The following is a 288,358-nucleotide window of genomic DNA, read 5'->3' as shown; positions in this document are numbered from 1 at the left end:
ACATGTAGGGAAAATAGATAAATTAGGAGCTTGGAATTAACTTTCACACACTTCTATATATAAAGTTAATAATCAACAAGGACCTACTGTATAGCACAGTGAACTCTACTCAATACTCTGTAATAACCTGTATGGGAAAAGAATCTGAAATAGAATGCATATATATATATATAACTGATTCACTTTGCTTTACACCTGAAACTAACACAACATTGTAAGTCAACTTTACTCCAATATAATTGAAAAATAAAATAACTTTTAAAAATAAAAAATTTTTAAAGAAACTTAAGGGACTACCCTGGTGTTCCATGGGTAGGATTCCTCACTGCCAATGCAGGGGACCTGGGTTCCATCCCTGGTCAGGAAACTAGATCCCGCATGGCATGACTAAAGAGTTTGCATTAAATAAATTAAAATATTTTTAAAATTCTAATTTTAAAAAGAAACTTGGGTGATTTTGCTGTCACTGGACTTTATGTTAGGTGGACAGGGTGAGAAGTATCCCAATTCCTGAAAGATATCACAAAATCCTCTGTAAAGTAAATAAAATACTCTGCAGGGGGAATGAGGGGTTCCCCAAAGAAAACCTGTTGTAAATGTTTGGTCTCCGGGCCCCTCCCTGCCTGTCCTGGAACAAGGCTCTGCCCACTGTCCCCTCAGCCCCACCTGGGCAAGCAGGTGATGCAGAGACCACGGGGCAGGCGCAGGACTGAGCCCCGCTAAGATGTAAGACTTAAGACAGAAACTGCAGGCGGGCGGGAGTGGAGATCCCCTCGTTTGGCAGGGCCAAAGTAAAGCCTCCAGTGTAAGTCCCTTCCTTCCACCACCTTCCTCTCCTGCCCATAAATGTTTGGTCATTTAACAACATTCCACATTCAGAAATGATTCCCAGATGCCATCAGTGAATAGGGAAGAAGTTTAGGGGAAAGAAGAAGCTGAATTTCAAGTATTTTCCTGTTGGCCTGCATACGTCTAACCTCTGTTTGAAAGGCATGCTTTACAGTTATTCCTAAACCTCTGAGGTCTTAACCTGAGGGGCAACTCCCCTGAGAAACCAGTTCTGGGAGATTCTGGAAGAAGGTGGATCTTCTTCCCTTTCTGTGAAAGTTGATTTTCGGTTTTTTTGCATAAAGTCCCCACTCCCATCCCACATTTTGAGTATCGCCTTTATGGAAATGTAGAAACATCTAAAAGTCTTCTGGTAACTCTGGTTGAAATGGAAGGTGCTAGTTCTCAGACGCCTCATATGTAAGTGGGGAGCGGAGAGAGACCGGAGGGAGAGGAGGCGGCGGAAGGAAGGAGCTCACACGTGAGGCTTGACTTCGGCTCTGCAAAGCGAGGGGATCTCCACGCGCCCCGCCCCCCTCCGCCAGTCTGCCGTTTCTGTAGCCATCTTACGTCTTAGCGGGGCTCAGTCCTGCGCCTGCCCCGTGGTCTCAGCACCACCTGCTCGCCCAGGCGGGGCTGAGAGGACAGTGGGCAGAGCCTTGTTCCAGGACAGGCAGAGAGGGGCCCCCGGAGGCTCCAGCCGGGATCAAGCGTCACCAGTTCAAGTGTCACACGGAGGGCATGCCCTCCAGATGACCTCCTCCCCCAGAGGGACGCTGGTGGTTGTGCCCTCTGATTCAATTTTAGGCTAAAAAGAGTTCTAGCCTGTAGCCCTCCTTTTCTCACCCCATTTGAGAGAATGTTGGTAAAATTTAGGCTCTGTGCACTGGTGCCAGATTAAGTCTGGGAGACAGAGTTTGGGGTGAAGTAAGTAAAAAATAAACAGCTTTTTCCTCTGCCAAGCAAAGGGGGCCATGGCAGGCTAATGCCCTTGAGACTGTGAGTCCATCCAGGTGAGTGGTGAGGAGTCTCCTAGTGCTCAAGGGCCAGGGCGTGGTCAGCTCGTGGACATTCTTCTGATTGGCTGGTGGTGAAGTAATTAGGAGACAGCATCATCAACCTGGTTCCAGCTATTCTGGGGTCTACATGCTTGTGGGCAGTAGGCGGTTAACTTCTCCCACCTGGTGGTGGTTTCCTATGAGCAAAACAGCTCGGAGGACATGGCTCAGAATACCACGTACAGTCCTTGAGAAAGAACTAAAGATGTTGACTTTGTTTAGCAGCTCAAGTATTATTGTTTTATCTTGCTTGAATGTTTTCCTTTCTTTCAGCATGTTCTCTCTTCTCTGATTAAATTTACTCTTTGACTAAAAGTTTTTCCATAGACAAAAAGCAGGTGGAAGACACGTGTGGTGGTCTATCCTGGGATGGCCTTGTAGTGTTGTGCTCGGTTAGAGAAGGGACCGTTACGGATCCTGCCAAAGCTCCTAGTGTGAGAGGCAAGACAAACGTTAGGATGAACAAGAGGTTCAGAGCATGGAAAAGCAGAAAGAGGAAAAAAAGCGAGGCCAGGGTAAAGCCATTTACATCCACAGAAAATCCCTGCACCTTTTCCTTTTCAAGAGGATTTACTGAGCATGTTTGGCGTTCAAAAGTGCATGAGGCTCCAGCATAAAAACTATGAACGACACACCCTGCTCTTGCCTCCCTGGGGGAGGGTGGGCCCCGGTTCTCAGCCATCACAACCCTGTCATTCAGTTGCACAAAAGCATTCCCAATGAAAGAGTTGGCTTTTACGAGCCTACCTGAAAAGATCACAAAGAGAAATAGTCTTCTTTAAGAGCCTGACTCAACTGGGAAAACAGGAGGCTTAATTGGAGCTGCAATATCACTATTTCACATTTTTATCACTAAATGTGTATAAAGATTTTAGATTTCTGGTGACAGATACTCTTTAACAAAAATATCTTCTGATGAATACTTTGGAATGGTTCCTGTCTGTTTTCCCAGATAAATATTTACCTTGACTTATGCTCATATTAACACAAAGATTTTTCTCCATCACCACCCTGAACACCATGCCTTGCCTCCAACAGGAATTGTGGTTTTATCAACTCAAGTTGACGGGGGTAAATGTGCTCTTTTATTTAGCTTCTCAGGTGCTAATCAAAGACTAATTACCTTGAACCCTATTGACCTTCTCCCACCTTTTTCGCAATAGAGACTAATGAGTGACATTACACAGGGCATAGTTTCATGCACTGAAAGGAACGGATTCATGCATTATTCACGCCACGTAAATACGTGCACTTTTATTTGGAGCTTTCAAAGATCTCAGAAAGAAACACCAAGGAGACACACAATCTGACAAAGGCAAGAATTGGGGCAGGAAAATTATATTCGATGGAAATGGAGAAAAATAGACCAATCTGTGCAGAAATGAAGCTGCTGGAAAGGAAGTAAGAACCTGAGGAAAGGCGAGAACAGTAAGTGCCTCCAAGTGTGTGTTAGACTCATGATGGGGGCCAGGACCTTGGCCCCTTGAGCCCTGGGCAGCCCTCCCTACCGGGTCCCAGTGGGGCATCCACAAAGAACCATCCAGGTAGTCCTATCATACCATCCTGACATCCTGACACTGGCCCCATGCTGCCACCCTAGGAGCCAAGTTAGTCCATTTCAGGCATCAAAAACTTGCAAACTTTTGTGACCTAAACAGCATAGCCTCAAGACGTATCAGATCAGATCAGATCAGATCAGTCACTCAGTCGTGTCCGACTCTTTGCGACCCCATGAATCGCAGCATGCCAGGCCTCCCTGTCCATCACCAACTCCTGGAGTTCACCCAGACTCACATCCATCGAGTCAGTGATGCCATCCAGCCATCTCATCCTCTGTCATCCCCTTCTCCTCCTGCCCCCAATCCCTCCCAGCATCAGAGTCTTTTCCAATGAGTCAACTCTTCACATGAGATGGCCAAAGTACTGGAGTTTCAGCTTTAGCATCAGTCCTTCCAAAGAAATCCCAGGGCTGATCTCCTTCAGAATGGACTGGTTGGATCTCCTTGCAGTCCAAGGGACTCTCAAGAGTCTTCTCCAACACCACAGTTCAAAAGCATCAATTCTTCGGAGCTCAGCCTTCTTCACAGTCCTATACAAATAACAACAACAACAACAAAAAAAAAAAGCCTAAGACAAAAAATATTGAGAAAATTATAAGGAAAACAGTCAGATCTGAAGTCATGGTGGGGAGTGTAACACAACCCTCTTAACACATGATATGGACTTTCCTGGTGGCTCAGTTGGTAAAGAATCCACCTGTAATTCAGGAGACCCAGGTTCAATCCCTGGGTTGGGAACATCCTCTAGAGAAGAAAATGGCAACCCACTCCAGTATTCTTGCCTGGGAAATCCCATGTACAGAGGAGCCTGGCAGGCTACAGTTCATGGGGTCCCAAGAGTTGGACACAACTTAGCAACTGAGCCACCTGAGCCATCAACAAATGATAGAATAAGCAGAAAAAAATAATTAAAGGATGGAAAATCTATAAACAAAACAATAAACAATCTTCAACTCCTAAGCGTATATTGAACCCTGCATCCACCAATTAGAAAATGCATTCTTCTTTTCAAGGACACACTGGACCCTGAGAGGCACAGAAATTCTCAACCAAAATCATTGCATCGGTACCATACTGACCCTGTTCTTTGACCATGAAGCAATAAAATTAGAACTAAATATTCCAGAAGTACAACGAAAAGAAAGCCATATGTTTGGAACTTAAAAGCTTCTAAGCATCAGTGCAAACAAAGCTTTGTGAGTCAGCATTTTTCTCCTATCCTCCTGGAAATCATAACAAAGCAATAAGGAGAACAAAGCCATTTTGCACACTCCTTTTTTTTTTTTTTTCAGTGAAACCAAGAGACAGATCTAACCCACACACTGAGAATTATGTATAAAGACTGCCAACGTCACCGATGGGGGCAGAAGCAGCTCAAGAGGCACTGGAAAGAAGAGAGCGCGGAAGCATAGGGGGTTGTTAAAACCACCAGCATAGATGCACCTTCTGAGTGTAAGAGCTTCCATCCGTCTCTGCATCCTGGAGGGCGCCCCTGGAGCTTGGGTCCACTGAAGCCTCAGGAGGCACTCTGAGCGGTGTCTCTCCGGTCTGCAGCCGAAATCCACCCCTGAGAATGAGAGCTACCCCAGACAGCACGGCACCCCTGAGGCTTCCTGAGGACATTCATAAAGGCTGAAATTCCGCCGAACGAGTTAGGGAAATAACAGGAAAAGCCAAAAACTCTGTGGTGTTTATTTAAACAGAGAACTAAGACCTAAACAAACATAAGGACTAGGGGAAAAGACTTTCATATGTATGCTATAGGGCCCGAAACAACTTAGGAAGGAGAAACGTGGCTGAAAAGGGGCAAGAAAGATGGGAAATTAGAATAAGCTCATTGAAGGCTTAATCCTCAGGAGCTGGGCAGGGCTAGAATATAGCTTAAAGCCAATAAGGTAATTAAAGCATAAAGATATGTAACTGTACCAAGACAAAAACTAGGGATAAGCATACTAATAAATATAAAACAAGTGACCAAGGAGTGAGATGGGGGAGAAAAAGCAAACAAGTTAATTGTATCATTCTTTGAGGGGAACTAATATACTTTATTTAAGGAAATAAAGTTTCGGAGGTAATTATACCATGGTATAAAAGTAATCTTTGAATAAAGATACCGATGTTAGTAATGATCAGGATAATTAAAGAAACCAAGCAAACAGGCCACGTAGTTAATAGTTGATAATATGTTTTTAATAGACTATCTTTCAGAGCAATTTTGAGTTCACAGCAAATTGGAGCAGAAAGTACAGAGGGTTCCAGTATACACTCAGCCTCCCCGCCTCTCAGTATCTGAGTGAGTGATATTTCAGCTACTGTCAGAGACCCACCCTCCATCCCCCAGAGTCTACAGTTTACACTGCGGTTCACTAAGGTGTGCATTCCGTGGGTCTGGACAAGTGCATAATGACAAGCGTATGGTCAGGCCACTCAGGATGGCTGTCCTCTTACCCTCTATCTCCTGCCCCGCCAGGGCCTGCTTCACCCACACCTATGCCCAGGCCTGACATTCCTGCCTGCTTACCCCAGGCCCTGGCTGGTGATCGTTCTCCTTAAAGAGGCTGGGAGGGGCGTGCCCTTCTGCTGGACCCCCTGGTAACAAGTGAGCGCCACTGAAGTCGATTCCCCTACGACTGGTCATCTCCCCATCCACCCCCACCCCGCCCCCAGCAGATGGCCACCGTGTCCTGCCCAGCGTCCACCCGCACGTGGTAGTGGGCGTCACTCCACCGCTTCAGACCTGTGAGCCCCCCACCCACTGAACCACTGAGGTGTCTGTTGCCAACTCCGAGCTCTTTCTCATGTCTCCATGCTGGCCAGGCAAAGGCCTCGTAGGCCTGCGGGGGTCAGTCCAACAACATGCATCCATCACTGTAGCGTCATCCAAAGTCTGCCCACTGCCTAAAGTCCTCTGTGCCCTACTTATTCATCCCACCTTCTCCCAAGCCCTGACAACACTTGATGGTTTACCGTCTCCATAGTCTTGGTGTCTCCAGAATGTCACCCAGTAGGAATCGTAGAGAAGGCTGTGGTGGGGATATTTCTTTCCCCAAGATCACTTAGACTCTGACATAACCCCTAGCAGGTCTGTCTCCTGCGGGCAGACATTGCTAAGAAGAACAAGAGTGCTCTGGCATATTTTAAGCCATTCCTTTTCCTTCCTCCTGCTGGAAGCATGAGGAATTTTCCCCAACCACTGGGACCCAGAGTGTTTATCTGTCAGTGTTCACACAGCCTCCTGCTCTTCAGCAGTTACAGTTCAGGTTTTCCTGCCCCAGCCCGGGGTCCCACAGATACTTCAGCTTGCTGGTTCCTGCCATGGTAAACTGTGATTCTCTGTATCTGCTTGTCGTACAGCATATTCAAAAGCAGAGACATTACTTTGCTGACAAAGGTCCATCTAGTCAAAGCTAGACTAGAGTAGTCATGTATGGATGTGAGAGTTGGACCATAAAGAAAGCTGAGCACCAAAGAACTGATGCTTTTGAACTGTGGTGTTGAAGAAAATTCTTGAGAGTCGCTTGGACTGCAAGGAGATCCAACCAGTCAATCCTAAAGTAAGTCAACCCTGAATATTCATTGGAAGGACTGATGCTGAAGCTGAAGCTCCAGTGCTTTGGCCACCTGATGCAAAGATCTGACTCATTGGAAAAGACCCTGATGCTGGGAAAGACTGAAAGCAGGAGAAGGGGAAGACAGAGGATGAGATGGTTGGATGGCATCACTGACTCAATGGACATGAGTTGGAGCAAGCTCCGGGAGTTGGTGATGGACAGGGAAACCTGGCGTGCTGCAGTCCATGAGATCGAAGAGTTGGACACAACTGAGCAACTGAACAACCCTCCAAACCTGGGGACAGTGGTTCACCCTGTGACCTCACCTTTCTCACATATCTCAGAAGAGTTGTTGGTATTTCATTTTGTTTAGCATTTCACTCTTTATTAGGATGGGGTGGAGGCTTATCATCTCCTTATCAGCTAGCCTGGGGACAGGAAGTCCTCCCCTCACTGTGAAATCCTTTAAATTTACCTTTTTCAACCCATGGCAAATCACATGCCCCAAAACAATGACAATGTGTATAGAAAATTCATGGCCTAATGAATAAGGTCTATCTTATTTCTATACCTTAGGTTCTCTACCCAAAAAATAGAAAATGTTTCCTTTTTAAGGACCATGATCCATCAACTCAATAAGGGCCCATCTGTTAGGCCTTGTTAAATGTTATCAATAAGTAATACTTTAGGGACTTCCCTGGTAGTCCAGTGATTAAGACTACATGTTTCCAATGCAGGGGATGTGAGTTTGATCCCTGGTTAGGGAATTCCCTGATAGCTCAGTTGGTAAAGAATCTGCCTGCAATGCAGGAGACCCCAATTTGATTCCTGGGTCAGGAAGATCCACTGGAGAAGGGATAGGCTACCCACTCCAGTATTCTTGGGCTTGCCTTGTGGCTCAGCTGGTAAAGAATCCGCCTGCAATGAGGGAGACCTTGGTTTGATCCCTAGAGTGGGAAGATCCCCTGGAGAAGGGAAAAGCTACCCACTCCAGTATTCTGGCCTGGAGAATTCCATGGACTATACAGTCACAGAGTCAGACATGACTGAGCAACTTTCACTTTCACTTTTAGGGAATTAAGGTCCCACATGCCATGTGGCAATAAATGTGTGTGTGTGCTCAGTCTTGTCTGACTCTTTGTGACTTCATGAACTGTATAGCCCACCAGGCTCCTCTGTCCATGGAATTTTCCAGACAAGAATACTGGCGTGGGTAGCCATACCCTTCTCCAGGAATCTTTCTGACCCAGGAATTGAACTCCAGTCTCTTGCATCTCCTGCATTGGCAGGCAGATTCTCTACCACTGTGCCACCTGAGAAGCCCGTGTCAATAAATAAATAATCAATACATTAAAGGTGAGCTTTCCTACAAATGGTGCCATCACTATGGACTGTCCACATGGAGATGTGTGAAATTCAGTCACTGTACAAAGTTGTAGATTTGCTCCTAGAACAGGCAATTTCACAACGATGGAAGGTAGGGTTTAGACTAGGGAAGAATGGGGAGCTGGTGTCTAATGGATATAGAATTTCAATTGGGGAAGCTAAGCCTCGGATGCGAGAGTTGGACTGTGAAGAAAGCTGAGCACCGAAGAATTGATGCTTTTGAACTGTGGTGTTGGAGAAGGCTCTTGAGAGTCCCCTGGACTGCAAGGATATCCAACCAGTCCATTCTAAAGGAGATCAGCCCTGGGTGTTCTTTGGAAGGAATGATGCTAAAGCTGAAACTCCAGTACTTTGGCCACCTCATGCGAAGAGTTGACTCACTGGAAAAGACTCGGATGCTGGGAGGGATTGGGGGCAGGAGGAGAAGGTGACGACAGAGGATGAGATGGCCGGATGGCATCACCAACTCGATGGACGTGAGTTTGACTGAACTCCGGGAGTTGGTGATGGACAGGAAGGCCTGACGTGCCATGATTCATGGGGTCGCAGAGAGTCGGACACGACTGAGCGACTGAACTGAACTGAACTGAAGCCTCGGAAATGAATGGTGGTGACAGCTGCCCAACAATGCAAAGGCACCTAATGCCATTGCATTGCACACTGAAAACCGGCCAAAGCGTAAGCTTTGTGATATGTGTGTTTTACCAAAATTTGAAAAAAATGTCAGTACTTCAGTGATGAGTGACTGTGTTTTGGCTCAAGACAGATCGAGGGAAAGACCATTTTGGAGTAGGATTGGGGAACACATGTCTCATTCATTCAACAGCTGTTGTTCAAATGCCTAGTCGGCACCCTATACTCTGATGGGAGCTTGACTGTCCATTTGGAGGACAGGCCAGTACAACAGCTACTATAATGAAGGGCGATCAGTGCTTATGGGTATAAGGAGAAGGAGCACACTGAAGATGATTAAGACAAATCTGCCCACCACCCACTGACAACTGTTCCTGCCCTGTGTGAGCAGCACCATGAACCAGACCTAAAGAAGAAAGCATACAAGGGCTGGGGGTGGGGGTGTACCAACCAAGAGACACAGCAACACTTTCAAGCTTCCATGTGTAGATGAGACATTTGCTTAAAATTTGAGTCTTTCATAAGATATATGAGCTTGGTGTTTCCTGCAAAAGAAATATGCAAAATCTTTTCTCCCTTAAGCTACGGTAAAGAATCTCATTAGCAGTTAGTTAGTTGGCTTTTTGGCAAGATGCATGTTAGTGACCCTGAAAGGGCACTTCCCTCACAGCAACGGCTGGTCTTTTGAAGATGATAAGGACTTTTCTTTGTCGGTGCCCCTCTGAGGGTGAGGTGGGGGTACAGCGTGGAGCCTGATTTCCTTGAGTGTAGCCCTTCTTTTCACAGAGGACAAAACAAAGTTGAAAATGAATATAGAGTTCTTGTTCTCGTCTTTGATTTAATATTAGCATCACTAATATTGTATATGGTCAGGAGGAGAAGTACTTTCCTAGATTTTCATTCTAATCTGTTCTGCCATCTCTTGGTACATCATAAAAAATCACTGTAATCTACGCATCTTGGCTTGAGCACCATAGCAGAGTTCTTGCTATGACGGTGCCATATTTGTCAACTGGGGCTTCCCTGGTGATGCAGCGTAAACAATCTGCCTGCAAATGCAGGAGACGTGGGTCTATCCCTGGCTCAGGAAGATCCCCTGTAGAAGGAAATGGCAACCCTCTCCAGCATTCTTGCCAGGAATATCCCATTGACAGAGGAGCCTGGCAGCTACAGTCCATGGAATAGCAAAGAGTCAGACACAACTTAGCAACTAAACAACTCATTTGTGAATTTGGGGATTCAGAAAGACCTCCTGAAGTACCTTCTCAAGGGCTGGGAATTACCTCTATTCTGGGAAACAATCTTTTTAGCAAGTAAGGTCTGTCTTGTTACTTAAACCATTTCACCTGGATATGTCACAGCTTCCCTTTTTGGTACAAATTCCCAGAGAAGATAAGTGTTAGAGAGTCAAGTATTAAAGTCCACTTTATATTTCTATTTTCCCTGAGTGCCAGCACTAATAAACCACAGCATTAAATGTGTCTTCACTAGTCTGAGGTGCCAAGTAGAGGCCTCCAGAAAAAGGTCCACAGTCATGGGAGGAATTAAGTAAACTGCATAGCGCTTCATACAAATCTCAGGAGGTTTGACCTAAAATAAGGATTTTCCAAACAGCAAAGAAAACCCAACTGTTGACAATCGAGAGATATTACAGATTATCTGCAAAGAAGATTTTAAATTATATTTAGAGAGCTTTTTCTCCTAAATTGAATAGCATATATGCTTGATATTAGAAAAAATAATAATAAATCCATCCCTCTCAAAATTACATATAATGTCAGCCTTAAAGCAGGAATATCACAGTGTATGTCCTTTCAATATTTTAAATGCTTGTCAATGTGTCATTATATATACACACACATTGATTATGTATATATATTTTATATGTATTATAAAATGTATAACATATTATATTTAGAGATATATAATAATGTTTTCGGAGAAGGCAATGGCACCCCACTCCAGTACTCTTGCCTGGAAAATCCCATGGACAGAAGAGCCTGGTAGGCTGCAGTCCATGGGGTCACTAAGAGTCGGATACGACTGAGCACTTCACTTTCACTTTTCACTTTCGTGCACTGGAGAAGGAAATGGCAACCCACTCCAGTGTTCTTGCCTGGAGAATCCCAGGGACGGGGGAGCCTGGTGGGCTGCCATCTACGGGGTCGCACAGAGTCGGACACGACTGAAGTGTCTTAGCAGCAATGATGTTTTGGTAATTGCTTTCTTTACTTGGCAATACATCTGTAATATTTTTTCATGTCAAGAAATAGTACCCTTTAAAATAATTTAAATGAATGCATACTATTCTCTTCCACATATTTAGAAACATTTAGAAAAACAGTACCAATAATTTACTTAACCAATCCTATATTGCTAAAAAATTTAATTATTCATAGGGTTCCACTTTTATACACAAGGCTATGATAAATATACTCACACACATATCTTCATACAACTTTACAATTATTTCCTAAGGATAAATTCATAGAAGTAGAATTCCTGATATCTCCCTTTTTCAATGTTTTAGAGAAGTGACCAGCCTACAGAAAAGTTGTAAGAGAAGCACAAGAACCTTGTATGCCCACAGCCCTATGCACACACAGCCTCTCCATCGGCAGCATCGTTCACCAGATGGAACGTTTTTTACCAAAGATAAACCTACAATGGCACACCAGAATCAAAGTCCACAGTTTACCTTACATTTCGCTCTTGGTGTTATACAGTCTATGAGTTTGAACAAATACCTAATAACATGTGTCCATCATTATAATATCATACAGGATGGTTTCAATGCCTTAAAAATCCTCTGTGCTCCACCAATTCATCCCTTTTCCTCCCAGACACCACCTCTGGCAACCACTGCTCTATTTACTGTCTCCATGTTTGTCTACTCCGGAACGTCACAGAGTTGGAATCATACAGTCTGGAGCCTCTTCAGATGGACTTCTTTAACTTTGTGCACTTGAGGTTCCTCCACATCTTTTCTTGACTTGATGGCTCATTTCTTTTTATTGCTGAATGATACTCATCATTTGGATGGGCCACAGTTTATCCATTCACTGACTAAGGAAATCTTGGTTGCTTCCAAGTTTGAGCACTTACAAATAAAGCTGCGTTCAACAACTGTGTGCAGGTTTTCTCATTAAGCTTTTGGCTCCTTTGAGTAAATGCCTAGGAGTGTGATTGCCGGGTCCTACGGTAAGAACACGTTTGGTTTTGTTAGATCTATTTCTGAGTCTAGAGATTCCATGCAGAAGTTACCAAGACACTAATGCCAGTTGCTTAGTCGTGTCCGACTCTTTGTGAGGCCATGGACTGTAGCCCCTCCAGGCTCCTCTGTCCATGGGATTCTCCAGGCAAGAATACTGGAGTCTGTTGCCATACCCTCCTCCAGGGGATCATCCCAACACAGGAATGGAACCGAGGTCTCCTGCATCCCAGGCAGATTCTTTACTGTCTGAGCCTCCAGGGAAGCCCACCAAGTCCCTAAGGGGTCCATAAATCTAACAAGATTGGGAACCTCTGGTCTCAACTGTGGCTTAAGAGCCAGCTCCTTGCAGAAACAGGTTATCCTGGGGGTGCTCACATACTCCCTCACGGCTCATAACCATGGAGAAGGGGGCAGGAGCCCTGTGCCTGGGACTCTTCTTTTCCTAATAACCTGGAATATGGGGGGAAATTGGGGGAAAAAAACAACCAAGAAAATAAATAAGAATAGAAGAGGAGCAAATCAAAAAGTGAGGCATGAAGAGGACCCACTCACTCTGCAGGCAAGTTTCCTCTTTTCTGTCTCCGTAGATCCCCTGTCCTCTGCCATGTGTTCCCCAGTCTCTTCTCATCTCAGGTTTGTTTGTTGATTTGCTTAGGCTGTTACAGTGGAATTCGTTTTTTATTGAATTCTCAGCATGAAAACAATCCTTGCTGGAAGCAAAGTGGTGTGCAAAACTGTCTCTTCCTTCGATACAAAGGATCTGAGGAGCTTCCATGAGCAAGCCTAATCCCCTTGCTGTAGGTGGGCTACTGCAAGTGGACTGTGGACGGGACACACACTCCCCATGACGCTGGTCCTGGTGCCTGAACGCCTACACAGTGACAGGGCAGAAAGGAGTGGGTGCAGAACGGGGCAGAGCATGGGAGAGCTCACCCCTCTCGTATTTACTCAGGATTCCCAGGGCGTCCCTGGTGGCTCAGATGGTAAAGCCTCTGCCCGCAATGCGGGAGACCTGGGTTCCATCCCTAAGTCGGGAAGATCCCCTAGAGAAGGGAATGGCTACCGACTCCAGTATTCTTGCCTGGAGAATCTCATGGACAGAGGAGACAGGTGGGCTACAGTCCATGGGGTCGCACAGAGTCGGACACAGCTGTGTGACTAACACTTCCACTTTACACTTTTTTCCATGGAGACTTGGGTTCCACATGCCATCTTGGTTGTCAACGAGCCCTGGGCACCCCTGTATCCTGCTCACGTTCACTGCACATCCCACCTCTGCAGTGTCAATTACCATGCAGCCCTGGCATTGTGCCAGGCAGTTCTCTCTGCCTGGGACACCCACGCCTCCGCACCTTTGCTGAAACTCTAGTCTTCTTCCGAGATCAAGTCCAGGGGCTGCTTGGCCCTCTTAAGCCAAATAAATGCTGCCTTCTTTCCTGCCACAGCTGATGCTCACGCTGGGTACCCTGAGCCAGTGCACGCCGCAGGGAGCTGCAATCATCGGCTTATGCTTCTCTCACCTCTCGTAGGATCTGATCTCTTGATGACAAGCCTCTGCCTCTTCTCTTTGTCTCATGATTGCCTAGAACAGTTACTGGCACAGAAGAGACTCTCAATGAACATCTGTGGGTTGAATAAATGAATAACTAAATGCCATCAGCAGCTATCTGGATCCCCGGGCTGTAAATCTTAAGAGGTGGTCAGCCCTCCCATTCCAGGCCATTGTGGAGCTATTGACAGCTGAGTAGAGCCTACAGTTCTCTTTGTGCGTGCGTGCTCAGTCCTACACCACTCTTTACAGCCCCGCAGACTGTAGCCCGCCAGGCTCCTCTGTCCATGGGATTTTCCAGGCAAGAATACTGGAGTGGGTTGCCATTTCCTCCTCCAGGGGATCTTCCTGAGCCAGGGATCCAACCTGCGTCTCCTGCAATAGCAGGTGAGTTCTTTACCACTGAGCCCCTGGGTTTGGTACACATGAGTTCATTCAGTTTTTACAACATCTCTGGACAAAGAAAGTTCTGTCATGGCCATGTTAGTATAATTTCTTAAGTGGAGTTTAGATATATGTTAAGAGACCCCAAGAACACACAGTTATATGTGGAGCCAGCCTTAATGAAGACAGGGCCACAGGTCCTCCTTCAATGGTAACATTTGCTTTAGGAAACCACCCTCCTACCTGTGTGAATGGCATAAAGCAAGGTTTCCATCAGGATTCTCGGTAATAAGCAACAGCAACTGACTCAGAATAACTTAAACGAAGGGCATTAATGATAAGCATGTTGGCACAGAAGAGGCTGAAGAAACGGGCCCCCCACCAAGGGAAGCTGGGAGTCACGGCCAGCGTCTCACAGCAAAAACGACTGAAAAATGCCCGAAGTGTTGAGACCAGGGCAGCTTTCTTTCATCCTGGAACCACTATTTCTAAGAGTCAAAATTCCTGGAGATGCCCGGCCGGTGGCTTCTCTCTAGCTGTTAATGATGGGAGTAGAAAGAACCCTGACACTTCAGCTCTGACAACAAACAAAGGAGCCAGCGAATACGGCACTCAAGGTTCATATTATTATTGGGGGTATGTTACACAGAAAGAAAGAACAATATTTTTCCTGAATGAAACTATAACAGTTGTAATTACCAACAAAATCATCTGTATGTAAAAGTCAAATTATGGGATTAACATATAACACATGCATTGCTATATATAAAATAGATAACAAGAATCTACTATATAGCACAGGGAGCTATACCCAATATTTTGTAAAAACCTATAAGGAAAAAATAACCTGAAAAGCAATATATATTTTATATATGTGTGTGTATGCAAAATTCAGTGGTTTTTAGTGTATTCACAAAGGTTTAAAAACATCACCACTGTCTAATTCTGGGACATTTTCATCACTCTATAGAGAAACTCCATACCCACAAACATTCTCTTCCCATCCCCTGCCTCATTGCTTAACAATCACTAAATCTAATTTCTATATCAGGGAATTTATCTGTTCTGGACATTTCCCGTAAGTACAGTGTGACCTATGTGGTCACACTGTGTGACCTTCTGTTTCTGGCTTCTCTCCTTCAGCAAGCATAACGTTGCTGAGATTTATCCCTCTTGTAGCATGTATCTCTGTATTTCATTCCTTTTTATTATTAAATAATATTCCATTGTGCAGTTTACAAAAATACAAAGTCAAATAACGATGCTCTCAACTTGCAGGTAAAATGTCAAGATGTGGAAGCTTTGGGTCTGCTGTGTCACAGAAGCTTAATAAAACATGTTTCTTTCTTTGTAATATGTCTACTTTCCAGTACATGGTATGGTCAGTGAGTTTATTTCTCTAGAACTCTTTCCTCATCTGACAGCTTTCTAAAAAGTTGTTATTTCATGTATTTATTTGTGGCCGTGCTGGGTCCTCGCTGCAGCGTGCGGGCTTTCTCTAGCTGCAGTGAGCCAAGGCTGCTCTCCTGTCGCAGAGCACAGACTCCGGGCCTGCGGGCTCAGTAGGTGTGGCTCCCAGGCTCCAGAGCACAGGCTTAGTAGTTGTAGAGCAGGAGCTGAGTTGCTCTGCAGCGTATGGGCTCTTCCTGGACCTGGGATCAAACTCCTGTCTCCTGCATTGGCAGGCAGATTTTTTACCACTGAGCCACCAGCAAGTGACACCAGCAAGCCTGACATCATTTTTTTTTTAACCTTGCCACTGCCTCGTGGCATGCAGGACCTTATTTCCCCAACCAGGGATCAAACCTATGACCTCTTCATGGTCTTAACCACTAGACCCCAAGGGAAGTCCAGATAATATCTCTTTTTATAAGTAAAACTTTCTGGGTTTTATTTGCTTGACTTAGACAAGTTTGCTTTCTGAATATCCAGACACCTTGGAGATTAAATTTCTTGCTTTCCCCTTCTCCCCCCTAACCAATAAGTCATCAGGCAGCCCTAGCTTAGCAATACCCAGAACTGACTGAAGCCACAGACCAACCTCATTAGGTCTCCATGTCTCGTAGCTATAACCTGGTTGTGACCTTCAATAATTTCTAGTTGGTGATTTTTTGTTTATTTATTTATTTTGCTGGAAGCATTATTATGGAGCTTGTTTACTCAAGACTGGCTACAGCAAATGAATACACTTGGGTATTGCTCAAGTTTCTATTGGTCAGTGAAATTTCAGGGGGAAACAGTCAGTAATTAACCATTTGTTTTTCTTTCCAACATACTGAAGAGAAGAAAGAAGTACAATCAGTTATTTACTATCCCGGTTAGTACACAGCAACTGAAAGCTTAATGCACAGTCCCTCCATCATTTTGGGCTTTAATGAGACACGTGCACTGACTCCAGCATCAGGTCGGTTGGACTGATGGCCCTGGGACTTACCCAAACCCCTTCCCCTCCGTTGTTTAGTTCCAGGAGCTGAAAATGACTTTGGAGGAGGCCTATCCTCTGAAGTCTGACCCATCCCTTCCCTAACCCTTGCCATCCTATAAGAAATGGGAAGTAGGGATGGAATCAGGGTTGAGGGGTGGGCATTGACTTGAAAAAAGTTGCTGCAGATACTTCAATATCCATAAAACATGTTTAAAGCATCTATTGTAAATAGGAATTCGATTGCGTGTGTGCATGCTAAGTCACCGCAGTTGTGCTGGACTCTTTGCAACCCTCTGGACTGTAGCCACCAGGCACCTCTGTCCATGGGATTCTCCAGGCAAGAATACTGGAGTGGGTTGCCATTTCCTCCTGCAGGGGATCTTCCCAACGCAGGGATCAAACTCGTATCTCTTATGTCTCCTGCATTGGCAGGTGGTTTCTTTACCACTAGCACCAACAAAGTGCCATATTTGTGGGTTAGGAGTTGGGTAAACTGGAAGTTCGTGATGGACAGGGAGGCCTGGCGTACTGCAGTTCATGGGGTCACAAAGAGTCAGACACGACTGAGCAACTGAACTGAACTGAACTGGGGGTTAGGACCTGCTACTGGCAACTTAGGCTGCAACCTATATCAAGCTGTCCAGAGGATGGAGCACAGAGCCAAGCAGTGGTGGGGGTTGCCGTTGTTACATTTATGCCAGTGGGTGTTGCCTTGGAGAACAGGTAGCAGGGAAGCTTCTAGGGATGGGCAGAGGCAGGAGCTGATGGGGGGCATTTCAGGAGCCCCTCCAAGAAGGGCTGCTAAAGGCGTGCATGGACTGGGAAAGATGTATGGACACATCAGTGTTACATAAGGTTAGCTGGGAGACAACAGCCCTCGATAAAACTCCCAGCAAAACTTTATAGAATTTTGAATAGTTTATAATGGTGTTTACCTCCAGGAGGAAGAAGAATGGAAAGACCAAATAGGATTAGCTACAATGTCAATAACTTTGCATGGCACTGTCTTACAGAATTCAGGGCTTACAAAATAGAGGTCTTGGTCCCCTATGAGTTTGGAATTTTACCATTTATAGATAAAATTGTAGTGATTATTCAGCTGTAATGAACAGAACAGGGGGAAGCCAAAATCAATCTTTCTAACAGGATTCACTGTGCTGCTTCCAAGCTTTTGTTCTTCATCGAATATATGTTTGGGGTTATTTTTTCCCAGATGAATTAATTCACCTGGATATTTAAAATATTTCCTTCCCTGCTCAGCTTTCTGATGTCTGAAATTCTGTTTGTCATTCTTTGTCTGGTCCATCTAGAATGAGCCCTCTCACACAAATTCATACATACCTCTTCCAAAATCTGGAAGCTTCTCTTCTTTAGGAAAGCCTCAGAGCAAAGAGATTAAAAATAAAAGCTATCAACAACAATAAAATAAGTAACTCTGGAATCAGTAACCCTGGTTCTGGTTCCCACTACTGTGTGACATGATTTTGTACCAAACACATGATTCCCTGAGCCACGATTTTTTCATTTATAAAAGGAAGGTAATTTTTTAAAGTCTAAATAATAGAGTTTTATGAACAATAAGGGTGATAGTGCATATATTCACTTCACAGAAAACTTGGCATGTATTACACTTACTAAGTAGTAATCATCATTTTCTTAAATATTAGGTGCCACTCATGATTTTTCTGGATAATATAATAATAATTACCTTTATTGAACATGTACTCTTGGGCTAGACACTGCTCTGGAAATATTAATGTTTCATCTCATTATTTCCAAACCTTCCCAAGGTTGATCTTATTTTTACCAGTTTTTCAAATGAAGTAGTATAATGTAGTTTTAAAAGTAGTTTTCAGAGCCAGACAGACCTGGGTTCCCTGACAGACTCTAAAATCTACAAGTTATAAGACCTTGGGGAAAGTTGCCTAATCTCTCTGGCTCTTCAGCTCCTGATTTGAAACATGTGTTAACTAATCACAAGTTTATTTGGATCTTGTGGAAAATGAATGTGATATTATTAATATATGTAAATAACAAAGCAGAGCTCCTAGTGTACACTTAAACATCAAAAAATCCTAGCCGTATTTTCAACTTTTCACGAGGAAATTGAGTCTCCTAGAGAATAAGTAATTTGCCCAAAGCAGCAGAGTTTGTAAATGTTGAAGCCAAGGTCCGAGGGCAGAGTCAAGTCCAAAGTCAGTGTTCTCACCAGCCTGTCACCAACTGAGGTCAGTAAACTTGACCTTCTCAACACTGAAAAACTTTTCATTTGCCTTTAGTGTTGGATACAAGTTGGTTAACAGATGGTGGTCACTCAGCTCCCATATTCACTTACCTTACCAGCTGCCTGTTTTTCTCCCAAGAGTGGTTACTTACACCTTACCACGTCATCTATCTTAACTCCAGGCCTCTGCGATAAGAAGTAGGTGAGAGGCAGGAATCCCCTAGCCATGGAGATAAGTACATGAGGGCAGGAATCAGCTGACCTTCGCCTGAAGCTCAGTGTCTTAATAAAAGGAATATGAACATGCCGTGAGAAGTAAGGGTTGTCTGCTTATTATCAGACAAACAGGGCTTTCTACCTATTATTATTTTTACATCATGGGATTCTCCAGGCAGGAATGATGGAGTGGGTTGCCATTTCCTTCTCCAGGGGCTCTTCCCTACCCAGGGATGAAACCAGCCTCTCCTGCATCACAGGCAGATTCTTTACCATAAGAGCCACCAGAGAAACCCAAAATAAAGGCAGGTGAATGTTGAACATGTTCATATTATCATTAGTTGTTTATTTCAAATATGCATATTTATAAGACAGGTTACATGGGAGACAGCAAGCTACCCTCAAATGTGAACTTGAGGGTAAAACTACTTTCTCTAATAAAAGCAGAGGGAAGGACTTGTAATGAATAAGCCCAGTCATCTGTGGAGGGAATTACCTGTCCTAAAGGATCATTCATAGCCACCGAACATCAACTAGAAGATATTGCTTATTACTGAAGAAAGCTTGCATTGTACCCCATTTGAAGAACAGTGCAGTCTCAGAGGATGATGAGTTAAGGTCATCTAAGTACTAGTCACTGGGCTAGAATTTTCCTGTGGGCTAGAATCTAATGAAATTTTCATTAAATTTCCACGACAATTTGGGAAGAGTTCTTCTGTCCAGGTGACATAGGAGAAGTGCAAAGAAGCTAGGTGAGAGCAGAGAACTGAAAAATCAAGGTCTGATTCCACATTCCATAACCTTTCAATAGAGAAGTAAGACTTTGAATGTCTCCAAAACCATCCAGAGAAAATAACAATTTCCCGCTCCCCTAGAAGGTAATTAGCAAAATTGGAGTTTTCAAGATACTGTTGCTTGGAAGTCACTCACCAGTGGGGCCATCAATCCCTCAGGTTCCCCAAGCATCAGTCAAACATCTGCTTTCACGTGAGTCATCCGTCTGCTTTTCCAGAGGGAATGTTGCCAAGCCCCGAAGAGCTTTTGCTTTCATGGTTAATTAGTAAACAGCCATTCTGATTGGGAGCTCTGATGGTAAAGAATCTGCCTGCAACGCGGGAGACCCAGGTTTGATCCCTGGGTTGAGAAGATCCCCTGGAGAAGGGAATGGCTGCTCCCTCCAGTATTCTTGCCTGGACAATTCCATGGACAGAGGAGGCTGGCGGGCTACAGTCCATGAGGTCGCAAAGAGTTGGATATGACTGAGCGGCTACCACGTGTCACTTTCTGTCCTGGCTTTATCACCAAGAGTCATTCTCCAGACTCTGTGAGTCCTGATGAAATAAAATTTATATTTTAAGGCAAGACAAGGAAAAAAACATAAAATTCTCTGTGTGTTTATCTGGGCCTCTTCCCTCTCTAATGTGCAGTACGTGTCTGCATCACACAGGAGCCAAGCTCTTCAAAGATGGGAAGACCTGCTCATCCACGAAGATAAAAGGTTTTTTTCCTTTTTTCTGTTGCTAGCAAGGAAACTTCTTAAAAGAATACTTTTCTGAAATAGATGATTAACAAAGACCTACTGTACAGCACAGGGAATTCTGCTCCATGTTTGTGACAGCCTGGATGGGAGGGGAGTTTGGGGGAGGATGGATGCATGTATATGTATGGCTGAGTCCCTTTGCCGTCCACCTGAAACCATCACAACATTGTTAGTTGGCTATATCCAAATACAAAACAAAAAGTTAAAAAGAAAAAAAATTTTTAAGTGTCAGAGAAAGGGTACCCAGCTGTGTTTCTGACTGGCAGAGGCAGAAGTCTGGGCTCTGCATGCAGTCTTTGTTGACACCCCATGGTGGGAGTGGCCCTCTGTACCGCTGGTGGGAGTGGGGGTTCCAGCTCCCCATGGGAGGGTGTTGACCTGGTGTTGACCCTGGTGTCCCAGACCCTAGCCAGTCTGCTTCTCTCCACCTGCCAGAGTCTTCTCCTGCACGTTTTACAGATGATAGCCAGTGTTTTCAGTCCACTCAGCAGGAAGAAGAGACCAAAGTGCGCTCGTTCACCTCCTGTCCACCATGTGTCCGTCCGGAAGCCAGCCTGCCCCTGAGGACTCTGCTCAGCCAGGGTTGAAAGCTGTTTCAAGGTAGCGTCTCCCCTGCAGGGAGGGCCACCTGGGGTATCGTCCTCCCCTACTCCTATCTGGACCCTCAGTCTCACGGCCAAACCACGAACCAGAAGGACCCAGTTCCTGGCACAGGGGAAGGACTGAGAATTGGATGAGAAAACAGTCATTCATCTCTGCATTTAATTCTGTTCTCTCCAACTACCAGAATAATAAGCCATATGCTGTACTATATTCCTGGCTAATAACCAGCAAGGAGGAAATGAGCACATTTATGAATTATCCCGTTGATGTTCCTCAATGTGCAAATCCAAGTGTTATTTTAAGTAATTTCCCTGCCAAAGTAATTATTTCCCACCACTGCTGTCTCATTTGGAAAATAACCTTAGAGATTATCTTCTTTCTATTATATGTACATCTTTACATTGTAAAGCTCCTTTCAACCTACAAAGTTCAATTTTGTGTTGGCCACTGGCTTACAAGAATCAATGAGGTACTAGCTAGATAAAAAATACTTGCTTGCCTGTATGCAGCAAAAACAGGAATGCAATGACTACCAAAGTCTGTTTGGAGAGTCAACATCTTTGTAAACACATCAAATAACCATTGTGACATGAAATTAAAGCACATTCGGGTATGTTGCTAAAAAGACAATCCTTATTTTAGAAGTCAATGATAAATCTTCGCAAACACAATAAGATGAAACAGAACACCCTCATGAACAAAAAAGTGTAAAAATCAGAAGCTACCCAGAAACTTGAATTTATTTTTTATACTTAGCATCTTCAGATTTGGGGCATTTGTCTTCAGATTTGGGGCATTTGTCTTCAGATTTTGGACATTTGTCTTCTGCACGACCATGGCCCAGTGTGGTCCGTTTTCCATGGGCTCTTGAGTTATGCCATCTTTTCTACCATATTTAGTGAACGTGTGAAACCTAGGGAAACTGCTCATCGCTGGAGATGCCCAAGCTGTTCCCCAGCCTTCCCGCTGAACTTGAAGACATCACTATATAACGCTGGAAAAAAAAAATAAACTCAAGCCATCAGGGCTAGGCAGACGCCAGCTAAAAGAAGCAGGCAGGCTGTGTCTGAAGCCTTTTCAACTCTTGTGAAACCGTAACAAGAGCGATGTATCTAATTTTGAGCCTTACAGATGTGAGAAGAGGATCCAAAAATAAAAACCTCTCCACTCCTACCCTCTCCCTAAATGTAACAAATAAACCAGCTTCTGATTGGCTTGCAAATTCAAGGCTCTTCTGATTCTTCACCGTCCTTCCTAATGCTGCCTCAGGACCTGCCCGCCTGACCCCCAGGAAGCCTGAGAAGCCAGCACGCCAGCCCCCTGGTCCCTGTGCCCACGGCGCACCATCCACGGCCACCATCATTCAACCACATTTGCTTGAAATCAGTTTTCTCTCAAATATAAACAAAACACATTCTCTGTGTCAGGTGCCATTTAAGTGGAGAAGGTAAAAATGAATAAAACTCCACCCTGGAATTGCATGCCTTTGCTCACACTCATTGATCCTGGCATGTCCTCCACTGCCTGAACAAGATAAATTCCAGACATCTGCTGTATATCCACTGTCTGTGCTTCACTATACAGTACTGTGCACCCGAAATGTGTCCAGAGGGCAAATCTCGTGGTCAGAGTTCTTATGACACACACACACACCATCACAAAAGGACTCAAGGAAACCTTTGAAGGTGATGATATGTTTCTTTCTCTGATTGTAATAATGGCAGGCAAGGAGATCAAACCAGTCCATCCTAAAGGGAATTGACCCTGAATATTCATTGGAAGGACTGTTGCTGAAGCTGAAGCTCCAATACTCTGGCCACCTGATACAAAGAGCTGACTCTTTGGAAAAGACCCCGATGCTGGTAATGATTAAAGCCAGGAGGAGAAGGGGACGACAGAGGATGAGATGGTTGGATGGCATCACCAACTCAATGGACATGAGTTTGAGTAAGCTCGGGGAGTTGATGATGGACAGGGAGGCCTGGCATGCTGTAGTCCATGGTGCCGCAAAGATTCAGACATAACTTAGTGACTGAACAACAACAATGATGATAACACAAGTGTATCTATCTGTCCACACTCAACAAATTATACACATTAATGATGTGCTGGGGTTTTGTATGCCCATCACACCTCATCAAAGCCTAGGGAAAACAAAGTAAAGAGAATGAACAGAGAGCTACGTCTTGCTGCGATTCTGGGCTGGGGAAGAAACGAAGGTCATTGGCACTGAAAACTCTGAAGTTCCAACTGGAGGGGTCCAAACTCCTGAGCCCAGAACCTAGAGTGAAATGGGAGGCTGTGTGTGGGATGAGATTGAAAGACAAAGGCTTTAGCAACAATGAAAACTGTATAAACATTGTTCTCCAGGCAAAGTCTTCATTTTCCATATTTTATTCTTCTCTCCAAAACAGGTCCTACTCAAGCTGCTTTGTGCTTAGAGGAGAAAGACCTTGATAAGCATAACCAGAAAAAGGAGAAGCTAAAATCCATTGTTTTACAGGGGAAAAAAAGTAAAATAAAAGAGGTGGGATGGAGAGGAGGAAAAATGATATTTGTATTCAAACCAAATGATAATAAAATTACAATATGAGGGAAACAGTCTGTGCATAGAAATTTTTAAATGCAATACCAAGTGGTTGTTTTGTATCCCCTCAAACAATTTTTTTAAGAAAAGAGTGCTTTCTTAGGTATTCATTCTGGTTAAAATTTTGAAAACAGAATTTATAATACAGAGAAAATTAGTTTTACCTTTTAATTCATGATAAAGAATACAGACTGAATAATAATATTACTTTCTCATTAATATCACATTAAAAAAATAAATATATTGTCTTCATTTGAACTCTAGATGAGCCACTTACTGATTGGCAGCAGAGGAGGAAGAAAAGGGAGGAAAGTTTCTGCATGCCTGCACTCTTTCATTTTTTGAGAGGGGATCAAACCCACACCCCCCGCAGTGGAAGTGCAGAGTTTCCGCCTCGGGACTGCTGGGGAAGTCCCTGCCTGCCCTCACTCTTCAGCTGCCACTGTCTTTATTTTGGGAAACACTCACCAAGGACCTTTTGATCCAACCTGTATCACCTGTGTGACCTGGAGGTAACACTGCAGCTCACCATTTCATCCCAATGATCTGCTCACTTTTCCATCCTTGTAGTAGAATTGAGTTACCTACAATACTGTAATCAAAATACTGAATAAATGGGAATCTTGGTTAGAAAAAGGGAATAACTCCATATATGAGATGGTTGTTGTTTCGTCGCTGAGTCATGTCCAACCCTTGTGTGACCCATGAAATGCAGCCCCCCAGGCTCCTCTGTCCATGGGATTCTCCAGGCAAGAACACTCGAGCAGGTTGCCATTCCCTTCTCAGGGGATCTTCCCAACCCAGGGATTGAACTCGCATCTCCTGCTTGCGCACGCAGCTTCTTTACCACTGAGCCACCTGGAAAACCCATGTGTGAGATAGGCTGACCAAAAGATATTCGTGAAACTAGCATCTGCTGAGTGTCTCCTATGTTTAGTCCCTCGGTTGCATCCGGCTCTTTGCAACCCCGTGAACTGCAGCACGCCAGGCTTCCCTGTCCTCCCGTCTCCCAAGGTGTCCCCTATGGGCCACTGTTTCCACGTGCATCTGTCATTTCCAACAAAGAAAAAAATCCTTCTACATTGTTCATATCACTCCCCCTCAGAAAAGGTAGGTGACTTGGCTGAGACTCACACAGTCCCACTAACAGTAAATGAAAGAGAAAAATTCACCCCAAAAAGCCGCTTGCCCATCTCACCGTCCCCGCCATGAACAAAGGCATCTTGGGACTGCCTTTTCCCCACGAATCATTAAGCGAGGAGAAGCTCCTGAGAAGTAAATTAGTCCAGGAATATCATCAAGGCCACTGAGGAGAGATCAGCGCGTTGCACACCTCCTAATGTATGTGTTTATGGAAATGGCGATAAACAAGACTTATTTACATCGTATATTCAATATGAGTTTCGCTTGACTTTGCATAATGAATTTTAACCTTCGACTTCGGGCACGAGAAATTTAGATACAAAAGTCAAAGCAATGGAGTAAAGCGTGCCTTAGGGAAAGGGGAAAAACCAAAAACTTGGCCCTTGCCAGACTCCCAGAAGATTTGATGAAAAAAGAACAAGAGTTCTTTGGCTCCTAGGGAGGTGATAATGAGAAAGCAAGTGAGAGGTTGCTGCAAAGATGGAACAACTGTAGGTAGGACTAGATCATTTCCAGTGTTTCCTCCCACTCAACAACCTATGATTCTATTACATCAAAAGGGAAAATAGAGAGTAAGGGTCCCGCTGCAGCGAGATTTGTGAGCCCCCGACTCTCATAGCTCCTTCCTGAAATCGAGAAGCCAAGCTGAATCTCTGAATCTTTCACTCAGAATAATGATCTGTCTTGGCTCTCTGCCCAAGGAATCTAATCTCCCAGAATCCAAGGCCACTTCCTGATGCCTCGTGAAAGAGAAAGTCAATTAACATGACTGCTCTCTCCAAAAGGAGAGAAAATATTAGCCCAATTAGATTCAGAATCAGCCATATTTATTGAGCATTTTTAAGAGCCAGATTTTTACAGATATTCTGGTAATAATTCTAAATGATAAGTACTTTTTTTTCCTTTTAAGCCATCAATATTGAGGTATAATGAATATCCAATAAAATGCATCTGTTTTAAGCATCCACTTTGATATGCTTTGATAAACATAGCCACCAACACAGGAAGACACAGAATATGTCCATCAACCCATAAAGTTGCCCCCATGCCAGTCCCAGGTGACCACTGATAAGATTTCTGTCACTATAACTTATTTTTACCTTTTCTAAACTTTCATATATGAAGCTATGTATAGGCTTCCCTGGTGGCTCAGCTGGTAAAGAACCCACCTGCAATGCAGTAGACCCCAATTCGATTCCTGGGTTGGGAAGATCCACTGGAGAAGGGATAGGCTACCCTCTCCAGTATTCTTAAGAAACTGGTATCCGAAGTATTTAATAGCTGTGCCGTTTTGCACTCCTACCAGATTTGAACGAGTTGTAACCGCGCTACAGTCTCATCAACTTTTCATGAGGCTAGTCTTTCATTTCAAGGCCATGGGAACAGATGAAATCTCTAAGATGAGAGTGTTGTAGACAACCTATCTTCTTATGTGAAGATTTGGGGAAGAAAAAGATTTTTATGAGAGACAGCTATGGGTGTGCTATGGAATAGAGTTCACAAATTATAGAATAAATTGTGGCTGCCAATAGCCATTTCTGGTGGTGTTCACTGGCTATAATGTCTAACTATCCATGAACTGTCAGCACTCAATAGTGAATGCATGTGATAAATGAATTATATATTATCTCCCAAGGAGATAGGTGCTATCATTATCCCTTGTATGTGTAAGACAACTGAGCACTAGAGAAGTTACAAAATTTGCCTTCCACACTCAGTGTCATTTCTGAATCTAAAGTTAGTGACGTTTAACCGCGACACTTTGGGAACGCAAAGAGGTCCCTCAGACACAACTGAGGGACCGAACGGCAACACTGTCTTCCTATCAGTAGAAGTAGCTTACATTTGCTGCCTGTATTCCATCTAATCCAAAATGTCATTGATGACAGAATGCACCATTGGTTCATATTCCATAGAGAGAGAAAAAATGTCTGCCTATTAAACTGTGACACAATTACCACTTGGAATTTTTATATACAGTTCTTAACAAACTGATTTAGACTTAACTAGAGCAAGGTTGATTTTATGTATTTATTTTATAATACAAAGGAAATAAAAGCAAAATAAATCATTAGGGTTTTTCTAAAACTTTATCATGTTTGAGTCCAGCTCTTCTAAAAACACTGTCTCAGAGAGGCACATTTTTTTTCACCCCAAATCATCCTCTGTATCGTTTGAGGAGCTGGTGATGCAGCACTTCTTAAAAGAATCCATAAGTCCACTAAAAGCTATTATTTCTGAGCTTTTAAGCCTGCTTTGCAATTACAGAGTGCTGGTCTACTTTTGAACCTGACTCAGGAATGCTGATAAATACACCTCCTTCCCTATCTTTTCAATCTTCTCCCATGGCTGTTTTGTCTTTAGAAGGTACAAATGGAGCCCTTGGTTTTCAGATTTTTTTCAGCCAAGATTGTTGCCAGGGCTGTAGGCCACTCACTGATAGATACACCAGCACTGCCCTCTGGCGCTCAGAAGTGGTAAAGCAACAGCTCTCTCGCTCTCGCTCGCGCGCGCGCGCGCTCTCTCTCTCTCTCCATATATATATATATATGTCTCCAGTACTCTTGCCTGGAGAATCCCATGGAGGGAGGAGCCTGGTAGGCTACAGTCCATAGGGTCGCAGTGATTTTGGAGCCCAGAAAAATAAAGTCTGACACTGTTTCCACTGTTTCCCCATCTATTTCCCATGAAGTGGTGGGACCGGATGCCACGATCTTCGTTTTCTGAATGTTGAGCTTTAAGCCAACTTTTTCACTCTCCACTTTCACTTTCATCAAGAGGCTTGTGAGTTCCTCTTCACTTTCTGCCATAAGGGTGGTGTCATCTGCCTATCTGAAGTTATTGATATTTCTCCCGGCAAGCTGGATTCCAGTTTGTGTTTCTTCCAGTCCGGCGTTTCTCATGATGTACTCTGCATAGAAGTTAAATAAACAGGATGACAATATACAGCCTTGACGTACTCCTTTTCCTATTTGGAACCAGTCTGTTGTTCCATGTCCAGTTCTAACTGTTGCTTCCTGACCTGCATACAAATTTCTCAAGAGGCAGATCAGGTGGTCTGGTATTCCCATCTCTTTCAGAATTTTCCACAGTTTACTGTGATCCACACAGTCAAAGGCTTTGGCATAGTCAATAAAGCAGAAATAGATGTTTTTCTGGAACTCTCTTGCTTTTTCCATGATCCAGCAGATGTTGGCAATTTGATCTCTGGTTCCTCTGCCCTTTCTAAACCCAGCTTGAACATCAGGAAGTTCACGGTTCACATATTGCTGAAGCCTGGCTTGGAGAATTTTGAGCATTACTTTACTAGCATGTGAGATGAGTGCAATTGTGTGGTAGTTTGAGCATTCTTTGGCATTGCCTTTCTTTGAGATTGGAATGAAAACTGACCTTTTCCAGTCCTGTGGCCACTGCTGAGTTTTCCAGATTTTCTGGCATATTGAGTGCAACACTTTCACAGCATGGTCTTTCAGGATTTGGAATAGCTCAACTGTAATTCCATCACCTCCACTAGCTTTGTTCATAGTGATGCTTTCTAAGGCCCACTTGACTTCATATTCCAGGATGACTGGCTCTAGGTCAGTGATCACACCATTGTGATTATCTGGGTCGTGAAGATTTTTTTTGTACAGTTCTTCTGTGTATTCTTGCCATCTCTTCTTAATATCTTCTGCTTCTGTTAGGTCCATACCATTTCTGTCCTTTATCGAGCTCATCTTTGCATGAAATGTTCTTTTGGTATCTCTGATTTTCTTGAAGAGATCCCTAGTCTTTCCCATTCTGTTGTTTTCCTCTAATTCTTTGCATTAATCGCTGAAGAAGCCTTTCTTATCTCTTCTTGCTATAGATTTCCAATATTCCAAAGCAGCCACCTTGCTTTTCTAAAACCTATGTTGCTGCTACTGCTGCTAAGTCACTTCAGTCGTGTCGGACTCTGTGTGATCCCATAGACAGCAGCCCACCAGGCTCCCCCGTCCCTGGGATGCTCCAGGCATGAACACTGGAGTGGGTTGCCATGAGAGATTGTAAATAATTTTATTGTAATTTTGATTATCTGAATTTTCTAGTCTTCCTAATCTAGATTATTTCTGTAATATTTTTAAAGCAATATGATGTGATTCGATGTTTTCTTGTTTTATTTGGACTAATTTCACTAGTTCTTGTGTATGTCCTAATTTATATGTAACATATATTTAGTTCCATATATAATATATATCTTCATAGATATATCATATCTATGAATATATACTCCCAAATATATTATATATACCGTGTGTGCATATATATAGCATAAGAGCATCTGTGTACAGAACGCTGGAGGTTGAAATACGTGCCTGTGACACACTTTTCCACAATGATCACCTCAGTTGTAACGCACACTGCTGTCGAGCCAAAGAAAGTCACATGTATGTTTCCCCTGGGAAAGAAGCCGGTTATTTGCGGGTTTCTTGAAATGTTTTGCGAGCGGCGCTGTCCTTAAAACTTTCAAAGTCCTGCATCACCATCTAGTGGTAGAAATGAAAGTTGCAGGCAACGCACACCGTGGCTCCCGGGCAAGTCTTCGGTACTGTGTCCCTTTCATTGAGAAAACAAGTATTCAGTCAAATTCGTGATCTTGTTAGTGATCTAAGTCTGATAAACGATCACCAAAATGTCAAAGCCCCAAACTCTTCCTAAGTAGTGGCTGCACATATCCGATACTTTCCGTAAAGATCCAAAATAACTTTTCAAACGTTTTCACAAATTATTGTATTATGTTGGCAAAAAACAGACACATTTTGTCTAAAATAACAAACACATAATAATGAAAAAATTCTTTCTCTCATAGAATTACATCGCAATGATGTTTAGCCTATACTTCACTGGTTCATGTTAAGTCATATTACAAATTACTGCCATGAAAGTGTATTGGCTATATGGAGGAGAGGGGGGAATCCACGATCATTTTCCGTCTGGCTAACCTCTACATCACTCTTCTCCAATGCAGCTACCAACGTAATCTTTTCATCCCCCTCAATATTGCTATCGCCTTCTTTTAAAATGCAAGAGTAATACATGAATATATGCTCCCTGTCAAAAATGATTTTAAGCACATGGGGGAAAAATTAGCATCTACCTTGTGAAGTGAAGTTGCTCAGTCGTGCCCAACTCTTTGTGACCCCATGGCTAGTAGCCTGCGCCAAGCTCCTCCGTCCATGGGATTTTCGAGGCAAGAGTACTGGAGTGGGGTGCCATTTCCTCCCTTGACTCCACTACAAAGCCAGTGCTTTCCCCAGAAGGGACACTCAGTGAATTCAGATCCTTTTCTGTCTTTCCACGTGAAGGTGCAGAAGGAACCATCACCAGGGGGTTTGGGACCATCTGCTTCCACGTGCTGATGCTGTCGTAACTATAAACCCATCATTACCAAGGACTGTGGTAGCTCTCCTGCTGGGCTCTTACTGGAATTAGCACTATAATTTTTTTATTTAGATTCCGAAATATTTAAAGAACCTCCTATTGGACTTCAGCTAAAGCTTGGACTTTGTTGACCTTTCCCCTGTTCCATGCTGAGTTCTCCTCTGCTCAAGCCCCTTCATGAATATGCATGCTCCCTTAGCTTAAAACTTCCCCAGTTTTGCTGTTTGGGGTAACACTGCTTTGGGAAAGATCCATGGTGTTCTCCTTACATGCTGCAAGTAATAATAAATCCTTCCTTCTGAAAAAAATGAAACTTCTGCTTCTAATATACTGTGGATGTCTTGAAAGGAACAGCTATTGAACAGATAAACTACTGTGTTCACCTGTCCAAGCTTCGTAACAAAACAGCACAGACAGGGCAGCTTACTAACAAGAATTTGTGGCCTCACAGCTCTCGAGGCTGGAAGTCAAGATCAAGGCGGCAGCTGGTTCAGTTTCTGGTGAGGTCATCTTCCGCTGCGTCCTCTCGTGGCCTTTGTGCAAGCGCAGGGAGGGAGGTCCCTTGGTGTTTCTTCTTATAAGGACACCAGTCCTATTGGATTAGAGCCCCACCTATATGAGCTTGTTTACCTTTAATTATCCCCTTAAAAGCCAAGAAACAGTCACTTTGGGAATTAGGACTTTAATGTATGACTTTCAAGGGAATACAACTCAGTCCATAGCACTTGTCCATTACTATCTAATTTTAGTCCATGACCTTGGAGAACATATTTCTGCTTCTGTATCATAAGGCTCTGTGTGTGTGTGTGTGTGTGTGTGTGTGTGTGTGTGCATGCGCATGCGTGCATGCACATGCATGTGCACATATGCACTAGCTTAGTCATGTTGGACTCCTTGCCACCCATGGACTGTGGCTCTCCAGGCTCCTCTGTCCGTGGAATTATCCAGGCAAGAATACTGGAGTGGGTTGCCATCTCCTTCTCCAGGGGAATCCTCTCAACCCAGGAATTGAACTCACATCTCTTGTGTCTCCTGCATTGGCAGGCAGATTCTTAACCACTGAGCCACTTGGGAAGCCTGTACCCTGTATTGTAAGATAAGGATGTGAAATAGTCAACTGCTGCTGCTGCTGCTGCTTCTGCTAAGTCGCTTCAATCGTGTCCGACTGTGCGACCCATAGACGGCAGCCCACCAGGCTCCCCCATCCCTGGGATTCTCCAGGCAAGAACACTGGAGTGGGTTGCCATTTCCTTCTCCAGTGCATGAGAGTGAAAAGTGAAAGTGAAGTTGCTCAGTCGTGTCCAACTCGTAGCAGCCCCATGGACTGCAGCCTACCAGGCTCCTCTGTCCAGGCAAGAGTACTGGAGTGGGGTTCCATTGCCTTCTCCGAGTCCACTGCTATCAGCCTTCAATGCATCTTACAACAAAAAAACTGACTTGGGCAGACAGTGTGCTGGAAGCCAGCTGGATATGAAATACTGGACTCACTCCTTTACTGAGCACAGCCCTTTAAGCCCCACGTCACCAACTGTGCCGAGTCCAGTTGGTCCTGCAATCCATGTGTCTGTACACACTTGCGCTGTATAGCTCTGCAGACTGAGAGAAGGAGTTCATGATAACAAATAGTCCGGGGTCCCCGTGTCACGATCTGACTTCACACTGGGGGCACCTTGACTTTACCTTCAGGAGGGTATCCAGCACAACTGATAGAAGAATCAATAATTTTAATAAGATGACTTTGATCAGCATTCAGAACACTTTTTCTGCCTGCAATCTCATCCCCTTCCGTAGGGGGGCAGCAGAGTGCAGACAGCCGGATCCCCGGCCACTAGTCTGATCCTCCCAGAAACTGATTCCCTTGCTTGTTCAGTCTGTTCCGATGGATGGCTTATTAATTGCATAGTTTCATGAACAATTTTTGAAATATACTGTTTATTAAAACCGCTGACATTTTTGCTACCCTAATTCTCCAGTCAGAATTTTTTAAAGGATTGCTATGGATGTATGAACCATGTAGGTAATTTCTCTCCTAGAAAATATAAAGGAAAATACCAGCATATGGAATCTAAATTGAAAGAATAAAAGTATACTGTTATAAAATGTAAGTGATCCTATTCAGTGTTCCTGCCCCAAAAGAGAAAATAAAAAACTGTCATTGTTCCCACAGGCATTTCCAACAGCGCTTCAGGGAAAAAGGTCTACCTAACATGTTTTGTAAAACCACTTTTATGTAACTTTTCAACCCAGATTTTATATGAAACGTCACCTAAAATTTTAAATGGGAACATAGATAACACTTTCCCCTGAAATTTAAAAGTAGTCTTTTCATTTCCTCTCAATTTTTTGGCTTCAAATCTTTCCATATTCTGCCCACTTTTTATTTGGTCGTTTTCGGTTCTTCAGGGCTGTTGAAGTCGAATACTGCTCTCTGAAGTGTCATATTTATCCTACTCTTTCTTGGCTGACTTATTATATCTCTTTATTGTGGAGTGGTTAAGGAGTAAAGATGCTAAGTGGTACTGACTGGAGAAAGAAAGAAAGAATGTCAGAATACAATCTTGGCATGTGTATTTGTATGAAATAATATCCAGGTTTCTTTGTTTTGCCCAGGTGTTCATTTATTCATTGGCAATTAAAACATGTAGAGAACATACCCTTTTAAAAAATATTTTTAAAAGGTTAGGTGACTAATTGCATATGATCCAGCAATACCACTGCTGGGTTTACATCCAAAAGAATTGAAAGCAGAATTTAGAAGAGATATTTGTCCCCAGCAGCCACAAACAAGAGCTTGCAATCCAGGTCTCCATTGAGGAAAGAATGAACAAGCAAAATATGACATCTACATACAATGGAATACTATTCAGCCTTTAAAAAGAAAGGAAATTCTGATACAACCTGTATGAACCCAAAGAACATTATGCTAAGTGAAATAAACCAATAAGACACACATTATACGATACTCCTTCTCCTATAGGCATTATCAGTTCAGTTAAGTGGCTCAGTCATGTCCGACTCTTTGCTACCCCATGAATCGCAGGACGCCAGGCCTCCCTGTCCATCACCAACTCCCGGAGTTCACTCAGACTCACGTCCATCGAGTCAGTGATGCCATCCAGCCATCTCATCCTCTGTCGTCCCCTTATCCTCCTGCCCCCAAACCCTCCCAGCATCAGAGTCTTTTCCAATGAGTCAACTATTCTCATGAGGTGGCCAAAGTACTGGAGTTTCAGCTTTAGCATCATTCCCTCCAAAGAAATCCCAGGGCTGATCTCCTTCAGAATGGACTGGTTGGATCTCCTTGCAGTCCAAGGGACTCTCAAGAGTCTTCTCCAACACCACACTTCAAAAGCATCAATTCTTCAGCGCTTAGCTTTCTTCACAGTCCAACTCTCACATCCATACATGACCACAGGAAAAACCATAGCCTTGACTAGACGGACCTTTGTTGGCAAAGTAATGTCTCTGCTTTTGAATATGCTGTCTACGTTGGTCATAACTTTCCTTCCAAGGAGTAAGCATCTTTTAATTTCATGGCTGCAGTCACAATCTGCAGTGATTTTGGAGCCCAAAAAAAGAAAGTCTGACACTGTTTCCACTGTTTCCCCATCTATTTCCCATGAAGTGATGGGACCGGATGCCATGATCTTCGTTTCCTGAATGTTGAGCTTTAAGCCAACTTTTTCACTCTCCACTTTCACTTTCATCAAGAGGCTTTTGAGTTCCTCTTCACTTTCTGCCATAAGGGTGGTGTCATCTGCATATCTGAGGTTATTGATATTTCTCCCGGCAATCTTGATTCCAGCTTGTGTTTCTTCCAGTCCAGCGTTTCTCATGATGTACTCTGCTTATAAGTTAAATAAGCAGGGTGACAATATACAACCTTGACATACTCCTTTTCCTATTTGGAACCAGGCTGTTGTTCCATGTCCAGTTCTAGCTGTTGCTTCCTGACTTGCATACAGATTTCTCAAGAGGCAGGTCAGGTGGTCTGGTATCCCCATCTCTTTCAGAATTTTCCACAGTTTATTGTGATCCACACAGTCATAAAAAGACAAACATAGGGTACTGCCGATCTGAGGTTCTTAGAAATCCAAGATAGCGGAGTAGAAGGAAGTGCACTCACTTTCTCCTCTGAGAACTCCGAAATTACAACTCACTGCTGAACAACCATCGACAGGAGAATGCTGGATCCCACCAAAAGAAAAGGTACCCCACGTACAAGGGCAAAGGAGAAGCCCCAGCAAGATGGTAAGAGGGGCAAAATTGCATTTAGAATCAAACCCCATACCTGCCAGAGATGCTCCGAGAGCTCAAACAAACCTTGTGAGCACTAAGACCCAGAGACCCCACAGAGACTGAGCCAGAACCGTGTTTGAGTGTCTCCTGCAGAGGTACGGGTCATCAGTGGACTGCTGCAGGGGCAGGGGCTCTGGGTGCAGCAGACCTGGGTATGGCATAAGCCCTCTTGGAGGAGGTCGCCATTAACCCCACCACAGAGCCTCCAGAACTTACACAGGACTGGGGAAACAGACTCTTGGAAGGCACAAACAAAAATTTGTGTGCAGCAGGACCCAGGAGAAAGGAACAGTGACCCCACAAGAGACTGACCCATACTTGCCCAGGAGGGTCCAGGAGTCTCCAGCAGAGGTGTGGGTTGGTGGTGGCCTGTTGCAGGACTGGGGGCACTGAGTGCAGCGCTGCATGGGGCCTTTTGAAGGAGGCCGCCATTATCCTCATTACCTCCACCATAGTTTGGCCTCAGATTACACAACAGGGAGAGAATACAGCCCCACCAATTAACAGAAAGTTGGGTTAAAGATTTACTGAGCATGGCTCTGCCCACCAGAACAAGACCCAGTTTTCCCCTCAGTTAGTCTCTGCCATCAGGAAGCTTCCATGATCCTCTTATCCTTCTTCAATTAGAGGGCAGACAGATTGAAAACCACAGTCACAGAAAACTGACCAATCTGATCACATGGACCACAGCCTTGTCTAGCTCAATGAAACTATGAGCCATGCCATGTAGGGCCACCCAAGACAGACGGGTCATGGTGGAGAGTTCTGACAAAATGTGGTCCACTGGAGAAGGGAATGGCAAACCACATCAGTATTCTTCCCTTGAGAACCCCATGAACAGTATGAAAAAGAAAAAAAGATAGGACACTGAAAGATGAACTCCCCAGGTCATTAGGTGCTCAATATGCTACTGGAGAAGGGTGGAGAAATTATTCCAGAAAGAATGAAGAGACAGAGCCAAAGCAAAAACAACGCTCAGTTGTGAATGTGACTGGTGATGGAAGTAAAGTCTGATGCTGCAAATAGCAATATTGCATAGGAACCTGGAATGTTAGGTCCATGAATCAAGGCAAATTGGAAGTGGTCAAACAGGAAATGGCAAGAGTGAACCTCAACAATTTTGAAATCAGTGAACTAAAATGGACTGGAATGGGTGAATTTAACTCAGATGACCATAATTTCTACTATTGTGGGCAAGAATCCCTCAGAAGAAATGGAGTAGCAATCATAGTCAACAAAAGAGTCCGAAATGCAGTACTTGGATGCAATCTCAAAAATGACAGAATATCTGTTCATTTCCAAGGCAAACCATTCAATATCACAGTAATCCAAGTCTATGCCCGACCAGTAACGCTGAAGAAGCTGAAGTTGGATGGTTCTATGAAGACCTACAAGGCCTTCTAGAACTAACATCCAAAGAAGATCTCCTTTTCATTATAGGGGACTGGAATGCAAAAGTAGGAAGTCAAGAGATACCTGGAGTAACAGGAAAATTTGGCCTTGGAGTACAAAATGAGGCAGGGAAAAGGCTAACAGATTGCCAAGACAATGCACTGGTCATAGCAAACACCCTCTTTCAACAATACAAGAGAAGATTCTACACATGGACATCTCCAGATGGTAAATACTGAAATTAGATTGATTACATTCTTTGCAGCCAAAGATGGAGAAGCTCTATAGAGTTGGCAAAAACAAGACCAGGAACTGACTGTGACTCAGATCATGAACTCCTTATTGCCAAATTCAGACTGAAATTGAAGAAAGTAGAGAAAACCACTAGACCATTCACGTATGACCTAAATCAAATCCCTTACAATTATACAGTGGTAGTGACAAATAAATTCAAGGGATTAAGTCTGATAGACAGAGTGCCTGCAGAACTATGGACCAAGGTTCATGACATTGTACAGGAGGTAGTGATCAAGACCATCCCCAAGAAAAAGAAATGGAAAAAGGCAAAATGATTGTCCGAGGAGGCCTTACAAATAGCTGAGAAAAGAAAAGATGCAAAAGGCAAAGGAGAAAAGGAAAGATATACACATTTGAATGGAGAGTTACAAAGAATAGCAGGAGACATAAAAAAAGCTTTAGCATTGATCATTCTCAATGATCAATGCAAAGAAACAGAGGAAAACAATAGAGTGGGAAAGACTAGAGATCTCTTCAAAAATGTTAGAGACACCAAGGGAACATTTCATACAAAGATGGGCACAATAAAGGACAGAAATGATATGGACCCAACAGAAGCAGAAGATATTAAGAACAGGTGGCAATAATACACAGAAGAACTATACAAAAAAGATCATCATGACCCAGATAACCACGATGGTGTGATTACTCACCTAGAGCCAGACATCCTGGAATGCAAAGTCAAGTTGACCTTACGAAACATGACTACAAACAAAGTTACTGGAAGGGATGGAATTCCAGTTGAGCTATTTCAAAGATGGTGCTGTTAAAGTGCTCCACTCAATATGCCAGCAAATTTGGAAAACTCAGCAGTGGCCACAGGACTGGAAACGGTCAGCTTTCATTCCAAACTCAAAGAAAGCCAAAGTCAAAGAATGCTCAAACTACCGCACAACTGCACTCATTTTACATGCTAGCAAAATAATGCTCAAAATTCTCCAGGTCAGGCTTCAACAGTATGTAAACTGTGAACTTGCAGATGTTCAAGCTGGATTTAGGAAAGGCAGAGGAACCAGAGATCAAATTGCCAACATCCGCTGGATCATTGAAAAAACAAGAGCATTACAGAGAAACGTCTACTTCTGCTTTATTGACTACACCAAAGCCTTTGACTGTGTGGATCACAGCAAACTGTGGAAAATTCTGAAAGAGATGGGACCTGACCAAATGACCTGCCTCCTAAGAAATCTGTATGCAGGTCAAGAAGCAACAGTTAGAACTGGACATGGAACAACAGACTGGTTCCAAACTGGGAAAGGAGTATGTCAAGGCTGTATATTGTCAGCCTGCTTATTTAACTTATATGCAGAGTACATCATGAGAAATGCTGAGCTCAATAAAGCACAAGCTGGAATCAAGATATTTGTCATCCTTATGGCAGAAAGCGAAGAAGAACTAAAGAGACTCTTGATGAAAGTGAAAGAGGAGAGTGAAAAAGTTGGCTTAAAATTCAACATTCAAAAGACCAAGATCATGACATCTGATCCCATCACTTCATGGCAAATAGATGGGGAAACAATGGAAACAGTGACAAACTTTATTTTGGGGGGATCCAAAATCACTGCAGATGGTGACTGCAGCCATGAAATTAAAAGATGCTTCCTCCTTGGAAGAAAAGTTATGACCAACCTAGACAGCATATTAAAAAGCTGTTAAAAAACAAAGTAGTTGCCAGGAGATGGGAAAGATGAAGTTAGTGTTAGTTAGAAGTTATGAGTTAGTGTTGCAAAAGAAAAAAAAATGCAAATACATTACCAACAAAGATCCATTTAGTCAAAGCTATGGTTTTTCCAGTAGTCATGTATGGATGTGAGAGTTGGACTATAAAGAAAACTGAGCACTGAAGAATGATGCTTTTGAAATGTGGCATTGGAGAAGACTCTAGAGTCTTGGACTGCATGGAGATCAAACCAGTCAATCCTAAAGGAAATCTGTCTTGAATATTCATTGGAAGGACTGATGCTGAAGCTGAAACTCCAATACTTTGGCCACCTGATGTTAAAAACTAACTCATTGGAAAAGATGCTTATGCTGGAAGATTGAAGGCAGGAGTAGAAGGGGACAACAGAGGATGAGATGGTTGGATGGCATCACTGACTCTATGGACATGAGTTTGAGCAAGCTCCAGGAGTTGGAGATGGACAGGGAAGCCTGGCATGCTGCAGTCCACAGGGTGGCAAAGAGTCAGACACAACTGAGCGACTGAACTGAACTACCTGAGGTTCCTAGAGGAGTCAAATTTATAGAGACTAAAAACAAAGTAGCTGCCAGGAGATGGGAAAGATGAAGTTAGTGTTAGTTAGAAGTTATGAGTTAGTGTTGCAAAAGAAAAAAAATGCAAATACATTTATCACTATGCCTTGCACAACAAAGTGATCTGAAGCACAGCTTATACTTAACACTGTTGAATTGTTTATCTGAGATAGTACTATTGGTAATCAGAATAACTGATTTGATCTTTATTCTCTTTTTTAGTGCAAAGCTCCTAAAACCTTGGAATTTCCCTAGGTGAGAGTGACAAAGTTGTCTTTTGTTTTGTTAATAAAGTGACTTTTGGCCATAAGGGATGGGAGCTGGTTGCTACTGAGCCAGACAGGTGATTCTGCTCAGTTCATTCACTCAGTCATGTCCGACTCTTTGTTACCCCGGGGACTGTAGTACTCCAAGCTTCCCTGACCTTCACCAACTCCTGGAGCTTGATCAAACTCATGTCCAGAGTCAATGATGCCATCCAACCATCTCATCCTCTGTCGTCCCCTTCTACTCCTGCCTTCAATCTTTCCCAGCATAAGAGTCTTTTCCAATGAGTCATTTCTTCACAACAGGTGGTCCAAGTACTGGAGTTTCAGCTTCAGCATCATTCCTTCCAATAAATATTCAGGGCTGATTTCCTTTAGGATTGACTGGTTTGATCTCCATGCAGTCCAAGGGACTCTCCAGAGTCTTCACCAACACCACAGTTCAAAAGCATCAATTCTTTGGTGCTCAACTTTATAGTTCAACTCCTACATCCATATATGACTACTGGAAAAACCATAGCTTTGACTAGACAAACTTTTGCTGGCAAAGTAATGTCTCTGCTCTTTAACATGCTGTCTAGGTTTGTCACAGCTTTTCTTCCAAGGAACAAGCATCTTTTAGATTCATGGTTGCAGTGACCATCTGCAGTGATCTTGGAGCCCCCCAAAATAAAGTCTGTCACTGTTTCCACTGTTTCCCCATCTATTTCCCATGAAGTGATGGGACAGGATGCCATGATCTTGGTCTTTTGAATGTTGAGTTTTAAGCCAACTCTTTCACTCTCCTCTTTCACTTTCATCAAGAGGCTCTTTAGTTCTTTGCTTTCTGCCATAAGGGTGTTGTCATCTGCATATCTATGCTTATTCATATTTCTCCTGAATATCTTGATTCCAGCTTGTGCTTCATCCAGGCCAGCATTTCTTGTGATGTACTCTGTATATAAGTTAAATAAGCAGGGTGACAATATACAGCCTTGATGTACTCCTTTCCCGATTTGGAGCCAGTCTGTTGTTCCATGTCCAGTTCTAACTGTTGCTTCCTGACCTGCATATAGGTTTCTCAAGAGGCAGGTCAGGTGGTCTGGTATTCCCATCTCTTTCAGAATTTTCCACAGTTTATTGTTTTCCACACAGTCAAAGGCTTTGGCGTAATCAATAAAGCAGAAGTAGATGTTTTTCTGGAACTCTCCTGCTTTTTCGATGATCCAACAGATGTTGGCAATTTGATCTCTGGTTCCTCTGCCTTTTCTAAAACCAGCTTGAACATCTGGATGTTCATGGCTCACATAGCCTGACTTGAAGAATTTTGAGCATTACTTTGCTAGCATGTGAGATGAGTGCAATTGTGGGGTAGTTTGAGCATTCTTTGGCATTGCCTTTCTTTGGGGTTGGAATGAAAACTGACCTTTTCCAGTCCTGTGGCCACTGCTGAGTTTTCCAAATTTTCTGGCATATTGAGTGCAACACTTTTATAGCATCATGTCTTAGGATTTGAAATAGCTCAACTGGAATTCCATCACCTCCACTAGCTTTGTTCGTGGTAATGCTTCCTAAGGCCCGCTTGACTTCACATTCCAGGATGTCTGGCTCTAGGTGAGTGATCACACCATCATGCTTATCTGGGTCTTGAAGATCTTTTTTATATAGTTCTTCTGTGAATCAGATATGTGTGTATATATATATATATATATATATATATAGTGTGTGTGTGTGAATCAGTTTTTTATATATATATATATATATATATATATATATAGTGTGTGTGTGTGTGAATCAGTTATATATATATAGTGTGTGTGTGTGAATCAGTTATATATATATAGTGTGTGTGTGTGAATCAGTTATATATATATAGTGTGTGTGTGTGAATCAGTTATATATATATATAGTGTGTGTGTGTGAATCAGTTATATATATATAGTGTGTGTGTGTGAATCAGTTATATATATAGTGTGTGTGTGAATCAGTTATATATATATAGTGTGTGTGTGTGTAAATCAGTTATATATATAGTGTGTGTGTGTGTGTGTGTGTGTGAATCAGGTATATATATATTTGTATATATATAGTGTGTGTGTGAATCAGTTATATATATATGTATATAGTGTGTGTGTGAATCAGTTATATATATAGTGTGTGTGTGTGTGTGTGAATCAGGTATATATATATTTGTATATATATAGTGTGTGTGTGAATCAGTTATATATATATGTATATAGCGTGTGTGTGAATCAGTTATATATATATAGTGTGTGTGTGTGAATCAGTTATATATATATAGTGTGTGTGTGTGAATCAGTTATATATATATATTGTGTGTGTGTGTGTGAATCAGTTATATATATAGTGTGTGTGTGTGTGTGTGTGAATCAGGTATATATATATTTGTATATATATAGTGTGTGTGTGAATCAGTTATATATATATGTATATAGTGTGTGTGTGAATCAGTTATATATATATAGTGTGTGTGTGAATCAGTTATATATATATTGTGTGTGTGTGAATCAGTTATATATATATAGTGTGTGTGTGTGTGTGAATCAGTTATATATATATAGTGTGTGTGTGTGAATCAGTTATATATATATTGTGTGTGTGTGAATCAGTTATATATATATTGTGTGTGTGTGTGAATCAGTTATATATATATAGTGTGTGTGTGTGTGAATCAGTTATATATATATAGTGTGTGTGTGTGAATCAGTTATATATATATTGTGTGTGTGTGAATCAGTTATATATATATATATAGTGTGTGTGTGTGAATCAGTTATATATATATAGTGTGTGTGTGTGAATCAGTTATATATATATATAGTGTGTGTGTGTGTGAATCAGTTATATATATATAGTGTGTGTGTGTGTGTGTGAATCAGTTATATATATAGTGTGTGTGTGTGTGAATCAGTTATATATATAGTGTGTGTGTGTGTGTGTGTGAGAATCAGGTATGTATATACCTGACTCACTCTGCAGGGTACCTGAAACTAACAGACACAACATTGTGAGTCATCTATACTCCAGAAAAGAAGAAAATGTCTAGGTATCCTGGGACACCAGGCTTTGCAGAAGCCCCGAGTCTCTTGGAGTGACTGAGTGGGAGGGAGATGCAGACGAAGCCCCAGGCCTTCAGCCAGCACAGCTCAGACACCTGGAGGAGGCTGGAGAGGGTTCTAGGGAGCCCAAGCCCCGCTGCCTGCCCCCTGAGTGTGAGTGCACTGGGAGTGCAAGTGAGGAGCAGTCAGGTCACACACCGCCAGACAGTCCTGTGGTCTGAAGTCATAGAGGTCAGGGGTGCTCTGTTACCAGTAGCGGAGGACAGGAGCTGGGGGCAAGGGAGCAGGGTCCACAGAGGAGCTGAGCAGGGTGAGCAGGTGACCTTCAGCTTCAGCCTGACTCCACAGGGGCCTCTGGGGTGAAAAATCATCCAGTGATTCTGTGTCCTGCCTTGAAAGAGGGAGCAGGGCTTTTGAACTCAGCCTCCCCAACTCAAGGGACAGTCATTGGTAGGTGTGGGGGGGGGGGGCGTGCACCTCCCAGCCAGGGCTCCAGTGAAGTGAGGGCATGCGGGGTTCGGGAGGGGGTGTGATCCGGTCACACCAGCAGCATCTCCGTGGCCCCTCGGACGGCAGCCCCTTCCCGAACACCATCAACTCCTGCCTGGTCCTGCAGCATCTTATGTGTCTTCCCAGTTCTACCCTTGAACCATCTCTTCCCTAGGCTAGTCTGGACTTTGGGATAGAAGCCTTCCACTGTTCTCCCCGTTGGCCTGCCTGGGGACCTGACTGCCCAGGCTCTGTGTTGGCATGCCCCTGCCTCTTCCTGGAGAACTTGGTCTCCAGCTGTTTTTGCACAAGGAAGCGGGGAGTGAGACTGGGAGTCACTTGAGAAAGGGAGAAAGAGAGAGAGAGGAGGAGGGAATGAAGAGGAGGAGCGACGGAGGGAAGGAGAAAAGAAGGGAAGAGCGAGGAAGTGAGAGGGAGGGAAGAGTGGGTGAGGGAACAAAGGCATCTTTATTCTAGAGAGAAATGAAAATCTGTCTTAGGAGGCAAGAGTAATTGATGGTAGGTTGAGTGCTGGGGGTTAAAAAAAACCAATTACTTCCGCGTATAAACAGTCATAATATATAAAACGTATTTAGCAGCCAGTATGGCCGGTGGTTACCCACTCCAGGATTCTTGCCTAGAGAATTCCAAGGACAGAGGAGCCTGGTGGGCTGGCTACAGTCCATGGGGTCGCCAAGAGCCGAACACGACTCAGCGACTGTCACTTTCACATACTGGAGGATTCTTTAAAAAAGAAATGGCCAAGGCAGCTACCAGTGATAAGGGACACAGGGAGGTTTAGAGGGATCCCAAGGCCTCCTGACTGGGCCTAGTGTTAACCCTCTAACTGCTGGATCAGGGCAAGCCAGACGGAAAGGGGGCGAGATACTGTTGGGAGGGAGCAGGCAGAAAGCCTAAGGTGGTTCAAGACCCTAGCTGGCTTCCAAATGGTGCAGAATATCCAGTATTTCAGGAACTCATGTTGCTGTACTGATGCATCTTTGCTTGAATAGAGCCCCTGAATAGAGACCTTTTTTTTCTTTAAACAAATTTGAGGTCATACCATATATATTCTGGTGCCCTACTTTTTTCAATTTAACAATATATTGTAAGCATTTTCCTGTGGGGCTCACTTTTGGGGTTTTGCTTTTGAAAAGGATTTCAGGCAATTTAGTTTTGAGTCAGAATCAGGGTGTTGAGGGGCAAATGCTCCAGGCCACAGAAAATTCTTTGAAACAACCTGCTTGCTAATGGTGTGTCTACCCCCTTTCCTAAGTCTGTGGTCACTGGATATGCTATAGGTGTGTTAAGTCGCTTCAGTCACGTCCAACTCTTTACCACCCTATGGACTGTAGCCCACCAGGCTCATCTGGCCATGGGATCCTCCAGGCAAGAATACTGACATGGCAAACATCTGTGAATAAATGAAGGAAGAGGTCGATACTAAGTGCGGTTAAAACAACAAGTGATGGGGAGAGATGCTGACGTACATTTTAAAATTTCAACTACGAGGGACTTCCCTGGGGATCAGGGGTTAAGACTATTTCCAGTGTGGGGGCCAGAGGTTTGATCCCTGGTCAGTCAACTAAGATCCTGCATGCCACTAGGAATGCACCCCCCCCCCAAAAATTACAATTACTAAGGTAACTGAAAATAATTACTTTAAAAAAAAATCCAGCACTAGCAAAGAAGCATTTCCCTAGAGATGTGTCTTGCTACATTTCATCTACTCACAGAAGGGCAGTATTGTGTGGGTTTTCTGATTTAATTTTACAGAGATCCTGGGAGAAATAAAGATAATGGGCCATGTATTTCTTGGAACTTAAGCAAAGTGGCTGGCCTAGGTAAAAACTCTTGTAAAGAATCCTTATCTTATTTGAACTCATATTTGAGTTAATTAGGATAAGAACATTACTTCTTCAGTCAGCTATAAAGTTCCATTTTTATTGCTATAAAACATGACAAAGATAGAAAGCTAAAATAATCCATTTTTGTTCTTACAAATCATTTTGGCTTTCATTGCTTTTACCAGTGTTTTTCTTCCCTTTTCATTTATTCATTTTTTTCAATTCATGTGTACATGGTTTTTGCAATTTTTTCAATGTTTTTGAGGACAAGCATGTTAGTTACTCTGTATCACCAAATAATATTCTCATTTGAAAACACATGAAACCTTTATTTTAAAAGTGTAAGTTTGAGAAAAGCATAATTTGCCATTATTAGTAAAAAAAAAAAAAAAAAAAGCCAAATTTCCTTCTGCTGATGCTGCTGCTGCTAAGTCACTTCAGTCGTGTCCGACTCTGTGCGACCCCATAGATGCCAGCCCAGCAGGCTCCCCCGTCCCTAATAATTAAGAGATTTATATTTTCACTAAGAAATTACGAAGGTTTAAAGTTTTCTATCAGACAGTGTACGCTAGTCAAATCTCTCTCCACTGTCTTTTTTTTTTTTTAGGTTTTGTAGAAACATCATAAAGAAAAATGTAACTCAGTGATCTATGCATCACCTTTGAAATTCATGCATTTCTAGGAAACCAGACCCACTTCTGCCCTAAATGTTGATGCAGTACTGTTGAGAATGGAAGAGTCTAGAGGGAACTTCAGACTCCAGGCACCCGCGTTTCCTTCTGAAGCCCTGAGCCTTTTATCTGACTGGTCTGCCAGGCCTTCTCAGCGGCACGCTCATCCTGATGGTAGGAAGGTTGTCAGGGAGGAAACTCTGAAAACTCACCTCCTGCTGAGCTGAAGTGCATGGCTCAGGAAAGTCAACATTTTCAGTCTACCTTTGTCCTCAGTGCATATAAAAGGGCTTTGAGTGTTTATCCCTTTTATTATGGGAGAGCACTAGCAGAGGAAAGAAACTGGCTTTCATTTTTTATACTTTTGCAGAGAGCAAAAATGAAGAAGAGCAGGTAACTTATTTCAGACTTTACTAGATCCTTTCTCTAGGTTGTTTTATTAGAAACTCTGAATAGACATGCAACCACGAAAAATAAAACTAGAGAGTATCAGTGTCAAGGCCATGTTTCTTTGAACCCAGTAGTTTAACTTTGTTCTTAAAGATGAGACGTCTGTAGTTTAGATGATAGAGCCTCCTTCTGGTGTGAAGAGGTGGTCAACCAAGTGAGAAGAAGGTAAATGAAACTTTGGATAGCGGCAGGGGGTGGGGGGCTTCCGTACATTGTATTTAAACCTCAGATGACTGTTATTTTTGTTTTAAACAATCCATTTTATGTTATTTTTATTTGTGCGATCAATATGCATTTAGATTTCACCATAGTTTAACATTTTTTGTTATCTGTTATTCCTTCTTGAGCTGAGTTCACACTCCCAGGTAGACTGTGTCCCCATTTCCTTAGGGTAGAATTTATTAGGTGTGATAATGATACAGGTATTGATCAAAGATTTGAGTCCAGGAAGTGGGGTTTGGTGGATGCACATACTCAACATAATTCTTTGGAACCACAGTGAGCTCACTGGGCCCTATTAATGGCTGATTTAACTATTAGGGTTGAATGAATGAGTGAATGAAAGGAGAGCAGTCCATATTCTTGTACACATACCCTTCTGCTGACTATAGTCAAAAGAACTAAAGGTATTGTTTTCGGTTTCAACAAGTTTTAACTGTTAGCAGTTGTTTGTTACTTTGCACTAGTCAGGTAAACTCTCTTGAACCTGATTACTTATTGTATAAATTGTACAATATTGCTTAACAGAAACTGTTGTAAAGCATGAAGTGATACAAAGTATAAAAGAGAAAGCAATTTTAATTGTAAAGGAGTTGGGGGGGTGCAAAGGAGGCTTCAGTGGTTAGTCTCCAGGATACAATAATAAATACCTATAAAATAATATAATTTTAGTGAGACTCCAGGAGGAAAATACATGTAAGTGCTATATAGTAACACTCACCTCATGAGTAGGATTAACTTTGACAACACATCTAAACTTAGATACTACACCACTTACAAGTGTTCATTGTGCTGTGTGCTGTGCTCAGCCATGTCCAACTCTCTGAGACTCTACGAATTGTAGCCCGCCAGGCTCCTCTGTCCACGGGATTTTCCAGGCAAGAATACTGGAGTAGGTTGCCATTTCCTCCTCCAGGGGATCTTCCTGACCCAGGGCTCCATCCCTGGGTCTCCTGCATTTGCAGGAGGATTCTTTACCCACTGAGCCACGTAGCAAACCCAAGTGTTCATTAAATGTTAGCTATTATCTCTACTCAGAGAAGGCAATGGCACCCCACTCCAGTACTCTTGCTTGGAAAATCCCATGGACGGAGGAGCCTGTTAGGCTGCAATCCATGGGCTCGCTAAGAGTCAGACACGACTGAGCGACTTCACTTTCACTTTTCACTTTCATGCATTGGAGAAGGAAATGGCAACCCACTCCAGTGTTCTTGCCTGGAGAATCCCAGGGATGGGGAAGCCTGGTGGGCTGCCATCTATGGGGTCGCAGAGTCGGACACGACTGAAGTGACTTAGCATAGCATTATCTCTACTATTATTAATGCTTTTCTACAAGAAAATGAAACTTGGAGAGTGTTAGTAACTCATTAACATCTCATAGCTAGTTAGTGGCTGATTGGTGGTGGTGTCCAGTTGCTCAGTCCTGTCGGATTCTTTGCCCCCCATGGACTACAGGCCTCCCTGCCCTGTAGTGGCTGATATCAGCCCCCAAACTCCAAGTCCAGTCTGATTTCCAAATGAAGCCTGTATTTAACCATCTGATTATAAGGGAACTCCCTTAAGATTATTTTTCTTTAAGCCTGGTAATTGACTATATCCTACATGATAGAACACAAAAATGGTATTGAAACCATTAAAAATGAAACTTTTCACACGTTTGGTGGTTCCTTCTTTAATACAGACAACACCGGTCCTTTAACTTAGTGTTTCGAATAGATTAAACAGAAAACGCTTCTCAACTCGGGGGGCGGGGAACAGTCGCCCCTTCCTACATGTCACTGCAGGGAAGCTGGGGGGTTGGGCCAAGCTCCTGCAGGACGCATGAGCGCAGCCCTCGGGGCGGGGCCTGCGCGGCGGGGGCGGATCTCCCGGGCTGGCGGGAAGTTTGACACCCAGAAGATAAGGAGCCAGGCGGCCAGGCTATTCCTGAGGGCAGGCTCCCCCGCTCCCTCTGAGATTCATCCGCTCTGGGGTTTGCGGACTGTAGGGCTCGAGGGAGACAGCCCGGCTAGGGGGACCTCCCGCGGGAACCGAAGACCCCGGGTCTCCGTGCATGAGCTGACGCGCCGTGTAGGTACGACGGAGAGAACCTGCCTCCATTGCCCGCGCGGAGGGGTCTTGGTCCCGCCCCCAGCCCCCTATTGGTTGCTCAGAGGACGCGGACGGGCGGATTTCCGCAGAGCCCGCCTTGCGCACGCGCGCTGCTGTTACTGCGTCACGCTTGCGCGTCACCGCCGCCCGTTATGGCGGCCCCCGGGAGCCTTGGGGGCCCTGTCCTGAAAGGTGAGCAGGCGGGGATCGAGCCGGGGCGGCGGCGGCCGGGCCTCAGGACGGGTGCCCGAGTCGCGGCAACTCCGGGGTCGCCAGTCCGGCTGCCGGGAGGAGGCGGGGATCTGTCCTCGAACCCAGAACCGGCACCGCCCGTGACGGTTGGGGGTCCGTCTCGGAGCCCAGGGACCGCGCCGCCCCACCTGGGCCGGGTCAGGCGCGCGGCGCAGACACGCGAAGGGCTGGGAGGCCCGGGGGGCGGCGGGAGGGAGGGGTGGGGGTGGGTTGGTTTTCAGCTTTTCCTGGGTTCTGGCGTCTTTGTATGGCCGGGTGGATTTGCGGGGAGGGGGCTCTAGTAAAATTAGAAAAAGAACCAGTAACTCCTCTCCCTGTTCTCTGTCAATGTGACCAGAACCTCTCAGTGAGGAATGATTCCCTCCAGGCACGCCTGAAAGGCACCAGGCTTTGAGCAGGGAGGGTTTCGTAAACTGTTTCCTGCCCCGCGAAGGCTGCCTGTTGGCCGTGTTTTTGTAGGACCTGCAAACTAAAAGTGCCCTTTACTTTTTTAAATGATTGAGAGGAACCGAAGGAGGAGGACAAATGAAATCTATATCAAATTCAGGCTTCATTTTCCATAAAGTTTTGTTGGAATGCATTTATGCTTTTGTCTTTGCTTTTGTGCTGCAGCCTTCTGAGTGGTTGTTTGGCCCTCAAAGCCTAAGATAATTGCATTCTGGTCCTTTACAGAAAACAGACTCTGGCTCTAGAAAGTTAGGCTTGGTTTAAGAATTTGGGAAGAGTTTAGAATGTAAACTGTGACATATGTATGAGTAAAGTTGTTTTTCCCTTGAAATTTTAAAGAATCTAATGGCCATTTTAACAAGAAATTTTAAATTTACTTTTTAATGTGAATAGAACAGGAGAACAATCTGTTGAAATCTTTGGGTGAGGGTATATCAGATATATTTCATGCTAGCATCTTGTTTGTTTTCAGATGTTGTGGCCTATGTTGAAGTGTGGTCAGCCAATGGGACAGAAAATTACTCAAAGACCTTTAGGAATCAACTTGTGGATATGGGGGCAAAGGTAAGAAATTCATTTTACCATTGCTGCACCTGACAGTCATCTGAAACATAAGGAGATCTATTTGCATTTTCTTATTTTGGGAGTTTTTTCTTAAAGCATGATGGACAAAGAGGACAGTGGGTAAGTGGCAGAAGAAAAAAGGAGAGAACCATGGGACGAGAAATTAAGAACAGCTGGGCTAGGGAGTGATGCAAGAGGAGAGCTCCAGGATGGAAATACAGGTCCTGCCACTGGCTGTTCGGATGCCTGATACTCTTCATCAAAGTGTGGAATACAGGAAAAGGAATAGTTTTTTTAAGGGAAAAGTTGTGAATCTGGGGATATTGGAAGTAACCTGATAGACATTTGGATGTACAAATCTAGAACTTGAGATTGTCAGGGCTAGAGATACTGTCAGGAACATAAGAGTCAGGTGTGGTGATTACCCAGGTGGTTAGAATGAAAAGTGCTGAAGGTGGAACCTGTTTAGTATTTCCAGGGCTGGTATGGGAGTCATGGACCCCGGGACCGAGACTGGGAAGGATACCAGGAGAATCCAGAAAACACGCCTGAAAGTGGGAGGAGGGACAGACTTCAAAGATGGAAATTCTAAAACGCTGCCTAAGCTTAAGAAAAGTTAGGATTGGGAAATATATTCTTTGAGCTTGAAAGCTGTAAGGTCATTGTTGAGTGTCACCATGTTCAGTGAGCTGGGTTAAGGGAATCATGGAGACCTGAGGAATGGGGTGGTGAAGGCAGCAGCTCGAAGCCAGGGTTCAGATGTGAGCTGACTTCGTGGCTGGGGAGACTTGGGGGAGAGGGGCTGGCCGGCTGGTGAAAGGAGAGATTAACACAGGTAAGCTACCACTGAAGCCAGGGCAAGGATTAGGGACGGTCAGGGCATAACATAAACTGGAGGGCAGTGTTCTCCCTTACTCAGGCAGAGTGTCTGCTCCTGAGTTTCCTTTGACTCACCGTGTTCCCTGACCTAGTGAGCAGGGGAAAGACCCAAGAGCAGACTAGGGTGACAGTCAGAAGGCAGGGCCTGGGGTTTGCTTTTGAACCCGAGAAGACACCTTTTTTCTGCTAAATCAGAAGGTAAATCCATTAGGATTTGGGGAGGGTTTCCACTTGATGATACCAGCTACATACTTGTGCTCCGCGTGTTATTGTGACAGGAGAAAGCTGTGGAACATAGGAGTTGGCAGAATGGCTTTTGAGAGTAGTATTAAGGTCTTAGATCTCTTGAATTTTTTTTCCCCCCACCTTTTATTTAGCAATTTTTCAAATAGAAAAGTTGAAAGAATAGTATGGTGAATATAGACCCAATAATTAACATACTTGCTTGGATTCCATCTCTCTAAACAGTATATGTATTTTTTTCCTGAACCATTCAAAAGTAAGTTGCAGATACCATAATTTGTCCCTAAATATATTTAGCCTGTATCTTTTAGAACAAAGATGCCTTCTGTGTGACAGAAGACCGTTTCACATCTGAGAAAGCTGTCGGTGATTTCCTAGCAGCTTTCTGCGGTGTTTGAATGAGTTTATAATTCTGTCAGCATATAAAAGCCCCACTGCTGTGTATGCTTGGTCTTGTCTGTCTTTACCTTCAGCCATCACAGTGTGTTTCTGGTGGTGTATCAGCCTGGTGTGCATTTCCATTTTCCTGTACTTCTTCCCATACTTATTTTGAAGACCTGTTCAGGTCTCCACCTCATGTTTGCGTTGGGTTTTTCTTTTTCTTCTTGATTTGGAAGCATTCTTTATACTCTTCAGTTGACCCCTTTGTCAGCCATGTGAATTGCAATATTTTCTGTCTGTGGCTTGCTTTTTCACCTTAATAGCATCTTTTGCGGAGAAGGCAGTGGCACCCCACTCCAGTACTCTTGCCTGGAAAACCCCATGGACTGGAGCCTGGTAGGCTGCAGTCCATGGGGTCATGAAGAGTGGGACACGACTGAGCGACTTCACTTTCACTTTTCACTTTCATGCATTGGAGAAGGAAATGGCAACCCACTCCAGTGTTCTTGCCTGGAGAATCCCAGGGATGGGGGAGCCTGGTGGGCTGCCGTCTATGGGGTCGCACAGAGTCGGACATGACCGAAGTGATTTAGCAGCAGCAGCATCTTTTGATGATAATGGTAGTTTATTCCTTATGGTGAGCTTCTGTGTGTGTATCTTGTTTTAAAAAATCTATTTCTACATGGCGGTTGTGGGAATTTCTCTCTTATTTTCCGGAAGCTTTATCATTTTGCCTTTCACATGTAGATTTACAGTACATTTGAAATTAGTTTTTTTATGTGGTATGAAATCAGTTCAGTTCTGTTGCTCTGTCATGTCCGACTCTTTGCGACCCCATGAACTGCAGCATGCCAGGCCTCCCTGCATCACCAACTCCCGGAGTTCACTCACACGTATGTCCATCGAGTCAGTGATGCCATCCAGCCATCTCATCCTCTGATGTTCCCTTCTCCTGCCCCCAATCCCTCCCAGCATCAGAGTCTTTTCCAATGAGTCAACTCTTCGCATCAGGTGGCCAGAGTATTGGCGTTTCAGCTTTAGCATCAGTCCTTCCAATGAACACCCAGGACTGATCTCCTTTAGAATGGACTGGTTGGATCTCCTTGTAGTCCAAGGGACTCTCAAGAGTCTTCTCCAACACCACAGTTCAAAAACATCAGTTCTTTGGCGCTCAGCTTTCTTCACAGTCCAACTCTCACATCCATACATGACCACTGGAAAAACCATAGCCTTGATTTTTTCCCAGTGGGTGATCATTTGTCTCAACACCGTTTATTGAAAAGACTGTCCTTTAGCACAGTGACACCTTTGTCATTCGGTAACCATGTTTCAGTACCCATACAGTCTGTTCTCATGACAACCCCCTTGTCTTAATTACTCTTTATAATAAGTCTTACCCTTTGTTCTTCAAGCAAGGAGTCCTGGCTTTCCTAGCCTTTTGCTTTCCCAGATAACATAATTGGAACTGGTTTGTCAGTTTGTAGCCTGAAGCTTTTTTTGGAATCTTGATTGGTATTGAATAGAGAACAGCAGATCAGTATGGAGAGAACTGATGTTTATACACAGGAATCTTCTGGAGAGAACTGACATGTTTATACATGGGAATCTTCTAAAGCATCAACATGATGTATGCCTTTGCTGATTAGGGTTTCTTTAATTTTCTCAGTGATGTTTTATGATTTTTCTCTGGTTATTTTGTTGCTGTTATGAATGGTATCTTTTGAATTCTTTTTCCTATTGCTGTTATATAGAACTAGTAATTTTTGCATATCTGCATTGTGTCCAGAAAACTTATCAAACTCTTCTGAGTTCTGTGGCATTTATGGGATTTTTTAACAATGTGCACAATTGACTCTTACCTGCACAGGGTCGTTTTATTTTTCTCTAATCCTAACACTTTTTCTTTTCTTGACATACTGTGCTGGCTGGGGCCAGTTGGATAGAATGGAGATACTCCTCAACAGAAAGGTTTTAGCATTTCCCATCATGCAGTCTTATACCAGCTTTCAGATCCTAATTTACTGTGAATTTTCCTCATTAATAAACTTTTTAAGTTTATCTAATGCATTTTTGGCATGTAATTGAGGTGGCTATGATTTTTCTCTTCTACTTTGTTAATGAAGTGAATAATGATTGACTTTTTGTTCTAAACTAGCCTTGCAGTCCTGGAATAAACAGGGGTGGGAATGTATTGTATATATTGGTTGATACTATTTGTATATATTATTGTTTATATTGGTTGATACTATTTGCTAATTATTTTGTTGCCTTTTTGGAAGTGTCTACAAGAGTGACACTGGCTTGTACTTAAGAAACTTATGCAGGTAGTAATAAATTTACTTTTGTTTTCTGCCTTTTGTCTGCAGGTTTCAAAAACTTTTAACAAACAAGTAACTCATGTCGTGTTCAAAGACGGGTACCAGAGCACCTGGGAAAAAGCACAGAAGAGAGGTGTAAAGCTCGTCTCAGTGCTCTGGGTTGACAAGTGAGTCCTTTCTCCTGTTTTTTTTTTTTTCCCCCTTAAGTTATCTAGTATTGGTAGAGTGTGGAGATATTTTGCATGAATCACAGAACTAGATAAAGTTTTGTTTCCATCTTTTCTCTGCCTCTTACTGGGGGCATTTGACATCCTCAGTTTCCTAGGACGAAAGACGGGTCCTGCCCAGAGACCCTGAGATGGAGTCTGTGTGGTGTGTTGAGGGAACAGAGAAGCAGATTGTTAGTCTACTAAGGTGGCCAGTCTCTAACAGAACACCACAGACTGTGGCCTTAAGCAGCAGAAATGTATCTCTCAGACTTCGTGAGGCTAGAAGTCCACGATGAAGGTGTCCACAGCGTTGGGTTCTTCTGAGGCCTCTCCTTGGCTTGCTGGTGGCCATCTTGTTTCTGTCTTCACTTGGTCTGGCTGTTTCTGTGTCCTCATCTCTTTTATAAGGACCCTAATCTTACTGGGTTACCCACCCCCAGGGACCTCATTCAACCTTCACTATCTCCTTCAAGGCCCCATTTCCAACTGTAGTCATGTCATTTGGTCCTGGGTGTTAGAACTTCATGTGAATTTAGAGGACACAGTTGAGCCCGTGCAAGAATGCAGGAATAGTCAAGGGGAGGCTTTAGGAGGAGGTTGAGGTCAGAGGGAGTGGGGTATCAATGATATAAATCAAGTTTCCTGAAATCCAGATGTAAACGAGTCATACTGCTGATTTTCTAGAAAACTAGAGTAAATTTACATGAAAACAGTAAAGCAAAATATAAGGCATAGACTTTGGCTGTTGATGTGTGAAGCTGCTCTTAAAGAATTAAGCCTGTTAATTAAAAAAAAACTTTAACAGTGAGGCATGACGATTGATTCCATTTCTTTGTCTTCCATTGTCTAGGCAGGTTTTAAGATTCCAGCCTCACTCTCCCCTCTTGTTTAAAACAAGGTGTTCTTCATTTCGGATGTGTCCTGTTTCCCCGTGATTAGGCTCAGGTTATGGTTTCCCACTCAAGAGGCTCCATGAGTGAGGTGTGCCTACCTGGAAACCTGCTGTTTCCGTCTGCCTCCTAATGGAATGCGAGTTTCGGTCACCTGGCAAGGTGTTGCTGTTTTTTTTTCCACTGTGTGATGACAGTTGTTTCCTTCTTTGAGGCTAATAAGCTGCCTGTGGGGAGGCAGATTCAGATCATGTAGACCTTTTGCTCCCTTGGCCCCAGGTATATCGTTCATGATGGTTCTTGCCTGAACCAACCTTAACCCCGAGTCTTATAGGATGACTATTTTCCAAGTCCAGCGCTTATGGCTGTGCCCAGCTGTGTGCTGTGAGAAAGAGCCTTCTTTTGTCCCACACTGATTGATTAGTGTCAGCTCCTGGGTTTCTGTATTTTTCAACGACTTATAGTTCACACTGTCTGGTGCTTATTAGATCATTCAGATTTGGGTAGTGGGAGTCCCTTCAGCCAGTTCCTGTGTCTCTGTGACCTCGTGCCTGCTCTCCCCCAGCCCTGGCGTCAGCCCTTTGAGTGGGACAGCATCCTGGACTGAGATGTGGGGCTGGTGGGCTCCCGGCCGTGGCCCATCACCCCTTCTTGGCCTTCCAGGCAGAGGCAGGAGACACATTTGCTCCTTTCTTCCCTTTTCCGTCCCTATTTGGGATTATTTGATGTGTTAGTTTTTAGACTAAAATTCTCTCCATTCTTTTTATTTATTTTTAGTGATTGCTTTAGGGGTTACAAAATAGATCCTTAACTTCTGAGTCTGCTTAGACTTAGTATTGTACCACGCCACATAAAATACAGGTAGAGACCTGGCAACTGGGTGTGCATAGTTTCTGCCCCCTCCCCTGTGTTAGGGTGGTCGTATGGATTTCAACCATGTGCATTAGAGGCGTGCAAGACAGTGTTGTCACTGTGCTCTAAACACTTGTCTGTGTTTTAAATAAGAGGAAAAAATAGTGTCATGTTTATCTGTATATTTATTCTTTCTCTTACTCTTCCATTTCTGAGGATCTGAATTTCTTCTGCTATTTCCTTTCAATGTGAATAGTTATGTTTGGTGTTTCTTTCTTTCTTTCTTTTTTTTAGTTAAAATCCACATACTATAAACTCGCCCTGTTAGTGTACGTTTTAGTAGTTTTTAATGAATTCTATTCAGATGTTTGTGGCAGTTATCACCACCTAATCCAGGACCATTTTATCCCCTCAGAATAAGCTCCATAACCATTAGCAGTCATTCCCCTTGGGCTCCTTACTCCCAGCCCCTGGCAGCCATCAATCTACTTTTTGTCCTTGGATTTACCTAGTCTGGACATTCCTCATAAATGGAACCCGACATTATGCAGCTTCTTGTGTTGGATTTCTTTGCCTTGGCATCATGTTTTGGAGTTTCATTCGTGTCGTAGCCTGTGTCAGTTTTTTATTCCTTCGAGTTACTGAATAATACCATGTTTTGTTTATCTTCATCAGTTGGTAGACAGACATTTGGTTTATTTGCGCTTTGGCCATTGAGTAATGCTGCTATGAACATTTATGTGCAAGTTTTCATGTGAATATATATATTTTCGATCCTTTTGGGTATATATGCACCTAGGAATGAAATTTCTGAGTTACACGGAAACCATTTGTTTAGCATTTTGTGGAAGTGCCAGTTTTTTGGATTGGGTGTACATTTTACATTCCTACCAGTAATGTTCGAGGCTTGTTATCCCTCTTTATGTTGATGGTCATTGTTGTGGATGTGAAGTGGTATCTCACTGTAGTTTTGACTTGTATTTCCTTAGTGACCAATGATGTTGAAAAGCTTTTCGTGGTTTAATTGGCTATTTATATATCTTTGGAGAAATGTCTACTCAAACACTGTCCGTTTTTTAAAACTTGAGTTATTTTTCTTGTTTGAGATAGAGTTCTTCATTCTGGACACATATTATTTGCACACATAATAAGACCCTCATCAGACATATTATTTGCAAACATTTTCTCCCTCTCTGTGGGTTGCCTTTTCACTTTCTCGTTGGTATCCTTTGAAGCACAAGTTAAAAATTTTTAAGCCCAGTGTTTCTATTTTTTCTTTTGTTTCAGTTTTAAATGTCATATTTAAGAAATGATTGCCTGATTGCAGGGTGTGAAAATTTACACCTGTGGTTTCTTCTCAGAGTTGTATAGTTCTGTCTTTAACACTTAGGTCTGTGGTTTACTTGAGTTAAGTTTTTGCCCGTGGTGTGAGCTGTGGTGTCACGTTCACTTTTACATGTGACTGTCCAGTTGTCCCAGTACCACTTGTTGAATAAACTGTTGTTTCCCCATTAAATTAAATTGGTGTCCTTGTTGAAAATTAATTGACCATAGATACATGGATGTATTTCTGGATTCTCAGTTCTGTTCTATTGATCTGTGTGTTTATCTTAATGCCAGCACCACACTGTCTTGATTACCGTTGTTATTGTGGCCTACTCTTTGTAACCCCATGGACTGCAGCACGCCAGGCTTCGGTGTCCTTTACTGTATTCTGGAGTTTGCTCAAACTCATGTCCATTGAGTCAGTGATGTCATCCAGCTGTCTCATCCTCTGTCACCCCCTTCTCCTCCTGCCTTCAGTCTTTCCCAGCATCACGGTCTTTTCCAATGAGTCAGATCTTCCCATCAGGTGGCCAAAATATTGTAGCTTCAACATCAGTCTTTTCAATGAATATCCAGGATTGATTTCCTTTAGGATTAACTGGTTTGATTTCCTTGCTATCCAAGGGACTCTCAAGAGTCTTTTCCAACACAATTAAAAAACACGAGTTCTTCAGTGTTCAACCTTCTTTATGGTCCAACTTTCACATCCCTACATGGCTACTGGAAAAACCATAGCTTTGACTATATGGACTTTTGTCAGCAAAGTGATGTCTGTGATTTTTAATACACTGTCTAAGGTTTGTCATATAGCTTTTCTTCCAAAGAGCACGTGCCTTTTAATTTCATGATTACTTAATTACTGTAGCTTTACAGTAAGTTTTCAAGTTGGAAGTGTGTCTTCTCCAATTTTTATTTTCTTCCAGTTCCTTTGCATTTCTGTATGAATTTCAGGATTTGCTTGTCACTTGCAGGGAGGGAGGGATGGGAGCAACTGATATTTAATAGAGTTTGTGTTAAGTCATTAATTATATAAGTGTTGCTATTTAATCTTGCGATCCATGGCCATGTTTTTATTTTCTTATCTGTAATTTCTTTCCATTATGTCTTGTAGTTTTCAGTGTGTGAATCTTGCCCCTTCTAGGTTAAATTTATTCCCAATTTATTTACTTTTTGATGCTATTGTAAATGGAGTTGTTTTCTTAATTTCATTTTTAGATTGTTGAATTATTAAAATACAGAAATATAACTGATTTTTGTATGTTGATTTTGTATCCTGCAAGTTTTTGAACTTGCTATTAGCTAAGTGTCTTTGTGATTTTCTTAGGATTTTTTTGTGTATGGTGTTGTGTAATCTGTCTACAGAGATAGTTTTACTTCTTCCCTTCCAATCTGGATGCCTTTTATTTCCTTTTCTATTCTAATTGCCCTGACTATAACCTCCAGCACAGTATTGAATAGAAGTAGTGAGAGTGGACATCTTGTCTGGCTGCCAGTCTTAGGAGAAAAGCTTTCTGTATTTCTCTATTAAGTGTGATGTTAGCTTTGGATGTTTTTTTTAATAGGTGCACTTTGTCAGGTTGAGGAAATTTCCTTCTATTCTTAGTTTTTGTTGGTTTCGATTTGTTTATTATTAAGGGATGTTGGGTTTTGTCAAAATGCTTTTTCTGCAGTTATTGAGATATTCATGTGAGAGAGAGATATATATATATATATATTTGTCATTCATTTCTTTAATGTGCTGTATTAGATTGGTTTCATGTGGTGAACTAACTTTGCTTTCCTGGGATAAACTCTGCTTGGTTATGTTGTATACTTTTTTTTTTTTAACTGGATCAGTTTGCTAGTACTTTATTTTCATTTTTGCAGCAGCTGTATTCATAAGGTATATTGCTCAGTACTTAGAATGACTTTTTCTGGTTTTGGAGTCAGGCAGTATTGGCATCTTAGAATTAGCTGGGCTGTGTTCTTCTGTCTTCTGAAGTTTATAGGGATTGGTGTTAGTTCTTCAAGCATTTGGGAGAACTCACCAGTGCAGCCATCTGGGCCTGGCCTTTTTTTGTGGGAGGGTTTTTGATTAGTAATTCAGTCTCTTGTTACAGGTTTGCTTAAGTTTTCTATTCTTGCGTCAGTTTAAATAGTTTGTGTCTTTCTGGAGTTTGTTCATTTCATCTAGGTTGTCTAATTTGTTGGCATGCACTTGTTTGTAGTATTCTGTAATAGTCCTTTTTATTTTGATAAGGTCAGTAGCAGCTCATTCCTAGTATGAATTAATATCGCTTTTCTTTTTGTCTTGATCAGTTTAAGCTAAAGGCTTGTCAATTTCTTTGATCTTGTCAAAGAACCAACTTTTGGTTTCTTTGCTCTTTCTCCATTGTGTTTCTTCTCTTTTTTAAATTTTCACTATAATTATTTGTTTCCTACTGCTTGTTTTGGGTTCAGTTTGCTCTTTTATTTCTCTAGTTAGAGCATTAGAAAATTCATATGAAATCTTGATTCTTTTTTGATGGTTTTACAGTTATAAATTTCTTCTAAGGATAGCTGTAGCTTCATCTCATGAAATTTGGTATTTTTGTTTTAAGTTATTTCAAGTGTTTACCATTTTCTCTCATGATTTCTTCTTTGACCCATTGGTTATTTAGGAGCTTCTTATTTAATTTCTACATATTTTTGAGCCTTCCAAACTTGGTTCTGTTTTTGGTATCTCATTTCATTCTGTTGTGAGAGGAGAACATATTTTAAGATTTTTTAAAGTGGTTGAGACTTGTTTTTATGCCCTAACATTTGATCTGGCCAGGTGAATGTTGTGTGTGCACTTGAGAAGAATGTGTATTCATTCCGTTATTGTGGATACAATGTTCTATATACAGATGTTTGTTAGATCTAGCTTATTTATACTGTTTTCTCAGTGTTTTTCTGGAAAAGGTCAGTTTTCATTCCAATCCTAAAGAAAGGCAATGCCAAAGAATGTTGAGACTACCACACAATTGCAGTCATCTCATACGCTAGCAAAGTAGTGCTCAAAATTCATCAAGCCAGGCCTCAACAGTACGTGAACCATGAACTTCCAGATGTTCAAGCTGGATTTAGAAAAGGCAGAGGAACCAGAGATCAAATTGCCAACATCCGTTGGATCATAAAGAAAGCAAGAGAGTTCTAGAAAAACATCTACTTCTGCTTTATTGACTATGCAAAAACCTTTGACTGTGTGGATCACAATGAACTGGAAAATTCTTAAAGAGATGGGAATACCAGACCACCTGACCTGCCTCCTGAGAAACCTTATGCAGGTCAGGAAGCAACAGTTAGAACTGGACATGGAACAACAGACTGGTTCAAAATTGGAAAGGAGTACATCAAGGCTAGATATTATCAGTGTGCTTATTTAACTTACATGCAGAGTACATCATGTGAAATGCTGGGCTGGATAAATAACAAGTCTGGAATCAAGGTTGCTGGGAGAAATATCAATAACCTCAGATATGCAGATGACACCACCCTAATGGCAGAGAGGGAAGAGGAACTGAAAAAAAAGCCTCTTGATGAGAGTGAAAAAGCTGGCTTTTTCTCAACATTCAGAAAACTAAGATGGTATCCGGTCCCATCACTTCATGACAAATAGATGGGGAAACAATGAAAACAGTGACAAACTTTATTTTCTTGGGCTCCAGAATCACTGCAGATGGTGACTGCAGCCATGAAATTAAAAGACGCTTGCTCCTTCGAAGAAAAGCTATGACAAACCAAGACAGCATTTTAAAAAGCAGAGACATTACTTTGCTGACAAAGATCTATCTAGTCAAAGCTATGGTTTTTCCAGTAGTCATGTATGCATGTGAGAGTTGGACCCTAAAGAAGGCTGAGCACTGAAGAATTGATGCTTTTGAACTGTGGTGTTGGAGAATACTTTTGAGAGTCCCTTGGACTGCAAGGAGATCAAGCCAGTTAATTCTAAAGCAAATCAGTCCTGTATATTCATTGGAAGGACTGATACTGAAGCTCCAATACTTTGGCCACCAGATGTGAAGAACTGACTCGATGGAAAAGACCCTGATGTTGGGAAAGATTGAAGGCAGGAGGAGAAGGGGATTACAGAGGATGGGATGGTTGGATGACATCACCGACTTGATGGACATGAGTTTGAGTAAGCTCCGGGAGTTGGTGACGGACAGGGAAGCCTGGCATGCTGCAGTCCATGGAGTCGCAAAGAGTCAGACACGACTGAGAGACTGAACTGAAGTGTTATTTTGTCTTTCTTGATCTGTTTAATTGTTCTATCCGTTATTGATTGGGGTGTTGCATTCACCAAGTGTTTCTGTTAAATTATTTATTTCTCCCTTTAATCCTGGCAGTCTGACATTTCTTTTTATCAGGTAACAACAGATTTCTGCGGTTTTCTGTATCTGAAGATGTCCCTGTTTGTTTGTGAATAATGTTCTCAATGGTTATACAATTCTAGGTTGACAGTGTTTTTGTTTTTTGCTTCTGTTTTCCACTGCTTAAAAGGTGTTTCCCCTGAGTCTCTGTCCTCATAAGAAGCCTGTAGTCATGCAAATAATTTCTCCACTGTGAGTACTGTGTCTTTTTGTGTGGCTTCTTTCAAGGGTTTCTCATCTTTGGTTTTCAGAAGTTTAAGGGTCTGGATGTGGTTGGTGCCTTTAGATTTATTCTGTGAAGATTTTGCTGAGTTTTTTTTTAATGATATAAGGTTATATATTTCATCAAAGAGCATGGTAAATTTGGGCTGTTTTATCAAATGTCTCTTGTGCCTCTTTTTCTGGTACTACTTGAATTAGCTGGATATCAGGAATTGGCTAAGCTTTCTTGTAAAGAGCCAGATAGTAAATATTTTAGGCTTTGTGGTCTATATTCAACTGCTCCCTGCCCTGGTGTGGGAAGAGCCCTGGATAAGAGCAAACAAATGAGTGTAAAAAATAAAACTTTGTAACAAAACCTGGTCATGGGCCAGGTGGCCTGTAGGCTGTCATTTGCCAATCCCTCCTGTGTAATACAGCTTTTGAAATTTTCCCACAAGTTTCATTGACTCTTTTCTCTTATCAGTTCCATCCTATCATTAAGTCTATTTACTAAATGCATTTCAGATATTTTTCAATTCTAACATTTCCACTTGGTTCTTTCTTATGTTTGCTGATTTGTTTCTTAGCTGAGATTTCCTATCTCTGCTTTTCTTGTCTTTCATTACACATGTATTTTCCATTCTGTAGCAGAAGATAGTTATAGACATTCCTTGTCTGATCATTTCAGCATCTTGAGGTTGGTGGCTGTTGGTTTCTCTTCTTTGTTCCTTGAGAATGTGTCACATTTTCTTGACTCTTCTGTAACAGGACTTTGAGTTGTATTTTGGACATGGTAAGTGTTATGTAGACTCTGGGTTCTTTACTGTTAACTCCAGAGGGTGCTGATTTTGTTTTAGGAGGCAGGTGATTTATTTAGCTGTAAACTTTGGACTGTCATTTTAAGACCTGTGCTGGGTATTTGCTTGGATTCATTCAGTTCTTCAGGCTTTAGCTGCAGGCTGACTTGTTTGCTTTGTGGACACATAGGTCAGGGATCAGCCAGAGACTTGGGCTTGTGTCTTCAGAACCTGAGGTTCCCCTCTCTGGTTCTTTGCTTCCTGTATCCTAGCATCATTTGCTGGTGGCCTTATCTGCCCCAGCTCTTTATTCCAGTTCCTTTGGGCAGAAGGATAGCAGGTGCCCATTACTGAGCACTCATGCATTTTTAGTTACGAATGTTTTTCCACATTTTTATGTAATATATCATTTTTTAAAACATACATATGGTCTTTTATAGTGGATTACCCAGTGACTTGGCCTTCCCAGGTAGCACAGTGATAAAGAATCTGCCTGCCAAAGCAGGAGACATGAGATGTGGGTTTGATTCCTGGGTCAGGAAGATACCCTTGGAGAAGGAAATGGCGACCCGCTCCAGTATTCTTGCAGGGAAATTGCATGGACAAAGCAGCCTTGTGGGCTACAGTCCATGGGGCCACAAAGAGTCAAACGTGACTGAGCACAACACATAACCAGCAGCTTATGCAGCCTGTCTCCTGTTAGTGAATATGAAGGTTTCCATTTTCTTTTTCTTTACAGTCAGAAACAGTACAGCATTGAACCTTTGTGTGTGTTACTTTCTTGCAGAGGTATAATCTGTTTGTGGTTGGTGTTCAGTCAGTAAGTTGTGCCCGACTCTTTGCAACCCCGTGGACTACAGCACGCCAGGCTTCTCTGTCATCCACTATCTCCTGGAGTTTGCTCAAACTCATGTCTGTTGAGTTTATGATGCCATCCAACTATCTTATCCTCTGTTGCCTTCTCATCCTCCTGCCCTCAGTCTTTCCCAGCAGCAGGGTCTGTTCCAATGAGTTGGTTCTTCACATCAGGTGGTCAAAGTACTGGAGCTTCAGCTTCAGCATCAGTCTTCGCAATGAATATTGAGGGTTGATTTCCTTTAGGATTGACTTGTTTGATCTTCCTTCTGTCCAAGGGACTCTCAGGAGTCTTCTCTAGCACCACAGTTCTAAAGCATCAATTCTTTGGTGCTCAGCCGTTTTTGTGGTCCAACTCTCATGTCTGTATATGACTACTGGAAAAACTGTAGCTTTGACTATACAACCTTTGTCAGCAAATTGATGTCTCTGCTGCTTAATATGCTCTCTAGGTTTGTCATAGCTTTCCTTCCAAGGAGCAAGTGCCTTTTAATTTCATGACTGCAGTCACCATCCACAGTGATTTTGGAGCTCAAGAAAATAAAATCTGTCACTGGTTCCATTTTCTCTCCTGTCTGCCATGAAGTGATGGGACCCGATGCCATGATCTTAGTTTTCTGAATGTTGTGTTTTAAGCCAGTTTTTTCACTCGCCTCTTTCACCCTCATCAAGAGGCTCTTTATTTCCTCTTTACTTTCTGTCATTAGAGTGGTGTCTATCATCTGCATATCTGAGGTTATTGATATTTCTCCCACAGTCTTGATTCCAGCTTGTGTTTCATCCAGCCCAGCGTTTCTCATGATGTGTGCTGCATATAAGGTAAATAAACAGGGTGACAGTATACAGCCTTGATGTACTCCTTTCCCGATTTGGAACCAGTCCATTGTTCCATGTCTAGTTCTAACTGTTGCTTCTTGACCTGCGTACAGGTTTCTCAGGAGATGTAAGGTGGCCTGGTATTCCCATTTCTTTAAGGATTTTCCACAGTTTGTTGTGATCCACACAATCAAAGGCTTTAGCCTGGTCACTGAAGTACCTATTTTTCTGGAATTCTTTTGCTTTCTCTATGATCCAGCAAATGTTGTTGGCAATTTGATCTCTGGTTCCTCTGCTTTTTCTAAATCCAGCTTGTATATCTGGAAGTGTTTGGTTCATGTACTGCTGAAGCCTAGCTGGAAGGATTTTGAGCATTACTTTGCTAGCATGTGAAATGAGTGCAATTGTGTGGTGGTTTGGTACATTCTTTGGCATTGCCTTTCTTTGGGATTGGAATGAAAACTGACCTTTTCCAGTCTTTTGGCCACTGCTGAGTTTTCCAAATTTGCTGGCATATTGAGTTCAGTACTTTCACAGCATCATCTTTTAGGATTTGAAATAGCTCAGCTGGAATTCCATCACCTCTGTTAGCTGTGTTCATAGTAATGCTTCCTAAGGCCCACTGGACTTCATACTCCAGAATGTCTGGCTCTAGGTGAGTGACCACACCATCATGGTTATCTGGGTCATTAAGACCTTTTTGGTATAGTTTTTCTGTGTATTCTCACTGCCTCTTCTTAATCTTTTCTGCTTCTATTAGGTCCTTGCTGTTGCTGTCTATAGTACCTATCCTTGCATGAGGTGTTCCCTTGGCATTGATTTTCTTGAAGACATCTCTAGTCTTTCCCGTTCTGGTGTTTTCCTCTTTCTTTGCATTGTTCACTTAAGAAGGCTTTCTTACCTCTCCTTGCTGTTCTTTGAAACTCTGCATTTATTTAGGTATATATGGTTTATCTTTCCCTTTCTCCTTTACCTTTCCCTTCTCTTCTTTTTCTCAACCATTTGTAAGGCCTCCTCAGACAACCATTTGCCTTCTTGCATTTCTTTTTCTTGGGGATGGTTTGGGTATACCTTGTGTACAGTGTTACAAACCTCCATCCATAGTTCTTCAGGTTCTTTGTCTACCACATCTAATCCCTTGAGTCTTTTCATCATCTCCACTGTATAATCATACTGAATTTGATTTAGGTCATACCTGAGTGGCAAAGAGTCAGACACAGCTTAGCAACTAACACAGTATCTGAGTGCTCTAGTGGTTTTCCCTACTTTCTTCAATTTAAGCCTGAATTTTGCAATAAGGAACTCATGATCTGAGCCACAGCCAGCTCCTGGTCTTGTTTTTGCTGACTGTGTAGAGCTTCTCCATCTTCAACTGCAAAGAACATAGTCAATCAGATTTTGGTATTGACCAGGTGGTGATGACCATGTGTAGAGTTGTCTCTTGTGTTGTTGGAATTTCCATAGGTTTAAATTCCGAAAATGGACTTTTGGGTTTAGAGGGCTTATTACATATTTAAACTTTTGATAGATGCTATCAAGTTGCATTCCCTGAAATCTTTCCTACTTTGTAGGTGAAATGATACATTTGATTTCATTTGCATTTCCTTGATTTTTAGTGAGGCTGAACTTCTTTGACAAAATTTGGAGGTAACAGCCAATGACCTTCATTTTATGTGTCGTGTGTTTGTTTCATTAACTGCCTCTCCAGGCCATTGCTCGTGTTTTCCACTGAGAATGTGATCTTTCATGAAATATATAAGGTCACTAGATGTCACTAGAACCCCGTTTTGTTGGGTTACTTTGGGTGTGTTCTTTGTAAGAGCAGACAGCTGTGTAACTGCAGTTGATAGAATTCTGACATTTCCTATGGGCACCCACATTTCCATGTTTAAGGAAGAAGATGAAAGAGGGAAGGCCATGCTTGACGGTCACCTCAGTTCAGTTGGAGAAGGTTGACTCCCCAGGTGGTACTAGTGGTAAAGAGCCTGCCTGGCAGTGCAGGAGATGTAAGAGAGGAGGGTTCCACCCCGGGTCAGAAAGATCCCGGAGAAGGGAATGGCTGCCCACTCCAGTATTCTTGCCTGGAGAATCCCATGGACAGAGGAGCCTGGTGGGCTTACAGTCCATAGTGTCACAGAGACAGAACTGAAGTGACTTAACTTGCACAGACGCATGATCAGAAAGTTAGATTTTTTTTAACAGTCACAAACAGTCAGATAGCTGGGGGCGCAGTTCTCAGGCACTGCTGTTGTGCATTTGAGGGCCTGCCCCCCGCCCCTGCGTTCGTTTCCTACAGATGTGCACACGTCCTTGCACAGCCACACCATGGCCATCCACACTGATCTCACCAGCCACACACCTGACAGCTGTTGGCTTCACCCCAGAAACCCCCATAGTATCTAGAAGGGCTCAAGGGGAGAAAGACGAGGAGATGCAACAGCAGCCTCCTGGCGCTGAGTTAGGCTTGCTGGGTGTCTCCACTGAGGCGGTCTGGGGTCTGAGGGTCAGCTTGGGGGTGCTGACAGGTCCTCTCTGTGGCGGCGGCGCCTCCCAGGCCACTCCCCTGGGGCAGGTTCACCCACTCGGCTTTTGAGGGAAGTACTTTCCAACTGTGCAAATAACTGTCCCTCCTCCCACTGTGTCTGTGTGTGTACTCTATCCAGAGGATCATATCTCATTCCTTGCAGCGTACCTTTTAAGGTTTGAATTGTCCCCCAATGGCCAGTGGTAGCCCGTTCACGGTGACTTGTCTTCACTTATCATTTCTCTGTCATTCTCTGGACACTTCTGTTTTCTTCTGGCACAGTTTAGTTCAGGCTCCGCTTGTACTTTCTCTTTCCCAGCCCCGGATTCAGCCTTTTCTCCAAGGAGCCCTGGTTCCTTTTAATGGAAAATAGTATTTGGACCTAAAATCTGAGGGGAGTTGGGCATGCTCATCGCCACGGGCTGCTGCTCCTGCACCTTCTCGGGGCAGAGTTAGTGATACGGATGTGTATCCGTGCCATGTGTTTATTTCCATAGCATCTGTGTATGTCCGTCAGTAAGTTCCCATGGGGACCTGCCCTTCCAGCCCAAAGATGCCTTTCCTGCCAGCTCATGACACCTCCTACGTGGGCATCGAGATTGCTCAGCAGTTTTGTCATTTCACGTGTGGGGGGCAAGGCCACTCCATAGTCACACTTGCTTTGCTATCCTGGGTCCCCCTCAGTCCTCGCTGCTGCATTTGGGGGACTGAAAAGGCAGGGTGGTCCCCTCCCCTCTCTGCAGTGTGTCTAAGCCCTGGCCAGAGCACCTCATTTAAAGATTCGCTCTTGACAGAAATATGTGTGATGGGCCCAGGCAGGTGTCCTGCTGCTGCTGCTAAGTCTCTTCAGTCGTGTCCGACTCTATGTGACCTCATAGGCGGCAGTCCATTAGGCTCCTGTGTCCCTGGGATTCTCCAGACAGGAATACTGGAGTGGGTTGCCCTTTCCTTCTCCAATGCCTGAAAGTAAAAAGTGAAAGTGAAGTCGCTCCGTCGTGTCCGACAAGATTAGCGACCCCATGGACTGCAGCCTACCAGGCTCCTCCGTCCATGGATTTTCCAGGCAAGAGTACTGGAGTGGGGTGTCCTAGGATTCACTAAATTAAGGAGGAGAGTCATCGGACTTGTGGGTCCATTGTCCCTCCTTTTGTTGTGCCAGAAGCTTTTTTTCTCCAGTGTATGCCCTGATGCAGTTCGGTTGGAGTCGGTCAGCCTTTTAAGGGCAATTTCAAAGGCCCTGGGATGAGGGGTGGGGTGTCGGGGCTTCTGGTGGGGAGTCCAGGGGATCAGCATGGCCTGGCAGGGTGAGGGGGAGCAGCGGAGAGAGGCAGAGCCTCAGGGGTTGTAGGCCTGAGGTCGGGCTGCAGCAGGAGCTGATGGAAGGCAGGGATTGCAGTTTACTGCATCAAACTCTCCCTGTCTGCTTACTGTTTAAAAAGTTTTCATGTCTCCCAGGCACACACATCCTCTAGTCTGAAGATCAGTGAGCAGGAGTGACCATAATAAAGGGCTGCCTCCCAGGAGAAGGCCAGAGCTGGCTGGCGGGCTGGCCTGGGTGCATCTGGAGTGTAGAGCTCACGGGAGAAGGCCTTTGCTGCTAGGTGCGCACGCGCAGGCACAGCGCGGGATGCCGGACCACCAAGCCGGCCTCTGGGCACTCCTCTGTCACTGGTGGTGTTTCCCTTGAGTACCCCTCCCTCAGACACAGTTAGAAAACTTCTCTTTCCTTTCGTCCGTGTTCAAACCCTGGCTCTCTGATCACTCCTGGAAAGTAGCCTGGACTGCAGACCCAGCCACAGGCACGGTGCTGCCCCAGACTGGCCACACCCCCACTGGGGCTGGTGGTCGAGGCTCACTCCACGTGCTGCCCCATGCCCCCTCCCTGAGTCGCTGGTGGGGGCGGGAGCCGAGTCCCTCTATCAGGACTGCGCTTGCAGTCTGGAGACGCTCCGCCCCGTCCTTGCCTCAGGACCTGCTTGTGGTCCCCCCTCAGCACCCAGCCCTTCTGTGCAGGGATTCAGGTCCTTGTGCATTATGACTTGCCGACTAGTTGTGAGGGTGCGGGGCGTGGGGGTCCCCAGCAACTATTGGGGCCGTGCTGTGGTCCGGCTGGCCTCGCTGGGTCCGGAGCAGGACTTGTTGGGGGACCTGGGCCGATCCCAGGGCTCCGAGGGCAGCTGCAGCCAACACTTCTCTTCTTAATCACTAGGTGGGGAGTTGGTGTCATTGTTGTCCTTTGCTGAAGAAAAGCAGAAATCCAGCTGGTGAGTGTTTTCTGTTTACGCAGTAGACTGTGCTTGAGCGCCTGATGAACGTGGTTTTGATGTAGAGGCACCAGTGTGTTCCGCAGCACGTGCGCGCAGGGGGTGCTTGCGTCGCTGGCGGATCCGGGCTCACCCCCAGCGCCTTGAGGCAGTGTGTCTACAGCGGGCTCCGTCCTGCCTCGTGGGGACAACTCTGGGGTCAGGCGCACCTCTGCCCGCTGGAGCGAGCCTCCCGGGCTGCTGACAGGGGAGGAGATTTGTGGTTTTGTGAACTCTGCCAATGGTTTCCTGTGAGCCTCAGTTTCCTTGGTTGTTGAGTAGGAGGAAAGGCGCTGCTCCCTACCGGCTGGAGGAGGCTCTCAGGCCTGGCTGAGCCACACGGCACTCTGGTCCTGACCTTACCGCCTGTTCATGTCAATAGGATGATCCCAGGTCTCATCACGTCTTCTCTTTGGGTGCTTCCCTGCCACCTGTTTTTGTCTATTTTGTTGCCTGTAACAGTGGGAAATGGGTGACATTCCTCCTGAGCAGGTGGAGCTGGTGAGCTGTGCTGGAGGTAAAACTGGCACCTTCCTAGGTCCTTTGCCTGTCTGCGTCTACACCTGATGTGGGCAGGACGTAAAGCTGGTTAGCTTTATGTGTTGTGTGCTTGTGAAGGTGAGGAGCAGAAATGGCAAGGCAGGAGGCGTTCTTATGGAAACAGTTTTGCCCTCAAGTCACACTTCGAGATTTGTAACTGGTGAGGGCTCTACCTGGTGGCTCAGTGGTAAAGAATCTGCCTGCCAGTGCAGGAGATGCAGGTTCGATCTCTGAGTTGGGAAGATCCCCTGGAGAAGGGAATGCCACCCACTCCAGTATTCTTGCCTGGAGAACCCCATGGACAGAGGAGCCTGGGAGGCTACAGTCCATGAGGTCACAGAAGAGTCGGACACAGCTTAGTGACTACAACAAATTGTCAGTTTGGTGTGTCACCCCTCAAAATTTTTTCAAGTGAGAAATGCTTAACTGTATAATACCATACACAAACACACACTCTTAAAATTGCCTTTTCATCCTTATTTTAGAGACCTTTCTGTATAGCCATGGATACATTTGCCTCATTTTTTTTATTCCACTGTATTCTATTTTCAGCTGTTATTTGCATATTAATATTGAACAGAGTAATAGTCTTGTGAACTACAGTCGGAGTTGATTGTGGCCTTATTTTAAAAAGACTTAGCAGATCGGTGACATAATTATGTAAACACAAGAGTGATAGAAGGTGTTTGATCTGGAATATGGAAAGATGGATAAAATGTTTTAAGATTAAAATTTCAGTATTACATAAAACCAGGAGAGGAGAAACCATAGGGAAGGAAATCGTTTGGAAAATCGTTGTAGTTGTTTAGATTTGAGCAGATGAATGATCAGAAGTAGGTAGTGGTGGGGGGATCCCCTCTGCAGGCGAGGGGTGAGGGGGTGACGCAGGAGGAGTGGCAGATGGGACGCTGGACGAGTTGAGGGAGCAGGCCGCTGGGACTGGGGTGGCCAGGACCAGGGTGGGCGCTGGGACCAATGTGGCCGCTGGGACCGGGGTGGCTGCTCGGCCCGGGGGTGGCCGGGACCGGGGTGGCCGCTCTGCCAGGGTGGCCAGGGCCCAGACCTGGGGCACCAGGTGGCAGCGATGCCTTGACAGACATACAGGAGGGGGATGCGGTTTTGAAGGAAAGGCAAGCTTTCTAGCCTGTTTCTGTAGGACCTTCCAGCTCTAGGTTATTCATTTTATGGCCTGTCTACTCTTAAATTATGCGTTTAATGGCATGTGTTTCTGCCTTTATGAGTGCCAGGCACTGATCTTTTTGAAGTGTTGTTGCAAGTCTAAACTTGTTGCATAAAAATTGCACTTCCTGTAGCTGCTTTCTCACTTCCATTCTTAAACACCATGTTAGAGAAGGTTTTGGCAAGTTGAATTTGTATAGCCTTTTGTGTTCAGTAACAAATGCACTTATTTTAAAGGATTGTGTCACAATGGCCCGTGCAGGGCTTCTCCCACTGCTGACTGACACGTGTGCAGATTTAATGTTGTGTGACTCTCACAGGAACATGCTCATTACCCCCATCTTCCGCAGATGCAGGGTAGCTGGAGTGCACATTGATGAGTCGCTGTTCCCTGCAGCCAACACTAACCAACACCTACCAAGCCTGCTTAAAAAAAAAGTAAGTATGTGACTTTAGTGTGGACCATGGCAGTTACAGGTTTATTCATTTTTTATTCCTAGAAAATAAAAACTTTCTGAAATGTATTTGCATTGTCTTTAAGAATTGCTGTTGGTGATAATGTTCTTCTCACACAGCATTGTTTAATGGGTTATAGATATTTCATCCCAGGAGTGCTTTGATGGAGTTTGTAAGAAATAGAAGAGACTGTTTGGCTATAGGAGAACTGACAGTTGCCCAGAGACCAGCACCCGCACAGGTGCTCTGGTAATGACTTCAGGATTCAGTTGTGTCTGTAGTGAAATACACTTGATCTGTTTCACTTTATCATTTAAAAGTTTTAATTGATTTCTGCATCTGAGAGTGAACCGTTGACTGTGAAATGTCAGTTTGTTGTCATGTGAGAATCCCTGTTGGAGAGATTAGCAGACTCCAAACTGAGTCAGGCAGAGGAGGGCTATACATTTCCTGTAGACTAGGGGAGACATTCCCATGGATATCCCCACGGTTTCTGAAAACGGTAAATCCTGTATCTCTTTCACATTTCTTCTCAGACAACCTGGAACACGCTCACGCAGGGCTGAAAACTTCAGTGTCTGTCCAGATCGCGTTGGACGGTAGTGACTCTGTGGTAGACCCGCAGTAGCTGTGTCTGCTGTTTTAAAAAGAATTGTTTAAAAAATAAATAAAATAAATAAAAACAAGTGTTTATATTAAACATTGGCAATAAAAGCACATTTTCATTACATTCATTGAGTAAACTCAGATCAGGCAGATTTCTCCTAATTTCCCTTTCCTCAAAAAATAGTTTTCAGTTTGATTTGGGTTCTTGTAGGTTGTATGATCTTTGGTACATGTGTGTTTCACACGTGTGTGCGCGCGCATAGGTTTTCTGTGAGCCAAGCTCTACTACATTAGATGTACTGCTTGGTGGGTTACTTTTTCTTCCTCGCTTAGACCGTGTGTTCTCATGTCAGCGTGTGTATGTGGCTCCACTGTCTTCTGCTTTGTGTTAAATAGCATGAACATCTCTTGGGTTCAGGCACCCTTAGATCATTGATGATTTTTACTAATTATATGGTTCATGTAACCTGGGTGAGTTTATTTCTCCAAGTGTAATATCTAGAAGTGGACTTACACAGTTCCGCCAATAGTGTACAAGGGTGCTTATTTTGTGACGCTGACCTGTGCTGAATATTACTCATCTGTTAAATCTTTCCTAATCTGAAGCATTAATAATGTCTGCTCACACCCTTTGCCACTTAAGGATTTATTCGTCCCTAAAGGCATTCCCTTTGCTCCCCCTCCCAAGGGCAGATGCAGCTTGAGTCTGACTCCAGGCCTGTTATGGCCTCTGGGGAGGCTCTGCTAAGCTCCCTCCCTGCTGCCGGCGTGAGCCTCCTGCTCGCTGTGCTTCACACTCACTGGGTGCACTTGTTAGAGCTATCGCACCGTCTGTTCCTCTGTCTGAATACGCTTCCCTCATCCGCCCGCAGCAGGTTCTCTGAGTCCCGTGGGGGCACCTCAGGGAACAGCCCTCTGACTCCTGTTTACAGAGGCGGGTCCTTCCCACTGTCCAGCGTCCTGACCCTCCCCTGCCTTTTTCCTTCTTGCAGCACTTAGCCCTTCTAACGTACTGTAAAGCTAGGGGCAGTTGGTCTCACGGAAGCACAGGGCCCCTCGTGGGTGACAGTGCTTCCAGACCTGCGGCACCTGGCGTCTCTACGTTCTGCTGGTCACCTGCCCACATTGTCGCTGCGACCCTGGAAAGCGCGGTGCTGGCCGCTTCCACCGCCAGGGGCCCAGAGTCACAAAGCCGACTGCTGGTCAGGACCTGGATTCTACGCGGGTACTTTGTCAGAAACAGTGCAGGCCTGACACTCATGCTATTTGATTCATTTGTTATGTATATTTTCTGTCATTCCTTCAGAGAATAAGCTCCTTGATGGCAAGAATCTTTCTTTGTTTTAAGACCAGTGTCTGACATAGTAACCTTTTTATTAAATGATGAATGAGTGAGTTATTAAGGAATTGAGCAGGGTGCCAATTGAGAGCACAGTGTAGCACCAGCCTTGAATGCTAAGAAGTTCTTCCTGTAGATTGGGACAAGAAGGATTAGACTGGGATTCACATGAGCACATTGGGCTGAGAAGTGACCTCCTTGGATATGAGCCCCGGGCTTCCTCGTTTGTTGCATTTCGGGTGTGTAGTTACTGGCCGGATGGAGTTTGACTTAACGACAGTAAGACAAGATTAAATAATGGTTCTCTTCTTTGGTAGTTATAAAATAATTCCTTTTGTGTCATTTTACCATGTCATGATTTTTTTTGGGGTGGGGGGCAGTGGGAGTGGATAACTAAAAGAAGCAAAAGTTAGGAAAAAGAGACTAATTTTAAGAATTCTCGTGGAAACGATGCAAAGACCCTGAAAATGCCTCAGAAAATGTAGCTATTTAGCATATAGCTCTTTGCCTAGGTGCTCAGCTGCTCACTCATGTCCGACTCTTTGCGACCCTAGGGACTGTAGCCAGCGATGCTTCTCTGTCCATGGGACTTCCCAGGCAAGAATACTGGAGTGGATTGCCATTTCCTCCTCCAGGGGATCTTCCCAACCCAGGGATGGAACCCAAGTCTCCTGCTTTGACAGGCAGATTCTGTACTACTGAGCCACCTGAAAAGGCCCATGTAGTGCTTTATTCAGTCTTAAAATTCTGTTCATGTTCTCACAGTTGTAGAAAGAATAAATACTACAAATTCACATATAGTGCAAGAAGTACCTCTCTAAGAAGGTTTTATTATTGATATTACAAAAGGTAACAGCAGTGTGTGTGAAAGGTTTCTTTTCCTGTCTTGCGCAATTGCAGTGCGGTGTTAATTTTTATGTTCTTCTTGTGCAGCGCAAGTGTATGCAGCCCAAAGATTTTATTCCCAGAACACCAGAAAACGATAAAAGACTGCAAAGGAAATTTGAGAAAATGGCTAAAGAGCTGCAACAGCAGAAAACCTCTCTGGGTAAGCTGAGAGACCAGGATGTCCTTGGTGCTCGTGTCTGTGCTTGTGGCCTCGTTTGCTGGCGGACTCCTGCATCCTGAGGCACGTGGCTGAGGGATACAGTTTTAGCCTCACAGGTTAGAGACACAAGTCACTGCAGGAAACCTGACCACAGTCATCATTGGGCCACACTGTTGAACTGACCGTTCACCAGATTAATGGAACTATTTTTCCCCCAGGGATGATTATTAAAGATGTGGTCTTTGATTAACTCTATTGGAATGAATCCATTTTTATTTCTTAGTTGTGTGTGTGTGTGTGTGTGTGTGTGTGTGTGTGTGTGTGTATCTGTCTGTCTGTCTGTATTTTTACCCAGGACTTGGTGTTTTTATTTTGTTATCCAGAGTAGTCAGATGTTAGATGATACATTCTTGTAATGATTTAGAAAAATACTTTCAAAGATCATATCAGACTTTGAAGTACTTCATGTGTTCTTAGTATTTCTCTTTTTTACTTTTTTCACTGGTCTCTCAATTCATTGTTTCAGACCAATCTTGACACATCACTGATACAGATAAGCAGTTTTGTTAAACTATAATGCTTAGCATAGAAATAGAAAGTGTTCATTCCTCTAGGTGTTGAGCCTGCGCACGATGCCCGATAACGCAGAAAACTGGCTGAATCCCTTGTCCTCAGCTCAGTCCTTCCTTTCCCCAACAAATCAAGTCTCTCTCCCCAGTGCCTGCGGCCGCCTCCTGTGCTCCAGGCCACGCCCCTCCCCGCGGCGTGGCTCATGTCGAGCCCGTCCCTGCAGGGCCCGGGGGTCCCTCAAGCTCCCTTCTTGCCGCCAAGTTCACCCATGGGTCTCTGTGTGTCTGCCAGAAGGGAAGGGGAAACCTGCGGAAGGGGGACAAGGGTGTCCTTAAAGGAATAACATTGTTGAAGAAGGAAGGCATTTTTTAACTTAAAACCGGATATTTATTTTCAGGTACCAACGTTCCTGTTCTCTCATTTGAGTCTAACGGCTCATTGGTGTACAGTCCGACAGGTAAAGTCTACAGGGGCCACCACAGTGCAATGAAGAAGAGGCTGCAGGAGATGAAGGAGAAACGGGAAAACCTTTCCCCCACCTGTAAGTGTTGGCACTTGACACAGGGAGAATTGTGAAATAGGTGAATCAATCGTGGAAAGGGCTTTTTCTTTTACATAATTATTTTAGCTGATGTTTCTTGATTCTAACTGTTTCAGAGCAGACTTTGTTGATACTTTCTTCCAGAAAATCTTTTGCTTTATTCTGATTTTTTAAGAATATAGTGGGTTTTTAGTATTCTCCAGGTTTAAAATCCTATTTGTTGTATACCTTTGCTATTTAATAAATTTGGGAATTTTCTTTCTTAAAAAATTAATCGTTCCCCTCTTCTGAAGTTTGCTTTAGATTAAGTGTTTAATGCTTCAGTTTACCTTTTACTTTTATTTCTTTTATCTTAACTTTTTAAGTAATACACAAGCATGTTTTCATAAAACAGTGACCAGTGTATTGTTTGTAATAAACCTCCGTCTTGATTCCCACCTAATTCTCCTCTGCCCCTGGGCAACCTGAGCTTTGTGTTTCTCCAGGTCTTTTTCAGTGGGTCATCCATGTAGTCATGAAAAAGATTAGGTTTCTGTATTTTTCTTTGCAGTGGTGTAATTTTTCTTTACCTAAATTAGATTGTGGCATACCTCTTACTTTAAACCTTTTTTCATTTAGAAGTATCTTGATGTAGAATATCTCTCTCTTTTTTTTTTAAGATGTTTCATTGTCTATTTTTCTAGTTTTTCTTTTTAGAGATAGTGCTGCAGTTTTTTGTTTGTTTTTTTTTAGCTGCATGGTATGTGGTCATTTTCCTTTTTGGCCATCCAGCTTGCTCCCTACCGTTTGCTCTCATAGCCCACATGCTAGTGGACATGCTTCTACATGAATACATTTCTGTGTATTTCATGTATTTTCAATAATATTAAGTCACGAAGGCAGACTTAAAAGGTTTTGGTAGATATTGTCAGATTGCCCTTCAGAAAGTTTGTGCCATTTCACCCTTTGCCAGTCGTTTATGAGAACTTCAGTGTCTCACCCTTGGTAAACTGGATGGCATTAGTCTTCACATCTCTCTCAATCTGAGATGGAAACATTGCATTCTCTGTTTAATTAGCTTCTGAGGTCGCCAGTGAGTTTGCTAGTGAGGTTGAAAGTCTTCATACCACTGACTGCATTTAAATGTTATGCTCTGGACATTATCTCTGAATCTTTGTACAACTGCCTATTACGTATTATTTTCTTTCTGATTTGTAAGAGCTAATTACGTGTTACAAGGATTCTCTCCCAGCTTCTTGTGTGAGCACTTGTACTTAAGTAGGAGGCACTCAGCAAATAGACTGTTGAATAACATGCACAGACTCTGCTGTTTATCATTTAACATGTGGTGACTTGTAAGAAACAGATACGTTATGTTTAAGGTAGACAAACCTGTTTGTCTTTTCCTTCTGGCCTTCAGGATTCCTGTGATGTGTAGAACTCCTCCTGCACAAGGTTTTAAAGTTGTTGTAGCTGTTACATTTTCTTCTATTACTCTTGCAGTTTAAGGTTAGTTATTTCATCTGTCCTGAATCTGTGTTTGTATATCATATTGCAGAGGGCAGTTAAGGTTTTAAGGTTAGTTGTGGCTGCCAATAACAGATAAACATGTTGCGTTTCTTTGTCCTGACAAAAGAGGAGGCAGGTCTGTGTTCTGGGTGTTCTGAAGAGCCTGGGCCCCATCTTCCTGCCCTGCCTTCCTCGGGGCCAGTTCCCTGTGAGCAGCCCCACCAGGTTCTGTCCGCTGCCACTGCTGGGTTCCGCTGGCCAGACGCAGTCCTGTGGCCATTCCTGGTTGCAAGTTAAGTGCAACCGTTTATGGCTCAAGAGCTGCAGAGGCAAAAAGGCACTCTAGATAAGCAGAAAATACAGTACAGGTCTGTGTGTTTGTTTTCATACGTCTAATTTAATCTTCCAGTTAAGTTTAGAATGGCCAGTGGTATTCAGGATGACATAGCTAAGGAAACGCAGTAGTTTTAGCCTAGGAAGTAGGAAACAAAACCAAGTTGTCTGCAGGGCCTGGCAGACAAGACTGACGTGTAGTCTTAACTGGGATGTGTATTTACACTAATTAAATTTGGTTCTGTTGTAAGAGGAAGATGGGAATGGTTGTTGAGGTAGGACACTACCAATGTCCCAGGGGAATATCCAAATGGGTTCAGCAAGTAATTGTGTATTTGCCTTTATGTGTATGTGGAGTAATTTGCCTTAGACTTTACTCCATTGCTTTGCAGTGTTAATTGTGCTGCATAACTGCCTCCAGCACAGTTTAAAACAACTGAAAATTTTGTCTCTGTGCTTACCTTCCTTATCTTGGTTTATTCTCATTTTATAATTGTTTTCTCAGAAAAGTATCCTTTATAGTCTCCTCAACAAAAAGTCTTTGTCTGTGTGACCAAGGTATCAATTTTGTTTCTGATCTGCATGGCCTTTGAAAATAACACCCATGGTCTTGCTTGTTAAGTCACTGGTCACCTGAAAGTCCCCTATGAAACCTCCAGGCTTTGTCAGCCTCTGCACGCTGCACATTTGGGGCTGGGTCTTTCTTTGCTGCTGCAGAGTCCTGTGCCTGACAGAACGCTCAGCAATATCCCTGGCTTCTGCCTGCTAGACGCCCGCAACACGCTCACGGTTCACCCCACCCAACCCGTGATGTCTAGCGGTGTCTGCTGGGCGCCCAGGCAACCCCTGGTTGAGAACCACTGCTTTGCTCACAGAGGCAGCTGTCTGTGATTATTGTGAAAAAAGGCCTTGACCATGGAGCAGTGAGACTGACTGAAACGCCCTCTTTGCCTCTGTTGAGCTTCTGCTTAGGTTCAAGGTGGCCATCTCGCCAGATCCCTTCCAAATTTTATTACCCTAGGGGTTCATGCCTTTTTTTAATGGAATGACTTGTATAAACTATATTTTAATGACTATTATCAGCAGTAGACTTGAGTAAGACGTAGTTTGTGTGCTCATTGTGCTGCTGAAGTCTAGAATGGGAAGTACCAGGAGTAAGTTGTGTGTGTCGTACAAGAGCGGAACAAGTGGGCCTGCTGTCGGCCTCATCTGCTCCCAGAGCTCAGAGCTGTGTTAATGAGGAGTTGTGATTGTGTTTTCAGCCTCCCAGATGATTGAACAGTCTGATGATAACACTGTGAACCTTCTGCGTGAAGCATCTTTGAACCTTTCACATGATACTTTGTGTTCAGGTAAAATTATTTTCTTTTCTGTGATATATTTAAGATTGGTAATATGATTTTCCTGTTTGAACGTTTTTCTAATGAGAAAAACAATTTAAAAACTAGAATTTGTGAATTTCACCCTGAAATTAAGTGTCGTAATTTACAAAAAATAGATGCTGTACTAAAATTAAGCCATGAGAAATTATATGATTTATAAGCATGCTTTTGGTTCCCCTGCTTTTTCTCCTAGATACTTGCTTTCTTGGTACAGAATCAACTGCTCATTTAAAAAAAAAATTGTACGTGAACCAATCTGCATGCAATTTAAACTATACAGTGAGCTTAAAGTACTGTATTTAAACCATACAGTGGTTTAAACTATACAGTGAGCTTTAAGTAGTGTGTTTAAAGCATACAGTGGTTTAAACTATGCAGTGAGCTTACGGTACTGAGAACCAACAGAGCCAAGAGAGAGTTGGTTCACACAGTGTGTAATGAACGTATGAACAAGTCAGGAAGTAGGTATAGATCACAAAAACTACAGGAGATAAAAAACAAAGAGGCTTTCTAATTAGAAGCAGTGTTGGAAAGAATTGGTAAAATTAGAGTTTTGTATTATGGACGTGGTTTTGTAAATGTGGAAGTCCTTATTTCACTCTAAATGATCATTTTTCATGGGTGTTGTCTTTCTGGTCATATTCCATTTCTTAAAACCATGTCACCAGCCCCCGTTAGGGCCATGTAAATAGCAGTGCTCCCTGGCAGGAATATATTCAAAAGTTGTAAACTGCTGCGGACTGTCTTCTGAAAGCCACCACAGTGACAATAACAAAGCACAACCAAGATACTAGGGTTAAACAGAGGCTTCGTTTTGTGCGTGGTTTAGTCTTTAATCTCTTTGTGTCAAAATTATTTGCCCATGTGTCTTGAATTATCCCCATCTTTTTTACTTCATGCCTGATGCACATTATTTCATGTCAGTTGGAAACGAGTGACTACTGTAAACGGAATTTCCTTGTTTCCTTGTGGGATTGCTCACGTGTTTCTGTCTCATCCGATTCTCCTGTTAGCCCTGTGCTGTGGACACTGTTGTCCCCATTCGGCCAGTGAGAACACCAGGCCATGGTGAAGGCAGACAGCTCGTGCGAGGGCCTGCCATCTGGCTGACCCAGGCTTCGACCAAGGCCATCTGCTTCAGAATCTATACTCCTAGGCCATGTCACGCTGCTTGTCAGCCTTTTGAAAAGTGAGCTGAGCTTATTCAGCTGCTATTAATAGAACTAAATGTGTGCTGCGTTTCCAGCTGTGGACTTCAGGACACACAGCACCATCCACCTGCTGGGATTCCCCCTGTTCCCTGGGGGCTATCTCCATTCTTTGCCTCTAAGTAGAGCGTTAATGCTGTGGCTGGGTTAAGACCCTGCTGTCGCCTCAGATGTGGAGTCCATCGCACTGGAGCTTGGACGCGGCGGCCTCCCATCTAGAGTCCTGGCTTCCTCGAGGGTCCATGACTGGCTGTGGGTGCTCTTCCTGGAGCCAGGCACCCAGCGGGTGGATGTCCAGAGCACGTTCCCGCCTCCTGACCCCGTCCTGTCTGAAGTGTGGGGAGCCTGGCATTCCTGCTTGAGAATGCCGGCAGGAAGGCATCCTGACAGGATGGGAGGAGGACCCTTCTGCACCAGGAGCTGCACTCAGGGAGCATCGTTGTATTGTTGTACTGACAAGTACTTCTGTACTAATTTAAACCCTTAAAAAGTGAATTCTTCATTAATGTTTTCCAGATGACTCTTTTGCTGGTGGTCTTCCCGTGTCTGCTGACGATTTCTGTGGAGGCTCTGCAAGTGGGACTCAGGAGAGGAAACTGTGCGAGTTCATCACTGAAAGGGGAAGTGATGTGTGTGCTGCGTCGCCGGTGTTGCAGACAGGCAGCGTTGGCCCCTTAGCAGCTCCCTGTCCCCTGGATCTCTTGACTCCTCGCAGATCCACCAGCAGTCCTCCCAAGGCAGAGACCCCCCAGCAGAGTGGGGCTGCGGGTGGGGTTGTCACCCCCATCTCGAAGCCATCGCAGCCAGTGGCCCAGGGGTCGTCTGACGGGAAGAGGCGTTTGTCTCCTGTGTCCTCTGCTACAAAAGGCCGTCCCAGAGGCTGTGCACAACACATGGGCTCCTCAGCCAAGAGAAAAAAGGCACCGGAGAACTCTTGTCCAGGCTTGGAGGAGAGACGGAAGAGGAGGCGGTCCCTCGGGCAGCGCCCTGCTCCCCGACTGCGGCTGTGGAAGGCGGAGAGCAGCCTGCGGTCTGTGCGGAGGCCCGCTGTCAAGAGTCTGGCCCTCGAGGAGTTCTCATACGATGATTACTTTTCTCCTGATAATCTCAAGGAGAGGGTCTCGGAGGGGCTTCTCGCGGAGCAGCTGCCCTCCAGACCCCCTGCGCTCCACTGCCAGAGGAGCCTTTCCAAGACCGAGAGGACCAGCCTCCTGGACAGGGCTGACCTCTCCCTCATTGGCAGAAGCCCCAGGCCCGCCGTCAGCACCTGCTCCACGGCGAAGCCTGCGCTCTCCGGGGCAGATGCGGAGCTGGGCAGCGGGACCTTGGGGGGCACGTCTGCTGCTGACAGGACCCTGGGCCCCTGTTCTTGGGCCGAGGCCCAGGGTGGGGGCGATGTCCGCCCAGCTGGGGGTGACGCTCCGCAAACTCCCAGCCAACTCATCCCCCAGAAGGGACCACGGGGAGACCGCAGCCCTCTGAAAGGAAGCAGGGAGGAGACGGAAGAATGGACTGACCCCCAGAGCACACAGAAAGAAGGCGCTCCTCCTGAAACGACGGAGTCCGCTGCAGCGCACAGTGAGGGTAAACCGAGCGCTGCAGGTGGCTGTGCTGAGGACAGACCTGCGGGGGCGAGGGGGGCCCCAGCCCACGGCAGCAGTGGAAGTATGTGAGCCCCTTTCACAGGTCTCTCCACTCAGAATGGGCAGCAGGACGTCCAGCTGCCACACGTAACACAGCTTTTTCATAAGCAAAATATTTCTTTTTTTCCCTTTTTAAAAAAACTTTGAAGAATGTATGTTTGATATTTACAATGGTAAATTCTTTATTCTTGAGGAGTAGACAGCTTACTGCCCTATGGAGTTTCTAGGTTCCTTGCTTAAGCCTGTTATGAATAGATTTCTCTAAGTCCTATAGGTGCTATCTTTTGTGAAGAATGGCCTTGAGAGGGTGTTTGTCCTGGTTTCACTGTAGCCTCTCACTGCAGCATCACTGAGCAAAGACGCACACTAGTGGAGAGCTTGTAAAATGATCTGTTTATAACAGGGAGGCTGTTTACTTTAAAAGGGAAATTAAGGCAGTGTAAATCGTGCATCTGTTTATAACAGTGAGGCTGTTTATTTTAGAAGGGAAATTATAGCAGTGTAAATCATGCATTTTGTCAAGAAAAGACATAAAAACATAAATGAAAGTAAGTTATCAATATTTTTGAAAAAACTACCTGGTGTTAGCTGTAGAGAAATATTTAATACTTTAAGCAAGTAGTTCATTGTAATAGACCTTTTTAGACTTTTATTTGCTTTAAGCATATATAATTTAAATAGATTTATTCCTATCTGTAATTAAAACCATGGTAGCAGACTATGTCGGAGAAGGCAATGGCACCCCACTCCAGTACTCTTGCCTGGAAAATCCCATGGACAGAGGAGCCTGGTAGGCTGCAGTCCTTGTTGTCGCTAAGAGTCGGACACGACTGAAGTGACTTAGCAGCAGCAGACTATGTCATTATAGCAAAAGTAACAACAATAGAACGGGAGAAATATCAATAACCTCAGATATGTAGATGACACCACCCTTATGGCAGAAAGTGAAGAGGAACTAAAAAACCCCTTGATGAAAGAGGAGAGTGAAAAAGTTGGCTTAAAGCCTAACATTCAGAAAACTAAGATTATGGCATCTGGTCTCATCACTTCATGGGAAATAGATGGGGAAACAGTGGAAACAGTGTCAGACTTTATTTTTGGGGGCTCCAAAATCACTGCAGGTGGTGATTGCAGCCATGAAATTAAAAGACGCTTACTCCTTGGAAGGAAAGTTATGACCAACCTAGATAGCATATCGAAAGCAGAGACATTACTTTGCCAACAAAGGTCCGTCTAGTCAAGGCTATGGTTTTTCCAGTGATCATGTATGAATGTGAGAGTTGGACGGTGAAGAAAGCTGAGTGCCAAAGAATTGATGCTTTTGAAGTGTGGTGTTGGAGAAGACTTGAGAGTCCCTTGGACTGCAAGGAGATCCAACCAGTCCATTCTAAAGGAGATCAGTCCTGGGTGTTCATTGGAAAGACTGATGCTAAAGCTGAAAGTCCAGTACTTTGGCCACCTCATGCGAAGAGTTGACTCATTGGAAAAGACCCTGATGCTGGGCGGGATTGGGGGCAGGAGGAGGAGGAGGCGACAGAGGATGAGATGGCTGGATGGCATCACCGACTCTGTGGACATGAGTTTGGGTGAACTCCGGGAGTTGGTGATGGACAGGGAGGCCTGGCATACTGCAATTCATGGGGTCACAAAGAGTTGGACACGACTGAGCGACTGAACTGAACAAGAATAGAAAACTTTTTGACTTTCTTATTGTATGGACAAATAGGTTTCAGCAGTCAAAAGCGAAAAATCATGAACTTAAATCATCTCCACCAAAGATTGGGTTAAAATTTCAGTGAAGCCAAGTTTATTCTTTATTATTTTGTTAAATCCTGAAATCATCTTAACCTTCATCTTTTTTTTCCCCCATCTTAAACGTTTTTAAAGTGGAGAAGTCATAGGGATTGAAATGGACATAGTTGTCTTGCGTATTTTTTCCTTGGGTTCAGACTCCTTAGAATCATCTCAGAGAATTTAGTCTGTGTATTATTATCATTTTTATATCTGAGCTTTCTCATTTATATAAAACTTTATTATATATTTATAAAATACATAAAACTTGACAACCTTTATATTCCTTTATGGTTAGTATGTGCTTTCAAAATACTTATTTTAAAATGATGTCAGATCTAAAGTTAATAGAAAACAGTGGGTATACAGAGTTATAGTAATTAAGAAGTTCCTGTTCTTGAACCTTACATTCTCATTCTCGGTTTTCATTTCAGCTTTTGAATAATACTTAATGATGTGCAAACATAAATCAAGTAAAAATAAAAATCTGCTTTCAGGTAGTGTGAAGCATCTTACAGTCCCAACACTGTGAGCAGTGATCGCCCTCCACTGGGACTCACCCCATATCCAGGTCCCTGTGGCGTCATGGGGTGCGGGGAGGACCCTAGAATAGCTCCATCTGACTCAGAAATGGGTCAGATATTCTCAGTGTACTAATGTCAGGACATCTGGATGCCCCTTGTTTTATGTCACTTCAGTAGACAGGTCACTGAATTTAGGGCAGGAAAAGACCTAACTATCTGGTAACCTAACCCTATCCCTTTGTTTTGTTATGTAAAATCAGGACCCACCGATGTTTTAGGAGGTCCATAGTCAGCCCACCTGGCATTTCCCCTCTTTGGGAACCCAGCACAGGTAAATGCACTTCGCCTGCAGCCATCCTAGACGGTCGAGAGATGCTGAAACCGTGGAACAGCAAAGCCCAGTCTGTACAGCAAGCTGTGCCTCTCCAAATCCTGATTTTGAAATAAAAGTCATTTTTCAATTTATGATTTCCGTTTACTTTTACTCATTGCTCTTGGTAGTATCTAAGATGTGCTGTAGAGCTTGTGAGAACAAGTTACTAAGAGACTCAAAAATAAATGTTAGTAGAAAAGTGCATGGAGGGAGAAACCTGATTTTTAAAAAAGTAACCTTTGAGGTCGTTGTCATTTGTTCAGTCAGTCCTGTCTGACTCTCCATGACCCCATGGACTGCAGCACACCAGGTTTCCCTGTCCTTCACTATTTCTCAGAGGTTGTTGCTCAACCTCGGGTCCATCAAGTCGGTGATGCCATCCAACCATCTCATCCTCTCTTGCCCGCTCCTCCTGCTCTCAGTCTTTCCCAGCATCAGGGTCTTTTCCAGTGAGTCGGCTCTTTGCATCAGGTGGCCAAAGGATTGGAGCTTCAGCATCAGTCCTTCCAGTGATTATTTAGGACTGATTTCCTTTAGGATTGACTGGTTTGATCTCCTTGCTCTCCAAGGGATTCTCACGAGTTTTCTCCAGCAACACAATTTGAAAGCATCAGTTCTTCAGCTCTCAGCCTTCTTTAGGGTTCAACTCTCACATCCATACATGACTACTGGAAGAACATAGCTTTGACTAGATGGACTTTTGTTGGCAAAGTGTTGTCTCTGCTTTTTAATACACCGTTTAGATTGGTTATAGCTTTTCTTCCAAGGAGCAAGCATCTTTTAATTTCAGTCGCCATTTGCAGTGATTTTTGAGCCCAAGGAAATAAAGTCTTCACTGTTTACATTGTTTCCCCGTCTATTTGTCACGAAGTGATGTGACCAGATGCCATGATCTTAGTTTTTTGAATGTTGAGTTTTAAGCCAGCTTTTTCACTGTCCTCTTTCACCTTCATCAAGAGGCTCTTTAGTTCCTCTTTGCTTTCTGCTGTTAGGGTGGTGTCATCTGCATATCTCAGGTTATTGATATTTCTCCCGGCAGTCCCGATCCAGCGTGTGATTCATCCAGCCCAATGATGTACTCTGCATATAAGTTAAATAAGCAGGGTGACAATATACGGCCTTGACGTACTCCTTTCCCAATTTGGAACCAGTCTGTCTTTCCATGTCTGGGTCTAACTTGCTTCTTGACTTGCATACAGGTTTCTCAGGAGGCAGGTAACGTGGTCTGATAGTCCCATCTCCTTAAGAAATTTCCAGTTGTGATCCACACAGTCAAAGGCTTTGGCGTAGTCAGTAAAGCAGATGTTTTTCTGGAGTTCTCCTTTTTTTTTTCTGTAATCCAACAGATGTTGGCATTTTGATCTCTGATTCCTCTGCCTTCTCTAAATCCAGCTTGCACATCTGGGAAGTTCTCAATTCATGTACTGTTAAAGTCTAGCTTGAAGGATTTAGAGCATTACCTTGCTAGCATGTGAGATGAGCACAATTGTGTGGTAGTTTGAACATTCTTTGGCATTGCTCTTTGGGACTAGAATGAAAACTGACCTTTTCCAGTCGTGTGACCACTGCTGAGTTTTCCAAATTTGCTGGCATGTTGAGTGCAACTCTCTAATAGCATCATCTGTTAGGATTTGAAATAGCTCAGCTGGAATTCCATCATCTCCACTAGCTTGTTCATAGTAATGCTTCCTATGGCCCACTTGACTTTGCGGTCCTTGATGTCTGACTCTAGGTGAGTGAGCACACCATCGTGGTTATCTGGGCCCATAAGACCTTTTTTGTTCGGTTCTTTGTATTCTTGCCACTTCTTAGTATCTTCTGTTTCTGTTAGGTCCATACCAATTCTATCCTTCCATCTTTGCATGAAAGGTTCCCTATTAACCAGTAGTTTTTTCTTTCTAAACTTTATTTTCTAGTTTCATAAACGAGACAAGCACATGCTCAGTGTAAGACAAATCGCTAAAAAGAGTAAAACCGTCCTGACCTCGCCTCCTGTTGGTTCATTTAGCAGCTATTTCCATGCAGCTGTTGTGTCCCATGGTCCCCTCTGATTCCCAGGGAGACGGGAGAGAAGTGGGCAGTGACTCCTGTCTTCCCCCACCCCACACATGCAGAGGCCGTGTCCTAATGAGGAGGATGGGCAGCACAGGAATGTCAGTGTCACGTCAGGTAGCGAGAAGCATGAGTAGAAGTGTGCTGGTTAGAGAAGGCAGCCAGGGAGGGCTTCTCGGAGGCGGTGACCTCGGCCCTCAGGCCTGGGCACAGGAGAAGAGGTACCTTCAGCCTGTGGAAATGGCAAATGCGAATGTCCTGAGGTCGAAAATGCTCGCAGGAGCCCCAGTGAGTCCACCGCAGCAGCAGCTACTCTCTGGGCTGAGAGCGACTGGGAGGAAGTGCTGTCAGGCAGGGGAAGCCTGGGGTGCTTTGCTTTTGTTCCCAGGTGTGACGAGAAGCCAGTTGTGGTTGATGTTTTGGATGTAACCCCAGGTGCTCGTGCACAGGCCGTGGCCAGTGTCTGCTAGAGACAGGCTGCCAGCAGTGGTGCGTTTCCTTCCGGACGTTCCGTGGAGTGTGTGCACAAGTGCCTTAAGTTCAGGACACGTTAGGGGGCTTTACTGCACGCATAGGACTATGGTGTCCTGGTGTCTTAACATCGTTTTTTGTTTTTGAAACATGTCAGTCATTTCCGTATTGGTGTCAATGGAGCAGCAGAACTGCCTCATCTTTAAATGTCTAAAATATTTTAGTCTAAAATATTTTAGTCTAAAATATTTTAAACTTTGTGGATCAGGAGGCAAAATCAAGGTATGTAGGTATAGTGAGAAAACCATTTTCACGAATTTTTTATTGACGAAACTCACAAGTTCAGTAAAGTCTTTTGTAATACAATTCTAATGAGGATAAAATTCTCCTATTGGGGAGGGATAACTTAATAGCGGTTCAGATAGAGAGCTCTTGTCACCAAAATTGATGTTAATGTTTCCTAATGCTGCCACGTAGTAAGATTTTAGGGATTTCAGTGAAGGCCGTTTCACACGGATGGGGACTGCCAGATCCTGCTACCAGTCCCTGAGCAGATGTCTTCCTGGAGCACGTGCTTGCGTAGGAAAGATCTCTGGGATCCCCCGAGAGTGTCCCCTGCGTGTTCTTTGTAGCAGGCTATCCGAGTGCAGAGGAAGCGCCTCGGTTTTGTAGTCACTTGGGTTTTGAGTAAATGTGTGCTTTGCCCTTTCCTCAAGGTCTATAAGTCGTTGCTGGAACTGTAGGTGGCTTGTGGGAAATAGATTATGTTAAATTTCCATGAGAATTGAGATCCCAGGGTTTTAACTTCTGGCACTGCAGGACAGGAAGTGTATAAAGCTGCTTGTTGTTACTTAATGTGTGGAAATGGCTCTCGCTCCCCCTCCCTGCTTGGGACTTCTGACCACAGCTCTTCAGGCAACCACCTGAGTGGGTCTTCATGGTCAAGCAGATAAATCCGACTCCCCCTGAACTACTGCACAGCCAGGCCATTGCTGGTTCCTTGCTAACAAAGGTCGCTGAAGGGCTTCCTTCCATTGGTGCCACCTGGCTGTGGGCAAGAGCAGAAGGAGATCCTTCCCAGGCCCACACCCTCCCCCCGTCCCTTGGTCTGATCGAGGCTTGTCTGTGGGTGATGGAGTTGCGTGTCAGCACAGAGACATGCCTTATCTAAACTGTTCGGCCCTGTCCAGTTATTAGGTTCTCCTTTTTCATAAATAACAGTCGGCGGAAAAGGTTGATGAAGGCTTCTTAGCACATTTCTATAACACGAGCTCCGTCTACCAGCTCTTGTTGAAGGCAAGTCTTCAGACACACAGATAATTTATTAAACATTTTGGCACGCAAATGGGGGACTCTACACAGATCAGATCAGCGTGCTGAAGTCTCAGGCGTCCTTTAAGTTAACTGTGGTGGTGGTGATGGTGGTTTAGTCACTAAGTTGAGTCCGACTTGCGACCCCATGGACTGTTGCACCGCAGGCTCCTCTGTCTGCTCCTGATCTGAAAGCTTTACAAGAGGCAGACAGGATTCTCAGGGCTCCTTTCTGGATACTGGTCAACATCAGGCTGCTAGAAAGTCCTCAGCCCTATGGTTTCTCATACAGCCATTTGGGACCAAGTCTTGGATATGACCCCCAGGTTCCAGCTTTGGCACCTGCCCTATTCATACAGGGGTAGGAGGGTCCCGTGATGTTTTAGCCCATCCCTGAATTTAACTGAGAGATATTCCTGGCATCCTTTACTCTGACTGATAAGCTGGTGATATCACCAGTTACAGCTCATTTCTTTAATCCATTTTGCCAGTTACCAAAACATTTAGTGTTTGGGGGGAGGGTTTTCAGGAGTTGTCTCCAAGGTGTCATGTTTAGCCTGAGTGCTTCCCCATACCCTTTCCTCTGGAACCTGCCAGAGGAGGTAAGCGGTCCTGGCAGCTCGATGTAGGTTACTCAACTTTAGCAGGAAGGCTGACTACAAGGAAGGTGTTAGAACCTGTTGATTATTTGACTTCATTTCCTAATTAATCATATGTGTACTCTCTGCACCTGCTGTGTTCAACGCGTGAGCACTAGCAGGGTAACGATGTGAAGCTCTCTCCCTTTCCTTCAAGCTTAGATGTGCAGGGAACATGTGAGGTTAATCTACATACGAGGATCAGAGAATTCAAAAGATGGAGAGGTGACTCCCAATGGGAGAGGTTATATGGTATTAAAACTGATCTGCATGTTTAAAATCCATGTTTTAATTATCTGTACAATGATTATAAAGGAAATGATGCCACATCATCTTTTGAAGATTTTGATTAGATTTTTGGCTTTCTTGGTTAACAAAATGAACTTGATGTTTTGGCAGCTGTGTGTGTGTGTATGTGTGTGTGTGTGTGAATTGTCAGCTGAGTCTTGCTTGCATAGAACCTGCGAACTTGCACATATCCCAAATCCCAGTAGTATATATAGAAAGGACTTTCTTCCCACAGTCTCAAAATTGTGCATTCTACATCGCTCCTAAGTAATTCATTATTCAGATTTTAGGAGCTTAGAAGAAATTTCCCATTGGGACAGTGTTAAAATGTCATGGTATATGCCTTTGTCATTGAAATTATAGACTCTTAAATCAGCCCTCTCTAACCTTTTTGGTCTTTGATCTTGCAGAATGTGTTGTTCAGGTAAATAGTAATTGCTTAAATATATTATTAACAGTAGTGTTATTAGTCTTAATTCTGTGTCTTGGCAGTAGGAAAGTGGGGTGTGCAGGAGGATGGATGTGGAGAGTAAGAGTTGTTTTGTGTTGCTCTGCCCTGGGCAGGACCTTGCCATGGACCACGTATCTCTGAAGAAATTTAATGTTTCTTCTTAACCATGTGTTATGCTGTCTGCCCGTGGTTCTGACCCAGAGAGATCACCCCTCAGTATTGAAATAGTTCTTAATCCCGCTTATCTCTGCTAGGGGAGGGGAGGTAGTGATTCACTGATGCCCTCTGAGAGGCAGCTGGGGTCACTTATCTTGATGTATCAGTACTTGATGATATTGATATCCCAGACATTTTTAATTGGCGAAAGTTCAGGCAGCATAACTGAATGATAAACATTCTGGGGCTATGAATTTTTTCCCTTTGTATTTGGTCTTTTCTTCCCTTTGAAACGGAGGCCGTGAATCACTTGTGTAATGAAGAATGCACATGAGGAGAGAAGAGAGTCTAGGATTTATGACTTTGGTCCTGGGTGGTTGATAACGCTCATCGTACGGGGGTGTGCCGGAGGAACAGCAGATACAGGGTGGACGTGGAGGCCAGCCGAAGGTTCCCGGAGGCATTCACGGCAGATGGCCACTAGGTGCTGGGGTTATCAAGCCACATCTCAGCTGGGAGGTCTCCGTAAGAGGCATCAAATTAGGAACTTCAGTGATGGATGGCTTTCTGAGCTGTGGTGAAATCACCTTTGAGGTGATGACAGCCCACTCGAGGAGCAGACAGCAAGGGTCGCCAGGGGGTGGGGGAGCCAGGACGCTGGGGGTCGGCGTCTGCTCACTGAACTGCGGCAAGGAGTGGGATCGACCTGTTCTCTCCTTTCTTGGCCCTTTGAGCTACTTGCAGTTCACTGATGACATCCTTAAAGAAGACAGGAGTCAATGACTGTAGCTTTTTGTGAACTGATATTTTAACATAACCACATAAATCATTTGCTGATATCAGTCTGTGACTGCGTGATGGTGAAAGCATGTCATTAGCAATGTTTGTCTTAGGTGTTAAGTGACAATGCGTATTCTGGACCTTTATGTCTATGAAACACTTTATTGTTATTTAGTCACTAAGTCATACCTGACTCTGTGACCCCAGGGACTGTAGCCCGCCAGGCTCCTCTGTCCATAGGATTCTCCAGGCAAGAATACTAGAGTGGGTTGCCATTTCTTTCTCCAGGGGACCTTCCCGACCCAGGGGTTGAACCCGTCTCCTGCATAGGCAGGCAGAATTGTTTACCACCGAGCCACCTGGGAAGCCCACAGAATGCTTTACGACCTGTTTTCCTGTTCTCAGCTAGAACTGAGGCAAAATGAATAAAAGTAAGAAACTTGGCATAGCCAGATCTTAGCACACGCTACTGTGTACAGAATACCCTCTCACATGGCTGATAACCCATTCACACCAAGTAAGGTGTCTAGCTGCTGAAACCTTCACCAGGGTTGGGCAGTCACCTGGGGCTGGAAAAGGACTAGGGGAACAGGGCAGAAATCCAAGACTGCTGGGGGCGTGGTGGGATCCACACGTGACTGGTTTGAGCCTCCGAAGGAGTCCAGTATTAGGGTCTGTAGGTGGTTTAGAACCTGACCTTAGAGCGTCTAGGGGGCCCAAGTTGCAAATGACTAGTTTGAATTCAACAAAATGCTTAACCATTGTTGTTCTGCATTTTGTCGTCACTGAGCTAAACCCTCAGTTTTGAAGGAAGAGTTGAACATTTCCAGTCAGACCCACCAAACTTCATTATATCTGTTTTGTCAGAGTGTCCTATTTTATTGGAAGTACTTGCACGGCAGTCACTCTCATGTTACATGACTTTTAATTCCCGATGGCTCTTAAATCCTCTAACCCTTACGTTGTGTTCATTTCTGTCTGTCTACATTGTTGCAAGCTCCCTAAGAAAGAAGAAAGAGTCACTCACTCAGTGGTGTCTGAGCCTTTGCGACCCCATGGACTGTAGCCTACCAGGCTCCTCCGTCCATGGGATTTTCCAGGCAAGAGCACTGGAGTGGGCTGCCATTGCCTTCTAAGGATGGGGCAATATCTGTGTGTCCAAACATCTTCAGTGGGCAGCTCCTGACTGTAGATACCTTGTTGACAAGCATGTTGGCATCCAGGGGCGATGGCATTTCAGGTAGGCGGTGGCTGGGCCCCGATTGTTGCCCAAGGCTGCCGTGTGCCCTTCATGTCAGAGTGTGCACTACCCTACTGAAACTGTACGTTGTGGCTGGTCTGCTGAGTGCCTCAGAGTGCAGGTAAAGTCACACAGCAGGCAGGCTCTGGGGCAGAGAGAGTGAAATCAAGGAGCATGATCCGAAGCTGCAGCTGTAGGTGAATCAGTTACATAGCTCACACTCCACTTTTGGTTACTTAGCACTTCTACACCATTTAGCATCTGACGAAGCCTCATTTGACATGATGAATATGTCACTTTTTGGCTTGTGTGTCTTCAGGACAAGAGTTTGGTCTGAGGTGTAAGCTTGTGGGGCGTAAAATCACCATCTCTAATTTATATAGATTGTAACCTGAAACTTTGTACCAAAGGCTGTTTTCTAGAGTAACTCAGACTTGCCCCAGAGCTAAGATTTATTTCCTCTAATACAGAACTGCCTTCTCGGAGAAGCTGGTTTTTGATCATTAGATCAAAACTGAAGAACCGGAGTTTGAATAATACATAAAGTTTAGGCATCTTTTTTTTTTTTTTAATTGTTTATTTGACTGTGCAGGGTCTCAGTTGTGGCATGAGAACGCTTAGTTGCAGCACGTGGGATCCAGTTGCCTGCGAGGGGTGGTGCACGGGCCCCCCATTCTGGGAGCTGGGCGTCTTAGCCACCAGACCAGCAGGGGAGCCCCTGTGGGCGTCACGGTGCTCATCAGGCCATCAGTTGGACAAGCGGGGTTCTGTGGAACTAGTGCATTGTCATGCGACAGGCATGGTTGTTTCTGACCCTTGAGTTGTGAATTCTTGGGATATGGGAGCATAATCAGTGGAATGTTATAACTAGACCTCAAAGAGCAAGCCATACGCAATGTTTATTGTCAAAGACTATACTTTCTTGTTGCCAGAATAAGTGAATTAATTAAAAAAAATTTATTCGGCTTAAGTTGCATTAGTATTTCAGGCCACGTAAACTTGTAGCTAATCTTCAATCCGCTTGGGTTTTAGGTGTGAAAAGTGGACCAACAAGGCACAGTGTTGTGGCCAGCTCACGGAAAGGCTGCCAGGACCTCCTCAGACTGCGGGAGGAATCCAGGAAGAAGGGGAGAGGCCAGAAGGTCAGTGTGTGCAAACATTGTCTTAAACTTGCCGCTGCTGCCGTGCCGTGATGTTCTGCCCTGGGTTAATGCCACATAAACTACTCTGTCCAGCTTGCGTTTGATTTTTTTAAAAATTAATTATGGGTGGATGTTGGGAAACTGACAATAAAACCAAGAGCATTGCTTACATTCAGGACAGAGTTACTACTGGGGGAGCCAACCTCCTTGCGCCCTTTGCCAGGGCATTTCTCGCTTGTAAAAACGCCACCAGCTTCGCTCGAGCAGAGAGCGTTGGCCGAGCCAGCAATTGTTGTTCTATAATCTGAGTAGTAAACAGCCACTAGGTAGGAGGTGAAGAACCCGGCCATCTGGGATTTGTGAGCTGCTCACGGCCTGACCCGAAGCCGTTGGAGGGAACAGTTTTGCTGCTGAGACTCAGGTCTTCCGAGGCTGCAGCCTGGGAACCTGCTCGCGCGCGCGCTCACTCTCTCTCTCTCCTCTCTCTCTCTCTCCCCCTGCCCCCTCCCCACTGTCTCAGAGCAGTACTGAGTTCTGAGGCCCACACGCTGAGGCTCACATGGGCCGCTCCAGGAGGACTTTACACTTGTTGATCCTTCAACATCTGCTCTCACGGCTGAGCTCTTGAATTAGCCCTTTGTTATCCTGTGCCACGTTTTTATGAGGCCAAGAAACTATAATAGAGTGAAACCCGAAATCCAAGTGACACGACAGCTGCAGCGATAAACATACAGTGATCAGGAAGGAGCCAGTTTTTAGGGGGAGCCACAGATTCTCAGGGAAAGAAAGTGTCAAGCCCCCCGACATGTGTGAAGCCCCCTGGGCCACTGGCTCCCATGTCATGACTGGTGACCGCCCTGAGCCTGGCGCAGCTTGCAGACCTGCCTGGCCCGGCCACCCTGTCCTGGTGCCCTGTGGTGAGCTGGTGGCCCGTGACCACGTCCAGGATGGGTTTCCGTGCCCTGGTCTTCTTCCTCAGTGCGGCATGGCCACTAGCCTTTCCTTTGGAAAAACTAGGGCCAGAGCCGGGCCAGCACTCACTCCTCTGATACTTGTTATGTGCACACTCTGTCCTGCCCTGCTTCTTCCCGTGGGTCCCATCCGCCCTGAAGGGGACTGGCCCCTGCTGGTTCCACGGGAAAGAATCTCCTGGAGGGCCTCCCCACCTCCCGTATTCCTAGTCCATCTCTCACCCCTCTTACCCTTTGGGAACCATGTTTTATGTTCATGAGTCTGTGTGTTGTAAATAAATTCATTTGCATCATATTTTAGATTCTACAGATAAGTGATATACTATGGTATTTGTCTTTTTCTGTCTGACTTACTTCACTCAGTATGATTATCTCCAGGTCCGTCCGTGCTCCTGCAAAACAGCATTATTTCATTCTTTTTTATGGCTGAGTATTATATTTACATACACACACTCACACCACACAACCTCTTTATTTATTCAGTCTCTGGGTTGGGAAGATCCTGGAGGAGAAAATGGCATCCAGTATTCTTGCCGGAAGAATTCCTGGACAGAGGAGCCTGACAGGCTACAGTCCATGGGGTCACCAAGAGTTGGACAGGACGGAGCGACTAGGCGCAGCACATTATATACACATACACGCACACACACCATACAACCGCTTTATCCGTTCATCTGTCAGTAGACATGCAGATTGCTTCCACGTCCTGGCTGCTGCAAACAGCACTGCAGTGAACACTGGGGTGTGTGTATCTTTGCACACTAGAGTTTTCTCTGAACGTATGCCCAGAAGTGGTTACTTTACGTTTAGTTTTTGAGGACCCTCCATGCTGTTCTCCATCGTGGCTGCGCCAGTTTACCTTCCCACCAGCAGTGTGGGAGGGTTCCCTTTTCTCCACACCGTCTCCAGCATTTATTGTTTCTAGACTTCTTGATGATGGGCATTCTGCCAGGTGTGAGGTGATAACTCCTTGTGGTTTTGATTTGCATTTCTCTAGTAATGAGTGATGTTGAGTCTCTCTTCGTGTGCCTCTTGGCCACCTGGATGTCTTCTCTGGAGACATGTCTGTTTGTGGCAGGACTCTCGGGTTCTGCCTGAGACCTTCTGAGTTGGTGTTTCCTGTGAAAGCCCCCATCCAGTACAGTCTCCCGCCTCAGGAAGGAACCTGGCTTCCAGTGCAGACGGTTTACCTTGTCTTCCTCAGGGCAGAGGACACAACCCGGATTTCCAGTCTTCCACAGACCTTTGTCCTGATCCGTTACTCTTGTCTTCATTCACTGCACAGCCTTTTCTTTAATGAATCAAGCGCTCATCATGCCTGAGGGCAGTGGCCCCCTGCTTTGTCCCATCTCAGGGATCTGAAGTTGTTGGGGTACCTGACTCACACCCTTAGACATCCTGATGTCTTTAATATGAAGTGCATCTTGGGCACTGGAATTCTTAGATTCCTCCTAAGCTAATTCTAATATGAAACAGAGTTTGGAACCACTGTTATGCCTTAGGGACTATGTCTGGTGTCTGGTATAGTTCAAACAAGCAATTTATCTTGGAAGAAGTTCTGTTTGTTTCTGAACTCTTCTCATATAAACTGATTTTATTCTTTAGACTTTTAAGAAAACAAGAACAAAAACAAAATCCTGATTTTATTTGCTTAATGGCTAAGTATTTTAGAAGTGTGAATTTAGGTAGCAATATAGAGATGAATGGTCATGGTTTATCACTGTACAGGTTAAAACTGAGAGCAATAACAACGTTTTTAAAATTCAGTTTAAAAATTTAAAGATACAATTTCCTGGCAGTTTTTGAGATCTTTGAATATGAGCGTGGGGAGGAGTGTTGGTAAGATATTGGTATCTTATGTGATAGCAAGTCAGCAAAAGCACTTGAGTTTAGTTGCCTGGGGTTAAAAGCTTACTATGGAGTGAGACAAGAGTTGTAGTGGTGAATTAAATACAGGTCTCAGATCTGTGACTTAACCAATGAAATGTTAGTCTTAAGGGTTATGCTAGTATCCAGTCATGTCTGTTTTCCCCCACCAAAACTGAGGTCTTACCTGCTTGTTTTCATTCCTTATCAGATTTCAAGACAACCCGGTGTTAAACTGAAATTTCAGACTTTTTAACATAGTCATGTTTTTATGTATAAATATATATTTAAGGTATTAGATTCCATCAAGTGCAACAATTGTTTTCAGTTTAAAAAAAAAAAAATCTTGCAACTGGATTTAATGTTAAATAAAGCAGTTTTCCTCGTAGCTCAGTTGGTAAAGAGTCTGTCTGCAATGCAGGAGACCCGAGTTCCATTCCTGGATTAGGAAGATCCCCTGGAGAAGGAAATGGCAACCCACTCCAGTATTCTTGCCTGGAGAATCCCATGGACAGAAGAGCCTGGCGGGCTACAGTCCATGGGGTCACAAGAGTTGGACATGACTTTGTGACTAAACCACAAAGCAGCTTTACAGGAAATATCTTTCATCTGCTAATGCCTCTACTGGAACAGAGAATTCTCATGTGTAGAATATAGGATCGTATTTTTGTGTTTCCACATGAGAGCTAGCATCCATACTGTTTCTGTAGTTATGAAAATGGTTTAAAACACATGTGTCTCAGGACCCTGATGATCTTTTTTAATCTTAAACTTGAGGTAACACCTGCAGGTAAGGTGATGTCCTTTCTGGGCAGCCCTGCAGCAGAGCAAGCCTGTGAGGCTGTGAATCCTGAGTTCTGTACGGTATAACAGGGTGGAAATCAGGGAGCCTGTGGGTATGGGTCCCGCCTGGTTAGGGGAGTAGCCTGGAGAGGATGTGATGCATCCCGCAGTTTGGGCGGATGCCTCTCATCCTCGGTTGCTTCTGTTGTCAGCCTGCTCTGGGGTCACAGACTTGCGGTCTTCCCTCTGCTTTGGAGAATTCTCATTTCTCTTTCTTTTACTTCTGGGGATCTACTCCATGTGTTACCTGAGCCTTCTGTGTCCCATGCCTCATGATTTTTCTGTATTTGCATATATCTTTCCTTTCTCATCTCCTCATTTCGCCCTGGGTATCTTCTCTTTTACCCTCCCCCTATAGAGGTCTGTGTTTATAGTTGTTGTCAGTCACTAAGTCGTGTCCGACTCTTTGCGACCCCATGGACTGCAGCATGCCAGGTTTCCCTGTTCTTTCTGTGTCTCCTGGAGCTTGCTCAAACTCATGTCCATTGAGTCATGATGCCATCCAACAATCGCATCCTCTTTCACCCCGTTCTCCTGCCATCAGTCTTTCCTAGCATCAGGGTCTTTTCCAGTTGGCTCTTTGCATCAGGTGACCAGAGTATTGAACCTACAGTATCAGTCCTTCCAATGAATATTCAGGATTGATTTCCTTTAGGATTGACTGGTTTGATCTCCTTTCAGGAGTCTTCTCCAACATCACAGTTCGAAATCATTAATTCTTTGATGCTCAGTCTTTAGGGTTCAGCTTTCACATTTGCCAACAAAGGTCCGTCTAGTCAAAGCTGTGGTTTTTCTACGAGTCATGTATGGATGTGAAAGTGAAAGTCTCTCAGTCGTTTCTGACTCTTTGCAACCTCATGGACTGGGAATTCTCCAGGCCAGAATACTGGAATGTGTAGCCTTTCCCTTCTCCAGGGGATCTTCCCAACCCATGGATCAAACCCAGGTCTCCACATTGCAGGCAGATTCTTTACCAGCTGAGCCACATAGAAAGCATGGATGTGAGAGTTGGACTATAAAGAAAGCTGAGCGCTGAAGAACTGATGCTTTTGAACTGTGTTGTTGGAGAAGACTCTTGAGAGTGCCTTGGACTGCAAGGAGATCCAATCAGTCCATCCTAAAGGAGATCAGTCCTGAATATTCATTGGAAGAACTGATGCTGAAGTTGAAACTCCAATACTTTGACCTCCTGATGCAAGGAACTGACTTACTTGAAAAGACCCTGATCCTGGGAAAGATTAAAGGAGGGAGGAGAAGGGGATGACAGAGGATGAGATGGTTGGATGGCATCACCGACTCAATGGACATGAGTTTGAATAGCTCCAGGAGTTGGTGATGAACAGGGAAGCCTGGTGTGCTGCAGTCCATGGGGTTGCAAAGAGTTGGAACTGAACTCACATTTGTACATGACTAGTGGAAGAACCATAGCTTTCACTAGATGGACCTTTGCTGGCAAAGTGATATCTTTGCTTTTTAATACACTGTCTAGATTTGTCATAATTTTTCTTCCAAGGAGCATGCATCTTTTAATTTCATGGCTGCAGTCACTATTCACAGTGATTTTGGAACCCAAGAAAATATACTCTGTCACTGCTTCCATTGTTTCCCATCTCTTTGCCATGAAGTGATGAGACCAGATGCCATGATCTTGGTTTTTTGAATGTTGAGATTTAAGCCAGCTGTTTTACTCTCCTCCTTCACCCTCACCAAGAGGCTTTCTAGTTCCTCTTCACTTTTGCAATAGGGTAGTGTCATCTGTATGTCTGAGGTTATTGATATTTCTCCCGGCAATCTTGATTCCAGCTTGTGCTTCTGGCAGCCCAGCGTTTCTCATGATGTACTCTGCATAGAAGTTAAATAAGCAGGGTGACAATATACAGCCTTGACGTACTCCTTTTCCTATTTGGAACCAATTCTAACTGTTGCTCCTTGACCCGCATACAGTTTTGTCAGGAGACAGGTCAAGTGGTCTGGTATTCCCATCTCTCTTAAGAATTTTCCACAGTGTATTGTGACCCACACAGTCAAAGGCTTTAGTGTAAGTCAATGAAGCAGAAGTAGATGTTCTTTTGGAACTCTATTGCTTTTTCTGTGATCCAGCAGATGTTGGCAATTTGATCTCTGGTTTCTCTGCCATTTCTAAATCTAGCTTATACACCTGGAAGTTCTCGGTTCATGTATTGTTGAAACCTAGCTTGAAGGATTTGGAGCATTTCTTTGCTAGCATGTGAAATGAGCACTATTGTGCTATTCTTGGAGAAGGAAATGGCAACCTACTCCAGTATTCTTGCCTAGAGAATCCCATGGACAGAGGAGCCTGGTGGGCTGCTGTCCATGGGGTCGCACAGAGGCAGACACAACTGAAGGACTTAGCATGCACGCATGCATTGGAGAAGGAAATGGTGACTCACTCCAGTGTTCTTGCCTGGAGAACCCCAGGGACGGGGGAGCCCGGTGGGCTGCCGTCTGTGGGTCGCACAGAGTCGGACACGACTGAAGCGACGCAGCAGCAGCAGTGCTATTCTTATGATAAACCTATATATTAAGTTTTAAAACTTCTTTGATTGTATTTTTCAGTTCTCAGCATTCTATTTGGATTTTTTTAAATTTCCAGTGTTCTGCCAAAATTGTTTATTTCGTTTTTTATTTCTCTGTGCATAATCACATTTGTTTCCAACTCTAAGCCCAGTATCTGAGTCCTCTGGCTTCTTCAGTCTCTGTCTCTATTACCTGTTGTTTCTCTAGTTTTCTGCCGTACGTTCTCTAACACGCTTGTTTAGTTTTGGCCTGTTTTCTTGCCGAGAGTGGACGTGATCTGAGGCCGTGCTCCTCTCGGTGCAGCCAGCTGTCCCCCTGGCTCACCTGCAGGTTTCTCTTCCTCCATGACTCGCTGCCTTCTCAGCTTGGCGGCATCTCCATCAGCGTGTCTGTGTCTGGTCCAGCTTCACTGATTGTTCACGGTGGGGAGGTTGTCCTGAACTAGTTAGTCTGTCATTCCTGGACATAATGGGTGAATTTTAATGGCCATTAAAATTTTTTTTTTTCTCTAATTAGAGCCGGGATAAATCCTTCTCTGAGAAAAGAACAACAAGAGACCAAGTCAGCAGAATTTTTAAGATGAACATTCAAGTCATTGGTTGCAAAAGACATGTTAACCATCTCTTAAAGAGTTGAAAACAGATATAACTCAATAAAGAATTACAAAATCTGAGAGCTATTATTTCCATTAGAGATTTTTTCATTTAGTACTCACTTTTAATAGGAAAAGCCATCTTGTACACTGGTGGGAAACTGTCTTTTTTAGACTTATTACTTTAAATATATGCTTATAAATTTGTTGAACCTTTTATTATTTTGAGACTCCAGTTGAGCAGTGCCATTACCTCCATAATCTTAGCTTATAATATGTGGGTCATTGGCAAGGAAATATATTTCTGCCATCTTTTCAGAAGGACAAGCATAAGATGTTATGACAAATCGTAACCTGTTTTCTCTTGCTTGTTTAATGTTGTCAGACATAGAACCTGATGAAGATAAATATAACATTAATGCTAGTTATACAGTAAACATATATGAATATGTGGGATTTTTTTCTCCTCCAAAAGTACTTTTGTTATTGTTGTTCAAATATTATCAGCCTTAACACAGTTTTTCTTGTAAGTCATCAACTGGACAAGAAAACACAGCTTCCCTAAGAGGGTCTGTTTTTAAGTCTTGTTTTGGAGCCTTCTGTACCAAGCAGGTCTGTCATGAGAGGGCGAATGCTGGGTCAAAGTGTAGGGAGTGTCTAACTGGTTTCATAAGCTTGGAGACTTAGAGCGAAGTGAGGAGCCCAACAGTTAAAATTATACTAGTGCATTTATTATATTTTTGAGTCACTAAGTTGTGTCCGACTCTTTGCAACCCCAGGGACTGTAGCGCAGTGGGTCCCTCTGTCCGTGAGATTTCCCAGGCTAGAACACTGGAGGAGTTTGCCATGCCATCCTCCAGGGGATCTTCCCAAACCAGGGATTGAACCTGCATATGTTGTGTCTCCTGCATTGCCAGGTGGGTTCTTTAACCACTGTGCCACATGGGAAGCCCACCCTTAGGACAACAGTGGTTAAAAACAGAGAGAAGGAAGAAAAGACACTACACACCCGATCAAGTGCTTAAATTTCTACATCTCTTATACTGAGTAGAAAACAAATGATGAATAATGACTTGCATATGTTCCAGTAATTGCTTGTTCTCACATATTTTGTTAGCCTGTGCGCCTTCCAGGACACAAGCTTTAATCTTTTGATACTCTTCGTAATACAGCATGACACACAAAATTGATGTTTTGTAAATATTTACTGAGTGAATAAAGGCTGCCATGCATTTCCCTTCTGCTTTTTTGAGTTCTCATCTTACACTCTTCCTAGCGCTTTTAACCATCACCCAGCGATGTCGTATTCATCATAATCTATCTAGGAAAGAGGGCATCTGCACGGTCTCGATGTAAACCCGAGCTGATGCTTCCCGGAGCCGCCTCTCCTCCCGCAGGCCCCGGGACGAGCTCTCCGCTGGGGGAGCCGCCTCTCCTCCCGCAGGCCCCGGGACGAGCTCTCCGCTGCGCTGCTGGGGCCGCTGCTGTTTTATGAATGTGCTCTTGCCCTTCGCAGTGATTCCAGGACCCTGGCTGCCTGCCACTAGATAGTGTGCTTGGCTAGAAGCATGTAAGCTTGTGGGTTGTTTTGTTTTCAAAGTTTAACTTTCAAGTTGAAAGAGCCGTTGACTCACCCAAATGACAGGTGATATTTATTTTGTTTCTTGACAATTCTGCACGAGCATGCTGTTATTACCCACTTAGGAGAACTGCCACACTTCCTGAAGGATGACCCCCTCTGTAAACGTCCCTGTAAACAACTGCCCATTGTTCAGACACCCCCTCCATCCCCCAAGAGCAGTAAGATGGGGCCTGCCTCCCGTGGGGGCCTTTGCAGATGGTTTGAGAGAGGAGCTGGCAGAGCCTGCAGGGACCGGGATTTCTGGCACCAGGATCTGTAACTGCTTTGATGAGCCATTCCTGGCAAAGCGCACCCAGAGCTGGCAGTGGAAGGGGCGGGTGGGGGGTTGCTCGTTATTACAGGTGTCCAGTCTGCCAGCGGATGCAACTCTGTGAGTCCATCCGACAACCTGCTGCTGCTGGGAGGTGTGACAAGTGCTTGTGGCTCCGTGAGCCTACTGTTGTTTCTTTTTCTTTTCGTGTATGAGAAAAAAATATTTATATAGAAAACATTAGAAAAGAATCTTCACAGAGCACCACCTGTCCTTTCCGGGGCTTTCTGTGCCCGGTGGCTGCTGTGTGCCGCGTTCTAACATGTGCTTCAGAAAGCCTCAGCTGTGCTCTGTCCGGGCAGTGGCGGACGTGAGGGCCACCGGGTCGATGCTGAAGCCACTCTCGTGAGCTCCCAGCAATCCTCTTGGGCTAGTAAAGGCAGAGGCCGACGTAGAGCCCTCCCCATCCCGCCCCCGCTCCCTCCAGAGGTCTGGAGGCAGAGGACACTGCGAGACATCCCGTTAGCATCTGCCGTGGGCATTCGGGGCACTGGGCAGATTCCAGATGCCCGTTCCAGATATAGTCACAGCTGCTGGTTCCAAAGGTCTAGCTCACTAAATATGACATCTGGAGAATGTTAGCCAAGGGATCGTAACCTTGGTAACCTGGCTTAGAGATATCAAATTAATCTGAGCTGTGCAAAACCTCAAAATAGTAACCTGCTGAAGTGGCGATCTTTCACCCAACAAAATGGATTCTCTGGGAGTTAAGGAGCTGAAGAGAAGGAAAAGACATGCAACTCCATGTCCTGCCCCTCCTTTTAAATACTTGTGTTTTTCTTTTTCTGATGGCATTTTTAAAAATTTTACATATATATATATTAATATAAATTTAACATGTATATATATTTGACCACGCTGTGTGGCATGTGGGACCCTAGCCCCCAACCAGGGACTGAGCCTGCACCCACTGCACTGGAAGTGAAGAGTCCTAACCTCCAGGCCACCAGCGTGCATGCCTGCTCAGGAGTGTCTGCCTCTGCGACCCCGTGGACTGTAGCCTGCCAGGTTTCTCTGTCCATGGGATTCTCCAGCGAGAATACTGCAGTGGGGTGCTGTTCCCTTCCAGGAAATCTTTCCCACCACTGGGTGGAACCCGCGTCTCTTACACCTCCTGCATTGGTGGGGGGATTCTTTACCACTCATGCCATCAAGGGAACTCCCTAAATGCTTTCCTCACTGAGCAGCCACTGTGCCAGGGGACTGTTCCTGCCTAATGTGATGACTCCCCCTGCCCCCACCCTCTTCTCAGACAGTTAGAGATCCAAGCGCATCTCCATCATTCTGTCTCTCTGCCCAGTTTGGAAACATGACTCACTTCTGCCCAGTCAGACGCAAAGGGAAGTCTTGCTGGGAGGTTTCTGGAAAGAGCCTCCTGTCACTGGAGACAGCCCTGGGAAGACAGCCCCTCCTGTTCCTCTGAGCTGTTACGGCTGGACGTGCCTCCCGGAAGGGACCCTCCAGAGAGCGGCCCCGGAGAGGGCGGGGAAGGGCCTGCAGACCGCATGGCTTCTGCCCCAATCTCAGTGCGGGTGGGAGCAGTCGTCTGCACGTTGCTAAGGTGCCATGCACACGTGGAGACACACATGTGTGTCCACAAAGCACGCGTCCGCTTTACACGTGGGTGGTTTTCCCAGCAGGTTTTTCCCAGTCTTCTCTGGAGAAGCAGCGCTGTCCTCTCTTGTCACAGGAAATGTATTGCTTCTCCTCTCCTTAAATGTGCTCAACTCTTCTCTGTTCGGTTTCAAAGTGACTGCTCTCCAAATAAATACTTACGAATATGAATTATTGGATATTAGTAGTTTAAAAAAAAAGAAGTTAAAACAAGCATTATTCAGATGGAAAGGAATTGAGTGACAGATGAAGCCACAACTCAGAGTCAGGAAGGCATTATTACAGCCTCTTAGAAAATAAAGCTGGAGGCATTTCACATAGATTTTGGCACATGCCTTTGTGGCTTTTGGATATGGTTTGGGATTTAGTGAACGTATCAGTGTGAGTCAGGATAACATACAATAGCTGTGAATCGGGCAGGCTGGTGTGCAGGGGTTCTCGATCTGGCCTTCCTTATCAGTGAATTTCAGTTTTTCAAAAACTTTTCTAAAGATAGGCTGTTTCATTTTTCTGCAGAAATGTCTTCTGCTTTCTACTTCTGAATAAATCCACTATTTGTAATCTAATTCTGTTCATTTTTTTTGAAAAGCACCGAAGGGAATTCCCTGGCGGTCCAGTGGTTAGGACACGGTGCTTTCGCTGCCAAGGGCCTGGGTTCCATTCCTGGCCGGGGCACTGAGATCCCACAAGCCTCTCAATGCAGCCAAAATAAATAAAATAAAAATGTGAAAAGGCACCACATCGCTCTCAGCATCGATCAGATTGGGGCTTTTTGCTTTGTTTCCGGTATTTTTTATTTTTTTTTTACTGTGTCTCTCCAGCTCACTGGGTGATGTTTTTTAGCACAGAGTTGGGACAACAGATAGCAAACTAGAAATCCGAACCCAGGCTTCGGCTACAGTGTGAGTCCTGAGGTTCAGGGCCAGAGGGGACAGGGTGTGTCTTTGTCTCAGAGTAAAAGCCCTAGCCCAGACATCCCATGAGGTTGCTTTGCCCCCTGCCAAATTTACCCCAGTTGTTTCCCAAAGGCCAGGCTTTTTGAGTTTAGATACGTTGAGGGCATATGGTAAAAGAACTCTGCCCTTCACAGGAGCTGAGGCGTCTGAACAAGTTTCTTTCTCAGGCTGCCTGCAGGGGCTGGGATCTGAAGCGGTCCTTACCTGCCTGCGGGTGGCAGCGGGGCTGAAAGACAGGCTCAGGCTGGCCACCCACCCTGGACACGCTTCTCCCGCGGCATGCTGTGTGGGCTCAGACGCCTCACGTCACTCTGTGGGCTGCTGTCTGTCCTGTGTCTCAGAGGGGGTGCACAGACTGAGGGGCCCCAGGTGGGGCCTGTGGGAGCCCCGTGGGGCCGCCCTCCCCCACCCTCCAGTGCACACCCTCCTCCTCTCTGGGACACTGGGGTGGCCCAGGTCCCGCCTCCTCCTCTCTGGGACATTGGGGCGGCCCGGGTCCTGCCTCCTCCTCTCTGGGACACTGGGGTGTCCCGGGTCCTGCCTCCTTCCTCGCCTGGCCCCTCTTCTCCCCGGAGCCCATTCCTGAGTGCAGAAGGGTTTGTGGCACTCCAGTCTAGTCTGCGCAGGGTACCAAGACGGAATTCAGCAGACTGGACGGCTCATAAAGAGCATTCTGGAGGCTGAGGTCAAGGCCGGGTGGGTTCAGGGTCAGGCGTGGTCACCTCCTGGTTCATGCACGGCTGTCTTCTCACCGGGAGCTGGTATGGCAGACAGGAGGAGAGGCGCAGGGGTCCCTTTCCTAAGGCTGCACCCTCGTGACCTCATCACCCCCAAAACCCTATCTCCCGACATTGTCACATTGGGGTTAGGATTCCAACAAAGGAACTTTGAGGGACAGAGCCATTCCTTTCTGAGGAGTGTGCTTCTTGCTATTAGGGCTCCATTGCCTCTGGTCCCCAGCACACTCACGGCCAGGAATCGGGTGGAGGCACTGACCCCTGGCACTTAGAGCGTTTGATACTAAGTTTGTTAGATAAAGCATCTTACAATATCATGATTTTTGTGTGTATGTGTTTTTTAACAAATCGGGTATTGATGAATAACTCAGATGTTTCATTTTCTCTATGCTTTTTTCTTCCCTTTTACTATAAACAGTTCATCTTTATCCAACATATGAGCATCAAAATCGATACTGATGCTTTACTGACCAATAAAACTGATCATTTTATTATTGCATTGTTTGAGAACAGTTAGAAAGGTATTATATTTTTTAGGGGAAAAAAAAAAACCCTGAATATTAACAGTCTCTGTAATTCTCCTTATTAATAAAGAAATTTCACATAAGGAAAAAATATATTAAAAAGGACAATTAAGTTACAAAAAAATTCACTTAAGCAAGTTAAAGATTTGTGCCCCAGCTTTCTGCAGTGAGCCCAGCTTCAGAGCATAGATTTTATCATCAAACTAAAAGCAAAGGGATAATACTATGTAGGACACATCTAGTAAGCTGCTTATTTTTAAAAAAACTGGAATCTCTTATCCATAGATTGAGCTTTTTCTGAAGACACTTAAATGATGTAGCTGCCAGGGTCTAGATAATAGAAAATTCTCAGATCTGATTTGAAGACATTGTTCAGAATTAATGTTTTGTCCTATATGATTTGCTCACTTTTATGTTCTCTAGGGGGCTTCCTTGGTGGCTTAGATGGTAAAGAATCTGCCTGCAATGTGGGAGACCCAGGTTTGATCCCTGGATTAGGAAGATCCCCTGGAGAAGGGAGTGGTTACCCACTCCAGTATTTATTCTTGCCTAGACAATTCCATGGACAGAGGAGCCTGGTGGGCTACAGTTCATGGGGTCACAAGGAGTCGGACACAACCGAGCGACTAGTCTCTGTAGTCAAAATTCATGCAAATATATGATTCTGGCAGTGCCCACATACCTAGGGGGGTTTATATTAGTAGTGATTGAAATCAATAATCTTGGCAAAGGTGTGGATTATCTCTTCACTTTTAAAAAGGTTTATTTATTTTTTAATTAAAGGATACTTGCTTTACAGTATTTTGTTGGTTTCTGCCATACATCAACATGAATCAGCCTCTTTACCTTTTTTTTTTTTTTTTTCAGGAAAAGTGTTTCCACTGTTTACTTATGAAATGGTACCTAAACCCAAAACATTTAAAGAATGTTTTATTTTTAAAGTGTTTCTTTTTTATCACTACTAAAATAAGTATATTTGTTTCATTTGACCTCCCTTTGATCTTATTAAAACAAAATCAACTAGACTATTTCCCAGATATTCACTTTCACCTGCCCTCCCCCAACTCACCACTTTAGAACTTCCAGAAAGTGCTTTTGCTAAAGTTAAGTACCGTGATTCATATCTGCGAGCTCTTCCTCACTGGTTAGTGGATTATTTCCTACGAGTATCTCTCCATGTCTGCTTTGATCACCTTTTGGTACTGTGTCACTGTATTTGGACAAGTGTTTTCCTTTTAAGGAACAGAATGCTGCTATGCTTGCTTTTTTTTATGAACGACAATGTTAAAAACATAGAAGTTTGTTTTTCTTCTTTCTGTCATGGGCATTCTATAACAGAAACCCTGGAATGCTTACCTGCATAGGTGTGAGCAGAGTAAGAGTGGGCGACGACATTCTACACTAACATACTCAAAGTGACGGGATGAAGGTTTCCACTTTTCCTGAGGTTGTCCATAAGCTGCAGTTTTGCTGTGTTTTCATTTCTGAGATCGTCACGCTTTCAGCTACAGTGTTAAGATACATGCCTGTGTTTATGATTCTTCTCACGTGAGTCTAGTTAAGCCCCCGGATGATCTGTGAATACAGGTAAACTTTCTGGATCTCCAGGCCGTGTCCCACCAGCGTCAGTGCAGGAAGACAACAGAGGTTGTACCTTGAACCACTGGCTGCCTTGTTAACTTAGCATCACGAGCTACTGCAGACGATGAAAGAGTTCTCATGTCCTCTCAAAAATGTGAAAATTAGTGGAGCCTCCCACAAGACATACATACTAGTCCCAACCCAGGGATCAAACCCAGGTCTCCCGCATTGCAGGTAGATGCTTTAACCTCTGAGCCACCAGGGAAGCCCTTAGTGCAAACTAAGGGGCATCGTTTCTACCGTCCTGTTAAACAGTCAGGGAACGTCTTCCCTCTGTGAACTCAGACCATTTCCAAGTGACTTGTCTTAAAAGTCTTCTAAAAGTCTCTTGATGAAGGAGATTGCTACAGTATCGCGGCTCTTTTTAAGCTGCACTGCCCACTTCTGGACCTCTTGTCTTGCGTTGAAGAGAAACATAGGATGTTCACTGCTGATGCGTAACCCTTCCCGCTCTGCCGAAGTAAGTGCTTCTTGGAGCTGCCCCATGTTCCGAGCTGCGCCCTCTCCCCCTCTCCCAGACGCCCTCGCCCTTCCGCTCAGCTCACTCACATGCTCCGGTCTCCTGTGCTCCATTGTCCATCAAGGTGCAAGGCCACCTCACCCCCACGCTGAGGTTCCTTTATTCCACCTGCTCCTGATTTTCTTGAACCCCATGCCTCCATTGCGTCTTCATTGTTGAAGACTTGGTGCCCATTCCAGCTTCTCTCATCCAGGCTTTTTTTTTTTTCAACGGATTATTATATCGTTTCACCTTCTTCCCAATCTTGCCACAATTCTTCCCAAGACTTACTCTCTTCTGAATGTTGATCTCCGAAGTGACATCTCAGTAAATGCATACAAACCCCTCTCAGATCCCCAAAGGAACCCCTTTCTGTCTCTCCCTTTGCGTGTTTGTCCCCTAGACCACCCTGTCCCGCCTCGCCTGCCAAACTCCTCATCCTCCAAGTCTTAGCTGGGCCACATTTTCCTTCAAGATTTCCTGACCACCTTCCCCCTCCAGGCTGCCAGTTTTGTCTCCTTTGTAGTCTCGACTACACATAAATCTGATGATACCTGTAGTTTGACTGGATTATAACTTTATATCAAAATACTTTTCAGCCTCTTTATAGCAGGAATCGTTCTTATATCCCTAGTGTCTGGTTTTCTGCTTGATAAATTAGTCTGACTTATTTAGTGTCTGATGACCAAATGAATATTAGTATCTGCATTCTTTTTAGCATAGGATGATTTTGCTTCTATTAATTATTCAAGGATTTCTTCCTCTTTTCATCGCTTTATATTCAAAATTGACCTTAGAGGACAAACTTGACGTTGGAAATTAAAACACTGAAGTAGAAGATCTAATGAGACAGTTGCTTCTTGGGTATTCACGGCCTTTCTCAAAACTCTGTTCCTAGACATTTAAAACAAACGTGTAGTAGTTGTGACAGACAAAATGTACTGAAATTCAGAAAATGGTTTTTTTCAGACCATTATAATGTGGAGCTCACTCTTATAGGGAGCGCTTAGGGGAAGGAGAAGCCCTGGGGTTTCACGGAGCCAGGGAAGCAGGATGGCGTTGAGGGTCTTTGGGCAAGAAAATGTGAGCGCAGGCTATCTGAGTCTGAGTTGGTGGAGCGAGAAAGGTGGTGTGGGTGATGGAGAGCAGTGGTCCTTTGGAGTTAGCCTTTTCTCCAAACATGAGAGTGGTGGCTTTCCAGCCAGCGCAGTTTCGCAGGCACACAGGGCTCAGGTTCCATTTTCTCAGTCCCAGAGGAAAGGACGTGGTTCCTCAGCAAACAACTCGGACATGATGGTAAACCTTCTGAGTGAGGCAAAGCTGAGTCTCATAGCCTCTGGGGAATTCTTGCTGATGCTGGTTCATCTCCCGTTGGCAAAGATTGGTTGTTTTCGGGCCCTGAAGACTGGGCATTGTAAAAGAGGTATTCCTATAGTGAAAAGGAGCAAACAATTGACTTAGACGGTTGAACTGTATGAAGACTCGGGAGCTGAGCCTTCAGGACCCCATGAAGAAGCAGCTCTTAGTTTTGCAGGACAGCTTCTCAAGTGTCCTGAGGGTCTCCATCAAGGTTGCCCACAGGCATGGTCACCTCTCACACAGAGGCATGTGCCAGACGGGGCCTGTGCAGAGAAGGACCCTGCCCACCCGGGCTCATGTTCAGAGCCAGGGAGAAAGGCGCCTGCAAGGTCACCAGAGGCCAGACTGAGGTCCTGGCCACCTGGCGCTGGCTCCTGGTGGTGCCAAGACTTTAGTTTGGGGATCTATAGGCAGATGCTGAAGGAAACCAGAAACACTGGAGATTCAGTAAGGACTGGCAGTTTGGGGACCTGGGCCAGGGTGCAGATAGGGATGCAAACTGGTTTTTACCTAGAGGACAAGGAAGTCTAGTAAGTCCCTACCAGACAAAGCAGAGTTTTTGCATCCACCAGTTCCCTGCAGTGTCCACAGAGGTGCAGAGTCACTCAGTGAACATGGCTAAAATCCAAAGTCCTGGAATGGTGTTCGGTAAACACTGCAGAGTTTCCCATAGAAACGGAATTTTTTTCTGTAGTCCCTCCCCTAGTAATCAAAGAAAGATTATTTATGATCACAGAATAAGGCTGTTCTCATTAGCTGTGTTTAGATAGGTGCAGCAAGAATGGTAATTTACCACCTAGGCCTTAGGTTTGATTTTCGGGAAGTTTTCATAAGGAATCGTAGATTGTAACATTTAAAAGCCTCTTGGGGTAAGGAAGCCAAGCCAAGAGCCTGCTGTCAGATTTCACCTGCAGTGCCTATAAATTTGGGTGAATTCCTTTCTTCTGAGGTCCCCACTGTCTTGTAGTTCTTGGGCCTGCTCAGAGTCACCTCCCTCACTCCGGGAACACTGTAAGCCAGGGACCAGGCTCGTCATAAATAAGCTACAAGGATATATTGCACAGCACAGGGAATATAGCTAGTATTTTACAGTAACTTTAAGTGGAGTATAATCTATAAAATTTTTGAATCATTATTTTATAACTTGAAACTAACATAATATTGTAGATCAACTATACCCCAATTTAAAAAAGGAAACAGTAAGGAAATCCCTTCCCAAAATTTTTCTTTAAGTATTTTTTCTTTTTTGGCACTGTTTAAAATAGTGGGAGTTCAATTTCCATAATATTTGGGAATTTTAGGAATATTCGGTTTGTAGGCACTTTATTTCTAAGCCAACGGCTTCTTTAGGAGATTTTAAAATCTCAATTGGTAACACCATCTCAAGACGCTTTTCTCAGGATGAGAATGGCCTTTCTGGATTATAGGCATGGATGCACATAGACACACACACACACACAGAGAGCTTGTAATTTCAATTTTAAAATTTTACTCATAGCTAAAAATTTCTCTCATGGCATAAACACGGAAATCCAAAATTTAGTCCAGATATCTACTCCCTGGTGGCATGAAATTGTTAATAGTATTTGAGCTGAAAGAAGAAAAACAAGCAGAAAAAACTCTGTTGTCTGTCAGGGAACAAAGATCTCTGTGGACCATCAACCGATTTGCAGAGATCACCAAATGGTCAGACCGTGAAACCAAAAGAAACGGGCACCAGAGTGAACACTCAGAAAGTCAGTAAACATCAAACCCTTACCATGGTATTGCTGGACTAGAGCCCGGACTCCAGGACTTGATCTGGTCCCAATGCTGGGACCCTGAGTCCCCACTCAGGAAGGGTCCCGAAGATGCCTTCAGCCAGGGTTACCTGGGTGGGGAAGCGGGGCCAGTCCCATGCGAGGCCCAGCCCCAGATCTGTGAAAACAAACGCACGAGACAGTTGAGCCCATTCTTTTCAGACTGATGTAACTGGAGCGTGGGGAGCCTTGCAGAGAAAAGGCGGGGCCTGGGGCTCCTGAGGCAGGTAAGCAAGGGGGTTGTCAGTGAGTCTGGTGGGAACCCCGGGAGGCAGGAGGGGGGCTTTCCCGAGCCGCCAAGGAAGGGTGCCGGCTGCCGGCTGCCGTCCTGTCTCAGAGCAGTGGAGGGGAGCATGGGCCCTTCCGCTGTGCTTTCCCAAGAACCCGAAAGGGTGGGAAGAGTTCTTACCCAGCTTTCTAGGTTCCAGGGCACAGGGACCAGGTCAGGTTCAAGTTTGTTTTGGAGAATCAACTTTTCATAGAATGGGAATGCATCTTACAGGACAGGGAGATCCAGGTCTCAGTCTTGAAGGACTGTTTCATTTTTCAACACTGACTGTGCTTGGTTCGAATAGACGTTAGCCTGTCTTTTTTTTTTTTTTTTTTTTTTTGTCTTTTCCAATAACATTAAATAAGATTTTCCTATCCTCATTAGCTTTGTGCACTGTGGCTGTCACCCTATGTGTAGCTTCACAGCCAGGGTGGAGCAGGGCCAGGCCACCATCATTAAGAGAGAAGAAAACGACTGAACTTTCTCCCTGTTTTTATTACTTACGTTGAAAGGTGACATGTAGCAAAGGTTACGTAGATAAATGACCAAGTTAGGAAATGTATTCTCATGAAGTCACATACTGTGAAGGTTATGTTTACAAAACTGCTCGAATTAATATCTGCTTTCGGCGAAGTAATTAATCACTTAGCCCTGTAGGAGTACTTCATTGTCTGGTTTCTTAGATGAGACACATGAGGTAAGGAAAGGCCAAGTGGCCATCAGATACGAAGTCACTAACAAGTGAGCTGCAAAAATATGTACTGAATTGAAGTCTTCTTCTGGGTCTCCTAGCATCTGATTGTATCTTTTATGCTTCATATATTCTTTCTGTATAATTGCCTGGTTGAAGGTATTTTCCGGCAGTGATAGCATTCTAAGAGGAGGAAAAGAACCTTGACTTCTGTGCACAGAGCTTTTATTCTGCTCGGCAGAGCATGCTGAATGCTTGCTGCGCTTCAAGTACTGTAAGGGGCAAATTGATAATTGACCCTCTAAGTGGTTTTTACAGTGGTGGTTATATGCCTTGCCAGTTCACAGAATGTTCACCTGAATAACAGTTAAAACTTTGTCTTATGAAGACTTTCTTTTTTTTTTTTTTTTTTTTAATTTTATTTTATTTTTAAACTTAACATAACTGTATTAGATTTGCCAAATATCAAAATGAATCCACCACAGGTATACATGTGTTCCCCATCCTGAACCCTCCTCCCTCCTCCCTCCCCATTCCATCCCTCTGGGTCGTCCCAGTGTACCAGCCCCAAGCATCCAGTATCGTGCATCGAACCTGGACTGGCAACTCATTTCATACATGATATTTTACATGTTTCAATGCCATTCTCCCAAATCTTCCCACCCTCTCCCTCTCCCACAGAGTGCACAAGACTGTTCTATACATCAGTGTCTCTTTTGCTGTCTCGTACACAGGGTTATTGTTACCATCTTTCTAAATTCCATATATATGCGTTAGTATACTGTATTGGTGTTTTTCTTTCTGGCTTACTTCACTCTGTATAATAGGCTCCAGTTTCATCCACCTCATTAGAACTGATTCAAATGTATTCTTTTTAATGGCTGAATAATACTCCATTGTGTATATGTACCACAGCTTTCTTATCCATTCATCTGCTGATGGACATCTAGGTTGCTTCCATGTCCTGGCTATTATAAACAGTGCTGCGATGAACATTGGGGTACTCGTGTCTCTTTCCCTTCTGGTTTTCTCAGTGTGTATGCCCAGCAGTGGGATTGCTGGATCATAAGGCATGTCTATTTCCAGTTTTTTAAGGAATCTCCACACTGTTCTCCATAGTGGCTGTACTAGTTTGCATTCCCACCAACAGTGTAAGAGGGTTCCCTTTTCTCCACACCCTCTCCAGCATTTATTACTTGTAGACTTTTGGATCGCAGCCATTCTGACTGGTGTGAAATGGTACCTCATAGTGGTTTTGATTTGCATTTCTCTGATAATGAGTGATGTTGAGCATCTTTTCATGTGTTTGTTAGCCATCTGTATGTCTTCTTTGGAGAAATGTCTATTTAGTTCTTTGGCCCATTTTTTGATTGGGTCATTTATTTTTCTGGAGTTGAGCTGTAGGAGTTGCTTGTATATTCTCGAGATTAGTTGTTTGTCAGTTGCTTCATTTGCTATTATCTTCTCCCATTCTGAAGGCTGCCTTTTCACCTTGCTAATAGTTTCCTTTGATGTGCAGAAGCTTTTAAGGTTAATTAGGTCCCATTTGTTTATTTTTGCTTTTATTTCCAATATTCTAGGAGGTGGGTCATAGAGGATCCTGCTGTGATGTATGTCAGAGTGTTTTGCCTATGTTCTCCTCTAGGAGTTTTATAGTTTCTGGTCTTACGTTTAGATCTTTAATCCATTTTGAGTTTATTTTTGTGTATGGTGTTAGAAAGTGTTCTAGTTTCATTCTTTTACAAGTGGTTGACCAGAGTTCCCAGCACCACTTGTTAAAGAGATTGTCTTTAATCCATTGTATATTCTTGCCTCCTTTGTCGAAGATAAGGTGTCCATATGTGCGTGGATTTATCTCTGGGCTTTCTATTTTGTTCCATTGATCTATATTTCTGTCTTTGTGCCAGTACCATACTGTCTTGATAACTGTGGCTTTGTAGTAGAGCCTGAAGTCAGGTAGGTTGATTCCTCCAGTTCCATTCTTCTTTCTCAAGATCACTTTGGCTATTCGAGGTTTTTTGTTTTTCCATACAAATTGTGAAATTATTTGTTCTAGCTCTGTGAAGAATGCTGTTGGTAGCTTGATAGGGATTGCATTGAATCTATAGATTGCTTTGGGTAGTATACTCATTTTCACTACATTGATTCTTCCAATTCATGAACATGGTATATTTCTCCATCTGTTAGTGTCCTCTTTGATTTCTTTCACCAGTGTTTTATAGTTTTCTATATATAGGTCTTTAGATTCTTTAGGTAGATATATTCCTAAGTATTTTATTCTTTCCATTGCAATGGTGAATGGAATTGTTTCCTTAATTTCTCTTTCTGTTTTCTCATTATTAGTGTATAGGAATGCAAGGGATTTCTGTGTGTTGATTTTATATCCTGCAACTTTACTATAGTCATTGATTAGTTCTAGTAATTTTCTGGTGGAGTCTTTAGGGTTTTCTATGTAGAGGATCATGTCATCTGCAAACAGTGAGAGCTTTACTTCTTCTTTTCCAATTTGGATTCCTTTTATTTCTTTTTCTGTTCTGATTGCTGTGGCCAAAACTTCCAAAACTATGTTGAATAGTAATGGTGAAAGTGGGCACCCTTGTCTTGTTCCTGACTTTAGAGGAAATGCTTTCAATTTTTCACCATTGAGGATAATGTTTGCTGTGGGTTTGTCATATATAGCTTTGATTATGTTGAGGTATGTTCCTTCTATTCCTGCTTTCTGGAGAGTTTTGATCATAAATGGATGTTGAATTTTGTCAAAGGCTTTCTCTGCATCTATTGAGATAATCATATGGTTTTTATTTTTCAATTTGTTAATGTGGTGTATTACATTGATTGATTTGCGGATATTGAAGAATCCTTGCATCCCTGGGATAAAGCCCACTTGGTCATGGTGTATGATCTTTTTAATGTGTTGTTGGATTCTGATTGCTAGAATTTTGTTAAGGATTTTTGCATCTATGTTCATCAGTGATATTGGCCTGTAGTTTTCTTTTTTTGTGGGATCTTTGTCAGGTTTTGGTATTAGGGTGATGGTGGCCTCATAGAATGAGTTGGGAAGTTTACCATCCTCTGCAATTTTCTGGAAGAGTTTGAGCAGGATAGGTGTTAGCTCTTCTCTAAATTTTTGGTAGAATTCAGCTGTGAAGCCGTCTGGACCTGGGCTTTTGTTTGCTGGAAGATTTTTTATTACAGTTTCAATTTCCGTGCTTGTGATGGGTCTGTTAAGATTTTCTATTTCTTCCTGATCGAGTTTTGGAAAGTTGTACTTTTCTAAGAATTTGTCCATTTCTTCCTCGTTGTCCATTTTATTGGCATATAATTGTTGATAGTAGTCTCTTATGATCCTTTGTATTTCTGTGTTGTCTGTTGTGATCTCTCCATTTTCATTTCTAATTTTATTGATTTGATTTTTCTCCCTTTGTTTCTTGATGAGTCTGGCTAATGGTTTGTCAATTTTATTTATCCTTTCAAAGAACCAGCTTTTGGTTTTGTTGATTTTTGCTATGGTCTCTTTTGTTTCTTTTGCATTTATTTCTGCTCTAATTTTTAAGATTTCTTTCCTTCTACTAACCCTGGGGTTCTTCATTTCTTCCTTTTCTAGTTGCTTTAGGTGTAGAGTTAGGTTATTTATTTGACTTTTTTCTTGTTTCTTGAGGTGTGCCTGTATTGCTATGAACTTTCCCCTTAGGACTGCTTTTACCGTGTCCCACAGGTTTTGGGTTGTTGTGTTTTCATTTTCATTCGTTTCTATGCAAATTTTGATTTCTTTTTTGATTTCTTCTGTGATTTGTTGGTTATTCAGCAGCGTGTTGTTCAGCCTCCATATGTTGGATTTTTTAATAGTTTTTCTCCTGTAATTGAGATCTAATCTTACTGCATTGTGGTCAGAAAAGATGCTTGGAATGATTTCTATTTTTTTGAATTTACCAAGGCTAGCTTTATGGCCCAGGATGTGATCTATCCTGGAGAAGGTTCCATGTGCGCTTGAGAAGAAGGTGAAATTCATTGTTTTGGGATGAAATGTCCTATAGATATCAATTAGGTCTAACTGGTCTATTGTATCGTTTAAAGTTTGTGTTTCCTTGTTAATTTTCTGTTTAGTTGATCTATCCATAGGTGTGAGTGGGGTATTAAAGTCTCCCACTATTATTGTGTTATTGTTAATTTCTCCTTTCATACTTGTTAGCATTTGTCTTACATACTGCGGTGCTCCTGTGTTGGGTGCATATATATTTATAATTGTTATATCTTCTTCTTGGATTGATCCTTTGATCATTATGTAGTGACCATCTTTGTCTCTTTTCACAGTCTTTGTTTTAAAGTCTATTTTATCTGATATGAGTATTGCTACTCCTGCTTTCTTTTGGTCCCTATTCGCATGGAAAATCTTTTTCCAGCCCTTCACTTTCAGTCTGTATGTGTCCCCTGTTTTGAGGTGGGTCTCTTGTAGACAACATATGCAGGGGTCTTGTTTTTGTATCCATTCAGCCAGTCTTTGTCTTTTGGTTGGGGCATTCAACCCATTTACGTTTAAGGTAATTACTGATAAGTATGACCCCGTTGCCATTTACTTTATTGTTTTGGGTTCGAATTTATACACCGTTTTTGTGTTTCCTGTCTAGAGAATATCCTTTAGTATTTGTTGGAGAGCTGGTTTGGTGGTGCAGAATTCTCTCAGCTTTTGCTTGTCTGAAAAGCTTTTGATTTCTCCTTCATACTTGAATGAGATCCTTGCTGGGTACAATAATCTGGGCTGTAGGTTATTTTCTTTCATCATTTTAAGTATGTCTTGCCATTCCCTCCTGACTTGAAGAGTTTCTATTGAAAGATCAGCTGTTATCCTTATGGGAATTCCCTTGTGTGTTATTTGTTGTTTTTCCCTTGCTGCTTTTAATATTTGTTCTTTGTGTTTGATCTTTGTTAATTTGATTACTATGTGTCTTGGGGTGTTTCGCCTTGGGTTTATCCTGTTTGGGACTGGGTTTCTTGGACTTGGGTGATTATTTCCTTCCCCATTTTAGGGAAGTTTTCAACTATTATCTCCTCAAGTATTTTCTCATGGTCTTTCTTTTTGTCTTCTTCTTCTGGGATCCCTATGATTCGAATGTTGTAGCGTTTAATATTGTCCTGGAGGTCTCTGAGATTGTCCTCATTTCTTTTAATTCGTTTTTCTTTATCCTCTCTGATTCATTTATTTCTACCATTCTATCTTCTAATTCACTAATCCTATCTTCTGCCTCTGTTATTCTACTATTTGTTGCCTCCAGAGTGTTTTTAATTTCACTTATTGCATTATTCATTATATATTGACTCTTTTTTATTTCTTCTAAGTCCTTGTTAAACCTTTCTTGCATCTTCTCAATCCTTGCCTCCAGGCTATTTATCTGTGATTCCATTTTAATTTCAAGATTTTGGATCAATTTCACTATCATTATTTGGAATTCTTTATCAGGTAGATTCCCTATCTCTTCCTCTTTTGTTTGGTTTGGTGGGCATTTATCCTGTTCCTTTATCTGCTGGGTATTCCTCTGTCTCTTCATCTTGTTTAAATTGCTGAGTTTGGGGTGTCCTTTCTGTATTCTGGCAGTTTGTGGAGTTCTCTTTATTGTGGCGTTTCCTCGCTGTGTGTGGGTTTGTACAGGTGGCTTGTCAAGGTTTCCTGGTTAGGGAAGCTTGTGTCGATGTTCTGGTGGATGGAGCTGTATTTCTTCTCTCTGGAGTGTAATGAAATGTCCAGTAATGAGTTATGAGATGTCTATGGTTTTGGGGTGACTTTGGGCAGCCTGTATCTTGAAGCTCAGGGCTGTGTTCCTTTGTTGCTGGAGAATTTGCTTGTTATGTCTTTCCCTGGAACTTGTTGGCCCTTGTGTGGTGCTTGGTTTCAGTGTCGGTATGGAGGCGTTTGATGAGCTCCTGTCAATTAATGTTCCTTGGAGTCAGGAGTTCCCTGGAGTCAGGGTTTGGACTTAAGCCTCCTACTTCCAGTTATCGGTCTTAATTTTACAGTAGTTTCAAAACTTCTCCTTCTATACAGCACCACTGATAAAACATCTACATTAAAGATGAAAAGTTTCTCTACTGTGAGGGTCACTCAGAGAGGTTCACAGCGTTACATGGAGAAGAGAAGACGGAGGAGGGAGTTAGAGGTGACCCAAATGAGATGAGGTGGAATCAACAGTGGAGAGAGTGGGCTAGCCAGTAGTCACTTCCTTATGTGCACTCCACAACTGGACCGCTCAGAGATGTTCACGGAGTTATACAGGGAAGAGAAGAAGGAGGCAGGAGACAGAGGTGGCCAGAAGGATAAAAGGGGGAAATGAAAAGGAGGGAGACAGATCCAGCCAGTAATCAGTTCCTTAAGTGTTCTCCACCGTCTGGAACACACAGAAATTCACAGAGTTGGGTAGAGTAGAGAGGGGTTAGGGAGGAGATACAGGTGACCTGGTGGAGAAAATGGAGAGTCCAAAGGGAGAGAGAGCAGTCAAGCCAGTAATCTTGTACACTAGTGAAAAATGGGTCCTGAAGATTGGGTTCTTAAAGGTATAAAATTGGTAACAAATACATAAAAACAAAAATTAGAAATCTAGAGTAGAGTTTGGAATTTCAAAAATGTGATGTTAATGAAAAGAAGAAGGAAAAGAAAGAGAGAAAAAACGAACAAAGAAAAACAAACAAGGTTGTGAAAGTAATAAAGAAACTACAGGTACAAAATTGATAACTAATACCAAAAAGCAAAAATTAAAAATCTAGAGTAGAGTTTGGAATTTCAAAAATACAACGTTAAAAAAAAAAAAAAGAAGAAGAAGAAAAATAAAGAGAGAAAACAAACAAACCAACAAAAACAATGTCGCAAAAATTATAAAGAAAATACAGGTACAAAATTGATATCAAATACCAAAAAGCATAAATTAAAAATCTTGAGTAGAGTTTGGAATTGCAGATATACGATGTTATATAAAAGAAGAAGAGAAAGAAACAGAGGAAAAAAAAAAGTCACAGAAATTATGAAAAAAACTATAGGTACAAAATTGATAACATATATCAAAAGGCTAAAATTAAAAATCTAGAGTAGAGTTTGGAATTTCAAAAATACAATGTTAAAGAAAAGAAGAAAAAGAAAAAAGAAAAAAAAAAAACACGGTCAAAAAATTATAAAATATATATATGAAGTTTGCTGAAGAAGAAAAAAAAAATAGGGTCTTTTTTTTTTTTGGCAAAGTAATAGTTATAAAAGTGAAAATTAAAGGACAATAGAGGACTTAAAAAAATTTTTTTTTTTAATTAAAAAAAAAAAGAAAGATTGATCGTAAAAATAGTAAAAATATATCTAGGTCTTTCTCTGGTTTTGTTGTGAGTACTGTGGGTTCAGTTCATTTTTGGCAGTTCCTTGGTCCGACTTATATTTCTCAAGATCTATAGGCCCCTTCCTATGTAATCCGTAGTAACCACAGGGTTTTAATCTATGGCCTGTAGCTTCCAAGGCAGTTCCCTCTGTTATAGCTTCTTCTGTTTGCTGGTCTCTTCAGTGTCTGGTTCCCGCCCTGACACAAAGGGGATGGTTGAGGACACTATTTTTTTTTTTTTTTTTTTTTTAATTTAGGCTCACTTGTTCAGCCGCGCTGTGGGGAGGGAGGGAGGGATGCTGCAAACAGATAACACTGGCGTGCGCTCGCAGTGCCTCAGCCACACTGGGTCTGCCCCCGCTCACGGCGCGTGTAGCCTCCCTGTCCACCCTGCTCGGGCTCTAGGTTGTTCCGCCGGGAACAATCAGAGGCCGGCCCTGGGCTGAGCTCCCAGGTCCAAGCCGCTCAGGTTCAGGCACTCAGGTAGTCCTCAGAGGCGCAGACTCGGTTGGGCCTGCGTTTTGTGTTCTTCCCAGATCCGAGCAGCTCAGGTGATGAGGTGTTTGGCGGGCGCCAATGCTGCGACTTATCGCCTCCCCGCCACTCGGTTATCTGGGTGTAAAACTGGCGCACCTTCTCAGGCAGATGTTGACCGTCCAGACCCCCAAGAAGTTTTAGTTAGCAAAGAAGCCTGCTTACAGTTTTATAGATAGTGTCTCCCTGGGGCTGCGATTGCCCCCTTCAGGCTCTGGCTGCCTGTCACCGGAGGGGGAAGGTCTGCAGCCGGCTATCTCTGTTCAGTCCTTTGTTCTGTGCGCGGGCCTGGCGGTGTCTTAGGTTAGGGCTGGCTTTTCGCGTGGTAGATATCCCACAGTCTGGTTTGCTAGCCCAAATTATTTCGCTCAGATAGCGCTCAGGACATTCGGCCCGATTCTTACTCTAAGGGACACAGCCCGCGCCGCACTTCCCTGCCCAGCCCCCGCTTGCTAAAGCCATGTGCAGGCGTCTGCGCTGCTTCTCCGCTGGGGGAGTTACCGTAGGGCTCACAATCCGCGATTTTTAATTGTTTATTTTTTTTCCCCTCCCTTTTATGTTGCCCTCTGTGCTTCCAAAGCTCGGCACAGATTCGGCAGTGAGAGGGTTTCCTGGTGTTTGGAAACTTCTCTCTTTTTAAGACTCCCTTCCCGGGACGGAACTCCGTCCCTCCCTCTTTTGTCTCTTTTTTTGTCTTTTATATTTTTTCCTACCTCCTTTCGAAGAGTTGGGCTGCTTTTCTGGGTGCCTGATGTCCTCTGCCAGCATTCAGAAGTTGTTTTGTGGAATTTACTCGACGTTTAAATGCTCTTTTGATGAATTTGTGGGGGAGAAAGTGTTCTCCCCGTCCTACTCCTCCGCCATCTTGGCTCCTCCCCCCTGAAGACTTTCAAATAGAGGAAAAGTGAAAGAATTGTCCACGCGTTCCCAAACCAAATTTGTGTTTGCTCCCCCACAGCATAGTAGAGCCATTTTACTGATACAAGGTTGTGGTGAAGCAAAGTACAGGGCCCAAAAAGAACATGCTTGGAAGACCCTAGCTCCCCAAAAACCCTTCAGAGAAGGGTTTTTAATAACCCCCAGTTCCCACCTCACCCCATCCCCTGGTAAGTACTTCTTCTTTCTTTTTTTTTAAACACCAAAAACATTTTGTAGTGGAGTATGGCCGATCAACAGCATTGTGAAAGTTTGAGGTGAACAGCAAAGGCTCAGCCAGACACACGCATGTATCCATTCTCCCCCAAACCCCTCTCCCTTCCAGGCTGCCAGGCAACATCAAGCAGAGTTCCCTGTGCTGTACAGGCTCCTTGTTGGTTACCCATGTTAAATACAGCAGAGTGTGCCTGACCTTCCCCAAGTCCCGAACTATTCCTCCCTGCCCCGGAAACCATAAGTTCATTTTCTGTGAGTCTCGTTCTGTTTTATAAGTTCAGGTCTATAGTTTCTTTTTAGATTCCATGTATAAGTGATGTCATATGGACATTTCTCCTTCTCTGTCTGACTTACTTCATTCAATATGACATGCTCTAGGTTCATCCAGGTTGCTGCAAATGGCATGATTTCATTCTTTTTTAATGAATGTATAATATTCCATTGTATGTATGTACCACATTTTTATCCATTCCTCTGTCTATGGACATTTAGGTTGCTTCCATGCCCTGGCTATTGTAAACAGTGCTCCAGTGAACATTGGGTTGCATGTTATCTTTTCACTGCAAGCCCACAGTAACTTCTGGTCTACTTCTATCTCTACAAGCTTACCCTTTCTAGAAATTTTGTAAATAGAATTATATAGTATGCATCCTTTTATATCTAGCTTTTTTTCTCTTAGCATGTTTTCAAGAGTCATCCATGTATACAATATGAGTATACATTTGTTTTTATGGATGAGTAATATTCCATTGTATGTATATTCCAAATTTTGTCTATCCTTTTATTTACTGATGGACATAGTGTTTTCACCTTTTGGCTCTTGTGAAAATTCACATACAAGTATATGAATCCTTGATTTTCAGTTCATTTGGATGTATGCCGGGAGTAAGTTTGCTGGCCCTGGGGTAATTCTGTTTCACTTTCTGAGGAGCCACCAGATGTTTCCCACTGCTGCCGCATCATTTTATATTCCAGCCAGAACACATGCAGCTTCCAGCAGAAACCCTCATCAACACTTGCTGTTTTGGGGGGTTTTATTGTTGTTGTTTTTATTGTAACCATCCTAGTGGCTATAAAGTGGTATCTCATTAGGTCTGGTATCTCATTTGAATTTCCCAAATGACTAGTGGTTTAGAGCATATTTTCATGTGCTACGGGCCATTTGCTTATCTTCTTTGGAGAAATGTCTGTTCAAGTTATTTGCCCTTATTTAATATGAGTTGTCCTTTTTTTTGTTGAGTTGTATAAGTCCTTATATATGCTGGATGTTAAACCCTTGTCAAATGTATGATTAGCACATATTTTCTCCCATTTTTGGGGTTGTCTTTTCACTCTCTTGATAGTGTTTTCTGATGCCAAAAAAAAGTTAATTTTGATGAAGTCCAATTTATATAATTATCTTTTTTGCCTGTGCTTTTGGTGCCATAATTTAAGGAACCAGTGTCATGAATATTTTTCCCTGTGTTTTCTTCCAAGAGTTTTATAGCTTCTGCTCTCAAATTAGATCCATTTTGAGTTAATTTTTTTCTACAGTGTAAGGTAAAGATCCAGTTTATTTCATATGTGGTTATCCAGTTCTCTCAGCATCATTTGTTGAAGAGACTATCCATGAACAATCTTGGCAACCTTGTCAAAAATAGTTGACCATAGATGTGAGGGTTTATTTCCAGACTTTCAATTCTGTATTCACATCTATCCCTCTGCAGTACTATACAATTTGAGTACTGTAATTTTGTAGTAAATTTTGAAATCAGGAAGTGTGAGATCTCCATTTTGTGGTTCTTTTTCAAGATTGTTTTGGCTATTTGTGTTTCCTTGGAATTCTATATGGATTTTAGGATGGATTTTTCCATTTCTACAAAAATTGCCATTGAAATTTTGGTAGAGATTGCATTGAATCTGCTGTGGCAAGTATTGTCATCAATAATATTAAGTCTTCCAATTCATGAACACAGACTGTCTTTCCATTTATTTAGGTCATCTTTGATTTCTTCTAGCAATTAAAAAAATTTTCAGTGTACAAAGCTTGCTTCATCTTTGTTAAATTTATTCCTAAGTATTTTATTATTTTTGGTGCTAATAAATGAAATTGGTTTCTTAGTTTCCTTTTCTGATTGTTCATTACTAAGGTATAGAAATAAGTTTTGTGCTTTTTTTGTTTCCTGCAACTTTGCTAAATTCATTTGTCCTAACATTTTTTTATGGTTTCTTCATAGAGTTTTCTGCCTGTAAGATCTTTTCATCTGTGAAGAGAGATAGGTTGATTTCTTCCTTTGCAATTTGAATTTCTTTTTCTTGCATAATTTCCTGAAAAGAACAGTAGCTTAGTTTTGGATATGTCACATCTGAGATCCTTACTAGACCTCCAGATGGAGATGTCAGATAGGAGGAGAGTCTGAGTCTTGGCATCACAAAATGGGTCTCAGCTAGAAATGTGAAGTTGGGATTGTAGGCGTTTTGCTCCTGCAGAAAGCCCTGAGGTCATGAGAGGGCTCCCGGGAGTGAGTGCAGGTAAGAAAGAGAAGCAGCCTGAGGTGCAGTCACGGAGAAGGAGCCCGGTCATCAAAAGTCAGGAGAGCTTCCTCTGCCTGCCCCCCTTCATGCCTTCATTCTAGGAATGAGCACTTCCCACTGATGACGTCCTACAGGCTGCTTCTGGATGGGTCCCCAGAAGAAAGTAAATGCTTTGGAATGACCTCCGCAGGGTTTTACTTGGGGTTGGCCATGTCTCTGGCTCTGTGTAGTCCTCATTCTAGGATGACACTGAAGCCAGAATCTTACTCCTGCATAAAGGCCTTGTCTCCAGACTCAGCCCAGGGAGCCATGCTCACATTCCACTTGTATCCAGGACAGAGGAGAGCTGACAAAGGATGTTCTGGAGGGAAACTAAAAACACAGGATGTTGGCTGTCCATTGTTGGCTAGCTCATGTGCCGTTTCTGAGGTCTTCCTCCGAGTATCCTTTTCATTCACCTTGTCTCTTCCTTCACTGTCTCTCAATAGCCCCATGTGGCACAGAGGCCCTTGCGTTCCCATGTGTCCCCCTGGGTCCTTTGGGCACCTTTGGTTCCTTCTCATTCCTTCATAGGACCATTCAAGGCACTGCTTTGTGTGCCATGATGGTTTTGAGGTTATACTGAGCAGCTGGTTCCATTTGCGGTACATCACATGACCTGAAAGAATGTAAGAATAGTGTGCATTCCCGTTTGTGTTTTAAATAAAGAGAACATTTAGGGGGACTTCCCTGGTGGTTCAGTGGTTAAGAATCTGCCTTCCTCTGTATAATAGGCTCCAGTTTCATCCACCTCATTAGAACTGATTCAAATGTATTCTTTTTAATGGCTGAGTAATACTCCATTGTGTATATGTACCATAGCTTTCTTATCCATTCATCTGCTGATGGACATCTAGGTTGCTTCCATGTCCTGGCTGTTGTAAACAGTGCTGTGATGAACATTGGGGTACATGTGTCTCTTTCAATTCTGGTTTCCTCAGTGTGTATGCCCAGCAGTGGGATTGCTGGATCATAAGGCAGTTCTATTTCCAGTTATGGAATTTAGAAAGATGGTGACAATAACCCTGTATACGAGACAGCAAAAGAGACACTGATGTATAGAACAGTCTTTTGGACTCTGTGGGAGAGGGAGAGGGTGGGAAGATTTGGGAGAATGGCATTGAAACATGTATAATATCATGTATGAAATGAGTCGCCTGTCCAGGTTCGATGCACAATACTGGATGCTTGGGGCTGGTGCACTGGGACGACCCAGAGGGATGGTATGGGGAGGGAGGAGGGAGGAGGGTTCAGGATGGGGAACACATGTATACCTGTGGCAGATTCGTTTTGATATATGGCAAAACCAATACAATATTGTAAAGTTAAATAAAATAAAATTGAAAAAAAAAAGAATCTGCCTTCCAATTCAGGAAATGTAGGTTTGATCCCTGGTTGGTGAACTAAGATCCCACATGATGTAGGGCAACTAAGCCTGCATACCACAGTGAACACCCAGCACAGACAAAAGTAAATAAAGGTATTTTTTTTAATAAAAGAACGTTTGCCCTAATATATATCAAATTATAAAACAATAGGCATTTCTGGTTGGTGGAACTACAGGGAAATTTATATGTTTAATTATATATTTCTGAAACATTTAATTCTTGCTAGCATCATGCATAAGTAAAAAGTATTTTTAAATTTTTATTTTTAAAAATTTGCAGTTCCAATTAATAGGAGATGCCAATACACAAATAAGCAGTTCCATTATCTGTGCTCTTGTGTGGAAGGGATGGAAGAATCTGCTTGAGTCAGGTGGCAGAAGCTTGACCATTATTGTGTACTTACATCTGAGACCAAGAATATGGTTGCCTAGAAGCTCAGGAAAAATGGTTTCTAAGCCTGCAAGAAAAACGTCTCTCTACGCTCTGCTTCCTTGGAAGCGTATTAACAGTTTGGCACTTGTGGAGGCCCACTAGGCAACTGGTAGAATGAATTTCTGGAGGGAAACTGTTTTTTTTTTTCTCTTCTACCTCATGTCCTGGATTATTTTGGATTGGTTTGGGGATAGTATCTGAGTTTCTATCTTTTGGGCTACTTTTTTTTTTTCCCAGGAATATACAGTTTTTTTCCTTTGATATATGCTTAAATGTTTACTTTTAAGTGATGTAACTTTTCAGAAAACAAAGTTTATTTCTGTGGGAAAAATACTTTTTATATTTTTGACTGTTTTTTGTTCCTTCTCTTTTGACATCCCTAGCCAACAAGAACATTAGTCATGACAAGCATGCCATCTGAGTAAGTACTCGTTGTTTTGATAACTTTCTCCTCGATATAAAGTTTGGACTTTTCGTTCATAAACTGTGCTGGGCGCTTGGGCAGCCCTCATGTCTGTGCTGTGTCCGTGTTGATCTCTGTAATTAATACTGAAGTCAGAAGAGCACTGGAAATAAGAGAGGTGGTGAAAAGGCTGTGAACAGTTCAGCACCGAAGACCTTTGAGTGGTTTGGACGGCATTTAGAGGCGTTTTAGTATTTGCCGCTCCTCTTGCTCGTCTTGTGCTGCACGGCTCTTCGAGTCCACCACCCCCACCCCGTGAAGGCCCTGTAAGTGGAGCCTCGCTGGTGGAAGCGCTTCCCTTAAAGATCTTAAAGAAGTGCTTTAGTGGGACGCTTTCTACCACTGTGGTAAAAAAGCTGTCTGCACATCTGGTGGAAGCATTCACAGCTCCCTAGCATACTCTTATCATCTCCCTTAAACATTAGCACAATGTTGCACATCCCCAAAAAAATACCGTGCCTTATTCTTTGCAACAGATTTTTGAATTTTTATTTAAAGAGGAAAAAAATTTTTTTAAATAGCAGAAGTTTTAGGGCTGTAAGATATCCATCAAAACACTAGGACATCTCAGGGAAAAACAGGCTGCAGAAAGAGTGCATGCTTCCAAGACTCTGGGTGGCGGGATCTTATCCCACCTGTGGCATGAAGTTAGAAGGTCGTTCAAAACCCACATGTTATCTAGTGGAAAAGAAGCATGCTCACAAGTTCTGTTTATGTCTTGTGAAATACATTGGTCATCCTAAATAGTTTAATACAGAAACGAATAATTGAATATTGGTCTAACATTTTTAAAAGTCTATATTTTTGCCCCAAATTTAAAAAACAAAAAAACACTGATAGCTGTTTTCTCAATCGAAGGTTTGAAAATCAAACTCTTCATTTAGGCCATTTTGAATCTCTTTTTGATTCATTCCTGCCCCACAAATACTTGTTGTCAGAAGGTAAGAACAAGACTTATATGTTCTAAGGTCATATTGATTAGCTGTGTTTTGCAAAGATCCTTGTTATTGATTAGCACATCCAGTGAAGAGCTAGAAGCTCCCAGACTTGGAATGACAAAATCATAGATATGCAGGAACAGGTTTCTAGAGAGCATCTGGCTTAGAGGTTTTCACTTCTTTTTGCTATTGTTTTATTTACATTTTGTACCCCTCCCCCAATTTAAATATTTTCAGCAACTCCAATAAGCATATATCCTCTGGTTAAAGTGATGTGTCTGGTCCTGACTCATCCATCTGCTATTCCCTGGGGATCCCTGGAAAATTCTCACCAGCATAGAGGTCAGGCCTTGTATTTCACAAGTGGAGAAATAGGTCTTGTGATCAGCAAAGCCCAGATCATGATAACTGAGAAATGCCATAATATAAGCAGGAGATAGTTGGAGATGATGTGCGTAATCATGGACAAAACTGCTTCCTTCCTTTTGGAATGTAATTTTTGGAGACGAGAAGTTTCTTAACTCACTGTGCACGTCATGGTGTGGCTCAGAAAGCCTACGTGGTGTTCATGTTTTGGCAGGGATTTCCCAAAGCTGCTGGCAGAGAGGGGGAAAAGCAACATGTAAGAGTTAAAGGCATGATAGAAAGGTGATTGTAAAAGGAAGAAAGGGAATATGAAGAGTGATTTGGAAAGTTAGGGAAGAGAAATATTTAAAGAGAAAAAAGGGTACTTAAGGCATTAATGGAATGACAAATCAGAAGATAAAGAGTGATGAGCTTTGTGAAATTTGCCCTGAAGTTTTAATGAACAGGACCTATAAAATTTTATGTTTGACTCTTAATAAACGTTTCATTTTTAAAATAAAATAAGTGAGGATCTTGGTTCTGACAGTGGAAAAACTAGATCCGACAGGACTCAAAAGTACACACAACCGGGTCTGGGTGTGGAGGAGGCCTGGTGCAGGGGACTGGCAGGCCCCACGGAGCACCTGGGGAAACCGCTTTTAGCTTTGGGGCCGCTGTTTCTTAGCCACTAGAACAGACAGTTGGAGTTGAGATCTGAAATTTATTTCCCCCAGATTTCAAGTTATGGATTGCAGGGAAACGAGCACCATAGAAGTCAGTGTACATTTTTTCCTAGTTTTTTTTACATTTTAGTTCATTGTAATCCCCTTGATGTTTATGCACAGAAAAAACAACCTTGTGTTGATTTTTCTCCCCGCTTCACAGAAAGTACAGCGTGGTGATCCAGGTCGTGAACAGACTGAAGGGCTTCTCGCTAGCGCGGGAGGTGTGCGGCAGTACCACGCACGTGCTGGCCGGGAAGCCTCGCCGCACCCTGAGCGTGCTGCTGGGCATCGCGCGCGGCTGCTGGATCCTGTCCTTCGAGTGGGTAAGTCTCGGCGCCCGCACAGTGCGCATGCGCGTCCCGGTTTCTCGCCCCGGGCTGAGTGGCCGTCCTGTCCGTGTTAGTCTTGCCCTCTCTCCTCTGATGGTCCTCGCCTCAAGCTCTGATGGTCCCCAGGAGGACGAGCAGGTAGGTTTCCAGGTAAAGAGCTCACGGCCACGAGCAATGTAAGATTAGAGCAGACTTGGAAGGAGAACGCCCAGTGCACATTCTCACAGTCAAATGCTCACTCTTCTGTGCTTGACCAAGAATTAATGTGACCTATGTTAGCGATGGTTTAAAAAGCCAAAGGAATTCCGTGATTGTTTTCACAGATGGGTCTACTTACTGAGAGACATGTTCGTTTAATCCCGTTTGGATATGTTATTATCTATGCATGTCTGTCTGTAACATTACTTGCCCTTATTTCTGTGTATTAAATGCAGAGTTTGGGTTTGTTTTTTTTTTTAAGTCATTTTTTTCCCCATTATTCTTGAAATTGAAATTGTTTCTTACTCTTTCTATTTTTACTTTGACCCACAACCCGTGGTCACTCCAAAGCATTACTGTCTGATGAGGGTAGCATCGTTTGTTACTTGCGTCAGTATTTTACATCTGCTAAGTACCCAGCCTCCCTTCTCCTCCCCCAAGCATGTGTTATACTGCTGTTGTTGTTTAGTCACTAAGTCCTGCCAATTCTTTTGTGACCTCGTGGACTGTAGCCCGCCAGGCTCCTCTGTCCATGGAACTTCCCAGGCAAGAATACCGGAGTGGGTTGCTGTTTTCTTCTCCAGGAGATCTTTCCAACCCAGGGATCAAACCTGCATGTCCTACATTGCAGGCAGATTCTTTGCCACTGAGCCACCTGGGAATGCTCTGTTAATTTAAGCTGGTAGAATTATAATATGCAAATAAACAGCAGATATATTTCCAACTTCAGCTGTGGTCTTTTTCCCTTGTTATGATTTAACCTGCGTCTCTCTCTGGTGTGTGAGGTTTAAGATATTAGTGGTTGGAGTCATAAAGTGGAAAAGGCTGGAATTCCCCCCCTCAAAGTCCTGTTTGTCTAGGCAACAATTAGGAATTACCTTACTTAATTATATACAAGTACTGGTCCACATTTCTTTGTATGCAATGTCATTAATAGCTCCAGCCTCTGTGAATGAATATCCTGTTTGCTTTCTCTCCAATTCACAATGTCTCTGTTTATCAGTCACCTCTTCCTTCCCTCATGTCTCAGAGGAAGACATTATCTTTTATGAGGCCAGGCAGCTGTGCTCTGTTCTATACCAGCCTGTCCTCCTGGAACGCAGAGCCAGTGGAGGGCGCGGGCATGAGGGCTCGCCCTCCCCGCTCCCAGGCACGGGGAGCCCTGCCTGGGTGCCCCCATTTCTGCCCCAAGTCCTGCCAGGGTTCCACCACTAATCACATGTAGAAACGGAGCCAGGTGTGCATTTAACATCAGGCCACTGTGTGTGAAATTAACCTCTGTCTGTGGGATTAACTGCTATCCATGAGCAAGGCGGGAAGTGAAACATGTTATCTGATAAACTTCCTGTGCTCAGACAGGACTGCCTGCCTGGGCCTTCCTGCCCAAGGGGAGGAGCCTTGCCCACAGTGACACAGTGAGCAGACTGAGTGTAAGTGCAGTAATAAGCCAAGAAAAGGAAGTAAAAGGCATTTAGGTTATAGAGGGGAAAGAGGGAGCCACCTCTGTTCTCAGACCACATGAGAGTCTGTGTGGACAACTGCAACAAATCCACCAGAAAGCTCTCAGGATTAATAAGTGAGTTCAGCAAATTGTTGGCAAACAAGGATTCAGTAGTACAAGGTCAATACTAAGATGGTGGTGGTGTTTAGTTGCTCACTTGTGTCTGATTCTTTGCGACTCCCTGGACTGTGGCCAGGCTCCTCTGTCCATGGGATTCTTCAGGCAAAGATGCTGGAATAGGTTGTCATTTTCTCCTCCAGGGTATCTTTCCAACCCTGGGATAGAACCCAGGTCTCCTGCATTGGCAGGAAGATTCTTTACCTCTGAGCCACATGGGAAGCCCCAACACTGACATACTTAAGTTTAAATGTAACAAAAAAGGATGTGCAGACTCTGTGGCCTGAAAGATTGGAAACAGCAGAGACATATCAGGTGCAAGGACTGGAAGACTCAGTGTGGTTCAAAGGCCCTCTCCCCTAAAGTGCTCTGCAGATTTAATATGTTCCTGCTCACACTCACAGACTTCACTGACGATACGCAGGCTGACTCTCAGATGTGTATGTGGAAAGCAGGGGACAGCACAGCTGGGACAGTTTAGAAAGCAAAGCACAGAACTGGAGGCACATGCCCGCAGGGTCCATGGTACTGTGTTAGTGTCCTTTGGCCGTGTTAAATGACTACAAATTTAGAGGCTAAACCCCCTCGTCCCCCCACACCTGACCTGTCTTCTCACAGCTTCCGAGGTCAGCAGTCTGCACAGGCTTCCTGGACTCACGGCCAGGTGTTGTGGGGCTCTGTCCCTGCCAGAGGCTCCGAGAGAACGCCTGCTTCCTGCCCTCTTCAGTTTCTGCGGGCCGCCCACGACCCGTGGCTCACAGCCCCTTCCAGCCGTGGTGTCACCAGCCTCTGCTTCCCTGGTCATGTCTCTAACTTCCTGCCTCCATCATTCGTTCACTGGGACCCTGGTGGTCTCTTGAGCCCCCCAGGCAATCCAGAGCACCTCCCATCTCGAGGCCATTACTGTCACTGCACCTGTAAAGCACCTGTCTCCGCGGCAGGTCACAAACCCCTGGGACTCCTCCACAGATAGCTGCAGGGCCCTTCTGCCTGGTCTCATGATAATGCCGATGCGTTATTTCCACAAGGGCCGCATAACACTACTGTATCCGTGGCTGATGACTTTGATTTGAATTCTACAAGGGCAGGCTTTCCAAAAGTTTAGAAAGACCCAGAAGGAGGAAGGCCATGTGAGATGCGGAGCCTGGTGTGATGCATCTGCGTGCTGAGGAGCCCAAGACGTGAGGGAGCTCCAGGAGGAGGGTGCCTGGGCCAGGTTCTCCCTCAAAGGTCTCCCTCCCTCCCCTCTGGAAGGGATCCTGTCTACACCTGCATGTGGGACTTTTAATCTTTCAGAACAGGGTTTGGTCATTGTAAGCAAGGAGACAGACTGGTCAAAAATAGAGCTCACTGAGAAAAAACTAAAGAGTTGCTCACAGAAAGACTAGAGTAGGTCACCCTGGGCCTCCAGCCATCCCCAAACTGTGCGTGTTCTTCCTGACGCAGAGCTCACCCACGGTGCTGGCCCAGAGCGAGGCTGAGCCACAGGGGAGGGTCGGCTGTGGACCCCCAAGACTCGAGCAAAGGCAAGACTGGGGCGGGGCTGTGTTATTGCTGAAGCCAGGAGCCTGCCTCAGTCAGGGTTTTAACACTAGCAAGACAGTGCAGGACAGCATTCGGTTAACATTTTAAGCAGCACATTTTACCTGCCAGTATAATGATTTCAGGGCTTCCCTGGTGGCTCAGATGGTAAAGAATCTGCTTGGAATGTGGGAGGCCTGGGTTCGATCCCTGGGTTGGGAAGAACCCCTGGAGGAGGGTATGGCAATGTACTCCAGTATTCTTGCCTGGAGAATCCCATGGACGGGGAACCTGGTGGGCTACAGTCCATGGGGTCGCAAAGAGTCGGACATGACTGAGTGACTAAGCACAGCACACATAATGATTTCAAACAGTGGTAAAGCACTTTCTTAGAAATTTAATAGAATTTTGCCCTTATTAAGCCACTAATTAAGCCACCGGTTCTTCTGGAAGATAGGACTTCTGACAGGTTTATGTATTGCACTTGTCTAGTATCTCATACATCCAATGCCTTCTACTAAGAAGACTGGAGTACACAGGTGGCTGTTCAGAGGGAGAGGATGGAGTGAAAATGACGGCACTGAAAATGCAGTTTCATTGTATGTCTGTACACACACGTAAATCCATATGTGCTTGCTCTGTGTGGTGGTTCCCATCAGTTTCCCCTAAAGAATAATAAGTACAGGCCAGTGAAATGGTGAGCTACCCTGCTGCCCCCACGTTGGAGAGTTTAAAGTTAATCATCCCCAGAGAAAATGGTACATCATGTGAATTGCCAGGCTGGATGAAGCACAAGTTGCCATCAGGATTGCCGGGAGAAATATCAACAACCTCAGATACACAGATGACACCACCCTTATGGCAGAAAGAGAAGAAGAACTAAAGAGCCTCTTGATGAAAGAGAAAGAGGAGAGTGAAAAAGGAGGCTTGAATCGCAACATTCAAAAAACTAAGATCATGGTATCCGGTCCCATCACTTCATGGTGAAGAGATGTGGAAACAATGGAAATAGAGACAGACTTTTATTTTCTTAGGCTCCAAAATCACTGAGGATGGTGACTGCAGCCATGAAATTAAAAGATGCTTGCTCCTTGGAACAAAAGCTATGACAAACCTAGGGCGCATATTAAAAAACAGAGACATCATTTTGCTGACAAAGATCTGTCTAGTTATAGCTGTGGTTTTCCATGTACAGATGTGAGAGTTGGACCCTAAATAAGGCTGAGTGCTGAAGAATTGATGCTTTTGAACTGTGGTGTTCAAGAAGACTCTTGAGAGTCCCTTGGACTGCAAGGAGATCCAGCCAGTCCATCCTAAAGGAAATCAGTCCTGAATATTCATTGGAAGGACTGATGTTGAAGCTGAAGCTCCAATACTTTGGCCACTTCATGCGAAAAGTTGACTCATTGGAAAAGACCCTGATGCTGGGAAAGACTGAGGACAGGAGGAGAAGGGGGCAACAGTGGACAAGATCTAAGGCATCATTGACTCAAGAGACATTAGTTTGAGCAAGCTCCAGGAGATAGTGAAGGACAGGTAAGCCTGGTATGCTGCCGTCCGTGTGGTCACAAAGAGTCGGACGTGACTTAGTGATGAACAACAACAAGGGAAAATGAGACAGAGGCTGCTGAGCCGCCTGGGTGCCGGGAACCTTTTCCACCAGGCAGCCTTAGGGAAGATGTCCCATCTCCCTGAGCTGTGGCTCCTCCTTTGTAAGACACACCCAGTGACAGGATGTCCTTCATAGGATCGTGTGAAAGCTAAGAGTTGAAGATGTGTGGTGCTCCTCGCAGCAACTGACAAAAAGTAGGGATTTAACACGTTAGCCTTTACAACAGAAATAACTTAGTAACCTCCTGCAAGAACTGTAAAAATCAACTGCTACATCCTGTCCCCACAGCCTTATGTAGGGAAAGAGTACATTAACCCTGAAATTGACCAAAGGCACTTGCTCTGGACAAGTGAGCACTTGGTCGAGGACCAAGTGAGGGAGGCTGGAAATGGGGATGGTCTGGGTGGGCAGTGAAGGCGGTGGCGGGGGAGGGGGCGTCTGCATCCGTCCTTGCAGGAACCCAAGAGTAGCATCTTTCGTGATCCAGAGGCCAACTGGAGGATTTCAGTGTGCCTGAGAGCCCACTTCCCCTGAAGGCACTGTGGTGCTGATCTTCTCCAGAACCTTCAGAGTACTATTCCTCCAAGCGGTCGCTCTCAGGTTCCAAAGATAGTTTTGGAATTCGTGTCTATGCAAACAGCTTCCCAACGATGCACAAACCCTCCCTATTCGTGGAAAACACCACCCCCTGGGAAACCGAAAAGCACAGGATACACTGCGGCTTAAAGAAAAATGCCTGGTCATGTAATTGTGATGACTCAGAGGCTTCCTCTAAGTGGGCGAGGGGGCGGGTTGTGACGTGTTCACTGATGCTTATAGATGAAGGCCTTGAAAAATACCGTAGACATGAACTGAACCCCTTTCCCTGTCCAACTCCATCTTAAATAAGACAGACATGCTCCCTGATTCTTGAATGGCTTCCTTTGATTTTCTAAAAAAATTGAAGCAAACAAACGTGGTAAGCTGTTCTGAGAGACAGAAGTCGCTCCTGCTGTTTGCAGAGCCGCACGGGGTAGTTTCTAACGCGCAACGCACAGCGCAGCTGTCAGCGACCTGTTCGTGACTCTGGACAGGAGCCTCGCAGGTGGCGGCTTCTGTTCAGGTTGGTGCTAGAAGGATCCACACGCTTACCGAAGGATCTCATATCTTTGTGTAAAAGGAACGACTCTCTGCCTGTGGTCTGCCTCCGTTCTGCTTGTCCTCAATGCAATTTGGGGGATTCTTAAAATATTCCTTTTGGCGAGCGCGATCAACTCGCCTCCAAGAAAAACATCACTGGGAATGTTTTTATTTCAGGGTTTGTGTGGTATTCTCTGGAAATTTTTTGTAAAGGAGAATTCTAACAGCTCTTTAAAATTAGATGGTTGTATGTGGCCCAGTTTATCATATCCAAAAAATTATGGTGATTTTATAACACAATTCAGTTTGGATTTTTACTTAATCTTTTGTGGGTGTGTATGAGAAAACCGTGTTGGCAACTTCAGCTTGTTTACAGCAGTTCCTACTTTCACTGTTCACTCTGCTGTTTTCAGCAAAGCAAGTAACTTTTTTCCTGCTTCATGATGGAGTTGTCTGTCAGAAACATAGAAATGTAGGCCTGTGTCCTGTTCAAGAGGAACAGGAAGTAACACAAAAGAAAAAGAGAGAAATTGGTTTTACCAGAGTGTCCCTTTACACTTGTTTGCTATATTTTGTTTAAGTGTGGGGCTCCTTGAATTCTCTAGAAAAAGCGTATTTCACGTATTTGATGTCTGCCTCACTCTTCCTGGCGTTACCTGAATTCCACCCCACCTGCGTGCCCTCTGTCCCAGGAGAGGGGGACCCGCGACTTCTTCTCCCCTCTGCTTCCAGTACACACTGCTCTGTTCCCCTTTCAGACACACACAGGACTGACTCAGCCTCTGTGTTCAGGTTAGAAAGTGTTGATTCTGACTGCTTTTGAGTAAAGCTTGATGGGGACTCTTAGAGCTAAGTCTCTTATAGCAAATTCAGGGCTTAGAAGCTTAATCAGTCTTGCAGCCAAATTTCAAGGCACTGTAACTCTTAACAGAAGAGTAGAGAAGCACTTCATAGTCAAGGGTGTCACAAATCAAAACATGATGTCCTGGCGGGTCAGTTGTCTTGAAATACGGTGATTCCGTTTGGGCTTTTCCACACTGACCTCAGTAGGCGATGCATCTGAGAGATGTACGTTATTAGGGTGAGCACAGGGTCAACTGTCTGAAGAAGAATGAAACGTATCCCTGCAGCCCGAGCCTGTCCTGTCGCTTGGAAGAATGCTTAGTCACCCTTCTGAGATCACAGCCAGTGCTGAAACCAGACTGGTCCAGCCTTTTCCCTGGTACATCCCTGCCCTCCTGAGACTGCTCAGGAGGAATCCATCCTGAAACTGTCTTCTCTGCTTTCTTTATAAACCTGAAGTGAGCAGATTAACCCTGAATAATTTTTAGACAGAATGTACTTTATGCAGTGTGCCTGTGGCCAGGGATTCTGAGCTGTTTTCCTGCATTCTTTAGCAAACGTTTATTGGCCGCAAGGCACTGATGATGTGAGAGCTCCACCTCGGGTCTTCAGATCTTCCTTGATTTGATTCCAAAGTCATTTTGACTGTGCCAGAGATTATATTTTGATGAAGTACTTACATTTTAAAAAGCATTTTCACATCCTGTGTCTCCTGGACCCTGTGAGATAATAAACACTGTTGTGTTTAGTGGTAAAGACACTAGGAAAAGTAGCCCTTCTGACTTGGATATCAGGATTGACTCTGAAACAGTGTTGATAAAGATGCTACCCTAAGGCACTGGGTAGAAGCAGTCATCTCAGAGCACACCTACTCTGACATTTTTTCTTGTTAAAATAATGGGTTCTGTTTGAGGACTGACACAGAGCCTGCCTCCCTGCTCCTTTCCCTTGTGATTCCTGCAAAGTGCCCGACCCCTCTCTGGGGCCCCGGGAAGTGGCGGCCTGCAGGACTCCGGCACACCATCCACCATCCTCTCGGCCCACCAGGTGTGCCCATCCCACGCTGGAGGAGCGGGCTTGCCCACAGCCTCACCACTGCGGACAGATTGAAAGGGGACCTATCAGCTCATTGTTGTTCAGTTACTAAGCTGTGTCCACCTCTTTGCAACCCTGTGGACTGCAGCACGCCAGGCTTCCCTGTCCTTCACCAACTCCCAAGGTTTCCTCAAACTCAAATCCAATGATTCAGTGATGCCATCCAACCATCTCATCCTCTGTTGCCCCCTTCTCCTCCTGCCTTTAGTCTTTCTCAGCATCAGGGTCTTTTGCACTGAGTCAGTTTTTCATATCTGGTGGCCAAAGTATTAGGAGGGAGGGGGATACTAGATAAAGGTTCTGTATGTTAAAGCAGAGGTCTCTGTATTTGGCAAGCAATGTGACTGCATAAGGCTACACCTGAGAAGGACCCAGTGACCCCGTCCTGTTTAGTGCCCATCCATTTCAAAACACGGCCTTCAGGGCTCTCACTGTTTCTATTTTATTTTGCTTAACTTGGGGCAGCCAAGCAGAAGTGCTAGTTCTTAACTTTCCCGAACCTCACATTATCTCTTCATTGCTTTATGCTTGAGAATTCTAGGAACTGAATCACAAATTCAAAGCTCAGTTTCAGAAAAAGCTTCAGTTATACCTAAAGTTACATCTTCATTATTTAACCTTTGCAACTTTCCATTGAATCCCTAGACTCCTCTGTGTCTCTGGTGTCCCAAGGAAGCAGTGCTCTCCTTCAGCAACAGCACAAAAGTTTTACCTTGAGGTTTTCATCAGAAAATGCAGCTATGATTTCATTCTCTGGGACTTTTCGAAAATGAGATTCAGCCCTCCATTGTCACAGTGTCTGTCAGTGACCTTGGGAACTCTGTGAACTGCCATACTGTAATGTTTCTGAGCTCTAACCTGAGTCACCATAGATTGCCACAGAGCATCCTTATTGTTCAGTCACTATGTTGGACTCTCTGAGACGCTGTGGACTGCAGCACACCAGGCTTCTGTGTCCCTCACCACCTCTCGGACGTAGAACTGGGTAGAGCATCAGACTTAACCTCTCTTCATCTCTGCACGAGTCCCCTCTGTGAATTGGGCTTTTTGGCATTTTGGGAATAGTGGCATTTTGAAGAGAGCTGATGGAAGAAGTACTGGAGTTTTAAAAACCATTGTAATGTCTTTCAAAACAAAATTGACAACACTTTGCTACCTTGATGCTTACTGTGTGTGATCCACACGATGAGTTTCTCCTAAAATTCATTGCCCTGGAAGGTTCCCTACAGAAAACCTTCTCAGCTTTTCTTTACCAGAGAATAAGACATACATAAAAGTGATTTTGCAGCTGAACTAGCAGCTTGGCGTAGATGGCATGATAGATCTACATCTTAGTTCTTTTGAATTGATCTGTATTCTTTTGCAAGAACAGATAATGCTGTGTGTGAATATTAAATTTGCATAACCTGATAATCTATCAAGCACTGGTCATTCTCAGGGTGTTCACAGACCTGAGACACACAAACGCAGTCATGGGCTCTCGTGAAGTGGGGCAGGAGGAGATGCTTCTGTCCTTCACAAGGTCCTTCCTGCCTTCCTCACAGGCTGCCTGCTACGTGCCGTATCACACAGCCTCCGAGAGGCCTTCAGTGACTAGAGAAGCACATCTCCAGCAACTTTGCTGCCTATAGCTAGTTTATCTTGGTTTCATTGTTGTTGTTCAGTCGCTCTGTCGTGTCCAACTCTTTGCGACCCCCTGGACTGTAGCACGCCAGGCTTCACCTTCTCCCGGAGTTTGCTCAGACTCATATCCATTGAGTCAGTGATGCCATCCAACCATCTCATCCTCTGTTGCCTCCTTCTCCTCCTGCCCTCAGTCTTTCCCAGCATCAGGGTCTTTTCCAGTTCAAAAGCACCGATTCTTCGGTGCTCAGCCTTCTTTATCCAGCTCTCACATCGGTACATGACTGCTGGAAAAGCCACAGCTTTGATTATAGGGACCTTTGTTGGCAGTGGTGATTCTGCTTTTTAACATGCCATCTAGGTTTGTCACAGTGTGTCTTCCACGGAGCAGCCATGTGTTGCTCATTTGGTTTCACTGGGTGATAACAAAACAAGAGAGACTAATACATAAGTGTTAATTTATGCACAGGACTTTTTTCCTTTTGTTGTTGTTCAGTCATAAGTTGTGTCTGACTTTTTGCAACCCCATGGACTGTAGCATGCCAGGCCTCCCTGTCCCTCACTTTCTCCCAGAGTTCACCCAAGTTCATGTCCATTGAGTCGGTGATGCCATCCAACCATCTCATCCTCTGCCACCCTCTCCTTTTGCCTTCAATCCATGGATGCCTTCTTGAAATAAAACATTTCTGTTAAACTGTGAGCAGTATTTTTTGGTAGTAAATCCCATGAGAGAGTTCTGGCCATACCCTCCTTGGCACAAGAGTCTAGGACCAGGCCAGGGCTGTTTCAGGTGGACAGCAGCGCCTGCATGGCAGACACCAGGGGTTTAGTGACCACAAGCTCTTGAGGACAGAGGCTGTGCCTGTCTTGTCTCACGTGGCCCAGGACTCGGGCTGGGGCGTGAGGCGCAGCACTTTGTAGAAGAATGAATGAGTGAGCAGATAGGGTGACTAAACATACTGTTATTTCTTTTAAAAGTCTTGGAATTTCTTGAAGCCTCTGAGCTAAAAATGTCATTTAAAAAGATTGTACATCATTATAAATTACAGAAGTGCCCATGTAGTTCGTGTGTTTCTTGTTAAAATTCATGAAAATAAGATGACCTGATGCTCATTTAAGGAAAACCATCTTATAACTCAAATTCACAGAAAGAACAAAAAACAGTGATTGCTCTTAGTAGCCATAATATTTGGTTTATTGTCAGAGATGGTAATAATAATTTCTGCTTTGTTTTCATACAGTGATGTTTCTGCTGTTTATTTTAGTTACATTGGAATGTGTTATATTTATTTCTTTGTTTTCGTTTTGATAAGAAAAGTAGAGCTTGTGTTATTTATAAAGATGTTTGGACTTCACATTTAAGTACCCTGCTGAAATTCCGGGTCACCATGCTCTCTACTGAGCAATATGTAAAAAGTGGCTCATTGTGAGCAGTTAAGCTTTGAAATCCAAGAATAACCCATTTTCATTTTCGCCGTCTGGAAAGGATTGGGTAAAATATAAGCAGAATAAATCTTAACTTCAGTGCCTGCATGTGATATAGCCAAACATTTTTGTAAGAACGTTCAAGTACATATCAACATGTAGCTGCTTTTTTCCTCTTCCCATCTGGTATTTAGTCTCTGTCAAGTTAATATCTCTTACAAAAGGGAGAAGAATTCTTAGCTACTTATTTTTAGCACTTTATTGCTTATTTTTTTGTTTTGGTTAAATAGGTTGTGTTAAGTTTTGGGTTTCCTGCCATGCCCCCACCCCCTTTTTTGAGATGGCTGAAGCAGTGCTTTTCAAACCTTAAACACCTGTGAATCACTTGAGGCTCTTATTAAAGTGCAGATTGTGACTCCGTGGGTCTGGGTCTCGGGGTCTTCGTTTGCCCCCACGTGATGTTTTGGCTGCTGGTCTCAGGAGCACACAGGGGAGAGCTGGTGCCCAGTGAGCATGCTGAGAATGGGTATGATGTTAGTCACGCAGAAAAGTGAAGGGTGTGGGGCTGCCTTGCTGGGAGACGTGCGTATGCTCAGCTTGTCAGTGTTGTTGTGGTTCAGAGTCGTGTCCGACTCTTTGTGACCCCATGGACTGCAGCACGCCAGGCTTCCCAGTCCTTCACCATCTCCTGGAGTCTGTTCAAACTCATGTCCATTGAGTTGGTGATGCCATCCAGCCATCTCACCCTGTGTCATCCCCTTCTCCTCCTGCCTTCAATCTTTCCCATCATGGTTATTCGAAGTTATACTGTTGATGGCCTCAGTGTTTCAAAGTGGAAACTGAGACTTGAGCAGTTCTAATAGATTGCTCACAGTCACAGTGCTTGCAAACGGTGAATTTGAGGTTTGAATTCAGCTTTTCCTCCATCCATAGGCCATGGACTTTCTGGCATCTAATTCCAGAGGTAGCCTAGAGGATATTTTTATTTTTTGCTTCCTTAAACTTTGATATATTCTTTCTGTGACTGCACACCACCTCTTTGTGTTTTGAAAAGATTAATGGGTAAGAGTGAATTTTGTTCCCAGCCTTGCCGTTCCCCAGCTGCGTGACAAGTAAGGCAGGCCGTGTCCAGAGAACACTTGGTACTGATTTACTGTTATTAAACAAGCTTGTTTTTTTGACACCTGTTGCTGGTCTCCCTTCAAATCTTGAAACCTTGAAGCCAAATGAAAGAAGCCAGAAGGTCACATATTGTAAGATTCCTTTCATATGATGGACCTGAAAGGGGAAGGTCCTTGGACAGAAGGCTGATTAGCAGTTAACCAGGCTGGAAGAGAGAAGAGGATGAGGAGTAATCACTTAATGGGTACCGGGTGTATCCCTGGCCTGACCCAGAAGTTTCAAAACTAGAAAGAGGTGGTGATTGCACAACAATGAACTAAATGCCACTGGGCCAGACACTTTAAAATGGTTACTTGTGTATTATGTGAATTTCACCTCAAATTTAAAATCCCATGGAAAGTTGCCTCACTAAGGCAGACTACTGGACAGGCTTGTTTTTTTTAAGTGACTTGATGGCATTATAGAAAACATTTCTTGGTGTTCTGAGATGTGTTGGAAATACTTACTTTGGAGCAAACATCATTGCCTTGAAACTTAGCCAGTTCAAGTTGGTCTTTCTGGGAGACCAGACCTCCTCTATTTTCTGGCTCTAAAGTGTTCAGGACTTAAGCGTCTTATTACATGGTTATTACAAGTTACACTGTTGATAGCCGCAATTTTTTATCCTGAAGCTTAATCTAGAAACAACTTTATTGCCACAGCACTTTCATTAACTACATGTATATTTTTGTAATCTATAATAATATATTTTCATATGATAAAAAGGTTAACTAACTTGCCGCTTGTCACAAACCTGTAAAGAGATGGGCATTGGTTTAACCCACTTGCCTGGGTTCTGTGTTAAACGGTACATGATAACTGTCTCTTTGTGGAAAAAAGCATAAATATCATTATTCTTTCTAGAAAAAGTCAAAGCAATGGACCCAGTAGCAAATTCTCTTAAGGTTTTATTGTTTGAGGAAAATCAATTACTCTTATAACCGAGGTAAAGAATCTATGAGATCTGATGAGTAAAATATAATTTTATTTTTATAGTTCTGTTATTAGCTTAAAATTTTAAAAATTAGCAGTGACCAGTTTTGTTACTCTTGGATAGGAAAGAAGAAATTTGCAAACGCTAAATATATGTTTCTGTGTCTCCACAGACTCTTACAACAAAGGGTTGTATGTGTTTTTTTTTTAACCCCAGTTGATGTGGGGAAGGATTGTTGTTGTTTTCCAGTTGTTCAGTCATGTCCAACTCTTTGCAACCCCATGGACTGCAGCACGCCAGTCTTCCCTATCCTTCACTATCTCCCAGAGTTTGCTCAAACTCATGTCCGTTGAATCGATGATGCCATCCAACCATCTCATCCTCTGTTGTCCCCTTCTCCTGCCTTCAGTGTCTCCCAGCATCAAGGTCTTTTCCAGTGAGTCGGCTCTTGGCATCAGATGGCCAAAGTGTTGGAGCTTCAGCTTCAGTATCAGTCCTTCCAATGAATATTCAGGGCTGATTTCCTTTAGGAGGGACTGGTTGGATCTCCTTGCAGTCCAAGAGACTCAAGAGTCTTCTCCAGCACCACAGTTTGAAAGCATCAATTCTTCCACATTCAACCCTATTTAGGGTCCAACTCTCACATCGGGTACATGACTACTGGAGATGGAAGGGGAGAAAGTTTAATTTTATTTAATTATTTAATTTAATTATTTCTTTTCAATAATTAAAGGAGAAAATACATATACTTTCAACCTGTTTGAAATCAACTAGATTCCCTTGGATTAAATCTGTGGCACAAGTTTCTAAACCATCAGATTTGAATTTTAATTACTTAATTGGCATTTTATACAATATGAAGTTCTTTGTATTCAAAGAGCATTGTTGACTTTTCCCGTAGAGCAGACACCCCCGCTTTTTCCCCTTGGCTGTGCTATGTTCACACTCTGTTCTTAGTCCCAAAATGCAGTTGAGTTTAACAGTTGTGTATGGTAGGTGGTATGGTCTGGAGACAAGTCCAAAAACAATGATTGATTAGCCTGGCTAATCAGGAATTTAGAAACTGGGAATAAACAATATTACAGTTACACTAAGACATTGTGAATGTTAATAAATGGTTTCAAGCCAATTAGTAATGCTCTCAAGTCAGTTACATCAGCTTCCTATTGTAGTTGTGGTTATTAACACCAGCAGTGAAGCATCTGGAATCATTGAGTTTTCATGTGCAACCTAAGATCCCTTTCACAATTTGCTTTTCTCTCACCCTGGCCTTGTAAAATCTCTTATACATGGAAATAACTATTGTTTTCCATCTTTTTTTTTTTTGAGACGCAAAAAAATTAAGGGTAACTTGTTTAGTGTCTTTGCTTGTTAAATACTCTGAATAAATTAATTTTTAAGACCACCGAATAAAATTTTTTAGACAGTAAACTATTAAGAAATTAAAGTGAATATTACCCTGGTATCTCAGTGGTAAAGAATCTCCTGCCAACGCTGGAGTTGTTGTTCAGTCACCAAATCATGTCTGACTCTTTGAGACCCCATGGACTGCATCACAGCAGGCTTCCCTGTCCCTCACCATCTCCCAGAGTTGGCCCAAGTTCATGTTCATTGAATTGGTGATGCTATCCAACCATGTCATCCTCTACTGCCCTTTTCTTCTGCCTTCAGTCTTTCCCAGCATCAGGGTCTTTTCCAATGAGTCAGCTGTTCGCATCAGGCAGTCAAAGTATTGGAACTTCAGCATCAGTCCTTCCAATCAGCATTCACAGTTGATTTCCTTTAAGGTTGACTGGTTTGATCTCCTTGTTGTCCAAGGGACTTTCAAGAAACTTCTCCAGCACCACAGTTTGAAAACATCAATTCTTTGGTACTCTGCCTTCTTTACGGTCCAGTTCTCACATCCATACTTGATTACTAGAAAGACCTTAGCCTTGACTCTATGGACCTTTGTCAGCAAAGTGATGTCTTTGTTTTTAACACACTGTCTAGGTTTGTCATAGCTTTCCTGCCAAGAAGCAATCGTTTTCTAATGTCATGGGTGCAGTCACCATCTGCATTGATTTTAGAGCCCAAGAAGAGGAAATCTGTCACTGCTTCCACATTTTCCCCATCTGTTTGCCATGAAGTGATGAGACCAGATGCCATGATCTTACTTTTTTTAATACTGAGTTTTAAGCCAGTTTTTTCACTCTCCTCTTTCACCTGCATCAAGAGGTTCTTTAGTTCTTCTTCACTTTCTACCATTAGAGTAGCATCATCCGCATATCTGAGGTTGCTGATATTTCTCTCAGCAGTCTTGATTCTAGCTTGTAATTCATCCAGCCCAGCATTTCACATGATGTGCTCTGTGTATAAGTTAAATAAACAGGTGACAGTAAACAGCCTAGTTGTACTCCTTTCTCAATCCTGAACCGGTTGTTCCATAGAAGGTTCTAACTGTTGATTCCTTACCTGCATGAAAGTTTCTCAGGAGACGGGTCTGGTATTCTCATCTCTTCAAGACTTTTCCACAGTTTGTCATGATCCACAGAATCAAAGACTTCAGCACAGTCAGTGAAACAGAGGTAGATGTTTTTCTAAAATTCTCTTTCTTTCTCTGTGATTCAGTGAGTGCTGGCAATTTGATCTCTGGTTCCTCTGCCTTTTCTAAACCCAGCTTGAACATCTTTAAGTTCTCAGTTCACATATGCTGAAGCCTAGCATGCAGGATTTTGAGCATAACCTTTCTAGGTGAGAGATGCGTGTGACTGTCTGATGGTTAGCACATTCTTTAGTACTGCCCTTCTTGGGAATTAGGGTGAGACTCGACCTTCTCCAGTCCTTTGGCCACTGCTAGGTTTACAGACTTGCTGACGTATTGAGTGCAGCACTTGGATGTGTGTGCATGTGCTCAGTCGTGTCTGACTCTTTTTGATCCCAGGGACCACCAGGCTCCTCTGTCTATGGAATTTCCCAAGCAAGAATACTGGAATAGGTTGCCATTTCCTACTGCAGGGGATCTTCCAGACGCAGAAATCAAACCTGTGTCTTTTGTGTCTTCTGCATTGGTGGGTGTATTCCTTACCACTGCACCACCTGAGGAGCACTTTGATAGCATTATCTTTTAGGATTTTAAATAACTCTGCCGGAATTCCATCACCTACGTTAGCTTTATTGTCTGCTGTGCTTCCTAAGGCCCACTTGTCTTCACACTCCAGAATGTCTGGCTCTGGGTGAGTGACCACACCATCACAGTTATCTGGGTCTTTATGATCTTTTTTTGTACAGTTATTGTGGGTATTCTTTCCATCTCTTCTTGATCTCTTCTGTTTTGTTAGATCTTTACCATTTCTGTCCTTTATTGTGCTGTTTTTGGATAAAATGTTTCTAATTTTCTTGATGTGATCTCAAGTCTTTCTCCTTCTTTCCTCTAGTTTTTGCATTGTCCATTGAAGAAACCCTTATCTCTCCTTGCTATTCTGTGGAACTCTGCATTTAATTGGGTGTACCTTTCCCTTTCTCTCTTGCTTTTTGCTTCTCTTCTTTCTTCAGCTTTTTGTAAAACCTTCTCAGACAGCCACTTTGCCTTCTTGCTTTTCTTTTTCTTTGGGATGGTTTTGTTCACTGCCTCCTGTACAATATTATGAATCTCTGTCCATAGTTTTTCAGGCTCTCTATTACTAGATCTAATACTCTGAATCCATTGGTCACCTCTGCTGTATAATCATAGGGGATTTGATTTAAGTCATACCTGGCTGACCTAGTGGTTTTCCCCACTTTCTTTAGTTTAAGCCTGAATTTCGCTATGAGAAGCTGATGATCTGAGCCACAGTCAGCCCCAGGTCGTGTTTTTGCTGACTGTATACAGCTTCTCCATCTTTGACTACAGAGAATGTAATCAATCTGATTTTGCTATTGACCATCTGGTGATATCCACATGTAAAGTTGTCTCTCGTGTTGTTGAAAAAAGAAAAGTGAAAGTGAAGTCGCTCAGTCGTGTCCAACTCTTTGTGACCCGTGGACTGTAGCCCACCAAGCTCCTCCATCCACGGGATTCTCCAGGCAAGAATACTGGAGTGGGTTGCCATTGCCTTCTCCACGGGATCTTCCCAACCCAGGGATCGAACCCAGATCTCCTGCATTGCAGGCAGACGCTTTAACCTCTGAGCCACCAGGGAAGCCCCCTGTTGTTGAAAAAGCGTGTTTGCTATGACCAGTGTGTTCTCTTGACACAATTCTGTTAGCCTTTGCCCTGCTTCATTTTGTACTCCAAGGCGAATCTTGCTTGTTACTCTGGGTATCTCTTGCCTTCCTACTTCAGCACTCCCAATCTCCTATGATGAGTAAGACATCTTTTTTTGGTGTTAGTTTTAGAAGGTCTTCTAGGTCTTCATAGAACGGATCAACTTCAGCTTCTTCGGCATTGGTGGTTGGGACATAGACTTGAATTACTGTGATGTTTAATGTTTTGCCTTGGAAATGAACCAAGGTCATTCTGTCATTTTTGAGGTTGCACCCAAGTACTGCATTTTGGACTTTTTTGTTGATTATGAGGGATACTCCATTTCTTGTAAGGGATTTTTGCCTACAGTAGTAGATATAATGGTCATCTGAATTAAATTCACCCATTCCCATCCCTTTTAGTTCACTGATTCCTGACATGTTGATGTTACTCTTGCCATCTCCTATTTGACCATGTCCAGTTTACCTTGATTCATGGACCTAACATTCCAGGATCCTATGCAGTACTGTTTTTTACAGGATCAGATTTTACTTTGATCACCAGACAGATCCACAGCTGAATGTCATTTCTGCTTTGGCCCGGCCACTTCATCCTTTCTGGAGCTATGAGTAGTTGTCCTCTGCTCTTCCCCACTAGCACATTGGACACCTCCTGAACTGGAGGACTCATCTTTTAGTGTTGTATCTTTTTGCCTTTTTATACAGCTCATGGGGTTCTCATGGCAAGTATACTGGATTGGTTTGCCATTCCCTCTTCCAGTGCATCACATTTTATCAGAACGCTCCACTGTCTCAGGTGGAGACATGCGTCCATGTGGAGACATATGACCCATTTGTCTTGGGTGGCCGTGCAGAGCATGGCTCATAGCTTCACTGAGTTATGCAAGCCCTTTTAATCACAACAAGGCAGTGAGATGCAGGGCAATGCAGGAGATGCGGATTCAGTCCCTGGGTCTGGGAAATCCCCTGGAGAAGGAAATGACAACCCACTCCAGTTTTCTTGCCTGGGAAATCCCATGGACAAAGGAGCCTGGCAGGATATAGTCTATGGGGTTGCAAAGAATCGGAACAAACTTAGTGATTAAATAACAAAGTGAATGTTTAAGAAAAAAAGTTTAATTGGTTCTGATCCAGAAAGTGGCATTTAGTTCTTTTGATCCTTCAGAATGTTCTATTTTATGGGGAATAGAGAGTTGAAGAACCTAATAAAAGCTGTGATAACTAGAGTGAAAGAGAAGAGTGAAAAAGTTGGCTTAAAGCTCAACATTCAGAAAACGAAGATCATGGCATCTGGTCCCATCACTTCATGGGAAATAGATGGGGAAACAGTGGAAACTGGGTTAGACTTTATATTTTGGGCTCCAAAATCACTGCAGATGGTGATTTCAGCCATGAACTTAAAAGATACTCCTTGGAAGGAAAGTTGTGACCAACCTAGATAGCATATTGAAAAGCAGAGACATTACTTTGCCAACAAAGATCCATCTAGTCAAGGCTATGGTTTTTCCAGTGGTCATGTATGGATGTGAGAGTTGGACTGTGAAGAAAGCTGAGTGCCGAAGAATTGATGCTTTTGAAGTGTGGTGTTGGGGAAGACTCTTGAGAGTCCCTTGGACTGCAAGGAGATCCAACCAGTCCATCCTAAAGGAGATCAGCGCTGGGTGTTCTTTGGAAGGAATGATGCTAAAGCTAAAACTCTAGTACTTTGGCCACCTGATGCGAAGAGTTGACTCATTGGAAAAGACTCTGATGGTGGGAGGGATTGGGGGCAGGAGGACCAGGGGACGACAGAGGATGAGATGGCTGGATGGCATCACTGACTTGATGGACTTGAGTTTGAGTGAATTCCAGGAGACGGTGATGGACAGGGAGGCCTGGCATGCTGTGATTCATGGGGTTGCAAAGAGCTGGACATGACTGAGTGACTGAACTGAACTGAACTGAGTACCAAATAAGAATAGATGATTTTTTTACTTAAAAAAAAAATCTTGTGCTTTCCATAGACACATTAATTTATATTTAAGAACAATTTGGGTTTATGCTATTATAATAAACCAAATTAATCTGTCTCACAAAGTTGTCTAGGCAAGTAATGCTTTCACTGCCCCTCTCTGCATTGTATTGGAAGTCCTAACCAGCAAGAAAAAGTATGCACATAGATTGAGAAAGAAATAAAACTGTCTATTTACATAAGACATGATTGTTTACATAAACAATGTGAACATGTTTACAGAAAAACTCCTACAGCTAGTAAGTTGAGTTAAGCAAGATTACAGGTTACATGCTGCTGCTGCTGCTGCTGCTAAGTTGCTTCAGTCATGTCCGACTCTGTGCGACCCAATGGACGGCAGCCCACTAGGCTCCCCCATCCCTGGGGTTCTCCAGGCAAGAACACTGGAATGGGTTGCCATTTCCTTCTCCAGTGCATGAAAGTGAAAAGTGAAAGTGAAGTCTCTCAGTCGTGTCCAACTCTTTGCAACCCCATGGACTGCAGCCTACCTCTGTCCATGGGATTTTCCAGGCAAGAGTACTGGAGTGGGGTGCCATTGCCTTCTCCAACAGATTACATAGTCAATATACAAAATTTGGTTGTATTTCTGTTTACTAGCTATGAACACTGGGAATTCCAATTTTTTTAAAATGCCATTTATATTAGCAACCCCAGAAATTGAAATATTTAACTGAATCTGACAGAATATTTGCAGGATCTGTATACTGGAAACTACAAAACACTTCAGAAAAAAAAATTTAAAAGACCTAAATAAAAGGAAATAGATGCTAGGTTTTTGAATTGGGAAGCTCAATATTTTTTTAACTCATCATTTCTCCTTATTTTTAAACTATAGAATCAACTCAGTTCCAGTTACAAGTCCATCAAGATGTTTTTGGTCAATATACAAAATTTGATTGTATTTCTGTTTACTAGCTATGAACACCTGGAATTCCAATTTTTTTTTTAATACCATTTATATTAGCAACCCCATAAGTTGAAATATTGAACTAAATCTGACAGAATATTTGCAGGATCTGTATACTGGAAACTACAAAACACTTCAGAAAAAAATTTTTAAAGACCTAAATAAAAGGAAATAGATACTAGGTTTTTGAATTGGGAAGCTCAATATTTTTTTAACTCGTCGTTTCTCCTTATTTTTAAATTATAGAATCAACTCAGTTCCAGTTACAAGTCCATCAGGATGTTTTTGTAGACAGTGACGAGCTGGTTCTAGGTGCAGCGCACTTCTGTAAGAGAAGAGCTAAGTTGGAGACTTACACGTTAGAGGCGTCTAGTGAAGTGACCCCATGGACTATACAGGAATCTAGGTGACTGGCAAAGAACTCTTTGTACTGTTTTGGCAGTTCTTTCATAAGGGTAAAATTACCCCAAATGAAATGTTTTCAGAATCAAATGTAATTTATGAGGCCTGTAATAGAAATGGCACTCCCTGACATGTTATTTCCCAGCCCACACTCTCTACTGAAATATCTTTCTGATATTTTATTTGCATATTTCTAAATAAAATGCTTTTCCTGGGTTTTGTGTTTTTTTTTCCTCATAGACATCATCTGTAGCCGTCCTCTATAGAAGATTAAAATACGACTGTATAGCTTTCACTATGACGTACACGTCCCCTCCCCATCTACCCAGTATGGTCTGGTTTTTGTTTGCCATGTTATATATGCGTACAAATACGCACTCACATCTACGTACACACAGATGACTGTGAATGCTGTTTAAGCCGAGCCGTATTATATACTGTGATGCTATTTTGTTTTCTGTAATTTCTGTTTGTTTTCTTAAGCTAATCATTGAGGGTCATTAAGCTAGTCATTGATAGTCCTTTTCATTACCTAGTTTTTTTTTTCTATGTGCCTACCACTAACTCACTGCAAAAATTTCTAAAAGCATTTTAGTTTTTTCTCCATAATTGTCTGCACACCGGATAATTTTCCAGTCCCATCTGTTTTTCTTGGGGTTCCCACCCCTGAATCCCTTTGTTCTTCTGCTCCCCTTGAGACTGGTTTTCCCTTGGTCTCCCAAGCAGCTGGTATCCTGGGACTTCCCATCCCTGTCATCTCAGGAATTCCCTTTGGTTTGTTTTGTTTTCTGTTTTCATACTAGAGGCTTTTATCCAATGAGAAGAAAGTCATGTGTAATAATGAGGACTGAAAACCTGATTGAAATCCTGTTTGCCTGAGTGTATAAATCTTCTGATAAGGTGAAGGTGTTTGACAGAGTGTCATTATCTGTATATCGTTTTTTCCCTGAGCTGACTGGTTTCCCCGACAAATCATGGTTCTGTGCTCGTGTTTTGGGGTGAGGGCTCTGCTGTAGAAGTTGTCCCTACTTCTCACCACTGCTCCCAGAAAGTCTGTCTGATTTTAGTCTTATTACAGAAAAGAGTGGGCAGGAGGTAGGAGATTTCTCTTTCTCATTCTGTTCTACATTGCATTTTCACAGGTTGGTAGTACCACTTTCCCGGCCTTCCTGATAATCTGTGGAAGGAATTTAATGCTGACTCCCTTTCTAGACATTTAAGCTTGAGCTTTCTTTGCTCTTCCAGGTCAGTTACCACTTATCCACCTCCTTCGCAACTTCAAAGCATCATCATGTTTTATCTGCCTTTTTCCCCATTCCTCTTAGTTCCATCGTTTTAGTTGGGGCTTATGGGATGGTGAAAATAAGTTATGCCCACTTTGCTCTTTTTCATTGTAGTAGGCTTCATTTTCTTCCTTGTGTCTGATGCTCTTTTTGACCTGCATTTAATCTCAGAGCCATTGTCTGGCTTGGGTTCACTGTAGTTACATTCCTCACCCTGTTCAAATGAGGAGGTAGATATAAAATGAGAGAAAACTGTTTGGGTTTTGCCTGGTATGGAATTAATTGCATAGTCAGTCCTACATTATGGGAAGCTTTCTGATCGTTAACTATTAATCCAATAATAGAGCAAGAGAATGGGTCCTATTTAAATTCATCAACAGGGTTCAAGTTTTATGAGTAATAATTCTTAAAATGTTAGAAATATATTCATTTGCAGTGGATGCTGAAATAACTCAGCCCTCATTTTAAGGGCTGTGTTCATGGGGTTTGGTCCTCTGTATTCATGCAGCCCCATTCTTGCTTTAGATAACTTCTTGATTATTTTCATTCTTTCATGTTTATTATGAGAAATATATACCCAGTTAACCTTTTATTTGTTTATTTAATACTGACTTTTGTTTATTTATTTACTGTTTTTACTTATTTATTTGCTCTGGGTCTTAGTTGCTGCACTTACGGTCTTCAGTTTTCCTTGCGGCAAGCAGAATCTTTAGTTGCAGCATGCTAACTCGTAGTTGTGACATGTGGGATCTAGTTACTGGACCAAGGATCAAACCCAGGGAGCTTGGAGTCTTAGCCACTGGACCACCAGGGAAGTCCCTAACCTTTTATTTTTCACTAAACTTGCAGCCTTAACTGCCATCTTACAGAGTAGGTTTTCCTTCTTTTGAATACTCTACTAAGGTAAAAACTTGACTCATTGGAAAAGACTCTGATGCTGGGAGGGATTGGGGGCAGGAGGAGAAGGGGACGACAGAGGATGAGATGGCTGGATGGCATCACTGACTCGATGGACGTGAGTCTCAGTGAACTCCGGGAGTTGGTGATGGACAGGGAGGCCTGGCTTGCGGCGATTCATGGGGTCGCAAAGAGTCAGACATGACTGAGCAACTGAACTGAACTGAAGGTAGAGATAAATCTAGCTAGTGAAACACTAAAGCAAAAAATTTACACTCTAAAAAAAAAGTACAGTCTGATTTGATGATTTCATTACAATCAAATTAATGTTTTCTGCTATCTCTGTACAGTACTCATTCCTTGGACGCCTACATAAATTAAATTTATTAATTCAGTCACCAAAATGCTACTGTAGATGCCTGATGGTTTTATTTTCAAAATATTTAGAAAGAGACACATTCAGAGAACGTAAATTTTCTCCCAGAGATTGTTTAAGTCAGTTGACGTTTTAATGTGTATTCCATTTGAACTCAAATTCCAAAGCCATTTTTAAGGCTGGTTCCCTGGATTCTCTCATTGCAGTGCAGTGTTTCTCACTGTGCTGCTCTTCCACATGCTTCGTGTCGGAAATGAACCTGATTTGAAACTTTCCACAGTTTATGTCCAGGGCTAATCATATGAGTTTGTAGGGAGCTAATGTGTCTCTGTAAACGATAACACACATTGACTGATAAAAGTAAGGCAAACAGTATGTTACTGCAGTGGGTAATTTTAACCACCCATAAAGAACTGTGTACAAACATGATTTCAGTGTAGAGTTATAAGTTTTCTAATACCTTCTTTCACTGAATTAATATATTGGGTTTTTTTTGTTTTTTTTTTGTTTTAATGTTGGTTACACAGCAAAAATAGGGGGGAAAGAAAAAGAGAATTCAATGACAAAACGCCCAGGTACACACAGATCTGTTTGAAGATTAGGATCCCTGAGGACCCAGCTCATTGCTTTCTCTCTCATGGAGGCAGGTTTTCTCTGTTTTTTCACCCCTTTCCCACTGTGTCAGTGTGAGCCCCACGCCGCGGGCTGTTTGTTCCATCTCCCGTGACATGTCTTCTGACTCTCCTCCCCAGCAGTTGTGTTTGCACTGAGGTCCTTGGCATACAGGGCTGGAAACAGGGTATGCTAGCAAACCTTCCCTACCATGTGGACCCTATTTTCTGACCGCCTCTTCCAAAGCTGCCTCTATGGCCGCCAAAAGAAAGCGCCTGCTTCAGTGCCGTCCTGACAGGTGGGCTCCCTGTACTGAGATGCCTTCTCCTCTCTCGGCCTGTCTCTGCCTTTGCCTCGTGGACGTTTCCTCAGTGTCAGCCCCTCTGTGGACCCTGTCGTGGCTCTCCCGGCCTGAGCTAGTTTGCTTCCTCTTGTAAGTGTGCCTAGCACTGCTTTGGAGAAATCAGCGTTTGTGGTTTCCCCTCATGCCTCCCGCAAGAGGGTAAATCTTTCTAGGGTAAATCCTCCTGGATTTCCAGAAGCCAGCTTGGTAGGCTGTCAATAAGTTGTTCACAGATGAATGGATCGTGAGCAGAAAGAAATGGCTGTTGAGTAAGTAAACGCATCTGTTGAAAGTAAGATCTGGGCCAGTGCTGAGAATGGCCATTCAGACCCTGTATTCCGTTCTTATCTTTATTCCACCGTCATACTCACTTTGTCTTAGAAACAAAACAAAATGCTGTCCCATGTTGGGTAAGTACTAGGTTTAATATTAAAAAGGAGATATTTCAGACTGATATTCCATGGATGATTCCGAAGTTTCAGTTCAGTTAAGTCACTCAGTCGTGTCCGACTCTCTGCAACCCAATGAATCACAGCACGCCAGGCCTCCCTGTCCATCACCAACTCCCAGAGTTCACTCAAACTCATGTCTATCGAGTCAGTGATGCCATCCAGCCATCTCATCCTTTGTCGTCACCTTCTCCTCCTGCCCCCAATCCCTCCCAGCATCAGAGTCTTCTCCAATGAGTCAACTCTTCGCATGAGGTGGCCACAGTACTGGAGTTTCAGCTTTAGCATCATTTCTTCCAAAGAAATCCCAGGGCTCATCTCCTTCAGAATGGACTGGTTGGATCTCCTTGCAGTCCAAGGGACTCTCAAGAGTCTTCTCCAGCACCACACTTCAAAAGCATCAATTCTTCGGCACTCAGCTTTCTTCACCGTCCATCTCTCACATCCATACATGACCACTGGAAAAACCATAGCCTTGACTAGATGAACCTTTGTTGGCCAAGTAATGTCTCTGCTTTTGAATATGCTGTCTAGATTGGTCATAACTTTCCTTCCAAGGAGTAAGCATCTTTTAATTTCATGGCTGCAGTCATCATCTGCAGTGATTTTGGAGCCCCCAAAAATAAAGTCTGACACTGTTTCCACTGTTTCCCCATCTATTTCCCATGAAGTGATGGGACCAGATGCCATGATCTTCATTTTCTGAATGTTGAGCTTTAAGCCAACTTTTTCACTCTCCACTTTCACTTTCATCAAGAGGCTTTTGAGTTCCTCTTCACTTTCTGCTGTAAGGGTGGTGTCATCTGCATATCTGAAGTTATTGATATTTCTCCTGGGAATTTTGATTCTAGCTTGTGCTTCTTCCAGTCCAGCGTTTCTCACGATGTACTCTGCATAGAAGTTAAATAAGCAGGGTGACAATATACAGCCTTGACGTAGTCCTTTTCCTATTTGGAACCAGCCTGTTGTTCCATGTCCAGTTCTAACAGTTGCTTCCTGGCCTGCATACAGATTTCTCAAGAGGCAGGTCAGGTGGTCTGGTATTCCCATCTCTTTCAGAATTTTCCACAGTTTATTGTGATCCACACAATCAGAGGCTTTGGCATAGTCAATAAAGCAGAAATAGATGTTTTTCTGGAACTCCCTTGCTTTTTCCATGATCTAGCGGATGTTGCCAATTTGATCTCTGGTTCCTCTGCCTTTCCTAAAACCAGCTTGAACATCAGGAAGTTCACGGTTCACATATTGCTGAAGCCTGGCTTGGAGAATTTTGAGCATTACTTTACTAGCATGTGAGATGAGTGCAATTGTGCGATAGTTTGAGCATTCTTTGGCATTGCCTTTCTTTGGGATTGGAATGAAAACTGACCTCTTCAAGTCCTGTGGCTACTGCTGAGTTTTCCAAATTTGCTGGCATATTGAGTGCAGCACTTTCACAGCATCATCTTTCAGGATTTGAAATAGCTCAACTGGAATTTCATCACCTCCACTAGCTTTGTTCATAGTGATGCTTTCTAAGGCCCACTTGACTTCACATTCCAGGATGTCTGGCTCTAGGTCCGAAGTTTAGAAACTACCAAAAAGGAAGATTTAGACTTCATTCCTAGTAAGTCCGCAAAAAACCCTTAAACTTTACATCACAACTCTAGAGACATAGAATAAATTCACTGACTGCAGGAAAGAAGGAAATTGCAGATAAAAAGATAAGTGTGAGTTACTTAATTCAGTTTGTTTATTTTAGTTGTACTTTAATTCACACAGTTTAATTCACACAGATATTCAGGGAGTTTCATCATAGAGATGAGTGCAGAATCTCAAATGTTGTTGAAGTAAAAGCAAAAGCATTGTTTTGATTATTCTAAAATGTTCTGATGATGATGATGAAAGCTTGTTCATGATATGAGACATTATACTCTTCTGAAGGGTGAGAAGGATTTCCCAACGTGTTATAGAAAACTTCTCCTAAAGATATTAGCAAATGATAAAAATAAAGTTACACCCCAGAAGTTGTGCTCTTTGAAATTAGGTTTATGATCTATCTTCTCCAAATATATGGAGTTTTTTAATTAATAAGATTCTGTGTTATTTGCTTAAGATGGTCTGTAACAACTGTTAAATCAGAAACTGGAATTTAGGAAGATGTAGTGTTTCATATGTTTAGAAGTAGAGTGGTGTTCAGTATTTGGCCTCACTCAGATATAATAATAACCCAGGCTTCTAGCCATCCAGAGATGTTTTTCCTTAACCAAGCATTCATTAATATTTGTAACATTTACACAACCTGAAGATTCTGATAGCCTTTCAGTGTTCAGGATGCTCCATGGAGTGTGTAGTTACTGCTGGGGATTTTTTGTTTTGTTTTTGTTTTGCTGTATCTTTAAAGTGGTCTGCTGCTGCTAAGTCGCTTCAGTCGTGTCCGACTCTGTGCGACCCCAGAGACGACAGCCCACCAGGCTCCCCCGTCCCTGGGATTGGTTTATTGTCCACTAAAAGCCTGATAGATTTATTAAAAGTGCTCTGCTTCTTCTGTCACTTACAGGTACTGTGGTCTTTGGAAATGGGTCACTGGATTTCTGAGGAACCATTTGAACTGTCTAACTACTTCCCTGCAGCTCCTGTAAGTCATACATTATTTTATGATGATAAGTGCAATTTGGTATTTTCAGGAAATTATTATTGGCATAGATACATACTCAAGTTTTTTAAAATTAAATCAATAGCAATTATGCTTATAACTAAAATGACACATCTGCAGAAGTTAACACATTTTGTCTATTTGTGGGAATAAATGTGAGACCATTCCTCAAAAAGTCATGAGAAATATAATCCCCAAAAATTTAATTATGAAAGTCCTTAGGATTGAGAAACACAGTAATGAAAGAAGGCAAGATTCTTGAGAAAGTGCTATTCTGTCTGGCTTACTACTTCAAATAATAATGCTGTTACTGTTAACAGATAGAACTGATGGGCATAAAAGTGGCCGCGTACTAACATTATGATGTGGTCTTTCTGTTTTGGTGTTTTTTCTAAAACTTTACTTCGGCTTTACTGACTTTCTGGTATTTCGAATTCTTAGTGGGAAAGTTCCAGGTTCCAGTGTTTTTAAAGATTAATAAGTAGGTAATTTCAGGTTTGTTTGGAGGTCAGATTGTGCAGAAGTTGGCTTTTGTTTTCAAATGTTAACTGGTTTGTAACAGATTATCCTTTCAAAAGATTATGCCGGAAAGATAATTGATGATCTGTAATCTGCGACCTGTCTCTGGGTTTTTCAGCTTTGAGAATGCCATAGGACTGTCACATAGTAAGAAATTGAACTCTGCCTTCCTAGGCTTATTTAGTTGTTGTTTCTGTTTCCATTTTTGAGACTGCTGTTTTGATTTGGTCTTGACTTTATAAATGTTTTCTTAAGAAGAAGAAAAATTCCTCTCAGCAAGACGTGTTGTTTGAAATACCAGGTAAGGAGTTGAAGTGTGAAGTAAAGATGCAAATTCCCCCCATTCTGTGCCATGAGAGAGTATGTGTAACCCTGAGTAACAGTGATGTTTACCTTTGAAACTCACCTTATCTGCCTACATGGACAAGTGCTGTAAATGAAGTGTGTTGTTGCCAGTTCTTCCTGTATTTTCATATCCCCACCTCGGCATCTGTCATCTGGTCATTGAGATGTCATGAAAACATATGGTTTCTTCTGGAGCAGGGATATTTTCTTATTATCAGATGTTTTTTAGCTCGGTACAAAGCCGTGTATACAGTCACCCTCTGTTAAATCTGCAGTGCTTTCTTACACGTACTGAGAGTAGCTGTTCTGAGACAGGAGGTTACTTGCTGGTTAATGTATTCGTTGGGAAGGTACAGCATGGTGAGAAATGTGTCCAGAGTCTGCTCAGCAACACCTGGGTGTTAGGAAACTAAGTTCAGAAAGGGGAGATATGGGGATGACATAAATCAGATAAGAAAAAATGTAGTGGTAGAATAGTGTAAGGTGAGACAGACACAGGTAAACGCTGGCTGCAGACTTGGCTCTAAGTTTCCTAACATCTGACTCAACTGTGAATCTATGAGAAATGGCTTCCAAATTATGGTGCATTACACAAATGTCATTAGTGTTAATTGTATCCTGGAACTTCAACAGAGTTAAAATTCTAGGAGTTTTCACAGTCCTGAGCTTAAATCTGTGCTCTCGAAATGTTCTGTAAATATTTGCGTATACTGTTATATAAATGGCTCGATGGACGTGAGTCTGGGTGAACTCCAGGAGTTGGTGATGGACAGGGAGGCCTGGCGTGCTGCGATTCATGGGGTCGCAAAGAGTCGGACACGACTGAGCGACTGATCTGATCTGATTATATAAATAGCAGATTTTGGTTTTGCACTCCAGAACACTTTTTTTTAAGTTGACTCCTGGTTTAAGTTTAGTAGGATTTAAGTTATTGTTACTGATGCAAATTATGGTTTTCCCCTGACTAACTTGTGGGATGAATCTAGCTTGAGAAGCATAGCTTTGTAACTGTTTCAAATGGGAAGGTTTCTCAACCACAAACTGCATTGTAGCCTACTTCCCTAAAATACATCTTGGTAGAAGAGAAACAAGACTTCTGTTTTAGAATAGTAAGTAAAAGATAGGAAAGCCTGTTTGTCATGAAATTAAATGTATAATTTTCTTCATTAAAAATCAAGATTTTCCTTGTCATGAAGCACAATCATTTGTTTCAGAATCAAATTACAATGCTGTAAATATTATCATAGAAGTTAAATGTGGTCCTCTCACCTAATAAGTTATATTTAATTACTAAAAATACCTTCATATTTAACAGCAAGGCAGGAAAAAATAGTACAATCTTCATATATACCAAAAGAACACGTTTCTATCAATAATTTCAGAGATCCTGAAAGTTTTCACCATGGAAACTTTGAAATGCATATATTTGAGCATTAACTTAAAACTAAGCTGTCAATACACACGTAAATTTGCTGTTCTCAAAATGAAAATTTAAAGCTCCTAAGAGGAGGCAGAAAAATGCATTAGCTATGTTTTTCCTTCTCCAAATATTAAAACTACTAATAACCACTTCTCACAAAAGTCCCTGAATATATAATGTATTTTTATGACTTGCAGAATTTTTTCTTCCTTTTAATTATGATAGCGATGCTGAATTCAGGACATATAGATATTTACACAGTCTATAAACAGTGCTTGGAAAAATGCAGTTCCAAGGTTATCTCTACTACACAGCATAAGTGTTCTGTTTTCCAGTTATTTACTGATCAACTCGCGCGTAACATTCTTGGTTGTGACAACAGAGTCTGTAAATTGTCAGTCTCGTTCGCGAGCTTAGATTTATCTTCCCAAAGGCTTTCTGCCAGGTCACCACACCAGGCTGTGGCTTGTCTGGGGTTGTGTGTCGGTTCACTGAGTGATGCGGGTTCAAGGGGTAAGCCTCACGGGGCTCGCACTGGGAGCTCACGGCCCCTTCCGCACCGCAAGCGGGCAGTTCGTCCAAGCCGGATGCGGAGACAGTGCGCAGTCTTTAGTGCTTTGGGAGCAAGTCTCTGGAAACAGGGCAAGACATTGTCCCTCAGGTGGGTGCCAGGGTTTAGAAATCTGCTGGACGGATCATCATGGTCGTGGCCTTGAGTGAGTAGCCCGAGCCCTTCCAGTAGTACCACTTAATACCGTTGAACTTATTTGTGTTCTGCCTCTGTGGGTAGTACATTCCATTCAGGTTGGAAGGACCACAGGCATCAAACCACCAGCCTGTGAAAGGGAAGCACAGAAGGAATTAGGAGCCAGGCAGCCCTGACTGTCTCACCTTTGAGTGGGAAATGCCAGCTCTTCAGAGAGTCGCATCCCAGGCCTGTGAAGCATGTGCCCGGAGCCGCTCTTCAGTGTGGGGAGAGCCGCCTGGCAGAGGGGAGCGTGGCTCCATCTCTGCACTAGCTGGACCGTGGCTCCCTAAGGCACACGTTCTTAGGAGCTCCCTTACTTCTCTGTGCTGTGGGGAAGGGCCAGTCACCCGCCGACATGGCTAGGAGAGCCAGGGGACAGCTGAAAGTGGGGAAGGGTCAGAACCTGGAGAATGGGTGGGTGGGTCTCATGGGGCCAGGCTCACCATCCATCCTGTCCTAGCCACACGGTGGACCAGACAGATTCAGGCTGCCCTCCCGCTAACAAAGAAAGCCTTTTTGTTGAAAGAGTAACCCTAGATTTTAAGTACTCAGTGGAGCTAGATAAAAAGCAAATTTTCAAGTCCCAGAAACAAAAAGAAAATTTAAAGCTGGAGTGGTGTGTGCCCTAAAGTAAAGCGGGGGTCTCGGGGGGCATCCACACCTACCCCTGAAGGACTAGTCTGGGGTAACGCCATTCCCCAGAGGCCTTGGGTTTGTGAGGGTAGGAGTGACCTCGATCTACATGCCTTAATCCAGATAAACGTTCATATTGTGTTGGGAGGACATACACAGTATGATGCCATTTGTATAAAATTTTAAAATACAGAAAAAAATAACAACTATTCTTGATATCTCCAAACCTAGTAAAAGAAATAATGTGACCATTACCTCAGGGGCAAGTATTTGTTGGGCCTGTTTTATTTCTTTAAAAGTATTCTGGTGCGTATATTCTATTCTGATATTCACGTGCTGCTCTGTGGTCACCAGTTATTCCATCCAGATGCCTAAATTCTTTCCGGGGGTAACAGCTCCATTACTTGATTCAGATTAATGTTGATTTGATAAGACGTTTGTGTGTGAGGCTCATAATCCTTCCCAATATTCAGGAATATTACACACTTAAGAGTCTGTCCATTCCAGAGCCTGCTGCCTGACTCAGCTATGAATTTACTATACATGCAAAAATCTAGCTGGCTTCTCCTTGGTCCAGACCACAGCTTGGAATCTGACCTCTACACTCTCTCTCTCGGGCTGCATTTCTTCTTTCCCGTCTGCTTTCCACTTCCACTCTCAGCCCTAAATCTTAATCTGAGTAAATAAATCTGTTGTTTCCTTGGTTATTAATGCACTGATACTCTCCTGAGTAGCTCCTGACATTCGGGTGGTCTGAAAACTGCTGTCGCCCGAGTGGACTGCTGGACTCAGTGTGGGAATGGCAAACAGGAAGGATTCCAAGGGCTCATTCTCCCACCCCCTTCCCCTGGTTGGCTTTAAAAAGGATTATTATGGTTGATGGGGGAGACAGGCAGCTTTTACACAATCCGCATAATAGCATTCTCTGGTTGAAATAATTACTGAAGTGGGCCTGGCTAATAAGGAAGGCTTAATGTTACCACCATGTACTTATACATAAAATACATTCTCTAAGGAACCATAAGACTGAGTTTCTTAATGGAGCCTCCGTCTCTCAGTATCACTGAAAGACTTGAAAATTACTTTATTTCACATTATTTTCTTAAATAAATCCTTTTGCCTGTAAACAGTTCTTAACTGCAGTGCTAACATATGGTAAGTTTAGATCCTTTACTTGTTGACGCAGTCCCTCATAGTTCTAAGATTTATTGACCTCAGCTTTTTCCTCTGGTTTTCCTGGGTGAGTAATGAATGAATTTTTGGTGATACAATTCATGGCCTCCACAGATTCAACACTGCCAGTTTCCTGTTTGCCTCTACATTTAGTCTGTACTGTTGGCAGAATTTTCGTTGCTGATTTCAATCTTTCAGTGTGTTTAAGAACTAACTTTGATAGCATTTGCCAGACTTTTTTTCTGGTCTCGGTCACAATTAACTGGCTCTGGTTATTCCACTTTAAAAGTTTTAGGAATCAGAAGAATAGGTTTCCTAACAGTTGGTCCCTATCACTAACCTCTGACATGCTTCTGAGAACTCATCCAGTCATTTAAGTGACTGTTATATCAGATTTGCTTTTGAATGTGGTTTCTTTTTTATTTTGAGAGATCTAGCATGGGAGGTATCAATAGAAGGCAAGAACAGCCTGAAAATAAAGGCCTTAATTTAAATTGGACTATCCTTCATTTTAATTTGATGCACAGAAAAGGAGGTTGTTTAGTTATTTTCTTTGCATTATAAGTGTTTGCTATATATTAATGACATCTTTAAAAAAAACTGAAAAATTCTTGTTTGAACTATAAATTATTCATTAGAAACATTCCTATACTGATGAATCCACGTCACTGCTTTGTTGCCATTTTGAGTTCTTAACCTTTCTAATAAATAAAGCAAAATGGAATTAAACCATCTTTCTAACATCTGATATTCAGCACAAGCTCAGGAGAGCTTGCTCAGGGTCACATGGCCCCTCTCCCTGCCAGGGCCAGGTCCTGAGGAGACACAGTTGGCCTAGCGACAATTCTAGCTCCATATCACATTCGTGTGTAAAGCTCAACAGTCCGAAAAAGCGAAAAACAAACCTCCCCGCATTGAGCAAGTCCATCTAGTTATGAAATTTGGACACTGTCACCGATCACAGGTTGCAGTCTGAATAGCCAACCTTTCACTCTCTGAAACCCTTCCTTGCCAACACAAATAGGAAGAGAGAAAAGTCCTCCCACCTCCTGTGAGCATTTGTGAGCATTTGCAAATGCATTTGTCGTTGTCTGCATCCTTCGTGCTAAAATCATTTCCTGGCTGGCTTATGCTGCTTATTTTGCCGGCTGTCCCCGTGAGGCCTTTAAGGTGAATCCTGTGAGCATGCAAAGAAAAACAGAAAAAAAAAAAAAAAAAGAAGAAGCAAAACATAATTGGCTTGGGTGGTTGATTTATCATAGTGGAAAGTTTTTTACAATGAAGAATTTCATTCTGCAGAAGCGTGTGCTATGCCGGTTAGTGCACTAATGCATACCCAGGACAAAATGTTTTTGTGCTGGTATAAACAGGAACCAACTTATCATCAAACCCTTAGGCAAAGAGGAATGTTTTCATGAAACCTTCACCGCGTATCACTTGCACAAGCATCAGCAGGGACTTCGGGGCCCTATAATTTATTTTCCTGCTGCTTTCAGATAAACAAAAGAGGGGAAAATGCGTTGTGAAGGGATCCTCTTTCCATATCATGGAAATAGTAATCAAAGTCCCGAGATGACCAGTGTGGGTGGGGAGGGCAGCAGACCAGGAAGGACCATTGCACTTGGTGTAGAACTCTCGTGAACCATGTAGAAAACAGCGCCTATAGCTGCTTGGCCTCATTTCTGAATAGTATTGTAATAAACCTGCCAGACTTTGAGAAACAATAAGTGTACTGTTCATTAAACTCTAGATGATGGCCCAGGCTTTTTGCTCAGTCGCCGAATTGTGTCCAACTCTTTGCAACCCCATGGACTGCAGCATGCCAGGCTTCCCTGTTCCTCACCGTCTCCAGAGTTAGCCCAAGTTCATGTCCATCAAGTCCGTGATGTCATCCAACCATCTCATCCTCTGTCGTCCCCTTCTCCTCCTGCCTTTAATCTTCCCCAGCATCAGGGTCTTTCTCAGTGAGTCAGCTTATCGCATCAGGTGGCTGAAGTATCGGAGCTTCAGTTTCAGCATCAGTCCTTCCAGTGAATATTCAGGGTTGATTTCCTTTAGGATGGACTGGTTGGATCTCCTTGCAGCCCAAGGGATTCTCAAGTCTTTTTCAGCACCACAGTTCAAAAGCATCAATTCTTTTGCACTCTGGCTTTTAGGAGATCGCAAAAATCTGGCTCCCCCCAGCAGCGTGCCTGCCCAGGAGGAGGGGAGAAGGGCCGGGGGGCTGTGTGCCCCACTCCAGGGGAGCCCGGGCCAGGGAAGCAGGGTCCAGGGGGCGCGAGAGCCTGCACCAAACCTGTGTCGCCGTGTGGGCCTTGGGGCCGGGGTTGCTGAGTCTCCCGTCCTGGGGAAGCTTCTGTTCTCTAAGCCCCCCAGACGCCACTCGTCTTGCAAACGCCAGCTCACGTGTGCTGGCAACTATCTTGGAAGGAGTAGGGTTTCTTGGAATTCATTTTGGAACAGAAGGTGGAGCCGGGAGGAAAGGTTGGCCAGGGGCCTGTCTCTCAGCGCCCACACCACGCACTCCCACACGTGAGAACTAGTGCCCAGAACAGCCCCAAGATGGGTGTGCGGCACCCGCTGTCTCACAGGTAGGACGGCTGAGGTTCAGAGACAGGAACTCGCCCAGAGGGACACGCCGTACGTGGCGGAGTGGGGACTGGTTGCGGCTGCCCCTCTGTTAGGGCTCCACGCTGGGGCACCCAGTGTGTGGTTATGGAGGAAGTCGTTGAGGGCGCCTGTGACCTTACCCAGTAGGTTCCATAAAGCATTATCCCTGAGTAACTTCTGTGTTAGTAATTCAGATTTTTTAATTGTTTGTAATATTGTAACTCTGCAAACATCATCACAAAGCAGGCCTGAGTTTCTTGATTTCAGGCCCCTCTTGTGTTTCAGTCATGACCCCAGGCTCCAGCACAACCTCTGTATACCTGGTGTAACGTGTTCATGTCAGTTCTGCTCATCTCTGAGGTTTTGAAGCACTTTCCTTTTTTTTTTTTAAACTTTTGTATTTGGGGTATAGCCAGTTAACAATGTTGTGATAGTTTCAGGGGGACAGCAAAGGCGCCCGGCCATCCACGTACATGTATCCATGCTCCCCTCCCGTCCAGGCTGCCATATAACAGAAGGACTTAAATTTCTGTCCCAGCCCGTCCCTTTAATCGCAGGCAGGACTGAAATGAATGACTCCCTTTAGATCCTTCTGTTGTGTGGCCCACTGGTTAAAGTTGGCTTTTTTTCAAAACTTTATCAATCAAGAATAGCCACATTCTCGAAATTGCTTTAAATTGGTACCCATCGCTTTTATACCACAGTGGAATGGTGAGAGAGGTAATGCCAATATTTAATAATTAAATCTTAGTGTTTGTATGGAACTGCCAGAATGTTGGTGTGTGTGTGCTCAGTCACTTCAGTCATGGCCAACTTTTTGCGGCCCTATGGACTGTAGTCTGCCAGGATCCTCTGGATTCCCCAGGCAAGAATACTGGAGCTGGTTGCCATTTCCCTCTCCAGGGGATTTTCCCGACCCAGGGATCGAACCCACATCTCTTAACATCTCCTGCATTGGCAGGCAGTTCTTTTCCACAACGTGACCAATTCTTAAGGTTTAATATACAAATAGTTTTTAGTTTTAGTAAAAAGAATCATATTCTATTGATGCACTTATATATTCCTATAACATGTATTTTTTTTCAGTTTTCTAACATTTGAGAAAAATTCCTTTAGTAAAAAACAACTGCTACATGCAGTTGGCGTTGTGAAATATCAATAGTTATTTTAAGTTTTAGTCACATCCCAGTTTTCTTATCACATTGACATGTTTTATCAGGATAATAGTTTTTTTCAATGTAGTATCTGCCCTATAATGTCAAGTAAATTAAACTGAGCTTTAAACAAATTTGGGCTTTTTTATATCATGTATCTAAAGATTGTGTTTCTAAAGGAAATATATCTGTTAAGAACCATCACAGTTTAAAATATTTTTATAATGTCAGCATACAAGGGTAATGACCCATTTTGTAAAATCTTCTTATGTAAATAGTCTAATCCTTAATTTTTGTGTTCTTTCTTTCTTTTTAATTTCTCTGTTGTAGAGTTCTAACTGTTGCCAGTTGAAAAAATATTTAGCTTGGAGGTAAAACAGTGACCAGCCACTCATGTCTTAAACTTCATTGAGTTTTTGATCTCTTTAGAGTCCCCTTGGGGCTGCACTGTAGCCCAGACACCTATCTCTTCACTCATCTGAGCCCCGGTCCACCCTGTGCAGCCCGGCTCTGTGTGTGATGAGAGCCAATGACTGACTTCTTAGAAGTCATGTCAAAGCTTGTCAGACACTATGTCTTCAGACACGCTCCTGAATTTTGGCCCACCGTTTAGCGGGGCACGAGACGGTGTGCGCTTCTCAGGTAGCTGTCAGCAGGCCGGCTTTCAGCCCGTTTTTTTTTCGAGCTGTCCATTGCAGCCTCCCCGAGAAGCCAGCTCAAGGACTTTAAAAATCACAGGTTTTTCCCCCCCCCCCCAAACTACTAAGGTCTTGGAATTTTCATTGAGCAGAGGGTCTGAATTGGGCATCGGTGGAATCCAGCCAGGACTGCAGGCCAGCTGACCTCTGTCTCCTGTGACACTGCTGTGGACCTTCTCTTCTGCCTGACATCAGAGTAGGTGTCTCACGTGTGCCCTGCGGCCACCGGAGCCGCGCCTCCCCCTCCAATCTTCCCCAGCCTGTGCCTTCAAGACTCCCTCAGGGTGTGCTGGCACCTGACTCCTTGTGTTGTATCTTCCCAGACCAGTTCCTGGGTCACCTGCAGGCATCCCGTCCCCCTGGCCCCCGCCAGCAACAGGTATCCTGAGCCCCCGCGTGACGGCGAGATGCCCCGATCCCTGCGCTGCTCTGGCCGCACACAGCAGGGTGCGGAGCCCCTTTGCTCTGCCTCCACTCTCAGGCCATTCTAGTGCCAAAGAGCCAATTCCCACTCAGAACTGTCCGTGCTTTTCTTGGAACATTCGAGATTAGCTCTGCCAAGTAGGTGGGAGGACGCAAATACTGAGGCCGTGCTGTGAACCAGCCCGTCTTCCTGCAGCCCAGGGCAGAGGACCCAGCTGCCCAACCACCCAGCTAGTCATGCCTCTCTTGAGCTTGGAGCTCATCCTGAGTTGGGGGTGGAACGCAGCAACTGAATGTGGTTGAACTTCACAAAGATAGGTTTAACTTTTAAAACCTTCTAGAGGGAAACAGCATACTCATACATCTGCTAGGCTTCCCTGTGGCTCAGATGGTAAAGAATCTGCCTGCCAAATGCAGGAGACCCGAGTTCACTTCCTGAATTGGGAAGATCTCCTGGAGAAGAAAATGGCTACTCATTCAGGTATCCTAGCCTGGAGAATTCCATGGACAGAGGAGCCTGGTGGGCTACAGTCCATGGGGTCACAAAGAGTCAGACACAGCTGAGCAACTCACACACACATACATCTGCTGTGTTACTGGCATGGTATCTTATAATAAGGACACAACATTCGTTTATTCTGCAAATAATTACCTGCCAGGCAGGGTTCATCTGTGCTCTTAGGCTACAGAGCAGACACAACAGGCACAATTCTGTCTCATAAAGCTCCCCTTGTATCGTTAGAATTAGAATGTTAAAACTAGAGACACTTGCCTAAGGGCAGCAAAGAGCTCTGAGAGCCAAGCTGCTTTTCCCCATTAAGGGAGCCTGTGAGTCATTCAGATTCTGGTTAATACAGTGGGGTTCTGACTTCGAGCAAGTCTTTTAACTCGTTTCGGTGACATGTAATTTCCTCACCTGTAGTTGAGCTCTTCATTCGAGAGATAGAAGTGGTCGTACAGCGAGTAAGCCTCATTCCCTTCCCAGTCTCTTAGGTGTATTTTCAGCACGTAGCGTTTCTGACCCGTCACCTGCGAAACAAACTCATTTCCCAGCCAGTGTTCACCCGAAGGGTTCCCGAATCCCTGAAATTCAAGTTGAAAAGTTCGCTTACTTCACTTTTTTTTTCCCTTCACATATTTGAAATCAGTAGTCCATCAATTTAACATGGAACAAGCATCAAACATTCGGCAGAAATTCCTTCCTGTGCTGTGAAACTTTGGGACCTTCCATATAAGGTTTTTAAAAAATCAGTTTTAAGAAGCTAAGCGGTTACCAGAAGGAGATTGGTATTGGAATAATTAGAACGACTTGGAGAACCCCCAGTAGAAACATTATCCTAGGGGCCTCCCTGCTGGTCCAGTGCTCGAGGCTTCACTTCCCAGTGCAAGGGGTCTGGGTTCAGTCCCTGGTGGGGAGCTCAGATCCTGCATGCCTGGTGGCCAAAAGCCAAAAAATAAAACAGAATCAGTGTTGTAACAAACTCAATAAAGACTTTTAAAAAAATGGTCCACATCAAAAAGTCTTAAAAAGAAGCATCATCATAAACACCTTAGTTTGCGGAGGTGTGAAATGCTGTGAAGTAGTCTACCCCTAGAAATGCTGAGCCCACCAGCTTTCGCATGCCTTTGTTTTGATGTTTCGTTTACATTACATCGACTGGACCATTCTTTAACGTGGTGACAGAAGCACCAGTTAGAAAGATCCTTTTGGTTTCAAGACAAAAAAAAATGATCAAAAGTCATGGGTTAGTTTTAGATTTGTGGTGGAAGTCCTGCACATTCTCAAAGTTAGTTTTCGCAAGGAAAATTATTTTCAGATGGTTTAAAGAATATCCATACCACTTTATATTCTTTCCAAGTCCTCTGAAAATCAACACTGCCGTCTTCACGTCGCTGAATAACTGTCCACCCACCTCCACCCGTTTCCATGTCACAGTAAGCCTGCAACGGGAACGCACGGTTACTGCCTGGGAAACGTCTGGACTTGGGTCCTCGTCTTACATAACAGAAACGAGATGAACAGAGATACTTAGAATACGGCCAGAGCTGATGGGGTTCTCTGGGGTAAATCTCTGTGGTCTTCCAAGAGGCAAAGGATTTTAGGGAAATTGAAAACCATGAATTTAAAAAAGTAAACAGTAACATAACACGACGTGTGGATGAAAATAGGACCTTGTCATCATCTGTTCTAGGCAGAGCCCCACCCCGACAGCTGACCCAGAGATCCGCGCTCCTTAGCGCTTTGTGGGGAACGGGGCATGTTGGCTGATTGGCCCCAAGTCTCTCATCTCCGGCCTGCAGAGATCCATCCCTGAAAACCTTTATGATGGTTGCCAGTCCCAATCAACTCTCCAGAGAGTTGTGTAAAAGGGAGACTCTTGGATTGCAGAGCTTCTAAGACTGCTGTGATGCCGTGGAGCTGTTAGGCTTCCTCTGAGTGTGGGATCAAAGTCAGCTTCCATGGTTCACCCCTCAGAAGGAGGGACCGGAGACTTTGTGTGCGAACCGAGCGGGGCCTGGTGGTTCCACCCCGCAGACCCCAACCTCACGCTTCTCTCTACCTTGCTCATGGCCCCTGGTGTTTCTCTTCCCTACTCTTTTGATTTCTGCTTTTAAATGGCCTTGGTGGGTTTAAACTTTGCTCAGGACATGGGATTCCTTCTTGATCTAAGAGCATCCATGCTTAATTTCAGCTCATCTGGAATTTTATTATGAAATTAAAAACCCCTGAAAATAAGATTACACAAATAGTTTTAAATAATGAGATTACAGTAGAATGAAGACGTTTTCCAAAAAGTTAAGATAAATTTCCCTACAGCCTCCAAGGTAGTAAATATGAAAGTTAAGGTTCAAAATCAATGAGAAGTGTTCTTTCTTTGTTGTCCTCCATGGTCTTTTGGGATACTTTTGGAGGTGGTTTTGGCAGAGTAAGTTTAAATGTGAACCGTACTGCTTCTTGAGCTGAAATCTAGGGACTAGGGGCTAACGGCGCACCCAGAGTGCACCCAGGCCTGCCCCTTCACTGGGCGCACTTGTCTACCAGCCTGTTCTGAGCCAGCTGAGAGCAGCAGCTGGAGCCCAGCGCCAGATCACCCGTCCCCCTCTCTCTGCCACCTTTCCAGGCTCTTTCAGCACTGTCACTTGGCCCATGTTGCTTTCCTGGTGATCCTTATGTTTGTAAACGTGTGTTCCATGAAAGAAAATTGTGTTTATCAGGAATGAAATGAATTCACCATTTAAATTAATCAGTCATATGAAGTTGATCTGCTTAAGATAACCCCTTATGGCTCTGAATTGACATTATTATTATCATTATCATTGCTCTGCATCACTCCGTTCCAAGCACCAGGCTGGGTTCTTTGTATGTATTATCTGTGATCTCATGGCAACTTTGCTGTGCTACTCTTAATTCTACATTTTCGAAAGGAGAAAAGATTTGGTAAAGTCAGGTTAAGTTGATCAGAGTCATTCAGCTGTTAAGTGTTGGCATATAGGATTTGAATAAGGTCTCTTTAATTCCTGATTCTGTGATGTGTTTTCTACTCCCTCATGCTTCCCAGATGGGCTTCCCTGGTGGCTCAGACAGTAGAGTCTGCCTGCGGTGCAGGAGACCCAGCTTCGATCCCTGGGTCAGGAATATCCCCTGGAGAAGGAAATGGCTACGGTGACAAAGAGTGGGACACAACTGAGTGACTCACACACATGCTTCCAAACACAGGGAAGCTTGGCTCTTTTGTTAATAGGCCAGAAGTCCCTCCACCCAGCTCCACACTGAAGTCAGTTCATGAATAATCCTGCCTCTCACTTGCCTCTGGTCCATGAGATGGTCAGTACCGCTGACTTCTGTCAACATGTCTTTTAAAAGATCCTTCTGTGGCGGATTCATTTTGATATTTGGCAAATCTAATACAGTTACGTAAAGTTTAAAAATAAAATAAAATTAAAAAAAAAAAAAGATCCTTCTAGTAAATTAGCTGAATAAGCTCCATTGGTCTGAGCAGTCACGTGCACACACATGGACTCTCCTACCCTAAAAGGTGTGCCGGGGTGAAGGGCCTGCACACTGTTCTCAGTGAGCCTGTCCTCATTCCACGACACTCACTTCTTCAGTGTCAAAATCGCCCTGATGAGTTACTGATATTTAAATCAGAGAACGACTCCATCTTGTTATAGAAATCACTCAAGACCAAGGTCTGGGGTCTGAGCCATACTATCCTCTAACCCCATTAGGAACAATGATAGGATCATGAGAACATTTTTTAATATTTGTCCAGCTTGAGGGGAAGAATAAAACCCAGCATTTATAAAAACTGAAGCATTATGGCTAGTTGGCTCATACTGCTTCCAGAGGAAGATCGTGCTCCAGTGGAGCTCTCCATGTAGCCAGGAAGTACTGATGAAAATGATGGAGCAGATTGCATCAGGGTCAGAAAAGCAGAAGTCCCCAGATAATGCCCCAGACCTCCCTGCTCCAATTACAGCAGACCCGAGGGCGGTCAGTGCTTCTGATTAGCACACCACAGCATGGTCCACGGGCCTGGTATCTTGCTCTCAAGTTTGATGTCTTTGAGCAAATAACGCTCAATTTAAATGTCATGCTTAAACTCTGAGGCCATGGTGAATGAGTGATTAAACAGCAAACGGAAAAATGTTAGGAGTCAGGTATCCTGTGAAATTTAGGGAAGGAAACCACTGTGTCTCTTAACTAGCAAAAACAACAATGCTTCTGATAAATGCCACTGTGCAATGTCTATCTTGTACAAAAATCTAATGAGTTCTTTAAAAATCTAGTTGAAATATTTAAGCCTTTTTGGGAAAGATCTGCCCAGAGAGCTGTTGAGCATCCTTTTCTTGAATTAGAAGATTCAGAGTGAGCTTGAGTGTCCCGCCCTGCAGAGAAGCTGTCCCTGGCCCTTTGTTATTGCTGTTTAGTCACTGCTGCTGCTGCTGCTAAGTCGCTTCAGTCGTGTCCGACTCTGTGCGACCCCATGGACTGCAGCCTACCAGGCTCCTCTGTCCTTGGGACTTCCCAGGCAAGAATACTGGAGTGGGTGGCCATTTCCTTTTCCAGAGGATCTTCCTGACCCAGAGATCGAACCCAGGTCTCCTGCACTGCAGGCGGATTCTTTACCACTGAGCCACCAGGGAAGGCCCTCGTGGCTCTTGGGGGCAGCCAGAACAGTCACACTTCCCGTACATCGACTGGATGGCGGGCACCGAGCCCTGTCCTCCGTGCTCACCTCCAGTGTCACCCCAAAACTGCTCTGTGAGACAGGGGAGCCCGCAGCACGTCGCAGATGAGGGAGCAGAGGCTGCAGGCAGGGCAGTGACTTGCCGAGAGGCACATGCCGGCAGAGTCAGAGTTTAGGCCCAAGTCTATCAGACTTTCTCAGGTTGTGAATCATGGAGTCTGAAGTCCGGAGGGGAATCCAGAGGTAACTTAATCTGGACCGTATATCTTAGAGATGAAAAAATGGGGGTTTCAAAGATTGTTGTTCCCTGCTGTTCAGTGAGTTGTTTTTACCGCATGTGTGTAAAAGGGCATGTAAATGCTAACGCTTCCAGCCATGGTCTGAGACTCCATCACCCCAGGGCCATATATCATCCTCTTCCAGCACCGAGGCTGTTGGGCTGGTAGAGCCACTGGGGCAGGGGCACGCAGTGAGGCAGGAAGCGTTACGCCACAGGAGGGCGGCGCTGGTCCCTCTGGTCTGTCCAGGGTCATTCCACTTCATTCCCCATCCCCTTCCTCCTCCTGTCACTCCTGTCCCGCCGTCCCCCTGCCTCCAGACCAAGGGCAGACCAACAGCTGGTGACAGACAATAGTGTAAAAGAAGTTGGCCTGAAAACCAGAGAGCAAAGGGGACTCAAAGGCTTGGTACAGAGTCTGCTCATCACTTTTTCATCGGCAACAGACTGTTCAGGTTTGGGGTTTTTTTTCCTCCCCCTAATGTACTGATTCTAGGGTGTAGGACATTAACTGGCTTTCAAAGTTGACTTAGAACACCATGAATAAATTAGATTTCTTTGGAAAGTATTATTCAAGGTAAATCGACTGTTTATCTTTTCCGTTCATAATCAAGCATATGTTACTGTTTCAAATTCCATGTCTTTATAACCTTAATGTTTGTATTTTTTATAAAGTGTTTTTCTCTATCACCATGTTAAATACTGAGGATAATCCTGAGTTCAAAAGGCTAGTACTTTCAGGAACCTCTAACATTTTCATTTTGATGCAGCATTGAGTGCCTTTTCCGTAAGTGTTTCTGTTCATTCAATTTGTAGCTGCTTTTACAGTTAGTAGTAAACATATTTATAGGCATTTAACAAATACAGTCATCTCACAGTTATATAGTGCTTCACACTGATTCTTGTGTAAGGCTGTTTTACCTTATAGAAGCCACATTGAAATATTCCCTGGGGAAGTGTCTCCCCCACTCCCACCCCCACCCACCCCCATCTAAAGCTTAACGTCTCCTGCAGCAAATTCAGGAGCCATGCTCCTGAAAAATCCAGCATAACCAAGAACACTGAGTTAAACTGTACACCGGCTTCTCCTTATGGTAAGTTCTGGTTCTTGGTTCACTTATGCACATACTTGGGAAGAAAAGCCCATCAGAGGGGATAAGAACAGCCCACCCCAGGGTCCCTAAGCCCCTCTGCAGCAAGTGCACAGCCTTCAGGGCTGTGATGGTGTTTGCACAGATGGTACCAAAGGACTAGCAGGTGAAACTGCCAGCCCCCTAGAATGAACTAACAGCCGACACCCTCACCGTGCTCCTCAGTCACACACTTGCAACCGGAGGAGAAAAGCCAGTGTCACTTCCGGATGTCCCTGACAAAGCAGTAAAAATGATCAGTTTTATTAAGCCTCTACTGCTACGTGTCTGTTTTTTCTATTCCGTTTGATGACATGGAAGTGGGTATTCATCACTTCTGCACATCAAAGTGCCTGTGGCTATCTCAAAGAGAGAAAATGGGACTTTTAGTTGCAAACTGAATGAGCTTTTTTTTTTTTGAATGAAATACCAACCATTGTTACATGAAATAATGACTGCCGCATAAACTATGGTTATTCAAACTCTCAGATTTTGGAAAACATTTTCTTTATGACTAACAAAGAGAGTCTGACACTTCAAGACAAACAACTGACAGGAGGCATGACCAAGCCCAATGCAAGGGGAACACGAGCAGATTGTCTTATACAGGAGGTGGACTCGCAGAATGAGATAGCTCCTTCTGCATCATCCATCAGCATCGTCAGTGCTGTGTGCCCCGCGGCGGGCCCCGAGTTACTCATGGCCGGTGTTTCTTGCTTTGCTCTGCATGCCGCTGTCATGGTGTGAGAACTATGTATGCAGATGTTCTGCTCCTGAAACCACCTGCTTCAAGCCAGGAGGCTGAAAACGAGAAGCAGTGCCTTACCTTGATCTCCTCCGTGGAGTTAGGGAACGTCAATGTGTAGACGCCGCTGGTGGTCAGTCCCGATTTGAATGCCTCCCCGCAGTCTCTGAAGATGATTTGTTCGTCCTTGGCAAGCAAGGAGTATGAGGCTGTTTTTCAAAAATAGGAAAGCTTTTAAGAGGAGTTTGTGAAAAGATAAAAACTGATTATTTTGAGATGCACTTATTTGTAATTATATCACATTTGAATTGTTATTGTGAGATGCTAGTTTCTTAAGCCTTTCTGATAAAGTTCCTCTTTCAGCCTGTTTGGTATTAATTCTCAAAAGTCATTACCAATAATCCATACTTCCTTTTTCTTCCCATCAACTGTATGTAATGCAAGTACTTTGCAATCACCCTTTGTACACTATTACTTGTGAAAAAATCTTTCATCTTGAGTAGAATCAGATAAAGTGATTACAGAAGAATAAAGAGCATACCTAAAAATAGCACTGGCTCTGCAGTGGCTGCTCCCACAGCCAGCTCGCCAGTTAGGCTGTGCTGTGGATTGTTCAGTTAGGCTGCGCTGTGGATTGTTCAGTTAGGCTGTGCTGTGGATTGTTCAGTTAGGCTGTGCTGTGGATTGTTCAGTTAGGCTGTGCTGTGGATTGTTTTCTTCTTGTGCATCTGAGGCCAGCTATTAGATAGTGATATTTCTTTAGACCACTGGGTGAAAACTTCAGTATTCTTTGGATTTTTAGCAGCCATCTCATAGTAGCTTGTCTTAAAGTATAATGAAAGTGTTAGTCGCTCAATCGTGTCTGACTCTGCCATCCCATGGACTGTAGTCCACCGTGTGTTAAAGAGGAACCTAAAATTTATTTATCTGTATCTTTGAAATTCTTCCTTAAAAGTGTAAAACATCTAGGACTATGAAATTCTTTCAAATTTTTTGTTTCACTCTCAACAGACTTCCCAATCTTTTTTTTTCTTTTTTTTTGCCACATTAAAAAAAAAAAAGTGTTTGTCTGCGTCTGTTCTTGCAGGTATGTGTTTATCTTCCTTCTAGAGAGTGACCAGCGCCCCAGGCTCTGGACCAGGTCGGGCGGGCAGTCCGCTCGGGCAGGGGCTCCGTCCACCCACCGGCCGAGGTGCGCGGGCAAACCAAGCTCGTCCTGCGGCCCTGTCTCCCTGCTGCTTGTTTCTGCCAGGATCTGAGCTGTGTGGTTTTCCTCTACTTTGGCTCATCAAAACTAGCACCTCACACTGTCCTGGTCCCACCAGGCATCAGGTGACTGTCTTTTCCTTTTCTACACATGTGAAAAAATGCAGAATTTTTCAAAATTACAAAGGAGTGTGACTCTCATTGGAAGGCATGCCCTGCAGACCCACCACGTAGCACAGGTCATGCTTGTTTGTCTGCTTCCTGGTTTAAGTAGAAACCTTTTTTAAAGGTCTCTCTTACTGAAGTGGGCATGACTGTATGACTCAAGGGAAATGTGAGAACATACTTCTTACGGAAATGAAGAAATATCTCTACATGAATCACATGTAAAGTGCATCTGTGTCGAACAAATACATTTGGAAGGGCTCTATGCAACAGGCCATAGTAAGACCTAGACCCAGTGTTTGAGAAAAAGCAGTCTTAAAATACCGCACAGGTTGGGTATCATCTCTCTAGTTAATGACGGAAGATATATCCCTGCTTCCCTCTAATACAGAAGTTGAAGGATAAAACAGGAATAAGGAAGGAGAGATGCCGTTACGGGTGTGGTGAGAGCAGGACCCTGGCGTTTCTTGGATACCGGTCTTATGTAAGCATTGTCTCATTTAACCTTCACAACAACCCTATGGGCCTAGTATTGTTTTTCTCTCCTAAAAAATAAAAAAAAGTCCACTTTGCTTTATAAAGAAGGAAATGGCAACCCACTCCAATATTTTTTGCCTGGAGACTCTCCATGAACAGAGGTGTCTGGCAGGCTGCAATCCATGGGGTCGTAAGGAGTTGGACACGACTGAGCAACTAAGCAAGTGGTTTAGTAACTTGGCCAGCCCTATACACCTATGTTAGCAATGGAACTAACTAAAAGAAGGCTCTCCGAGCCCAGGAACAAAAGGTTGTTTGAGGTGGTTTGCCTCATTAATATTTAATTAGTATAAATATATATTCCCCTTCCCCTCTTTCTCCTTCTTTTTAATTGGTTCCATATTGAGACCCTATAAAGTATTCATAAGAAATATGTAAGAGAAATAGTGCCTTTCTTGGAAAATGAAAGGTTTTCTGTTTTTTTCAATGAATTTTTGAAGTTTCACCGACTAATGACAAAACGGAGGAAAAACTTACGTGTAAACTTTACTTACGGTTTGATGTTGACATCAGAGTCAGTAAATTATTAACTGTCTCCATCAGATCATGTTGCTGCTTTTGGAGAACTGAATTATTCACCGTGGCCGTCACCAGTTGTTTTTCTAGTTCTTCAATGATGGAATTTTGCTTGGATACTAACACCTGGAGCTGATCTTTCTCTTCTTTGATTGACCGAAGTTGAACTATGTGCTTGTCTTCCATATCTAGAACTTTCTTTTCCAGGAAACTTGTAAAGGGAAATAATTGTTAGTTAGTGAAGGGTTTTCTGATCACCATCAAAGCCATGAGCTTGGTAAACATCTAATCAGTTTCATAATCCTTATACAGTCGTTTATATTTATGTAATTTCTGCTTCTGCAGGGCCCTCTGGTAAGATGTCACAGGAGTTTTAAAGTAATCAGATGTTGCTGGAGCCGTGAGGAGGCTCTCAAGCGTGCTGAGATCAGACAGAGGACATAGATATGATATAGGCATGAGGAGAAAGTGCCCTGATGAAAATGTAAGGTTCATGACTAGAAATTTCCACATGCACTGTCTGTGAAGACCATGGTTTTTCTCAAGAGGAACGTGGGCATTGAGAAGGTGCCCTTGGTGTTGGGAACTCCTGGGGGTCAGAGCTCCGGGCTGAGAATGTCACCTCTGCACGTGACCCCCCAGTGCTGCTCTATCTGTGGGAAAGTCCACCTACAGTCATGAAGTGAAAGTGAAGTCACTCAGTCGTGCCCAACTCTTAGCGACCCCATGGACTGGAGCCTACCAGGCTCCTCCATCTACGGGATTTTCCAGGCAAGAGTACTGGAGTGGGGTGCCATTGCCTTCTCCTCTCTACCTAAAATGAAGGCCTTAGATTAGATGATGATCTCTGAGACCCCTTCTAGTTCAAATAATCTGTGAGTCTGTTATTCCTTTTTGGGGGGCAGTAACATTTTCTGAAACTTTAACCTTGGAAACATTACTAAGCTAACTAAGGGCCTACCTACCTATTCCAGGTCTTACCTATAAGCATTAATAATCAGTATTAATACTACTTATTATTAAATTCAGTTGCAGCTCTTAAATTTATCACCGTCCAGTTGTCAATTTTTTTCTTTCTCTCAAATCTCTGCCAGTATAATCCAGAGATCAGTCACAACCTGGCCTAAAGATTGAGTCTCAAAATTAAATACAAGCAGGTGCTGAAGAGTGAAGCCCAGCATCAGGCCATTCCAGACCAGACTGGCTGTGAGCAGGACCATGTATCTCTGTGTTTAAAGCTTAAAAGAGTCTCAGAGATCAGATCTCAGAGCCATGTTCTGCAAAATGCACATCTGGCCCCTTTACTGGCTTCTACAGTCAATTCAGATTTAGTGAGTTGTATTATGCTTTTTTTTTTTAATAAAAGGAAATTAAATAAGTGGGATAAGACATGAGAATAAATTCGTAGCAAGAATTTTGCACAGTGCAGCAAATGCCATGGTCAGTGTGGACGGATGGTGGGCGGGGGAGGGGTGGTGCCGTGGGGACGCCTGTGTCACTGATACTCTGCTCGTTAGCATCTCACTTGGATTCCTGATACAGGATGATCTGCTCGATCGTCACCATGGAAGTTGGATGTTGGTACTGTGTAACTTGATATTAATGTAATTCACGGTCTGTTGAGAAATGTGGGGAAATAGCCCTGTTGGCAGAAATACCAAGGCGGAATCATGTTTCTTTTATGTGTTTTTATTGCCTGTATTTCAGAAGGGGACATTATAAATGACAGTGCTTTTCAGTAACAACTGAATCATATATTGGTAATTGTAATTTAATTGAACTGGTGCAAGTAGCCCCTAAATCATTTATTTTTAGAAGGAAAGAAATGATAAGATGAAAAAAGTATAGTAATTTTCAACTTCAGCTCATGGTTATTTTCAGGAAGATGTTGATGCTATTAAGTACTTTGACTTCACTGGAAAAAAATTAAATACTTTACGTTCCATGAAGAAAGCAATCAAACTTTGAGAGAACTATTGAAGATAATTTAAAATATGGTTTGTCAAATGTGCAACACAGTCACATATTTTTGTAATGATGAAATCTTAGGCTAGTCCACATCTTAGGCTAACCTCAAATTTTAAGGTACCTGAAAACACCATGCCAAACTCACTGAATGCTATAAAATCATCAACATGACTTTCTTATTATTTATTTAAAGTTGTTGATGAAAAGAAACATAGTATTGCCATTTCATTTCATATTGTGTCAAAAGAGAACATGCTTCCTGCAGCTGCTAAAAAGGTTATTCTTCTGCAGGTAGAGATTCGTCACGTATGGTTTTTGTAAGTCCGCTGATAAAAGCTACGTCTTTCGGTATCCTCACTGTGGCAGGTCACTCAGAAACAGTGCTGTGGCTCCAGTCTGAGTTAGGTGTGTGCATTCAGTTGTTTAGTCATGTCTGACTCTTTGCAACCCCATGGACAGTACCTGCCAGGCTTCTCTGTCCATGGAATTTTCCAGACAAGAATACTGGAGTGGGTTGCCATTTCTTTCTCTGGGAGATCTACCCAACTCAGGAATTGAACCTGAGTCTCTTGCATCTCCTGCATTGCAGGCGGATTCTTTGCCACTGTGCCACAAGTCTGAGTTAGATATTTGCAATTCAGGTGTGGAGCTCTGCTGTTGGAAGTGACTTAGGATTTTAGTTTGTTAGAGATGTTTGTTCAGCAGAGTGGTTTTATGGAGAAAATGTTGTGATGTTTGAAAATAACTCATAAATAAGGGCTTCCCTGGTGACTCAGATGGTAAAAATAACTCATATGAAAAATGGATTGAAATTATTGGAAAAGCACACTACTGGTCAAATGTCAGTTAACCAGGGGAAAACTGTAGGATTAAGGGGGGAGGGAGGAATGTGAAGGATCATTTAAGCAAGAATTATCAGAAAACAGAGCAGCTTCCTGTGTGGTTGGAGTCACTCTTTTATACATTGTAAAGCTTTAACATACAAAAGAATTTTATCAAATTATGGATGATTAAAAAATGTAGTGAAAGTTGTTGATTGCATTTCACAGCAGTTCAGGCTGTGTTTCACAGCAATTCAGGCTGAAAACAAATTGCATATTGTGATAAGTGAAAATATTAAGCAGTGTATCTGAATTGAGAATTAGATGCATACTTTTCTAGACAAAAGGCAATGCCATTTGACAACTATTTATAAAGTTGTCGTCCGGGTAACATAACTGACACGTGTAAGTGATCATTTTAGCGCCATAGCATGCTAACTCAGGAATTAAGGCGGGAAGCATGTCCAGCACCAGAGTGTCCCAGCATTACTGCAGCCCACGCAGGGGAACATTAACTAAGGCCATTTTAACAACATGAAACAAGAGAGGCTCTTAACATATCTCAATTATTGGCCTCAGACTTTTATATTACTTTTCATAAGAGATAAATGTGAAACATTAAAATATTTAGAATAAAAATCTACTTGGTACAGATGAATGGATAAAGATGTGGTACATATATACAATGAAATACTATTCAGCCACAAAAAAGAACGGAATTTGAATCAGTTCTAGTGAGGTGGGTGACCCCAAGCCTGTTACAGAAGGAAGTAAGTCCGAAAGAGAAAAGTATCGTGCATTAATGCTTATTTATGGAATATCTAGAAAAACTGGTATCGATGAAGCTATTTGCAGTGAAGGAGTGGAGACTCAGAGAATGGACCTGTGGGCACAGTGGGGAAAGGGGAGAGTGGGGCGGACGGAGAGAGTGGCACTGACGTGTGCGTGCACTGTCATACGTGAGCTCGGTGGCTGGCAAGAAGCTGCTGTGCGTCATAACACAGGGAGCCCAGCCCGCTGCTCCGTAATGACCGAGAGGGCTGGGCTGGCGGGAAGGGAGGGAGGTGATCCGTGTATAATTATGGCTGATTTGTGGCATTGTATGGCAGAAACCGATACAACACTGTAAAACAATGTTCACCCAATTAAAAATTTTTTTTAAAAATCGACTTGCTTTTCAAAACTTTCAATGAATTCAGTCTGTTACCCACGGAACAGAATTGTTTCAGTATAGTTCTCAATTAAAGGAAAGAATGATCATAAGACAGTTAAGTGTGCCATCATTTTTGGCTATGAATGAAGAATTACTTAGTTGTGTAACAGTGTGATGCATGTCCTGATTAGAAACAAGGAAATACGCATACCCGGAATGTGAACGGAATACCCTCCTACGTCCCCACCTGAGTAAGCCTACGAAAACAGTCCCCACTGGTCACCCATAATCTTGGTTTTTGTATCCGTTTTTTTTTTTAGCGCTTTTAACGTTTTATTTTAGATATTAACATAACTGTATTTAATATTAACTTGTGTTTTTAGAAGGCATTGGCGACCCACTCCAGTACTCTTGCCTGGAAAATCCCGTGGGCGGAGGAGCCTGGTGGGCTGCAGTCCATGGGATCGCTAAGAGTCGAACACGACTGAACGACTTCACTTTCACTTTTCACTTTCATGCATTGGAGAAGGAAATGGCACCCCACTCCAGTGTTCTTGCCTGGAGAATCCCAGGGATGGGGGAGCCTGGTGGGCCGCCATCTATGGGGTCGCACAGAGTCGGACACGACTGAAGCGACTTAGCAGCAGCAGTGGTAGCAGCATGCTTTAAAAATAAACGTTGCATCATGAAATGTGTGTTGGTTTACAATAAGGTGTAGTTTTCCTGCTGTAGACCACTTTGCATTGAAATAAACTAAGTTCTCAGAGACAAAGAACTTGCTAATATCAAAATGCCTCAGTAGTAGTTTTCCATGGATTGATGTAAAATCCTGAGGTAAAATTTGGAGGATTCATGTAAGAGGATCTTTAAGAGGCCCAGAGTGTTTAAAAAAACAAAAAACAAAGTCAAGGACTATTTTAGAAGGTGATAACCATTTTGGTGTTTTTCTTCAAACCCTTTCCCTACGTTCCCATCAACTGCTGATCCTTGCACTGTACAGTAAGAAATTGGGCATCTTGAAAGCCATGCTTATTTATAGTTAATAATCACTTGAAATAGGCTTTCATATCTAGAAAATGTATGGTTCTGGATTATACATCTCTTTATATTTTTATTACCTGTTCTTATCTTGCAGTTTGCTTATTTCACTTGTCTGATCCAAAATCTGTTTTTCCAATTTGTTTGTAGAAAGGGAGTGTTCTAGAAGCTGAAGTTCAAGTCTTGTTGTCTGATTTAATACCTAAATGTAACAAAATAAAATTCCTACTTAGTATTTTTTTAAATTAGATACAAAGTCATCTAAATTGTAGGAAAAAATAAATAAAATATTACTTATTTACCCAAGTATCTTATTTTGACATATTTTTCATTTTCAGAAAAGGTTTGTTGTGCTGGAATACTTCAAAGTGTGCTAAACACTTTTTTTCTGCCATGTTATTTTGGAAAGGATTTAATAGTTCTGGACAGTGGTGTTTGTGTCAAATAATATAATGTTCATTTTCTTGCTCTGCCGTGTTTTGTCATTTCACACAGTGGAATAATCAGGAGCATAAAATGGTCATATTTAATATATCAGAAATAGTTGATAAATGAAAAGAGGCATTTCCTTTCCTCAAGACAAATGTTGCCCCCACATCTCTGTGTCAGTGGACAGTGTTTAGAACCACCTACTTCCATTCTGTAAGAGCACAGCTCACTTTTAGCCTAGCATTTCCTTATTTGTATTCACTTGTTTAGTCTCCCCCCCTTTCCTTTTCCATGTCTCTTTTTCCTATTTTAAAAGTCATGTCAGCCCATCAGGAAACGAGAGCATCAGTGTGGAGCAGGAGCTGGGTCTCGCTCTGCAGGCCTTTCTGACACACACCACGTGCGGTATCGCTGTTCCATTGTGTTCCGACAACTTCAAGAATGAATTCTTTCGCCTTTGGCTGCATTTTAGCAGGAAGAGTGCGGTGACTCATGTCCTCTGTGTCATGGTTACTCAGGATGTGACGTCATGTGTTAAGTGTCAGGCAGAATTGTTGGCCGGAATGAGGGTCCTTGAAAGAAGCATTGTTTGCTCAGGGTCTGTGTCATTCATGAACGCCTTGGCATGGCCCTATCACATGGGTTTAGGGACAGCCTGGTCTTCAAAGCTGGATGCCTTCCTGCCATGACCAGTCCTCTGTGCATGAGTAAAGACCCCGGCCAGCCCCAGGGTGTGATTGGATACTAACACCCGGAATATAGATGAGGTGTACATCTTCTGTGGGCCCCAACAATGTGCGTTGGTTATTGAGAGAAGGAACTGGAAACTCGTCTTTGATTTTGCTTCTAGAGTTTAGCAGGGGAGGGGCAACCGATGGGTCCTGACCGATCCAGGACCAATGCGATGTTTTCCCATCACTTTTCCGAAGGCCTCCAGCTGCAGGTGACTCAATTACCCAGGTCACGTGGTTGTTTATTGTGTCTAAGATCTCAGGCCTCCACCCTCCCTCCCAGTCTGGTTTAATAGTCTCTCACGCTGACAGGCTGGAAGAATCTTCTAATCAGAACCTTTCGTGTTTGAATTTAACCAGCTTCACACAGTCACTGCCCACCAGATACCCGAGTAAGTTGATGCATAATTTGGTCCCTCAATGTCTTTGATTAGTCTCAGCATCTTACTGTGTTTAGTTGGCTATCAGAGGCCATTTGCTTTCCAGCCATCTTCCTATTTTCCTGTTTTCTACTTAGTTTTGCAATAGATTTTTTTAAAAAATCATGTGACTCAACAAAATCTCATTAAATGCTAGTGAGTCTAACTTACAGAGGACGGCCAAGGTTTCCATTATTGCTTTGTATCTGATGCTTTTTTCTTACTCTGACCTGAAACATAAGCAGCGTTATATTCAGGTCTTCTTGGCTGTGCATGGCTTTCTCTGGTTGAGATGAGCAGCTCCTTGTTGCTCTGTGTGGACTTCTTCCTGCTGTGGTTTTTCTTGTTGCAGGTGGAGCACAGGCTGCAGGCGTGCAGTCTCCGGTGGCTGCAGCATGTGGGCATGTGGAATCTTACCTTCCCTGACCAGGGATTGAACTTGGCCCCTGCATTGGCAGGCAGATTCTTACCCACTGCGCCACCAGGGAAGCCACAGGACTGTTTCTGAAGGGCTTGATTGCTCATCAGTTGTATTCTCAGAAGGTGGGCCTGTGACTCAAATATTACTAATCTATTTGAATAGTTGACCATGGGTATATTTATACATTTACTTTTAGATGTTTGTGTCTTAACTTGTTAGATTTAATTTACCTTTAAGAATTTTGAGTACCTTGTGGTCCGTTGTATAAAATATCTGTATTTTTCCTAAACTATTCTGATATTGTGGAGATATTTGATAAGCAAAGACAGTCTTATTCTATACTCAGCTAAGAATCTTGTCTTCTCCTGCCCATCCCTTGCTGTCTCTCTGCTTGTCTAGTGGTTCTCGGGGCAGCGATGGGAAAACGTCAATGCCCTTCTCAATGTGAGCTGCCTCGATTGGAAGGCTTATGGTTTCTCTTCTCCCTTATCACCTCCTGGCTGATGCTGGGCATGTCTTGGTTCTTTAGCTTAAGTAGCATATGAATCATAAGATTATACAGGAATAATATGTCATGGGAACCGTTTTCAGTTAAATCTACTTTTTTTTTTGAGCATTACTTATAACTCGTGGTAGAAAGATACTCCTCATAAGCCTATAAGGAAGTCAGGATCTGAACCCAGCAGGCCGTCTTACCAGTGGTGAATCTTGAACTTGGAGCTTCTCCACAGGTCCCCCAACAGCACTGTTTGCCCACCGGGACTCTTTCTATTGGGTCACCTGTGGCGGGCCATCCAGCATGGTTCCAGACGAATGTCATTCTATTGTTATTCTTCTGATATTTTCATAGTTCATATTCTTCTTTCCTACCATTAATTGACAGCTCATAGAACCTTAAAGCTCACAGGGAACTGGCCAGCTCTCCCGTTCGGAGTCACCACCTCGGAGGCCTGCGGAAAGCTGATGCCTCACTCCGATTTGTTCATTGGGTTAGTCATGGAGCTCAGGTCTTTGGGCTGAAAGCTAAGCCATCTCTGTGCCTCAGCGGCTGCTTCCTACTCTTCCCTTTGCTTCTTTCTCTTCCCTTTGCTTCTTTCTCTATAAACTCACACCACAAGTTGTATAAACTCACACCACAGATTGTTTTGGCAGTTCTATGAGACTTAGGTTTCACCTTAACTCAAGAGTTAGGGTTAAGAACAAAGTTTGTAGCACTCTGTCTCTACTCTTCATGCCTCAAGTACACAAAAACGTCAAGGGCTCAGAACTGAAAAGTTCGTCTAGAGTCCAGAAAACACCAATAAGACAAAGGAGCACTTATCTTGTAGCAAGTCTGATTAATGTGAAACTGGTCTGAATGTCCTCAGTAGAATAAATGTAATTTAATGTCAGTATTAAAAATATGTATTTCCTGATTTTAATTTCTATCTAGACACAAATTCTTAACTTCTTATCAAGTCATCCTTTCTTCTGCTTTTCTGCAGCTTTCCCTGCCTCTCCCTCGTGTCACTAGGTAACGATCTTGTGCTAGTTGTCTGTCAGTCTGGGCCACTCTGTGTTCCCTGTTTCCCTACTTACTTGGGCTTCAACATCGGTTAACTTCCGGGTCTGCTCTGCGGTTTGATTGAGCAGGTTGGTCCCTATTTCTATCATCACAGCGGTCTGGTTCTGCACTGCATTCTGTTGTATCTCCACCATCTCTTTCTTCATGTTGTCTTGGATGTAATTCTCAAGCTAGAAAAGAGCAAGCGTCAGAAAGACAGTCATCGGTCAAACGATCAGACATTGTATTCCTAATTCGTTTCCCTGCTTTTTAAAACATCTCTTGGACGACGTGCACTTTGCTCTGATATGGGGATATCTTGCTTTTTTTTTCATCACTAGCAATAAAAAACAGCGTGATTTTATATTCACTCAAAATCCAGCAGCTCAGTAACAGCATGTGTGGGAGACCATTTAGGCAGCCCTGGAAGTCCACCCACGGCAGCATGGGAGGTGGTGAAACCACAGCTCAGAGGTGGGCAGGTGGCCTGCCATTGGGCAGGTAGGGCCAAGGGGGTTTCAGTGTGTTGTGTTCCTGTGACGCAGAAAATGAAAATTTGGTATAAGGAAGCATCACTGTTTCTAGCATGTTCTGGACTGTGGTTTCTTGAAATACAGGCTTTAGAAGACACTTAAGCTAGAGCACAAGGAAGGACACACCTGTGGGTTTTCCGGGTAACTCAGGACCACACTCCATAAAGACCACTGTCCCCACCAACTTCCAATTACTGAGTTCATCACACATTAGACCTGTTAAGTTTCTCTGTGGTTTTTCACGGTTTCGTCATTTTCCCGATCAGGCAGACTTAATCATATGCTCGTCTGTTCATCTCGCGTGACTGTCGGGATGGTTCTTCTGCCTTGAGTTGCTGTGGACCACGGGTGAGCCAGCTCATTTTAACATTCGCTTGTGTGCAAGAGCATCGGGAAGCTCATTCACTGCCATGGTATAGATGCCTGTGTCTTTGGCAGTTGAAATGCACAGTTAAATACAAATGCAGACCAGCCGGGTGTGTGTGAGGGGTCTGCGGGCTCCAGGCTGTGCACAGCTGTGCCTCCATTTTCTGTGAACTCCAGGTAAGCCGCTCGGCCTTGGGGGAACCACAGAGTCCTCATACATATAACAGGGTTTCGGTTTGGTCAAGAGGAATGTTTCAAGGATTAATTAAGCTATATTTTTAAAGGCATTGTGCCAAAAGCTCTATAGTCTTTCTTAGTTTATTCTTGCCTTCCCCCCCCCACCCTGCCTTTTAAATTTTACAATTTAAATACATGATCTAAAATAACTCATGGATAAAAGTTTGTAATTTCTCCTCCCCTCTCCCTCTGTCTCGCTCTCCTCTCCTTTCTTTCTGCCTGCCTCTCATTCCCCCCGCTTCCTCCACTACCATGGGAATAGTGGAATTTTTGAGGTTAAAGTTAAAGCTATGTAAATCATCCAGAAGAGTTGTCTTAGTTACTCTTAACACCCAACAAAGATAATATTTAGAAAGACATATTCTGGGAAGTTTGGAACTATTAAAGATACACTCAAGCTGGAGTTTGGTTTAAGTCCATATGCTGAAGTAGTAATTTACAAACTAGTAGAAATAAGTCTTAATCTTCTCATTGGTTTCTGTAGTTAAGAGCTAAATAGAAGCAGTTCTATCTCCTGTCGTTCTAAATCAAGTAACTGGAAGGGGAAAATGGACCCTTAATCGTCCCCCACCCTGACTCTAGAACTAACGAGTCAAACGTGGTTACAGTCAACAAGAGACACGAGAGGCTTGTTTACAGCTCGATATTTGAAAGTCAAGTTGCAATCTAAAATTAGACTCAAGAACTTCAAAAGACATAAAAGACCTAAATTTTTAAAAATAAAATTTCTTAACTTTATGGCCATATCTTTCTGTAAGCTTGAAAACAATAGGATATAAATGCTTTTTAAGTCACTATTTTTCTGCTTTTCTAAGATGACAAAGTCTATGTATGAGGTGTGCACATCTCACGTGTAAAAGTATACATATCAGTGTATGTTAGAGGGGAAATTACAGATTTACACATGTGTGTATATAGATATTATATATATAGTGTATATGTACATCATTTATTTTTATGTATATAATATATGCAGCTGTAAAATTCTATATGATACTGACCCAGTTGCTAACTAATTGAAATCTTTGAGAGAAGAGAAAAACAGGAATATTCAGTCTTAGATTTTTTTTTTAATTGATTCTCAACAAGTTTTGTGCTTTCACACTTGACAGCATGAAATTAACATTATAAGAGAAAAGGGCAATATGACAGTTGTACATATATATAATGGAATATTTCCCAGCCATTAAAGAGAAAGAATTTCAGTCAGTTCTAGTGAGGTGAATGAACCCAGAGCCTATTATACATAGTAAAGGAAGTCAGAAAGATAAATACAGTATATTAATACATATATATATATATGGAATCTAGAAAAATGTTATTGGTGAACCTATTTGCAGGGAAGGAATAGAGACGCAGATGTAGAAAATGGACTTGTGGACACACGGAGGGGGAGAGAGAGTGGGACGAATGTAGAGAGTAGCATCAAGTGTAATATGTAGCTACTGAGAAGTTGCTGGACAGGGAGCCCAGTCTGGCTCTGTGATGACTGCAGGGGTCGAACAGGGGAGTGGAGAGAGGAGATGTAGGTACAGTCGTGACTGATTTGCACTGTTGTATGGAGGAAACCAACACAACATTGTAAAAAAAATTTTTCTTATTTAAATTTTAAAAGCATATAGTTACTCCCCAGAACAAAAGCAAGAGCGACAGTAACAACCACAGTAACTCTAATAACTAAAGTCTAGCTGACGCTTATTGGTTGACCCCATGTCTCAGCTACTGTGCTCACCTCTTTCCACGGACCCAGGTACCCAGTCTCACTCACATGGGCACTTCTGGGCTCTGGAGCAGACTAGTAGTTCAACCCAGAGGCCACACCCCACTTTCTGCCTTTTAACAGCCAAAGTGGTATGTTCCAAAACTGATGTGAGCCTGCCTTTCAATGTCCAAGATTCTCAGGGCCTTAAAAAAGAGAGGGAGACCACCTACCGTGTAGTTAAGGAAGCTGAAGGGATCATTTTTACTCAAAGAAAAGCCTAGATGTGAAGATTACCACTGATGATTTTTATCTCCTGGGAGCATCATGACAAAAGAATCTTTTTCACTCCAAAGACTAGTAGTAATTTTTAGCGAGAAAGACTCTGAACATTCATTATACAGTGTGAAAATTTCCCATTTAATGAAGCCCTTCCCTAAATCAGCATAAGACCAGATCTAGGAATGAAGCAGTTTGGTTGATCCACACCGACACCTGTGTTTTAAAAATTCCCATCTCTTGAGGTTGACGGATTAATTATTTTCTAATTTATTGCACCAATACATCTTTCTGTTTAGTATACCCTCTGTTTAATTGCCTTCGACTGAAACCCAGAAGTACTGAAATTGGCCTGGTGAAATTTCACTCAAATATAAGGAAGTCTTAGTACGAGAAAGAACATGGGACGGATGAGATCTCTCCTCCCATTGGCAGCGTGCTGCAGCGCTTCCCGCTTTCGCCGTGTGCGCTCAGCTGCTGTTATCAAAACAGTTTCAAGACACTCGAGCCTCCCAAGGGAGGGACAGGGTTCTTTCTCGCTTCACATGGGTGGCTTCATGCACTCATATTTTGCAGGGATGTTTGACATTGCCCTCATGTCTGAACATTATTAGGCAGCAGTTTTGATTTGTGGGTCCAAGAGCCTCGGAAAGGTTCCCATTACAAGCTAGAAAGGACTGCGTGGACGTTCATCATGTCCTCATTTTAATCGGTGGTCCAAACACGCTTCCAAGTGTGGGTCCTTGAGCTGTTTCTCTTTCCTTGGGATTCACATGGATTACCCACACTCGAATTAACATTGCAAGGCTATTGCTGTGATTATAAGTTGTATAGATTTTTTTGCTTGATATTATTTTTTATTTGTAAAAGAGTTGCACTCCAAACACCATCTTTTAAAAGTTGGCAATACATCAAGATTCAAGCAGCCAGAGGAAAATATTTTAGCAAAACATAGACATATATGTATTGTTTTAATGTGAAATATGTCCAGAGGTTTTTCATTGCTCCCCTAGCATTTGGAAAGATCAGATTTGACAGGAAAAATAAGCCCATTTTCGAAGCAACTCTGGCAGATTGATTACACACCAAAATGTTTTCCTGGCTGTCTTCCTTCTCACCAAGATTATCATCATTTTTTTTGCACCAAAAGCATGGATAGTATACAAAGCCCATCCCTAACGTTGAGATTTTGATGTTAGTCATCACTTCTGTTTTTTAAATTTATTTACTTTTGGTTGCACTGGGTCTCCATTGGTTTGTGCAGGCTTTCTCTAGTTGCAGCAAGTGGGAACAACACTCGAGTTGTGGTGCGAGGGCTTCTCATCGCGGTGGCTTCTCTTGCTGTGGAGCGCAGGCTCTAGGGGCACAGGCTTCAGTGGTTGTGGCGTGTGGGGTCAGCGGTTGTGGCACAGGGGCTTAGTTGCTCCATGGCACAGAGGATCTTCCTGGACTAGAGATTGAACCCTTGTCACCTGCATTGGCAGGTAGATTCTTTCCCACTGAGCCACAAGGGACGTCTGATCACTTCTATTTAAACACAGCTCCATGTCCTGATGATGCCTTTTAGTTCATTAGGTTTTGCCCATCTGGAGGACCTAATCTCCCTAGGCAATTAACAAATAACTTGAGGTTTTCTTGGAAACATTTTATTCTGTAGCACTTCAACTTAGAAACAAGATATTTTAGCTGTCCTCTCTTTCCCATCCAAAAGGATGATTTTCCTCCCTTGGGAATCCCTCTGACTTGATGCCTTCTTCCCACCCAAGGTGTGCCCTCCTCTGTCTTCTAGATTGCCGTGCAGCCCCTGATTCTGGCCCCACGATCTGAGAGTCAGCGCTTACTGCAGGCTCCTTCCCCCCGCAGCTCCTGCGCTCCGTGGCACCTGGGCCTGTGAGCTGATGTGCAGAACACACCCTTCCTGACCTGTGCTCCGTAGTCTCCGCGCCTCATTCCCTGTGCACACCTGCCTCGTAGAGGCACCAGACACGGAGGCTGCTTCATCCCTCTCACCTCCTTCATCCTTCCGACCTGTGTCATCTTTGCAGAAGGCCTTTGCCTTCCTGCAGGCAGCCCCTGCACCACTGCACGCTCTCTTCAAAGAGCCCCACATGCTTGCATGTTGTGATTTGATGTTGAAAACATTTCATTTCTGTCTCGTTACTGTTTAAATCTCCTCACACTACAGGTCTGCATTCTTGTTTGCTTGGGATACAGAAATCCTGTAATCACTCTTCAGCCATACACCCTAGTGACAACGAGCAGAACATTCACTCCTATAATTAGTTTGAAAACTTGAATGCAAGATTATTAAATCCAGGGGTATTCTGTTTGGAAGGCTTCTGACCTAATGTTCTTGGTTCCCTGTCATGAGAAAACCAAAACATCTTTCAAGGTCTTCAGACAGAGAAGTGGCAAAGTTGGGCTTTCCTCTCCCTCATTATAAGGCTTGTTTTATTTTGCCTTGTGTATCTGGAGATCTTACTGGCCAAGCAGTGTTGTGTCCTCAGCAGAGGGTAAAGGGGAGAGGCTGAGGGATGTGGGTCTCAGGCAAACCTTTGTCGCCTCAAACCTTGCAGGGAACTGGGGGCGAAGGAATGGCCTCACCCTTCAGAGACAATGTTCAAATGCCCCATGAGCTGGGGAGTCTTTTCAAGTCCTCTTCGTATCAATGCCACACTTGAATCCATGTCTCCCAGAAGAGCCCACATCAAAGCCACTTGCCTTCCGTCAGCTCCAGAAGTCTCCCTCTCTGCCCTCCTTGGGTTCCGGCAGACTGGACATCAGGGAGGTGGGGCCCTGCAGCACAGGCCTTCTGGGTGGTTGATAAACAAACCTGCTCACAGCCACCAAAATAACCACGTGGACCCACGCCACGGAGGATCATTCGAGCACTTCCTACCTATAACTCATTTGTTCTGGCCTATTTTCCACTTTTTTCTGTTTGTCATTTATGAGTGACATTCCGTTAACCTGACCGTGTGTTTTCAGATAACCCTGTTCCTATTTTCACTAGTATAAAGAGACTAAAAGCATGCTTGGTGCTGCCTGTAAACCGCAAGACACGGTAAGGAGCAGAGCCACAGGCACCAGCTGCTGCTGAACTGAGGTGCACAGCTTGTCCCCCTCCTCCTGGGACAGATAAAGTTGTAATCCTCTGAGTGCCCCAGTGTATCTGGGTTCATATGTCTTTGCTTTTATTGTGGGTGTCACTTTGTGTTCCTTTTCGCCGTTTAGCTTAGATATACTATCTCTTTGCCTCTTCTGTGTTACCCTTACCATCCGTCCAAATTCTAAGGAGAAAATGTATTTTTCCCTTCAGAATGTTCCAGTCATTTCCTACCGATAGACAGTTTTTCATCAATAGCATCCCTTTTTTAAATATATGCAAGCATATATATATATATATAATGAGGTTGGTATAACAACATAAATTCATTTGGACATTTCATATGGGAAAAGGGGTCACGTTTTACACAAGATGAAGCTGTTAAGAGGACTTTGAAGGTATGTACATATTTACCCAAATATCTGCAAGAGCCCTGGCTCACAGCACCTTGCAGATACGTGTTGGTCACGGAGCAAATAATATGTAGCAGATCCTGTAAGGTCATGTGTACACTTATAAACAGCAAGAATAGTCACAGCAGTAACAACTACAAAATGCTTTCTCACACACACATACACCTATGCATATATTTAATGAGCTTTGATTCTCAAGCTGCCTTGGCTTGAGTTTCCCCAAAGCAGAGCCCGAGACAAGCACACCGGCAGGAAGTTTCCTTAGGAAGAGGCCTCAGGGAGCCATCGGGGGGTACAGGCCAGGGAAGCCAGACAGAGTAAGCTGGTTCACACATGTGGACTCCCTCGAACACCACAGCGGCCCCTGGCAAGAAGCCCCCCCAGGCCCTTCTGAGGGGCCCCAGGAAATGCATTTCAGACCTTTCCGCCTGGATTAAACACTTCCATCCTGCTGCAGGCTGCGCTGCAGGGGCCCCGAGGATGCACTGGAGGTCGGGCAGGAAGCTGGGTCTGTGGGACTAACTCCCACTGACCGCTCGCTCCCTGGGGTCTGCCTGGACAAGGGGGGCCCAGAGGCCTTCAGAGTGGTCCCTGGTAGTAGAGGCGCCCCCAGGCCTCACTCACAGAGCAGAAACCCTGGGAGGAGCACTCAACGTGCCTCCCCAAGGCCTGTGGACCCAGCTCTGCTGTGACACAGGTAAGGGGCTTGACGCCCAGGTCGTGTGGGATTGTGGGGTTGCAGCCCTGACTTCTGCGGTTTGGTGATGCTGCCGAGGAAACAGCCGTTGTGGAAGCAGCCCTTCGAAAAGGGCAGTGTTGCTAACAGATTAGAGAAAGTCTGGGGCCAGAGACCAAACCGAGGCCACGATCACCACGTGCCAAAGATCGAGCAGGAGCTCGACAGGCCCGAGCAGTCAGGGAACTTCGCTCTGACCTCAGCAAGTGCTCGACCACACACAAGACAGCCTGCTGACTCCTGCCAGCTTTGGTCTGGTTTCTGGTTCCTGGGCTCTTTTGTTCTCAGCCTGGGAGATGCAAGTGATGCTTCCTACAGAGATACAAAGAGAACATACAACTATTCTCTCCTTTGTAAAAGGAATTGTTGATTATTACAGTGGGAAATTCACTGAAATTCAGCTCTGGGAAAGAGATTTGATGATACCACTGTAATGGCAGAAACTGAAGAGGAACTTGATGAGGATGAAAGAGGAGAGTGAAAAAACTCTCGGCTTAAAGCTCAACATTCACAAAACTAAGATCATAGCATCTGGTCCCATCACTTCATGGCAAATAGAAGGGGATAAAGTGGAAACAGTGACAGATGTTATTTTCTTGGGCTCCAGAATCACTGGGGACAGTGGCAGCCATGAAGCTGACACTTGCTCCTTGAAAGAAGAGCTATGAAAAACACCTGGACAGTGTATTAAAAAGCAGAGACATCACTTTGCTGATAGAGGTCCATCTAGTGAAAGCTATGGTTTTTCCAGTAGTCACGTACAGATGTGAGAGTTGGACCATAAAGAAAGCTGAGCACTGAAGAATTGATGTTTTGAAACTGTGGTGTTGGAGAAGACTCCTGAGAATCCCTTGGACTGCAAGGAGATCAAATCAGTTAATCCTAAAGGAAATCAACCCTAAATACGCATTGGAAGGACTGATGCTGAAGCTCCAATAACTTTGGTCACCAATGGGAAGAGCCGACTCATTGGAAAAGACCCTGGTGCTAGGAGATGCTAGGAAAGATTGCGGGCAGGAGAAGGGGATGACAGAGGATGAGATGGTTGGATGACCTTATTAACTGAATGGACGTGAGTTTGAGCAAACTCCGGGAGATATTGAAAGATGGGAAATCCTGGAGTGCTTCAGTACATGGGGTCCCAAAGAGTTACACACGACTGACTGACCGAGCACACACATACTAGGGATCTGTTTTTCAATGATTCTAAAACACTCTTGCCTTTGAAAATTATGATGCACCAAGAAAAAAGTGAAGTGAGTCAGTATTTCAGTGTCTTTCTATGGCAGGCAGAACCTTTGAAACATTATGTATTCATGAACATGTATATTTATTAATGCAAACACATCCTCACATGTGGAGATAAATGTAGATGCAGATATATCCATCCATTGTCACCTGTCTGTGGGTGACAGACCTTTAAACGCCATATGGGGAGGAAGACTTGGGAAATCAGTGACATTGCTAGAATATGAGTGAGGATTCGAGAACCTGCATCCCAGTGCTAGCTGGTATTGGAGTGAAAAAACCCTGGAGACCCAATGCCCATTCCGGGACTCTCACCACTGCACTGGTGCACCTGTCCACCCCTGAAAACTTGGCTACTAAGCCCTTAGCAGTATTACTTTTCACTTCTGGGAGGAAGTATTCAGATCGCAAATGTTATTTGTGTCTTATCTGTTTCCTTTCTGCTCTTTCTGTATCATGTGGGTTTGCAGAACTCCTGGGTAGCTTTCTAGAGAGATCATCTTTGCAGCAGGCTTTTTTTTTTTTTTTCAACATGAAATAAATGTGCACCGCCATAATTACTATGCTAGACAGCTGTGAGGGGAAAGACTAAAGGAATTTAAATGATTTTTGTCTAGAAGATACCTTCAAGACAAACTAGCTCTTTATAAGGAAGGCAGGAAGCTTGTGTTGTTTCTTTAAAAGAAGGAGGTGGTGGGAATGCAGATGGGAATGCTTGAGAATCTCAGAACCCGGCCCCGCACGCCCCGCTGAGAGCCGCACAGCAGAACAGACCGCAAGTGTTTCTGCTGCTTTATCTCCTCTGCTAGTGAACCAAAAGGTGGAGGGAATTCCAACAGAGAGAATTCCAGGACAGTTTTGGAAGGTGCCCAAAATACACTGGATTAATTTGCGTGAAAGCTTAGCAATCAAGTATTCCCTCCGTTGTATATGAGATGTCCTACTGACCCACCATCAGCAGGACTGTGTTCTTAACGGTGTTTTCTCGGTACGCCTGATAGCTCTCTTCTGAACCGTTCGTATTCTCTTGCCCAAACACCATTCTATCTACTTTACAGTGGATTTGAATAAATAGATTCAACATACATTTATTTGCATACCATCTCCACTGATTGACGCCTCTCTGAGCCGAGTGTGTGTGACGGTGCCTTGTCTGTGGCGGGGAGGAGCTGATGGCCGTCATTCAGCGTCACGCTCTGCTCACAGTTGCTGCAGTAACAATGCTGGGAAATATTTAAACAAGTGTGTTCCCTTCATTTTGCTCTTAATGTTCATAAAGTTATAGCTGCAGCTTCTTGAATTTTATGATTTTATAGCAGCCAAAGCTCATGCTTTTCTGGACCATTAAGGAGAAAAAGTTTACCTCTTCTAATAGAGTATCTCTAATTTGACCTCTGGTTAAGTCCTCTCAAGGGTTTAAAGCTATAAAAGTTTTCATATTTTTATATTTATTTATTATATATTAATTATTATATTAATATTATATATTAATTATATATTAATTCAGTGGCCTGTGTGCACATACTTTAGGAAATCACGTACTTGCCTGTGCTTTGCAGAAGCGAAGCAACCTACAAGTGAGCAATTCTTTTTTTAAGCTCACATTAGAAATACAAATTATTTGTTTAGTTAGGCTTTGTTTTTCAGATTAATCTCTAAAGCAGTAATGCACTTTTTAAGCATTTTAACAACTTATTTTAAACCTGATCAACATTAAAAAAAATTTTTTTTTTCCTAATCAAAAGCAGTGCAACGAAAGCAGAACAATATTCAGTGCCCAGGCTAGGCGGCACATAGAATAGTGTGTTGTTGTTTTTTATTTACTAATTATAACTCATTTCTTGCTCTGAAATTTGATAAGAAATGTATCCAGTATTTGCCAAAGTATTTAATGTTAACCACTGAAGCGTCTGCTAATGCTGCTGGCACTGCGGTTCACTTCGGAGGCCACAGGGAGACTTGACACACGTCCCCCTTCTGACTGCGGCTCCCAGACCCTCAGGACTGTGGACAGCTGCAGTCTTCCCCAAGGAGAGAAGCGCCACCAAGAACTGCAGATAGTGATTGTGACCTTGGACAAATCAGTGAGCTTCTAATTATGTCTTCCATGGCCTCCAGACCCAAAATAAGAGAGTGTCTTGCTACAAAATACATGTTGTATCAAACATCTCTCTAAAAAATACCAGTTCTGGGAATGCCGTTGTTTCTGACTCATTTTTAGAGGGGAGTTTATTTCAATCTTTTGTTTCAGGAGCATGTCATTTATTCACTACTTTCCCTCCAACGCTTAAGTAAGAATAGAGATGTTGGCCATAAAGTAAGAAGGTTATTGCTTCAAATGAAGTTTTAAATGCACAGTATTTCTACATGATTAAGTACTTATATTCTAAAGAAATTGTGGAATAAAATTTCACTTTAAGAAGGAATCCATTTAAATAAAGACACCCTTAAGGTGTCATAAACTGACTGGCTATATAACTTCTCAAATCCTGAGAATTTGAAATGTTTTGTGACCAAGTATAAGATACCAAATTGAAACTTCTAAATGACATTCCTTGAGGAGCACTTTTTGCTGCTTCCTGTCTGCAACAGAATTATTATTTTGACTTATAAATATGGTTCCTTGGGACTGGTTTGATGTGTTAGTCCACTACAACTCAATTTTTTTTAAATAACTTAGCAGATTGCTGGTAAAATTAAATGCTGTCACAAGCAGTCTGTGAAGCAAAAGAAGCCCACACAAATATCAAATTTAAAAACAGACCAAACTACTGATGGCGACAAAAGTCAACATAATGACTTCTCCGGGCAAGTGCTTAGGAGCGTCGGGAGGAGTTATCAGTGAGGGAGCAGCAGGAGGGAACCTTCTGGGTGTGGGAAACGTTTTATATCTTGATCCCTGTGCTAGTTACACAAGTAAATTCATATTCTAAGGATCCATGAAGCTGTGAATTTAAGGTTCGTAGATTTTATACACTTGCTGTGTTTTAGTCCCGAATGAAAATATTTTTAAAGGAGAGAGATTTAAAAAAAAATGGTAAACTTCACCATGACATTACGGCCCTCGATACTATGAGTGATTTTATTTACCTCTCTCTGCAGCTTTCATCCGGTTATACCACTTAACGAAATGAACTTGGGAAAAGTGGTTTTAAAGCGACTGTCTGCAGAGAGCTGTAGATAGAGGGTTAAAGGCATTCGGTTAGGTAAATTAGTAATTTAGCATTCTGAAACTTGATTCTTTCCGGATCAAGCATAAAAGGCATTTGCTCTTGGAAGACCAAGAAAGAATTCATGCAGTTCCCATTAGTCTAAAAATATATAATAAATAAATAAATGTCTGAGTCATGGGTTGCATTTTGACGGAGTTCAGTGCATCAAGTGTAGCAAGAAAATGATTTATCCTTTGACTAGCTGTGCTATCCATTGACAAGAATACAAAATTGCTTTGAGAAAAGTAAAATAAGTGAACTAATCTATTGAATTTAATCATATTTTGAGGTATTCCAATTCTAGTGGCTCTGGTTTTGAGCAGCATTATAAAAACTTGAATAAAGTAGCTTAGTTCTTGTTGGGTTCAGGTTGGAAAGAAGTTAATATGTGTGATTGTTGAAGCCATTTGTGGGTCATCCTTATAGATCAGGCTTGGGGACTCAGACATACCTGGGTGTGAATCCTAGCTCAGCTGCACACTAGCCATCAGGTCAATTTGTTTAACCTCAAATTTCTCACTGGTAATAAGTGCCTTTTGTGCTATGTTAGTCTGAAAAGTAAGTGGGACAAATGAATCAGGGTTCCCAAACTGTGTGCCAAGCCACCCTGGGTCCCTGCAACAAACTCCTAAGAACTCTGGAGATAGTTTACATATTCAAGGGCAATCCCACAATACTTAACATCTCTCGGTCACTGGAAGAAATAGTAGCTCAAAGGAGCTCGGTTTCAACACTATTAGACTGTACCATTCAGCAAAGCTGGGATTTTGGTGGTTGCTGCTGTTAAAAAGCAAGTACTATACAAAAATCAGCATGGAACTTGAAATGGGGGTGATGGTGTACAGTCTGATTCCACAGTTTGAGAAGATGGGCAGTGCTAACCAGACATATTCCATAAATAATTGGGGTTACTTGAGTTTTAGAACAGCTTATATAGGACCTTGCATTTGGTAGGGGGTAAGTTCAATCCACCTTCTTCCTTCCCTTCCCCCAATCCAGATATTACCTTTAATTGCTACCTCTATGATTTGATTATGTTTACTGGAAAACCAGTAAAAGAACCAGTATATCATGTAAGATCTTCATTAAGAAGTATAGTTGAATATCTTCCCAACTTTAAAAACCGTTAAGAAAAACAGCCACGCTTCTTGCAAAGTTGTGTTGGGCACAGTGTCTCTTCAGGCGAACGACTTTTACAAGCTTAGAGCGCTTGAGGAGAAACGTTCCTAGCGCAGCATGCATGTGTTCTGTGGGGCGGCACAGCTGCCTCAGGCCGATCTGTTTTTGGTGGTGCAGTGGAAGTACAGACTGTGTGCCAGTTTCACAGAAGTAATGTGGTTCATTTCTGCATGTAATTTATAGTTTGCATGCTTGCCATCCTCACTTGTTCAAAGTTGAACGAGTTTTATAGCATACAGAGAAGCCAAATTTACTTGAACACCAAAGCAATTTGGGAAATAAATTTTCAGTGTGATTCTTCAAATGCTTGTGGTAAAAGTACAAGGGACTTGAATCATTTTCCCATAATTAGTTTCAGTTCTGTAGGTCTGCCCCCTCTCCCTAACCCTATGACTTTGCATGTGTGTCTATTCCAGTGGAAGCTAGTGGAAAATTCCTATCCCCTTTCGCTCCACTGCCACGAGTTATAAAAAGCATGTCATTCAGAATCGACTTTTTCTTCTGCGTGCTTGAATTTTTACTCACAACTTGAAAGAAAAAAAATAATAATTTCAAGAGATATTTCTCTATCAATGAGATAAGGGTCCACAGCATCACTTTGGGCCACCATAGAACGGCTGACTCACTCTGCTTCATGGTCGGATATGTATTTGAGCCAGTGCTTTGGGAGGAATAGTATATGACAACGTGCCTTGTCTTTTCCGGAGCCTCATGACACTCATTCACATGAGTCACTTAAGATCCACTTCTCATTGACTAATCAGTGGGAACAACAAGCAAGTGGGGACAGCGGGTGAAGAGACAAACAAGTGTGAATGAGGGGTGAGGGCTTACACAAGTGGTGGGGGTGAGACGAAGGGCTCAGGCAGGAAGTGGGGATGAGGGCTGAGGGCTCAGACAGGAAGTGGGGATGAGGGCTGAGGGCTCAGGCGGGAAGTGGGGATGAGGGCTGAGGGCTCAGGCGGGAAGTGGGGATGAGGGCTGAGGGCTCAGACGGGAAGTGGGGATGAGGGCTGAGGGCTCAGACGGGAAGTGGGGATGAGGGCTGAGGGCTCAGACAGGAAGTAGGGATGAGGAGTAAGGGGCAAGTGGGAAGTGTCAATGAGAGGGTAAGAATTCACACAGGAAGGGAGGCTGAGGGGTGAGGGCTCACACAGAAAGAAGGAATAAGGAGCAAGGGTTCACCCAGGAAATGGGAATGAGGGGTGATAGCTCGCAAAGGAAGTGGGAGTGAGGGGTGAGGATTCACACAGGAAATGAGGCTCAGGGGTGAGGGCTCACACAGGAAGCAGAGAAGAGTGAGGGGCAAATGGGAAGTGAGAATAAGGGGTGGAGGGGAACTAGGAAGTAGGAATGAGGTGGGGAGTATAAGAAGTGGGGATGGGGGACAAGGACTCACCCAAAAAGTGGGGATGAGCGCAGAGCGTTCACCCAGGAAGAAGGGAGCAGCGGCAGAAGTTTTCCTATTGTTAGAGTTCATTTTTTGTTTCAATCAAATTATGAGTCATCTTATCCCCATTTTTTAACCAAAAATCCCTGTGGTCACTGCTGTGATTTGGTCTTGACTCCCACCAGCTGGTTTAATTTTATCAGTGGTGGTGAATTCTTGAAGGCTTCCCTCAGTTGTAGAAATCTGGTTTCAAATTAACATGGTCCACATGCCAGCTTAAACTTTGTGGCTTAGCGTCTTTGTTGAGTCCCCTCAGCAAAAGGACCTACATTAGAGTTTTGGCTGCTCTTTGGAAATCAAATTATGAGTTAGTTCTGCTGGAATCTTGGCCTTCTCCTGGAGAGACTGTAGGAGCACTTTGGCTTATGGGGGCCAAAGTTAGACCTTAAGTGAAGATTTTTTTGAAATTGCCTATCCTGTACCCCAGCACTTTCAGGTGGTATGTGCAGACCTCTTTTAATTGTTCCTGAACCTCTAAACCATTGGTCTTCTGGAGTGTGATTGGCTTTGTGGGGAAAGTCCATGCTAGCCTTGGAGACATCCTGGAAATGACAGTGGTAAACTCAGCACTAGGGCATGAACCCTCATCTCAGTCCTTCTCCCCCATGGCCACTCGCTCTTCTCTGGCCAACTCAGGGAAGCAGCTCTGGGTATTTGATGGCCCCATTGCTGTGGTCTCCGTGGTCCCCATAACTGCTCAAAAAGTAAAATCAGTCCACCCATACCCAGAGAGGAGCTGATAGGCGCCATGATGCAGAAAGTATAACTAATGGATTTTTTCAATGATGACCATATCATATATTTGAAGCATAATACCATCTAGAAAGGGCTTCCCAGGTGGTGCTAGTGGTAAAGAACCCCCCTGCCAGTGCAGGTAGACGTAAGAGATGTGGGTTCAATCTCTGGATCAGGAAGATCTCCTGGAGGAGAGCACGGCAACCCACTCCAGTATTCTTGCCTGGAGAATCCCATGGACAGAGGAACCTGATGGGCTGCAACTCATAGGGTTGCACAGAGTCACACAATTGAGGCGACTTAGCACACATGTACCACCTAGAGAGATTTGGAAAGGAAAAATCCTGGTGCTCCCAGAAGCACCAACCTGGAAACTGTTATGTTTAGAACTGTCTCTCTCTGGTGCTGAAAAAGGTGTTGTCAGGGGAGAGGTGAAGGTACGGCCAGAAGAGGTGGTGAGTGACACCAGGCAGACCTGTGTTAAACCCAGGTTTCTCTTCCATTGAATGTTTACACAGCTCCTTCTTTCCTAGTTGCCTGCTGTAGTTATTTCATTATCTCCATGTTAGCCTCCCATTGAAACCTCAGTGTAATATATATTATATTTGACCAGCCCTCAAAGTATTCCTCAGAAGTCCTTCCTGGGCACCTCAGGAATAACACCAAGACCACTCTGCAGTGTATTTTCTGTAGAGCAGGTTCTATTAGACGGTAGATTAGTCCTGAAAATCATTCAAGGAAGCTTTAAGTCAGTCCAACTGTGTAGATTCCAAAGATACAAGAAAGACAATACAGTACGCAATTCGTGGGTTTGTCCAGTCAAGTGTTGCCATCCATAAGGAAGCCAAGTGTCCATCTACAGCAGTACAGTAGGCACATAACTTGTGCCATGCTCATACAGTGGCATACTGCACGGTGATGGAAAAGGGCAGATCGTAACACCCTCAAAAACATGAATGAATCACAGAAATTAATAAAAAAAAAAAAAAGACCAACAAAGAATATTACTGTATTCCAACTATGTGAAGTACAAAACTTAGCAAACCTAAAATTAACCTATAGTGGCAAAAGGCAGAATGGAGACCAGCCTGGAGATGGGGGCTGGGGGGATGCCAAGTGGGAGGGGCAGGAGGGCACCACCTGGCGGTCATTGCACAGCTTCTGTTGTTGTTCAGTCACTAAGTTGTGCCCGACTCTTTATAAACCCGTGACTGCAGCCAGGCTTCCTTGTCCTTCACTATCTCCTGGAGTTTGCTCAAACTCATGTCCATTGAGTTGATGATGCCATCCAACTGTCTCATCCTCTCCCGCTCCCACCTCCTCTTATTGTTGCTGTTCAGTTGCTCAGTCGTGTCCGACTCTTTGCGACCCCATGGACTGCAGCATTACCAGGCTTCCTTGTCCTTCACTATTTCTTGAAGTTTGCTCAAACCCATGTCCATTGAGTGGATGACGCCATCCAACCATCTCATCCTCTGTCGTCCCCTTTTCTTCATGCTCTCAGTCTTTCCCACCACCAAGGTCTTTTCCAGTGAGTCAGTTCTTCGCATCAGGTGGCCAAAGTATTGGAGCTTCAGCTTCAACCTCAGTCCTTCCAGTGAATATTTAGGACTGATTTCTTTTAGGATAGACTGGTTGGATCTTCTTGCAGTCCAAGGGACGGACTCTCAAGAGTGTTCTCCAACACCACAGTTCAGAAGCATCAATTCTTCGGTGCTCAGCTTTCTTTATGGTCCAACTCTCACATCCACACATGACCACTGGAAAAACTACTGCCTACTGTGTTCTCACACAGCTATGTATATATGTTACCATCAGGTTACACGCTCACTTCAGACTTGTTCATTCTATTCTAAGTTACACCTAAAAAAAAAAGTGCTGGACTCCATAAAACCGAGACAGCTCAGAGTCAGAGGCGTGTCTAAGCGAGCATCTGAATAAATGAAAAGCAAAGGGTTCCCTGATCCGGTCTTGCATTTGGGGGAGCAGGGGTGTATGTGTGAATGGACCGAGTTCCTGCTTTTCATGGCTTCTTATTCTGCCCGCCCCTTACTCCTACAGGGCTGTCTTGGGAAGGGTCACATTTCAGTTTTACCACCTTCACTTGCTTATTCATGAGTCCCTCCCTGTGTCTGCAAACAGAGCCAAGTGTGTGCCGCTGTCCGCAGATGCAGCGGCTGCCATCTCGCTGTTAGACGTGTGTGTGTCTTGTGACGCCAACGGATAGCAGCTGCCGTTTACACTCATGCAGCGTCACCAGCATATGGAAGCTTAAATCATTCAGGTTTGACTGTTCTGCCGCTCTGCCTAGGTTCCAGTCCTCAGAGTGAGAAAGGGAAGCTGCAAGGAGGTGAGACCGGGATCAGAAACAGGGCAGACCTTGGTGTGAATCCCTGCCCGGCATCCTCATATCTCTGCATGCTTGCACTTCTCGGCCTTCCCCAGGATCAGCGTCTTCCCACTGGATCTCACACTTGTTCTTACTCCTGGTGCTGGACATGCCTGGGGCATGACCACTGTGTGTAGCATCAGAGCAGCAGGTGTCAGGGGACCACCATGAGGTCAGGGAGCTCTCCTGGTTCACTCAAAAAGATGCGTTATTATAAGAAGCTTGGAAATACAGAAACTGTCCTAGTAGTGCCATCTGGTACCACTCTGAGCTTGAGTTTCTTGAAAAAAAGGAAGAACAGAACATCTCCCTGCAATAGGCTATCCCGAGAGTAAATGCGCAGACGTCGCGAGCTGCGTATGCCTGGTGAACGCCAGGGGCCGTCCTGCCGGGCGGGAGCAGCCTACTCCTGTCCCATTACTTATAGCCGCACAGCAACGAAGTGGGCATAGCCTGTCTCTGGGTCTGCCTCTCGTGACTGCTGTCATAAGAACAATAGCCTTTCTGCAAGAACTCTGTAGACTTTTTAAGCAAACCAGCTAAGTATGCTGGCCTCAAAATGAGGTTGAAAGCCCCCTTGTTGGGGAAGAGATGAGGAAGTGGTGGATCTGTGTTCTCCCTTTAGGATTTTGAATCACTTTAAACTGAAATGGATAGAGAAAGGGTCCATATTAAGTAGAGAGTTGTTTATTGACCAGATATTTTTATCCTTTTTCCCTCCTCGTCCAAGGACCATTTCTTTTAATGGTAGTGGTATTTCAGGTGAAGAAGGGAAAGGAAAGTAGTATGCTATTCAAGGACAGCTATAAAACCTAGGTGTCATAGGGCAGGCTAGTCAGGCAGAAATGAATAAATAATACGTGTTAAATAAACATTGTCCAATTAGAGGGAAAGGACATACAGGTTTATCATGCTTGTCATAATCCAAGATGGAGCCGTACTCGAAAATATGGAGAATTAATTACATCACAAAATGAACACTTGTTTTTTGAGGGGATGTTGTTCTGATTAACTTTGATTCTTTAATTTGTTACATAATTATCCCAACCATCACTGCTTTTAAGAGCATTTCACTATTGCAATTAAGTTACAGCCAGTTCAGTTTAGGAATTCCTGTTGCTAATACTTTATTGTAAGACTGGATAAGTTTATTTTAGGAAATTTAAGAACCTATTCCTTAGTAGCTAAAAATAATAAGGAATTTCATACACAAAAAACCAAATGTTAAACATAGATAATTGGCTTGTGGTCGGAATTTGATTATTTTATGTTACTCAGCAAAATATCTTCTCTCCAGCAGCATTTTTGTACCAGCATTTCCCATTAAGAAGATCACTTAACTTAGAGAAATTTTATTTATTTATTTATTTTTTTTTTAGAGAAATTTTAAGCTACATCTGTATGTAATAATTTTTCAAGATTCCAAAGACTAGATAGTAGTTAATAAAACTTGAAGGAATTCTTGAATTATCTTCAGGCTAATATTTATAATTATCTAGCGAATAATCAAGAGTTGATAAATATCTGTTGATTCCGCAAATCTAATGGCAGAGAAAATGCTTGCAGGAGCCCAAAGGAAACAGTACATCTTTGGAATTTTGAGTCTTTTCTACCAAGATGTGTGGGTTGACTAGTTAACCCCAGAACGCCTGCTTCTTAATACTTATTTAGTTCTGCCGCCCTTTTCTATAAAAATATAACATGCAGAAGAGTGACACTGTTCTTAGCTTACCAAAAGCTGAAGTGATAAAAAATTAAGTTTAACAATGAGACCTGACTTTGAATGGGCTCATGGCTCACCTGTGAGCATGATGGGACAGAAGGAGGTGTTCTAGGAGAAGATGCCCTGCATGGTTTCGGAGCCCAGCATTTCTGCAAAGAGGCTGTCAGCCCCCTGATAGAAACAGGACCTTTTACGAGCACACTTAGAACTTGCTGTCCGTGTTGAAAGAAAACTCATTGTCTTACAGAGTAAAGATGTGCCTTGAGGTATAACGTCAGATCATTTAACCTAATGAGACTGAGTGGATTGTAATCTTTAATATGAGAGGTAGTACAGATCTTGATAAGTGTCTTACTGGTATCATTATTAAAATTAATTATAATGATAGTCCCAAACTTTCCAGCATACTTTTGCATTCATCATCTTATTTGAAACACATAGTAATCCTCTGAGGTCCCTGCTGTAGGTAAGGAACGCTGAGGTTTCTGAAGGTACACTGTGGGTGTTCCCCTAGTTAAGTTAGTTGAATAGTCAAGATAAGAGGGTCACTGAACAAGTGTACAGTTAATCGTGCTAAAAAAAAAAGTTCACTAAATGAAAGAAGGCAATTTGAAAAGGCTACATACTGTGTGATTCCAACTATGTCACATTCTGGAAAAGACAAAAGTATGGAGTCAGTAAAAAGATTCGTGGCTGCCAGGGGTTGGAGGGAGTGGAGGTGAGTAGGCAGAGTGTGGAGGACTTTAGTGCAGAGGAAGTACCCTGTAATAGTGGGTGCAGTGCCATCATACATATGGCCAGACCCACAGAATGCACAGCACCAAGAGTGAGCCCTGGGTGCTGAGGACGTGTCCACGGTTCACTGACTGTAACAAATGTGCTCTTGAGTGGCGGCCGCTGATAGTGGGGAGGCTGTGCACGTGAAGGGTGGCAGTAGGGAGCTTGTGGGGAATCTTGTGCCTTCCGCTCAGTTTTGCTGCAAACCAAAAACTTCTCTAAAAAAATTTAGGTCTTTTTTTTTTTTTTTTCTTAAGATCACTTACTACGAGTAAGAAGGAACAAATGAAATGAAAAACTTGTATTCTGTAGCTTCAGTTTGCACCCGTTAACCTAGCCAGCTGTCCTGAGTTGGCCAGCCCAAAAGTTGTCTGCATGTTTAATGCAGACACTAAAATGCAGGAAAACAAGCAGCGCACCCAAAGGCGCACTTGTTAACAGTGATAGCATGGACCTCATGTGTAAACATGGTTTATTTTAGATTTGTTTTTCTTTGAATCTGACCAGATGTTTCTAGGAAATCTCTTCTTTTGGTGTGGAACGCCTTTATCCCAAATTCTAGATTATGGGAGCACGTCATTCCCTTTGCTCTGCACGCGCACTCACTTGCTTCAGTCGTGTCGACTCTTTGTGACCCCATGGCCTGTAGCCCGCCAGGCTCCTCTGTCCATGGGATTCTCCAGGCAAGAATACTGCAGTGGGCTGCCATGCCCTCCTCCAGGGGATCTTCCCAACCCAGGACTCAAACCACGGTCTCCATCATTGCTGCTGAGCCACCAGAGAAGCCTCCTCCCTTTGCTCTAGTTTGGCTCAGTTCCTGGGGCTGTCTTGGGCCTAAACAAAACCCCTGAAATGGTCTCAAGTTCTTTTCACCTCTACCTTTTTCCATTAGGGTGGTGGTCTTGAGGGCCTCCGAGGCTCCTCTGGGGCGGGCTGTCAGACTGTCTTTATCAAGTCACAGCAACTCAGCAGGTTCTACTGATGAGTATAGCCTCCTGCCCGTAGGTTCCTGATGTCAGACAACTCTGCTGTTGAACCGACCACCGAAGAGTGCTTTTGGTGGCCAAAGTGGAAGCCTCCCGTGGGAGGCATGCTCAGCCCATAACTGAATATTAACTAGTGACACACAGAGGCTGACGTGCAATGAAGGTGCTAATGTGTATGTCCTGGAATACTGAAGACTCATATAGGTGGCAGGTTTTGTCACCAGGTTAATCAGTGGATTAAGTTACCCCAGTGGAATCATCGCTCTCACTGCGAGAAGACTTGTTTATATGGTCTAGACAGAATGTAACAAAATCAAGAAATGGAGAGGTTGAACATTGGCTTCCTTTTAAGACTTAATATTCTCTACCTAAAAGACCACTAACCGTTATAAATATTCAGCACACACAAACAATGGGAAACTCTAGGAAACTGTGTCACCGGGTTAAAGTGTTATATTTCCCAAGACCTCTGCATCTGAATACCTCTTCCCTTAAAAATCACTCTGTCCATGAAAAGATATAAAATCACACACATGGTTCAAAATGACAGCTTATATTCTTAATGTATACACTTAGTTTTCTTGATTGTTAGTTTATTGTGTATTAAACATTGGAAGTGAAAGCTTGGTAGTGTTAAGTTGTCAGGTTAATAGAAAGATTTTGAAAGGAGTTCTCAAGGATTAACCTGTGGCAGATTCATTTTGATATTTGGCAAAACTAATACAATTATGTAAAGTTTAAAAATAAAATAAAATTAAAAAAAAATAAATAAAAGATAGCTCAAAGGAAAGAATGAGGCTGATGTTGGAGGAAAGCAATTACCAGCCCAGGCACCCGCAGGCAGGTTCCTATGAAGGTTTTAATTAGGTTCTAGTTGAGTTGCAAAGACAATGGTTTTAGCTGGTTGAAGGAGGTGATGATGATAAAGGGATTAGGCCCACTTCTCAGAGATTTTTAGTGGATTTCATATCTTTAGTCAGCAATGCTTGCCAAGTTTAGGATATGAAAGAAAGGTGATTTCATGGGCAGATATCTAATGGAAATACTGATTTAAAGACAGACAGCTAGCACAGTTCAGGGGGCTGAGGAACTTTCATCCCTTTATTCTCAAACCATACAAGAAAATCATTTTAATCCTGATCAGTGTTGAAACTTTTAATATTACCCATAAATTTTTTTTTACTGCTTTTGATTTCATCAAATCACTGAGCTTGACATTAATTTTTCATTTTAAATGTGAGTAGTATGACATCAAGTTATTTTTGGTCACATCTGTCTGTAGAATGCTAGATGGGAGATACACCCTAGTCATTTCTTAAAATCAGTGGAGGACAGGCCAGGTCACAGGTTGGGCTGAATTTTATTTGCCTGGACTTTCGAGTGGTACTGTGAAATGCAAGCTGTCACGCTCACTCAGCATCCAGAAGAGCGTTATTTTATGCATGCTCTGTAAGAAGGTTCAGACTTTCTCTTGGTTATCATATAATTTGTTTTCACTCTTCTGAACTAGAGGGTGGAATTTCATGTGAGTACTGTAGACACACGACATTCCCAATTGCTTTTTTTTTTTTCTTCTTAGCAGCATTGGTACCATCCCCACACAGGACAGACCACAAATGTTGCCTGGTAACCAGTTTGCCCACACCGTAGCCTTCATGTTGCAAGACTGCTGGCATGCCCTGGTATTGGGGTGCCAGGGTGTGCCCCGGAATGCCTGTGCTTGTCCTAAGACAGGACTCACAGGTGGTGGGACTTGCCTGTCTTACTGACCTGGGATGTCAAGCAACTTACTTAGCCTCTCAGACCCACTTCCTTTTTTATTTTTAATAAAAAAGAATTACAAGTTATCTGATAGGTATAGGTATATAATACTATAGTGTGTACAGCATGTTTTTTATAGTGTGTACACCACTATATAGGCATATCTGTATGCTTAGTAGGAACGGTGCTTATTTTGAGTGCTACACATCATGTGTCTAGTGCATGCTGTGTGTGTGTGTGATTTCCCACAGCCACCTGTTACTTTGGTAATCAGAAAAAGTGACCATTCAGAAGCCGTTTCGATTGGCTTTTGTTTTGTAAAAGAGGCTCCAGTGGGGTGACCACACTGTCTGGGACTGTTCCCCTGCCCCCTGCCACCCCCCAAATGCCTCACTCATGCACCTAGACCGTCTCCTTTCACTCTGAGCTGTGGCACTGACACCTTCTGGCCGTGAGTTCCAGCGAGAACGTGGGCGTGTCAGGCACTGTGTCCCCGGCAGGGCAGACCCCAGTCCTTGTCTTCACCCCACTGGTTCACCCCTAAGCACCTCAAGCGCTGCCTGGGCACACATGGGCCTTCAGTGCTTATTTGTTGATCGAACAAATGGGCTTTAGTGACGCCTGCCCTAGACACCAGAACCTGAAGCGCCCCAAAAGGAAACTTGATTGTGTTAATGAGCTGAGAAATAGTCCTGTATTCATGTTCACCCACACTCGCCCTCCCGGCGAGTTTCTGCTCTTTGCAGCCCCACAGAAAAGTCTGCTTTTTGTCAGAGGAGGGATGTCGTGCTTTTCTGTGCTTGTTTTTCCTCTCTGGGTGACCCAGGCAAGACTTCTGCACTGCAGCCCACACTGATATTCCCTGACCGTGTTTATGAGTGGTTAAAAATAGGTGGGGGTTGTGGCTACTACATCTGTGTTCGAGAGGTATCTCTGGGACACAGTGAGGTAAGGTGTGCAAACTGCTTTGAATGTATTCAGTGCCACCTCTGTTACTATATTACAACCACTGCTTCAGTGGTAAAAGTGGAAAGTTGAGTGGCTCTCTTTATATCAGAAGAGTTCTAGAATAATTGAGAAGAAAAATCTTATCAGATTCTTTCAAGTCAAAGAAAGATGTAATGAAAATAGAGGGAAAAAAAAAACGTATACACACACACACTTACAGTGGACCCTGAACAACATGAATTTGAACTCCCTGTTATGTGCATGCTTAGTCACTCGGTTGTGTCCAACTCTTTGTGACCCCATGAACTGTAGCCCGCCAGGCTCCTCTGTCCATGGAATTTTCCAGCAAGGATCCTGGAGTGGGTTGCCATTCCCTCCTCCAGGAGATCGTCCCTACCCAGGAATGGAGCCCAGGTCTCTTGCGTCTCCTGCATTGACAGGCAGATTCTCCACCACTAGTACCACCCAGGGAGCTGGTCCACTTATACTCAAGATTTTTTTTTCCAATAAATACATAGTACAGTACTACACAATTCACATATATATGGCTTGTGTTTTATTTTTAATTAAAAATGAAAATTATTTTATAGGTTTAGATATGTGTGTTATATAATATGTACTTGTTATACACAATTATATGGATGGCTCAGACAGTAAAGAATCTGCCTGCAATGCAGGAGAGCTGGGTTTGATCCCTGGGTCAGGAAGATCCTCTGGAGAAGGGAATGGCAACCCACAGCAATGTTGTGCCTGGAGAATCCCATGGACAGAGGAGCCTGGCAGGCTACAGTCCATGGGGTGGCAAAGAGTCTGACACAACTGAGCAACTAATACACACATACGTACTTACACCAAGTGCATATGTTTGTATAATTATAATTATGTATTTATAGGAGACAAAGGCTAGTTTAGTGAGTCATCGTTATCAGTAAGTAATAGAGATGCTCTGCAAATTATGAGCATCTGATCTGGAAGCAGTCTGTGTGTGTTCGTGACTCATCACATTGCCCTCCTCATCTCAGCCCAGGACCTCCAAAGCTGCCCGGGCCTGGGGTCCTTTGGGGTCCCGGATGTGGAGCCATGTGAGCCGCCGCCTCTGTCACAGCAGCGGTCCCACTGACGGCCCCTCCCTGTGCTGACGGACTCCATCACCCTATTCTCCTCTCCTCCTCGCTCTCTAGCCCCCAACTCTCCTGCCTCCCTTATATATTGCGCACACCCCTTTAGTCCAGATTCTCCTTTACCTTTGTCTTCCAGATTTTCCCCTAAATAAAATCTTTCTTTCAGCCTCTTTTTATGTCAGTGTGAGCCCCCTCAAAAAAGAAGAAAAGATTCTGATCACTATATAATACCACCATTCATGTTTTAAGAAGAAGGAAATGTATTCGTTTTGATATTAAATTGTCACAATAAAGGGCTAGCTTCCCTTGTGGCTTAGACTGAGGGGAGAAAAAAAAATCCTCCTGTAATGCGGGAGACCTCAGTTCCATCCCTGGGTTGGGAGGACCCCTGGAAGAGGACACAGAAAGCCACTCCAGTGTCCTTGCCCAGAGAAGTCCATGGACAGAGGAGCCTGGCAGGCTGCAATCCATGGGGTCGCAAGGAGTCGGACACGGCTGAGCGGGCGTGTAAACGACAAAAATACATTGCTCAGTGTTCATCTTACGGAAGGGCACTGTACTTTAAGAGGAAGCAGAATTTGCATCCTACTTTCTACTGTTTGACTTTGTAATTTTACATGGCCCATATATTACTCTCACATTTTTGTTTTATTCTTAAGAGATACATATGGCGAGAGGGTTGATTGGCATTGTTGTTCTTGAATTACACACATACAAAGTTTCAGTTACTTTATGGAATAAAGTAAGTCCTGTGGACCAGCGTGAGCATCTGGTCAGCGTTTATAAGGTGGCCAGCATCCTCTTCAAGTGCATACAGTGCAGTAACTGGCTTACAGATGGACTCCTGGGTTACAACCTGTTTGTAAACTGTAAAGGACCACATTGGTTAAAATCAACCAATTTTCAAAACACAGTATGGAGGCTAGCTGGTTGTCTAGTGTCTAACAGAGAAGTCAGATACGATGGAAGGTGTGCACAGGTCCACCTCCTGTTTGGAGGCTCTGTGGGCAAGTCTGCATCTTCACCCTGGAGGACACCGGCATCGTTAATCCAGGATGTCAGACAGCCCCCTTCAATGCGTGGAGGCCACCTGCCCATGGAAAATGGATGTTATGTCTATACTGTATGTAATGCAAACTATCCGTACAGTGAGCCCGTGTTTTTTTGTAATATATACGGGTAAGCACACATTGTACTCTGCATCACACAGTCAACACTATACTGAGCTTGCCTTTTCCTGCCTTAAATCTGTTGTACTTCTCCTACCACAGTGAAACTTTCGTCATCTCTTCCTCCCTTATTATGCTGATATTAATGTGTAACTAAACAGTAATAGTAGTCAGCTCCTCACAGTCTTGCCTAGAAGGTTTAGTCAGCTTGATGAAGGCTCGGCGCTTGCTTCCAGCAGTGAACAGTCACGTGTCACGGCTCGGGGACGAGGGCAGTGCAGGCGGTGGGAAGGGCAGTTCTGTTCCCGCAGCACCAGAGCCTTGGCTGAAGCTGCATGGGGTTTGCTTGCTTTCCTTCAATGAACCAAGCTCCCGTTTGTTTGCTTGCTTGTTCGTTTGGATGTACAGCTCATGGGGTTTGTTTTCTTTCCTGTAATGAACCAAGCTCTCATTTGTTTACTTGTTTGTTTAGATATACAGCTGAGGAGTGTTTTGTAGGCACACAAGATCACGCACACACACAGAGTCAGTCCCTGGCAGGTTTTGTAGCCACACAAGAACACACATACCTCTCAGCATGGTGGTGAGCCTCTCACCATCAGTTTTTCCCTTTAACCATAGTTTTGTTCTTAGGAGCACAACTACTGCTCCCTGTATTTCAGCTAACGAATAGTTCTCATACTCTGTTGAAAGGATATAGCATCCTTGGTTGTAAAGAAAGAAAAGAATCTCCATTCAGGTTTACAGTTCCCAGCCTGTGCTTCTGTCATTTAAAAAATAATAATAAGATTACAAGGAAATGTTTGCATCAACTTAAGAGCCATTAGCTTTATTTTTCAAAACATTGTTTGCAAGCACAATAGGCTTTGCAGTTGTTTATAGCTTTTAAAGTATTCATCAGTATGAAATAACTGTTTATTTCCTTTCCCTGTTTCTTCTGATTGAGGACAAAAAAAAAAAATTTCGGTCTCCTAGCAAGATACAATGCACTCCGCTAAGTTATTTGTCAGATTTTATAAAGTGTGTTTACTGTCCCTGGGGCAGAGGTTTAGAATAGCTGCAGGATTAGCAAGGGGATGTGACCCTATGCGGTGTTCTCTAGATCTCTGGGTGTGTTTGGTCCCTAGCCATCACGGTTGATCTTGTCCTTGCTTCCCAGCTGACCAGCAAGGGCGCCTTCCCTGTGCTGTTCATTCATGCTCCCCGGCGCTCATTCAGAAGTCTGCCGCTTCCTCTGCCTGGCTGGCTCGAGGGGCAGAGTGGCATCTCTCGATGATGTGCAAAACTGCTTTCTTAGTCCGAGCTCCCAAGGGGCTACTAGCCACAGAGAAGGAGAAACGGTGTTCATCTACCCTGAGATTCACCAGGCACTTGGTCTTATTTTCCTTCTCAGCAAGTTTTCTTAAAACCTTAAAAGGTTCCCCCCCCACCCCCGCCACTCCCATTCTTAGTGTTAATCAGGGAAAGAAAGGAAGTATGGAATCATAAAAAAGAAAAAAAACTGCCCTAAAGAAAAGGAAATATGCAGAACACAGCATGGTGCTTTTCTTTCTGTCATAATCTATCAATAGGGGTTCGATTGTTGATCATTGTGGCTTATCTGTCATCCCATTACATGTTATTTTCTCCCTTATGAGAAACGCAGTGTTTATTATCACAGGTGACAAAACACCGAAGTAAAAAACAAGCAGAGAGGTTACATTCAATCACTGGAAGCGGGTTTCGTGTTGGCGTTTTTGCTCTCATTCCAAAACCAGGAGCCAGTAAAGCAGACGAGCGCACACCCTGACTTTCTCACGTGTACATAACCCAGAGAGGCTGAGAGCGCAGGTGTGAGCCCTGAAAAGATCAGCATGAAGTCACTCTCCGTGACACTGAGCTCTTGAGCTAAAGAAAGAATGTAGAAACACCATTGTGCTACTGTTCAAATATTTGCTCGTTGAACCTGGAAAGGAAAAAATGTTGGTCACCTCGTGTCGGATTCCTGGTCCTTCTCCTTCTCTAAACAGCGTCTCAGAGATGGAGGAGCAGGGGGTTGTTTATCTAAGAGAGAAATATGAGCTGTGTGTGTGGAGTTCCAGGTATACCTAACGTGGGCTTCCTTAAGCAAACATAATTTAGCCGTCCTGAATTTGGCAAGACACTCTTTTATGTTTCTTGACCGTGTATCCTAAGAGACGACTCACCAGTCGGGCAGACTGTTCACTGTGAACAGCGCGTCTCCCATCCCGCGCCGCGTCCAGCAGCCCTGGCGTTAAGCGAGCGACGGGGCGACCCAGGAAGAAACGGGAAGCCCGCGAGCAGATGTTGAGGGTAGTAGTTTGCCTTCCAAACATGCGAACCTGTATGGCTGCATACTTTCCAAGTTTAACATCACTGTTTGCACATCTGTGAATTTTAGGAGGTTTTTTCTTTTTAAGCACCACAGGGAACTTCTTAGGAAAGAGAATTTGCCCAGAAGGGACCATGCTCACAGACAGGACTAATGAGTCTCATATTACAGGGCAAGTCTTTCTGATACGTTTCTGTTGTTTTCTGTTCTTTGATTTGAAGCGACCCCTCTTGTTAAACTGAATGCAGTGCCGAGAGGGCTTTCATTCATCTCGGCTCAGGACCAAAGCAATAACGTGGTCATTTCCTCTCTGAAGGTAGGAGAGCTAATGAGAAACGCAGATTAGGAGCCAAGATCTATTCTGAGATTAAGATAAGGTGTCCTAAACAGAAGGTTTACAGTGAAACGAAAGACTCAGGCAGAGTGTTGAATGGGGGAAAGCGGCTTGCTGTTAAAGTTCCCATCTGGCTTGAAACCGTAGTCCTCTGCTGTGCAAGCGCCGTGCTGCGATGTCACTGTGATAGTCAGGGAGGAATCCATGTGTGCAGTTTGTCTGAGCCCCCTTTAGAATATACACAGCCCACAACAAGAAGAACTTCAGGGTGGTTTGGGGTTTGTATAGACAGCTTCACTTATGAAAATGATAGCTTGTGAAAGCAAAACTGAGCTTTCAGTATCCTGAGTCCAATTCTCTGTGAAAAGCCTGAAGCAGTGGGCTCGTGGGAGCCCCAAGAACGCGACCACCTTGTCACACCGTCACTGCGGCCAGGTGCCCTGCACGCCCGCCCCGCGTGGGGTCACCTTCAGAGCCGCTGGAGGAACTGAAGGGGCTGCGCCACTAACTCCGCTGGCACGCTGGCAAAACTCACCCCCACCCACAGTTGACAAGCTCTCGGCATAAAAGCCCCGAAGTTCTGAGAAATGGACGGTCTGCTTTATTTAATTTCCTCTCCTTTACCCAGAGCCCCGATCTATTTTAGTAAATAAATTCAGGAAATTGGTAAAGCACTTTACTCCATCCGTTATGTATCCGTAATTAACGCGATTGTCACGTTTTTCCTGGCTCCAGCGCTGTGTTGCTCACAGCTTCCCTCCCGCGCCTGCGGCCGGTTTATAAGGTCCCTGGTAATGGGTGTCACAGAGTTTAAACCACTGGCACAAACAACACAGCCCATATGTTGTGCCGAGAAGGGCATTTCCTCTGTTCATAAAGATTCCTGACCTTAGAGACATCTCTCCACTGATCCCAGCACTGTCTCCCAGTAAACTGTGTCCCTGTTCAGCCCCGGCTCCTTTGCAGGGCAGCACAGGAGACAGCAAGTGGCCGTTCACTCAGAGGTGTCAGCCACCACCTCCCTGCTCTGGCCACCCCCTCCTGCCCGCCCGCCGGGCTGGCGGTGAAACCTGAGCCGGTGACACCGTGCCCAGGAGCGGCGCCTCCTTACCTTCATGAGCCACTGTGTGTTGTTCTCCATGATGTTCTCCAGCACCTGCAGCCTCTGCACCGAGTCGTCGTAGTCAAGGGGCGCGTCCCTCTGCACGGCGTTGGGCACGTAGGCGCTGGAGGGCGAGCGGCAGTGGTCCGTCTCCGGCAGGAGGAACGTGTAGCTACAGGCTCCGTGCTGAACCTGATACTGTTTCTTCCCAGCGGCGATGTCCATGCCCTTCCGAGAGCCGCTGTGGGCTGTGGCTACGGCCAGATCACAGCTCAGAGTCAAGAAAACAAGCTGCCACATTCTTTCTGTCTGTCGGTAATAAACCACCCGCTCAGCAAACTTCCAGGCGCATGAGAGTCCCAGCGCTAAGCTGCCCTCTCAGACGCGAAGCTCGGGGGCAGAGGCTCAAGGTCCATCAAGGGAAGCCTCCTGTTCCCTCCTTTCCCAGCCTTGGTCTCTGCTGCCGTCTCCTCTCTGGCCTCGCAGCAGACTGTCAGATCACAGTGGGGAGAAGAGCCCTGCTCCCCGTGAGGGCTGCATTCGCCTTCCAGACCCGCGTTAGCGCTGCTTTGTCTCTCTTCCCCAGATTCTGCAGTGTCAGGGTCCGAATCAATCACTTTCCTTTCCTTATATGATAAGTTGATAAGAGCAGGCAGACATGTGCAGCCGGCGGCTCCGCCCTCCCGGCTTGCCCGTTATCTTCCTGTAGGGGGGTCACCAGCCAGGCCACAGGAAAAATCCGGGCTTGATGTGTACTGTCCAACCGGGACTATATGCTGCAGAAGCCCTCTGGGAAAAACCGATCAGTTACAGGACCCCTGGGTATTTCAGAGGCACCACCCTAATTGACTGTTTCCTAGAGAGAGCCTGTAGGTCTCCTGTGTCTGAAACTGATTTCACAGCGCAAAGCTGGTAAATATCTGGGGCAATAGCTTTAAAGTACAATGAAAGTTCCTGTTTTTTCCTTTAGGAATAAAAATACTGCAAATATGTCAGGACTTCGGTTTATTTTTGTTATTACAAACAAAGAGGAAGAAGTCTCGCTCTTGTAAACTCTGTGCCTTTTCATAGGGAAAATAGTTTCGTTGGTATTACTTGATTTTTGAACCATTTAGCCAAGTATGCAAAACTTTCATCTTAAAACAGCTGGATAGGAACATCACGCTTTATTCAATTTGTGTTAGGAAAGTCAATTTCTGAGCACTGACATTTCATCTTTTAAGCAAAATATCCACTCCAGTACTTAACATAAACTTAATATATAACTAGCCTGATTAATTGTCCACTAAATTAGAATCCATAGAAAAATCAGAATTTAAGAGGGAGTTGAGAGTGGCATATATAAACTTCTCCTTTATTAGGTCAGAATTTGCTCAAATCCTATCATTTGGTAACGTATTATCCAGGATCAGTCGAATCAGTCCCACTCAGTGCTGGACTCCGGCAAATCACTTCTTTTTAATTAACCCCAAAGTCCTTGTCTGCCTGATTCAAGGGCTGCGTTAACTCCCAAGGTTTTTCTGTTTCAATTATGTGGCTCCATAAATCCTCCAGGGTACTCCCTTCAGTAGCTAAAACTTAACGTTTTGGGGTTGACAGTATGCTCGCTCACCAGCCAGTGTGCATGCTGGGGGTCGGGGGCGGGGGTGGGCGGGCGACGTGGAGCCTCTGCCAGGGTCTGTCCATGCCCAAGGGCACAAGATTCCTCCCAGGCAGCAGTGGCCAGTTCAGCACTGACCCAGTGGACCTCGTCCACCTGTAAAGCCAGTGTCCATGTAATCATGCAAGACCAGATTTCAGGGGGTTTTATGCTTTTAATTCTTGGACAACTGAGGTCTACAGAGTGAATTGTTAGACCTGATTAGACCTTTAAAGACATCCCTCTTGTGCACGGGCTGGCCCCCAGCTTCCCTCCAGAACAGAGGTTCTTAACCCAGAGTCCACGGACAGAACTCGTGGGGTCCACAGACTTTGACAGGAAAAGATGTCTTTCTTTTTTGCCGAAGTTTAACTGAAATACAGCCTTTCTTTTAGCTTTGAGTAGGCCACAACAACAGTTGTCAGTGTCTCTGCTTTCTCATGAATAGCAATTACAGATATTTTTATTGCGATATCTCAAGCTGTTACTTGCACTCAGCACGGCATTGTCACTTAATCCACCCCCGGGGTCCTGTTATTGAATGTTTGGATAAAACAGCTCGTGTCATTTTTCTAAGAAGGGGTTTGTAGATGCCCCCAGATTCTCAAAGGGCTTGATGGCTCAGGAAGCTAGAACTTGATTTTGGTGCAAAGTTTCCACTAAGGGGACAAACTAAAGATACGCTTATTCAGACTACTAACTGCAAAGGGACATGTGTAGGATTTGAAGATGGGACTTGTGTTAGAACCCTGAGTCTCTGAGATCTGCAGCAAATGCTTAACTCCTCTAAGCCTCAGTTTCCCTACCTGCAAAATAGGATGGTTCTTTCTCAGCAGCACTTTTAGAGTTAAAATGATACGAAATAGTGCATGTAACTCAGAAATATTACTTTCCTTCTCCAGCATTTCCCATTAAATTTTCCACTGTCAAATGTTGTCACTGTGCTATTCTCTGGCTGACCATGAAGCAGAAACACGGGGAGCACTTTTTTCATCCAAAGTGCTCCCCCATTTGAAAGTGTATATTATAAGGTAATAATGTCGCACGTGTGGTTTCCAAGATCATCTGTCTGCTTCTCAGGCAAACAGGGTGGTTTAAGAAGAAGCCACAGGAAGAGCGGGCACCACAAGTAGTCCTTTTCTGCTGGGTGCTGGGGAGCATGATGGCGTGTCAGACATAGAGAAGCAGAGAAAGTGAGGCGGGGAGACCCCGGCCCTGGGACGTGGAGAGAACACCCAGGAGGAGCATGTGTTACCTCCAGGGCACCGGTTCTGCCGCTGGTGGGAGGGGGTGCTCCCTTGTCCAGGCGCTCTGGCCCGGGCGTGCAGCGAGCAGCTCCCTGTAGGTATGCAGAAGTTCTTCCCTGAGGCTTGGACAGGAGTGGGGGTTGGCAGACGTGCCCTGTAAAGTGTCCGGGAGTAAGTATTTCAGGTTCCTGGGCCACACGGGCTCCTTCACAGCTGCTCAACTCTGCCGTCGTAGTGTAGAAGCCGTAAAGAGAAAACCCTTGAGGATGGGAGGTGGCTGTGTGCCAACGAAGCATTATTCGTTGACACTGAAATTTGAACTTATCATAATTTCCACGTCATGAAATATTCTCTGGGTTTTTTCAGTCTTTTAAAAATGCAGGAACCATTCTTAGCTCACTGGCCGTTCCGCAGGGACCGCAGGCCCTGGTCTGCGGGCTGGAGGGGGTTGCGGGGGGGTGTGACACGGTCTCCAGGCCTCTCCGGGCACAGACAGTGTAAGAGGGAACCTCAGGGAGCCTTCTGTGCCTCAGAGCAGCGCCCGTTCTCCCAAGGACGAGAACGGTGAGACAGGCCAGGGGAAAGGGCTCATTGAAGGGACGGGAACATTCGACCAAAAAGAAAGTGCCGCTTGGAAGCTGGATCTAAACTCCAAGAGGGAAGAGGCCCTGGGAGAACTGCCCCAGCGTGAAAGCAGAGCAGCGCTTTCTGCGTTCAGGGCTGGATGATGGGCTGAATGTTGTACCACGAGGAAGTAGGGGAAGACGGGCACGTCCACCACGGCCAGTGCGGGAGCAGCAGCTGGAGACCCCAGAGGGACCAGCAGGGCCGAGCAGGGGCTCACTGAGTGTGTCAGGCGGGAAGACCCCACCCTGGATGCAGACTCGCCCCCAGCACACGTTTGTTTCCTAAGCACCAGGCAGCAGGCAGCAGTGGCTACTTGCACCCCAGCCTGGGGATGGAGGCTGGATGCAGCCTTGACTGCTTCTCAGAGCTGTTCAGTTTCAAAGAGAATCTTGAGTTTCCGTCAATGACTTGCTGACAGGTTCGCTAAAGGCAGATGGGGCTATAAAACGAGAAATATTATTACAGCCTTCCCAAAAGCTGCCTTCCTGCCCAGCCAATTTTTTTTTTTTTTTTTTTTTGTCCTCACAGTTCTGCCGAACAGCTGTGTGTGGTGCTATTTATTTTCTTAATAATGTTTGTTTTCTCCCCTGTACTGTATGTCACCAGCTGAAATTGCGGAGGCTCCCATTTATTCGCTGTAGCGCTGTCTCAGGTTCCCCTTTTGCACTTTGCCATCAGGGAGTGAGCCCTCATTTGATGGCACCAGCAGGACCACGTGGCCGTCTGCCCTGGTAGAGAGGAGTGCTGCGGAGCTCTGCCGAGGCACCTCTGCTCCAGACCGCCCTGTGGAGCAGACGTGCCGGACGCGTGGGAAAAGCCTGGTCGTGGCTCCAGAAATGTAGGTCCAGAGCCGATGTGGGACTTGCTTCTGTCGGATCTGGGATCTGATTGACCCCAACCTTCCCAGGACCACCTGTGAGGTGCCGGATTGCTGGTTCTGGAAGCCAGAAGCCAAGAAATGGTGCCAGCTCGAACTCAGTGCAGTGCAGGGCAGCCCCCCAGGCGTGGATCACCAGACAGGGTTTCAGAGAAACCTGCGTGACTTCTGCTCTTTCCAGGGAGCCTGTTTAATACTCATATCTAACGGGTTAGTTATACTGTTGGACTAAGGAGGGACAGAAGTGGATCAGCTGTTGCGGGGGCTTGGGGGGGGTGGTCATTGCCATCTGAGCAGCAAGCATATGTGGCAAGTGTCCACTCCCAAAGCCCGTGGCTAATGAGGAGCAATGAGAAACCACGCAGACGCACTCGGGGGCACATTGATCTCCCCCGCCAACTGACGTCTCGTGCCAGTGTCTTTCCATCGCATCTGGGCAGATCCCCAGAGTCAGTCTTGCACCCGCTGGTCACCGTCATGCAGCGAAGTGGCCGTCACCGTGGCACCAATGTCCGCAGGCCTCGGTGGCTGGGCCGGCATGGGCTTAGTTTTTCAAAAGTGCTGTGCTGGTGTGAGAGGACCTCCGGGTGCTGAAATACCCCTGCTAGGTGACGCTGAGGACACTTGGCTCTCAGCCGTTCACAGACAGCGGGCTCCTCAGGACCCCAGGGCGTGGGGGCCTCTCACCCACCTCCCTCTCCCACCTCCCTCTGTCCTGGCCTTTTTAAAATCAGTTAAATTGGCCAATGTGTTTACAGCTTATGTGCAGTGTACAGGGGAAGCCATTAGGAAGTTCACTGGACATCAAATTGTTACAAGAGAAAAAGTTTCTATTATTTTTTTTCCCCAAATTGTATGCAACAATGAATGAGAGCTGAATAAGCCACAGGGAAAAAGGAAAGAAAGGGCAAGAAGAGGGGAAGGGAAAAAGAAAAGACAGAAAGTGAGTATTTAGGCTTCTGGAAGCAGGCCCCCTCGTGGTGAGTCACAGAAGAGCTGTCTCCACTCTGCGTCTCGCCCGTGGAACAGACCTGAAGGGGCTCGCGTGGGGTCCGGAGCCGCCTTGCAGAAGCCGTGGGCGGCCCCTCCCTGGAGGCGCTGGCCAAGTTGAGCCAGTGTTAGAGCCGAGATGGCAGGCTGCGGGGGACAGTCCCCAGCCACAGGGTCTGAGGACGGTAGCAAGGAGAAAGCCTCTTAAAGTTAGAAGACAGAGGAAAGAGAAGACCTGTAGATGCCAGTACACACACGTGGCGCTGTGGGAAGCCGACCTTGCCCCTGTGACGGACCTGGAAACCGAGGCTTGGCGGGGCGAGGCGACAGGCCTCCACCAGCCCTGCGCACCTCAGGGCCTTTCCTTTACACTCATGGATTTAAGTGGAAGTTAAAGCAGTGCTTTTGTTTCTTCTTTTTTTAGTATCTGTTTCATTTTGGCTGCCATGGCATGCGGAGTCTTAGCATAGCAAGTGGGATCTTTGCTCCCTTCCAGGGAAAGTACCCACGGCCCCCACGTTGGAAGTGCAGAGTCTTAACCACTGGACAGCCAGGAAGTCCAAAGCCATGACTTTTTTTTATCCCGATTTTAACATGGCAAAGCTCAGCCACCCTTGGAGAATCTCCATGTCACACGCTGTCACCTCTGTGCTGCACAGACAGCACACCCCAGAGATGTAACCGGTTCCACTGATGGACCCACCTTCTGTGGCCTTTGGTCACCCGAGCGGGGGCAGCTGGTCACAGACGGGGCCACCGTGTGCCCACCTGGACGTAGGGGCTGTCTGCTCACAGGTGCACAGAGCGATGCAGACTCAACCCGGTCGTTCTCACCGAGGGTGGACTCTGCGGAGGTCCAACCTCTTGCCTGCTTGCATCGGTTACGCTGTCTATGTCCGTCCTTGCCATCTTTCCAATTTTCTGGTGTTAACATTTTTTTTTTTTTCTCCTTTCTTTGCCTCTTTAATTTCATGCCCTGTCGCTGGCTGGAAGAGGGTGATGTACCTTTGAGAACACGTACAGTTTCTGAAACGAAGTACACTGCCCATTTTAGCACGATTTTCTGTCCTAGCTGTAATTAAACATACATAGCATTTGCCATAAAAGAGCTGGCCCGTTCCATATAGGGGAAAGCTAAGTGGCATCTACTTAGAATCAGGCACTGGCTCCATCAAATTCACCTTTGCAGAAGATGAGGAAATGTATATTTTGTTAAAATAAGCGTCTGCCTGCCAGAGGAGGAAAGAAAGCCTTTGCCAGATGTGTTTTCAGGCAGTTTCCTTTCCTGGGAAATAGCCATTTCCCCTGCATGCCCCTCATGTTTTCATTCTCAGAGCAGATAGACTTAAGTGCCGGGCGTTAAAGGGCAGAGGCCTCGATAGCATCGCCTTATCTGAGACGATGATCTCCCTTCTCGAAGCCGTGTGACTTCTGTTTGACAGGGAGCCGTAGGCATCTGTGTGTCAGAAGGTTAGCACTGACGGAAGGATCAGAGTTAATACTGAGAAAAATCTTTTTCATTCTTATTTAGGTTATTGGTTGTCATTCTTATTTAAGTTAGTTCAGTCAAAGAGGTACCAAATCCTCACTCATTCTAACTTATCTGAGTGTTTACTGTGACATTATGTCTGAAAGACTTTTAGAGAAGACAGTTTCTGGGGTTTTTTTGGTTGTTTTTTTTTTTTTTAAGGAAACTTAAAAGGCTCCTGAATCTTTGACGGTTTTGTACTGCCGTGAACCAGCTGAGCATCAATTCAAGACGGTTTGCTTTGTAAAGCCACATTGTATATAATATGGAACCTGGAGGACTGAAAAGAAAAAGCTTTTTATTTACTAGAAACTTGGGAAATATCCAAGTAACTATTTTTCTAAGATTTCATGATGAATTCCCTGAATTTTTAGGAATATGTTAGTTTATGTAATTCTCCTGTTACATGAAGTTATCTCAAATGCTGTTTGATTTTTAAATATTTTCATCCTCCAATATTTTTGTTTTATCTTTCCATCAAAAAAAAGTGCCTAAAAGGTCAAGATACAAGTCATAACTTTAAAAAGGCAGTGGATGAAATTCTAAAACAATAGATGAGTGCATTAGCCTGATAATATTTCTGCCAGTAATTCTGTGTCCTGTTTTCTGCCCGTATGTAGAAAAAAAAAGGCTAAACATTCTCTTTCAGTGGATTGATGTCAATGATTACTGTTTTGCTTATGACCAATGAAAAGTCAATAAAATCTTTCCTTTGACTAACACTGTTGTTAGAGTGTTTTGAAGTGGGCTTCAAAACAGAAAAGATTTTGAAGTGGGGTTATGAGTTGTAATTTTATGCTAAATGTTCCTAAATTCATTTCAGCAAAGTTATTGAGAAGTCAGATCCTATTGCCTGTGAAAAATGTGTCTAGTCTCTCTGTCATAACCATTCTACTGAAGAACTGTCCAAATTCCTCTCAGAATGAGTTTTCTCTTGAGAGTGGCCTAATGCCATCTAGATAAATCTCTGTTTAATCTAAATTTATAAATTTTTTATCTTAATTATTGAGAAACCTTTTAAAATAAGAGAGATAAAAATGTCATGTGTGTTATTTCCATGAAGATATATTATCTTTCTTGGTTATAGGTTAGCATAAATAAAATTGCTTATGTCAAAGAAGTAAAAAAAAAATAATAATAATAAAAGCACATGACCCCCTTTTGGTATTCCTGTCTGTCTAACTGACATGATATTAAAAAATCTTCCTGTGGGAAATTAGGCTTGATTATGGAGTTACATGTACTAAAAGTCATTTTTGAAGAATTATATATAGTTTTTGAAGAATTATAAGTATAATAAATAGTTATGCATAAAAGGAAATGATGTTTGCATCCAAGTGTATAAAAATACTCCATGTCATTCCTGTTCCTTCAGGAATCTAAGTACGGGGTCTGCCAGTGATTTATGTCCTTCCTGATAATCTCATGTGTATATGCCCTACTTTTTCTCTTAATCCCATCTCAAGCAATGTCTTTTGTATCCATTAATAATGAACTGTACTTCCCAAAGTGTTCCATTTTAAGGAAAGGGCCTAAATTCAAAGAAAGACTGATACAAAAGAAAAAATTAAAGGAAGTAAGTTGTACAAAGCCTGTGAAGAGAGGACATTTATAGCAGTATTAAGATACCTAGTTCCTGGCATCTGTTTCCCTCAAGAGAGAAAAAAAAAAATCTCAACAATAGATTTGAAAGCCTTAAAACGATCCTAGTAGAATATTTACAGGAAAAAATATATTATTGACTGACCTATCCCCAAAATCTTGATGTGTGTTTCAGGGACATTGTTAGTTTATAGGTCGAAAAGTCTTGCTTGTCTGCACTAAAAATTAAAGCAAAACAAAAATCAGCTGTGGATGATACCTATAGGAAAATGCTGCTTGTAATACTCACCTGCTCCCTCTGCTGGACTTATAACAGGGAGCAGACAAAACTCTCCGTGTTCTTATTAAAGTCATTAAGAGAAATCACACGCAATTTAGAACCTAAAGCAGCGGCAATTAATATACTACCCGGAAAGCTTTCATGATAATTTTAGTGCAAAAGGATACCACAACAGATGTTAGACACCTTCAGTGTAGACACACACACGCAGTGAAAAATGCTTTCAAGCATTTGTTTAGCACATACAGAGCCAGAATCTATTTCTCTCGTCATCGGATGATCTGGTTGCTACCCAAGTGAGTGAAGCCATGTGATTGTAACAGTAGAAAAGGGAGAGGTCTTTGCTGTCCAGCTCCATAAAGGACAAGTTTAGAGACCTGATCTTGCTATTAGCAAGTTTGTTAGAGTCTTATGAGGTAGACCCACTACTTTGTACATGGCATAAATCTTAACAGTCTGGGTTTTTCTAGATAAAAGTAAATAGCTAAGTAGCCTCCGTTCATCTTGACCCTTGATGGTCCAGTAGTGCCTGTTCTGTGGATTTCTGCTCTGGAAGAGACTGATAATGATAGTAAATAAAGAAATCCCAGTCTGGTCAGTAAACAGGTAGTCCAGAGTGTCATTGAGATGTTACAAGTGATTGAAGTAAAAATCTGCAAGATATGGTTTAGTTGGCATGGTGAAAGTAAAAAGTGAAAGTGAAAGTTGCTCAGTTGTGTCCGACTCTTTATGACTCCATGGACTACACAGTCCGTGGAATTCTCCAGGCCAGAATACTGGAATGGGTAGCCTTCTCTTTTCCAGGGGATCTTCCCAACCCAGGGATCTGACTCTGGTCTCCCTCATGGCATGCAGATTCTTTACCAGGTGAGCCACTAGGGAAGCCCAAGAATGCTGGAGTGGGTAGCCTATCCCTTCTCCAGCAGATCTTCCTGACCCAGGAATTGAATACCAGTCGGCATGGTAACTTTTTATAAATCTGTCATTGCTTTGAGGGTCTTTGTTATGGTTGAATTGTATCCCCCAAGCATTCATCCACTGACGTTCCAACTCCCAGTCCGTCTGGGTCCGGCCTTATTTGAAAATCGAATCCTCAGAAATGTAATTAGATAAAATGGTTCACACCAGAGCAGGGTAAGGACTGATCCAAATGACTGGTAGCCTTATGATAAGGGGAAGTGTGGAAGCAGACTTAGGCACAGGGAGAACGAACACCCTGTGAAGATGCAGGCAGAGATCAGGGGGAAGTTTCTGCCACCAAGGACCCCCAAAGGTTGCCGACAACCCCCAGAAGCTGGAGAGAGGCTTGCTCACATTCTCCCTCCAAGCCTTCGGAAGGAACTGGTCCTGCAGACACTCTGAGCTTGGGCTTCCAGCCTCCAGACCCATGAGAGAACAGATTTTGGTTGTTTAAGCCATTCAGTTTGTGGTTCTTAGTTACAGCTTCCCTGGTGCTGTTTAGTCCTGAAGTCATGTCTGACTCTTTTGTGACCCCATGAATTTTAGCCCACCACGCTCCTCTGTCCGTGGAATTTCCCAGGCAAGAGTACCGGAGTGGGTTTGCCATTCCCTTCTCCAAAGAATCTTCCCAGCCCAGAGATCAAACCCCGGTCTCCTGCACTACAGACAAATTCTTTATCATCTGAGCCACCAGGGAAGCCTCCCAAATAATTAAATAATAGTTTTTTAAAATGTTGCTGTCTTGCAGCCCCAACCAAACACTGTGACTGTTTGGTGGTTGTGCTTACTATTTAAGACTGGAAAAGTCCAGATAGCTCGGATATTTTTAGGTGGTATGTGTTAGTCATGTCTGATTCTTTGGAACCCTCTGGACTGCAGCTCTCCAGGCTCCTCTGTACATGGGATTTCCCAGTCAAGAATTCTGGAGTGGGTAGCCATCCCCTTCTCCAGGGGATCTTCTGACCCAGGGATCGAACCTGGGTCTCCCGCGTTGCAGGCAGATTCTTTACCATCTGAGCCACCAGGGAAGCCCATTAAGGTGGTGATAACCATGCAAAGCTTCATTTTGCTGCAGTAAAATTCTCTCTTAGAAATCCCAGGCCTCTTTAATTGCATCTGCCCTGTGTAAGACTCCTCCTTCCTGGAGGCCCAGCTCCAGTGCCACTTCCTTTAGGCCTCCTCCCTCGTGTCTGCAGGGAGACTGCCAGACGCCACCCTCACGGAGACCCCTCATCTATCCCCACCGGTGGAGGTGCAGTGAGGCTTCTTGACGAAGGGACGATGGTTCATTATTCCCACTTGAGCTCATCAAGGCCCGAGGCCAAGCCTCCTTAGGTCGCTGCTACTGTCTGTTTCCAGATGACATCTGGGCATCCACCCCAACCTGCTCAAAGACAACGGCTTATAAAGATGCAGGCTGGGTGATGTCACGCGGGGCTCCCCTCCTGCAGATTCTCTGTCTCAGTCACATGCTGTGACGGGCCCCCTTCCCTGACGAGCCGAGGGTCCTGCCAGCCGATCCCACCCTGGACCCATTGCAAGATTCTTCCATTCATACTGCCCTCCTAGCGTATGGAGGTGGCCCAGGGGCTGGCAGGTTGTTGCAAGTCCTTGGTCTTTTCTAAGTAGTCGGATGCCTTTTCCTCAGACTATCTGCAGTGTTTGTGCCTTAGCTGCTGTATTTGCAAGCTTCTGTTCTTTAGCTTTTTGGGTTTTGGGGGGTTTTTTGGCTCTGTTCAGTCTTCGTTGCTGCATAGGCTTTTGCGATTAGAATTGCAGTGAGGAGATTTCTTGTTGTGCTGACCTCTCTTGTTGTGGAGCACAGGCTCTAGAGCTTGGGCTCAGTAGTTGTGGCTCATGGGCTTAGTTGCCCCACAGCAGGTGGAATCTTCCCAGACCAGGGATTGAACCGGCGTCCCCAGCATTGCAAGGCATAGTCCTAATCCTTGGACCAGCAAGGCTTCTGTTCTTCAGCCTTAAGGCCCTGCTAGGGTTTTTTCATCGGGCCTCTCTCCTGTCATCTCATTTTCTCTGGAGCCTGTTGCATTTGAATGAAGCTGGGTAGCTCAGAGGATGCAGAAGACACTGGAGACACAGGTTCGATCCCTGGGTCAGGAAGATCCCCTGGAGTAGGAAATGGCAATCCACTCCAGTATTCTTCCCTGGGAAGTCCCATGGACAGAGGAGCCTGGCGGGCTACAGTCCATGGGTCACAAAGAATCGGACAGGACTGAGCACGCACACACCAAAATCTGAAATGTAGGTAAACAGTTCCAAATTGAATTAAATTATCAAATGCACAGCCCCTGATAACAGTTAAACGACACCAGTAAGCACACCCACAGATTCTGAATACACAGAGCATGACTGAGTGTCTCATAAACATGCTTGAACTTAAATCTAAAAGACAGTGCTGTCCTTCAGGATAATTTTTGAAACAATGTATGCTTACCTTGCTGCCCTGGTTCAAAACATGTCTAGAGCTTCTTTTCAACAGCTGCTATAGAATAGCTGCTTAGCGTCATGTTAGTCATTCAGTTGTGTCCAACCCTTTGCTACCCCATGGACTGTAGCCCACCAGGCTCCTCTGTCCATGGGGATTCTCCAGGCAAGAATACTGGAGTGGGTTGCTGTTCCCTTCTCCAAGAATAGCTGTTTCAGTTCAGTTCAGTTCAGTTCAGTCACTCAAGTCGTGTCCAACTCTTTGCAACCCCATGAATCGCAGCACGCCAGGCCTCCCTGTCCATCACCAACTCCCGGAGTTCACACAAACTCACGTCCATCGAGTTGGTGATGCCATCCAGCCATCTCATCCTCTGTTGTCCTCTTCTCCTCCTGCCCCCAATCCCTCCCAGCATCAGAGTCTTTTCCAATGAGTCAATTCTTCACATGAGGTGGCCAAAGTACTGAAGTTTCAGCTTTAGCATCATTCCTTCCAAAGAAATCCCAGGGCTCATCTCCTTCAGAATGGACTGGTTGGATCTCCTTGCATTCCAAGGGACTCTCAAGAGTCTTCTCCAACACCACACTTCAAAAGCATCAATTTTTCGGCACTCAGCTTTCTTCACAGTCCAACTCTCACATCCATACATGACCACTGGAAAAACCATAGCCTTGACTGGACGGACCTTTGTTGGCAAAGTAATGTCTCTGCTTTTGAATATGCTATCTAGGTTGGTCATAACTTTTCTTCCAAGGAGTAAGCATCTTTTAATTTCCTGGCTGCAGTCACCATCTGTAGTGATTTTGGAGCCCAAAAAAATAAAGTCTGACACTGTTTCCGCTGTTTCCCCATCTGTTTCCCATGATGTGATGGGACCAGATGCCATGATCTTCGTTTTCTGAATGCTGAGCTTTAAGCCAACTTTTTCACTCTCCACTTTCACTTTCATCAAGAGGCTTTTTAGTTCCTCTTCACTTTCTGCCATAAGGGTGGTGTCATTTCTCCGGGCAATCTTGATTCCAGCTTGTGCTTCTTCCAGCCCAGCGTTTCTCATGATGTACTGAATAGCTGTTTGCTGCTGCAGCTGCCAAGTCACTTCAGTCATGTCCGACTCTGTGCGACCCCATAGGCGACAGCCCACCAGGCTCCCCCGTCCATGGGATTCTCCAGGCAAGAACACTAGAGTGAGTTGCCATTTCCTTCTCCAATGCATGAAAGTGAAAAGTGAAAGTGAAGTTGCTCAGTCGTGTCCGACTCCTAGCAAATAGCTGTTTAGTAGGTGACTAAAAACATAATAATATTATCAATCCTATCGGTTTTCAGTGTTTTCTCTTTTATTAAATTCAACATGTGTGAAAGACTATATGCTTTGTTGTTGTTCAGTCGCTAAGCCGTGTCTAACTCTGTGCGACCTCATGGACCGCAGCACGCCCGGCCTCCCTGTCCATCACCAACTCCCAGAGTTTACCCAAACTCATGTCCATTGAGTTGGTGATGCCATCCAACCATCTCATCCTCTGTCGTCCCCTTCTCCTCCTGCCCTCAATCTTTCCCAGCATCAGGGTCTTTTCCAGTGAGTCAGCTCTTCGTATCAGGTAGCCAAAGTATTGGAGCTTTTTAAAAAAAAAAAAATGCAAATTAAGGAATTCTCAATAATCTTATAGTCTAGAAAAAGCTTGAGATGAGTCTCATCCATTTCCTTCATGGTAGCTAAGTGATCTGGAGCCTAATGAATCCAGAATCTGTGACTTCCACCTGCTGCCAAAGTAGCTCGAAAAAAGTCAAACCAGCTCAAAGTTGGGTGTCATGGAGACCCAGGACTCCTTTGCATGAGAACCCCTTTCAGGCAGCAGAATATCTCCTGTTTCTGAACTGGACGTGAGGGTTTTCCTGCCATGTTTAGGAGAGCCTGATTTGCCTTCTGGGTACATCAGAAGTGGTTCCTATGGGACGTCCCTGGTGGCTCAGTGGATGAGAATCTGCCTGCCGGTGCCGGGGACATGGATTCAATCCCTGGTCCAGGAAGATCCCACATGCCACACCACAGCTAAGCCTGTGCACCCCAACTGCTGAACCCCACGCGCCCCAGAGCCCATGCTCTGCAGCAAGAGAAGCCTCCACAGTGAGAAGCCTGCCCCCTGCAACGAAGAGTGGCCCCTACTCTTGGCAAGTAGAGAAAGCCCTTGCACAGCAACCAAGACCCAGTCAGTGCAACCAAAAAAAGAAGTGGCCCCTGCTTTCACCAGCCACCCTGGCTTTGCTTCTCAGGTGCTGCACTGTTCTGGTCAGCTCAGGGGCCCTGATCTTGGAGGAGAATAAGCTGGAGCCCCTGTGAAGTCTCCTAGGAGAGGGAAACGGGTGGAAATTCTTTCCCTGAGTGGTGTTTCTAGGAAAATACGCAACCAGAACCTGCAGCTGTTCGCTCTCCAGTATCAGCTCTAAACAGCATTTGAGTTGGCAAAAAGAAAAGTGAGAGAACAATGCGGCCTGAAGCCTGAAACTTTGGGAAACCCCTCTCCATAACGTGCGTGTTTAGGGCTTACAATTTTCCTGTTTTCAGAACATAAGAGCTGTTTTCCAACTTTTCTGGGCCTGTTTTTTGGGTTTTGGTGGTTTTTTTTTTTTAGTAAGTGTTTTAATGATTGAACATGAAAAATACTTCTTGGTCGTTTTATAAACATAATCTAAATCTCACTATTTAATTGGAGCTTTTCCCCTTCTTTTCCAGAATAGACTATTTCATTACTGCCAAAATGCCAATATAGCTAGGAGAGAATGAAATTAGGATTAAATGTAATTCAGTCAGCAGCCAAAGCTCTGCACGCAAGATGCATACTTTGGACATCTGTAACTCGGGTATGCCAGCAATTTCAAAAGCTCCATCATCCACAGAAAGGAGAGTTCAGGGTAAATACACCCATCTTGGTGACCAACTCCGGCTGAGAGCCTGAGCAGATTTGTTGGTTCTCAGGTGAAGCTGGGCAGGTTAACATAAAAGGCAGATGATGCCTTGTAAGGTTCAGACTCTAATCCTAGTTCCTGTTAGGTTAGGTGTTGGGAGTGGGGTTTGGCTTCTCTGGCCCATAGACTTGATTATCCCTGGAGCCACTTCATAGGACCGAGTCCGGAGGTTTTAAGCAGAAATCTGAGCAGAGGGCCCGCCCTCACAGAGCGTGGGAGGTGGGTGACAGGCCGGGGCTGCAGGGTCTCAGGGGCCAGGGAGGCCTGGGACCTGCCCTAGGTGGAGCTGTCTCCAAGGCTGGGAGGACCTCTCTCCCTCCCTCCGACCCCCTCCATCTCAGCCTTACCCATCTGCAGCCCCCACCCTCCGCCTCTCTTCCAGTAATTCTCCAGATCGCCAGTAAGCAGCAGGTGATCTGGAGAATTCAGGGACATCAGCAAACACTGGGCCATAGGTTAGAGCCCTCCCTGGGTGTGGTCCCCACCTAGTTACTGGACTGGCGTCCTGACTCATCCCCTGAGACTGGCGGCACTCAGCCTGCGTGGGGGCAGACTTGAGGCATCGGAAACGCCCTGTCCTCACAGGAGGGGAGCTGAACCTTCAACCTTTCACAAGTCATGCCCATCAGTCAGTAAAATGTTCCTCTTGTGAAAACTGCTGTGTGTATAATTAACAGGCAGATTCTGGACACTTTTTCATACTTTCATTGTTATTGTGAGCATGAAATTCACCCCTTAATGGAAGGCTTAATGCCAAGTGGTTTGCATATTATCTTGACTGAGTGTAATGAGATGGTTTCAGCAAAATAAGACAAATAAGCAAAGGGCACCCAACAGCTCTTTATGTCCTCAAAGCAGATGTCACCAGCAGTCACAGAAAGGGTTCTTGGTTACAGTGAGGGAAACCAGTGCCTTCTGATTTATATAAAAATGGAGTGTCTTTGGGAAAGATATTGGGTAGTTCTGAAAGTGTATCAGTAATAATGAGGCTGGTGGCTGAAGCCACAGTCAGCGCCCTCCGAGACCGGCCTAGGGAGGCGTCCCTTCCCCGTTGCCCCAGCAGGAGCCGCGGGTCTGCAGCCAGCGCCCAGGTACCGCCAGCTGTCCCCTGCTGAAAGCATCACCCCGTCCCTCCTTCTCCGGGTCCCTGGCGTCGGATCCAGTCCCTGGGTGTGCGGGTGTCCAGGTGGGTTACTTGAGCCCTAGCAGCTGAGTGAGCTGGGAGAGTGAGGCTCTGGCATTTCTAGACTCCGTGGTGGGCAGGCAGCCCAGTGTCCCCCAGAGACTCACGAGGCAGGGTCTGTCCCAGCAAACACGGGCGCTCAGATGCCAACCAAGCACACAGAGAGGGCCCCCTGTCCTGAAATGATACGACGCCCACCAGCACCGCGCTCATCAGGTGCACTCGAGTGCAGACGTTCACTGGTGTCCAGTGCTAGCGCTCTCGCATTTCAGCTGGTGGCCCTTTACTGTGTTAAACCCAAAGGGTCTTGGCATTCGAGAGAGACTCAGAGAGAACCCCCACTTACAGACGGAAAACAGATGCCAGAAGGCAAGTGGCTTCCCCAGAGGCCACGACGCTGCCCAGTGTCGTGTGAACTCTGTCTTCTCACCCCTGCTTTTGTAGACAACTGTGCGTGTGACGGGTCTGTGCTGTGTCTCAATAAACAGGCATTCACTCACAGTCAGCAACCGCATCACTTTCTAAATGGAGGAGGCAGCTGCTGCCAGCACTTCCTTGCCTTCCTGAAGTCTCACGCCCCTGTGCTGTGTGTAGCTGTGGGCAGGAAGGGCAGCGGTACAGGACACGCGGGTAGAGCCCAGAAGTGTGCAATTCAGGGAGAGACACGACCACTCGCCCTTCCTGTGGCTTTCGTTTTGGTCCTCAGCTTGTAACAAACATGAAAGCAAAGCAGTGTCTTCGGACAGTTCTCGCGAGATGTTCTTCTAAACGAGGAGGTCTGTGAAGAAACTCACTGCATATGGTTTGACTATTTAGTGCCTGATTTTCCACAGTTCTGGAGAAATTGTCAATTACGTTGGAACTTAAGCTGGTCGGCATTGGCTCTGATGTCACTCCACTTGCCTCGGGGTAGCCTCCAGCCCTGGGCTCAGTGGTTGCCTCGGGGGGTGGGGGGGGGGGGCGGCGCGTGCAGACACCCCAGCATCACATCCCATGTCAGCGGGCTGGCAGACACGGGTGGCAGTGGTGACTTGCCTGAGTGTGTGAAGCCCTTGGAATGATGTGTCGCATGCAACAAAGTGTTGCCTAGATGCTGTTCCTGTATTTGTTCACCGGCCACTGGACTTCCACCGTCTCTCTGTCAGTCCTCCAACAACTCCCCAAGGTCGGCAGCCCCGTTTTACAGCTGAGGAAGCCGAAGCTGAGTGAAGTGCAGTGACCTTACAGAGCTCAGTTCAAATCCGAGTCTGACTCCAAAAGTAAAGAACCAGTCTGTGTGGCATTCACTCACTTAACACTCGAACACTGAGCTGGGTTCATCACAGTCCTTGACTTGGTTGCTCCATGCAGGGCCTCCTCCTTCTTCTTCTTTTTTTTTTTTTTTATTTTATTTTGGAGTATAGTTGATTAACAATGTTGTATTAGTTTCACGTACAGTCGCCTCTGCTGTATGTGTTAGTCACTCAGTTGTGTCCAACGCCCATGGACTGTACCTACCTGGCTCCTCTGTCTGAGATTCTCCAGGCAAGACTATTGGAGTGGGTTGTCATTTCCTCCTTCAGGGCATCTTCCTGACCCAGAGATCAAACCCGGGTCTCCTGCCTTGAAGGCTGATTCTTTATTCTCTGACCAGGTAACAAGTCACCTGGTTCTTTCTGGACCTAGTTACTTCTGTACCTGACAGAGTAATAAACAGGATGATCAGGGGAGAGAACACAGGAGTGCAGACTCCCTTCCTCTACAGGGGGCAGTGTCCAGGGCCGTGGGGCCCAAGACTCACCAACACGTAGGAAAGTCATTCCTGCTCCTTCAGCAGAGAGGCGTCTTCTTTTTTGAAGACTGTTCTCCTTCCCATGAGCTTTCACCATAAACACTTCCAGAGAATACTTTATTCTCAAAATGTTGTGAAATTAAAATTAAAACCATGTTAAAGCACCAACTTAAATGTCATTTTTGCGATAAATTATCATAAACTTATAAAAGTATCAATTAAATTTGTTCCAACTAGAATATCAGATGCTGTGTGAGCTAGAATCCCTGACACAATTATTTTATTCAAACTGCTTTTAAAATCTTGAAAGCAGCTTTTCAGATTTGTAATTTACCTTCCAAAACAAAGATTCTAAGATTTTTTTAGTACCTTTGTATGTATTCCTGTATTCTATGGGGTCTTTGTTTTTGCATAGCTAATAGAGTCAAATTTGCTGGCATATTGAGTGCAGCACTTTCACAGCATCATCTTTCAGGATTTGAAATAGCTCAACTGGAATTCCATCAGCTCCACTAGCTTTGTTTGTAGTGATGTTTTCTAAGGCCCGCTTGACTTCACATTCCAGGATGTCTGGTTCTAGGTGAGTGATCACACCATCATGATTATCTGGGTCGTGAAGCTCTTTTTTGTACAGTTCTGTGTATTCTTGCCACCTCTTCTTAATATCTTCTGCTTCTGTTAGGTCCATAGCATTTCTGTCCTTTATCAAGCCCATCTTTGCATGAAATATTCCCTTAGTATCTCTGATTTTCTTGAAGAGATCTCTAGTCTTTCCCATTCTGTTGTTTTCCTCTGAGAAAGGCTTTCTTATTTCTCCTTGCTATTCTTAGGAACTCTGCATTCAGATGCTTATATCTTTCCTTTTCTCCTTCGCCTCTTCACTTCTCTTCTTTTCACAGCTATTTGTAAGGCCTCCTCAGACAGCCATTTTGCTTGTTTGCATTTCTTTTCCATGGGGATGGTCTTGAGTCCTATCTCCTGTACAATGTCACGAACCTCCGTCCATAGTTCATCAGGCACTCTAGCAGATCTAGTCCCTTAAATCTATTTCTCCCTTCCACTGTATAATCATAAGGGATTCAATTGAGGTCATATGTGAATGGTCTATTGGTTTTCCCCACTTTCTTCATTTTAAGTCTGAATTTGGCAATAAGGAGTTCGTGATCTGAGCCACAGTTAGCTCCCAGTCTTGTTTTTGCTGACTATATAGAGCTTCTCCATCTTTGGCTGCAAAAGATAAAATCAATCTGATTTCAGTGTTGACCACCTGGTGATGTCCATGTGTAGAGTCTTCTCTTGTGTTGTTGGAAGAGGGTGTTTGCTATGACCAGTGCGCTGTCTTGGCAAAACCCTATTAGCCTTTGCCCTGCTTCATTCTGTACTCCAAGGCCAAATTTGCCTGTTACTCCAGGTGTTTCTTGCCTTCCCACTTTTGCATTCCAGTCCCCTGTAATGAAAAGGACATCTTTTTTGGGTGTTAGTTCTAAAAGGTCTTATAGGTCTTCATAGAACCATTCAACTTCAGCTTCTTCAGCATTACTGGTTGGGGCATAGGCTTGGATTACTGTGCTATTGAATGGTTTGCTTTGGAAACAAACAGAGATCATTCTGTCATTTTTGCGATTGCATCCAAGTACTGCATTTCAGACTCTTTTGTTGACCATGATGGCTACTCCATTTCTTCTAAGGGATTCCTGCCCACAATAGTAGGTATAATGGTCATCTGAGTTAAATTCACCCATTCCAGTCCATTTTAGTTCACTGATTCCTAGAATGTCGACATTCACTCTTGCCATCTCCTGTTTGACCACTTCCAATTTGCCTTGATTCATGGACCTAACAATCCAGGTTCCTATGCAATGTTGCTCTTTACATCATCTGACCTTGCTTCTATCACCAGTCATATCCACAACTGAGTATTGTTTTTGCTTTGGCTCCATCCCTTCATTCTTCTGGATTTATTTCTCCACTGATCTCCAGTAGCATATTGGGCACCTACCGACCTGGGGAGTTCCTCTTTCAGTATCCTATCATTTTGCCTTTTCATACTGTTCATGAAAAAGCAAGAGAGTTCCAGAAAAACATCTATTTCTCCTTTATTGACTATGCCAAAGCCTTTGACTGTGTAGATCACAATAAACTGTGAAAAATTCTGAAGGAAATGGGAATACCAGACACCTGACCTGCCTCTTGAGAAACCTATATGCAGGTCAGGAAGCAACAGTTAGAACTGGACATGGAACAACAGACTGGTTCCAAATAGGAAAAGGAGTACGTCAAGGCTGTATATTGTCACTTTGCTTATTTAACTTATATGCAGAGTACATCATGAGAAACGCTGGGCTGGAAGAAGCACAAGCTGGAATAAAGATTGCCAGGAGAATTATCAATAACCTCAGATATGCAGATGATACCACCCTTATGGCAGAAAGTGAAGAGGAACTAAAAAGCCTCTTGATGAAAGTGAAAGAGGAGCGTGAAAAAGTTGGCTTAAAGCTCAGCATTCAGAAAACGAAGATCATGGCATCTGGTCCCATCACATCATGGGAAATAGATGGGGAAACAGTGTCAGACTTTATTTTTGGGGGCTCCAAAATCACTGCAAATGGTGATTGCAGCCATGAAATTAAAAGACGCTTACTCCTTGGAAGGAAAGTTATGACCAACCTAGATAGCATATTCAAAAGCAGAGACATTACTTTGCCAACAAAGGTCCGTCCAGTCAAGGCTATGGTTTTTCCAGTGGTCATGTACGGATGTGAGAGTTGGACTGTGAAGAAAGCTGAGTGCCGAAGAATTGATGCTTTTGAACTATGGTGTTGGAGAAGACTCTTGAGAGTCCCTTGGACTGCAAGGAGATCCAACCAGTCCATTCTAATGGAGATCAGTCCTGGGTGTTCATTGGAAGGATTGATGCTAAAGCTGAAACTCCAGTACTTTGGCCACCTCATGCGAAGAGTCGACTCAATGGAAAAGACCCTGATGCTGGGAGGAATTGAGAGCAGGAGGAGAAGGGGACGACAGAGGATAAGATTGCTGGATGGCATCACCGACTCGATGGACATGAGTTTTAGTAAACTCTGGGAGTTGGTGATGGACAGCGAGGCCTGGCGTGCTGGGATTCATGGGGTCGCAAAGAGTCGGATGCGACTGAGTGACTGAACTGAATAGAGTCAAGGGCTTTCCCGGTGGCTCAGTGGTAAAGAATCCACCTTCCGATGAAGGAGACACAGGTTCAATCCCTGGGTCGGCGAGATCCCCTGGAGCAGGAAATGACAACCCACTGCAGTAATCTTGCCTGGGAAATCCCATGGATAGAGGAGCCTGGTGGGCTACAGTAGTTGATGCATGGGCTTAGTTTCCACACCCCCACCCCTGAAATGGAGACTCTTTCCGGACTGGGGATCGAACCCGTGTCCCTTGCGTTGGCAGGCAGATTCTTAACCACTGGACCACCAGGGAAGTCCTTGTATGTACCTTCTGTTGCCCTGGATTTTGTTTCTAACTGCTGTGAGGATGCACTTTGTTTTGGTGGCTCTCTCTGAAGGTTCACCGTATAAGCTTATTTAGCCTTGGAAATTCTCACCAGTCCCGCGGATACACTGGTCTTCATGGAAGACGTGTGGTCTATACAGTGTCCCTGCTCACCTTCAAACCTTCCTAGCCTTCCTGCCTCGGTCACTTCTCCAAAACTCTTGCCAGTTCCCAGGCTTGCCTGTAATTGAAACCCTCAGATCTGTATGTTGAATTTGTCGTTAAAATTACAAATGGAATTCAGAATCAATACTCCTTTTAAAAACAATACTCCAGATCTGAAACCTCCGGGAGGAAGGGACTCTCAAGTTCATCTGAGATGTGAATTCCTCCTCTTCCTAAATGTTTGTATTCCTATCACAATCCAGGGTTTAGTGAACCATAAAAAGTTAGAAGTTAGTGCAAACAAAGTCGCCCACAAAAATATCTCAACTGATTTAAAAGGAGACTTAGCAGATGGAGATTGTTGTTAAAAGAACTCTTACCCAACTAATGCTTTTTTATTTTAATCTCTGCTTATCCCAGACCTTTGTGCCTGCATGTACTGATACATCCAAATCTACCACGAACTTATTGCTAGGATGCAGTTCCTTCCAGCCCATTATGACTAGGGGAGGAAATTTTTTTAAAGGTTATCTTACAAAGCATTTCTCAGTGTTGGCTACGGCTTCACTTAATCTCTTCCAAAGTTTGACAACACTCGAAGCAGTTTACAGTGACTTTACAGTACAAATGGCCCTGTCCTGCTCGCATTTTCTGAATATAGCCGAATTCTGATGAGATGGCACTATTTGGGGCAACCCCTTGCCAGCACACACGGGCCTTCTGCTAAACAAGTTGGGTGAAACTGCGTCCCCTAGTTACACTGTTATCCCACTCTGGATGAACAAGTAGCAAAACGGAGACGATCTCAGAGTCTAAAAGCCCAAATAAAATATCGAAAGCTTCCTGTTGAGTCTAATTGGCAAATTTGATGAATAGGCCGCATGAATCAGTAGATAACCCCTCCTCACCCCACCCCATTTCCAGCACTCTTGGCAGCACCAGAGAGTCATATTTTATAAATATAAGCTGCCCTCCAGCAATTCAGTTTTCAGGAGTTGTGGGGGTGAGACTATTTTTTCTAGTCTTTTCGGACCAGTACACAACATCTCTTGTGTCCTGCATTTTTCCTGTAGCAAATAAACGACTTATGGGCAACACAAATGAGGGTCTTCTGCCTGCCTGGGACTCCATGGGGAAGGAAGTGTGGGTTTAACCGCTCAGACTCGGGTGGGCACAGCGTGCATGACGGGGATTGTGCCCACCCCCTGCAGCGTGGCCTGCGGCGGCCTGTGAGTCTCCTGTTTAAATGAGAGCGTTTGGGTGAGCCTGAGGCGCGGTCGGATCTGGCTGTGGTCCCCACCGCTGGAGCTGCGCCTGCCAGGGACCCCAGCCCCTCTGACGGGGGCGTCGTGGGCCTCTGTCGCCCCACACTTCCACCTCCTGTTGCTTCCGGCAGGTCAGAGCCGTCATAAAGCCTTACCCTGCAGTCCATGGATGCTCTCCCTTCCCTTCCACCTCAGGGTTCCCTTCTCAGAGTCCCAGAACAAGAGAACACTGTGTTTTTCCCTTCTTTTATTGAAATGTGTTTGTGACCTTAGGTGTCACCTTCACCCCCATCGCTCCGAGTGAGTTCCTCCACACACTTACATGTCCCTCTTGTGTATAAAAAGAGAGAAACTACAGGTTACTGCTGTTTTCTCCTCTTTATAAAATGAAGCCCAGTGACCGAAAACCTCAGTCTCCATTTTATTCATTATGACCAGTTATGCCAGGGGGTTGCAGGGCAAATGAAAAAAAAAAAATATATATATATATATATATATATATATATAATCTTCAGTTTCTGAGCAAAGTTACTGAGCGTCTGCTCTACTCCAGTCATTGGGATTGGAAATACACATGTAATTTATTCTGTGTTCTGGGAGAGAACACAGAATAAAGGAAACGGGGAGAAGTTCAGCATAGACGCAGACACCATGAGCTCCCCAGGACAGACCTGGGGACAGAGATGCTTCTGGAAAGGGAGGAGGAGGGCTGGGGGCTGTGGAGAGCCTGTGAGCAGGTGTGGGAGGCTCATCCGGCCGCGCTGTCAGATGGGCTGGGGACGGGGTGGGGGGGGGGGGGGGGGAGGGTTGGGAAACAGGCCTCCAGGTCCCATAGCTGGCTCCGCCCGCCCTGGCGCACCTTCTCAGTCCCCCAGCCTCCCGTAACCCCAGGCATCCTGGCCTGAAGCCCCTCGTGACGACCCCCATCTGCAGGAAACACCCCCAGAGTGCGAGCTCTGGGAAGGGGCGCTGGGGACCAGCGATGCCCCCAACCCGCACCCAGCGCTTTCCGTCAGCCGGGAGCCCGCATGCCCATGCAGGTTCCCCCTGGTTTGGGTTGTGGCAATGCGTAGGGGTGTGGTGTGAGCAGGCTGGAGTGTCTCCGGGTGTCTGAGTTGCAGAGCCCAGAAGACTGCACGATGCCCCTTTCTTTTATAAAGCCATTTGAAGCGGCACAAGACTGCCTGGGTCCACGGACGCCGGGCCCTCCGAGCTGACCACCATGGCCCCGTGGGGCTCTAGCTGTCTGGGCTCCAGCGCTGCTATTGCAAGATTTCCTCTGGTTTAGATTTTGTAGGCTGTTTGTTTCCGCTCGTGATGGCTCATCTGCCCGCTCTATCGAGCTTTGACTTCCCTACGATCCCGTCCGCCGTTTCCAGGGCCTCGCGCGATGACCCCTGGCAGCCTCGCTCTCGTGTGACAGCCGCTGCACCCAGGATCCAGAACGTTGTTTGTTTCCCATTTGCTGACTGGCAGGCTTTTGAGCCGCTTCCAGTTTTTGATTGTCAGGAATCTGATTACAGCTTTTGGCATACATCTGTGTATGGTCGCATATCTCTTGGTAATTTTTCAGGGGGATAGCAGTCTTGGGTGGTTTACTGTGGTCTTAAAAGCCCACAGAGATAAGGCTGAGCCCAGGGCTTCTCTGTAAGAATGCGTTTCTACTTGAATATAAGAATGTAAGGGAGCTTTGGTCGTGAGAAAGAAGCAAGTGCTTGTAGAGACCTGTCGGAAGACCCCAGACACACTCAAGTCAGAGGGCCGTGAACTCACCGTCCCCAGAAGCACACGGTAGGGGTGTGTCTCTTGGTCACCTAAGCTGACAATGTCATTTGTGCCAAGTCTGAGCAGGTGAGCGTCCCCTGACTGATGGGTGTCCAGCCCACTTGACAAAGGCCTCCCAGAGACAGAGGCACCCAGAGTCCAGGTTTCCTGCCATCTGGGGCATCTCTGGACCGTTCTGTCTCAAGCTCCTTAAAGTCTGGCCATTCTGGGGAAACAGAGGTGAAGGAAGAATTTCCACTTTGCCGACAGAGGCTGGGAAGGGACGGAGGGAGAGCTGTGTCCATGGCAGTGGCAGGTGGGGGTGCCGACCCGGCTCAGGGCTGCTGCTGAGCAGACCGGCCTCCAGCCAGGGAGGCACACGGGCCCTTCACCTTCACCTCCACGGGGAGGCAGCCATGGCTGCAGAGCAAGTACCGTGTACTTGGGAGCCAGGAGGAGGTGTGGGCCAAGCACGAAGCTGTCAGTCTGTAAAGGGCACCAACCTTTTTTGGAGCAAGAACTGAATTCAGTTAAACTTTAAAAAAGAAAGAAAGAAAGGAAAAACCAGTTTAAAAAAAGAAAAGCTCTGAAAAGAAAGTTGCTTTCATGGGGCTGCCCCTGGGAAAACAGGCCTTGTGGTTGGAAGGAGCCGTCTGGTCAGCTCCCTGAGAGCAGGGCACCCCCAGAGCAGGAGGACACCCCCAGGGCGGGGCACGCTGGGATTACAGGAGAGAGTCCATCATTTGCCGGGGGGACCCGTCGGTTTGGGCCAGCACTGGTTTGCCTGGGACAATTGAAATGCCCCACGTCAGCTGGCCTCTCACTGTCCCCCAGATGGACGCAGAGCAGAGCCAACCGTTGGTCCACATGCTTGAGACGCTTCTGGTTACTGGCCCTGCCAGGACTCTGGTGAGCCTCGGCCAGGACCTGGGCTCACAGCTGCTCTTTCTGCCCGTCTCCCCAGCTGTTTTCGGCCCAGAGCCAAGCACCGCCCACCTGCCCCATCCTGTTCGGGGGGCTGCAATCACAGTTTTAGTGGAAGAGACTCTAGTGGGAGATGGCACCTGGCTTGTAATTGGCTTATAGGGCATCAGAGACAATGATCAAAAGGCTGAAGGGGCAGAAGTTACAGCAGTGAAAAATGGAGGGGCAACCACTGGAAACGAACTTCTGCTTTTCAAGTGGATTCTTCTGAAGCAGTCGGTGTGTGAACACTGGAGCATCAAAGTTATCCAACTACCTAGGTAGATTTTCAAGAATCTTCCCCAGTATCTCTCCTCCTCCCAAAGCCTCTGGAAGGCAGGTTTGTTCTATAGTGACCGACATTAGAGTTAGTTAGTGACACAGAAATAGATTGAATGATGCTTTTTCACTTAAGGATTTCTTTTTTTTTTCTTAAACCACTGATATTTCACTTTACGCGACCCTTTTTTGGTGTAAATCGAGGCTAGGATGGTGAGTGGGGAACACCTATTTATGTGCTGTGCTTCCTCTCTTTTCCTCATATTCTATCACTAAGGATATTGACTTGAAAACAGGATCTTAGTACCCAGTGAGCTCACCTAGTGCTGGTTTCCCCCCAGACATTCCAGGCTTTGTGACATCAGTGTGTCCTGCTCGGGGTGTCATTTGAAGAGCAGGCATCTGGAAATGATGAAATCCTGAACAACAAAGTCTTGTTTTCAGGAAGAGACGTTCGTGGGGGAGGGAAAGGAAAGGAACTTCCTGTGCGTACCTACTGTGTGCCGAGCACCCGCCTGTCTCCTGGTGGTGATGCTCTGCTAAGGTGGACGCGATCAGAACAGGTGAAAACCCGGTCAGCCGAAACCAACCCCGCTTTCCTCCGATTTCTCATGCTGCTGCTGCGGTGTTTGTTGTAACTAAATAAACTGCGTGTCACGTATCAAGGATTTATTGACTCTTCAGTCAGAATGCAGCATTTGAAATGCGTTTATGACTTATTTGTCAAAAAACCAGGATGTGATGGTACAGCAGTATATGGTGGACAAGTCTCCATGTCTGTGCTCACTGAAATGAAACTAACACAAGAGAAGTTTCCATTCATAAATACCTTTTCTTTAAAATACCTGAAAGACATGCATTAAAAAAGACACACGTGGTCCCCGTGAATTATCTTGTTCCACTATATTTCCACATGGTACCCTCATTTTGCATCAGAAAGTTCTTTCGAACAGCAGAAAGTCAGGCAGTGAGGAACAACCATTCAGTACCAGAAGAATGACTGTAAATTTTGCAGAGTTCGAAAAGTTATTTCTGCAAGGGTTTTCGATAGTGTGGAATCTGTTATGACAGCAAGTGAAAGACTTAAAGTTCCAACTGTATCATCGTTATGCACAAAAAAGAGAGTAACGCGTAAAGCAAGCAGGAGGCTGGTGGAGGCAGGGAGGGGCTGCCGTTCCCTTCCGTGTGTGTCAGCCTGCGGGCCTCTCGGGTGGGGGGAGAGAAACATTCGGTCTGTGTTTTCTGGAGTGTTTCATAGGCCAGTGCAGCCGAAGACAAAGCGGTGATCCTCGCATCCTGGGTGGGGAGCGGAGGAGTCGGCCCCTTCTCAAACGTGAATCCACTTGGCCACTGGAGACTAGATTGGTTTCTGGGTTCAGATTGACAGGGGGCTTAATCTGGAATGCGACTCTGAAACCAGTTTTCCTCGTGTGGCACGCCCGGTGCCAATCTGTGTGGAGACATTGTCACAAGCAATAACTTGTCACGGAGACATGCCAGAGTGAACCGAGGAGGCTGAGGAGAGGCTCTGGTGTCAGCCATGACGTTCCAGCGAGCAGGCCTCGGTCTCATAAAGGCAGCGAAAGCGTCTCTCACCACTGTCTTCTGTGAAGGGCCGCATAAGCAGATAGCTGTTGAGGGGAAGAGGTTTAAAAATTATACACTTCAGAAACATAAGCTTTGAAGGGCAGTTTTTACTTTTGTTTTGTTTGGCGACACCACTCAGCTTCTGGGATCTTAGTTCCCCGACCAGGGACTGAACCCAGGCCCTGTGCAGTGAAAGCACCAAGACCTAATCCCTGGACAAGCAGGGAGTCCCCAGGGAGCAGTGTGGAGTTTCTGGTTCATTTCCATGCATTCCCCAAGACAAGCCCTGCAGTAGTTCTGTGAGGTGGTATCGGGTTGAGCTGTGCTTCGTGGAGGAGAAAGCCGAGGCTGCCACGGGCCCTCTGACCCTCCCCGGGCAGTGGAGATGGCCTCAGACCGGCCTTCCGACCCCACGGCCACCGCCCTCGGGGTTTGACCACCTGCCTGCCTCGCGCCCCCAGCAGCCCCGGGAGCGGAGCCCTGCCCGGAATCCCAGCCCAGCTCGGCTCCTGGACGGTGGGCTCCAGACCATGGGTGTAAAGGTCTGCTGTGCTCTCATTTGCTTTTCATTCAAACACAGAACAGTTTCCCTGCAATAGCTTCTTTCCGCTTTTTAAATCAAAGTTGCTCTAACAATTCAGTCTGTACTTACTCATTTTTAAAGCAATCTGGGCCCTTGTTTTTGTCTTGTGTGTGTGTGTGTGTGTGTGTGTGTGTGTGTGTGTGTGAGCTTTATTTTTCTCAAGCTGCTGCCTCGAGGCTGCTGTTCAGACACTCTTTCACTGAGGATTTCTGTCTTTGCTCAGACCGAGAGGAGAGCTCGGGCAGCTTTATGAACCCAGGCGTGGGGCAGGCTCTCCGTGTGTGTTTACAGAGCTGTGCGGTGCTGTGGGATTGCTGATGAGGGGATCCTCAGCAGAGACAATCTCCTTTCCCCCGCAAAGGTTTTTCTCTAAGACTGAATTCCATGTCTTGCCTCCTACCCCTGCACATGCGGCTCCTGGGCGGGAGCGCCCTGGTGCCCTGCAGTCAGCCCGCAGGCAGACGAGCTCTGCAGAGGAGGAGGCGAGGCCGCAGCACCCACTCCCCGGGCCCAGGTTCCTCACGGGGATGCCGGCGGGCCGCACTGCTCTCTGTGGGCTACGAGGGGAGCCGGTAAGGCTGAGTGGCCCCCGGGCCAGGCCTGCCCCACGGCCTCCCTGCTATGCGCTCCTGCAGGCCCGGCTGGGTGTTCCTGGGCAGGATGCTGGGGAGGGTTATTGCAAAGGACAGTCTGTCTTAAGAAAATTCGTTGAAGCAGATCAGTAGAGCACCGAGAGCCAGGTGACAGCACAGGAGAGCGTCTACTCAGAACACGGGCCCGTGATAGGACCTGTAGGCTCAGAACCCTTCCGTTCTCACCGCAGTCCAGCCTGAGACAGAACCCCGCAGCCAGGGACCCTGCAAACCCTGCCTCAGGACTCACTCGGGGCCCCTCCACGGAACTCCTACCAAGAAACAAGAGCTCCGGCTCATAGCTAATCAATTTTGAAAGTGGTCAAATAGCAAAGTTTCTTTTTTCCTACCCCCTCCTTTTTTTTTAATCAACAAAAAACCTTTTTTGTGTCCTTCAGACAGTTTTTTACGTACTGTTAGCGTACTTCCTGCATGCCACTTTTGCTGTTTGACGCTGAAGAGAGGAAGCCGCAAGTGCCACGCTTTTCATCTGAGTGCAGAGGAGGCCATGTGGTCCCTTGACAGTTTTGCTGAGGTCTCAGCCTGGTCTCTATCTCACCCATCCCTCACCTCGGGGTTGAGCTTAAAACCCCCGTGCCACATTTCAGTAATTCTCACCGTATTTCAAATTTTTACTCTATTTTTTATGGTGATCTTTGGTGTTAGGTATCACGAGGTATGGGTTTCCCTTGCAGCTCAGTTGGTAAAAAATCTGCCTGCCATGCAGGAGGCCTGGGTTGGTATGCCTGTACGTGCCCCAAAGACCCCAAGGGGAGAATGTCCCCCGGGCACAGAGCTTGCAGAGGGGCAGGGAAGAGGGGCTCCTGAAAGGCTCTGGCAGGAGAGACGGCGGGTTCCCAGTGAGCGGAGCATTAGGGTTGGCGAGCCTATAGCATCCACCATCCCCGGGGCAGCTCAGGAAGGGAGCAGAGGCTGGGGCAGAGCTCACAAGCAGGAGCTTCGGCCTGGAAGCCCAGCCCAGCCCCAACCCCGACCTCTGGAGCGTCTCAAGATCAGGAGTGAACGCCCTCACCCAGGCCCCCCGAGGCCCCTCATCCCTTGTGTGTCCAAGCAAAGAAAGCGGAGGCCTGGAGGGCAGTCCCCCCAGACCGCCTGCAAGGGTGGTGTTCTCACCGCCTCAGGGCACAGCAGGCTTCCTTGAGGCTCAAGAAGCTTTGTGGACAGGTGAGCCGTGCTGGCGACCCCAGGCTGCCCCATGTCCAGGGCTCTCCAGGCGAACCACTCCCATCCGCACCACGTTTAGCAGGGGCTCTGCAGGTGCAGGCGGAGGGACCCCTGTCTCGTGTGTCGCTGCCTCTGTGCACCCCTGGGAAAGGAGGATTGCAGAGTGGGTGCAGGGTGAACAGGTGGGCGTGCTCTCGCCTGTTATAACTGAAGAACAGCGAGCTGGAATCTGAAAGTATTAGCAACATTGGGACTGAAATCGCCTCGAACTTTCCAGTTTCTCCTGCAGTCACACTATAGCTTACCCCTGTGTAGTTCCAATCTTGACTTGCCAAAATACAATGCTTTTAAAGTAAAAGAAGGGCTTCCCCGGAGGCTCAGGTGATAAAGAATCCACCTGCAATTCAGGAGACCCAGGTTCGATCCCTGGGTTGGGAAGATCCCCTGAAGGAGGAAATGGCAACCCATTCCAGTATCCTTGCCTGGACAATCCCATGGACAGAGGAGCCTGGCGGGCTGCAGTCCATGGGGTCGCAAAGAGCTGAACTCCACTGAGCAACTGAGCACACAAAGCACAAGAAAATGAGCTTTGGCCTCAATTACATATGGCACGTGCACGCAGGCACACACATGTACCCAGGTATTCACACTCACCCTGCTTACCTGGGGAGGAGCAGGGAGAAGGTCCTGATCACTGTGTCTCAACCGTGCATTTTCAGAAGCCTTACACCTATTTAGATGGTATTTCTCAACCAAATACATGGCTCTTAAAAGTTCTGATAAACGTAAGCATTTAAACAGTCCTGGGAAGTGAGAATATTCCTGTCAACTCAGGCTTGCATGGTTATAAATAGAAAGGCCTCCTCTAATCTCAGAATCTTAAAAAGAAACCTTGATGTTACGTGATTACCTAAAGGAATGCCTTCCTCTTTGGGCCGGAAGGATATTTTTAAGAGAATGCGAAGCTTGTGACAGGAATTATCGATACCTTTGGAATTCTCCTGTCCAGTGACTGGGTCATTATCTGGGAACGGTTCAGGGACTGCATGACGCCAGTCCCCACGCTGTTTAAAGTGGAGCATAGCTTCGTGAAAGAGTGAGAAAGCGAGGATGTGCCTTTGTGCGTTATTCTCGCCGTGATGAATGATGCTTGTTTTCCTCTCCACTTTAATTAGAATGTTTCTACATTTGCCAAAGAAAATGTTGGAATGGAGACAAAAACCCGAAATTATAGGAACAGGGCTTGATGTAATAGCTTATTTGTAAAGGAAACACAACTTGTTTGGTATTTTATTGAAACAGGAAGTTCAGAACCTCGGCACACACAAGTACAACAAATTCTCAGGTGCTCGTTGAGTCATCTGTTGTTGGAAATAGTCTCCTGGTAGTTTTCCCCTGGATTTACTTTTTTATCTTCATTTTGGTAATTTTTTTTTTTTTTTAAGCAGTGGGAGTGGATGGATATAGGAAATTGCATAGAGACTCAGTGAGAAGTTGGTTACATTTTTTTAAATATCTGCTACCAAGTTTAAATAAAGTGGGGAATTCTCTCCTTTTCCATATGTATATATGCAGTTTGGGTAGCTACCTATGTACAAAATAACGAAAAACAAAGGGAAACGAGCATTTACCTCAATTTTGTTGCTATTTCAAAAGTAGTCATTGGTGAGAGGAATGTATTTGAGGTTAATACAAATTTCAATTTGGTATGCTAAAAAATAGTACTGAATTAATGTAAGAGTCTTTTTTTTTAATTAATATTGTAAGTTCAGAATTTAACTGAAAATATAAAACCCAAATGATTTCTATATAGTAAGTTGAACTGTAAAGGTTAAAAAAAAAAAAGAAAGAAAACTTTGTGGATCCATGTTCTATTTACTGTTGTCTAATAAAGTAAGCATTTCACAGCAGAAACTAGAATCATTTTGCTTTCCAGTGTTAAAAACTTACAGACGTGATTGAACTGAGTTCATGTTGAATCAAAAGTCTTCAGATTTAATTTTCCATCCTTTTTTTTTCTTGCTCATTCTTTTTTTTTTAATTGGAGGATGATTGCTTTACAATGTTGTGCTGCTTTCTGCCATGCATCAGCATGAATCAGCCACAGGTATACGTATGTCCTCTCCCCCTTAAGCCTCCTTCCTGCCCCCCTCCCACCCCACCCCAGCCCTCTGGGTTGTCACAGAGACCAAGGTGAGCTCCCCGAGTCTTAAAGCCAATTCCCGCTGGCTCTCTGCTTTGCATATGGTGGTCTATATGTTTCAGTGCTTTTCTCTCAATTCATCCAACCCTCTCCTTACCCACCATGTCCCATCCTTTTCTGAAAGACTAGGCTGGGCTGGTGGTTTAAAACATGCGAAACCTGCAGGATGCAAAACCCTGGCAAGAGCTCAGCTTTGTGAAAGCTGGTGCACTAACAAGCCAGGCGCTGCTTCCGGGGTGGGGTCCCCGGAGAACGCCTGGGAGTCAGGGTCCCAGCCAGCGAGCTCCAGTGCTCCTTTAACTTGGGTGGCCTGGGCGTCCACCCTCTGCTACAGCACAGTTACAGAGTGCCGTCCGTTCAGACACACCCTGAAGCTGCAGGCACACACGGTTCAGGAACCTTGGAAAGGGGCAGCTGCTAACCAAGGCCTGCTCCTTCCAGAAGCAGCAGTTCCTGTCTCTTTGCAAACTAAGACTTTAAAAAAAAAAAGAGCAACTTGAGGTTCAAAGCAAAATTGAGGGGAAGGTACAGGGGTTTCCCATAAACCCCCTGACCTACGCTCACACAGCCTCCCCAGTTATCAACCGCCCCCCCCCCCCCGATACTATCTTTGTTACAACTGATGAAACTGCATAGACACATCTCATCACCCACAGGCATAGTTCACATTCCGGTTCACTCTTGGTGTTGTCCATCCTGTGCATTTGGACAAGTGTATAATGACATGTGTCCATCCTTACAGTGTCGTATGGAAGAGTTTCACTGCCCTAAAAGTCCTGTTTTTCCCCCATTCATTCCTCTACCAACCCCTGGAAACTCTGATCTTTTCAAATTGCCTTCCTTTACACAGAAATACGCATTTAAGGTTCTTCCTTGTCTTTCATGGCTTGATGGTTCATTTATTTTTAGTGCTGAATAATATACCACTGTCTGGACGTACCCCCATTTTATTTAGCCATTCACTACTGAAGGATATTAGTTGTTCGCAAGTATTAACAATTATGAATACAAGTATCATAAGCGCTGGTGTGCAGGTTTTTGTGTGGACATGGATCAGCACTGAGGAGTGTGATTGCTGGACTGTATAGTAAGAATGTGTTTAGTTTTCTAAGAAACCAGCAAACTGTCTCTCAAAGTGACTGTACCATTTCACATTCCCATCGACAGTGAACAAGAGTTCCTGTGGCCCCACACCTCGTCAGCATTTGGTGTTGTCAGTGTCTGGATTTTGGTCATTATAATGGGCATGCAGCGGGCTTCCCTGGTGGCTCAGTGGCAAAGAATCCTCCTGCTAATGCAGGAGACTGGGGTTCAATCTCCTGGAGAAGGAAATGGCAGCCCACCCCAGGATTCATGCCTGGAGAATTCCATGGACAGAGGGGCCAAGGCGGGCTCTGGTCCGTGGGGTGACAAAGACTTGGACACGGCTTCACGACTAAAGAACAACAACAGCGAGCATGCAGTGTTCATGTTTTTCTGATGACATACCGTGTGGAACACATGCAAATGAGCTCCTCTGCCATCTGTGGACCATCTTTGGTGAGGTGTCTGTTAAGGTCCATGGCTCACTTTCTAGACCAGGAGGTCCCTCCTTTTGAAGTCTGCAAGCCTGCCACTTTCAGCACATTTATGGTACCCCTGCGTCGTCGGCGTAAACTTGGGGTGTGGTTCTGCTCCTGGGGCTGCCCCTCGGGGCTCCTCTCAGGCTTGTTCTGCGCTCACACTATGCGGGTCCTGCAACACACGCCCATCTCGAAGGAAGGTCTGGGCTTGCGATGCCCCACTCCTGCTTTGAGACTCACCCGAGACTATAAATGTTACGAGGCGGAAAGTTTACGGCTCTGTGATGAAAGATTTCTTCTGGTTAGATTTCCTTTTCATTACCTAAGTAACACTGAACAAAACAGTATTACCATGAAATGCGAGAGAGGAACCTGCACGCATTTGTGTAAACGCGAGGCTTTGGTTGCTTACTTTTTGTCATCTTTGGGTCGGTCAGTGATGAAGGTAACTAACCCTAGAAATGCCGTGAGGCAGTAGGGGAAGGTCTGGAAGCCCACTCTGCCCCCAGACATGCTGGGTCGCTTTTCGAGCTGCAGACACCCTCACTTAGAGGCTATGCTGCCCAAGCGACGCAGTGCCTGGAGGAAGTGCAGCCTGCTGCCTGTTGAACACGGTTTGATGAGCAAACCTTGAGGCAAGTAAAAAGCAGGCACACCTGTCCAGGAACGCTGCCTGCACCCATGCAGAGAGAGAACGGCCCTGCAGAGGTGGCTTGAGGCCCCTGGATCAGCGTCGCCAGCCCTGCAGCCCCACACAGTGAACTCTGGAGTCGTCTTCGCCCCTGCCTGCAGGGCCTCGGAGCCCCCAGCTGTGTCTCCCAGGGGTCTCTTCCCTCCATTTCCACTGCCTTCAGCTCACCTCAGAGATGTGTCTTTGGAAAACACAGACCTCATCTTGTTATCATCTGCTTTTACATCCCTTTTGACTTCCCTTTGCCTGCAAGATCAAGTTCAAACTCTGTAAGGAGACATTCAAGACCTTGCCCAAAACTTGTTCTCAGCCCACCTTCTCACTGTCGCGAAATACCAGACACAGGACTACCCACGGTGTCCAAAACCCAGCTGTGTATGTCTGTCTGTCCCCTGTCAGGGCTCCCCATCACTCCCCACCATGCCCCCACCCCACACACATCCTTTTCCTAATTATCCTAGGGACAAGCTTTTCTGGGAAGCATTCCCCAGACTTTCCAGAAAAAAATTAATTTCACCTTTTGTTATGGTTTTACAGTATTGTTTTCGTATCACCAGTATAAATTGTTGTTGTTGATCAGTCATGTCCGACTCTTTGTGAACCCATGAACTGTAGCCTGCCAGGCTCCTCCCGTCCATGGGATTTCCCAGGCAAGAATGCTGGAACAGGTTGCCATTTCCTTCTCCAGGGGATCTTCCCAACCCAGGGATCGAACCTGGGTCTCCTACATTGGCAGGTGGGTTCTTTTATTGCTGGGCCACCAGGAAAGCCCACCAATGTAAATACTACAGTATAAAAAGGATCATTCATGTAACTTAGTTTAATTGTGTATGTAGATCTTTTCTGCTAGATTATGAATTTCTTGGGGGCAAGGTCCACATTTTTGCTTTTATTTATTTTTTTTTTCTTTTTTAATTGCCTGCATCATACACTGAAGATACCTGTATCTTGGGTTGAAACAGACTCTGACTAGAGGGGGTAACACAGCAGTGGGCACTGTCAGGCGAAGAGAGAGAGAGAGAGAGACCTGGCCCTTTGGCTCCTCTTTTTATATGTTTTTTCCTCTCCCTGGGCCTGCCCTATGTAAATTGGGCTAGCCAGGAGTGTTTGTTCTACCTGAGGTCTTCACTCCGGTCCTTGAACCTTCTTTTGTACTATTTTCACGGGCTTTTCCCTTCCTTATCTTTTAGCCACCGCCATTCTGGACTCCTGTTTCCTATTCTAACAATACCATACCAGTCAAGGTCTGAAAGGCCTGTGTCCTGGAGCAGAAAGATTCAGGACAGTGCTTGTTGGGAGGATGGAAGGTCTTTAGGGGCCACGTTGGTAGAGGGCTGAAGTCCAAACCAAGGTCATGACCCAGGTCGTTTGGAGCCCGAAAGAAACGCTTTCTCTGATTGTTGTGAGGATTTCTGGGCAGCAGGGTGAAGGCAGATGAAGCTGGATCTGAGAGCCCTGGCAGGAGGCGTCCCGGCCTCCACGTGCCATAGACCTGGTGGTGGCCCTGCAGCCGCTGCGCTGGGGGGCGGGGGCGGAAGTGGGAGGCCCGGAGCGTGCCCGTGGCAGGCCTCTCGCCTCATCCGCTTCCTCTCCTGCTGGACTCCTGGGCAGCCTTTGTTGTGGGCTGGTTGGTGTGTCGCCCCGATGTTTACAGCCTCAGGTATGTGTAGACAGATCTTATCTCCTTCCCGCTTAGTCACCTCTTGGCCCGGCTCTCCTAGTTCATTCTTTTCACCTCTGCCCCTATGTCTGACCTCTTGCCACTCTCGCGGGGGTGTTTGTTTGTGCTGCTGGATTTTATTCCATCTTGATTAGTTTAAGAGATGCAGTAAATTAAATATGGCCAGCAAGTATGGTCTTGAAGGAAAAAAAGTTACGCACGTATGTATTAGTGTGTGTGTGAAGCGCGGGTGTCATAAGCCCCGGCATCTGTGGCATCCCACAGGTCTTGGTCTGCAGTTTTTGTTCTCCCAGTTTCCCCAGGAAGGAGTCCACTCTAATTTTTCTTTTTTTTAGGAAGAAAAATCAGAAAGTGACAGGTGCCTAGTGTCTGGTTCTCCTTGAGAATACATCTGTGTGAGTCTCGGGGTCTGTAGGACTGTGCTTATTTTCATGATCCTGTGAATATATATGCTTCTCAAGAGGGCCTGCTCTCTTTTGTCATCAGATCTCTCATCTTTTTTCTTCTTAGTTTTTCCCTCCTCTTCCCCGTTCCATGTCTGGTCTCTAGTGAGCGTTCCATGCCTTACACCTTGTCAGAAAATCCTGGTTGAAAACACTTCTAGAAAAAAGTGTGGGAGAAAATCTTCATGACCCTTGGGGTCATGATTTCTTAGGAGACAAACCCAAGCACAAGCACTAACCATTGGTAAACTGAGCCTTGTTGCAATGAAAGTTATATTTGAAAGACACCATTAAGAAAATGAAAAGGCAAGCCCCAGACAGGAAGGAAATAGTCTCATTATACATTTGACAAGGAACTTATATTCAGAATATATAAAGAATTCTTAAACCCTACCCAGGGCATGATATAAGAACAGAACCTCACAAAAGAAATTATGTCAAACATTATTAGTCATCTGTGAAAGTGTTAGTTGCTCAGTCGTGTCCGACTCTTTGTGACGCCATGGACATGTAGCCCACCAGGCTCTTGTGTCCATGGAATTCTCCAGGCAAGAGTTCTGCAGTGAGCAGCCATTCCCTTCTCCAGGGGATCTTCCCGACCCGGAGATTGAACCCAGGTCTCCCACATTGCAGGCAGATTCTTGACTTTATTAGTCATCTAGGAAATGCAAAATAAAATCACAGCAAGCTTGCGGCCACTCGCCCACTATGGTCAAATTAATGCCAAGGCTAAAACGCTAACTTCTGGCACAGACGTAGAGCAACTGGAACTCGCAGTTTGCTCACAGGAGTATAAAACAGCGCAAACGCTGTAGAGAACTGTTTGGCAGTTTCCTACTAAAGCTTAGTGTATACCTCACAAACGATCCAGGAATTCCACTTCTAGGTATTTACCAGAGAGAAAGGAAAGCCTCCATCAACGAAAAGACCTGTAACTGTCCACAGCAGCCTTATTCGTAATATCTAATAGCTGGGAAAACCCAAATGTCCATCAACAGGTGAATGGATGAGAACTGTGGTGTGTTCATCCAGTAGCACAGCAATAAACACGGCTGTTGTTGTTCAGTCGCTCAGTCGTGTCTGACTTCCTTTGACCCCATGTACTGCAGCACGCCAGGCTTCCCTGTCCTTGACCATCTCCTTGAGTTTGCTCAAACTCATGTCCGTCGAGTTGGTGATGCCATCCACCCACCTCATCCTGTCACTGTCTTCTGCCTTCGATCTTTGCCAGCATCAGGGTCTTTTCCAGTGAGTCAACTGTTCGCATCAGGTGGCTGAAGCAAAGCAACGGCATGTGAGCCACGGAAGGTGTTCACAGCACGTGTGTGTGTGTGCGCATGGACAGTGCGTGTCCTTCCCTTCGTGTGAGCTCCAGGGGCAGGCCACAGTGGTCCAGGGCTGGGGGCTACATTGAGTGCAGGAGACACGGGGAGCCCTGGGAGTGACGGGGGTGTATGCATTTTTCAAAATCATCAGATGATGATGTTTAAAATGGGAACATTTTGGCAGCCTCCCTGGCAGTCCAGTGGTTAAGGCTTCGTACTTCCACTGCAAGGGGTGGGGTTCCATTCCTGGTTGGGGAACTAAGATTCCACATGCCATGAAGCACGGCAGATAGACAGACAGATGATAGATCACAGAAGAATAAGTTAAGCACGTACACATTGCCAGAAAATGAGACTGTTGGTGGTTTCCTCACGCATGTGAATCTAAGGTAGTGTGTGGCCCATGCCAAGGACGTTTGCAGTGTAAGATTTAACTGATGCTGGAGACATTGGCAGGGGGTGCATGGGAGGGTAGTTGGGAACATCTCCCCACTTTGAGTAGGTTACATAGGTACGAATTACTTATAAGGCTGAGCTGGGTTTCCCACCAGTGAATGGGAAGTAGCCATGAAGGTTGTAGAAGGAGATCACAGCTCTGAAACTGCCGCTGTCACGCTCGTTCCTGAGTTTGCACAGTCACTATAATGCCTGCGGTGATTCTCTGCAACAGTAAACAACAGGTCGAGTAAGGTGTTCGTGTTTGATCTCCACCAGTTGGTGGTCTTGTTACTAACATAACGGTGGAGGTGGAGACCAGAGGGGCCAGGTCCCTGGAGCCCCTTCCTCAAGCCACCCTCGCCCCCCACTGCTGCAGGCTGGCTCCCCAGCGCTGCGGGCTCTATGCGGCTCCCACATCGCCCCCTTCCCAGGACCATTCTTCCTCAGCCGGCAGGCATGTGCGCCCACCATCCCATAATGTTTCAGCCAAAAGCAAAGCCTTTGAAAGAGGAACAAAAGCAGGACCTTTCAGATATGGTCTGTGTTGAGACTCCAATACCCAAATGATGAATTTAAGCAGGGAGGAAAAAAAAAAAAAACCCCACTCCCTAATAAACCTCCAAGACTATTTAAGTGGGTTTTATAATATGATGGGATGTTCCAGTGAGTGTCTACATTCCCCAGCATATTTTTGTAATACAGGCAAAACTTTTGAGAATTATCAACTTAAGTGCAATAGAAGCTTTTGAAATTAGCTGGGGGGAAATTGGGTTGCTAAGTACAAAAGTGTAACAGCAAAGAAGTTAATCAGAAGGAACGATCGAATCAAAACCGTCTGGGCAGAAAGAGCAGTCGGACGTTATCCAGCACCACCACTCCTCCTCACAGGTGACAACTCAGCCTGGAGACGTAAAGTCAGCCCCACTGCACCCCTTCTGCTCTTTCCTGAAAACCAACCACTCCTTCTCACACCTACGCCTGCTCCGTAAGGGGGGCGGGAGTTGGGGATCTTGAGCCCACTGCCATCTATGAGCAGAGAACCAGCAGGAACCCCGGAGCCCAGCACCCTGTTCTTCCTGGGCTCCTAAAATCTACAACAGTCATCACATTCGGGACATTTTTTATCCCCTTTTCCTGCTGCTGACATCCTGAAGGGATCTTTCCTTGCTGTGAGCTTGTCAGATGCTCTTCTCTGCACCCGCCCTGGGCTGCTCCTCCCTTGGGGTGTCACGTCCATTGAAGGAGAACTGGTTTTGCTCAGGGATAATGGTTTTGAAACTTAAGGGCACGGGGGTCCCTGGCCCCTCTCTGTGACTCTTGTTCCCAGAAACCACGTGGGGAGGATCATCAAGAAGACATTACGGCCAGGGCTGCATTTCTGACCAAAGACTCAGCAGCAAATAAATCATGGATGTGAACAATGCTGAAACCCCGACGTGATGCTGCAAACCACCAGTGTCTTCTGAGACACGCTTCATGCGCTTTGAGCAGCGGGACAGCGCGTGCCGGCCTCTGAAGGGAAGCTCTGCCCTCTGGGTCGAGGCTGGGAAGGGATGGGATCCATGGCCGCTGGCTGGTGCCTTCATTCGAAAGATGCAGAGAAGTTGTGCTTCACTTTTGAGCTTTGGAAAGTTTTTTTTTTGTTTTTTTTTGTTTTTTTTTTCATAAAATAAAAAATGTTAATTTGCTTTGTAAAAACAAAACACCAGTTTGGTAAATTTTATTTTCATAGGAAAAAAATGTATAAACATGGTTTTAAACATTTGGTAAGTTCAGTGGCGCCTGTAGGGAGCCCACAAATTGCTGAATCCGGTAGCGCTACAAGACCTTGCAGACGGCTGTCTTCCCTCCTCCTCTGCAGAGCACCCCTGATGGAAAGCACACTGCTGTTTGCTGCTCTTCAGTTGCTCGGTCACATCTGACTCTGTGTGACCCCGTGGACTGTCGTCCCCCAGGCTCCTCTGTCCATGGGATTCCCCAGGCGAGAATACTGGAGTGGGTTGCCATGCCCTCCTCCAGGGGATCGTCCCAACCCAGGGATTGAACCCGAGTCTCCTGCGTTGGCAGACGGAGCCACCTGGGAAGCATAAGGAAAGATAAAATTTTGAAACCTGCAGGCAACAAAGTTGTTCCACTTACCTCCATATAGAATAAAACAAAACATCTAGCAGCCCTCAAAGAGGCGGAGAGGACCTTCTGAGGAAGCAAATATAATCCATCTCAACTCAAACCTGAAAATTCACAGTAGTGGATTTTCAAGTGAACTCAAAACGAATAGTGGAGTATAAACTGACCTAAAAATAAAATTCACAATAGGTCATTTTTATAAGTCTCAGTCCAAATATGGCTTTGAATAAAAGCTTCATGAAAACAGCAGACCTACGTTAGGAGTCATGGCCATCCTCTGTTAAATGTAATTTATGCCCTAGTCAGGGGGCCGCCCCCAGTCAGACGGCCAGTGATGGTCAACCCCAGGGAGGAGGCAGAGGGAGACGCCTCTTCTCCCCCAACGCTGAGCTGCAGTCTGGAAGGAGCCACCTCGGGGGGAGAAAACGTGGAGACCGAAACAAAACCCAAAAAAGGATCGGCAGCCATGGGAAACCAGGAGGCCTGTGTCCCCAGGCTGGGTCCTGTCCAGGGTACGCTTGGTGGGGGAGCAGCTGTCCACCCAGGAGAGGCTGCTGGAGACCGGGGGGCCGGGCTGAGGGTGAGGATGGCCAGACAGGCGGACGCTGGTCAGGTCGCCCCGGGAGGTGCGGGCTGGCCCGCCTGCCAGGTTGGGACACACCGGAACCTGACCATCACCGCTGCCAGCAGAGAGCGAGCCCGACTCCAGGGGCGGTGGTGCATGGGAGAGGAGGGTTGGGGACACCCTGAGGACCACCCAGAGAGCAGAGGACAGAGGCCTGCACCAGGAGACTCATCCTCGAGTGGGCACAGATTTGCTTCAGAATTGTAGTTGCATCGATTTTTTTCCTCCTTCAAGCTTTTTGAGTCATGGACCACATTTTATGCTTCTCTGGGTGCTGGATCAGGGCAGGGCAACCAGTGCCCACTTGCCCAGTACTTCCTGCAGATCTTTTCAGCCCGAGGTCGCTGCAGCTGCACACAGGCCTGTCCAGCATGAAACCTGTCCAGCTCTCCCTTCAGAGCCTCTTGGATTATTAATCCCGTGGTTCTCACTCTTTAGGATCACCTGGGGGGACTTTCTGACTTTTAACTCCTGCTCCCCAGGCCACCCAGGTGACGCCGGTGGTAAAGAACGTGCCTGCCAGTGCAGGAGACATTAAAATACGTGGGTTTGATCCCTGGGTCGGGAAGGTTCCCTGGAGTAGGCCATGGCAGCCCACTCCAGTGTTCTTGCCTGGAGAATCCCATGGACAGAGGAGCCTGGCGGGCTACAAGTCCTTGGGGTCTCACAGAGTCAGACACGACCGAAGCAACTTAGCATGCACGCAGCCGGGCCACAACCCTTTAATTAAATCATATTGTCTGGAAGGAGATCCTGGCGCTGGTATTTTTAAAACTAAAAGTCGCCCAGGTGGCCTCAGGATGCTGGCCAGTTTAAGAACCAGGGTTGCAATCCTTTCTCAGCCAAGCAGCCCACCAGAATCACCCAGGGGGCTCTAAAACTCCTAACATGAAGGCCTCCAACCCCCAAAGGCTCCGACCTGCCCACCGTGAGGTGGGTCCTGGCAGCATTATTTTAAAGCTTCCCAGGTGAAGCGGACCCACAGCCTGAGGAAGACTGGCTCCGGACAATCAAGAGTACAGAGCCCTGCCTGGGGCTTGGTTTTTCAGCCCTTTCCAAAATTTTGCCAAGGACCCCCAACTTTAAATTACACTATGGATTTGCTCTAGTGTTTTTATACGTTTGCAAATTTCTTGCCAACTACCTGACAGTTTTTAAAGGATCAAATAAAACAGTTCTGTAAAGCCAAGAAGTTATTTCCATGTGTATTTGATCACGATTTTGGGGCGGGGGGCAGAGAAAGTGAGTGCTAGAAGCAATGAAAAGTGATTCAGGACCAAGTGCGGCTGGAACGCTGACGTGGTTCCCACTGGAGCCTGCAGAGCCAGCCCTCAGACACGGGAGGAAAAGAACCCACCATGTCCCAGGCTTTGACCTATTTCTTGCAGTTGTTGAAAACTATGAGGCATGAAATCCAGATTTATGACTTTTTAAAAAGTTATTTGTGGATTCCCTAGACAATTTTGTTCCCATCACTTATGTAGCTTTTAAAACTCAAACGACGCTTTCAAAAAAATCCAAGTTTGGCGCAAGCCAAGCTCCAACGTCTGTCGTCTTAATTCAGCGAAAGTAAAGGGAAAACGCCTTCTGCCTTTGCTCACACTGCGGTTTGTCGTGAGGAGAAGACAGGAAGGCACGTTCATGGGTGACTTTGGGGAAAGCCAAGCCAGGTGATTCTCCTCAGGCACTGTGTGCATAAAGGATTGGAGGGAAATGTCTTAGGAAAGTGGACCCTTCGGCCTTCCTTTGGTCCTTGCAGATTTTCTGTTTCCTGGAAGTTTCACTATGGAGAGCTGTCACCTGAGGTTCAGGGCCAGGTGTGCCCACGCCGAGCGTTGCTTTACATACCTCTCCTCTACCCTTATCAGTCTCTCTTTTTCTCCTTTTTTTTTGGATACATTCTTTGGAATCTCTTTCAATGTGTATTTCTGAAGCATTTTAAGTCATTACAGTGATAAAACCAATGCTGATTGCAAATCAATTATCTCCCAATAAAGCTGAAAAAGCATAGAAAATAATTTAAAAAAAATTTTTAAACCAGTGGAGGTTTATGGAAACCATACCCCTTGCCTGACAACACATGTTTCTGCCTGAGCCTTTTTCTGCCAAGAACCATAAGGATCTCTGAAATCATTCACACCCTTTTCACTGGTCTGCAGAGTCTCCTTGCCTGGTTACGCTCTGATCTCCCCATTGTCAGACTGTTAAAAGCCGCCTGCTTCCACTCCTCCTAAATCCGTGCAGGGGTGGGGGTGACGTAACCCCAGGCTTTTTCTTCCCACAGGGAGAGCTGCTCCCACCCCGGAGCCAGAGCCGGGGAGCCGAGTGCCCCTGGGGTGGCAATTCCCGTTGGTCCCATGTGGACTCCCCTCCCTCCCGTGAGGACTCCCGCCCCTGTGACAGCCTGCCCCTCCAGTGAGGACTGTGTTCTCCACTATGCACTGATCCCGTTGGGCTGTGAGGGGTTCCTGAAGGACTCCAGGTGTTAACCCCAGGGGTGCCACCATCCTCCTGGGGAACGGGCTCTGTCCCCTCCTGGTGCCCCTGCCCTGAGCACTCAGACTGTCCGCACTTAACGGCACTGACTACATACAAAACCTCAGCCTACTCCAGCGCTAAAAATTACTATTCTAACAGTCATGCTAACACCCCTAACCTGATTATCAAAAAATAGCCCAATCTGCATCGAGCTGCTACTCAGCTTACTAAACAGCTTCACAAGCCTGCTCCTCCTTGATCAGTTTAAGGACAGCAGCCTCAACTTCTTGTTAGATTTCTCCTCCAACTCCCTGTCAACGCCACTGCTAATTTTAACTACATGACTACTGCCCCTTATATTAATAGCTAGCCAACACCACCTAGTAGAAGAATCCTTAGTCCGAAAGAAATTGTATTTTACTCTATTAGTTGTATTACGTTATGTGGGTCTCTCAGGCCCGTGTATGATGGCAGGAAGCGCAGGAGAGAGGGACCCCAAGGCCACAGGAGTGGGGCTGTGTTCCAGCAGTCCTCCGGAAGCCCAGTCCCACCTTAGTGAGGAAATCAAGCTCCCAGCTGGACTGGAGGGATGTCAGGAGTTCAGACTACGACAAAGAGAAGGACGGTTCTAGAAGACCCAAGTATCCGCAGATACTTTCTGTCACCAGGACTGGATGCTGTGCAGCTGCAGTTCCTCCCGGGGCTCCAGAGGTGCTGGCCCTCCCTGGGTGGTGTAGGCGGGTCGCTGAAGGCAGGGCGCAGGCTCGGTCTGTGTTGGGACACACCTGTCTTGAGTGTCCATCTCTCCATGTGCCTACCCAGCACCCTGGCCACAGTCCGCGGGACCCTGCAATTTCCCAGCTGCGGAACGGGGCGGGGGATAGGCTCTGCCTCATGGGAGTTTTGTAGCAGCTAAAGGGGGTGCTTCCTGGAACACAGCTGGAATACTTGAGCAAGTGTGTTGTATGCAAATGCTCAGCAAATGGCGATTATTGTTTAATATCACTTGTTAATTTTAACAACTGCCGCCTCCCCACTCTCCACAGCCAGGACCCCTAGTCAGCTGCTTAGGCCCACCAGACCCCTAGGCGTCCTGCCGCCGGTGCTGGCGTGGTGAGAGGAGGCGGGGTCCCCACCGAGCACTGATGCGTCAGCAGCTCCCGGGGAGCCCGGGTGCTGCGCCGCCCTTCGCTCTGCCTTCTAGCCTCTCTGCCAAGCAGGCGTGATGATTATTTAAGCTTGTAGACACAGAGACTCAGAGACATGGGGGCTCCTACAAGGCCGCTCACACTCAGTGACGGCTGACCCTAAACCCAGGTTCTCCTCAGAGCCCAGACTGCGCTGGCCCTGGGGACGCGAACCATGCAGGGAGGTGACGAGGCAGTCGTTGCAGGTAGAGAAGCCAAAAGTCTTCCTGAAGTTTGGAGACTGAGTGACTAGGACGGTAACGGGCTGCTGGAAGATGGTTCATAGCACAGACGGTGCTACACTGGATGGCCTCAGATGCATGGAACAGAGGCTGGGGAGGAGCACGTAGAGCTGAGTCAGTAACAGAGCTGCTGCGTCTCACAAAAAAACAACTTTTTCCACCGCAACATTATCAGTTCAGTCACTCAGTCGTGTCCGACTCTTTGCAACCCCATGGACTGCAGCACACCAGGCCTCCCTGTCTATCACCAGCTCCCAGAACTTACTCAAACTCACATCCATTGAGTCGGTGATGCCATCCAACTATCTCATCCTGGCGTCCCCTTCTCCTCCCGCCTTCAGTCTTTCCCAGCATCAGGGTCTTTTCAAATGGCCCATCAGGTGGTCAAAGTATTGGAGCTTCAGCTTCAACATCAGTCCTTCCAATAAACACCGAGGACTGATTTCCTTTAGGATGGACTGGTTAGATCTCCTTGCAGTCCAAGAGACTTTCACGAGTCTTCTCCAACACCATAGTTCAAAAGCACCAATTCTTCAAACTCAGCCTTCTTTATCTGTCATATCCATACATGACTACTGGAAAAACCATAGCTTTGACTAGACAGACCTTTGTTGGCAAAGTAATGTCTCTGCTTTTTAATATGCCATCTAGGTTGCTCATAACTTTCTTCCAAGGAGTAAGCGTCTTTTAATTTCATGGCTGCAATCACCATCTGCAGTGATTTTAGAGCCCCCCCCAAAATAAAGTCTGACACTGTTTCCACTGTTTCCCCATCTATTTGCCATGAAGTGATGGGACCAGATGCCATGATCTTAGTTTTCTGAATGTTGACCTTTAAGCCAACTTTTCCACTCTCCTCTTTCGCTTTCATCAAGAGGCTTTTTAGTTCTTCGCTTTCTGCCATAAGGGTGGTGTCATCTGCATATCTGAGGTTATTGATATTTCTCCTGGCAGTCTTGATTCCAGCTTGTGCCTCTTCCAGCCCAGCGTTTCTCATGATGTACTCTGCATATAAGTTAAATAAGCAGGGTGACAATATACAACCTTGAGGTACGCCTTTTCCTATTTGGAACCAGTCTGTTGTTGCATGTCCAGTTCTAACTGTTGCTTCCCGACCTGCATACAGATTTCTCAGGAGGCAGGTAAGGTGGTCTGATATTCCCATCTCTTTAAGCATTTTCCAGGGTTTGTAGTGGTCAACACAACATTATAAATACATATAGGGACTTCCTTGGTGGTTCAGTGTCTAACACCTTGCACTCCTAATGCAGGGGGCCAGGATTTGATCCCTGGTCAGGGAATGGATCCTCAGAAGAGAAAAAAACAAACAAAATATATATATATATATATATATATATATATATATATATATACTTCCCTGGTGGCTCAGAGGTAATGAATCTGCCCATAACGTGGGGAACCTGGGAACCTGGGTTCGATCCCTGAGTCAGGAAGATCCCCTGGAGAAGGGAATGGCAACCCACTCCAGTGTTCTTGCCTGGAGAATCCCATGGACAGAAGAGCCTGGTGGGCTACAGTCTGTGGGTCACAAAGAGTCAGACACAACTGAGCAGTGGACACTGTGCTGTGCTGTGCTGTGCTGTGCTGTGCTGTTGTTCAGTCGCCCAGTTTGTCCAGCTCCTTGGGACCCCATGGACTGCAGCACACGAGGCGTCCCTGTTCCCCACCGCCTCCCAGAGTCTGCCCAAGGTCATGTTTGTCGCCTTGGTGGTGCTGTCGAGCCATCTCATCCTCTGACACGCACACAGATACACATGTACATGTACATACATGTGCATGGCCTCCAGAAAGCTCTAAGGTGTATGTCCTCTGAAAGGAAGAGCTGACGCTTGCTCAGCCCTGCAGCTGTGCTGAGCGCCCTCTGGCCAGGCTCCGTGCCTGGAGGGGCGTGCACGCCCCTGCGGGAGCTCGGGAAGCAGTGCAGCTCCAGGGCGGGCGAAGCTCCCGCCAAACCCGCAGCCGTTAGCTTCCTGACCTCCAGCAGCCTACTTCCTTTCCACGCCATCAGTCTTTCATATCAAATGGGAGAATAATATAGCAGCTGCCTCGTTCAGTTTTTATGAGGATTGAGAGTATTACTTTTTACTACAGTTGGTTTACCATGTTGTGTTAGTTTCGGGTGTATAGCAGGGTGATTCAGTTGTGCATGGACATCTGTCCATTCTTCTTTCAGATTCTTTTCTTATCATGGGTTGTTATAAGATATCGAGTATAGCTCCCTGTGCTGCACAGTAGGTCCTTGTTGTTTGCTTTACAGATAGCAGTGTGTATATGTTAATTCCAAACTCCTAATTTAAAGCCCTCCCACCCCTGCTGTCCCCTTTGCTAACCATAAGTTTGTTTTCTATGTTTGTGGGTCTTTTCTGTTCCGTAAATAAGTGCATTTTTATCATATGGGGGTGGAGAGGGGGTCGCTTCCCAGGTGGCACCAGTGGTAAAGAACCCGCCTTCCAATGCAGGAGATGCAAGAGACGCAGGTTCAGTCTCTGGGTCAGAAGACCCCCTGGAGGAGGGCGTGGCAACCCACTCGAGTATTCTGGCCTGGAGAACCCCATGGCTCTGCATGTAAGTGCTGTCATGCGATATTTGTCCTTCTCTGTCTGACTTCACTTAGTGTGATCTCTGAGTCCACCCATGTTGGTGCAAATGGCATTACTTCATTCTTTTTATGGCTGAGTAATATTCCGTTGTGTGTGTGTACCACATCTTTATCCATTCATCTGTTGATGGGACATTTAGGTTGCTTCCATGTCTTGGCTACTGTAAATAGTGATGCAAGGAACATTGAGATACGTGTGTCTTTTCAAAGTATGGTCTTTTCCAGATATATGCCCAGGAGTGGGATTGCAGGATCATATGGTAATTCTATTTTTAGTTTTTTAAGGAACTGTTTCCATACTGTTCTCCATAGTAGTTGCACCAATTTACCTTCCCACCAACACTGTAGGAGAGTTTCCTTTGCTCCACACCCTCTCCAGCATTTATGATTCATTAGACTTTTCACTAATGGCTGTTCTGACCAGTGTGAGGTGATACATCATTGTATTTTTAATTTGCATTTTTCTAATAATTATCAGTGTTGAGTATCTTGTCATGTGAGACTGTCGGTCATCTGTATGTCTACTAAAAGTTAGCATTTATAAAACACTTATACCACAGCAGCATGTGAAAGGCCCCGCGGGCAGAGGGAGGCTGGCAGGAGACTGGTGTGGCGAACCAGAGATGGGGAGTCAGGGGAGGGGGAGATTTGGCTGCACTTAGAAGTAGTGGCTGATCCATGGAAAGAATGTGGGGAGTTCTGGTTTTGTTCCAAGTAATGGGAAGCCACTGAAGAGGGGTGTGTGTGTGTGTGCAGCATGGTTGCAGCCTGGTGAGCAAAAGGAGCCAGAAAACAGAGTATGCGCCTCTGTCGTCGTACTTGAGGTGCAGACAGGAGGCACTGGTGATGACAGAGCTCAGGACGGGGTCCCGTCAGTGCTGAGGGTGGTGGGGGCCTCGGGTCGGGGGACGGACAGGCGAGCCATCCCGGCGCCTGGAGACCGTCACCACCTCGGTGGCCGTGGTTACACAGGTGAATGAGTGTGTCAAAACTTAGGCTGGGACTTAAGATTAGTGCACTTTGTGTACTTAACTGCATGCATTTAACACCTCCATTTTAAAAAAGAAAACTCTGTGAGTGATGAGGACACTACACGCCTGACCCAGTCTGAGCTGCTTGAGTCCCCCGGAACAGAACCTCTCAAAGCCCTGCTGGGGCGGCGATGCGGCTGGGAGTGAGATCTGGCCCCCAGGCGTCATGAAGGGGAGGGGAGGAGAGAGACTCTGAAAGCAGCAGGCTGTGAGTACCCAGAATGTCGCTTGCCTAGGTCAGACTCCAGGGTCCCTTCACATCCTCATTCTGACCTTGTTCCCTCTCTCTGCTTTATTTTCTGCCATGAGCTGGAAACAGTGACAGTCTCTCTTCCATAAGCTCATTTCAAGGATGCAACGAGGTAATTCTCCTCCTGGGTTCAGAAGGGCCACGCACAGTAGGCTCTGAATAACCATTAGCTGTTACTTAGTAGGACGTGCCTGGGGCGAAGAGTGGAGTTTAGACGTGCTGAGCACCCCACGTACCCGAGCAGAGCGAGCGGGGCGGCGCTGGTCCCGGAGCCCAAGGCAGGTGCGCAGAGAGGGCAGCAGGGAGCCGCTGGGCATCTAGGCCGCGAGCTGTGCTCAGGACCTCGGGCCCGGAGGGAAGGGTCTAGGCTGAGGGAGAGCCCCGCGGGTGATGGGGCCCGGGGCCCCGGGCCACAGCACAGTGTTCAGAGAGGGGAGGGGACGCCGCCACATGTGGAGAGGCACTGAGAACCCAGAAGGAGGAGGTGTCCTCTGTCAGACACTGTTATGAACTTTTCACCCCACAGCTATGGGCTCCTGTGCATCCCCACCCCTGGGAATCACCCGCTTGGCACAAGCCACAGCTCAGGGGCGCGCATCCTGGTTTTAATCACCATCGCCTTCGTCCATCACCCACTGGCCCAGCATCACCCAGTGGGGACCAGGGAGCCGGAGTCCTGGGCTCTGTTCTTCGCCCATCCGCTCTCCTCGCGTGTGGCCTCGTGTGCCTGCCTTGCCCTGTTTACCAGTCAGATGGAGAAGCTGGGCTCCAATCATCGTTTCCGCGTAGGAGTGTTTCCCTGTAAACGCAAACAGCTTTGAGAAAATGCACTTCTTTTAGATGTTTGTGCAACTGTGCTTCTTACACAGAGCTCGGAGCCCGGTCTGTCCCGTGTGTGTTATGTTTGCTCAGTGAGAAGTAATTTAAAACATGTTAACAGTAAACCAAGCAGGTGTATTACAGGGTAGAATAACTATATAGGAGACCCTGCAGGAGACTCCCTCTGACAGGGGCAGCTCTGCGCTCCGCCGTCAGTGTTTGGGGACCACTAATCCCAGGGACGGTGGAGCCTGGTGGGCTGCTGTCTACGGGGTCACACAGAGTCGGACACGACTGAAGCGACTTAGCAGCAGCAGCAGCAGCCAGGGCGAACCTAGACAAAGAAACCGTTCATTACACTTAGTGGTCTTTGTCCGTGACTTTTCACTTTTCCTTAACACTTTCAAACTGTGTTCTCAGTGTCGGGTAGAACCCTCTCTGATCACGTTCCATAAGTCTTCTGTGCTCCAATGTTCCCCAGCCTCTGGGATCAGGGCTCACGGCGTGTGGTTGGCTGCTGTTTACAAGCCTGCTAGCTCAGGGTCCGTCAAAACCTCAGGCCTCCACAGGGCAGGGTCCTCTCGGCCCTGATGAGGCTGCTGGGAGAGGAGAAGCAGCAGGGAGCAGGGCGCTCGTGAGGACAGAGGCACCAGTGTGGATGTGGCCGGGCTTATGCAGGGGACGCCGAGAAACGCCGCGAGACAGAGGCCAGGGAGGGCACATGCGGCGAGCAGACCCCGGAGCAGGCGCCGGGCGCTGGGGGCGCGCGTGGTCCTTCGTGGCAGCACGTCTGGGCCGCAGGACCGAGCGTGAGAGCAGAGAGGGGAGAGAGGGAGGGGCACGTCGGCAGTCTGCTGCCCCCAGGGGCCGGTTCCCGGGGGGCTGGCCAGGTAGAGACAGGGCCAGGTTATCTCAGGATAAGCACAGCCACTGCCCGTGAATGGTAAGGCCGTCCCGGAGGGCAGAGGGCACCGCAGGGTGACCGTGAGTGAGAAGCCGTAGGCGCCAGGTGGGGGGCGCCAGGACAGGCAGGTGGGCAGCACGAGCGTGGATGGAGGGGAGTCTGTGGCCAGGAGTGGACAGGTGCGCCGAGAAAAGGGGTCCCAGGAACCGAGGGCACAGGAGAGGTCACGGAGGCGACAGGGAGCCTGAAAATTAAATGCTCAGAACTGACAGGAAGTGCTAACCTCGGGACAGGGTCCAGAAGCTGCAGAGAGAAGCAAGGACAGTTTCTCCATTAAAAACTGTGGGGATTTACGCAGAGCTTGAGGGGTCATTATGTCTTCCTATGGTTTTCAGGCAGATATCAGAATTAAGGTGTGTGTGTCCTGTTTGTTTCTTTAGCTCTTTAAGAAACCCCCAGGACCACAGACACTGTTCTCTCTCTCCAGCCAGCTCACTTCACCTGGGATGGGGTTGGCACGTCTCCTGTGGTCAGGTACAGGCTCTGACAGTTGTAGAAGGTGACCCTCCTAACTCTGCCTCATTTCCCCAGTCACCTTGGGGTCCCCTGTCTCTCCTCTGAGGCAGCACAGGGCTCGTTTCCTGAGCTGGCTCCTCTAGAGCGGGGTGTCACCCAGGCCTTCGGCCTGCAGGATACGAGGCCCCTACTGGAGACACGTGCCCACCCCTCCCTGAGAGAGCCGGGCACACCGGGGGTGTCCATCGGGGAACGGGCGCCCTCCTGGTCTCCAGGCCAGCTGTGGCCTTGCAGGTGCCTCCTCCCCCATCACCGCGCAGGACTGGAAACTCACAGGGCCGCAGGTCTGCATCCAGGCGGTTGGATGCACGATGGAAGTGGTTTTGCTCTCCTCCATCGGACAGCTGCTACTGAAACCAGGGGGAGAGGCACTGTTTACCGGAACCTGTGAAACCTCAGCAGCCCGCCTTTCCTACAGTCGCGCGTGGTCTCTTACCCCCGCCCTGGATCAGGCAGCTTGTGACGAAACGGGACTCCCGTTGGGTTGCGCCCTCGTCGCCTCTGGAGTCCAGGCCCTCCCCGCTCCCGCCCTCCTTTGTTTCTTGCTGGATTTCTTGCGGTCCTTTCCTCAGAGTCTCCTGTCCTGGTCTCAGCCCCTCCACACCGTCTGCAGCATGGTCTTCTGACATCTGGAGTCCACGACCTCTCTGCTTGCGGCTCTCATAGCTCCCCTAACTTGATGTCATGCTGTAGAATCCTGACCCGTCTGTGCCTGCTTACCCAGCCTCACTGCCTTCGTACAGACTTTTAAAAGCCAGCTTCTGTTGCTGCGGACGCCTGCTCCCACACACATCACCCCAGTGATCCCAAGCGGTTCGTGCCAGCACGCGCCATCCCACTACCTCCAAGTCACATGCTGCCGCCGTGAAACCTGCCCGGCTCGCATCCCATCCCATGAGGTGGCGTGCCTTGTCCTGCTGGAGTTTCTAGGACATCCTATGGAAGCAAACACCATGTCCTTCCATATGTGTGTCTTTGCTCATTAGCCTGACAGACGCGCGAATTGTCAGATGGACTCGTGAACAGACCAGCAGAGGAGAGGTGTGGGCACCGGCGCCCCAGCCATCGGGCAGGGGAGCTCACCGTGGGTCGGGGTGGCGGTCAGTGGGATCTGCACCTCGGCACATGGGAAACCTCTGCTCTGGCTTCAGATGAGGACCCGGGTCTCCGGGGCCTCAGTTCCTCGCCCACAGGAGGCGAGGCAAGCCATGGCTGAGAGGGTCTCCAGGATCCTTTCTGGTGCCCAGTTCTGCCGTCCTCTGAGACGACGCCACCAGCCAGAGGGCATAGCGTGGAGCGGAAGCGCCCACTGTCGGGCTCTGCTGTCCCCTCCCCTGAACAGCTCTGGGCTCAGCACCCAGGCACCTGTCCTCAGCCCAGCCACCCCACCTAGGGACCCCCACCGGCTCAGCCCCTTCCTGGACCCTGACACGGGGCCTGGCGCCGTGTGTGCCCCCTGGAGCCGCCCCTTCTGCGGTGGGCATCCTCAGCTATTTCAACTGTGATTTCACCTTCTTCTTATTGTTGACAAATATAGAGGCAGAGCGCACCGGCTCGCCCTCCCACCTGACAGGTCTCTCTGGCGGGCATCCTTTCTCTGCCCGGCCCACCCCGCTCCTCCTCCGCCCCTCAGCCGTGTGCACAGGTCCTGTAGAGGCAGAGCCGGCAGGACAGACAGATGCACATGTCGACACTCAGAGCAGACAGATGGAGGGTCAGGATATTCAACCCAGTCCCAGGCTGGACCCAGGAGCATGGACGGCCTGACACAGCGCAGGGAACAGCCACGCCCTCCCTCTGCCTGTTTGTTCTGCTTAGGCCCCCAAAGGATCAGAAGGTCTGGGGACACCCTCCCAGACACACCCAGAAGTCATGTCCCTCAGCCCGCTGGGCGTCCCCCGCCCCGCCAGGATGCACAGAATGAGCCATCACACTGAGGTGCTCTCCCTGGAAGCCTCTGCAGGCCCCCCCCACCCCCGCCCAGCTGCTGTGTGAGCCCACTGGCACGGGTGAGTCCCAGGGATGCAGGCTTGTGGCTGGCAGCGCGCTGCAGGGCTCCTTCAGAAAAGGCCCGAGGGAGAAGGAGCACTTTTGTCCTTGGAGGAAAAACAACACGTGGACAGATGTAATGCTGAAAAGGTGCGTTTTTTCACTATTATTCAGTCTTTCACTATAATGCAGGTGTGTTTTTTCATTATTATTCAGCCTTTCACTATAATTCAGTCTTTATTAACCCTAAAAACGACTCTTTTTGTTGTCTAGATCTATAGGTTTTAACATACCTAGATTTCAATAACCACTGGAAGCACAGGGAATTGCGGGGGAAAAGGCAGGAATTAGGGATTCTGTGGTCTGTTAACATCTGGCCAATCAGGACTACACTCCACAGTGTTGTCAGCCCTGCAAGTATGTTATTGTTATTAAAATGGGCAAATGCGTCCTCTGTCAGTCATACCTCTGGCCAGATGTGACTCACCGCACAGATGGGTGTCCCAGGCCCTCTGTGGCCGTGAGGAGCAGAGGCCGCGTGAATGGTGGGGAGGGTGCAGTGAGGACTTTGGGGCCTGACCCCTCACTACACTGATGTGCGATCTCAGGCAAAGCAGGAAAAGCCCACCGCCCTGAGCTTCCCGTGAGAGCGCCAGGTTAAAGGGTCTGTGCCACCTTTTCCGTACACGGCTCAGAAGTGCCTGTGGACACTGATGTCCAGGGTGAGCCCTACCTGCAGGGAAAAGCAGAATCTCTAATGAGCTCCATCACCCACGTCTGGAGTAAATGAACCGCCATCACCCTCCTGCATGGGCTCAGGGTGCGGGATGCATCACAGGGTCACTGAAGCCAGAGGCCAAGGACAGGGGGGATGCTCCGCTCAGCCTTGCTCTCTCAACTGTATGCCTGCCTTGACTCACTTCTGCATGAACAGACTGGAAGGTTCTGAGCTATTAAATCAGTATAGCTTTTTTCATGAAGACCCAGATGCAAAGGCAAACATTTTATAAAGCAGAGCTAGGGTGTCTTTCCCTAGTAACTCAGCTGGTAAAGAATCCACCTGCAATGCAGGAGACCTGGGTTCGATCCCTGGATTGGGAAGATCCCCTGGAGAAGGGAAAGGCTACCCACTCCAGTATTCTGGCCTAGAGAATTCTGTGGACTGTGTAGGCCATGGGGACGCAAAGAGTCAGACGCGACTGAGGGGCTTTCACTTTCATATAAAATGAAAACCTTACATAGGGTGTCTTTCAGTAATGGCCCTGCTCCTTTACAACCCAGGGGTCAGATAAAGAGTTCGTGACAGAGAAAGGCTCCCCCTCGTGACGCTGCCCTCTCGTCACCTATGTACCCACGCAGCCATGCACGTATCCGCGTGCGTAGTGATCCTCTTAGGTCACCGTTCACAGAGGAAAACAGGAGCGCTTCGGAACTCCAGCCCAAGTTCACCCTGACTACCAGCCTGTCTTGTTGTTCTAGAGGCTCCTTTCGTCCAGAGCTGTCAGCAAACTCCACTTAATCCCCTTTTCTTCCATGATTTCTTCTAAACCGACATCCTGGGTTCTGTAAGGGAAAAACTGTCCTTCGCTGGAGAACTGTCCTTAGACTGTGCACCCGAGTAATCGGATCCCAGCTTTCATTCCCTCCGAGCTGTTCCACAACTGTAAGCCGTAAACCCGACCTGTTCGCATTGCACACAGTTCCTGTCTGTGGGCTTAGAGTGAGTTCTGTCCCTCTCTCCCATGGGACAGCCAATTTTTTTGGCCCGTTTGCAACTTCACTTTGGTATTTCTTATCTATATATGTGTTGTCTGGTTCTCCTTTGAACCAGTATAGCATCTCTTAAGAGTTAAATAAAATGAACACATGTTAAATGTTCATTTTACACTGATATAAGAGTTGAAAGAAAAGTGAAAGTGTTAGTCGCTCAGTCGCGTCCAGCTCTTTGAGACCCCATGAACTGTAGTCCACCAGGCTCCTCCATCCATGGAACTTTCCAGGCAAGAATTCTGGAGTAGATTGTCATTTCTTTCTGATTTTTTTTTTTTTAAGTTACCTTTTAGTCATGTTTAGCCAGAACCTTCTAGGTCAGCGTGGATAAAGCTGGTCCTCTCTTCGGGGAAAGGTGACACGCCACTGAGCAGCACCTGCAGCAACGCCCCCAGGCCCCGCCCAGACTGCTTTTTCTGGCAGTTGGCTGCATTTGGTGTGTGCTGAAAAGTCTGAATCTGAGTTAGGATTTACATCAGATTCCCCTGAATTGCCATCCATAAGGGACTGAGAAGGCAGTGAAATTAATCAACAGCACGTTGGCTTAAAATCTGTGCCTTTGAAGCTTTCCTGCTCCATCTCGAGGTGCAGGCAGGCATCAGGGTGAGGCCGCATGGAACAAGGTCAGAGAGGACGCGGAGCCTTTTCCGCTGCTCTCTTAGCCTGCACTGCCCGCTGCCTCACAGGCCTCAGCTCAGTTTTTACAACGTGCCAGTGGGGACAGGGGCTTCCCTGGGTGGCCCAGATGGTAAAGAATCTATCTGCAATGCAGGAGACGTGGGTTCAATCCCTGGGTCGGGAAGATCCCCTGGAGAAGGGAATGACCACCCACTCCAGTATTCTTGCCTAAGGAATACCATGGACAGAGGAACCTGGTGGGCTACAGTCCATGGGTCACAAAGAGTCAGACATGACTCAACAACTAACACTTGCATTGGGGACAAAACGTTGCTTTGCTGGAGAGGAACGTTTTGCTAGACTGCCTCCATCAGACCCTTTGGGCAGCATCTCAGTAGCAAACGCATGGCCTGTACCTTCCACGCCGAACGTGGGCTCCGGAGCACACTGGCCGCACTGAGGCCTCTGAGGCCCATCGATCACGAGGACTCACGGAGCGAAACCCCTGGGGGGCTGGGGAATAACAAAGGGGATGCTGGGGGAGTATCCCATTCTTAAAACCTCCCACCTCCTGAAATGACCTTAGCTAAAGCTCAGCAGTAGGCAGAATCGTGTGTCCTGTTATATTTATAATATAAATAAACCTTGCCAGTCACCACCGTTTCCATGGCAATGACCTCCTATACATGCATGTCCCTGTGTACATCAGAGAGTGTCTGGAGGGTAAGTTTCCAAATTAACTTTTAATTTTAAATAACCTAAATCTTGATTAAACTTCCCCAGAAAATTGTTTTACTTAGGACTGGAAAGTCAACAAGCACGTAGTCTCAGTTATTTTGAGTGAAGAATCAGATCCTTCTAATTCTTTGCTTCCTCTGATTTCAAGCTGAATAAATAAATGGAAATATTTCCATTTACTGACTTTTGCAGCACATGCTTTAAACTGAGCTCAGGGACTGTAACTTAATCAGCTTTGCTTCCTGGCACCTTGCACATGCCTGGTAGACAGTAAGCGTTCAATAAATGTGGGCGGGAGAAGAAGAATCAAATTAGCTCTGAAGTCACATTCTAAACATGAGAAAGGCCCACGCAGGTCCTTTCCGCTGGATTCAAAAAACAGGTTTGAGTTACTGCTTTTCTGTATGCCAAGGTGGATCCTCGATTAAGGCGAAACTCTGTCCCTAATACGTGTGTGTGTTGTGTAGAATTTAGAAAAATACACGCAAACTGTTACCTCTGATAAGTGGCAGGGTCGTGAGAACCGTAGCATCTGGATGCTTGGGATTCTGGAAACAAAAATCCCAACAAAAAGTAGCTGAAAAGTTGAGACGTCTCTGAGAGCAGACACAGCGTCGGGGCGGAGGTAAGAGGGGCCCTCTGGCTGGTCCCTGGGCCTCTGGCTCACGCGGTTCACTCGGGTAGAACTCCTGGGCTTTCCCTGCCACATCCTGCCTTCCCGGGTGAGTGAGATCTTTTCTGCCAGGCCGTGTGGCTCCCCGCTCAGCGTTCGAGAGCTCCCCGACCTGTGCAGCTGCCGGCTTTTCGGTTTCGCTCTTTGGGGATTTCCTTGACAGAGTGGCCGGCCTGAGTGCCTGCCACTCCCCACCCCATGCAGCTGAGCTGGTTCTAGAGTTTGAGGGTCATCAGAGGAGCACCCAAGGATTCCTGCTGGGTTCTTTTCCCATTGCCTCTCCCTCCTATCGGTCAGAGAGAGGATCGTCTTTGGAGATCTACTGTTGGCTAATGTATCAGGTGGAGCTGGGACCCACCCTCGTGGCCAAGGAAACACTTCCATCACCAAGTTGCTGACACTGGCCTGAACAAGCATGTCCACACCCAGTGGCAAGCGGGGTACAGGCTGCTGGCTATGCCCTGGCTCCCTGACCAGCGCCTTCTGTTTCAGCTGCCTGCGTGCGGGAGCCCTCTTGTCACTGGTGTGTGTCCCAGGCCAGTGTCCCCAGTAGCTAGGGCCTGCCCGGGCTTACTGTCCAGCAGAGAAGCTCTGGCCCGTGTAGGCTCACAGAGGACACCACAGAGCTGCCTGCGGAGAGTGTATCGTCACATCCAGCGTCCTTCCTATCAAGAGACACAGCTGGCTCTCCCGCAGAGGTCGGCGGCCCCCGCCTAGGTCAGGCTCTTCTACTAGATGATCTGAGATGAGGAACACGGTGAGCGACATGGCATGGACACACCCCTCGTCGAAACGTGCAGCTGCTTCTGAGACACCCTGGGGCCTCCCGCTAGCCCCACGGCCGCTCCGGTTTGGGGACTCTGCTCGGGACTCGGGTCTGTCCTCAGAGCGACGAGAGCTCTTTGAAGCGCTTGGGTTTCTGTTTCTCAAAACACAGTGAGAATGCTGGAGCTGGGAGAGGAGCCCCCCTTGGACGCCTGTCTGACGGGGGCAGAGGCCCAGGTAGGGCTGTTCCCACCCCATCACTGAGGGAGCCGGCCCCTGCGAATCAGGCCATCTGCATACTGCTCCGGGCAGGGAGCTAGCCTGGCGTCGTGTCAGCCTGGGGCTCATGCAGGAGGGGAAGGAGGAGCTGGGATGGTATGTTTGCCCTTGGGGCGGGGGGAGAACCTTTACTGGTGTTAAACAGGGCCCTGCTTTTGGACGCTTTTAAGCTATTTCCCTCCACTTCTCTGTCTCAGAGGCCTGAAGCTGAGCCAAAGCTGTCTTAAGCCTCAGATGGTCAACTCCTCCACCTGATGTTCCTAGCCTCTTTGGAGTAGGTGAAGGCTCGGTCCACGGCATGGGACAGCCGTGGTGGCGGACTCCAGGCCTGAGCTGCTAGTGAGGGTCAGCTTGGGGTCTCAGCACCACTGGACGTGGAGAACACGCTAGGGACTGACCCTGGGTGGCAGAGACCTTTGACCTCACAGAGAGTGCGTGCTTGGTCCCTTCAGGCGTGTCTGACTCTCTGTGACCCTGTGGACTGTGGCCTGCCAGGCCCCTTTGGCCATGAAGCTCCCCGGGCAGGAATTCTTCCCAGTCCAGAGATGGAGCCCGCGTCTCCTGCACTGAGTCACCTGGGAAGTCCCCCACCCCCCACCCGCCCACCACAGACAGGTTGTCTCTCATTATCATTTGAGAGAGTTTCTGCCTAAAGGTGGGCTTCCCTGGTGGCTCAGTTAGTGGAGAGTCTGCCTGCAATGCAGAAGACCCAGGTTCGATTCCTGGGTCGGGAGGATCCCCTGGAGAGGGAAATGGGAGCCCGCTCCAGTGTCCTTGCCTGGGGAGTGCCATGGATGGAGGAGCCTGGAGGGCTTGCAGGAGTTTGACACGAATGAGCAACTACACCACCACCACCACTGCCTAAAGATGGTTTAACTTAGTTATATTAGCTCTTTTGCTATTGTTAATAATCTTTGATAATCCATATAATAACTGTTACAATCTGTAATCATTTTGTGAGTCTCACGCTCTCTTTTGATGTCCTTAAGTGTCTGAATCAGAATGATTGGTTCTCAAGTCTTACTGTCAAGGATCCCAGAAAAGAGAAGCAATCCAAATTGCTCTTTGAAATGTTTTTCCCTTACAGTGTTTACTCACGTCTTCTGGTGTTAGGTTCTGAAACCTAGCTACAAAAATATAAGGAAGTACTCCAGTGTGGCTATAAATGCAAAAATCACTTGTTAGATGTTGGTGCAGAAGAGAAACTGGAAGTTCAAGTTGACACTCTGCATTTACTTGGTATGTTAATGTTATCTGATCAGTCATAAAATCCTAGGAAAGGGGAGGAATATGCATCAGTTACATTTGGAAATCTTAATATAGCTGCATCCAGCATTCTCAGCAGATGGTAGTAGTTTTCCATGTCAGCCTGCCCCTTGCAGCATAATTTATGGAGTTGAAATATGGAAGAATGGTGGTCGGGATGGGGACTCAATTAGAAGACAGACCAGTCTCTGGCTCTTGTCTTTTCCAAGCTCTGCCTCAGATTTATGCTATTTTGTAAAGTGGATGTACTAACTTATTTGGTAGATATTTTTTCATACCTCTGCCACTGAGGTTCTGACACATTTATGGAAGTAGTTTGTGCTTTAAAAATGTAAAGAATAGTAAAGTTTATGAATGAAAGGCCTGCCTTCCACCACCAGTCCTATCCCAAAGTCATTACAATTGGTCCTATCCCTGCCAGACCCCTTGCTTTGCATAGGAACCCAGTTCCAATTATCCAAGTGTATTAATACTATTGGTGGATACTCAAAAGGTATTTAAAGTTATATACTGTTACTGTGCTATGATCATTTTTAAAAAATTGGAATATAATTACTTTACAGTGTTGTGTTAATTTCTGCTGTACAATGGAACGAATCAGCTACAGGTATACATATTTCCCCTGGCTCTTGGACCTCCCTCCCACCCTGCCCCTGTCCCACCCTCTAGGTCATCACAGAGCACCAGTCAGAAGATGCTTGTTTTCCAGAGAATGTATAATACCCTTATCATATGGAAGCAACATATGTGTCCACAGACAAGTGGCTAAAGATGTGGGATATGTATACACACAATGGAATATTACTCAGTCATGAGAAATAAAATCTTGCCATTTGCAATATCATGGATAGATCTAAGGGGTATTATGCTAAGTGAAATAAGTCATACAGAGAAAGAGAAATAGCATGTGGTATCACTTATATAGAAACTAAGAAAACAAATGAACAAACAAATCAAAACAGTAACAGAAGCATAGATACAGAAACAAGCTTGTGGCTGCTGGAGGGGAAGCTGTGGTGGGAGGGGAATGGATGAGGTAAGCTGGGGGGTGGGGGGGTGCAGAGGTACAAGCTTCCAGCTGCAAAATAAGTGAATCATGAGCATGAAATGTACAGTGTGGGGAAAATGGTCAAAAACTATGTACTCTGTCTTTGTATGATAACAGATGATGATAATGAGGCCTGTCATGGTGATCATTTTGTGATATAAGAAAATATCAAATCACTGTGCATACCTCGATCTAATATAACATCAATTATACTTCAATTAAAAATCAGAATACCTCTTAAAAATTTTTTTTGTAGGGGTGGGGGCATTAAACTGAGGATATGGAGAGAAACAAAAGTTAGGAGGTTTCCCCCCGACATTAAAAGGACAGAGGAGGACAGGGCCTGGTTTGGTCAGGCTACTGACTTAGAGGCCCTCGTTGCCCAGGTCCTCGCCATTCTGTCTCCCCACTTGGCTGTTCTCAGCCTCGGGAATCAGGGGTGTCCTGTGTCGACAGGCCGAAGTTGCTCTTATAGTGAGTGAGGAAAAGCCGCCCCCAGCAGACCTGCCCCCAGGCCCCACTGGCCAGACTCCAGCCCAGCTTCACGCAGGCCTTTGTAAGGAGGGTCCCCACAGTTGGCTTGGGCCAAGCCTGAGTCTTCCCCCCCCACCGCCCCCGGCAGGGAAGGGGCACCCATCTTGAACAGCTGGCCCTGCAGAGGTCAGCACTCAGAAAACGACTGCGCCTCCCTGCTCAGGAGGAAAGGACAGAGTGGGTTTGAGCAACAGAAAGCCGGGAAGGGTGCCCTGACTTTGTTCCTTTGCTGTGTCAGGCCTCACCTCCTACAGCAAGCTTTGACGACATGCAACTGCATCCAACTTGAGGGAGGTTCTCGATCCCCAGCTGCAGGGCTGCGTGGCCCCGTGACTCACTGCGTTTATGGGTCTTCGGCTTTCTCCTGCAGCTCAGCTCACAGTTAACCAAAGCAGATCTCTTCCGCGTCAGTATCTTCATGTGCAAAATTAAAGGAGCGCCCACTTGCTCCCAGGGGTGTTGGGAGTAACTGACGGCATGAACGAAGGTACCACACTGGCAGAACTGTCATTTGCCCTGTTAGTTCCCGAGTCGAAGGGAAGATACAAAACATGATGATTTATATCAGCGCTTACGGCAAAATTCAAGGTTGGCGTAAGAAAAGAAAGTGACTCTGCGGCCAGATTTAAATTGATCACATTCATTTCACTGATGGTGGAACCTTTTTCTTTTTTGCGGTGGGGGGTGGGGGGGCGGGTAGGATCTTTTCCTGAAAACGAGAGCAGCATGCAAACTGAGTGCAGGAACAGCTCTTCCTGGGGTTTTGCCGGAGCGGCAGCCTGAGGAGGGCATCCTCTGCTGCCCTCCCGCCTGGGGTCACGCTGGCCACCCCCAGTCCTCTGGGCGCTGGGTGCCCCCTCCTCTGAGGCGCGCCTCCCTCTCCTCCCACAGACCTCCCGTCAAAACCCGCAGTTGCCCTGAGCCACAGACCTGTCCTCAGGGAAATTCACGGGTTGAAGTCTGGAACCCTGACCACCTCCCCAGGGCTATCTGCACATAGAGGGGTCTTTCTTTAATCAGTACTTAGCACCGTGTGTGTCAGAATAGAGGGGCCTCCCCGCCACCCCCAGGCCAGCCGCCAACCCTGCCCCATCAGGGCAGGCCGCACGACCCACTCTGAACCCTGCGGGGTCTCCACACTGGTCCCCACCCACCAGGACGTGACCCTCAGGCCCCCCCGGCCCGCGGGCACAAGGCCAGGACTCCCTTTGCGTTCTCCTGCTGACGGACGGGGGTGAATGGAGCGGCTCAGCGCTGACACCGCCCACTGTGGGCGCCCTGAGCCGGGCAGAGGGTGCAGTCCCACTCAGTGGGCACTCCAGGCGAGCCTCCTGCCTCCACGGCCCTCCCATCACTCAGGAGGCTGTCCGCCTGGCTCAACTGAACAGTTGATTGCTTTCCAATAATTTGGTCTAGAATCTGTAATAAATCAAAGGCCTAAACTTTTTTTTTTTTTTTGCTTGTAAATTTGCTGCCGCAGAAAATGTCATCTGCTCGTAAATGTTGTCATCACCCCTGGATCCTCAGAACCCGTCGAGGACAGACAACCCAACCTCAGCCTTTCCTATTTCAGTCAGCTTGTTCTCAACATGAAAAGGTCTAGAGTAACCCCCACCCCTCTCTCTCCCCACAGCTCTGCCGCCAGGAACGCCTGTCTTCTGCTGGGCAGTACCGTGGAACCCTGTTTGCCGACCAGCCCACCATGTTCATCTCCCCAGCCAGCAACCCCCCCAGAGACAAGCTGGGGGAGCTGGTCGTGCTGTGCGGGGGTCGGGTCACACAGGTCCCTCGCCAGGCCAGCATCTTCATCGGACCCTCCCCAGGAAGGAAGAAGGAGACGGTCAAGTACCTGTCGGAAACGTGGATCCTAGGTGAGCATCCACACGCGGGTTCCTGGAGGGAGGGGGAGGCATCATATGAAGTCAGAGCTGTGGGGAGGCCCTTCAGAGCCTCTGTCCTGCGGTCCTGGGGGCGACGATTGGGGAGCATCAGGCCTGGTACACTTCTTACGTCATCTGCGTTAAGAGGCCTGTAGTTAAAGAAAAAATTCATGTGATTACCAGCTGTCATAAGATCACCTGTCTGTCCAGGTGAGCTCACGCAGACAAAGGAAGTCCTCTTAGACTTTTGCCACCTGCCCTCCCAGCTTGCGTGCAAGGCCCAGCCGGCTGCCCTGCTCCCTGCAGCTCCGCCAGATGCCCACTGCCCCTGCTGGCCACCCCGCCCCCTGCAGCTCTGCCGAAGGCTGCTGCCCTGTTCCCTGCAGCTCTGCCGGATGCCCGCTGCCCCTACCGGCCGCCCTGCTCCCTGCAGCTCCGCCAGATGCCCACTGCCCCTGCTGGCCACCCCGCCCCCTGCAGCTCTGCCGGATGCCCGCTGCCCCTGCCAGCCGCCCTGCTCCCTGCAGCTCTGCCAGATGCCCACTGCCCCTGCCGGCTGCCCTGCTCCCTGCAGCTCTGCCAGATGCCCGCTGCCCCTGCTGGCCGCCCTGCTCCTGGCAGCTCCGCTGGACGCCCACTGCCCCTACCGGCCACCCTGCTCCCTGCAGCTCTGCCGGAGGCCCGCTGCCCCTGCCGGCTGCCCTGCTCCCAGCAGCTCCACCGGATGCCGGCTGCCCCTGCCGGCCACCCCGCCCCCTGCAGCTCAGCCGGAGGCTGCTGCCCCTGCCGCCGCCCCACTCCACGTACTCACCTGTCCTCGTGCTCACAGTGCTGTGTTTTACAGCAAAGCGACCTTCGGCTTTTATTTCCAAAAGCAGGTGTGGCGTGAACGTGATGCATGTGTCGGCGTCAGTGTTGCCGTGTTGGGCAGAGGCCCCCCAGGGATTCTGCAGGGGGAGGGGGGATCCCGGGTGAGGCTGGAGGCCGACCCTAGTAGGGGGAGCGCCGTCTGTCCCTGGCTCTGGGGGCCCTGGGGTGCCGGGAGGAGGGGGCGCGGGGCGGCGGAGCTGGCAGCGTGTGATGCAGTGGAGCCAAGCGGGGGGAACGGGGGGTGGGGTCGGGTCCACTGGGGTTCAGCTCCACGTCTTCCTCCACTGCATGTGGACGGCCACGTGTCGGCCCAACTGCCATAACTGGACCGCAGGCCCGGGGCTGAGAGGGCAGGAAGATGTCCTCGGTCCTGGAGCTGGACGTCTGATCAGCGTCTGCGAGGCTGGTTTCTCTCCCCTGCTTGTGCGGGGCCGTCTTTCCCTGTGTCCTGGAGGCTGGACGTCTGATCAGCGTCCACGAGGCTGGTTTCTCTCCCCTGCTTGTGGGGGCCGTCTTTACCCTGCGTCTTCACTTCGCTCTCCCTCGTGTCCCCATGTCGTCTTCTTCTGAGGACACCAGTAACTGGATCAGGGCCCATTCTCATGACCTCATTTTAATTTAGTGACCTCTTCAAAGGCCCTTTTTCAAAACACAGTCCCATTCCAAGGTCCTGGAGGTTCAGGCTTCAACCTGTGGGCTTTGTGGAGGTTCAAGCCCTGACACTGGATTACCCATTTCAGCACTTTTGGCCAAGCTGCTCATGTGGCTTCTTAGATGTCTCCCTCTCCCTCTCCGCCTAAGTGTCTTTCTCAGCCTTCCTCCTGTTCACTTTCCTTGTCTCTAAACCGCAAACTCCTGGCTTCTCTCACCCCATCCTAGATGTTACCCTTCAACACCAGGATTGCCTTGGGGCCACAGACCACACCTCCGTCAGTTGGCTCAGTGGTGGCATTAGATCAGACCACACCCCCGTCGGTCGGCTCAGCAGCGGCATTAGATCAGAAATAAAGGGCACAGTAAATGTAATGTGCTTGAATCATCCCAAAACCAGCCCCCCACCCCCACCCACCAGTCCGTGGAAAAATCGTCTTCCGTGAAACTGGTCCCTGGTGCCAAACAGGCCGGGGACTGCTGGTTAAATAGGTTGGCAGAGACCGTGTTTGTTCCGGTGGCACTCGTTTATAATAACCATGTTTATGAATATCTTGTAAATGACCAGTGTCCTCCTTTGATATATAATCTTTCACTTTCTGGTGCACAGTCATTTGTCATTTGCCTGGAAACTAACTTCAAAACACCTACGGTTGTAGCTACAGTCCAGAAGCCAACAGAGGCTGTTTACTCTTTTCCACAAGCCAAAAATACAACCTTCAAAACATCCTATGTTCTCAAACAGAGGTTTTGGTTTTGTTTTGTTTTGTTTTGAAGAAAACTGCATATATCAAAATAATACCAACTGGAGACCAGAACTGTGCTTTGAAAAGAGTCTCCTTCAGCTAACGGGACTGCGCACATGGTTGATATCAACAGTCCCATCGACAGCTCATCTTTCCAAAGCCTGCGGTCGTGCAGGGGGCCAGAGGCTGGTCTGCACTCTTATTGTTTCCAGGTTGGGGAGCTCGGCCGGCCCCTTCCTGGCGCTGGTACATTTCTGTGCACACATTGTGCACATGTCGGCTGCCTGCCTGGCTCCCCCAAGGGTCTGGCCACGTGGCACCCCCTGCTGGTGGGTCTTCAGGAGGCAGACGCCTACCTGCTTGAAGCCCGGGCTGTCATGTCCACGGGCCCTTATTCTTTGAGTCTCAGAGCTGAAGCTGCGGGTCCACCTTTCTGTTTCTTTCCTCTCCCGTAACTCATGTCCTGTTTCTGATTTGTCACTGCTCACACCATCTGCGTGTGCCCTTGGCAACATCCGGGTATTGTGTGTCCTGGAATCCTTGGCTCTCCGCGTGCTGAAATCCTCACCCATAACATCAGTCCCCTGCCAGTGTACACTGGGTCCTCTGGCTGTCTCCCCAGCCTCGTCATATGAGTGTTACATACTTGAAAAATGTGTGTTCTGTTAGTGTGTATGCATCTCCCTCTGAATGGAGCTCCAGCTTTGTGCAGGTGAAGGAGATTTCATTTTTATGTCTCTCCACATGTGCACAGACCTACAGAACACACAGTCTAGATCATTGCCTTTTCTGTGTGAGTTAGTCGCTCAGTTGTGTCCGACCCTTTGTGAACCCGTGAACTGTACCCACCGGACTCCTCTGTCCATGGGATTCCCCAGGCAAGAATACGTGAGTGGGTTGTCATTTCCTCCTCCAGGGCATCTTCCTGACCCAGAGATCAAACCCGGGTCTCCTGCCTTGAAGGCTGATTCTTTATTCTCTGACCAGGTAACAAGTCACCTGGTTCTTTCTGGACCTAGTTTAGTTACTTCTGTACCTGACAGAGTAATAATCAGGATGATCAGGGGAGACAACACAGGAGTGCAGACTCCCTCCCTCTACAGGGGGCAGTGTCCAGGGCCGTGGGGCCCAAGACTCACCAACACGTAGGAAAGTCATTTCTGCTCCTTCAGCAGAGAAGCGTCTTCTCTTTCGAAGACTGTTCTCCTTCCTGTGAGCTTTCACCATAAAGATTTCCAGAGAATACTTTATTCTCAAAATGTTGTGAAATTAAAATTAAAACCATGTTAAAGCACCAACTTACATGTCATTTTGTGATAAACTTTGAAAAGCAGGACTCAAATTTTATCAACTAAATTTGTTCCAACTAGAATATCAGATGCTGTGTGAGCTAGAATCCCTGAGACTTAATTATTTTATTCAAACTGCTTTTGAAATCTTGAAAGCAGCTTTTCAGATTTGTAATTTGCCTTCTAAACCAAAGAGTCTAAGCTTTTTTTTAAGTACCTTGCATTTATTCCTATATTCTATGGGGTCTTTGTTTTTGCAGGCCAAATAGAGTCAAAGGCTTTCCTAGTGACTCAGATGGTAAAGAATCCGCCTGCCAATGCAGGAGACATGGGTTTGATCCCCAGGTCGGCAAGATCCTCTGGAGAAGGAAATGGCAACCCACTCCAGGGAACTCTTACCTGGGAAATCCCATGGACAGAGGAGCCTGGCGGGCTGTAGTCCACGGGGTCGCAAGGTATCGGACAAGACGGAACAACTAAACAGCACCGAGCAATAGTCACACGGGCTGGACAAGTAGGAGGAAGGGGGGGCCGTTGGCATCACCCTCTCAGCAGAGGGAAAGTGGACACTTCCACTGTGACCTCTGACGTCCGAGCACTATGAGCCGTCAGATAGGCCTTTTATCCCTTCATTGTATCTTAGAAACAATGACCCAATGTTTTCTAGTGTTTTCTTAAAATTAAAAACAAACCTGTCACACCATCCTTCCACTGCCTGGTGTTGCTGGCCTAGAACAGCGTGAACTTAAGCCATCTCCACCTCGGGCTCCACACGTGAAACCTAAGCCGTGCTCAGTCACTTGGTCTGAGCAGAGGCTCACATCGGCTGAGCCGCCTTCTGCCGAGGCCACTGGACCAGTCCCGACTGTGTTCCTGAGCCATTCCCCAGGGCCTGCTTTGCCCGAAACAGCAGCACACTTGGGCCAAGACTCTTGATGAATCATTCAACCAGAGGGGGAGTGGGGATTTCTGAGAGAGAGCACGCTTGTGGAGCTTGAATACATATGGAAATAAACAGGAAAACAAAACTCAGATTCCCGGCACCAGGAGGCAGAAAGTTACCTTCACCTGATCTTGGTGCGACCGGTTACATTCTGAAGCACTTCCCAGGAGTTAGGCTCCCTGCACCCCCACAGAGCACCGTTCCCATCTTACGGGTCAAGGAACAACAGGTCTGGGGTCCCCGCTGGCGTGGGGGCTGGCAGGGGGTACGGGGCATCGAGGGTCAGTGGCCTGAGCTGTGACCATTTTTCCCTCCTTTTATCCCCACCGGTCTTATCAGGTTGAGCTTGGCCTTTCTCATAATACATTTCCAGTCTCAGGCGCCCTTTCCAGTCTGGGCTACGTTCAAGTGATAAAACATACATTTTATGCTGTTGTGGGAACATAATGTAATAGTCTCAACAGCCTTGCCAAAAAAAAAAAAAAAGATCTCGCCTCGGCATGATTTCCTTATAACTTATAAAACAGCATTTGAGTGTCTCCCCATGTCAGTGTTTTCAGGAAAAAGGTCCCTGATAGTGTGCGGGCCTTGTACGTGCTGGCAGGCTCCCCGCCCCCTGGAGGAGCGAGCAGAGAGCAGCCCAGAGCTGCACGCTCTGCACGGGGCGTTTGTTATAGCCCTGGACTGATGGTTTGCTGATCACGTCGAATCCGTCAGGGGTCCTCAGAGCATCTCAGGCCACGTCTCCACTATACAGATAAAGAACCATACGTAGACAAACAACAGAATATTATTCGGCCCTAAAAAGGAAGGCTGTTCTGAAACCTGCAACAACACAAATGGACCTTGAAGACACTGTGTTCAGGTGAAATAAGCCAGTCACAAAGAGACAGATGCCACGTAATTCCAGTTTCATGAGTTACCTAAGGATGAGCAAATTCATAGGGACAGAAATACAGAGGTTAATTCAGTCTGGAAGGAGCGGGGAAAGGAATGGGGAGTTGCTCTTTAATGAACGCACAGATTATGTTTGGGATTGTAAGAGACTTCTGGACACGGGCGCTGGTCGTGGTGGCACAGTATTGTGAATGTACTTCTTGCCGCTGAGCTGTATACTTAGAACAGTTTAAATGGCAACTTTCAGCTCATGTCTGTCTCACCACAAAAAAATCATTACCACCTCCCCCTAGATAGTTTTAACAAAAGTTTTACCAAACATCTCAAATTACTGCAGGACAAAAAGAAAAGAGAAGCTATTTCATCTCATTTTACACGACTAGCCCAAACTCATTTGTGAAGATGGATGTAAAAATCCAAAACAAAATATTGGCAAATTAAATTTAGCAGTATGTTAAGAAACATATAATCAGGTAAGGTTTAACTGAAGAATGTAGAAACAAATATCATTAAATCATTTCTTCTAGCCCATTGATTGTTCTCAGCAGATGTTGAAAGCATTAGAGAAAATCCAATACCCACTCATGATTAAAAACAATAACGACAACAATTAGGAATAAGAGAACTTTCCTAAACGATGAAGAGTATAAAAAACTTACAGCATATTTGCCCATGATACAGTATATACATAGAAAAATTGAAGAGAGTCAAGAAATGGTTATAACCAATTCAGCAAGATGCTTAAGATACACTTACTAAAATCATTAGCATTTCCATGCCCAGGAATAAATATAAAATGTATAGAAAAAATAGTGCGCTGTGATATCTTTTCACTCACATATCTTAGGTGGAAAGGAAAAGTTGGCATGCTAGGAATAAACTAGCCAGTCTTAGCTAAGACAGCACAAGTTCATAGTGTACCCTTGGTTAAGTATCAGATAAGTGAACATCTCTACCCCAATATCAGAGCAGAAAAAAAGATTGAGACCTGCTAGGTTAGACTGTCTCCTCCAGATGCTCTGCACGGCATCAGGTCATTCATTCACCCAGTTTGTTGTTTTTTGAGCATCTTCCATGTGCCAAGCATGTTCTTGGCACTCCTGGAATAGCAGGTGAAAAGGCAGATACAGCCCTTGCTCTTTGGGGGCTTACACTCTAAAGACGACAGAGAACATTTTCTGAAGTCCTGGTGGTGATAAATACTATAAATAAAACAGGTTGGAATGTGCAGACAGTGAGCTGGGCTCCTCGCCGAGGCTGGATGGGCTTGTGTGGTGCTAAGGGAACAGTTAGGGTCAAGGTGAGAGGTGGGCAGAGGCCGTGGATCCAGGGGATGACGGGGAAGAGGTGGCGGAGCCTGAGCCCACAGGCCATGTGGACAGCGGTCAGCTGTGTGGTGTTTGTTCTAAGAATGAGCAGAAGTCACCAGAGGATTTTAAGAAAAGGAAATGGGCTCTGAGACATATTTTTAAAGAGAAGCCAGAGAGTGACCTTAGCTCTTACAGAGATTTAAGTGATCGGTGGTGGTTAGGACCAGGGTAATAGTGATGGAGGTGATGTGAAGCTGTCAGATTTTAAATAAAAGTGCTGAGTCCAACAACTGCACCCTCGGGCAGGTTGGACACTGTGCCATGTGAGGACAGAGAAGAGGGGACAGTGAGTCCTAGACTTGGATTCCGAGCACCCGGGAGAACAGTGAGGGCCTGGAACTCGGGATCCATGGAGAAGCAGAGAAGGGCCTGGCTTGTTCAGAAGAGGAAACAGCGTGTTGTTGGGGGAGAGATGCTTGGTGTGGGTCCAGAGGGAAACACAGGCTGGGCTCAGCATCAGAAAGGACTTGGCGACCTTCGCACCCATCAGGGACCCTCACTCCACACAGCAGAGAGAAGAAAGTGTCGCATGAAAGTGTTAGTCGGTCAGTTGTGTCGAGCTCTGAGACCCCATGGACTGTAGCCCACCAGGCTCCTCTCTCCATGGAATTCTCCAGGCAAGAATACTGCAATGGGTTGCCATTCCCTTCTCCAGGGGATTTTTCCCAACCCAGGGATTGAACCCACATCTCCTGTATTGCAGGCAGACTCTTTAGCATCTGAACCACCAGGGAAGCCCTGCAGAGTCACAAGCTGACCCCTTATGTACAGATACCCGGCTGCACAGACACTGCTGTTTCCCAGCCCTGAAATTCGTGGCTCGTTTTGTCGAGATAAAGCTCCCACGAGGGCCCTGAGGGTCCCTGAACTCTACACACAGGACCACATCTGGCTGTTGGCAACCAGTCTTAGTTCAAATAAAGTGACTTATCCACCCCACCCTTAAAAAAAAGAAAAAGCGTTGACGGCATGTTGATTCGACATCCCAACCACACGACCGCACAGAAGCCCGGCCAGTGAACTTGAACGTGTGCACATAACGTGTGCCAAGACCTGTGAGATAGCTCTGCTGAAAACAAACAAACAAAACCTGGGTTTCTTTCTTTCCAATTGCAATTTCATGGGAGCCGCTGGTGTACAATCTGTCTCCCTCTCGGCTGGCGGGGACTGGCACTGCGCTAACATCTGTCTTGTGGTCACGTTTTATGGGGTGTTTGACGATCGTACATCTGACATGACATTGGAATTTGGGGACGTGGCCGCCTTCAGATGCCAAATGAACTTGGACAGAAATCCCTCTCCCCGGGTGTGTTTACAGTTGGGAACGTGGAGCTGGGAGGCGCCCCCTGGATGCGGCTGGCCTAGCGCTCGGCTGCTCCTCAAGTACTGCCCCCCGCCCCAACCGCACACGCCACCACACACCCCTCATCCCTGCTCGGGGGTCCAGAGGCAAACCCCTTGGGCAGCACCATCCCAGAGGGCGGAGGGGTTAGCCACAGACTTTCTTGTGGCTTCTGTTTTATCTGAATTTAAAGCTGGCTCCTTCTCCAGCCAATATTCTTTTGCCCGCCACAATAGATGGACGGATATGTAGAGTGACACTTGATTTCATGGTCAAGGAAGTCAGACAGCAGAGAAATACATAAAATCCCCGAATCCAACTACCCTTCCCGAAAGCAGCTACACTACAGACAAAGCTGTCTCCTTCAGGTTTAACATATATTTACATAGAAATAAATGTATATAAACATACGCATTGAGGGTTTGTTCTCCATAAACGGAGAATCACACATTCATGAGCTTTTATCCAACTCTGGGTCTAGAAGATCCTTCCATTTTCATTCAATTGCTTCATTCTTTTTAACTGTCAGAGGTGCTGTGATTAATTTATACACTTACGATTTGATATTTGGGGTTATTTCTGGTATTGTAAACTGTATGTGTTTATTCTAGTTGGAGTGATTCAAATTCAATTTTAAGAGACCATCTTAAGCTCTAATTAGTCTAGCCCAATCCCAGACAGGAGTATTTTTGTAAAATAGATTTATAGATGGGGATTTACTGAAACCTGGGGTGTGTGTCCTTTAAATTTTGATGCACACAGCTTCGCTGGGTTGCACTCTAACAGTACTTTGATATTCCTGTTTCCCACACCCTCATCAGTTCCAGACTTTAACCATGTTTTCACTATCTGGTCACCTCGTTACTTAAGGCATATGCTAATTACTGAGTTCCTCGTGAGCACCAAGCGGGGACTCGCAGCTCCTGAACTGCTGTTCTTGTCCCCTGCCTGCTTTTACATCAGGCTGTTTCTCTTTTCCACATTGCTTTACACTGATATTGTTTAATATAAACATAAAATACTCTCAACTTGTCTATCTTTATTTATATGGTGTTTTCTGTGGGTTTTACTCTTTAATTATTCTGGATGGAATAAAATACCTCTATTCCTCCACAGCACCTAAACTGAGGTTTCACTTAGAGAGCTTCCCTACCCTGAGCTTTAACCTAGTCTCCTGTCTCTATTAATGCTCTTATAGTCTTTAATGTTTAGAGCATTAATCCATCTGTATTTATTGTGGGATATAAGGAATCATCTCATCTCTTTAATAGCTTATCATTCTCCACTGATTTTTTTTTTTTTTTTTGCATGCGGGATCTTAGTTCCCCGAGCAGGGAAGCATGGAGTCCTAACCACTGGACTGTCAGGGAATTCCCTCCATTAGTTTATAACGCCACCTTGAACCATCTCTTAAACTCCTACATATGCATAGGTCAGTTTCTAGATTTTGTTCTTATCCACTGATCTATTTGTCTGTTCTGTGTTAATTATATACTGGATTTTTAGATTAGGTAGGAAAGAGCATCATCCTATTTGCAGTCTTCTCTGGCTTTCAAAAATGACATCCTGTCAGAAATCAATGTAAAAAATGGAATCAGTGGGGTTTTTACAACCCGGAAGAATATATGGCTGGATTAGTGTATAACCAAGTCTAGGGAAGCCTTTCTACCTGTGATTCAAAGTCCGGATGCAATAAAAGATGGGTATAATTTGAATATATAAGTAAAAACTTCTATGAGAAAAGTTAAAATTCAAGTTACAAACTGAGAGAAAGTATATGCAATACGTATCATGATTTAAGGGCTTACATTAAAATATGTCATAATAATCCCTAACTGTATTGTGGAGAGAATTAAGTAGTGTGTGTGGTGTCAGTGATAATTGTTACAGTTCCACAGTATGTATTAATTACATTTATATAATGTGTATGATCTATATAACAAATGTTAATGATCCTCCCTTCTGCGATTCAGTTCCCAGCTCAGACCACCTGTGAGGAGGTGCATTCATCTTGGAGGGCTCTGATTAAATTCTGGGGCACTGCCTTGAGCTACAACTAAGATGAGCTGTTTTTTTCTTCCATTTTATTTTGTTTTGTTTTTCTTTTAGTCATAAAATAAGCCCATTTTTTTTGCCTTGTATCTCAAAACCGTCACAGCTTTCCATGTTCTGTTGTTCATCATCCTGACCTCTTAAAGTCCTTCAGACAGTTGTTCACCCACTGGATAATGTTGCCGTCAATAAGTTAACTTTGTCAGTCAGTCAGTGCTGACCACCCACTGCACACCCCTCTCATCTCAACAGCAGCAGAAGGGTTGGGGGCAGTCAGCTCTCCAGTGTTGAGAGCACAGGGTTGCTGGAGCCGGCTGCAGGCCCACCTGTGCGGCCCCCTCTCCTGCACCTGGGGCTGGTCCCAGGCCAGGGCGCTTCCTGTGGTTCTCAAAAAACAGTTATGCTCTGCCCTGTGCCAGGGAGTACTTGCCATAGAAAGATGAGAATTTGAGTCTCCCATGTCATGGACTGTCCACTGGAACGTTCCACCATGAAGGGCATGTCCAAGTGTGCTGCGTCTAAGAAGACGTGGATTCCAAGCATTTGAAATGTTGCTGGTGCAGCTGAGGAGCAGAACTCTTCATTTCACTTTATGTTATTCTGCTTCACTTTAATTAGGCACGTGTGCTGTTAGGGACACAGATGTGTAGACCATGAAGCCCAGGACCACTGAAGATTTTAAATACGTTTAGTGTATCTCTGATTAGGTTGGAAGAGGAAATGGCCACCCATTCCATTATTCTTGCCTGGAGAAGACCATGGACAGAGGAGCCTGGCGGGCTACAGTCCATGGGCTCGCAGAGAGTCAGCCACAACTGAGCAACTAACCTTACTATGATAAGATTTTTGTCATAAGCGGGCCATTATCATTGCTAACTGCTCTCTCCCTCTAGATTCGATCAGTCAGCACAAGGTCTGTGCCCCTGAGAACCACCTGCTGCCATGATGAAGATGCCTCTCAGCCCGCAGCAGCTGCGAACAGCCCACCACTCGTCCTCGGCCGCAGAAAGGATGCCTTCGTACGTCATCACGTTTGTGCGTGTGTGCGGTGTATGAAGACGCGCCTCCACGTGGCTTTCTGACGTCTGCCTGTGTGTCTCAGAGAAGCACTGACCCAACCCCGTTGGGCCTTTTCTATGTAAACCCAGTCTGTGTGTCCCAGAGACGATCATAATTAAGTCCCAGAATTTGTCACTGAAGCACTGTACTGTTAAATAAAGGGTGGAAATTAAATTGTGTTTATTAATGAGAACAAAGACCCCCCCGAGTTTCTTGGTTATTGTCTGCTAGATATGAAGGATGCTGGTCCATTATCACAGTTACACCTTAGGTCCCTGAGATTCCTTTCAAAGCAATTAATGAGGACAGGTGTCAGGAGCTGTAATTAATGATTATTAGCCCCATGGAAGTAGCCCTGGCTTCTGTGAGCTTAGTTTCTGGCGAGGAGAGCACCACCCGCCACAGACCAGGGTCCCCACTGGCCACCAGGATGCCCACCGTCCCCTGGAGGAGATGGGGATCCAGGATGAATCCTACACACGCGGCCGCTCAGCTTCTCTCGGAGAAAAACGCTCAACCCAGCAAGGCTGCAGGTGCTGCTGCGATGCCCTCATGATTCTGTTCCCTCATGTTACTCATCTCAGCTGCAATTTCTACCTCAAATAAATATCGTGTGCATGCATGCAAAGTCGCTCTGAGTGACCCTATGGACTGTAGACCCCTCGGGCTCCTCTGTCCATGGGGATTCTCCAGGCAAGAGTACTGGAGTGGGCTGCCATTCCCTTCTCCAGGAGAATCTTCCTGACTCAGGGATTGAACCCACGTCTCTTATGTCTCCTGCATTGGCAAGCAGGTTCTTTACCACTACCGCAACCTAGGAAGCCCCAAATAAATATCAAGTCTCAGCAAATACAAGGGATCTATGTCTAGAATAAACCTTAGAGAAGGCAACAACGATGCACATGGAAATAAGGAAGCATTTTCTCTTGGTGTAAACATAGCATATGCCCCAAGCCCCTCTTAACACTACTGCCCAGCAACCTTGAGCCTCAGCACTGCTTGGCAAGCCTGGGTCCTTCCTTGCACCGTGTACGCCCTATTTCATGATGTCATCCACTACATCCTGGGCTTGGCTACTTTGGGGCTCAGGTATCAATACTTTGGCAGAGCTCCCCTGACACCAGCAGTTCCTGGCAACGGACCAAAAATGTGCCAACTCCCGGTGGGGACAAGCCACGGAGAACTTCATCCCCCAGCCGTGGGGCCCCAGAGGACCACCCAGACAACGTGTCCACCCAGGCCTGCATCCTAACAGCAGAGTCCTGGTCCCTGATGCTGCCTGCCAGCAGCCACTTAGGATTCTCTTTCTAAAAGCTGTCCCTTAGAAGGTCACTTGTCTGTGCCAGGATTTCCACTAAGCATTTTGTATGTGGTACCTTGTTTAATCCTCCCAGCAATCCTAAAAGTTAGTTACTACAAGTTTGCACCGCTTACCCAAACACAGAGGACTAAAAGTGTCTCAGAATTCTGAATTTTTTTTAATTTTGAAAGGTATGTGGCTCTCACCACTTCTATTCAATATTATATCAGAGATTCTACTGAGAGAAGGAGGCCAGAAAAGGGATTAAAGTCATACAGACTGGAAATGAAGTAAAACTATCTCAGATCACATATACTATATGTAGAAAACAATAAGGAATAAAAAAAAAATTCAAAAATGGAATTAAGAATACAACTCCATTTGCAACATCATCTAAAGTAAATAGGAATAAATTTATACTGAAACCTACAAAAACATTTCTGGGAGAAATTAAAGATCCAAGTAATTGGAGAAATATACCAAGATGGATTAGAAGACTCTTCATAAGAGAGCTAATTTTCCTCAAAATTGATTTATATAATGTAATCATCAAAATGCCAGTTGTTGGGGTTTTTTTTTTTACAGAATTTGAAAAGGTAATGCTAAATGTATATGAAAATGCAAAGAAGGAAGTAATTTCTTAGAAAAAGAACAAAGTTAGGGGATTTACACTACCTGATTTCAAAATTTACTGGCATAAAGGTAGAATGCAAATCAAGGGAAGAGACTAGAGAATCTAGATATAAATCCTCATATTTATGGTCACCTGATTTCAACAAAGGTGCCAAGGCAATTCAGTGCAGTAAGATAGAAAAAAAAAAACACATATCCTTACATCACATGCAAAAAGGAAGTGTACAGAGATCCCCACCTCGCCCCACACACACTGAGCTCAGAGGGGCCAGAGCTGACTCAGGGTTTGTCAGCCGCAGCACTGCTGGCATTTCCGACAGGACGGTGCTGTGCTCTGAAGGCTGTTCTGGGCACTGCGGCACGTGGAGCCCCATCACTGGCCTCGATTAGATACCATTGGCACACTCCACCAGCTGCGACCCTCCAGACTGTCTTCAGGTATCCCCAGATGTGCTCTGGAGATCAAAACTGCCCAGCTGAGAACCACTGACCTAAAATTGTTAAATGTCCAGAAGAAAACACAGCAGGCAATCGTTCTGAAAGGTTAGCAGGGATTTCCCACGTGTGACACTGAAGCACAATTCATAAAAAAATAAAATGAGCTGGACCATGTCACAAGGACAAGTTTTGCTGTTTGAAAGAAACCATTTAGGAAAGTAAAAGACAAGTCACAGACTAGGCAAAATATTTTCAAAACATATCTGATGAAGGAAGAGTGTCCAGACTATGTAAACAACTTCTATTCAGTGGCAGAAATCAAACCAATACTGTAAAGCAATCCTCCTTCAATTAAAAACAGATAAAAACAGAAGAGAAGAATTTCTGTTCATT

General features: G+C 45.2%; 2 protein-coding genes and 1 long non-coding RNA gene across 14 annotated transcripts; 1 reads left to right on the top strand and 2 right to left on the bottom strand.

Moving 5' to 3' along the window:
* Nucleotides 1-2,153: 2,153 nt before the first annotated feature.
* Nucleotides 2,154-2,945, bottom strand: LOC123332752. The gene is made up of 2 exons (XR_006549777.1): nt 2,851-2,945; nt 2,154-2,315 (listed from the first exon to the last, which is right to left on the bottom strand). It is a non-coding gene; the product is annotated as an uncharacterized LOC123332752 (long non-coding RNA).
* Nucleotides 2,946-47,370: 44,425 nt separating this feature from the next.
* MCPH1 (microcephalin 1) lies at nt 47,371-285,768 on the top strand. Of its 12 annotated transcripts, none has more exons than XM_044938937.1 (14): nt 47,372-47,825; nt 48,805-48,896; nt 52,766-52,884; nt 69,933-70,020; nt 72,917-73,031; nt 73,999-74,142; nt 77,226-77,315; nt 79,070-80,218; nt 91,304-91,413; nt 124,055-124,092; nt 126,303-126,465; nt 153,664-153,741; nt 171,937-172,158; nt 172,589-174,297. In XM_044938937.1, the coding sequence occupies exons 1-14, from the start codon at nt 47,786-47,788 to the stop codon at nt 172,751-172,753; spliced, it is 2,613 nt and encodes an 870-aa protein (XP_044794872.1). In that variant the 5' UTR covers nt 47,372-47,785; the 3' UTR covers nt 172,754-174,297. The 12 variants fall into 12 exon arrangements, 11 of the variants coding, with proteins under 11 accessions (XP_044794878.1, XP_044794872.1, XP_044794881.1 ...); XR_006549451.2 differs by lacking the exons at nt 171,937-172,158; nt 172,589-174,297 and adding exons at nt 272,734-272,982; nt 274,129-274,214 and having other exon boundaries at nt 47,377-47,825; XM_006050680.4 differs by lacking the exons at nt 171,937-172,158; nt 172,589-174,297 and adding exons at nt 274,129-274,366; nt 285,429-285,768 and having other exon boundaries at nt 47,378-47,825.
* ANGPT2 (angiopoietin 2) lies at nt 152,835-212,357 on the bottom strand. The gene is made up of 9 exons (XM_006050684.3): nt 211,618-212,357; nt 181,809-181,964; nt 178,311-178,432; nt 173,229-173,461; nt 170,908-171,035; nt 165,322-165,423; nt 164,399-164,565; nt 159,644-159,774; nt 152,835-156,879 (listed from the first exon to the last, which is right to left on the bottom strand). Exons 1-9 carry the CDS (start codon nt 211,906-211,908, stop codon nt 156,719-156,721), a joined length of 1,491 nt encoding a protein of 496 aa, XP_006050746.1. The 5' UTR covers nt 211,909-212,357; the 3' UTR covers nt 152,835-156,718.
* Nucleotides 285,769-288,358: the final 2,590 nt, after the last annotated feature.

Source organism: Bubalus bubalis, chromosome 1 (assembly GCF_019923935.1).
Source record: "Bubalus bubalis isolate 160015118507 breed Murrah chromosome 1, NDDB_SH_1, whole genome shotgun sequence".
NCBI classification, from domain to species: Eukaryota; Metazoa; Chordata; class Mammalia; order Artiodactyla; family Bovidae; genus Bubalus; species Bubalus bubalis.
Note: the sequence above shows the minus strand (reverse complement) of the source record. Positions and strands in the feature narration are given on the sequence as shown.

Excerpts from the sequence above, each read along its gene's own strand:
- MCPH1 (XM_044938937.1), top strand. The coding sequence starts at position 47,786 with ATGGCGGCCCCCGGGAGCCTTGGGGGCCCTGTCCTGAAAG. Across the intron at positions 74,143-77,225 it reads GGAAAACCTTTCCCCCACCT|CCTCCCAGATGATTGAACAG; the intron begins GTAAGTGTTGGC and ends TTGTGTTTTCAG. Across the intron at positions 172,159-172,588 it reads CTGGTCCCACCAGGCATCAG|AAGTTGAAGGATAAAACAGG; the intron begins GTGACTGTCTTT and ends CCTCTAATACAG.
- ANGPT2 (XM_006050684.3), bottom strand. The coding sequence starts at position 211,908 with ATGTGGCAGCTTGTTTTCTTGACTCTGAGCTGTGATCTGGCCGTAGCC. Across the intron at positions 165,424-170,907 it reads ACTCCACGGAGGAGATCAAG|GCTTACTGTGACATGGAAAC; the intron begins GTAAGGCACTGC and ends TTCCCGTTGCAG. Across the intron at positions 156,880-159,643 it reads CTCACAAATGCTCACAGGAG|GCTGGTGGTTTGATGCCTGT; the intron begins GTGGGAGGACTT and ends TCCCTTTCACAG.